Below are 237,721 nucleotides of genomic sequence, written 5' to 3'. Positions count from 1 at the left end.
CATTTCTGATGTCAAATAAGTATTTTATGTTTATTATTAAATACATGCAATAAAATGTTTAATTGTAACAATAACTTAACATTGGATTTATTTTTATTTTTATTACAAAGATTAAGAAGACATTTTTGTGGAAAAATTTGATCTGCAAAAGGTTGAATTTGATTTGCAAAAGGTTGAATTTGATTTGCAAAAGGGTGAATTTGGAGCACAAAACATGTAAAAAAGAATGAACTCTTGCTATTTTTGACAACATGGATGGACCTTGAGGGTATTATGCTAAGTGAAATAAGTTAGAATAAGACAAATACCATATGATCTCACTTATATGTGGAATCTAAAGAATAAATTAAGTTCATAAACACAGAGAACTGACTGGTGATTACCAGAGGTGGAGAGGTGGGGCGATGGATGAAGGGAGTCAAAAGGTACAAACTTCCAGTTATAAAATCAGTAAGTTATGGGGATGTAATGTACAGAATAGCAACTACAGTTAATAATACTATATTGCATATTTGAAAGTTGCTAACTGAGTAGATCTTAAAAGTGCTTATCACAAGAAAAAAATTTGTAACTCTGTTTGATGATGAGTGTTAACTAGACTTCTTGAGGGGATTATTCCAAAATATATACAAGTATCAAATCTTTATGTTGTATACCTGAAACTATATAATGTTGAATGAAAATTAAACGTCAATTTAAAAAGTCTATTAACAGATCATTTTGTTCACTCTGACCTAAGGTCCTCATAGGGGCAAAAAGACCAGTAGAGTGATTCTTCACTTGGGGGAGGTCTTTTAATACACAGTATCACATCTTCCTATATCAAAAAGATTTTAAAATCATCCTCAATATCATTATTAGTACAAAAACTAGTAATAATATGCAAACAAATGCTAGTAATGATATGCAAATACATAAGAAAAATAGAACTGGGGTTTCTGAGAAGTTAATTATGGGCCAGATTAGGGAAAAGAAAACATCCAGACCAGTGGTTCTCTAAATCACCTTCTCTAGGGCACAACACATACTTAAAACAGGAAGTCTTTTTAACACACACACAGACCAAGATCAGACGTCCTCTGTGGCTGGGCTTGCTGGTGTCTGCACCATGAGAAACGGGTATCTAAGGTGGCCGGCAGGTAGGTAGAACATAACAAAAATGACAGACAACTAAAGCTATCTGGGCACTCTCTACCCAGTTTGAAAATATTATCTGTTCTTGCTTGATATCTGGCTTGTTTGTCTAATATCTCTATAAGGTATAAAGGGAAAATTTTTGAGGATATTAGCTCATTTATATTAAATCTCAAAGGAGAAAGTCAGTTAAACTCATTGCCAGGGCAAACTTGGGGATGTAACAAAGTTTTCATTTTATTACTTGTGTTAGTTCAGTTTCACCAGAGAAACAGAACCAATAAAATGGAGACAGACAGACAGAGATGGAGACAGAAAGACAGAGATTTTAAGGAATTGGTTCATTAGAATATGGAGGTTGGAAAGTGCGAAATCCATAGGACTGGCCAGCAGGCTGGAAACCCAGGGAAGACTTGATATTGCATCTCAAGTCCAAAGGCAGCTGGAATTCTCTCTTCCTCTTAAGGTCTTCAACTGATGAGATGAGGCGCACCCAGGTTATGGGAGGTAATCGGCCTTACTCAAAGTCTAGAGATTTAAATGTTAATCTCATCTAAAAAACACCTCATGAAAAAAAATACACCTCACAGCAACATGTACACTAGAGTTTAAACAAATATCTGGGTACCACGGCCTAGTCAAATTGGAACGTAAAATTAACTATCATAACACCTGTATTTTTTTCAAAAGAATAGATAACCAAACTATCTGAAAACTCTAGAGCACTAAGAAAAACATTGTCTGTTAGTCTATAGGTTTTATGTGAGTGATGGAATAACTTGAAGAACAGTAACAGTGAATTAGTAAAAACTAGTACCAGTGAGGTCAGCTTAATTCTGATTAGTCTTTATTCCCTTCAGTGCTTACATGTTACCTAGTAAGTTAGGTGTTCTTTATATATTATCCTCATTAGTTGTAATTAGTATCCTGGTTTTTATGAAAATAGCCACATTTCTTATCATGCGAATTGTGGAATATGATTATTTTAATGCTGGACACATTTTGGGAAAATCCTGTAAAGGCACACAGACGTGAAAAGATTTTCATAGGGTTCAGGGCTCACATAGATGGGATGACAGACTCTACTAGGTGGTCCATTTATTGCCTGCAGGGTAGATTTCATTCCTCCATCCTCATAGTGGTTTGCATGCCACAAAGCCCCTTCTGTGATTCATTTCTCAGGACCGAGCTGGGAGACAAAGGGGAAAGGCTGTGCTTTCAGCACACTGTCCACTGTTGAAGGGCCAGGGCATCATGTGGGAGGAGCCATAAAAGCCATGGGTGCTGTACCTGGAGAGGCCACCTGACCAGGAGATAGTGGCCCTCCCTGCAGCCGCCTTAGTTCTCACTCCTCACCGCTCCTCAAATCCCACTGTATGGATTCCAGGGCTCCGTGCCCTGCTCTTCTCATCATTATAGGACTCAGACTTTGGGCTGTACGACTCTGCGATCTATGCTCTTTTTGTAAGCTCTGAAGCTGTACGTTCAACAGGAGCGATCCTGGAAGAGGAATCCTCAAAGCAGATTTCTGCCATTGACAGAGAACAAGGAACCTGGGCCTGGGCAAAGGCACACCAATCTGAGGATTCTCTCCTTTAAGATTTACCCTCTCCGTTGGGAAGGTTGGGGTTTCTAAGATGGGTCTCTGTCATCAGCTCTGTGTATGTGCTGTCCCCTTACCTGTAGCACCTGAGTCCATCTGAACACTGTGTCTGTCGGTGACTGACTCCTGGGGAGTCCTGGGAGATGGAGGGGAAAGGCTTAGTCCTCGATTCCTGGTAAAGTACAAGAAGCTGCTGGAAGGCCATGGGCTGCAGGGCAAGAACCACCTATTAAGAACCTGCCAACTGGGGTTGAAATCGGAGCTTGACTCTCTTTTCTTTGTCATATCTCTGTTTTATCTGCCCCAGGGCTCTCTGTGCTGCTGCTGTTGCCTTTGGTTGCTGCAGCCCTGAAGGATAGAGGTGAGTGCCCAGCCAGCCCCATTATGGTTGTCGTGTGGGAGACCCTGTTCGCTGCGCCATTTGTCATGCAGGCTATCAGGCGGGGTCTCTGCTCCCACTCCCCACATAAGAACGCAGGATATGGTGAGGCCAAAAAGGAACACCCACGGAGCCATAGATGGGGGAGTCATACCACTGTATTCTCGCTGGCGGCATCCGCCTCTCTGCAATCCGCTCTTGCTAGCTCAGCCACCATCTTGCTAGCCCCCATGTTTTTGCTAGCATAGCCACAGCAATTATATTAGTGGCCAATGGCTCACTGGTTACAGCTGATGGCCAACTAGCCACAGCTGATGGCCATCCAATCACAGTTGATGGCCATTTACTACCTGAGCCAGTACCTTTCTATGTGAGGCCGAGAGCCTGGAAACTGCTCTCTGGGGCTCTATCCCCACAGTGGTATAAGCTAGGGCGTGCATGCTGGGGTCTGGTTCCCTCACCAAGTGGGAGGGAAGCTTGTTCTGCAAGTGAGGCTCAGAGATGGTCTCATGAAGATAAGAGAAGATGCTTTTACCTCCCTAAATGCCCAGAGTTTTTGTGTCTTTTCCTCTTCCAATGGCAGCTATACCCTCCTCTAGTTTTGGACTCATAGTTGGCCGTGGCTTCACCAATTTCTTGCCTTCTGACCATGGTCTCCCACTGCTTCTGCACCCACAGCTTGTATTCGCTGGTGCCCTCCAAACCCTCCATGTGTCAATGCCAATGCCTGTCTCTGCGCTCCAGGATTCAGTGCTGCATCTGAGAAGATCTTCACCGGCCACTTGGAGAGTTGTGATGGTACAGAGGCTTTGGGGTGGTGGAGGGGCACATGGAGATTGTGGGGGGAGAGCCCTCATCCCGAGAACAGCACAGAAGCACTTTGTCAAGAACTCAAGAGAGGAGGTGGGGCAGGGAAGTGGGCAGTCTGGTTTCGTGATCAGTAGGTAGAGTGTTGAAAGCATCCATGGTGCAGCTGGGCTACGTGGGCTCAGAGTCTAGCTCTGCCGCTGACTGACTCTCTGACCTTTAGGAAATTATTTCTCCTTTCTTTGCCTCCGTTTCTTTGTGTATTGTGGATAATCATTGTACTTACCCCATACGGATGGTGCGAGATTTAATATTTACCTGTATGAAAAAAATTTAAAGATAGTACACACTGTCAACAAATGTGAGCTATTATCATTGTTACTGCTGTTATTGTAATTATTATTTTCATAGCACAAAGAAAGGAAAGAAATGGAAGAGACAGGAGGAAAGAAACACCCAGGGCCTGGAAGCTCGGGGTCTCCTACTAGCTTGAGCTCACCACAAACCGTGCCCACTCACGATCATGGTTTCCCACCTCATCTTCACAGCAGAGCCATGAAGCAAACAGAGCTAGGATTTATCTTTCCCACCTTCTCCCATTTGGCCCACTTCCCACCTCCTACCTTTGGCACCCACCAATCTGTTCTCTGTATCTTGTATCTATGTGCTTTTTCTTTTTCAATTTCACATATAGGTGATATCATACAGTATTTGTCTTTTTCTGTCTGACACTTTACTTAGCATAATGCCCTCAAGGTCCATCCACGTTGGCACAAAGGATAAGATTTCCTTCTTTTTTATGGCTGAATAATATTTCACTCTATATATATACCACTTTTTCATTATCCAGTCATCCATTGATGGACTTGTAGATTGTTTCTGTGTCTTGGCTAATGTAAATAATGCTGCAACGAACATAGGAGTGCAGACATCTTTTCAAGATTGTAATTTTATTTCCTTCTGATAAATACGCCGAAGTAGAATTAATGGACCATATGGTAGCTCTATTTTTATTTTATTTAGGAACCTCCATATTGTTTTTCAGAGGGGCTACTCCAATTTGAATTCCCAATCACAGTGCCCAAGGTTCCTTTTCTCCACATCCAGGTCAACACTTGTTATCTCTTGTCTTTTTGAAAATAGCCATTCTAACAGGTGTGAGGTGATATATGTCATTGTGGTTTTGATTTGCATTTTCCTGATGATTAGTGATGTTGAATACCTTTTCATGTAGCTGTTGGCAATTTGGATGCATTCTTTGGAAAATGTCTCTTCAGAGACTCTACCCATTTTAATCTGATTGTTTGAGTTTTTGCTATTAAGACGTATGAGTGCTTTATATGTTTTAGATGCTAACCCCTTATCAGATACATGATTTGCAAATATTTTCTCGCCATTGCAGGTTGGTTTTTTTTTTTTAATTATATTTTATTAAATTTATTGGGGTGACAATTGTTAGTAAAATTACATAGATTTCAGGTGTACAATTCTGTATTACATCATCTATAAATCCCATTGTGTGTTCATCAGCCAGAGTCAGTTCTCCTTCCATCACCATATATTTGATCCCCCTTACCCTCATCTCCCACCCCACACCCCCCACCCCCTTACCCTCTGGCAACCACTAAACTATTGTCTGTGTCTATGAGTTTCTGTTTCTCATTTGTTTGTCTTGTTCTTTTGTTGTTTTTGGTTTATATACCACATATCAGTGAAATCACATGATTCTCTGCTTTTTCTGTCTGACTTGTTTCGCTCAGCATTACTCTCTCAAGATCCATCCATATTGTCACAAATGCTCCTATATCATCTTTTCTTACTGCCGAATAGTATTCCATTGTGTATATATACCACAACTTCTTTATCCATTCATCTATCGAAGGACATTTTGGTTGTTTCCATGTCTTGGCCACCGTAAACAAAGCTGCAATGAACATTGGAGCACACGTGTCTTTATCTCTAAATGTTTTCAGATTTTTTGGGTAGATACCCACGAGAGGGATTGCTGGGTCATATGGCAATTCTATTCGTAATTTTTTGAGGAACCTCCACACTGCCTTCCATAACGGCTGCACCAGTCTGCATTCCCACCAACAGTGTATGAGAGTTCCTTTTTCTCCACAGCCTCTCCAACACTTGTTACTATTTGTCTTGTTGATGATAGCCATTCTGACTGGGGTGAGGTGATATCTCATTGTGGTTTTGATTTGCATTTCTCTGATGATTAGTGATGTTGAGCATTTTTTCATATGTCTATTTGCCATTTGTATGTCCTCTTTGGAGAAATGTCTCTTCAAGTCCTCTGCCCATTTTTCAATTGGGTTGTTTGTTTTTTTGTTGTTGAGTTGCATGAGTTCCTTGTATATTCTGGATACTAGCCCCTTATCGGAGGCACTGTTTGCAAAATCTTCTCCCATTCAGTTGGTGGCCTCTTTATTTTGTCGATGGTTTCTTTTGCTGTGCAGAAGCTTTTAAGTTTCATATAGTCCCATTCGTTTATTTTAGCTTTTACTTCCATTGCCTTTGGAGTCAAGTTCATAAAATGCTCTTTGAACCCAAGGTCCATAAGTTTAGTACCTATGTTTTCTTCTATGCAGTTTATTGTGTCAGGTCTTATGCTTAAGTCTTTGATCCATTTTGAATTAACTTTGGTACATGGTGACAAATAGCAGTTCAGTTTCATTCTTTTGCACGTGGCTATCCAATTCTCCCAGCACCATTTATTGAAGAGGCTGTCTTTGCTCCATTGTATGTTTTTAGCTTCTTTGTCAAAAATTATCTGTCCATATTTATGTGGTTTTATTTCTGGGTTCTCAATTCTATTCCATTGGTCTATGTGTCTGTTTTTCTGCCAATACCATGCTGTTTTGATTATTGTACCCCTGTAGTACAAGCCAAAGTCAGGAAGTGTGATACCTCCATTATTGTTCTTTTTTCTTAAGATTGCTTTTGCTATTTGGGGTCTTTTGTGGTTCCAAACAAATCTGATGATTTTTTGTTCTATTTCTTTAAAATATGCCATTGGGATTTTGATGGGAATTGCATTCAATCTGTATATTGCCTTGGGTAATATGGTCATTTTAACTATGTTGATTCTTCCAATCCATGAGCACGGAATGTCTTTCCATTTCTTTGTGTCTTCTTCAATTTCTTTCAAAAATGTCTTATAGTTTTCAGCATATAGGTCTTTCACATCCTTGGTTAAGTTTATTCCTAGGTATTTTATTCTTTTTGCTGCAATTGCAAAAGGAATTGTTTTTTGTATTTCTTTTTCTGAGATTTCATTGTTAGTATATAGGAAGGCAATTGACTTTTGTGCGTTGATTTTGTAGCCAGCAACTTTACTGTATTCGTTGATTGTTTCTAATAGCTTTTTGGTGGAGTCTTTAGGGTTTTCTATATATAGCATCATGTCATCTGCAAAGAGTGATAATTTAACTTCTTCATTCCCAATTTGCATGCCTTTTATTTCTTTCTCTTGCCTGATTGCTCTGGCAAGGACTTCCAACACTATGTTAAAAAGCAGAGGTGATAGGGGACATCCCTGTCGTGTTCCTGAACGTAGAGCAAAGGGCTTCAGTTTTTCTCCATTAATTATGAGATTAGCCGAGGGCTTGTCATATATGGCCTTTATTATGTTAAGGTATTTTCCTTCTATACCCATTTTATTAAGTCTTTTAATTATAAATGGATGTTGTATCTTGTCAAATGCTTTTTCTGCATCAATTGATATAATCATATGATTTTTGTCCTTTATTTTGTTTATGTGATGTATCACATTGATGGATTTGCGTATGTTGAACCATCCTTGTGCCCCGGGGATGAACCCCACTTGGTCGTGATGAATAATCTTTTTAATGCATTGTTGTATTCGATTTGCTAGAATTTTATTTAGGATTTTTGCATCGGTATTCATCAGAGATATTGGTCTGTAGTTTTCTTTTTTTGTGCTGTCCTTACCAGGTTTTGATATCAGGGTAATGTTGGCCTCATAGAATGAGTTAGGGAATACTGTCTCTTCTTCAATTTTTTGGAAGAGTTTGAGCAGGATTGGTATTAGATCCTCTTTGAAGGTTTGGTAGAATTCACTAGTGAAGCCATCTGGACCCGGACTTTTGCTTTTGGGAAGGTTTTGGATGACTGATTCAATTTCATTACTGGTGATCGGTCTGTTTAGATTTTCCAGTTCTTCATGGTTCAGCCTTGGAAGGCTATATGTTTCTAAGAACTTGTCCATTTCTTCTAGGTTGTTGAATTTGGTGGCATATAGTCCTTCATAGTATTCTTGGATGATCCTTTGTATTTCTGTGTTGTCCGTGATAACTTCCCCTTTTTCATTTCTGACTTTGTTAATTAGTGTCTTCTCTCTTTTTATCTTAGTAAGTCTAGCCAAGGGTTTGTCAATTTTGTTGATCTTTTCAAAGAACCAGCTCTTTGTCACATTAATTTTTTCTATTGTCTTTTTGTTCTCTATTTCATTTAGTTCTGCTCTAATTTTTGTTATTTCCTTTCTTCTGCTGACCTTGGGTTTTACTTGTTCTTCTTTTTCTAGTTCTTTAAGGTGTAACATGAGGTTATTTATTTGGGAGTTTTCTTGTTTCTTGAGATAGGCCTGTAATGAGATAAATTTCCCTCTTAAAACTGCTTTCGCTGCATCCCAAAAATTTTGGTAGGATGTATTTTCATTGTCATTTGTTTCTATGTATCTTTTGATATCTCCTCTAACTTCTTCTTTGACCCAGTCCTTCTTTAAAAGTATGTTGTTTAATCTCCATGTATTTGTGTTTTTTCCCACTTTCTTTTTACAGTTGATATCCAATTTCAAAGCCTTGTGATCAGAGAATGTGCATGGTATGATTTCAATCTTCTTAAATTTGTTGAGACTGATTTTATGTCCCAATATATGGTCTATCCTTGAGAATGTTCCATGTACACTAGAAAAGAATGTGTAGTCTGATGTTTTAGGATGAAGTGCTCTATAAATGTCAATTATGTCCATTTCATCTAATGTGTCATTTAGGGCTACTATTTCGTTATTTATTTTCTGTTTGGATGATCTATCCATAGCTGTCAATGATGTATTTAAGTCCCCTAGTATAATTGTGTTTTGGTCAATTTCTCCCTTTAGTTCTGTTAGTAGTTGCTTGGTGTATTTTGGTGCTCCCTGATTGGGGGCATAAATATTGATGACTGTTATGTCTTCTTGTTGTACAGTCCCCTTCACCATTATGAAATGTCCATCTTTGTCTCTTGTTATCTTTTTCACCTTGAAGTCTGTTTCATCTGATATCATTATGGCTACACCTGATTTTCTCTGGGTACCATTTGCTTGGAGTGTCAATTTCCACCCTTTCACTTTGAGTCTATGCTTGTCCTTGTAGCTGAGATGTGTCTCTTGGAGACAGCATATGGTTGGGTTTAGTTTTTTTATCCTATCTGCTACTCTGTGCCTTTTTATTGGTGAGTTCAGTCCATTTACATTTAGGGAGATTATTGATATGTGAGGATTTCCTGTCATTCTATCTTTAGTTTTCTGGTAAGGCTGTGTCTCCATTGTTTCTTTGCCTTTTTGTTGTTGTCTATTATTTCTGTGTGGTGGAATTCTATGATGTTTACCTCTGTTTCTTCTTTTATTTCAGTATATATTTCAGTTCTGGATTTTTTTTGAGTGGTTACCCTTAAGTTTATGTAAAAGAAAGTTTGATAATTAGAGTATTCCATTTTCTTCAGCACGCTTACTTTCTCCATTCCCATATTCCGGTTCAGGCCTTTACTCTCCCCCTTTTTGAGTTTTGATTGCCACAAATTGTCCCTGTTGATGGTGGTCGAATAGCCTCCTTTAGTATTTCTTGTAGGTCAGGTCGTGTACTGGAAAATTCCCTCAGCTTCTGTATGTCTGGAAAGGTCTTTATTCCTCCTTCATATCTAAAGGATATCTTTGCTGGATATATTATTCTTGGCTCCTGATTTCTCTCTTTCAATAGTTTGAATATTTGGTTCCACTCCCTCCTGGCTTGTAGAGTTTCTGCTGAAAAATCTGATGATAATCTAATGGGCTTTCCTTTGTAAGTTACCGTCTTCTTTTCCCTGGCTGCCTTGAGGATTCTTTCTTTGTCGTTGATTTTAGACAGCTTCAATACAATGTGCCTTGGAGAAGGCCTGTTGGGATTGAGGTAACTAGGTGTTCTATTTGCTTCTTGGATTCGAGGGTCCAGTTCTGTCCACAAATTTGGGAAGTTCTCATCGACAATTTGTTTGACTATATTCTCTGTTCCCTTCTCTCTTTCTTCTCCTTCTGGTATGCCCATTATTCTTATATTGCTCTTTCTGATGGAGTCAGAAAGTTCTTGTAGAGTTCTTTCATTTCTTTTAAGTCTCAAGTCTCTTTCTTCTTCTATCTGTGTCATTTCCAGGTTTCTATCTTCGATGTCACTGATTATTTCCTCCATCTGGTCAACTCTACTACCTAAGCTGGTTATTTCATTCTTAATTTCTTCTATTGAAGTCTTAATCTCCAGAAATTATATTTGGTTCTTTTTTAAAATTTCAATCTCTTTCGTAAAATGCTCATGCTGTTCTTTGATTGAGTTTCTGAGTTCGTTTAACTGCCTATCTGTGTTTTCTTGTATCTCGTTGAGTTTTTTCAGAACTGCAATCTTGAATTCTCTGTCATTTAAGTCACATATTTCTGTATCTTTAAGTGCCTTCTCTGGAGATTTTTCATTTTCTTTCTGAGCTATTTTGTTGCCTTGGTTATTCATGGCGATTACTGGTTTGCTATTTCTCTTCCTAGACATCTACAGGAGTGACTTCTGCAACAGGTTGATAGGAAGAGGTCTTTCTTTTGTTTGCCAGTACTTGTTGGTAGAATGTTTTATTATTTCTCCAACTGCAACTTATTTTTCTTCTCCCACAAGGTAGTGCTATGTTTTCTCTGCACTATTCCAACTTCTCACACAATGGGGGGATTCCCTGGGAGACGGGCTTCTCCTCTGTTAATAGTTCGTCTAGGTCACAGGGCGCCGTGTCCCGGTGGGTATGCGGAGAGCTTTTGATGTTCCAAAGCTCTTCCAGTTCCTGATTCAGAGCCCGTATGTTTCAGCAGTTCTGTTTACTCCTGCAGGGATCTGCCCAGATAGGTGGGGTCAGGGGCGGGGTAAGTTGTGAGAGGTGGCCCAGAGCAATGGCGGCAACCACCACCACAGCTGGTCCTGCTTCCACAGCTCTCTCCCCTTTGCTGGAACTAGTTGGCTGTGAATTTGTTTTTGCGGTCCACAGTTCTCAAAACAGCAGATTTTCTGTTGTTTTGATCTGACACTGCTGCTGTTTCTCTTCTAGCACCGGGCAGGTGGGGGCGGGGTGAGCTCTGAGGGGAGGGAGGGGGCGGCTAGTCTCAGTGCCTAAGGCTCCGTTCTCTGCTCAGCAGTGCGGGCTTAAATACCGTTTTCAGCCTTTTTCCCTCAGTCTTTTCTCCGAGGTCTCTGCCGTGAGCGTTGGGTTCAGCCATGTTATATGCTGCCCAGTCAGCCCTGTGGGCCATAAGCGGAGCCCTAGCAGTCCGAGTTCCTCCCTCTCCCGCACCTGCGGTAGTTCCGGGAAGCGGCGAGTTCAGTGCCCTGAGCTAGGTCTGCGTCCTGTGCCTGCGCGGCTCCGTCTCTGCACTTCTCCCTTTCCTCCTCCCTCCACTCGCGCGAATCTCCCACCTGTAGGTGATTTCAGTTGGTAGTGGGCCTCTTCGTCTTGCCTGTCTGCTGTGCAGGGAGTTCTTTGTGGAGTTTTTGTTGTTCGATTCTTTGTAAATTCCAGGGGAGCTTTACAGAGGCTCACCTCACTCCGCCATTTTTCCGGAAGTCCGCAGGTTGGTTTTTCATTGTGGTGATGGTTTTGTTTTCTGTACAAAAGTTTTTTAGTTTGATGTAGTATCACTTGTCTATTTTTCTTATTGATGTGTCAAATACAAAAACTCATCGCCAAGACAGACATCAAAGAGCTAACTCCCACTACATATTCTACTATAGATTTTATGGTTTCAGTGTAGCATCTTTTTTTTTTTTTAATTACCAAATTTGGGCTCAGAGAGATTGAATGACTTTTATTCTTCACAAAAATAGGATCATATGGTTCTCGACTTTTTCTGTCTGACTTATTTCGCTCAGCATAATAATCTCAAGATCCATCCATGTTGTTGTAAATGGCATTATTTCATCTTTTCTAACAGCAGAATAGTATTCCATTGTGTATAGATACCACATGTTCTATATCCAATCATCTATCAAAGGACACTTTGGTTTTTCCCATGTCTTGGCCACCGTAAATAAAGCTGCAATGAACATTGGAGCATAAATAAATGTTTTCAGATTTCTGGGGTTAGATACCCAGGAGAAGGATTGCTGGGTCACATGGTAATTCTATTCTTAATTTTTTGAGGAACCTCCACACTGCCTTCCATAGCGGCTGCACCAGTCTGCATTCCCACCAACAGTGTATGAGGGTTCCTTTTTTCCCACAACCTCTCCAACACTTGTTACTATTTGTCCTGTTGATGATAGCCATTCTGACTGGGGTGAGGTGATATCTCATTGTGGTTTTTATTTGCATTTCTTTGATGATTAGTGATGTTGAGCATTTTTTCATATGACTATTGGCCATTTGTATGTCCTCTTTGGAAAAATGTCTTTTCAGGTCCTCTGCCCATTTTTTATTGGATTTTGTTGTTGTTGTTGTTGAGTTCCTTATATATTTTGGATATTAGCCCCTTATCGGAGGCACTGCTTGCAAAAATCTTCTCCCATTCCATTGGTTTCCTCTTTATTTTGTCGATGGTTTATTTTGCTGTGCAGAAACTTTTTAGTTTGATATAGGCCCATTCATTTATTTTAGTTTTTACTTCCCTTGCCTTTGAAGTCAAATTCATAAATGCTCTTTGAACCCAAGGTCCATAAGTTTAATACCTATGTTTTCTTTTATGCAGTTTATTGTTTCAGGTCTTGTGTTTAGGTCTTTGGTCCATTTTGAATTAATTTTGGTACATGGTGACAGATAGCAGTCTAGTTTCATTCTTTTGCACATGGCTTTCCAATTCTCCCAGCATCATTTATTGAAGACGCTGTCTTTCCTCCATTGTGTGTTTTTGCTTCTTTGTCAAAAATCAACTGTCCATATTTTTGTGGGTTTATTTCTGGGTTCTCAATTCTATTCCATTGGCCTGTGTGTCTGTTTTTCTTCCAATACCATACTGTTTTAATTATTGTTGTTCTGTAATACAAGCTGAAGTCAAGGAGTGCGATACCTCCAGCATTGATCTTTTTTCTAAGGATTGCTTTGGCTATTCAGGGTATTTTGTGTTTCATACAAATCTGATGATTTTTTGTTCTATTTCTTTAAAAAACATCATTGGGATTTTGATGGGATTGTATTAAATCTGTATATTGCTTTGGGTAATATGGCCATTTTAAATATGTTGATTCTTCCAATCCATGAATATGGATGTGTCATTCCATTTCTTTGTGTCTTCTTCAATTTCTTTTTAAAATGTCTTACAGTTTTCAGTATATAGGTCTTTCACATGCTTGGTTAAGTTTATTCCTAGGTATTTTATTCTTTTTGCTGCAATTGCAAATGGAATTGTTTTGTTTTGTTTTTTGTTTTGTTTTTTTTCATTTCTTTTGCTGAGATTTCATTGTTAGTATTTAGGAATGCAATGGACTTTTGTACGTTGATTTTGTAGCCAGCAACCAGACTGTATTCGTTGATTGTTTCTAATAGCTTTTTGGTGGATTCTTTAGGGTTTTCTATATATAGCATCGTGTCATCTGCAAAGAGTGACACTTTAGCTTCTTCATTCCCAATTTGCATGCCTTTTATTTCTTTCTCTTGCCTGATTGCTCTGCCTAGGACTTCCAACACTATGTTGAAAAGCAGAGGTGATAGGGGACAGCCCTGTCATGTTCCTGAACGTGGAGCAAAGGGCTTCAGTTTTTCACCATTAATTATGAGATTAGCTGAGAGTTTGTCATATATGTCCTTTATTATGTTAAGGTATTTTCCTTCTATACCTATTTGTTAAGTGTTTTAATCATTAATAGATGTTGTATCTCGTCAAATGCTTTTTCTGCATCTATTCATATAATCATATGATTTTTGTCTTTTATTTTGTTTATGTGAATTATAACATTGATGGATTTGCATATGTTGAACCATCCTTGTGCCCCGGGGATGAACCCCACTTGGTCGTGATGAATAATCTTTTTAATGCATTGTTGCTTTTGATTTGCTAGAATTTTGTTTAGGATTTTTGTATCTGTATTCATCAGAGATGTTGGTCTGTAGTTTTCTTTTATTGTGTTATCCTTACCAGGTTTTGGTATCAGGGTAATGCTGGCCTCATAAAATGAGATAGAGAGTAGTGTTTCTTCTTCAATTTTTTGGAAGAGTTTGAGTAGGACAGATATTAGATCCTCTTTGAATATTTGGTAGAATTCACTAGTGAAGCGATCTGGTCCCAGCCTTTTGCTTTTGGGAAGGTTTTGAATGACTGATACAATTTCCTTACTGGTGATTGATCTATTTAGATTTTCCAATTCTTTGTGATTCAGCCTAGGAAGACTATATGTTTTTTAAAACTTGTCCATTTCTTTTAGGTTATTGAATGTGGTGGCATATAGTCCTTCATAGTATTCTTTGATGATCCTTTGTATTTCTGTGGCATCCGTGATAACTTCCCCTCTTTTATTTCTGATTTTGTTTATTTGTGTCTTTTCTCTTTTTATCTTAGTGAGTCTAGCCAAGGGTTTGTCAATTTTATTAATCTTTTCAAAGAACCAGATCTTTGTCACATTAATTTTTGCTATTATTTTTTTGTTTTTCTCTGTTCCATTTAGTTCTGCTCTGATTTTTATTATTTCCTTCCTTCTGCTGATTTTGGGTTTTATTTGTTCTTCTTTTTCTAGTTCTTTAAGGTGTAACGTGAGGTTATTTACCTGGGATATTTCTTATTTCTTGAGATAGGCATGTAATGATACAAATTTCCCTCTTAAAACTGCTTTTTTGCTGCATCCCAAAAATTTTGTTAGGATGTATTTTCATTCTCATTTGTTTCTATGTATCTTTTGATCTCTCCTCTTATTTCCTCTTTGATCCAGTCGTTCTTTAAAACTATGTTGTTTAATTTCCACATATGTGTGATTTTTCTGTTTTCTTTTTGCAGTTGATATCCAATTTCAAAGCCTTGTGATCAGAGAATATCCTTTGTATGATTTCAATCTTCTTAAATTTTCTGAGTTTTATGTCCCAATGTATGGTCTATCCTTGAGAATGTTCCATGTACACTAGAAAAGAATGTATGTAGTCTGATGTTCTAGGATGAAGTGCTCTATAAATGTCAATTATGTCCATTTCATCTAATGTGTCATTTAGGGCTAATACTTATTTATTTTCTGTTTGGATGCTCTATCCATAGCTGTCAATGATGTATTTAGGTCCCCTAGAATAATTGTGTTTTGGTCAATTTCTCTCTTTAGTTCTGTTAGTAGTTGCTTGGTATATTTCAGTGCTCCCTGATTGGGGGCGTAAATATTGATGACTGTATGTCTTCTTATTGTATAGTCCCCTTTATAATTATGAAATGTCCATCTTTGTCTCTTGTTACCTTTTTTATCCTGAAGTCTTTTTCATCTGATATCAGTATAGCTTCACCTGATTTTCTCTGGATACCATTTGCTTGGTGTGTCGGTTTCCACACTTTCACTTTGAGTCTATATTTGTCCTTACAGCTGAGATGTGTCTCTTGGAGGCAACATACGACTGGGTTTAGTTTTTGATCCAGTCTGCTACTCTGTGACTTTTTGTTGGTGAGTTCAGTCCATTCACATTTAGGGTGATTATTGATATATGAGGATTTCCCATCATTCTATCTTTGGTTTTCTGGTATGACTGTGTCTCCATTGTTTCTTTGCCTTTTTGTTGCTGTCTATTATTTCAGTGTGGTGGTATTCTATGATGTTTCACTCTTTTTCTTCTTTTATTATATTATATGTTTCAGTTCTGGATTTTTTTCTTTTTTTTTTAGTCATTACCATTACGTTTATGTAAAAGAAAATTTCATATTTAGAGTGTTCCATTTTCTTCAGCATGCTTACTTTCTCCATTCCCTTATGCCGGTTCAGACATTCACTCTCCCTCCTTTTATATTTTTGTTGTCACACATTATCCCTATTTATGCTGGTTGAATTGCCTCCTTCAATATTTCTTGTAGTGCAGGTCATGTGTTAGAAAATTCCCTCAGCTTCTGTATGTCTGTAAAGGTCTTTATTCCTCCTTCATATCTAGAGGATATCTTTGCTGGATATATTATTCTTGGCTCATAATTTCTCTCTTTCAATAGTTTGAATATTTGGTTCCACTCCCTCCTGGCTTGTAGAGTTTCTGCTGAAAAATCTGATGATAATCTAATGGGCTTTCCTTTGTAAGTTACCGTCTTCTTTTCCCTGGCTGCCTTGAGGATTCTTTCTTTGTCGTTGATTTTAGACAGCTTCAATACAATGTGCCTTGGAGAAGGCCTGTTGGGGTTGAGGTAATTAGGTGTTCCATTTGCTTCTTGGATTCAAGGATCCAGTTCTTTCCACAAGTCTGGGAAGTTTTCATCGACTATTTGTTTGAATATACTCTCTGTTCCCTTCTCTCTTTCTTCTCCTTCTGGTATGCCCATTATTCTTATATTGCTCTTTCTGATGGAATCAGAAAGTTCTTGTAGAGTTCTTTCATTTCTTTGAAGTCTCAAGTCTCTTTCTTCTTCCATCCTTGTCATTCCAGGTTTCTATCTTCGATGTCACTGATTATTTCCTCCATCTGGTCAACTCTACTACCTAAGCTGGCTATTTCATTCTTAATTTCTTCTACTGAGTTCTTAATCTCCAGAAATTCTGTGTGGTTCTTTTTTAAAAATTTCAATGTCTTTAGTAAAATGCTCATGTTGTTCTTTGATTGTGTTTCTGAGTTCATTAAACTGCCTTTCTGTATTTTCTTGCATCTCGTTGAGTTTTTTCAGAACTGCAGTCTTGAATTCTATGTCATTTAAGTCACATATTTCCATATCTTTAAGTTCATTTTCTGGAGACTTTTCATTTTCTTTCTGAGCTGTCTTGTTGCCTTGGTTATTCATGGCAATTAATGATTTATTATTTCTCTTCTTAGACATCTACAGAATTGGGTTCTGCAACAGGTTGATAGGAAGAGGTCTTTCTTTTGTTTTCCAGTACGTGTTGGTAGAATGTTTTATTTTCTCTCTGACTGCAGCCCTTTTTTCTCTCTCACACTGTAGTGTTATGTTTTCTCTGCACTATTCCAGCTTCTCACACAATGGGGGAATTCCCTGGAAGGTGGGCTTCTCCTCTGTTAACAGTTCACCTGGGTCATAGGGCGCTGCATCCCTGTGGGGATGCAGAGAGCTTTTGAAGTTCCAAAGCTCTGCCTGCACCAGATTCAGAGCCCCTGTGTTTCAGCAGTCCTGTTTACTCCTGCAGGGATCTGCCCAGATAGGTGGGGACAGAGGTGGAGTGAGTTGTGAGAGGTGGCCCAGAGCAATGGCGGTGACCACCACCACAGCCGCACTTTTCCCTTCCCTCCTCCCCTTCTCGCTCAATTTGCCCACCTTTAGGTGAATTCAGTAGTGAGCCTCTTCATCTTGCCTGTCTGCTGTGCAGGGAGTCCTTTGTGGAGTTATAGCTGTTCGATTTGTTGTAAATTCCAGGGGAGATTTCCAGAGGCTCACCTCACACCACCATTTTGATGATGTCTCCTCAACTCCTTTCTTGAGGGTGCTTGTCAGGTTGAGGAATTTCCCCATTGTCATTGTACTTTTGTCCTGACACCTCATTCCCAATTCTACCCAGCTAGACTCCATCCCATCCCATCAAACTTGAAAACAAGTCTGTAGCCTTTGTCACCATCTGAAAACAAAACAGGAAAGACCCATTGTCCAGATGAAGGCTGAATATGAATGCCACAGATGTGTGTCCCTCGCGCTTCCTCTCATATCCTGGTGCTGACACTACAGCCTGGGCCTTAGAAGGGAAATCTATAAATTCAGAGAAGAGAACTCTGATCTGGAGGAGACCAGATGACCCTTGACACATCAAGATGCCATGAGTCTTTTCAGGCTTTAAAGTCTTTGATCCTATGATTGGAATGTAGAGTCAAACATTCTGTCCCATCATTTTGATTCATTTTATGTCCTTGTTTCTTATTAGGTTGTTCTTGTTACCCAATGGTGTCCAGCCCCTGCTCAGTGGGTCCCTCAGGTACTCAAAGAGCACATGGCTCATGGGCATCTTTCTCTCATGTTTAGAAACAGGGAGAGATAAGATGCCAGAAATCACCCCCAATGATTCAGCTGTGAGCGGCTTCCTGCTGCTTCTTCACTTCACATCCCCTATTGCCTCTGATGTTGTGAAGGGGACTTACCCAGGGATGGAGATAGGAAGACTCTCCCTGAGACATCCTGGGGCATCTGGGAAAGGCCTGACATTGGGAGCTGAGGGAGTTCCTGATGAGGAGGGAGGGGTGCACTTGGGCCACTGTGACAAAAGGGGGTGGAAGCCATCAATGGACAGAGGCCTGACACCTGGCTCTATCTTTAGGTGTGAATGATGATGTCACCCTGGAAGCCCCCAGCCATGACTCCCTCCATTACCTCAGCATAGGGGACAGCCTTCAATGCCACTATTGTCCTGACTGAGTCTCCCCATCCCCCACCCCCCACCTCTGCAGGTTTTCTTTCTTTCTTTTTCTTTTAAGCATGTTTTTCAAGGACCTATCAGCTCCAAGTCAAGTAGTTTCAATCTAGTTGTGGAGGGCACAGCTCACAGTAGCCTGTGTGGGGATCGAGCCAGCAACCTTGGTGTTAGAAGCACCACGCTCTAACCAACTGAGCTAACCGGCCACTGCCCACACAGGTTTTCAATGGTACAAACAGCACCACAGAGGAGAGTCTGTAGTTGAGTCAGTGCCTCTGTTTACCCTCCAAGGCCTGGAGAAGGGGACACAGACCTGCTTCCATCCCCATCATGACACAGCAGAGTGTCTGAATCTAGGTGCCCTCAGGCAACCTAGCAGTCAACAGGCTCTAGAGCAGCTGGCTGTGCCCAGTGCAGCTCCAGGAGTGACACCCTGCACCTATAACAGTCTGGTCCCTATGGTGGGGTCTGACTGGAGGCCACGGTCTCTGCCCTGTGGGAACTCATGCCTTTGAGAGGTGACCTTTTGTCCTATTGTGTTCCAGACATCAAAGAGTGTGGAGCAGGCTCGACAGTGTCCTGTGGGGTATATTTAGATTGCCAGGACTTCATGGAGAGCTACTGCATGTGCAGCCCTGCCTACAGACCTGTTTCTGAGGCAACGTTCAACATTGATCCTAAGAAACCATGTAGTGGTAAGAAGGACCCCATGTCTTCCATTTCCTCATTCATTAGGTTTGGGATTCCCACCCCTTTCTCTAAGCATCACGGGAGTGACCTGTGCACCTACTTGGTCACCCACCCTCTCTGAACACCAAGGCTCTAAACCCCCCACCAAGTGCCACTTAAGTAATTTTCAAACATTCCCTTACCACCTGGCATCGTATTTTCATAAAACAAAGGGAGTGGTGGCATTCAAGATACTTCAAGGGCTCACAGAGTGTTGAATTCCAGAGCAATATTCATCCTTTTCTTCTTCATCAATGACTACCAGGATGAGACCTTCCCCACTAGAGACCACACAGGCTTGGCCACCCCAGAAGCCCTCTCACACCCCTCAGGCCTTGATGGACCCAGGAACCATGTCCAGAAATGTGGGCATAGGGAGAGTACAAGGTGGGCCCATGTTCCTCAGTTGTCCCTGCCCCTGGCCAACAACCACACCAGGTGAAGACCCCTCCTTGACCCTGAACCCACTTCTTGGCTGCTCAGCCTCATCTATTTCCTCAAGCAAGGTTTCACCCTGATTCAACCCAATAATTTCAATTAATGGAACTGTGGGCAACTCAAATGATTAGGACCTGTTGTGTCAGGAGTGGGCAGGGTGACATGGACCACCCCACACACATTCAGGAAGTTAGATGAATGGAAGAGTCTTCTATCTGGATGAGACTGAAAGAGAGGACGTAATTGGGCACCACTGCCCCAAGCCTGACCCTCTCTCTCGAAGAGGTCAATCCAGGCCCCATGGGGGCTGAGCTCCCCTCAGCAGGGCCCAGAAGTCTGCATCCCTGGTGGGAGATCAAGGAGCCAAATGAGAGAAACACCTGCTACTCCTCGTCCATCGGCACCTGTTTCCCTCTTTAGCCACCCAACCCTCACCCACTGCTGATCTTGCTCAGAAGTGGATTTTCACCACTTCCTGCCAGTCCTGGGGATGCCATCATGGAGATCAGAAGAGGCACCTTCACCAACCCAAAGATTCATGGCTGGACATCAGCCCCCATTGTCCACCGCAGCCTGGCACCCACTGTCCGGGTGGCCCTGCTTGTCTGGCATTGTCTTCATTCTCCTCATCCCTTCATGCGAGCCCCTTGAGGGACCAGGTTCAGGGATGGGTCTTGATCCAGATCTATGAGCTTGAATCTGAGAGTTGGCATTAATGGGACAGCACTGTCCCGCCAGCATCACCAGGATTCCAAGGAGAATTCAGGCAGAGTGCAGCTGCCCTGGAAGAGGCAGGACAAAAGCCATCACTTGGAGACAAGATGGGTACTGCTCAGGGAACTTAGCATTTCCTCTACACTTGGTTCCCAGGAAGGCCCACTCTGGTCTTTACCCAAATCCTCAAGCTGGGACACAGGTTGCCATGATGTCCCTGCCCACCTGGGAGCTGATCATGAAAGCAAGGGCACCAGGGCTGAAAGACAGGGAAAACTCAGGCCACTTCCACCCATATCTGGACAACAGAGCATCTAGGCCATTCCATTCACACTTAGGATGCCTCCATGTGAATAAGAAATGGCATCCACTCACTGGAGAGGAGAGTGAGGCCTTTGCAAAGCAGATTTCCACCATTGCCAGAGAACAAAGAACCTGGGCATAGGGAAAGGCACGCAAATCTGAGGACTCTCTCCTTTAAGATTTACTCTCTCCATTGGGAAAGGTTGGAGTTTCTGAGTAAATCCTCTATGTATATTCTATGTATATTGTCGCACCTGAGTTTCCATGAGGGCTGTGGCTGTCAGTGATTGACTCCATGGGGAGTCCCGGGAAACGGAGGGGAAAGACCTAGTTCTTGATTCCAAGTGAAATACAGGAACCTCAGGGAAGCTGCCAGAAAGCTGTGGGCTGCAGGGCCCAACTCAAGGTGGCAATAGCCATATGGACAGGGGTTGAAATTGGAGCTCCACTTTCCTATTTTTATCATCTCTGTCTTTCTGCTCCAGGACTCATTCTTCAGCTGATGTTGACGTTGGATGCTGCAGCTGAAAACTTTAAAGGTGAGTCCGCCCAGCCAGCCCATTAGTGACTGGGGAATACATGCTAAGGTCTGAGTCCTCTCACCAACAAGGGGGCTTATTTTGCAAGTGAGGCCAACAGATGGTTTTCTGGAGATAAGAGAAGCTGTTTCATCTTCCCTAAATGTCCAGAATTTTCTGAGTTCTTCCAAATCCAGTGGCAGCCATCATTCCTTTTCCTTCCGTCCTCTTCCTTTGGACCACTGCTGGTAGCTGGCTTCCTCTTATCTCTTGGGCCTTCTGACCATGGTCTCTGTCCTGTCCCCACAGCCTCTGTCCCTGAAGACTGTGCTTGGTGGTGCCCTCTGAACGCCGCATGTGTCAATGCCACAGCCTGTCACTGTGCCCAGGGATTCAGTTCTTCATCTGGGAAGATCACCACCAACGGCTTCCAGAGATGTGATGGTACAGAGGCTTGGGGTGGGGGAGGGGCATCCGGAGAGTGTGGGGCATCCAGAGCCCTCAGCTCTGAGAGCAGCACAGATGTATTTTGTCAAGGGCAAAAGAGAAGAGACGTGGGAGGGAAGTAGGCAGTCAGGTTTTCTTGATTAGCCTATGAGATCCACTACCCATTTTTAAGTTGGATTGTGTAGTTTCTGTTCTGTTGAGTTATATAAGTTCTTTGTATATTTTGGATGTTAACCACTTATCAGATATGTGATTTGCAAACATTTTCTCCCAAATTATAGGTTGCCGTTTCACTCTGTTGACGGTTTCCTTTGCTGTATAAATGTTTTTTAGGTTGATGCAGTCCTTTATTTATTTTTGCTTCTGTTGCCTTTGCTTTTGGTGTCAAATTAAAAAAAAATCATTACCAAGACTGATGTCAAGGAGCTCACCATCCATGTTTTATTCTAAGAGTTTTATGGTTTCAGGGTAGCATTGTTTTTTGTTTGTTTGGTTTTTTATTAAAAAAAAAAAAAAAAAAGATCATAATTTGGCACCAAGAGATTAAGTGAATTATCTAAAATCACGCAATTAATAAGATGGTAGACTGAAATCCAGTTCTAAAATTAAACAGTTCTTATTCTTCAACAATACAAGATCATAAAAGGAAATTACACTACTTAAAAATGGTTAAGGTGGTAAATTTATGTTATGTGCATTTTACCACAACAAAGAAGTGGCAAAAAAAAAAAAAAAGACAGAAATTATATGGTTTTTACACCAAGAAATTTTCTTCATGTACTTAAAATAGTCTTAGATGCATATTTATTGATAATTTTAAAATATTCCTAATATGTTTGAAATGATGAGAAGAAAAATCCCTAAAATTTACAAGTAGTCTGTGTAGTAGACTTATAGGTGATTTTCTTTTTTTACATTTTCTTTGTTTTCTTAGTATCCACATGTCGTTTAATATTGGGCAAAAAGTAAATTTTATCAGGGGAAAAGAAACAAGATGTGACTGTGACTACTGCACAGCACATCCATGACCCTCGAAGTGTCCTTAAAGGTTCCTTTGTGTGTTTACATGTGTGTTTCATGGGGATTTGTAGATTGGGTGGATGTGGATGGAGACCCCACTGCTACTGTCATTGGATCCCAGCTCCTTCCTGGAGGGCCCTTGTCAGTTTGAAGAATTTCCCATCACCATGACCTCCCCTCCCACACAACTCATTCCCAGCTATACCCCACTTGACTCCACCCCATCCCCTCAACCTGGAAAACAGGTCTCCAGCCATTGCCACCATCTGAGAGCAGAAGCATTCCTCATGCTTCCTCTCTGTCCTGGGGCTGACACCCACAGCCTGGGCTGGGGGCCTTAGAAGGAAAATCCACAAGTTCAGAGATGAAACTCTGATCTAAGGGAGACCGGTTGCACCCCAACTCATTATAACGCCCAGAGTCCTGTCAGTCTCTAAAGTTTTTGCTCTCCCAATTGGTATGTATAGGGCCAAATATTCTGTCCCTTCATTGTAGTTCATTCTTGTATATGTGGTTCTTATTAAACCATTGTTTTTAGCCAGCAGGGTCCACTTCCTGCTCTTTGGGCCCCTGATCTACTCAAAGGGTATTGGATCACAGGTATCTTTCTCTCATGTTTAGAGGACAAGGAGAGCTAAAATGCCAGAAATCACCCCCAGGGACAGCTGTGAGCAGCTTCCTGCTGGCTTCTTCATTTTATTTCCCATACTGCCTCTGATAAGGGTGGGGGGATTCATCTAGGGGTGGAGATAGCAAGATTTGCCCAGAGATATCCTGAGACATCTGGAAAAGGTCTGTAATTAGGAACTGGGAGAGGACCTTATGAGGAGTGTAGGGTGTACTTGGGCCACTGTGATTAAATGGGGTTGGAAGTTAACAACAGGCAGGGACCTGACACCTGGCTCTGTCCTCAGGTGTGAATGATGATGTCACCCTGGAAAGCCCCAGCCATGACTCCCTCCCTACCTCAGCATAGGGGGCAGCCTTTAATGTCATTGTCACCCTGACTAGAGGCCAACCCCAGGTCCCTATAGAGCAAACACCACAGGGGAAGTTTTGGAGCTGAGTCAGTGCCTCCGTCTACCCCTCAAGGCCTGGAGAAGGGGACGCAGACCTGCTTCCATCCCAATCATGACATAGCAGAGTGTCCGAATCTAGGTGCTTTCAGGCCCAGCCCGAGAGCAGAGATGAGCAGAGTAGTCGACAGGCTCTGGAGCAGCTGGCGGTGCCCAGCGCAGCCCCAGGAGAGCCACCCAGGAGCTGAGTTCTCTCCACTCCCCATGGCAGGAGCAGGCCGGAGTCCACAGTCTCTGCCCTGTGGAAACTCATTCCCACCTTAGGGAGGTGACCCTTTACCCTGTTGTGTTCCAGACATCAATGAATGTGAACCACCCCAGACAGTGTCCTGTGGAAAAAACGCAAACTGTCAGAACACGGAGGGGAGCTACTACTGCACATGCAACCCGGGATACACACTTGTTTCCAGGGCAAAAAGGTTCAGAAATGAGAGTGAGAACACGTGTCAAGGTGAGAACCACCCTGTGTCTTCCATGTCCTTGTCCATGAGATTTGAGGTTATTTGCCCCACTTTCTCCAGGCATAAAATGGCTGGCCTGGGCACCTACCTGCTCACCCCCTCTCTGAACCCCAAGGCTCAGGACCCTCCATAGATGTTTGGAACGTCCCCCTGCCCACCTGGCATCTTATTTTCACAAAAGAAAAGCAAGGGATGACATTCAAGACACATCAGGAGCTCAAAGTGCGCTCATTGTGTTCCAGCACAATCCCCGCCCTCTTCACCCTCATCAGTGACTGCCAGAAGGAGACCTGCCACGACCAGAGCCCCCATGCGCTCCAACACTCCAGGTACAATCTCAGACCTCCCAGACAACGATTGATTCATGGACCTTGTCCAGGAAGGCAGGAGTGGGGAGACTCACGGGCGGGTCCACCTTCCCCCACTGTCCCTGCCCCTGACCAACAACCATGGCACCCTCACCCCACTTCTCAGCTGCTCAGCCTCCATCAATTTCCCACAAAAGTGACCTCCCTGACCCTCCCCAATAATTTCAGTTCACCACCTGAGGACAACTATGATGAGCACCCAGAAGAATGTTGCATCCCGTCTGAACAGGATGACACGGACCCACACACACACACACAAACTTGGTGAGTCTGGTAAACAGAAGAGTCTCCCATCTGGCCCACCTGGCAACAGAGGGCAACACCAAGGATCATTGCCCAACAGGTGGAGCTACCCAGGTCAGTGTCCCTGGTGGGAGACCAAGCGGCCAGATGACAAAACACCTGCCATCCCTCGCCCATCAGACCCTGCCCCCATCTCCAGGCAGCCAGCCCTCACCTCTGCTGGCCTTTCCCAGACATGCATTCTCACTGCTTCCTGCCAGTCCTGGGGATGCCTTCTTAGGGATCAGAAAAAGGCACCCAGGGATGCCTGGCTGGAAGGTCAGCCCCCAATGTCCAGCCTTGACCTGGTGCCACTGTCTGAGTGGCACTGGCCTGTCCAGCACCTTCTTTATTCTCCCTGCCCCTGCCCTATAGCCTAATCTTTGGTGGGCCTGTCTCAGGAGGGGCGGTTCTTGGTCCATCTCTATCAAGATGTCTTAGAGTTAGGGGAGTTTATATTGCCCTAACAGGGTCAATGAGATTCCAAGGAAAACTCAGCCAGTGGTCAGCTGCCCTTGGGGGACTTAGGACAAAGGCCATCACAGGAACCCAAGATAGGTCCTTGTCATTAAATGCAGCATTTCCCCTGCACTCAGTTCCCAAGAAGGCCTACGTTGTCTTCTGTCCAAATGCTCAGGCTGGGACAGAGGTGAAGATGATGTCCCCACCCCAGCTAGGAGCTGCCCAGGAAAGCTGAGGGTGGCACTAGGGGTGCCAGACAGGTAGGGCTCAAACTGAGTCCATACACTTCTGGACAACCGGGTATCTGGGCCATCACATTCACCCACAGGAAACCTCCATGTGTATAAGAAAAGTAGCCCACTAACAAGGCGTGAGACAGTGGGGCCTTCCCAAACCAGGTCCCTGAATTACCAAATGACAATCTGGGAATCTGGTACCTGGCCTGACCTGGCCCCAGACTCCTCCCCCTACACACACACACACACACACACACACACACCAAATGAATGAACTGCTGTTTTGTTTGCAGCAAGAAACTCCTTCTCCAGATGGACTTCACCCCCTAGAATCAACAGCAAGGTGAGTGGCCCCAGAAGGGACCAAGAGGTAGGAAATCCCTCTGCACATTCCACAGTACCCACCTATTCACCCCAAGTTTCCCCATCCACCTGTAAGGCTCTCTGACCACCTCATCTCCCCTCTCCACAGAAGCTCTCCGGCTTCTATGAAAGAGTCCACAATCTGGGCAGAGACTTCATGTCTACCTCGGCCCAGGATACCATCCAGGTAAGGGCAGGACCCAGGGGAGGCAGGTGGAGGCATCTCATAGAGGCCCGGGGACGACTGGGTCTGGGAGCAGAGAGACCCCAATACAATGGCCTCCTGCTCTGAGGCCCCGTTTCTCCAAGTGTTGGTGGGAAGAGCGGACACGCAGGTATTTGTACTCACAGTGAGACCCCCATGCACCTACTAACACCTTTCTTCATGCTGTCCCTGCCTGTTGGGTTTATGTCACCCTAGGCATTCCTATGAGTGGCTGGATTCCAGGGACAAAGACACAGGGAATCCAACCGCACCACCTTTATCCCCAGATAGACCATCTGTGGGTTTTCTTCGCCAGGCTGAGTGGGCAGGGTCTTCATGTAGCCTCTCTGGCTCATGGCCCACTGACTCTGTGTCCCCATCCCCCCAGAAAGTCATACAGGTGGTGGATGATCTACTGGAGAGCCCTGGAGACCTGGAGACCCTGCCCCGCTCAGAGCAGCACTGTGTGGCCACCAACCTGCTGGTTGGCCAGGAGCAGGTCCTGAGATCGCTGAGCAAGGCCATGTCCAATGAGTCACTGACCTTTAACACAGCTGGAGGCACAAGTAAGGACCCCATTTGCCCCCAGGCTCTGCTCTGGCCTTTCTCCACCTCATTCCTCTTCCAGTCTCACTGGACCTGAGTGACCACACTTGTATCTCAGTGTTACTCTCATAAACACAGGAAAATAAGAGCTTAAAAAGAAATGAATAAATTATGCTAAGTGAAATAAGACAGACAGAGAAAGACAAATACCATATGCTCTCACTTATATGTAGAATCTAAAAAACAAATTCATAGATTAAGCAGATTGGTGGTTGGCAGAGGAAGGGAGTGAGGGGTGGTTGAAATGGATAAAGGGAGTCAAATGGACAAAATAACTAAGTCATGGAGATATAATGTGCAGCACGGCAACTATAGTTAATAATACTGAATTGCATATTTTAAAGTATGAGACTAAACCTTAAAAGTTCTTATCACAAATTTTTAAAATGTGGTAACTATTTATGATGATGAGTGTTAAGTAGAATTATTATGGCAATCATTTTGTAATATACACAAATATTGAAACATATTGTACACCTGAAACTAATATAATGTATATCAATTATACCTCAATTAAAATAAATGATAAAACTGTAAATAATATACATACTCATTGTAAAATAAATTACAAGCAGATGAAATAAGTATAATGAAGAATTTAAGATAAATACAAATGGCTTCAAAAGAAAACAATTAAATTTGGAAATATATAAATTTAATATTATATATGATTTGTTTTATTGAGGTAAAATTTATGTAACATAAAATTGACCATTTTAACCAAAGTGTACAATTCAGTGGCATTTAGTACATTCACAGAGTTGTAATAATCGCCTCTATTTCTATTTTCATCACCCCAAAAGTAAACACTGTACCCACTAAGCAGTTGCTCTTCATCCCCCCTCCCCCAGCTTCTGGTCACCACTAATCTGTTTTCTGTCTCTATGGATTTGCCTGTTCTGGACAGTTCATATATATATATATATATATATATATATATATATATATATATATGCCCAAAAAAGTATATACATGACTTGTATTCACCTTTTGTTATCAGTATATATTGAGTATTACAATTTTAATACAGTTTTTTCCTTTCTTAAAATGTATATACATTTTTTGGCACCCTCTGTGTGTGTGTGTGTGTGTGTGTGTGTGTGTGTGTGTGTGTGTGTATAAAATGATCATACAACATGTGACATTATAGTTTTGTTTCTTTTGCCTAACAAAGTTTTCAAGGTTCCTCATGTTGTAGCCTATATCCTATTTATTTCCTTGTTGTGGTCGAATAATATTCCATTGCGTGGAAAGACCACCTTTTGTTCATCCATTCATCCATTGAAGGACATGTGGGTTGTTACCTCCTTTTGACTATTGTGAATACTGCTGCTAGGAATATTAGCGTACAACTTTGTCTGAATAACTGTTTCAGCTCTTTGGGGTACATAACTTAAGAGTGAAATTTCTGAGTGACATGGTAATTTTATGTTCAACTTTTTGAGCAACACCCAGAGTATTTTTCCAAACTGGCTACTTTTCCATTCACACCCCCAACCAGCAATGTACAAGGGTTCCATTCTCCACATCCTCAGCAATACTTCTTACTTCCATCGGCTTTTGGTTTTATTATAGCCTTTCTAGTGTATGTCAGGTGACACCTCATTATGGTTTTGTTTTGCATTTCCCTAATAACTAATGATGTTTAACACTTTTTAATGTCACTGTTAGACATTTGTGTATCTTTTTTGGAGAAATGTCTACTTAATTCCTTTGTCTATTTTTAAATTCGCTTGTTAGGCTTTTGGTTGTTGAGCTGTAAGAGTTCTTGATATATTCTAACAGTATATACTCTATGAGATAGGAGAGTTGCAAATATGTTGTCCCATTCCATAGATTGTCTTTTCACTTTCTTCATAGTATTTTCACCTTAATGAACAGATGCTTGTTATGATAAAGTCTAGTTTTTCTGTTTTTTCTTTCATTGCTTGTGTATGTGGCGTCACACCTAAGAATCCATATCCAAATCCAACTCCAGGAAGATTTGTTCTTATGTTTTCTCCTAATTATTCTAGTTTTAGCCCTTAACCATAGGTCTTTGACTCATTTTGAGTTAATTTTTGTTTATTGTATGAATTAGGGTACCAAATTCCATTTTTTGTGTGTAGATAGCCAGATGTCCCAGCATCATTTGTAGGGGACTATTCTTTCTCCATTGAAGGGTTTTGACACCCCTTGTTGAAAATCAATTGACCATAGATGAATGGGTTTATTTCTAGACTCTCAATTCTATTTTGTTGGTCCACGTGTCTATCCTTATGCCAGTACCATACTGTTTTGATTACTATAGGTTGGTGTTAAGTTTTGAAATCAGGAAGCGTGAGTCCTCCAAATTTGTTTATTAATTTCAAGATTGTTTGGAGTATTTGAGCCCCTTCTTTTGTGTATTTGAGCCCCTAGCAATGCCCTACAAATTTAGGATGAGCTTTTCCATATCTGCAAAAAAGTATTTAAAATTATGTTGCAATATTGATATAGATCACATTGATTCTGTAGATCACTTTGGGGACTACTGCCATATTAACAGTATTAAGTCTTTCAATCATGAACAAAGAATGTCATTTAATTTATTTAAATTTTTTAATTTCTCTCAATAATTTTTATAGTTTTTTTATGTACAAATCTTGAACCTCCTTAGATAAAATTTTTCCTAATATTTTGTTGAATTATTTTGCATCTCTATTTATAGGAAATATTGGTCTACATTCTTGTTTTCTTGTGATGTCTTTATCTAACTTTGTTTTCAGGGTAATGGAGGCCTCATCAAATTATTTATGCAGTGTTCTATCCTATTCTATTTTAAGGAGGAGTTTATAAAGGAATAATATTAATTAATCCATAACTGGGTGTAGAATTCACCAATGAAGCCATCTGTTCAGGGCTTTTCATTTTGGAAAGTTTTTGATTACTGGTTCAATCTGTTATAGGTGTGTTCTAATTTTCTATTTCTTCTTAATTTAGTTTTGGTAGTTTTTGTGTCTCTAGGAATTTCTCTATTTCATCTAGGTTATCCAACTTGTTGTTGAATAATTGCACATGGTATTCTCTTATAATCCTTTGTAAATTCATATAATATGTATACCATTATTATGTATACCAAATATTATGTGTAATACTATTATTATGTGTATCAAATAACACTGATATTTATAAATAATATAGATTATTAATATATAAATATTATGTTATATACAGTATTTATATGTTATATAGAGAATATTTATATATTAAAAATATATAATAAGGTATTATAGCAACCACCGCAGGCACAATTCATAACCTAATTCCTTTATGTAACTCCCACAACTCATAGAGCTGTCCCTGAAGGTGAAGGAGCAAGGACACAGGGATGTCACCTTGAGTGTTAATCAGGCAAAGATGCTGCTAAACTGGGACACAGTAGAGGAATCTGGTGACTCAGGTAATGGATGAGGTGGGGAGAAGATGCCCATGGATTTAACAAATAGAGAATTCAAGTTTAAATGATGGTGTAGGCTATGGTGGGGCCCCAAGAAAAAAAGTCCTCCCGAAGAAGAAGGGGACCTGTTGGGCACCCCAAAATGTCAACCTTGGCCTCGTCCTGCAGGCCCTTCTGTCGTGGGCCTTGTCTCCACCCCAGGGATGGGCAAGTTGCTGGCTGAGGCCCCGCTGGTCCTGGACACTGAGAAGCAGGCAGTTCTGCAGGAGACTCACAAGGACTTGCGGCCGGGAGTCTCCCCCGTCCTGCTCTCAGATGTCGTCTCGGCCTTTCTGAGCAATAATAACACCCAGAACCTCAGCTCCCCAGTCACCTTCATCTTCCAACACGTGAGTCCTGATAGGATGGGAATGTGGGTATGGAAGAGGCCTGAGTCCTGGGCACAGCCTTGGGGTTCGAGGGGCTCCCCCACTGGTACATCATCTTCCCAGGAAAGCCTTTCACAAGCTAGATTTTGGTCAGCATTTCTTAGCACCAGAACCACCAGTTCACATCTATGCTCTGTTCCTACAGTCAGTGACCCCTGGGCCAAGGGAGGAGGTATTCTGTGTCTTCTGGGAACATGGCCAGAACGGAAGTGGTTATTGGTCGACCAAAGGCTGCTGGATCGTGGGCACCAGAGACACCAGCACCACCTGTCAATGCACCCACCTCAGCAGCTTTGCCGTCCTCATGGCCCCGTATGATGTGCAGGTGAGAGCCCTACGAGGGGCTGCATTCAAGGTCTAGTGCTGTATAACAAATTCTCCCACATGTAGCAAATTTAAAAATCACACAAATTTGTTACTTGCAGTTCCCTCAGGTCAGCAATCTGGCCTGGTGGAGCAGAGGTGTCCGCTCAGAGTCTCACCAGCTGAAATGACTGTCAGCCAGGGCTGCCACATCATCTGAGGCTTCGTGTCCTCCTCTAAGCTCCCAGGTTGCTGGCACAATTCAGTTCCTTGTGGTTGTAGGACTGATTTCTCATTTTCTTGCTAGCTGGCAGTTGGGGACCACGCTCAGCTTCTGTGGGCTACCTGCATCGTTTCTGGTGTGTTCCACTCACATTGCATCAGTGTTTCTGTCTGGAGTCCAGAGAGGAAAAAGCTCCCTCACATTAAAACTCTCTCAAACTTTGAATCTTTTCATCCAAGAACATCCTAGATCATTTAAGAGTTCATCTGATTAGGTCAGGCCCAGGATAAACTCCCTCTCTTAAAGTCATTTGATTGTGGACCTGAACCCCACCTGCAAAATACCTTCCCAGCAGCACCTAGATTGGCATTTGACTGAACACACAGAAGCAGTGATGTGTATACAAGCAGGTAGGGATGTGGTTGCCAAATCGGAATTCTGCTTACCACGGGGTTCTTCAGGACAGGGGTGCTCAGGGGCTGCAGGAAGGAAGGTTTGATGTTGGCAATGGTCAGAGGGGCCAGGAGAGCCAGTGAGTACAGGTGAGTCAGGAGCCACATTTGCCTTCTTCCCTGGCCAGGTGAGCTGGTTACTTTCTCTAGTTCACCAACACCAGAAACTAGCTCAGGTGATATCAAGTAATGGGGCCTTTATGAAATAACATGGCACCCACGTGAAAAGAGTCACAGCCAATGGCCAGACCACATAAGAACCACCAGGAGTGTGAACAACACTTCAAAGCCATGTTTCCTCCTGCCACATCACTAGATAACACAATAATCATACTTTTATTTATATACTGTTTTATATTTACTGAAGAGTTAAAATATTTGCATTTCAAATTCAAACCAAATAAGAGAGAAAAACATTGAAGAGTCTGCATCTCACCCCTAACCCCAACCTAGCCTATCTCCTCTTGCCTCAGACAAGCAAATTTGTTAGTTTCTCCCGTACTTTTCTATGGATATTTTATACATAGAAAAATAATGCATGTACTTGTTCTTTGGTCCTCCTCTTTTCACACACATAATGGAGTGTTTTTTTCACTGTTGTGCGTTTTTATGTTTTTATTATTACATCTGAGAGATTATTCTAGTCCAGTCTATAAAGAGACACTCCATTATTTGTATTGCCAAATTGCATTTTGTTGTGTGAATGCGCCATAAATTACACATCAAGTCTTCTCATAGTGGGCATTTCATTTTGATCATTTGCTAATACAAATAATGTTGCAATTGTTTACACACACTTCATTTTTCTCGTGTTTGAATATACTGTACATGTTCCAGGTTAAATTCATAATTGTATGTCGGTATATTTTTCCATCGTCAACAAATAGAAGTCACACCTGTAAACACTCCCACCAGCATTACATGAAGGTGATTTCTTATACCTCATCACAAGGTTATTATCAAATTTTTGGATGTTTACTCATCTGAGTGGAATGGATAATGTTTATTTAAATGCTATTCGTATTTCCTTCTCCAGAAACAATTTGATCACATGCTTGGTCTCTTTTTCTATTGGCTTGTAGATACATTTCTTACAGATTTGTGTGAGCTTTTTATATAGTAGGGAAATTATTTTGTTAGACTAAAGATACTTGATATTTGGTATGCATGAAAATCATTTGGAGGACTTGTTATTTATTTTTTTTACCAGTTTATAAGTTATATAAATGTCTAACCACTATGCAGTACACCCGAAACTAATATAAAATAATATTGAATATCAACTGAAACTGAAAAAAATAATCATTAAAAAAGAATCATTTCAAACTCACAGGCATGTTTCAAATATAAAAATAGTGCAAATATATATATTGCTCTTATTCAGATGGACCAATTTTGAACGCTTTTACTTCCACTCCTGTTCATTAGCACATCCCTCTCTCTCTCTCTCCCTCTCCGTCCCTCTCTATCTCTATCTCTATGTCTATCAATTTCAACCTCTATCTCTCCCCTCTTTCTTCGTTCTCCTTCCCCTCTCCCCTTTCTTCCTTTCCCTCTTCTCTCCTGTCTCCTTTCTCTTATCTCCCCTAGTTATGCTGAAATAGAATTGGTGGCATTTTTTTATGCTCCCCTTATAATTAAGATACTTCACAAAAAAGAGGCAGGAAATACGAATTTTAAGCTGCCGCCATCATCAGAGTATAGCGGCTGTCCTCCTTTAACCCAGGATCCACTTCTAAATCTGTAAGGATTCCTGACCAGCAAGGAACAGGTGTTGCAGGGAGGAGGTGAGTGGAGTCTGGGTGCGGAGTTGAGACCTGGATATCGAGTCTCCAGGTACAGACTTTGTCACTCAGAATGACATAATGAGGTCAAAGGATGGTGCTTAACCCCGAGCTTCGTGCCTCCGTGACCCTCACAGGGTAACCTATAAGCTTAGTCATGCCCAAAAGCCTGAAGGAAAAGAAACCCGATGAGTCCCAGGGCTTGGTCTTTGGTAAGGACTCTCCTATCCCTCAATTCGCCCAGGGTCTGAATTAATCAGTTCAGGACCCCAGAAAATTTAACATTACCAGTAACATCACAAATTTACCTGGCTCCTCCTTTCTTGATTTTGTGACAACTAAAAGTAAAACTAAAGAGGATGGAAGGGTCATTACCCCAGAGCAGGAAAGTGTGACTGTGATGTCTCTTCTCTGGGTCCCAGGAGGAGGATCCCGCCCTGGCTGCGATCACCTACATGGGGCTGAGCCTGTCTCTGCTGTGCCTCCTCCTGGCGGCCCTCACCTTCCTGCTGTGCAAAGCCATCCAGAACACCAGCACCTCGCTCCACCTGCAGCTCTCGCTCTGCCTCTTCCTGGCCCACCTGCTCTTCCTCACGGCCATCGACAGAACTGAGCCCAAGGTACTGACACGGTCCCAAAGGACCCCCTGCCCTCACCAGGGGACGCGGAGTTCATGGGCCCCTGCTGCATCGACACCTTAATCAAACGGCCTTGGGTTGTGGGAAGGTTAGAGCAGTGAGTAGCCACTTTCACACCGAGTGACGCAACGAGCAGACAAACTCTCTTGTAACAACTCCTTCATACACGTCCGAGTTCTCCCCAATGGCAAGGCGCAGGAGAGGTCCTGGGGCCACACTCCCCCTGACTCCCCCCGGTGACTCTCACTCCTCCCCCAGGTGCTGTGCGCCATCATCGCGGGTGCCTTACACTACCTCTACCTGGCGTCCTTCACCTGGATGCTGCTGGAGGGCCTGCACCTCTTCCTCACTGCACGCAACCTGACGGTGGTCAACTACTCCAGCGTGAGCAGGTTCATGAAGAAGTTCGTGTTCCCTGTGGGCTACGGAGTCCCGGCTGTAATCGTGGCCATTTCCGCAGCGTCCAGGCCTCACCTTTATGGGACACCCACCCGGTAAGTGCAAATTCCCACTGTCCTTGTTTTCTCCACGTGACGTGGACCAGCAGGGAACCAACGCAGCACTTTGATTATGCTAGATCACAATATGGGGAGAGAGCTACTGTGTAATAATGCCTAGGGCATCTTTCTGGTGGCAGTTTATAATAATTAAGGAGAATGTCTTTATTTTTTAATTATTTTTTTTCAGTTACAGTTGACATTCAATATTATTTTATATTCAGCTTCAGGTGTACAGCACAGCGCTTAGACATTTATATAATTTATGAAGCGATCCCTACTGATTGGTCTAGTAACCCCCTGGCACCATACATAGTTGTTGCAACATTATTGACTATATTCCCTGTGCTGTACTTTACATCCCTGTGACTATTTTTAAACTACGACTTTGTATTTCTTAATCCCTTCACCTTTTACACCCAGTTCCCTAAACCCCCTCCCCTCTGACAACCATTAGTTTGTTCTCTATATGTATAAAACTGTTTTTGTTTTGTTTGTTTTGTTCTTTATACTCCATATATAAGTGAGATCATATGGTATTTGTCTTTCTCTGTCTGACTTATTTCACTTAGAATAATGCCCTCTGGGTCCATTCATGTTCTCACAAATGGTAACATTTCATTCTTTTTATGGCTGAGTAATATTCTATTTTATATATATATATATATATATATATATATATATATATATATATATATATATCTTATAGATATATAGATATATATATATTTATATATATATATATCTATTTTATATATATATATATATATATATATATATATATATATAACACATCTTCATCCAATTGTCTACTGATGGGCATTTTGGTTGTTTCCATATCTTGGCTATTATAAATAGCACTGCAGTGAACATAAGGGTGTATATATCTTTTCAAATTAGTGTTTGGATTTTTTTGAGTAAATACCCAGAAATGTAATTGTTGGGTGATAATGTCGTTCTATTTTTAATTTTTTGAGGAAACTCCATACTGTTTTCCACAGTGGCTGCACCAATTTGCAGTCCCACCTACAGTGCACAAGGGTTCCATTTTCTCCACGTCCTCGCCAACACTTGTTGTTTGTTGATTTATTGATGATGGCCATTCTGACAATTGTGAGATGATATTTCATTGTGCTTTAAATTTGCATTTCTCTGATTAGTGATGTTGAGCATCTTTTCATATGTCTTTAGGTCATGCGTATGTCCTCTAGAGAAATATCTCTTCATGTCCTCTGCCCACTTGTTAATTGGATTGTTTGCTTTTTTGGTGTTGAATTGTATGAGTTCTTTATAAATTTTGGCTATTAACCCCTTATCACATGGATGATTGGCAAATATCTTCTCCCATTCAGTAGGCTGTTTTTTTTCATTTTGTTGGTGGTTTCCTTTGCTGTACAAAAACACTTTAGTTTGATGTAGTCCCATTTGTTCATTTTTTTCTTTTGTTTTCCTTGCCGAAGGAGACAGATCATTAAAAAATATCACTAAAAAATGTCAGAGAGTTTACTGCCTATGTATTCTTCTAGAAGATTTATGGTTTTGGGTCTTACATTGAAGTCTTTAATCCATTTTGAGTTTATTCTAGTATATAGTGTAAGAAGGTAGTCTAGTTTCATTTTTTTTTTGCATGTTTCCGTTCAGTTGTTTCAATGCCATTTATTGAATAGACTGTCTTTACCCCACTATATATTCTCGACTCCTTTGTCATAGAGTAAATGACCATATAAGCATGGGTTCATTTCTGGGCTCTCTATTCTGTTCCATTAATCTACGTGTCTGTTTTTATACCAGTACCATGCTGTTTTATTAACTCCACCTGAAATCACAGCCTTAGGCAGTTAGTGATGTGATGGTAGTTTGCTATTTCTTTGGTAATGCCCTAGGGGTAAACATTTTTTATCCCCCACCGAGATGAGCTCTCAGTCAAATCAAATAGACACCAACTTTGGAGAATATAAGGTTCCCAGGGAGCTAATGGGTCAGAAAAAGATGATTGACTGTGCTCTGGGAATGGTGGTGATGCTTTTAACAGAGCTCCAAAAATAGTCAGATCTCTCCGTTGTCTGCATGCTACCAATTTTTGGCTGCTTTATTACTAAGCCGGGGAGAGAAGGAATGGAAATAGCTGCCAGTTAAAACATCAAGACTCCTTCCTCACCAGTCTTATCAAGATTCAGTACTTTCCTTGGATAGACTATTTTCAGTTTGTTCTGTGGTGTTGGGTACTTGCCAGAGTTTTGAAATGGTTTTGCTTATATTTTTGTTGTTTTAGAAGAAAAGTTTTCACTCCTACATCCAAGAAGTCAGTCTCCCAGAACGTGCACTCTTAACCACAATATGCTGCTAAAATTTATGCTCACCTGTATCAACTGAACTCTTTCCAGGAGTCCTTTTTGGACACCTCAGTTCTTTCTTGCTTACATTCTTCTCGGTGTACATTTTATTGTACAAAAATGTCTTACCACACTCTCTATTGTCCTGCAATAAATATGCTGCCTCTCTCTCTCTCTACGTTCCTCTGATGTTGGTGTGGGGACAGAGCCAGGAGTGCAGTTTCCAGGCTCTCCACCTGACGTGGAAAGGTGCTCACTCGGGTAGTAAATACCATCAACTGTGATTGGATGGCCATCAGCTGTGACTCGTTGGCCGTCAGCTGTAACCAGTGAGCCATTGGCCACTAATATGACTGCTGTGGCTTCGCTAGCAGAAAATGGGGGCTAGCAAGAAGATGGTGGCTGGCAAGCGCAGACTGCAGTTAGGATGGCGGATTGCGGATCGTGTGGCTCCTGTGTCTCCAACCCAGCCGCCAGCAAGAACATAGTGGTATGACACCCCTATCTATGGCTCCATGGGTGTTCCCTTTTGGCCTCACCATATCCTGTGTTCTTATGTGGGGAGCGGGACCAGAGACCCCGCATGACACCCTGCATGACAGTTGGATCAAGAGTGAATTCTGTCACTATCAGTAAAACCTTGAGCAATAGTCTTAAGCCTTCTATGCTTCAGTTACCAATCTGTACTCTTAAGAGAACTTCTGGTCTGCACTATTGTTAAAATTAAATTGAATAACTCAACAACAAAAGACAAATAGACTGATTTGAAAATGGACAAAAGAATTGAATAGACATTTCTCCCAACATATGTAATGATGAATAAGTACATAAAATGATGCTCAAAATCATTAGTCGTTAAGAAAATGCAAATCAAAAACCACAAAATGAAATGTCACTTCGCATCCATTAGGTTAAATGGTTAAAATTTTAAAAGGACAATACAAAGAGTTTGCAAGGATATGGAAAAATTTGAAGGCTCATACATTGCTGGTTGGAATGTAAAATAAAGTAGCCACTTTGGAAAATGGTTTGACAGTTTCTCAAGTGTTGAACATATATAGCTACCACATGACCCAGCAATTCTACTCCTAGGTATGTACCCAAAACAAACGAAAACATATGTGAACACAAAAACGTGTACATGAATGCTCATAGCAGCATTATTCAAAATAGCCAAGAATTGGAAACAACCTAAATAGCCATCGACTGATGAATGGATAAACAGAATGGTGTATCTATACTAGAAAATATTATTTAGCCATTAAAAAAATAAAAACGATTATTCGGCCATAAAAACATGCTACAACATGGACACATTATACTAGGTGAAAGAATCCAGTTATAAAATACACAATGTATGGTTCCGTTTGTGTCCAGAATAGGCAAATCCATAGAGACAGAAAGTCAATTAATGGTGCCATGGGGATCTGGTGGGAGGTGAGCTTCACAGGAATGAGGAGTGACTGCTGATGTGAATGAGTTGTTTTGTTTTTTGTTTTTTGGGTTTTTTTGTTTTTTTTTGAGGATTAGAAAATGTTCTAAAGTTAGATTATAGTGATGATTGCACAACTCTGTGAATATTTTAAAGGTCACTGAACTGTACACTTTAAATGGGTGAATTTTATGGTATGTGAAATACATCTCAATGAAGGCATACATTTTTTTAATTCAGTAGATGGGTTTTGCAACAGTTGAAAAGAAATTAAATTGAATAGTGCAACAAAGGTGCTTAAAACCTGTCAGGTTCACAGGACTCTCAAAACCTGTCAATACCTGTGCAGACTTCTGCCATGCTTCAACACAGCCTTAGCATCATCCACACAATGTTCAAATCTCAGCTCAGATACAATTTTCTTGGGGAATCTTCCTTAACCATCCTAATTCCTTCGACTCAAAACTCAGTATGACATCCAATGGTACATTCTCATAGCCTCCCATTTTTGTTGTGGTGTTACAGTGTGTCTAATTATGTGTCTCCTACCTGATGTGAGATTTGTGGCATTTAAGACCACATTTACTTTCTTCATCACCATATCTTTACAGCCAACCACAGTGCCTGTCACAGAAGAGACACTCGGTATTTGTTGATGAATGAATTAATGGATTAATCTATGTAATTGTTCTGCATTTCAAAGGACCAATGCACTTTTTATTCTCTCTCTTGCCTAGCTGCTGGCTCCACTCAAAAACGGGATTTATATGGGCTTTCCTTGGACCAGTCTGTGCCATCTTCTCTGTGAGTTATGACATCAGAGCGTCCTTAACACTCAGCTGAAGGTCATTAGAAGAGCAGAATTGCGGCAGGGTGGGGGGATTACAGGATCAGGAATGATCCTGAGTTGTCATGGATTTGGTTTGGTTTTCTAAGACTGCTCCTAGAACTGCAAACTCTAACACTGTTACTAAATATGAAAACTACGTAACTGTGGAGTTGATGTTGGACAGGCTAGGCTGGTGATAACAGATCGAAATTTTATTCAATAAAACTTCTGTGGTTTCCTGAAGGTCAATCTAGCTTTCTGTTTAATGACCCTCTGGATTTTGAAGAGCAAACTGTCTTCCCTCAACAATGATGTGTCCACCTTCCAGAATACAAGGTAATATGGAGAAGAGGTTGACAACCCCAAGAGACGTGTGGTCCCAATATCAAATCCATGTGCCTCAGTAGCCCCTGATGTCCCTTCTCAAGGTCTTCTGAGGGAACCCAGAGTAAAGAGATATGGCTGTCCTTCTATGGCAGCAAGTTTGAATTCAGTGGTGTGCTGCTGCCACTTCCACCAAAATTTCTGTCTGTCTCTAATCCCAGCTTGTAACTCCCTCAGCAACAAGAACTGACATTGGTTGATAAGAATTCTTTGGACTTTTATCAGCAGTCCTATGACAGAAGTACAAACAATCTTTATGTTCCCATGAGGCACTTAGAAAAATCTGTGAGTGCTCCCACATTCCAGGCTATACTGTCACACCCACCCTCAGTTCAGGATACTTTTCACCCCTCTTTATTTCTCTCTCTGGAGAAATATCCTATTCTAGGCTTGAGCTGTCCTTTACTCCAAGAACCCTTGTGAAAATTTAATGCTCTTTCTTCTATGTTCCTATCATTATCCTTTCTAAATTTTGCATGTCTTTATTTGCTTGTATTAGTCATTTGGATAGACTAGGAGATTTATGAAAACAGAAATTTTGTCTTCATTATTTTTTAATGCCCAGGCACCATTGCAGAGCCTGGTGTAGATAGAGTATGGCCCCAATAATGTTGGTTGAATAAAATTAGGGATCTCTATGGAGCATCATAACATTTTTTGAAACTTGCCTTTTTAAGTGTCACTACCCTCCTCAGTCCAATGCCATCCTGGACCCGAGTGGCATTTCTAATGTGGGGAATCACTGACAGTAAAGATCAAAGCTGATCACAACTCAATCTGAGAACTCATCATGAACGGGAAGGCAGGAGCACCCATGGCATAGAGATGAGAATGGCCTTGATTCTGTTCTTGGTGCACCATGGGCCTCCCTTCTCCTCCTCCCCAGGATGCTGACATTTAAAGCGACAGCTCAGCTCTTCATCTTGGGCTGCACCTGGTGTGTGGGCATCCTGCAGGTGGGCCCAGCTGCCCGCGCCATGGCCTACCTCTTCACCATCATCAACAGCCTGCAGGGCGTCTTCATCTTCCTGGTCTACTGCCTCCTCAGCCAGCAGGTACCACTGTCCGACTCCCACTCAGGACTCTTTCCCTCCTCCCTCCTCTCTGTGAGCTGACTCAGAGTGTGTTTTGCCTCTGCAGGTCCGAGAGCAATATAGGAAATGGTTGAACGCGGTCAAGAAAACCAAAGCCGAGTCTGAGAAGTACACCCTTTCCAGCAGGGCCACATCTGAAACCTTCAAAGATAGTGTGGTGAGATCACGCATAGCTCCCAGAGCAGTTCACTAACTGATCCACTCAGTAGCTCATGCCGATCACACTGGACAGCCTGGGTATATCGTAGGTGATACCCTAGGATGGCTCACACTGGCTTCACTCTTTTACTCATTAACCATTAGCACTAGTCTCAGTTAAAAATATACATATTTTGCTCTTACTCCTTGGGAAACTGTGTTCATCTTAACTTTTACCCATCAACACTCTGATGGAAGACCTATCATGTGCCATACATGGTTAACTAAATAAGCAACAATTAACTATATGAATCAGTGATCATATTCTACTCAGTGCCACATTGTCTTACCCTTTTTTTCTTCATCCACCTCGTTCTCATAGTCACTCAGCACCATTCCTCAAAAAAGGCAAAAATGGGGGGAAATGATGTACATATTTAAGAATTTAACAGAAATAAGTGTTAGCTGGCATTTTAGACTTTCTTACCGAGACTGCCTGACATTTTCAGCACCCTTCACCCACTGCAAAACCAGGAAGGAAAAGCAGTAATGGCATGGGATAATTCATGGCAGTGATTACTAAGAACGAATACCGGGTTAGATTTACACAGTTCTTTATTTTATTTTTTTAGAATTAGGAAGTTCTTTTACCTACGTTTTATCACTTCATCTTCTACCTCTTATTAAATACCCCGAGTCTTCCTTCCCATTTAAAGGAGCTCCCAGGAAGTCCTTCTGCCTTTCTCTCATTACCTTATTCACCCAACCTCTACAAGTACTGGTTCCATCACTGAGTCTCTATCTCCTCTCCCTTTCTCAGCAGATATTCTTACCACCTATTTCTTAGACAATATCCAAGTCATCATGATGACCCTGTGAACTGCATGCTCTCAACCATACCAACCAAATATTAGCATGCATCCTCTCCACTTTCCCATATTGTTGACATAATTTCCCTCCTCTTCTTTAAAAACAATGCAGAATTGTACACCTGAAATCTATGTAATTTTACTAACAATTGTCACCCCAATAAATTTAATTTAAAAAAAAAACAATGCTTCTACCCACATTTTGGACCCCATCATCCCTGCCTTATTAATTATCCTTACATTATTGTTCATACATTCTCTCTCTCCCTCCTCCTTCCCTCCCTTTTCCCCTCCATCCTTTCCTCACCTTCTCAAAAGTATTCTTCCCATAGTCATAGAATATTTGGTTCTCTTCTATCTTACAGACATGTACTACTTGGCCTACCATTCCCTTCTAGCTACCAGAAGAGTTGACTTTTCTCTGTCTCCATTTCCTTGCTTTAAACTCACTCCCTCAACCCATGTAAATATGGCTTCTTTCCCCGCCTCATTCCTTCAAAGCAAATATTTCTTAGGTCTACATGATCTCCATGTCCCTAAATGTCCTTCCAGAAACGTATTATACTATTTATCCCTCCTTTTTCATAAAACACTCCATCTATATGCTCTCTAGATTCTGTTTACATGTCCCTCCATGTTTTTCTTCCATTATCTCTACCTTTTGTCCCTTTGTCTTCTTTATAGCTCTATCCAATGGATTGTTTCCAGAACAATTTCAATTGTCTTTAAATTCTTTCTTCCTAGACAATACCATGTTTCCTCAAAAATAAGACCTAGCCAGACCATCAGCTCTAATGCATCTTTTGGAGCAAAAATGATAAGACCTGGTATTACATTACATTACATTACATTACATTACATTACATTACATTACATTACATTACATTACATTACATTACAAGACCCGGTCTTATATTATGTTAAAATTAGACCGGGTCTTATATTAATTTTTGCTCCGAAAGACGCATTAGGGCTGATGGCCTAGTTAGATCTTATTTGCGGGGAAACACAGTAGCATCTATTCCTTAGATTCAGTCACTGTCTAAATGCAAAAGATGGCTACATATGTTTCTTTAGTTCTAACCTCTCCTCTGAGAACTAGAGGAGTATTTCCAGTTACTTAATTGACTTCTTTGATATCTCCAAGACACCTTCAACTCAGCCTTCCAATAGAAGACTTGCAGTCTTTACCCTAATCCAGTCTTTTCCCATGGTGTCTTTCTCTCTCTGAATGGCACTATGTCCATCCTGTGGCACAAGTTTGGAACATGAAAGTTACTCTCAACAATTATCTTATTTCCCACCACAAGCCGTCCAGTATACAGACCTGTCGTTTTTGTTCTCAGCACGCCTTCAGGATGTGTAGCTGGCTCAGTCTCCATCACCCCTCCTTAACCAGGCTGGCATCTTCACTTGTCTGAACAACTGCAGTACCTTTGCTTACTCGTGTCACCTGCTACTGCCTCTTTACACAGAAGTCAGACAGATCTTTTCACAACACAAATAAAATAATGCCATGCCTTTGTTAAACCTTTATTATGTACTTTCTCTTGTGTTCAGTTCCGAATAACTTCTGGAAGCACAACATTTATATATACTTCTTGAGTAGAGAGAAACATGTGCAATTGCCCATCTCAAGTGCCAGAAGTTGCACTGAGCTTTCTATAGATCCAGGAATAAATAACTCATTTTGGGAATGGAAAAAATAAGGTAAAAAAGGAAGAATTAATGTTTCTACCTTTATGTCTTAGTAATAATTAACAATAAATAACATTTCTGACCTTTCATTAATTTCCTACCTGCCCTCTTTTATGACTCCATGCGTAAGTAATAGTTCACAAACCCAGAAACAGAGGGGTCAGGACATACATTTTGAAACAGATAGCTCATTCTTTGTAGCACACTTAATTGCTCTTATCTTCTATAACTTGGGGTTAGGAAATGTAGGGAGATGGGTGGGACTTCTGAGAAACACCAGGGTCTAGAAAAATAAAATTAATATGGCCTTTTCTTACTCTGACAAATCCATCTGGTAAGGAAATTTTATGATTAAAGGCTTCTTAAATTTCTTACTTCTTTTGTCAAAGGAAATGTTTAAGTTATCTTTCTATAGCCGTATGTGTCATTTCTAAAATATTATCTTTCCAGGTTAATTAAGAAGATCTTTTGAACTATATCCTCTTATCCCATGGAAAATCTTTGAGCCACTAAGAAAGGACAAAAAGACTCTGTTGTGTGTGTTTCAAGAAATTCATCATGTCAGCAATATGGAAGAAGTCATGGTGGACATGCTTGACCCTCAATTCCTACAAAATCTGGAAAACTCAACATATAAAAGGCCAGTGGTGGCCCAATTCCTTGGTCACTTCGGGTTAAGTTCTTTTCTGAAGTCTTTTCTTCCTACAAAGACTCTTCCAGATGCTAAAAGTCTATGAGAAAAAAAAGAAAAAAAAAGCAGCCTCAAAGGATTTTCTTATCAACAACAGCCAGAACGTAGATGGATGTTCACACCATAGTCTGGATTTCTTAATTTCCTTGTTCAGTGTATCTATGGGTTTAATTGTTCACTCATTCAAAAATATTAATTACTCACCATGTCTAAGGCAGAAATCAAGAAAGACATAGGTCCTGTCTTCGTGGAGCTTTCAGAGGGAAATATGAGTAAAGTAATTTTTACAGCGAAAGTTGACTCAGAGGCTAAAAGGTCCCTATACAAAGCTGAGCAATTGCCATGCAAACCATTGCACAGACACCATCTTTCATCCTCACACCAACATGCAGATATTTTGTAAACTCAGATTATGATATATATATTTTAGGCTTTGTGGGTCAATATATTGGTGTATTAGGGTTCTCCACATAAATATAATTAATGTATTTCTACTGGTTATGTAATATAATCCTGGGGGGGGGTTGTTTTGTTTTTTTAGCTAAGGAAAAGGGTTCACACTCATTTAAAATTTTTTAAATTTTTCTTCTCATCTCATGTAATGATCCTATTTAGTTCTAATAATTCTGATTTTCAAAGGACAATCCTGGCTTATTCTTGCTATCCTGAAAAAATTAATAGTGGCCGCTCTCACTCTTGAACATGTCCTTTGGAAATCAAATCATGTGGTGACCCATCAAATAACATGTTTTTTACTTAAAATTGTCTTATTTTTTCAGATATTATTGTTGGTATAGCAGCTTTACTTTGCTATAATCTTTTTCCTTTTTTAATTTTTAATATTTCTCCATCCCTTGTTTCAGGAAATTCTCATACAGCTGAATTTTCGTCTGATATTTTCTTCCACCTCTTCTCAAAATGTCTGCCTTTACTAGTGAGTTTAGACCATTTTCACTCGTGGTTACTGATATGTTTGGATGTGTTTTTAGCGTCTTTTTTCTTTTTTTTGCTCCCTGTCCTACATTTGCTCTGTTTATTTTTAATTTTCCTTTGGACATATCAAGAGTGTGTAAGTTCCTTTTTTAAAAAAGAAAGTTACACATTCTATTTCTGCCCTTTTAGTAGTTACCCTTCAATGTTTTAAAACATTGCTATATAATTTACAAAGCCAAAGTTAATCACTGTGACAACCTATCCCCTAAACAATACGAAGATCTTAGAATATCTTAACTCGAATCCCCTCGTTATACAAGTTATTTTTGTTCTGCATTGTGAGTATATGTTTTTATTAAAAGTTTTTAAATTAGCCATTATAAAGAATATTGTCATATGCTGTCGTTTTTTTGTTTTGTTTTGTTTTGTTTTGAGTCTTAAACACATTTTAACACTTTCTTTGTACACCAATTCTTCTTGAATCTCATTGCGTTCCTCTGAATTTGATTACTGTCTTTTGGAGTTTGTCTTTTAAATGTGCCTCAGTGAGAATTTGTTAGCGGTAAAGTCTCAGATTTTCATCATTTGAAAATGCCTGCATTTCACCACTAATTTTTTTCACACTTGGCTTTGCCAGTCATGAGGAAATAAATACCTTCTTCTGCCTCAGAAAATTTGTTAGATTTTTCATCACATAATATTGAAAAAGTTCTCATTAACATAAGTTGTTTGAAGATTTATTTACTTATTTATTTCCTTTGACACCACACCCCTCACAAACACACATTCACCCATTTCTATTCTTTCTATAGGTTCTTTTCATTTATATGTATAAGTGAAAAGATTTGTTAAAAGGTATTGACTCACATGATAATGGAGGCTGAAAGTTCCACAATCTGCTAACTGCAAGCTGGAAAGCCATGAACGCTGGTGGTATAGTTAAAAGGCCAAAGAGCCAGAGAGCTGATGGCATAGATTCCAGTCTGGGTGGGAAGACCTAAGAACCAGGAGCCCTGAGGATAGAAGATACATGTCCCAGCTCCAACAGTCAGGCTGAGTTATTCAACCTCTCTCCACCTTTTTATTCTATTTAAGCCCTCAATGGATTAGATAATGCCCATCCACATCAGAGAGAGACATGTTTTACTCAGTCTACCAAATGCTAACCTCTTCTGGAAACACCCTCCCAGATACTCCCCCAAATCACGTTTAACCAGCTTTCTGGGCATCCTGTGGCCCAGTCAACTTGATACATAAAACTAACCATCACAGCCAGACACAGGCAGACCTCGGAGATTTTGCAGGTTCAGTTCCAGATCACCACAATCAAGTGCATATTGCAATTAAACAAGTCACACGATTTTGATGGGGGGGTCGGTTCTCAGTGCATGTAATAGTTAGATGTACACTATATTGTAATTTAGTAAGTGTGCAATAGCATTACATATAAAAAACGCAATCTACCTACCTAGATTAAAACTAAAAATACTAGATTTATTGCTAAAAATACTAGCCGTTATCTGAGCGTGTTGGAAATAAACGCCTCTGATACACTTGCTCGATGCAGGGTTGCAACAAACTTTCAATTTGTAAAAAAAAAAAAAAAAAAAATAGTATCTGCAAAGCACCAAAATATGAAGCACAATAAAGCAAGGGTATGCTTGCTTCTATAGCAACAGCTTAGCTCTGCCATTGTAGCATGAAAACAGCTATATACACTCATCAATCAATAATTATGACTGTGTTTTAATAAAACTTTATTTATGGACACTGAATTTGAATTTCATGTAATGTTCACATGACACAAAATACCATTCTTCTGTTGATTATTTTCACCCACTGAAAATGTAAAAACTAAGCACATGGGTTGTAGAAAAACAGGTAGTAAGCCAGATTTGGCCCACGTGGCCACAGTGTGCCCATCTCTGCCCAACTTATCTATTTATTAACTACTTTAATATTTGATGAGCACTCACTCTTTTGAAAGGTGTGATGCTAAACTGAGAGAAACTAAAATGAACGGGGCAGATATGACCCCCATGTCCACGAATCTTGAGGACCTGTGTATTATTCGGCTCAGGCTGTCATGACACAATATCCTAGACTGGGTATCTTAAACAGCGAAAGTTGTTTTCTCACAGTTCTGGATGCTGAGAAGTTCAAGATCAAGATTTGAAGAGTTCCGGTTTTGATTTTGGCTCTCTTCCTGGTGTGCAGAAGTCCACTTGCCACTGTGTGCTCACATGGCCTTTTCTCCGTGCTCAAACATGGAGAGAGAGAGAAAACACTTGTGTTTCTTCCTACAGGGGTGCTAATCCCATCATGAGAGCCTTACCCTATCGAACTCTAATTATCTCCCAAAGGCCCAGTCACAAATACCATTACACTGGGGGCAGAGCTTCAACATGAATTTGGGGAGAGGGCACACAAACTCTCAGTCCACAGCAATCTATAAGATGCAAAACTAGGAAAAAGGGACAATATAGCAGATGTCGTGCAGGGTGTCAGGCGGGGTCTCTGGTCCCGCTCCCCGCATAAGAACGCAGGATGTGGCGAGGCCAAAAATGAACACCCACAGAGCCATATGTAGGGGAGTCATACCACTATAGTCTCACTGGAGGCTGGATTCACACAACGTGAGACCTGCTGTTTGCTTTTCCGCCAACCGACCAACAACTCTCCTCAACTCGACTCCCCAACGCAGCCGCGGCAGTTATATTAGTGGCCAATGGCTCAAGGGTTACAGCTGACGGTCAACTAGCCACAGCTGACGGCCATCTACTACCCGAGCCAGCACCTTTCCACATGAGGCCGAGAGCCTGGAAACTGCACTCCTGGCTCTGTCCCCATAGCAGAGTAGGTATTGAGATCTAGGGGACACACAGCACCTATGGGGACATGACAGAAGTAGAACATAGCCCTGGTTGGAGAGGGCAGATGGGAGTGAGCTGTAGGGTCGGCTGATGAAGGCAACCTTACCTGATTACGATTTGGGAGACAGATCTTGGCATTTACCATTATGTCTTCTTTTTAAATCTATTAAGTCTGTTCTCTTTATTTATAATGGTAATATAACAGTATTAATGGGCTTGGAAATTATACTAATATTGATTTGAGAAGGGTCCAGATCAGTTGGCTTATTGAGTGCCCTACATTATTAATTTCCCTGATTGTTTCCACCTGAGGTCATTTAACTTGTTATTCTGTTCCCTGTATTTTATGTATACGTACTGAAAATCAAGTCTGAAAGAACAGGTCCCAGCAAGCTTTTTCTACCATGGGCCCGGTAGTAAATATTTTTGGCTTTGGAGACTTGCAGTGTGTCACGCGGGGTGGCCTGCGTGGTCTCAGCTCCCGCTCCCCACATAAGAACGCAGGACATGGTGAGGCCAAAAAGGAACAACCACGGAGCCATAGATAGGGAAGTCATACTGCCATATTCTTGCTGGTGGCTGGGTTGGAGACACAGGAAGCAGGAGCCACACTATCCACAACCTGCCATCTACTTCTCTCTGCCAACCCACCTCACCTGCTAGCTGCAATCCGCCGTGCTAACTGCAATCCGCGCTTGCTAGCTCAGCCACCATCTTCTTGCTAGCTCCCATTTTCTGCTAGCGTAGCCATAGCACTTATATTAGTGGCCAATGGCTCACTGGTTACAGCTGACGGCCAACTAGTCACAGCTGATGGCCATCCAATCACAGTTGATGGCCATTTACTACCTGAGCCAGCACCTTTCCACATGAGGCCGAGAGCCTGGAAACTGCACTCCTGGTTCTGTCCCCATACTCCACCCCTACAAGGTCTCGCCTCACAATCTACGTGACAAGCGTCTTCCACGAGGGGCCCCGTGCGAGGAGCCTGGAGGTGAATGCAATATCCTGGACACAGCCAGGCTCTCTGGACACAGCCAGGGCCTCTCAGGGCACTGCCACTCTCTCTGGGCACAGCCAGTCTTCCTGGGCAGAGCCAGTCTTTCTCACATATTCTCCATGGCAGCTGGTCGAGACACAAAAGCAAACATCCGCCAGTTCCACTACATGGTGGTATGTTCCCAAGCAAACAGTCATGCGGTCCATTAAATTAGGGATAGAAGGCCATTCCCCATAGTCCACAGTCATTCGCCAGGACTGTGCGTTAGCCTCATAATGTGTGCCCCTTCAGCAGGGCGAGGGCTCCAAGTCCTCCCCAATCTGGGGGTGAGAGCCTCAGCAAGCACTTCCCAGACCACAGGGCCACAACAACCTTCGCTTTCTCTGGCCTATGCTGGTTGGGGAACCGTCCACGCCTTCCTACCCCTCCACAGGGGTCCAGCAGCTGCTCCTCCTGGTCTTCCTGAGACTGAGTGTTCATACGCACAAACTGCCTCATTGCCCTTCGGAGAGCTTTGGCCGGCACCATACCCTGCTCGCTGCGCCATTTGTCACGCGAGGTGGCTTACGGGGTTTCAGCTCCCACTCCCCACATAAGAACGCAGGACATGGTGAGGCCAAAAAGGAACACCCACAGAGCCATAGATAGGGAAGTCATACTACCATATTCTCACTGGTGGCTGGGTTGGAGACACAGGAAGCAGGAGCCACACGATTCACAACCCATATTCCACTTCTCTCTGCCAACCCACCTCACTTGCTAGCTTCAATCCGCCATGCTAACTGCAATCCGTGCTTGCTAGCTCAGCCACCACCTTCTTGCTAGCCCGCATTTCTGCTAGCGTAGCCACAGCAGTTATATTAGTGGCCAATGGCTCACTGGCTACAGCTAATGGCCAACTAGACACAGCTGATGGCCATCTAATCACAATTGATGGCCATTTACTACCCGAGCCAGCACCTTTCCACGTGAGGCTGAGAGCCTGGAAACTGCACTCCTGGCTCTGTCCCCATACAGTGTTTTTCACAACTACTCAACTCTAACATTTAGCATAAAAGCAGTCATAGACAATGCATCAATGAATGGATGTGGATGTGTTCCAATATAATTTTATTTACAAAAGCAGGCAGCTGCCTGTATTTCGCCTGTATCTTACAGTTTTCCAACCCTTGGTCTAAAGGCTAGATTAGATTTAGGTTAGACTGATTTGTCAATAATTCTTTTTTTTTTGACACATAAATATTTTATTACTGTTGCATACATGGTATTTATTAGCCAATCAAAAGGCAGGGTCTCTCTTTGGACCACTGACTGGAGATGCAAATGTCTTTATTGCAAAATACATGCTCACAATTCAACATCTACAATTTCTGATTTCCACTTAATTACAGTTTACTCTTGAACAACACAGGGGTTAGAGGAGGCCTCCACACCCCATGCAGTTGAAAATCCACATATAACTTTTGACTCCCCCAAAACTTACTTGTCCCTGGTATCCATGGGGGATTGGTGCCAGGACCTCCCATGGATACCAAACTCCTTGGAAGCTCAAGCGCCCTATATAAAATGGCACAGATCAATGCATAGTCAAGTATTTATTGAAAAAAAGTCCACATATAAGTGGACCCGCTCAGTTCAAATTCATGTTGTTCAACGGTCAACTGTAGCATGAAAGTTAGTCATCTGCAAAGAACATGGAACACAGATTCCTTATAATTTTACAAATTTTCCCCATTTTTCACGCTGTTTTGCCCTTAAGTGATTTGGTGGCAACTTTTTAGCAAATCAATGTTATTTGTTCTTTCCAAAGAATTAAACTTAGTTTTCATGGAGCTCTTTTTATACTCAATTTTCATCAGTTTATGTAATATGTAACTAGCAATACAACTAACATTTGGCCAGCATACAAAAAGCCTTCCAGGCACACTAATATCAATAGCTAACATTTAATGGGTGTTTACCACGTGCCAGGAAACACTGTTCTAAGCCTTTTACATGAATTAACTCATTTAATGCTCATAATAACCCTGGAAGGTATTATATCAATAATTCTTTGTTTATCACAAACATTGTGCTGTAACTTTGTGTCTTATCAGAAGATATATAATGTCAGGTTGCCCACTATTCACAATAAGCCTGATCACTAAGTTCAGATGGTGACTGCCAGATCCCCACATTGTAAGTGTACACTTTGGCTCTTGTAATTAACAGTAATCTGTGAGGTGATTTTTTGACACTCTGGGACCAGCCCATTTTCCAACAGCCTTTCACCTTATGTTTTAGTAGCCATTTACTGGATATTGAAAAAACATGATTTTTCTTATTTTATCATGTCTTTTACAACTATTGGCTGATATTTTTAGGTATCGTGATAGACTCAGGGATCTTTTTTTATTTAATATGTTATAATCCTTTACAGTCATTTCCAATGATGTTCAAATTATACAAATGTGGTCAATGGGAGCCCACAGAAATTTCTTGCAGGTGTAACTGCTCCAGATTTAGACCTTGCCTAGATCACATGGTGAGGACGAAATAATACATAATGTACAGTAGCAAGATACATCTTTTCACAGCTCAGCTTATAAAACGTAAGGATGTAGAGACTCTATTCACAGGGTTCTGATTTTACTCTAACTGAGGAAACCCTTTTTTACATATAAGCTCCGTGAAATCAAGAATTGGATCGGTCTTGATCTGTGTGTAACACATGATAAGTAATAAAAAATAGTTAAGACTTTAAAAACGGAGAGTGACGAAGTCAAGGCATGTAGGTAGCGAGACCAAATACAGGTATTTGACTAAACGTTACTTTCCTCTCTTATGCTGTTTTAAGAAAGTCCTTTGAGGATGGTTTTCGTTGTTACATATTAGTATTTAACTTGAGGAACATCTTTGTAGAAAAAGGCAGCTGGGGAATTGGGTCATAGCTCCTTGACTGTGCTTGGAGTGAGATGAGCCTGCTGTACAGACCAGAAAACCCCAAGTCTCCAGCAACTGAATGTCAAACATTTACTGCATACTGGTGCCATGGTGCCATGAAGAGTTACTTGTAACAAACACGAATCAGTGTTTTCTCTACTCTTTGACCACAAGATGTAGTTCACAATCATCCTCATTTTCCAGGAGACAAGATCATCTGGTTTTGTTGTTAATTTAATTATCCTGAGAAGGAAGGCGTGAAAATGATATTGTGTTAAACACTGAAAGATTTGTACACTGAAAACAATAAGACATTGTCAAAAGAAGCCAAAGAACCTAAATAGAGAAAAAAATCACATGCTCATGAATCAGAAGACTTAATACAATTAAGATGGCACTGTTCTACAGATTCAACACAATCCTTATCAATATCTCAGTTAAATTTTTCTCAGAAATTGACAAACACAGCTTAAAATTTGTATGGGAGTTCAAAGGGTCCAGTACAGCTGAAACTATCTTGAAATAAAAGAACATATTTGTAGAGTCAATTCCCCAATTTTAAACTTGTGCAAAGCTACAGTAATCAACATAGATGATGGAAGAGAGTCAAAGATACAGAAATAAACCTTTATATTTATGGTGAATTAATTTTCACAAGGATGTCAAGACAATTCATTGGGGCAAAGAATAATCTTTTCAATAAATGATGACAGGACAACTGGGTATCTAGATGTAAAAGAATGTGCACCCTATTAAAAACTTTAAACCATTTTAAAAAATGAATTCCAAATAAAACATATACCTAAATGTAACAATAAAACTACAAAAGAAAACATATGTGTAAATCTCTGTGACCTTGGGTTAACCAATTTTTTTAAATATGATACCCAAAGCACAAGTGAACCAAAAAATAAATAAATTAGACTTCATCAAAATTAAAAACTTTTGTGCATCAATGGACACTATCAAGAGAGTGAAAAGTCAATCAACAGAATGAGAGAAAAAAAATTTAAAATATTATATCTGACAAGAGACTTGTGCCCAGAACATAAACACAATGCTTACAAATTATCAATAAAAGATAAATGACTCAATTAAAAACAGGCAAAGGATTTGAACAGACATTCCACAAAGAAGGTATGCAAAAGGCTAATAACCACCTGAAGAGATACTCAACATCATTAGATATTAGGAAAATGCAAACCAAAATCATAACGAAAAACCACACACACTAAGGTATAAGAAAGAAAAACAATAACAAGTTTTGGTGAAGATGTGGGCGAAGCCAGAACGCTTATATATTTTGATCTTGTTTCTAGTGGAATGGGGGAACAATTTTGGGGGTTTTACGCAAGGTGGTATATAATAAAATATTTGTTTTGAGAAAATAACTGAATTTTATGTGAAAAACTACTGGAGGAGGGAAAAGAGAGATGGGAGAGACCAGTTAGGAGGATATTGCAATCCAGCCAAGGGAAGATGAAGCTTAAATTAGGGAGAAGGTGATGGAGATGGTATCAGTAAGACCTATTTGTGAACTACTGGGGAAGAAATACTAGCATGATTTAGCAATGGACGTTGAAGTGGAACAACGTAGGGAGGAGGACAATGTCAATGATAGTCCAGGTCCTGACTGGAGCAACAAAATGGATCGAGATGCCACTCAAAGGGATGAGAAACCCCGAATAGGATTAGTTTGGTTAAGAAATGGTAGGTTCTTTTATGGCCACGTTGGGCTGCTTCTGCGATATCTAAGTAGAGGTATCAAGTAGGCAGTTGGTAATAGTGGTCTGGGGCTCATCGGTAATTCAGGGCTAGAAAAATGTATTTTTCCATCATTTCCTTTGTCAGGACACATTGAGTCCATGTAGACAAGATTGTGTATGAGAATCGTATAATGTGAGAATAGAAGTGTTTCTAGAACAACGCCAGGTAGATGAAAGCTAAAGAAGGTGAAGAAAGGTCATCAAGAAGGATAGGAAGAATTCCAGCGGGTGTTGACATAGAAGCCAGGTACACGAGCAGAGTATTTCAAAATCCAATCCTGTGAAGAGCACGAAAAGATATTTATTTCATCCAGCGATATGAAGGTCATTGGAGGCTTAAGAAAAAGATGTTTTGGTAGAATGATGGAAGCAAAAGTCAGTTTTGAGTGTGAAGAAGAAGAAGAGGGAAGGGTCAGATATATAACATTAATAAGTTCTATAAGACAGAAATTTAGCCTGTTTCAATGAAGGTGGAAAGGATGCTGTTGAAAAAGTGAGACTGCAAGGCCCAGAGAAAGACGGTATGAGCAATAATTTAAAGTTATTGAGAAGTCAAGAGTGTTAGGAACCAAAATGCAATGGAGGGATGATTAGCCTTAAAAAGTCAGAAGCACATTTTGTCTACCTGTGGTAGATGGAATGAGAAGAGAATGAAACAAATGCCAAATGCCTGGTGTTTTGAGAGAACAAAGCTGACCTTATTTTATCCCGCTGACTTGCTTTCTTATGGGAGAAGCTAGTAGGAACATCTGCTGGAAAAAGGAAAGTTAGAAAAATGAGACTTTTGAGGAGAGGAGAATTTTGGAAGGAGCTGTTGCAGAGGGTGGACAAGCAAAGGGATGAGAAAAATGCAGAAGGCTTGGCAGGCAGGGTGGTGGCTCATGAAAGTTGGGAGGAGGAATGAAGCATCTGAAGACTTTGCATAATTCATACAGACCCCATGAGCCTCACTTTCTTCACCTACCAAACGGAAACATAATACTTACCTCCATGTGCTGATGTGAACGAAAAGTATGAGGAAAAGTTTTGTAAAGCAGAACATACATGTTTGGTAGGAGCCGCACTGCCAGGATCTCTCCTCAGCCTTCTGTGATTCTCCCCCCGGTTGTGCATTATTTGTATGTGTTGAAAATGTAAGGACCAATTACAGATGCTTGCATAAGTCTCAAATCTAACTTAATACATCTTTCACTAACTTTTAGAACTGTATATACCATGTATTTATGTTCTTTCTATTGAGGGGTAGCATGGGGTGACTTGGGGTAAAGGATGGTGCTGTGACTCTGAGAAGACTGAGCATCACTGCTTCAGATCATTAGTTCCTGCTTGTTAAGCTGACCATAGCCTCTCTCCTCTCCTCTCCTCTCCTCTCCTCTCCTCTCCTCTCCTCTCCTCTCCTCTCCTCTCCTCTCCTCTCCTCTCCTCTCCTCTCCTCCCCTCCCCTCCCCTCCCCTCCCCTCCCCTCCCCTCCCCTCCCCTCCCCTCCCCTCCCCTCTCTCTCTCTCTCTCTCTCTCTCTCTCTCTCTCTCTCTCCTTATTAGGAAATGTTTTGTATCCTCTCACCAAGTAAAGTTAAAAACCACATGCACCGTGGCACAAAAATGGTGTGGGGATTGAGAAGATAGTCACGCGCAAGGGTCAAGGCGAGCATAGAAACACAGTGAATGAAAGTAGGCAACACCTCCTTTCATGACAGGGAAATGCCCAGATTTAGTCCAGAAGTCAATCCAGTGGGCATCACCTACGATATACCCAGGCTATCCAGCGTGATCAGCATGAGCTACTGAGTGGATCAGTTGGTGCGATGCTCTGGGAGCTATGCGTGATCTTACCGTGCTTGGCTTGGAGTCATCAGACGTGGCCCTGCTGGAAAGGGTGTACTTCTCAGACTCGGCTTTAGTTTTTGTGACCCCTTTCAACCATTTCCTGTATTGCTCCCGGACCTGCAGAGGCAAAGCACGCTCTGAGTCAGCTCGCAGAGAGGAGGGAGGAGGGAAAGAGTCCTGAGTGGGAGTCGGACAGTGGTACCTGCTGGCTGAGGAGGCAGTAGACCAGGAAGATGAAGACGCCCTGCAGGCTGTTGATGATGGTGAAGAGGTAGGCCATGGCGCGGGCAGCTGGGCCCACCTGCAGGATGCCCAGACTCCAGGTGCAGCCCAAGATGAAGAGCTGAGCTGTCGCTTTAAATGTCAGCATCCTGGGGAGGAGGAGAAGGGAGGCCCATGGCAGACAGAGACCAACAGAATCAAAGCCATTTTCATCTCCATTCTATGGATTCCTCTGACTGAGTAGCGATCAACTTTGGTCTTTCCTCTCAATGATTCCCTCAACAGAAAGGCTGTTTGGGTCCACGATGGCATTTTGACTTGGGCTGAGGATGGTAGTGACACTCCATGATGTGGCTTTCAAAACTATCATGATGTTTTGTGAATGTCCCTAATTTCATTCAACTGACATTTCTGAGGACAATCTGTGTACCTGACTCTGTGCTGGGTCCTGGGCATTAAAAATACCGTGTTTCCTCCATAATAAGACCTAGCCGGACAATCAGCTCTAATGCATCTTTTGGAGCAAAAATTAATATAAGACCCAGTCTTATTTTACTATAACATAACACCAGGTCTTTACAATACAATATAATAATAATAATAATAAGGATAATATAATATAATACCAGGTCTTATATTAGTTTTTGCTCCAAAGGACTCATTAGAGCTGATTGCCTGGCTAGGACTTATTTTCAGGGAAACACAGTAACAAAGACAAGATTTCTGTTTTCATAGACCTCACATCCCAGTGGAAAGACTAAAACAAATGATCACTTATAACATTTGTGAGGTACCTCTGCCTGGGTCCCATCCAGTATTGTCCCCAACTTCTCACTCTCTATGAACTGACCCAGGGCATGCTTTGCCCAAAACAGAGGCCATTCATTCTGTGGAAAGTTGAGGGAAGCAAAGGATGTCCCTAGTGTATTAGAAGATGTGATACCTAGATAAGGTATCTGATTCCACCAGGTGGAGGAGTGGAGAGGGCAGAGGGAAGAGCGTCCATGAGGGTGTGAGCGTGAATGTGCACGCTGGGTTCTGGGAACACTGATGTGATTTCCTAAGAATGTTATACAGATGAAAATGTTTTTAAGATCTTCTTCATAGGGCCATGGAAGTAATTTCTCTTTATCAGGACAAAGTCAATGCTTGCTGAAGCTGAGATAGTTTCATGCTGGGGTTATGCAGGACCAAAATGGGTGTCAGCAGCCAACCACAGTATCTGAGCTGGTTTCCAGGGAGGGTGTCTGCACCTCTCTCCTCCAGCCCCCTCAGAATCCCTGTGAAAGGACATTGGGAGCTTGGAACCATGTGGCCTTGCTCCTGGACCTTGCTTTGTAGGGGGTGCTGTGCCCCTCGGATCCATCTCACCTCGTATTCTGGAGGGTGGACACATCGCTGTTGAGTGAGGAGAGCTTGTTTTTCAGAATCCAGAAGGTCATCAGAAACAAAGCCAAATTAATCTGCAGAAACCCCACAAGGCTTACTGAATATATTCCCCATCTTAAACCTTCGTCCTAGCTCATCCAGCACCTAACCCAGCAGGTAAGAAATTTTGTATTTCATAGCAGGCATAGGAAAACAGACCAAACATCCAGTAACCCAGGCACATTCCTATCCTGTAACTGGGGTGACCAACTCATCCCAGTTTGCATGGGAATTTCCAAGTTTAACACTGAAAGTGCAACATCTCAGGAAACCTCTTCAATCCTCATTTAAAACTGAATTGTCCCTCCTGGGAGCCTCCTCAGTCCTTGGCAGACTGGAATGATTGCTCTCCCTGCCTGTAACCCTCCTGATACACCTGCTCTTTGACTGACCCTCAGCTGAGCAGGAAGAATGCTCTGATGTCACCCATTACTCACAGAGAAGATGGTGCAGACAGGGCCAAGGAAGGTCCATATAAACCCTTTGTGTGTATGGAGCCAGCATCTAAGAGAGAGATGGAAAGAAATTGAAGAATGTTTTTACCTTTGTGGATAAAGAATCGATAAATAAACTTATACATCATCTCCGGTAGTTTCCTCCTCCCTCCTTTATTATTAATGTTATTATTATTGCTTTTTTTTTTTTGTAAGAACATTTAACCTAAGATCTACTCTCTTAGCAAATTACAACTATACAATACAATATTGTTAGTTATAGGTACTATACTCTATAGATTGCCCTACTTATTTATCTTTCATAACTGACTCTTTTTTTTCCATAATTGAATCTTTGCATATGCCCTTGATGGTGGTGATGGTTTCACAGGTGTTTATTTATCACCAAACTCATCAGATTGTATACATTAAATATGTACAGCTTTTTACATGTCAGTCTCACCTGAAAAAGTGGTGTTTAAAAAGATAAATTCATTTTTAAAAACTCTTTTAAGCCTTGGCCCCCAGATATATTGGCTGAAAAGATATATTTTTTTAAAAGAAAAAAAAAACAAGAATCTATATTAATTTATGGTTTATTGGCCAAATATTGAGCGTCTCCTCTCTATCAGGATCTGTGTTTGGACTGAAAACCTAATTTCGATTAAGATAGGCTGGTTTCAGTCCCAGGGAAGTCTCAGATTCACCAACTAGACAATAGAAACAATCAAGGTGATGGGTTTTATGATCAAGTCTGGGGTATAAGAAGTTCAGATAGTTGGGAAGAGTTCCCTGAGGGAACTGATTGTGTTTATGCTGACATATGAAGGATGAGCAGGTGTAGAGAAGGTGAAAAATATTGGGAGACACAAAAGGATAGTAAAAAAAGACCACAAGAAACAGTAACCTGAAACAATACTAAGGCAGGGTTCGTGTGCATTATATAATCCCTTTCTCTTGACAACATAGGGACTCAAATGACCACAAGTCAGGCACCTGAGGCTTAAGGAGATAGAGTCTACCTCAAGGCCACACTGATAGAAATGACAGAATCCCAAGTGAGGGGAATTGTGAGTGAGGTGGTCAGTGTGAGGACCATGGAGAGAGTTAGATAAATCCACCAGAAAATTCAGAGAAAGCACCTAAAGAAATGTGGTAAACAGCAGCGTGGAGGCCAGGTGGGGCCACCACCTGATTCTGTAAATGAGTGTTACTGGAACACGGTCACACTCATTCCCTTCCACATTGTCTGTGGCTGATTTTGTGCTACAAGGACAGAGATGAACAGTTGTAACAAGACCATAGGGTCCACAAACTGCAATATTTACTATGTGGCCTCTTACAGATAAAGTTGCTGCTATTATGCCAAGCAACCTAGGAAAGCCAGCTGGCCAGGGCTCAATTGATGCAGGTGAGAATTAATTTTATCAGCATAGAAGAATGTTGTGTACACCAGACTGTGGATTTAATCCTAGCTCTGCCACCAACCAGCTGTGTGATCTGTGCCTTAGTTTCCTCATCTGTAAAACTCCCATTTTACTAGTTTCTACTGGATAAAGTTGTTGGGAAGATGATTTGAACTGATACATGAAAATCTTTAGAACAGATAGACGTCATCAAAATGGCGGCGTGAGGTGAGCCTCTGGAAATCTCCCCTGGAATTTACAACAAATCGAACAACTATAACTCCACAAAGGACTCCCTGCACAGCAGGTAGGCAAGACAAAGAGGCTCACTGCAGAATTCATCTAAAGGTGGGCAAATTGCATGAGCAGGGGAGAAGGGAAGAGAAAAGTGCAGAGACGGGGCCCGCGCAGGTGCAGGACGCAAACCTAACTCAGTGCTCCGAGCTCGCTGCATCCCGGAACTGCCGCAGCTGCGGGAAAGGGAAGACTGGGACTGTGAGGGCTTCGTTTATGGCCCACAGGGCTGAGGGGACAGCATATAACATGCTGAACCCAACGCTCATGGCAGAGACCTCGGAGCAAAGACTGAGGGAAGAAGGCTGAAAACGGTGGTTTAAGCCCTGACTTTCGCAGAGAACGGAAGCCTTAGGCACTGAGACTAACCGCCCCCTCCCTAACCTCCCAGAGCTCGCCCTGCCCTGACCTGCCTGGTGCTAGAAGCGGAACCGTAGCAGTGTCAGATCAAAAGAACAGAATATTTGCAGTTCTGAGAACTGTGGTCCGCAGACACAGATTTGCAGCCCAACTAATTCAGGCAAAGGGGAGGAAGATGTGGAAGCAGGACTGGCTGTGGTGGTAGTTGCCGTCATTGCTCTGGGCCACATCTCACAACCCACCCCACCCCTGTCCCCACCTATCTGGGCAGGTCCCTGCAGGAGTAAACAGAGTTGCTGAAACACATGGGCTCTCAATCTGGTGCAGGAAGAGCTTTGAAACTTCAAAAGTTCTCCACATCCCCACACGGACGTGGTGCCCTATGACCCAGGCAAACTGTTAACAGAGGAGAAGCCCGCCTTCCAGAGAGTCTCCCCATTGTGTGAGAAGCTGGAATAGTGCATAAAAAACATAGCACTGCCATGTGAGAGAGAAGAAAAGGCTGCAGTTGGAGAGAAAATAAAACATTCTACCGACACATAGTGGAAAACAAAAGAAAGACCTCTTCCTATCAACCCTTTGCAGAACCCACTCTTGTAGATGTCTAGGAAGACAAATAATAGATTGTTAATTGCCATGAATAACCAAGGCAACAAGACAGCTCAGAAAGAAAGTGAAAAGTCTCTAGAAAATGAACTTAAAGATATGGAAATATATGACTTAAATGACATAGAATTCAAGATAGCAGTTCTGAAAAAACTCAACGAGGTGAAAGAAAACACAGAAAGGCAGTTTAATGAACTCAGAAACACAATCAAAGAACAACATGAACATTATACCAAAGAGATTGGAATTTTTAAAAAGAACCAAATAGAATTTCTGGAGATTAAGAACTCAATAGAAGAAATTAAGAATAAAATAGTCAGCTTAGGTAGTGGAGTTGACCAGATGGAGGAAAGAATCAGTGACATCGAAGATAGAAACCTGGAAATTACACAGATGGAAGAAGAAAGAGACTTGAGACTTCAAAGAAATGAAAGAACTCTATAAGAACTTTCTGACTCCATCAGAAAGAGCAATATAAGAATAATGGGCATACCAGAAGGAGAAGAAAGAGAGAAGGGAACAGAGAGTATATTCAAACAAATAGTCGATGAGAACTTCCCAAACTTGTGGAAAAAACTGGATCCTCAAATCCAAGAAGCAAATAGAACACCTAATTACCTCAACCCCAACAGGCCTTCTCCAAGGCACATTGTATTGAAGATGTCAAAAATCAATGACAAAGAAAGAATCCTCAAGTCAGCCAGTGAAAAGAAGATGGTAACCTACAAAGGAAAGCCCATTAGATCATCATCAGATCTCAGCAGAAACTCTACAAGTCTGAGGGAGTGGAACCAAATATTCAAACTATTGAAAGAGAGAAATTATGAGCCAAGAATAATATACCCAGCAAAGATATCCTTTAGATATGAAGGAAGAATAAGACCTTTCCAGACACACAGAAGCTGAGGGAATTTTCTAATACACAACCTGCACTACAAGAAATACTAAAGGAGGCTATTTGACCACCAACAGGGACAATTTGTGGCAACCAAAATATAAAAAGGGGGAGAGTAAATGTCTGAACCGGAATGCGGGAGTGGAGAAAGTAGGCATGCTGAAGAAAATGGAATACTCAAAACATCAAACTTTTTTTACATAAACTTAAGGGTAACCACTCAAAAAAAATCCATAATTGAAATACATACTGTAATAAAAGAAGAAACAGAGGGAAAAATCATACAATATCACCACACAGAAATAAAAGAAAACAATAAGGCAAAGAACAAGAGAGAGACAGTCTTCCCAGAAAACTAAAGATAGAATGATATGAAATCCTCACATATCAATACTCACCCTAAATGTAAATGGACTGAACTCACCAATAAAAAGGCACAGAGTAGCAGATTAGATCAAAAAACTAAACCCAACTATATGCTGTCTCCAAGAGACACATCTCAGCTACAAGGACAAGCATAGACGCAAAGTGAAAGGGTGGAAATTGACACACCAAGCAAATGGTAGCAGAGAAAATCAGGTGTAGCTATACTGATATCAGGTAAAACAGACTTCATGGTGAAAAAGGCAACAAGAGACAAAGATGGACATTTCATAATGGTAAAGGGGACTATACAAGAAGAAGTCATAACAGTCATCAATATTTATGCCCCCAATCAGGGAGCACCAAAATATACCAAGCAACTACTAACAGAACTAAAGGGAGAAATTGACCAAAACACAATTATACTAGGGGACCTAACTACATCATTAAAAGCTATGGCTAGATCATCCAAACAGAAAATAAATAACGATAGCAGCCCTAAATGAGAGTATAATGCTAAGCGAAATAAGTCAGACAGAAAAAGCAGAGAACCATATGATTTCACTGATATGTGGTTTATAAACCAAAAACAACAAAAGAACAAGACAAATAAATGAGAGACAAAAACTCGTAGACACAGACAATAGTTTAGTGGTTACCAGAGGGTAAGGGGGGTGGGGGGTGGGGGGTGGGAGATGAGAGTAAGGGGGATCAAATATATGGTGATGGAAGGAGAACTGACTCTGGGTAGTGAACACACAATGGGATTTATAGATGATGTAATACAGAACTGTACACCTGAAATCTATGTAATTTTACTAACAATTTTCACTCCAATAAATTTTTTAAAAAAAGAAAGAAATCATACCAAGCATAGTCTCTGATCAAAGACTTTGAAATTGGACATCAACTGCAAAAAGAAAGCAGGAAAAAACACAAATACTTGGAGATTAAACAACATACTTTTAAAGAACAACCAGGTCAAAGAAGAAATTAGAGGAGAGATCAAAAGATACATAGAAACAAATGACAATGAAAATACGTCCTACCAAAATTTTTGGGATGCAGCAAAAGCAGTTTCAAGAGGGAAATTTATATCATTACAGGCCTATCTCAAAAAACAAGAAAAATCCCAAATAAATAACCTCACGTTACACCTTAAAGAACTAGAAAAAGAAGAACAAATGAGACCCAAAGTCAGCAGAAGAACAGAAATAATAAAAATCAGAGCAGAACTAAATGAAATAGAGACCAAAAAGACAAAAGAAAAATTTAATGTAACAAAGAGCTGGTTCTTTGAAAAGAATAATAAAATTGACAAACCCTTGGCTAAGATCACTAAGATAAAAAGAGAGAAGACACTAATAAACAAAATCAGAAATGAAAAAGGGGAAGTTATCAGGGATGCCACAGAAATACAAGGATCATCCAAGAATACTATGAAAGACTATATGCCACAAAGTCAATAACCTAGAAGAAATGGACAAGTTCTTAGAAACATATAGCCTTCCTAGGCTGAACCATGAAGAACTGGAAAATCTAAACATACAGATCACCAGTAACGAAATTGAATCAGTCATCCAAACCCTTCCCAAAAGCAAAAGTCCGGGACCAGATGGCTTCACTAGTGAATTCTACCAAACCTTCAAAGAGGATCTAATACCAATCCTGCTCAAACTCTTCCAAAAAACTGAAAAAGAGACAGTACTTCCTAACTGATTTTATGAGGCCAACATTACCCTGATACCAAAACCTGGTAAGAACAACACAAAAAAAATAGACTACAGACCAATATCTCTGATGAATACAGATGCAAAAATCCTAAACAAAATTCTAGCAAATCGAATGGAACAATACATTCAAAACATTATTCATCACGACCAAGTGGGGATCATTTCAGGGGCACAAGGATGGTTCAACATACGCAAATCTCTCAATGTGATATATCACATAAACAAAATAAAGGACAAAAATCATATGATTATATCAATTGATGCGGAAAAAGCATTTGACAAGATACAACATCCATTAATGATTAAAACACTTAATAAAATAGGTGTAGAAGGAAAATACCTTTACATGATAAAGGCCATATATGACAAACCCTCAGCTAATCTCATAATTAATGGGGAAAAACTCAAGCCCTTTGCTCTACATTCAGGAACACTACAGGGCTATTCCCTATCACCTCTGCTTTTCAACATAGTGTTGGAAGTCCTCGCCAGAGCAATCAGGCAAGAGAACGAAATAAAAGGCATGCAAATTGGGAATGAAGAAGTTAAATTGTCACTCTTTGCAGATGACATGATGCTATATATAGAAAACCCTGAAGACCACCAAAAAGCTAAGAGAAACAATCAACGAATACAGTAAAGTTGCCGGATACAAAATCAACATACAAAAGTCCATTGTATTCCTATAGACAATGAAATCTCAGAAAAAGAAATAGAAAGAACAATTCCTTTTGCAATTGCAGCAAAAAGAATAAAATACCTAGGAATAAACTTAACCAAGGATGTGAAAGACCTATATGCTGAAAACTATAAGACATTTTTAAAGAAATTGAAGAAGACGCAAAGAAACGGAAAGACAAAACGGAAGACGCAAAGAAACGGAAAGACATTCCATGCTCATGGATTGGAAAAATCAACATAGTTTAGTGGTTACCAGAGGGTAAGGGGGGTGGGGGATGGTAGATGAGAGTAAGGGGGATCAAATATATGGTGATGGAAGGAGAACTGACTCTGGGTGGTGAACACACAATAGAACTTATAGATGATGTAATACAGAATTGTACACCTGAAATCTATGTAATTTTACTAACAATTGTCACCCCAATAAATTAAAAATAATAAAAAAAGAAAAAATAAATAAAATGGCCATATTACCCAAAGCAATATACAGATTTAATGCAATCCCCATCAAAATCCCAATGGCATTTTTTAAAGAAATAGAACAAAAAATCATCAGATTTGTTTGGAACCACAAAAGACCCCGAATAGCCAAAGCAACATTAAGAAAAAAGAACAATACTGGAGGTATCACACTCCTTGACTTTAGCTTGTACTACAGGGCAACAATATTCAAAACAGCATGGTACTGGCAGAAAAACAGACACGTAGACAAATGGAATAGAATTGAGAACTCAGAAATATGGACAGATAATTTTTGAAAAAGAAGCAAAAACCATACAATGGAGATAAGACAGCCTCTTCAATAAATGGTGCTGGGAGAATTGGAAAGCCACACGCAAAAGAATGAAACTGGACTGCTATCTGTAACCAAGTACCAAAATTAATTCAAAATGGATCAAAGACTTAAGCATAAGACCTGACACAATAAACTGCATAGAAGAAAACATAGGTACTAAACTTATGGATCTTGGGTTCAAACAGCATTTTATGAATTTGATACCAAAGGCAATGGAAGTAAAAGCTAAAATAAATGAATGGGACTATATCAAACTTAAAAGCTTCTGCACAGCAAAAGAAACCATCGACAAAATGAAGAGGCAACCAACTGAATGGGAGAAGATTTTTGCAAGCAGTGCCTCCGATAAGGGGCTAATATCCAAAATATACAAGGAACTCATGCAATTCAACAACAACAAAACAAACAACCCAATTGAAAAACGACCAGGCGACCTGAAGAGACATTTCTCCAAAGAGGACATATAAATGGCAAACAGACATATGAAAAAATGCTCAACATCACTAATCATCAGAGAAATGCAAATCAAAACCACAATGAGATATCACCTCACCCCAGTCAGAATGGCTATCATCAACAAGACAAATAGTAACAAGTGTTGGAGAGGCTGTGGAGAGAAAGGAACCCTCATACACTGTTGGTGGGAATGCAGACTGGTGCAGCCGTTATGGAAGGCAGTGTGGAGGTTCCTCAAAAAATTATGAATAGAATTACCATATGACCCAGCAATCCCTCTCGTGGGTATCTACCCAAAAAATTTGAAAACATTTATCCATAAAGACACGTGTGCTCCAGTGTTCATTGCAGCTTGATTTACAGTGGCCAAGACATGGAAACAACGAAAATGTCATTCGATAGATGAATGGATAAAGAAGTTGTGGTATATATACACAACAGAACACTATTTGGCAGTTAGAAAAGATGAAATAGGACCATTTGTGACAACATGGATGGATCTTGAGATTATAATGCTAAGCGAAATAAGTCAGACAGAAAAAGCAGAGAACCATATGATCTCACTGATATGTGGTATATAAGCCAAAAACAACAAATACACAAGAAAAACAAATGAGAAACAAAAACTCATAGACACAGACAATAGTTTAGTGGTTACCAGAGGGTAAGGGGGGAGTTGGGTGGTAGATGAGGGTAAAGGGGATTAAATATATGGCGATGGAAGGAGAACTGACTCTGGGTGGTGAACACACAATGGGATTTATAGATGATGTAATACAGAATTGTACACCTGAAATCTATGTAAATTTACTAACAATTGTCACCCCAATAAACTTTCATTTTAAAAAAAATATTTAGAACAGTGATTGCACATCAAAAATAATTTCTAAATCTTAGCTCTGTTCGTAAGAATTTCATCATCTATATAATCATCGATGTTTTTTTTAATTAGGAAGGATGTAGGTTATACCAATCAATGTCATCCCTTTATTTCCACTTTCCTTTCTAGAAGATTTAAAACAGTCCCCTCAACGCAATGAATATCATATTAATATACATTTACTAATATATAAAATGCAATTAATATTATGTATCACAGTTGTTAATATAATAGTCATTAATATAATATACAATTAATATTTAAAATAATTAAATCTAAAAGACCAAAAGTCAACTAATTTATTTTAACTATATATTAATTTATGATTATTAATGTTTCATTAATATTATGTTAGTGTAGAATTTTTAATATAATACACAATTAATATTATATAAATATATAATTATTGTGCTATATAATAAACATTTAAAAATTACATCTTAAAGACTTAAAACCAGTCAGTTCAAGGAATGCAATCATGAAACCCGGAAGACGTCTTTGGAGTGATTACTGAATGTTTCTCTGCTCATCATCTTCCCATGAAATTAAGGTGCTGCGTTGGTTCCCTGCTGGCCACGTCACGTGGAGAAAACAAGGACAGTGGGAATTTGCACTTACTGGGTGGGTGTCCCATAAAGGTGAGGCCTGGACGCTGCGGAAATGGCCACGATCACAGCCGGGACTCCGTAGCCCACAGGGAACATGAACTTCTTCATGAACCTGCTCACGCTGGAGTAGTTGACCACCGTCAGGTTGCGTGCAGTGAGGAAGAGGTGCAGGCCCTCCAGCAGCATCCAGGTGAAGGACGCCAGGTAGAGGTAGTGTAAGGCACCCGCGATGATGGCGCACAGCACCTGGGGGAGGAGTGAGAGTCACCGAGGGGAGTGGGGGAGCATGGCCCCAGGACCTCTCCTGCGCCTTGCCATTGGGGAGAACTCGGACGTGTATGAAGGAGTTGTTACAAGAGGGTTTGTCTGCTCGTTGCGTCACTGGGTGTGAAAGTGACTACTCACTGCTCTAACCTTCCCACCACCCAAGGCCATTTTATTAAGGTGTCGATGCAGCAGGGGCCCATGAACTCCGCGTCCCCTGGTGAGGGCAGGGGGTCCTTTTGTCAGTACCTTGGGCTCAGTTCTGTCGATGGCCGTGAGGAAGAGCAGGTGGGCCAGGAAGAGGCAGAGCGAGAGCTGCAGGTGGAGCGAGGTGCTGGTGTTCTGGATGGCTTTGCACAGCAGGAAGGTGAGGGCCGCCAGGAGGAGGCACAGCAGAGACAGGCTCAGCCCCACGTAGGTGATCACAGCCAGGGCGGGATCCTCCTCCTGGGACCCAGAGAAGAGAGATCACAGTCACACTTTCCTGCTCTGGGGTAATGACCCTTCCATCCTCTTTAGTTTTACTTTTAGTTGTCACAAAATCAAGAAAGGAGGAGCCAGGTAAATTTGTGATGTTACTGGTAATGTTAAATTTTCTGGGGTCCTGAACTGATTAATTCAGACCCTGGGCAAATTAAGGGATAGGAGAGTCCTTAGCGAAGACCAAGCCCTGGGACTCATCGGGTTTCTTTTCCTTTAGGCTTTTGGGCATGACTAAGCTTATAGGTTACCCTGTGAGGGTCACGGAGGCATGAAGCTCAGGGTTAAGCACCATCCTTTGACCTCATTATGTCATTCTGAGTGACAAAGTCTGTACCTGGAGACTCGATATCCAGGTCTCAACTCCGCACCCAGACTCCACTCACCTCCTCCCTGCAACACCTATTCCTTGCTGGTCAGGAATCCTTACAGATTTAGAAGTGGATCCTGAGTTAAAGGAGGACAGCCGCTATACTCTGATGATGGGGGCAGCTTAAAATTCTTATTTCCTGCTTCTTTTTTAAATATCAAAATTCATTTTTCCTGCCTATGTTTACAAATCATCTGAAATCCATGAGGGAAATTTTTTTTTTAAATTTATTTTAGTGTATGCAGGCAAGAGAGAGAGGAAGGGAGGGAGAGGGAGAAAAAGAGAAATCTGTAAATGATAAAGAAAAGGAAGATTAAAATAATCAAAGTTTGTGCATCTGTTTAAAGAGCAATATGGTATTATTCAAACTATTTTTATTTTTCCAAAAAAATTGTAAGATTGAACTTGTTTCCTAAATAAATGTTTACAAATAAATAGCAAGCCCTCTGGGTGATTTTGATGCATACTACTTTTTGAGAATCTTTGGTATAAACAAAAAAAAAACAATTTCTCTACCACATACAGAGCTCGCAGATCAATAATATATCAACAAGACAATAGAAAAATGGGCAAGATGTGAACAACTTGTTTCCAAGACAGAAACATAAATTGCTCTTAAATGAAGATGTTCCATTTCACCCATGATGAAAAAAAAACCATAAAACGTATCCTAGATTATTTATCCTATATATTTACTTCTCAGATGGGTAAAAATCCAAAAACATTATAATAATCTTGAGGATGTGAGGAATCATACACTTTCATGTAATATTGGTGGGAGTGTTCACAGATGTGACTTCTATATGTTGAAACGTAAATATCTACCAAATTACAATTATGTATTTGACCCAGTATATGTCCTAACTAAATACTCAAACACAAGAACAATGAAGTATGTGTAAATACTTACAACTTTATTTGTATTAGGAAAATATCATGAAACAAAATGCCTACTATGAGAAGACTCGATATGTAATTTACAGTGCATTCACACAATGAAATGCAGTATAGCAATAAAAATAATAGAGGGTGTCTTTGTCGACTGGGCTAGAATAATTTTTCAGATATAATAAATAAAAACACAAAATGCACAACAGTGAGGGAAATGCCACTGTGTGAGTGAAAAAAATTTGGACCAAGAACAAAAGCATGCATTATTTTTGTATGTATAAAATATTCATAGAGGGTGGCCGGATGGCTCAGTTGGTTAGAGCGTGAGCTCTGAACAACAGGGTTGCCAGTTCGATTCCCACATGGGCCAGTGAGCTGCGTCCTCCACAACTAGATTGAAGACAACAAGCTGCCGCTGAGCTTCCACAGGGGCTGCTGGATGGCCCAGTTGGTTAGACGTGAGCTCTTAACAACAACATTGCCAGTTCAAATCCCACATGGAATAGTGAGCTGTGCCCCCTTGCAACTAAAGATTGGCAACTAGACTTGGAGCTGAGCTGTGCCCTCTACAACGAGATTGAAGGGCAACAACTTGGAGCTGATGGGCACTGGAGAAACACACTGTCCCCCAATATTCCCCAATAAATTTTATTTTAAAACAATTTTTTTTTTTAAATAAATAAGATATCCATAGAAAAGGGTTGGAGAAACGAGCAATTTTGGTTGTTTGAAGCAAGAGGAACCAGGTGTCTGGGGTTAGGGGTAAAATGAAAATCTTCAATGTTTCTTTCTTATTCGGTGTGAATTTGAAACACAAATATTTTAACTCTTCAATAAATATAAAACAGTATATAAATAAAAGTATGAATATTGTGTTATCTAGCAACATAGCAGGAAGAAACACAGCCTTGAAGTGTTGTTCACACTCCTGAGGGCTCCTATGTGATCTGACCATTGGCTGTGATGCCTTTCATGCTTATTTTCATATGGGTGTTCATAGTAAATACTTGTTAGTTGAGGTCAACAGAGTGAGTCTCTGGTTTGATGATCCAGAGGAAGTAACCGGCTCACCTAACCCAGGGAGGAAGCAAAGATGGTCCATGACAACTCTCAACTCTGCCATCACTAAATCTTCCTTTCTGCACCCCTGTCCTGAAGATCCCTGGGGTAAACAGAATTCCAATTTGGCAACAGTATTCCCACCCGCTGGTGTATACACATCTTCTTCCAGGCTTTTAATCAAATGCCAATCTACATGCTGCTGTGAAGGAATTTTGCAGATGGAATTCAAATCTTACATCAATTGACTTAAAAGAGGGATTTTTATTCTGAGGCTCCTGACCTAATCAGGTGACTCCTTAAAAGAACTGGGCTTTTCCTGGAAAACAAAATTTGATATGTGGGAGTTCTGCAGGCTTCCAGATGAGAGCACGAATACGTTGTGAGAGGGCCTCATGAGACAGAATACAGGTAGCCCTACTTGCTGCACATGGTCCCCTAAAGCCAGCCAGCAAGAAAGGAAGTCCTCAGTCCTACAGTCACCAGGAACTGAATTCCACCAGCAACTGGAGAGCTTAGAGGAGGACCCCAAGCCTCAGATGAGAGACGTGTAAGCCTTACAAGACCCTGACCAGAAAACCCAGCTATACCATGTAAGTTTGTTGACCCAAAGAAACTGTGAGATAATAAATTTTTTTTTAAGGTGCTATATGTGTGGGAATGTGTTACCCAAAATAGACCTTGAATGCAGCCCCTCGTAGGGCTCTCACCTGCACATCATACGGGGCCATGAGGACGGCAAAGCTGCTGAGGTGGGTGCATTGACAGGTGGTGCTGGTGTCTCTGGTGCCCACGATCCAGCAGCCTTTGGTCGACCAATAACCACTTCCGTTCTGGCCATGTTCCCAGAAGACACAGAATACCTCCTCCCTTGGCCCAGGGGTCACTGACTGTAGGAACGGAGCATAGATGTGAACTGGTGGTTCTGGTGCTAAGAAATGCTGACCCAAATCTAGCTTGTGAAGGGCTTTCCTGGGAAGATGATGTACCAGTGGGGGAGCCCCTCGAACCCCAAGGCTGTGCCCAGGACTCAGGCCTCTTCCATACCCACATTCCCGTCCTATCAGGACTCACGTGTTGGAAGATGAAGGTGACTGGGGAGCTGAGGTTCTGGGTGTTATTATTGCTCAGAAAGGCCGAGACGACATCTGAGAGCAGGACGGGGGAGACTCCCGGCCGCAAGTCCTTGTGTGTCTCCTGCAGAACTGCCTGCTTCTCAGTGTCCAGGACCAGCGGGGCCTCAGCCAGCAACTTGCCCATCCCCGGGGTGGAGAGAAGGCCCACGACAGAAGGGCCTGCAGGACGAGGCCAAGGGTGACATCTTGTGGTGCACAACAGGCCCTTTTCCTCCTCAGATGGTCTCTGCCCTTTGACCCACCAAAACCCATCCTGCCCTTTAAACTTTAATTCTCTATTTGTCACATCCTTGGGCATCTTGTCCCACTGTGAAGCTGGGACTTTCATTGACTTTCTCCCCTTCCCAGTCATTACCTGCGTCACCAGATCCCTGCACCACGTCCCAGTTCACCAGCATCTTTGTCTGATTCTGACTCAACATGACATTCCTGTGTCCTTGCTCCTGCACCTCCAGGGACAGCTCTATGAGTTGTGGGAGTTACATAAGCGAGTTAGATTGGTAACTGTGCCTGCAGTGGTTGCTATAATGCCATTTTTATGTCTTCATATATTTTATATTTATTATGTTATATTACATACCAAATGTTATCTGTAATATCATTACGTGTACTAAATGATACCATTATTTTATATGTATATATGGGGTGCCAAAAAAATGTATACAAGTGAACACTTTGGTCAACGTTGCTCAAGCAGTAGTTCACCATAATCAGAAGTGTCTGGACGCTGATGGTAACCACTTTGAGCACCTCTTGTAATTGCAGAAGTCAAATGTGACTTGTATTCATCTTTTGTTATCGGTATGCATTGAGTACTACAATTTTAATATTTTTCCTTTCTTAAAATGTATACACATTTTTTGCAACCCTTTGTATTATAATAATACACTTATTTGATATACATAATAATGGTAAATATGTGTGTCATCGGAATATACAAGGGCTTATAAGAGAAACTATGAGAAAATTTTCAACAACAAATTCGATAACCTGAATAAAATGGACAAATTCCTACAAACACACAAACTATAGAAGTAACAGAAGAAGAAATAGAAAATCTGAACAGACCTATAACAAGTAAGGAGATTGAATCAGTAATCAAAACTTTCTAAAATGAAAACACCAGACATGAATTTTACCAAACATTTAAGGAAGAATTAACACAAATCCTTTGTAAACTCCTCCAAAAAAAAATGGAATAGAAAGGAACACACCAAAATAAGTCTATGAGGCCGCCATTACTCTAAAAGCTAAACCAGAGAAAGATATCACAAGAAAAGAAAATTATAGACCAATATCTTTTATGAACTTAGGTGCAAAAATGTTCAATAAAATATTAGGAATAAATTTATCCAAGGAGGCTTAAGACTTGTACACCAAAAACTACAAAAGATTGCTGAAAAAATTTTAAAACCCTACATACTCATAAATCAAAAAGACATCTATGTTTATGGAATGGAAGACAATATTTTTAAGATGGCAATATTCCCCAAAGTGATCTATAGGTTCAATGCAATACTAACAATATCCCAACAGCATTTTTTACAAAATGGAGACGCTCATCCTAAAATTCATATGGTTTTGCAAGAGGCCCCAATACCCAATCTTAAAAATGAAAAACAAAGAGAACTCACACTTCCTGATTTCAAAACTTATTACTAACCTATAGTAATCAAATAGTATGGTAATGGCAAGGATAGACATACAAATCCAACAAACTGGAGAGTCTAGAAATAAACCCACTCATTTATGGTCAACTGATTTTCAACAAGACCCTTCAAGAAACTATTTCAACAAGAATAGTCTCTACAATAAAGGGTCCTGAGACATCTGGCTATCCACAAGCAAAAGAAGGAAGTTGGACCATACTTCACCCAATTCACAAAATGGGTCAAAGACCTACATTTAAGAGGTAAAACTAGAACAGTTAGTAGAAAACCTGGGAGTAAATCTTCATAGCCTTGAATTTGGCAATCAATTCTTAGATATGACACAAAATGCACAAACAACAAAAGAAAACAATAAAATGGACTTGATCAAAATTTAAAGCATCTGTTCATTAAAGTGAAGAGGCAATCTATAGAATGGGACAACATATTTGCGAATCACATGTTTCATAGGTTTCAAATACATAAAGGACACTTACAACTCAACAACAAAAAGCCACAACCCAATTAAAAAATAGGCAAGGGACTTAAATAGATGTATCTCCATAAAAGATAACATAAATGTTCCACAATCACATGAAAAGATATTCAATATCATTAGTCATTAGGGAAGTGCAAATCAAAACCATAATGAAATGTCACCTGACATACACTAGAAAGGCTATAATAAAAACAAAACAAAATGGAAGTGACAAGTATCCCTGATGATGTGGAGTTTGGAGCCCTTGTATATTCCTGGTGGGGATGTAAAATGGTGCAGCCATTTTGGAAAAATAGTTTGGTGGTTCCTAAGTGCTGAACATACAACTGCCTTATCACTCAGCAATTCGACTCCTACGTATGTACACAAAGAACTGAAAACAGTTATTCAAATAAAACTTATACACCAATATTCATAGTAACTCCATTCACAATAGTCAAAAGGTGCCAACAACTCAAATGTTCATCAATGGATGAATAGTTAAACAAAAGGTGGTCTATCCACACAATGCAATATTATTCACCCACAACAAGGAAAGAAATATGATACATGCTACAACATGATGAACCTTGAAAACATTAAGTTAGGTGAAAGAAGCAAAACTATGTCACATATTGTACATTCTATATATATGAACTGTCCAGAACAGGCAAATCCATGGAGACAGAAAACAGATTAGTGGTTACCAGAAGCTGGGGGAGAGGGGAATGAGAAGTAACTTCTTAGTGGGTACAGTGTTTACTTTTGGGGTAATGAACATATTCTAGAAATAGAGGTGATGGTTGTACAACTCCATGAATGTACTAAATGCCACTGAATTGTACACTTTGGTTAAAATGGTCAATTTTATGTTATGTGAATTTTGCCTCAATGAAACAAACCACTTGAATATCAAATAATATTAAATTATATTCTTCCAAATTTCATAATTTGTTTTTTGAAGCCATTTCTATTTTACATGAAAATTTTCATTATAATTATTTCATTTGCTGATAATTTATATTACAATGAAAATGTATATTATTTATAGCTTTTTTTCCATTTCTTTTTAACAGTTTGTTTGACTATGTTTATGAGAGTGACATGTAGACACAAGCCTGGCCACTCAGCTCGAGTGAGACTGGAAGAGGAATGAGGTGGGGAGCGGGCATAGCACAGCCTGGGGGCAGATGGGGTCCTTACCTGTGCCTCGAGCTGTATTAAAGGTCAATTGCCCACCCGGCAGGGCCTTGCTCAGCGATCTCAGGACCTGCTCCTGGCCAACCAGCAGGTTGGTGGCCGCACAGTGCTGCTCTGAGCGGGGCAGGGTCGCCAGGTCTCCGGGACTCTCCAGTAGATCATCCACCACCTGTATGACGTCCTGAGGGGATGGGGACACAGATCCAGTGGGCCATGAGCCAGAGCAGCTACATGAAGACCTTGCCCTCTCAGCCCCGGTGAAGAAAACCCACAGATGGTCTATCTGGGGATAAAGGTGGTGCCGGTTGGATTCCCTATGTCTTTGCCCCTGGAATCCAGCTACTCATAGGAATGCCTAGGGTGATATAAACCCAACAGGCAGGGACAGCATGAAGAAAGGTATTAGTAGGTGCATGGGGGTCTCACCGTGAGTACAAATACCTGCATGTCCGCTCTTCCCACCAACCCTCGAGAGGCGGGGCCTCAGAGCAGGAGGCCATTGTGTTGGGGTCTCTCTGCTCCCAGGCCTCTATGGGATGCTTCCACCTGCCTCCTCTGGGTCCTGCCCTTACCTGGATGGTGTCCTGGGCCGAGGTAGACATGAAGTTTCTGCCCAGGTCCTGGATTCTTTCAAAGAAGTGGGAGAGCGTCTGGGGAGAGGGGAGATGAGGTGGTCAGAAAGCCTCATACACGGGTAGTGCAGCATGGGGGAAATGGATGGACAGGGAGGCTGCTACCTGGTCCCTGCTTGGGCCACTCACCTGGCTCTTGACTCCATGGGGCGGGGTCCATGTGGGGAAGGAGATCACTGCTGAAAACAGAATGGCGGTTCATTAGGCGTGTGTGTTGGGGGCGGGTTCTGGGGTCAGGTCAGGCCAAGTATCTTCACATTTGGTGGTCTTTTGTTTACTCAGGAATCCGGGTGTGGGTACCTAGCCTCGGAGACAGTGACATGTGTATGAGCCCAGAGTGTTGACATAGCAGCTGGAGTTGTCACACTGATGCCCCCAGAATAGCACTCATCCACATCTGGGGACACGAAGAACAGGCCCGGTCCCACCCAATCAGGCCCCTCTCCTCTCCATGCCCTGCCCCCTTCCCCATATTAGTGCCCACCACCCCCCTTGGCTGGAGGTGATGCCATCTGATGACTGCACGTCCCTGAGTGGTGGATGCAGGGGTTACGGGAGGTGTGCAGAGGCCTGACACATAGCAAGTGAGCCCCGTGCAGGTGTAAGGTTGAGAAAGACCTTCCTCCCGGGTAGTAATTGGCTGCTTCCTGGGGTCTCCCAGGAACCTTCCTCTTGGTACCTCAGCTTCTTCCCTGGGACCCCCAGATCTGTGCCCATTTAGCCTCAAAAGAACTAACACCTGGCACAGCAGGGCACCCCCAGCATTCATTCTGCTTGATTTGTGTGAGTACCACTGAATACGTGATCAGATGGTTTGAGTGTGGGAGTGTGGGATCTGAGCTCCAGACCTTCACAGACAGTGGTGTTTGGGCCATTGGGGGACCCAGGCATTGGCTTCCAGCCAGGGCGGCAGCAGCACTTATAACCGCCCACAGTGTTGAGGCAGTGGGTGGATTTGTGGCATGGTTTTGGCTCCGAAGCACATTCATTCACATCGGAGGACAAAGCCAGAGTGTCAGGCCCTCTCTCCACTCACTGTACCCATCGTTCTTGCCCCTTCCCTCAAATTCCTTAGCACTTCACACTGAGGACGCTCCACATTACACCCCACTTACCAGCCACCTAGCCTGTCAGGACACCGCTTTCTGATGGCATTTTCCACTGTAAAAACACCATAAACTCAGAGCATCCCTGCAAGGTGGGCAGGGCATGACTGTGTGTATGCAAGTGTGATCCCAGAGCTGGGTGCTCTCAAGAATGGTGCAGGATGGACTGTGGGGCGACCTGTGATGGGCTTCGAAGCAGGGAGGCTGGGACACTGATAGCTCTCCACATGCTGGCACGATTCTGGGTGGGGTTGTAGCACCACTGCCATCCGGAGCTGCACTCCTGCCCTTATTAGAACAGAATCAGAAGCTCAGCCCTGCCCAGCCCAGGGCCCCATCTCCTCACTGCCTGCACTGAGGACACACGTCCCTGAAAATGCTGCCACTTCTTCTCCTTTAAGATGGGCTCAGCAGAATAAAGAAGAGGTGGTACATTGGTACAATGGAATATTACTCAGCCATAAAAAGGAATGAAATCTTGCCATTTGCAATAACAGGGATGGACCTAGAGGGTATTATACTGAGTGAAATAAGTCAGACAGAGAAAGACAAATACCATATCGTGTCACTTATATGTGGAATCTAATAAAAACAAAACAAATGAACAAATAAAACAAAACAAAACAGACTCATAGAAAGAGAGATCAACTGGATGATTGCCAGAGGGCAGGGGGTGGGGGATGCAAACAGAAAGGGGAATATAGTCAGAAGTAGTGTGATAACTTTGCACGGTGATAGATGCCGTGTTATCCCGAATAAGACCGAGCTGGACAATCAGCTCTAATGCATCTTTTGGAGCAAAAATATAAGACCTGGTATTATATTATATTATATTATATTATATTATATTATATTATATTATATTATATTAAAGACCCGGTCTTATATTATAGTCAAATAAGTAAAATAAGACCCAGTATTATATTATATTATATTATATTATATTATATTATATTATATTATATTATATTATATTATATAAGACCCGGTCTTATATTATAGTAAAATAAGTAACATAAGACCCGGTATTATATTATATTATATTATATTATATTATATTATATTATATTACATCACATCACATCACATCACATCACATCACATCACATCACATTATATTATATTATATTATATTATATTAAAGACCAGATCTTATATTATAGTAAAATAAGACCAGGTCTTATATTAATTTTTCTCCAAAAGACACATGAGAGCTGATTGTCCGGCTAGGTCTTATTTTGGGGGAAACACAGTGGTTACTAGACTCAATGTACTGAGCACTTTGCAAAGTATATAAGTGTCAGATCACTATATTGTACACCTGAAACTAATATAATGTCGTGTATACCAACTATGCTTAAATTTAAAAATTAAATGTATTTAATAAAAAGGATGAGCTCATCAGGGACAGTGTCCCCATTTTTCAGGAGAAAACTGAGGCAAAGAGGGAAATTGAGTCATGGCAGCTGGACTTCCGGTTAAGGCTCTTACCTACTTCCTCCTTAGCCCTTCTCAGAGCCAGAGTGACACCTCCCTCTGCTCACATGTAACAGATGAGGAAGGGGCGGAGCCTGGGCGAGCTCACAGGGGCTCCACAAGGGAACCCCAGGCCCCAAAGGCCCTGCCACCTCCCTGCTCTGTGGCAGGACCTTTCGAGGAGACAACTACCTGGGCAGGGCCTTGGTAGGCCCTTGGCATTTTGGGAACCTGAGACGCTTTTCCCTCCTCCTCGGGCTGCAGGACCTGCCTCGGCTCCTTCCCCAGCCCCAGTCCAGCCTCACAGCGTTTTCCCGGGGCCCGTACCTTTGCACAGGTTTGGGTCCTGCTGGTCGAACTCGAAGCCAGGCGGGCACACGCAGGTGTAGCTGCCTGCAGTGTTGACACAGTTGCTGCGGCCCTTACAGACTCTGGGTTTCAGCTGACATTCGTCTATGTCTGCAAGGGGAGATAGGGTGATGGACGCCAGCAGCTCTGGGCAGCCTTCGCGGCTGGGTGTCAGCCACATTTCCTGGCATGGAAGCATCTGGAAGGCCCCACTGTCTCCTCCCAGGAGAGTGGCCTATGGGTGAATGTGGTGGCAAAGGTGCTCTGTTGTCCAGATGTGGCCAGAAGCAGCCCAAGTCCTCCCAATCTGCCAGCTCTGGCTCCCTTAGCATCGTTGGGCATCTTCCAGGGGGGCAGGGACATCACAGCCACCTGTGTCCCAGCCTGAACATTGGGACAAAGGCCAGGTGGGCCTTCCTGGGAACCGAGTGCAGGGGAAATGGTGCATTCCCTGAGCAGGGCTGTCCTGACTCCCCCGGAGTGGGTGCTGCTGGCTGAGCTCTCCTTGGAATCCTGGTGACAGAGCCCTCTTGTCCTTGCTAATTCTGAGATTCCAGCTCCATGGAGATGGGCCAAGACCCACCCCTGAGCCTGGCCCCTCAAGGGACTTGCAGGAAGGGGTGAGGAGAATGAAAACAATCCAGACAGGCCAGGGCCGCTCTGACAGTCAAGGGGATTCTAGTCAATAGTAGTGTAATAACTTTGCACAGTGACAGATGGTCCCTAGACTTAATATGATGAGCACATTGTTAGGTATATAAACGTGCTGGACAGTGGGGCTGACATCCAGCCATGCAGCCTTGGGGTGGCGCAGGTGCCTCTTTCTGATCTCCATGACAGCATCCCCAGGACTGGCAGGAAGTGGTGAGAAGTCACTGCTGAGCAAGGTCAAGAGTGGGCGAGGGTTGGGTGGCTGCAGAGGGAAGCAGGTGCTGAATGGTGAGGGGTGACGTGTGTTTCTGTCATCTGGCCCCTTGGCTTTCCACAAGGATGTAGACCTGGGGCTCCCACTGAGGGGGGCTCAGCCTCCATCTTCTGTCCCCCAGTGGCCTGGGCCCCCAGGGGGCCTGGGTTGACCTCCTTGTGAAAAGGTTGGACCTGGGGCAGTGGTCCCCAATGATGCCCTCCCTTGTCATCTGGTCCAGACAGAAGCCTCTTCATTCACCCAGTTTCCTGAGTTTGGGACAGAGTTGATGTCACCCAGACCACCCCTGACACAATATCCCGCTGGTTCCCGTGAACTGAAATTGTTGGAATGTTAAGGTAAAGCCTTGCTCGAGGAAAAGACAGAGGCTGAGTGGCCAAGAAGCGGGGTCAGGATGCCAGGAAGCAATGTTGCCAGGTGGGGTTGTGGGCCAGGAGTAGGGCTGACCAGGGCCTGTTCCTGTGCTCAGTGGGCCTGCCTTTGAACAACTCCCTCTTCTGTTTCTGGATGGATTTCCAGGGCCTACCCAGGGCTGAGAGGGCTCCTGTCATGGCCAAGCCCATGTGGGCTCCAGTGGGGCGGGATTCACGCTGGCAGTCACTGATGATGGTGAAGAGGAGGGTATTGTGCTAGACCGCAAGGTGCTATGAGCGAGTGAAGCATCTTAACGCCATCCCACTCCCTTTTTTTACAAAAATAAGATGCAAGGTGGTCAGGGGGGGATGTTCCAAACATCTAGGAGTGACCCTCTCTGGAGGGTTCTGAGCCTTGGGGTTCAGAGAGGGGGTAACCAGGTAGGTGCCCAGGACAGCCTTTTTATGCCTGGAGAAAGTGGGGCGAATGACCTCAAATCTCATGGACAAGGACATGGAAGACACAGCGTGGTACTCACCTTGACACGTGTTCTCACTCTCATTTCTGAACGTTTTTGCCCCAGAAACAAGCTCATATCCCGGGTAGCATGCGCAGTAGTAGCTCCCCTCCGTGTTCTGACAGTCTGCTTTTTTTCCACAGGACACTATCGGGGGTGGTCCACACTCAATGATGTCTGGAACACAACAGGGTAAAGGGTCACCTCCCTAAGGTGGGAGTGAGTTTCCACAGGGCAGAGACTGTGGACTCCAGCCTGACCCCGCCATGGGAGTGGAGAGAACTCAGCTCCTGGGTGGCCCTCCTGGGGATGCACTGGGCACAGCCAGCTGCTCCAGAGCCTGTCGACTGCTCTGCTCATCTCTGCTCTCTGGCTGGGCCTGAAGGCACCTAGATTTGGACACTCTGCTGTGTCATGATGGGGATGGAAGCAGGTCTGTGTCCCCTTCTCCAGGCCTTGAGGGGTAGACGGAGGCACTGACTCAGCTCCAAAACTTCCCCTGTGGTGTTTGCTCTATAGGGACCTGGGGTTGGCCTCTAGTCAGGGTGACAATGACATTAAAGGCTGCCCCCTATGCTGAGGTAGGGAGGGAGTCATGGCTGGGGGCTTTCCAAGGGTGACATCATCATTCACACCTGATGACAGAGCCCGGTGTCAGGCCCCTGCCCATTGGTGGCTTCCACCCCACCATTATTCACAATGGGCCAAGTGCACCTCTCACTCATCAGGCAGTCCCCCAGCTCCCAATGGTAGGCCTTTCCCAGATGCTCTAGGATGTCTCTGGGAAAGTCTGGCTATCTCCACCCCTGGGGGAAGTCCCCCTTTATCAGAGCCTATCACGGATATGAAATGAAGAAGCAACAGGAAACCGCTCACAGTTGTGTCACTGGTAGTAATTTGCTATCTTATCTCTCCCTGTTCTCTAAACATGAGAGTAAGATGCCCATGAGTCAGGTCCTTTTTGAGTAGCTCAGGTACCCACCAAGCAGGGTCTGGATACTGTTGGCTAGAAACAACAGTTTAATAAGAACCAGCAACTCAAGAATGAATCAAATTGCAGGGACAGAATGTTGAGTCACATACATTCCAATCAGGGGACCAAAGACATTAGAATCTGAAAGGACTCCGGTGTCATGATGGCCAGGCAACTAGTCTCTCCCAGTTCAGAGTCTCTTTTCCACTCCTGCGAATTTCCCTTCTAAGTTCCTAGGCCCAGGCAGTGGTGTCAGCATCAGGACAGCACAGGATGTAGAAGAGAAACACAACTGAGACAGTTCATGTTCAGCCCCCACCTGGGCATTGGGGCTTCCCTCCTCTGTTCTCAGATGGTGACCATGGCTGGAGATTGTCTTCAAGTTTGATGGGAGGGGTAGAGTCGAGTGAGAGAGATTTGGAAATGAGGTATGCGGGACGGGAGGACACAGCAATGGGAAATTCCTCAACCTGACAAGTGTGCTCCCAACAAGGACCTGGGATCCAGGTACATTAGTACCAGGCTCGCTTCTCCATGCCCATCCAGTCTACAAATCACCATTAGATACACACATGTAAATGCACAAAGGAACCGTTAGGAATACTTCCCGGGTCATGGATGGGCTGGACAATAGTCATAGCAACATCTTTTATTTTCTCTGATAAAATTTACTTGCCCGCAAATATCAGATGACACAGGATACATAGAAAATAAAGAAAAAATTTTTTTAAATGAAACAAAATATCACCCATAAGTCCACTACATAGACCACCAAAAATTTTAGGAGTATTTTTCTTTCTTTTCAAACCTATTAGTAATATTTCCTTTATTATCAATAAATGTGCATTTAAGACTATTTTGAGTTGATGAAGAATATTTCTTGGTGTAAAAGCTATATACTTTCCTTTTTTCCTATTTTTTAATTGTGGTAAAATGCACATAACATAAAATTTACTATCTTAACCTTTTTTAAGTAGCATAATTTCCTTTTGTGATGCTGTGTTGTTAAAGAATAAAAACTTCTTGGGCCCGCCCGGTGGCTCAGGTGGTTGGAGCTCGGTGTTCCTAACTCCAAAGGCTGCTAGTTCGATTCCCACATGGGCCAGTGGGCTCTCAACCACAAGGTTGCCAGCTCGATTCCTTGAGTCCTGCAAGGGATGGTGGGCAGTGCCCCCTGCAATTAACTAAGATTGAACACAGCACCTTGAGCTGAGCTGCTGCTGAGCTCCTGGATGGCTCAGTTGGTTGGAGCGCGTCCTGTCAACCACAAGGTTGCCGGTTCAACTCCGGCAAGGAATGGTGGGCTGTGCCCCCTGCAACTAGCAACGGCAACTGGACCTGGAGCTGAACTGCGCCCTTCACAACTAAGACTGAAGGGACAACAACTTGAAATGGAAAAAAGTCCTGGAAGTACACACTGTTCCACAACAAAGTCCTGTTCCCCTTCCCCAGTTAATAAGAAAAGAAAAGAAAAGAATAAAAACTTCTTAAATTCTACCACCTTGTTAGTTGTGGGACTTTGGGAAAGTCACTCAATCTTTTTGAGCACGAATTCGATCATTGAGGCAGCAATCTTAGCCCTGCTTGCTTCATGGCTCTGCTGTGAGGCTGAGGTGGGAAACCATGATGGCGAGTGGGCAGGATTCCTGGTGAGCTCAAGCTAGTAGGAGAGCCCGAGCTTCCAGGCCCTGGGTGTTTCTTTCCTCCTGTTGCTTCCTTTATTTCTCCCCTTTATTTGTGCTATCAAAATAGTAATAATAATAATAATGGCAGTAACAATGATAATAGCTAGCATTTGTTGACAATGTTTTCCTTACTAGTCTTTACCTTTTTTTCATACAGGTAAATATTAAATCTCACCCCAGTCATGTGGGTAGATAATTAATTATCCCCATTTTACAGACAAGCAAACTGAAGCGAAGAGGGGAGAAATAATTTCATGACTATCAGAGACCTGTCGGTGGCAGAGCTACACTCTGAGCCCACGTAGCCCAGCTGCACCATGGACACTCTCAACACTCTACGTACTGATAATGAAAACCTGACTGCCCACTTCCCTGCCCCGCCTCCTTTCTCTAATCCTTGACAAAGTGCTTCTGTGTTGCTCTCGGGACGAGGGCTCTGGATGCCCCACAGTCTCCCCCCACAATCTCCATGTGCCCCTCCACCACCCCAAAGCCTCTGTACCATCACATGTCTCTGAGGAGCTGGTGAAGATCTCCCCAGATGAAGAATTGAATCCTGGAGAACAGCGACAGGCGGTGGCATTGACACATTTGGAGTTCGGAGGGCACCAGCGAGCACAGTCTGTGGAGGCAGAGGCTGTGGGGACAGAGACCATGGTCAGAAGGCCCAAGAATAAGGGAAGCCTGCTGAGAGTCCAAGAGCAGAGGAGAGGAGGGAAAGGAGAGATGGCTGCTACCAGAAGTGGAAGAGCTCAGGAAACTGAACATTTAGGGGAAACAAATAGCTTTTCTCGTTTCTAGAGGACCATCTCTGAGCCTCACTTGCAGAACAAGCCTCTTTCCTTCACTTATTGATGAGAAGTCCCAGACCTCAGCATGCACTCCCTGTATTTTGTCACTAATGGGCCTGGCTGGGCAGACTCACCCATCCCGACTGCAACTCCCAGTGTCAACGGCAGCAGCACCAAGAGTCCTGGGACAAAAAGACAGAGAGGTGACAGAGAGGACAGTCATGCTCCTATTTCAACCCCAGTCAGCAGGGCCATTGCCTCTTAGTAGGTGGTTCTTGCCCTGCAGCCCATGGCCTTTCAGCAGCTTCTTGTACTTTACCAGGAATCGAGGACTACGCCTTTCCCCTCCATCTCCCAGGACTCCCCAGGAGTCAGTCACCGACAGACACAGTGCGCAGGTGGACTCAGGTGCTACAGGTAAGGGGACAGGACATACACACAGCTGATGACAGGGACCCATCTTAGAAACCCCAACCTTCCCAATGGAGAGGGTAAATCTTAAAGGAGAGAATCCTCAGATTGGTGTGCCTTTGCCCAGGCCCACATTCCTTGTTCTCTGTCAATGGCAGAAATCTGCTTTGAGGATTCCTCTTCCAGGATCGCTCCTGTTGAACGTACAGCTTCAGAGCTTACAAAAAGAGCATCGATCGCGGAGTCGTACAGCCCAAAGTCTGAGTCCTATAATGACGAGAAGAGCAGGGCATGGAGCCCTGGAATCCATACAGAGGGAGTTGAGGAGCGGTGAGGAGTGAGAACTAAGGCGGCTGCAGGGAGGGCCACTATCTCCTGGTCAGGTGGCCTCTCCAGGTACAGCACCCATGGCTTCTACGGCTCCTCCCACATGATGCCCTGGCACTTCGACAGTGGACAGTGTGCTGAGGGCACAGCCTTTCCCCTTTGTCTCCCAGCTCGGTCCTGAGAAATGAATCACAGAAGGGGCTTTGTGGCATGCAAACCACTATGAGTACGGAGGAATGAAATCTACCCCACAGGCAATAAATGGACCACCTAGTAGAGTCTGTCATCCCATCTATGTGAGCCCTGAATCTTATGAAAATATTTTCAGGCCTGTGCACCACCTTTACAGGATCTTCTTCTCAGGCAGAAGCAAAGACAGATTCCTCTTCCAGGCTGTACTGGCAGTTCAACCCTGTGTAAGGTGACAGAGGACACTGGTGGCGAATGGATTTGGAGCCAGACATGCCCAAGACTGCATCCCAGACTTCCACCTGGCGGCTGCGTGTCTTTAGACATGCCACCCATTCTCTGAACCACAATTTCCCCAATGCTAAATGGGTACAGTGGTCCTCATAGTAGGATGGGCTTTATTACGATTGTAGATTAGTGAAGACTAATAAAGGGTTAGCACAGGGTTTGGTACAGAGTAAACAGTCAACATATGCCAGCTAAAGGAAAGAAAAAGAAGCAGATGAAGAGCAGAGTGCACCCCCTTGCCTCTATTACCTTCCTATTACCTGAGACACACCTGTGTCCAGGTCAGATCCAGGGTCCAGGCAGAAGTACATGCTCACCTTACTTCTCCCAGGGGTCAGAGTTCCAGACTTCTGTTGCTCCCTCTGCCCAGAAATGCTCCTTTTCTCGATGGCTCTGTGCACAGGTGACTGGAGCCAGGCTCCAGATCCAGACTGCCTGAGTCCGAAACCCAGCATGGAGCTGCCCCTTGGGAAAGTGGCCTAGGTATTCCTTAATTCAAATACCCCATCAACTATGCGTCTTCTGTTTTCTAATACATGGTGGCCAAAGCAGGAGAAAATGAGTCCTAATGTCCCATGTGTATGAATGAAGTCATTTAGTCTTCTGAATATATTATACATGTACACCTAAAAAGGTAAATATCTTAAAGAAATTAAGTTTGTTTTCCATTTATTTTAAATGCCCACAGCATTTGGTAAAATAGACCCTCCAAAATGTGCCCAGCTTTAAAAAAAAAAAAAAAGAAGAAGAAGAAGAGGGGGGCCAGCTCGGTGGCTCAGGCGGTTAGAGCTCCATGCTCCTAACTCCGAAGGCTGCCTGTTCGATTCCCACATGGGCCAGTGGGCTCTCAACCACAAGATTGCTGGTTCAACTCCTTGAGTCTAGCAAGGGATGGTGGGCAGCGCCCCCTGCAACTAAAATTGAACATGGCACTTTGAGCTGAGCTGCCACTGAGCTCCCAGATGGCTCAGTTGGTTGGAGTGCGTCCTCTCAAACACAAGGTTGCCGGTTTGACTCCCACAAGGGATGGTGGGCTGTGCCCACTGCAACTAGCAACTGGCAACTCAACCTGGAGCTGAGCTGCACCCTCCACAACTAAGACTGAAAGGACAACAACTTGAAGCTGAACGGCACCCTCCACAACTAAGATTGAAAGGACAACTTGACTTGGAAAAAAGGCCTGGAAGTACACACTGGTCCCCAATAAAGTCCTGTTCCCCTTCCCCAATAAAATCTTTAAAAAAAAAAAAAAAAAGCACGTTCCACAAATCAGATGATAAAAATGTGGCTGTTTTCATTTAAAATGCTAATCAGAATTAAGCTGACCTCACTGATATCAGTTTGTTACTACATCACTCATTGCCCTTCAAATCATTCCATGACCCACACAAAACCTATAGACTAAAGGATGGTGTTTTCTTTAGCACATTAGAATTTTCAGAAAGTTTGGCTCTGTGCTCTTCTGAAAAATAATATGTTAGGTGGTGTGATAGTTATTTTTATGTATCAACTTGGCTAGGCCACAGTACCCAGATATTTGGTCGAACAATAGTCTAGATGTTCCTGTGGAGATGTTTTTTAGGTGAGATTAACACTTAAATAGTAGAGTTGGACTAACGCACATTACCCTCCATTATCTGGGTGGGCCTCATTCAATCAGTTGAAGACGTTGAGAGAAAAGAGTGACCTCCTTTGAGGAAGAGGGAATTCTGCTTCCAGACTGACTGCCTTCAGACTTGAGATGCAACATCAAGTCTTCCCTGGGTTTCCAGCCTGCTGCCCTATCCTGTGGATTTTGTACTTTCCAACTTCCACATACCCGTGAGCCCATTCCTTAAAATAATATGTACAGTCAGTCCTCACTTAACACTGTTGATAATTTCTTGGAACTGCAGAAAAATGACATATCATGAAATGAATTTTACAGTAGCTAATTGCTCTAAACAACAGTTAAGTGCCTACAGCATCTGATCACTGTTACAACGAAATGACATTATTCAAGGACCTGCTGTGTACACACACGCACATCCTGTTGGTTCTGTTTCTATAGAGAACCTGGACGAATACAGGCAGTAAAATGAGAAATCTCTGTTAAGTCCCCAAGTTTGCCCTAGGAGTAAGTTTCACCGACTCTCTCCTTTCAGAATTGAATACAATTGAGTTACTACCCTTCTTAAAATTTCTTCCCTGCTTTCCTTTACAGAAATAGTGGGAAAAGCAAAAGTTAAGCAAAACCCATAAATAAAGCAAAGAACAGAGAAGATTCTCAAACTGGGTAGAGAGTGCCCAGATAGCTTTAGTTGTCTGTCATCTTTGTTATATTCTACCTACCTGCCTGCAACCTTAGATATCCGTTTCTCATGGTGCAGACACCAGCAAGCCCAGTCACGGAGGATGTATGATCTTGGTCTGTGCGTGTGTTAAAAAGACTTCAAAAAAAAAAAAAGACTTCCTCTTTAAGTATGACTTTTGCCTTAGATTAGGTGACTTGGAAAACCACCAGCCTGGATACTTTCTTCCCCCTGTTCTGTCCACTGTTTAACGTCTCAAAAGATCATGGTCCTATTTTTTAAGTATTTGTATAGCATTACTAGTATTCATACTGAAAGCCTCCTTCAGGGTGGTTTTTACATCTTTTTGACATAGGAAGTCCTCCCAAACTCTCTATTGGTCTTTTTGCCCCTACAAGAACCTTGCTTCAGAGTGAACAGACTTATCTATTATCTATTCATAAGCATCTTTATGTTTAAGTTCTTATTTTGAAATATAGATTCACAAGAATTTGAGAAAACAATACCAAGAGGTCATGTGTACCGTTCACTCAGTTTCCTGCAAGGGTTACATTTTTATGTAATGATAGACCAATATCTAAACCAAGAAATTGTCACTGGTACCATGTGTATACATTTCCATGTCATATTATCATATGCACATTTCTGTAACTGCACTACAATCAAGATATACAAATATTGGGGTGGGCCCGGTGGTTCAGGCGGTTGGACCTCCATGCTCCTAACTCCAAAGGCTGCCGGTTCGATTCCCACATGGGCCAGTGGGCTCTCAACCACAAGGTTGCCAGTTCGATTCCTTGAGGCCTGCAAGGGATGGTGGGCAGCACGTCCTGCAACTAAGATTGAACACGGCACCTTGAGCTGAGCTGCCGCTGAGCTCCCGGATGGCTCAGTTGGTTGGAGTGCGGGCTCTCAACCACAAGGTTGCCAGTTTGACTCCCGCAAGGGATGGTTGGCTGTGCCCCCTGCAACTAGCAATAGCAACTGGACCTGGAGCTGAGCTGCGCCCTCCACAACTAAGATTGAAAGGACAACAACTTGACTTGGAAAAAAAAAGGCCTGGAAGTACACACTGTTCCCCAATAAAGTCTTGTTCCCCTTCCCCAATAAAATCTTTTAAAAAAAAAGATATATAAATATTTTATCAGCACAAAGATTCCGCTCCTGCTACCCCAATATCCGTAAACCCTGTCAGGTCTAAAACTAAGGTGTTCGTATTCTTCAACAACACTCAAAACAGTTTAGATTCATATTTATTGATAAAGGAAAATATTTCTGATATATGTTAAAAGATGAGAAAAACATACTCCCCAAAAAAAAAAAAAAAAAAAAAATTTTCCAGTAGTCTGTGTGGTGGAATTATGGTGATTTTCTTTGTCAACACTTTTTACATTTTCCTTGTTTTCTCCATGGCCATCTGCTAGGGCTACCATAACAAAACCAGGGCAGCTTAAACAACAGAAATTTATTTCCTCACGGTTTTAGAGGCTGGAAGTCCAAGATCAAGGTTCTGGCAGGGTTGGTTTCTGATGAGAGCTCTCTCCTTGGTTTGTAGATGGCTGTCCTCACATGACCTTTTCTTTCTGTGTGTGTGACTAAGGGGAGAGGGAGAGAGAAGGGCAGGGAGATGGGCAAGGGGAAGAGAGAGATTGGTGGTGTTCTCTAGTTCTAAAGCCCAAGCTCACCACTCTGTATCTCCCGGCCATGCCACCACCACTGCCCTGCTCCCGTCACTCTTCATCTGACCTGTGTGTCATTGACAAACTGCTCCTGTGTTGCTCCCAGGGCTGAGGACTCCAGATGTCCCACCATTTCTGATGTGCCCCTCTACCACACTCAAGTCTCTGTTTCTTTACGACACATCATGAGATTGCTGGAGATCTCCCCAGATGGAGATGAATCAGGATAACAGACAGGCAGAGGCACCAAAACATGTGGAGGAAGAAGGAACACTGTGGGAGTGGAGAAATGTCAGAGACTGGTCCCGAGGAATAGAGGATGCCTGCTGCCAGCTGCGGACCAAAGGATGGGAGAGGAGATGGGGTAGCTGCTTTCAGAAGAGGAACAGCTCAGAAAACTCTGGGCATTTGGGGAGAAAGAAATAGATCTTTTATCTCCAGAGGAAGACCATTTCTGAACACTTGCAGAATAAGCTTCCTGTCCTCACTTCCCCCTTGTTGGTGTAAGAACCCACACCCTAGCATACGCTCCCCAGCTTCCATCACTAATGGGGCTGGCTGGGCAGACTCACGTCCAGAGTTCAGGGCTTCAGCTCCCAATGGCAACAGCAGCAGCAGAGAGAGCCCTGGGGCAGAAAGACAGAGAAGTGACAGAAAGGAGTCAAGCTCCAATTTCAACTCCTGTCCACATGGCCATTGCCTCCCCACTAGGTCTCTGGTCCTACAGCCTACAGCTTCCAGCAGCATCCCCCAGGCTCCTTACACCAGGCCCCTGCACTTTGCATGGAGTCTGAGGCTCTCGGCCCTGTGCCCCCCATCTCCTGGGCCTCCTCTAGGAATTAGTCACCAACAGCCACAAGCCTTGGTGGAACCTGAGGTGCTGCAGGTAAGGAAACAATATACGCAGACAGCTGATGACAGGGACACGTCTTAGAAACCCCAACCTCTCCCAATGGAGGGGGTAAGTCTTAACTGGTATCTCTTTCTTTTCTTGCAAGGACATCCATCCCACTGGATTAAGACCCCCACCCTTATGACCTCACTTAACCCTAATTCCTTCCTTAAAGGCTCTATCTCCAAGTATACTTTTATTGGGGGCTAGTGCTTTTTAGCAGGATACAATTCAGTCCATAAAAAATGGTATCCTCAAAAAATTCATGTCTACCGAGGACCTCAGAATGTGACCTTATTTGAAAATACTACCTGTGTATGTAAAATGAGTTAAGGATCTTGAAAAGATATCATCCTAGGTTAACCAGGTGGGCCCTAAATACAATGACTGGTATCCATATAAGACAAAAGGACCAATGACACACACACACACACACACACACACACACACACACAGACACACACACACACACACACACACACACACACACACACACACACACACACAATAGAAGGCCATGTAAAGAGAGTCAGAAATTAGAATGATGCAGTATACAAACAGAGATGACCCCATCTGGAAAAACTGACTCCACCTTGAAACTAATCTGCCATCTTAACTTCTGAGTGAATGAACCCCGAACTTTGATGCCCTCCCCTTCCCCAGGTGGATTCTAGAATCCACAGAGGCTTCAGTCATGGAAATTCCATCAACCCTTCCTCTGGGGCAAGGCGCCCTCAATGCTATCTATCTCTCATCTCACCTTGGCACCAGAGCGTCTCAATATCTGGTCCCTTTGTTCTCTTTATCACACACGCATCCCTTTCCTAGCAGGTAGATTCATTTCTTACCGGGATAGAAGAGGGTGGTCTAAGGAGTGAGTTGTGGAGCTCTGAACATCCTGCTGCCACCGGGACCACATTTCTGTACAAAGTTCCCTGTTAAACTTATTAACTGACAAGCTAGACTTGTCTGTCTCATTCTTTGGTCTCTCGGCTTCTTCCATGTTTGGGGGCTGCTTTGTACGTATGACCTATTCACAGAACATGCGGCCACAAGCCAAAGAACGTCTGGGGCCACCAGAAGCTGGAAGAGGCAATGAAGGATTCCGCCCTAGAGCTTTCAGAGGAAGTCTGGCCCGGTCAGCCTACATCTGGATTTCAGACTTCTGATCTCCGTTACTGGGAGATAATACATTTCCATTGTTGCTGTTGTTTTGAGCCACCAAGTTTGTGACAATTTGTTACACCAGCCACAGAAAACTAATATAACCTATAACTTGGATCTGAATTGAGGATACAAGCTCTGGAGCCGGCCTGCTTGGGTTTGAGTCCTGTTTCATTGCTTACTATCTATGTATCCTTGGGCAAGTTACTGAGCTTTTCTGTGTCTCAATTTCCTCATCCATCAAATTGGGATAATAACGGTACTTCCCACAGAGGTCTGCTGCATGAGCTAAATGAGTAATACTTATAAACTACCTAGTAGAGTAACTACCACATTGTATGTACTCAATACGTGTTAACCACTATTAGGAGCAGTAGTATGAATACACTAATATAGTATTATGGTTTGAAATCACCTTCTTTTCAACTAGGAATGAAATCAGTTATGACTGAATTTGTATCCAATAATCCATTCCAAATCTTTCCTTTTGAGATTGGAATTCTAAGCTCCTCAAGCAATTTATTTTCCCTGTTCCCATTATGCCCTTTCCTAAAATATGATAGCCAGAGTAAAAAATATATGAGTTCTGGCATCATATCTAACATGAGATTTTACATGTTGGTCAACATCATACACTCTTAAGTGTATGGTATGTAAGTATCTACCTCTACACTCTGGGTAGGCACCGGCTTTGCTTTCTGCTTCTTGTACAATCTCCAGAGCATTTAAGCCAATGCAGAAGTTGCCCAACATGGCCTCTCGTCAGAAATTGCATTTCCCATAGCAGGCTAAAAAGAACTGAGGCTACATAAGTGATGAATGTCTCCTCAAAATCAGGAAACAAAATAGAAAGCATGTGTTGAGCACCTACTGTGTGTTAGCTATTCTACCAGGCACCAGAGAGGAAAAAAAAAGAATAAAGAAACTAACGTTGGTATCTCAAGGAAGTCCTCCTCAATTGTACACTATTGCCCTTCAAATGACCCAATGGTCCACGAAGAGCCAACAGATTAACCCCATCGGATCTTTCTTAACACATTTGGGGAGGGAGAGGTCATAAATTTCTGGGACTTAATGCTATGGCAATAATCAAATGGGTAGAAAAATGAAAGGTCCCCATGTAATCTCCAAGTCTTTTCCTTGACCCAAGTATCAGCCTCTTCTGAGAAGCTAAAATAATAATAATAATAAAATCCTATTTCCCCCCATTATTCTTTCATTTTCCAAATAGTGCAAAAGCAAGTTAGGAAAAAAGAAACAAAGATTCTCAAACTGGATAAATAGTTCTCACATTATATTTGGTGTGTATAGAATGCACTCAATGAGTTACATGAAGTACACAGATCACAAGTTCCCAGTTTGATGAATTTTTATGTGTGCAAACCCCGGTAACCAAACAATCAAGACATAAAACATTTCCAGTCTCCCCAAAAGTTCCTTCCACATCTTTCCAAAGTAGCCACTATTCTGACTTCTCTCATCATTGATTAGTTTTTCCTGTTTGTAAACATTCCCAGATAGTTTGAAATGGACTGTACATGTGGTTGTAATTCTACCTGCCGGGGAAAAATGGTAAATAGCTGTGTCTCATGGTACAGAGGCAAACAAGCTCAGCTGTAGAGAACTATCTTTGACTTTAAGATATATATATATATATATATATATATATATATGAAACATGAGGGAACTATATATGTATATATAATAAAACATATATGTATGTGTGTGTGTGTGTATATATATATATATATATATGTGTGTGTATATATATACATATATATATATATATATATATATATATATATATATATATGTATATATATATTCCTGTCCAAATAAACCACATGAGAATTCATATGTGTGGGATCCCTAGACAAAATGACATCTAGCATGGATGCATTTTCCTCATGTTTTATTATCAGATCCTGTGGTGTTTTTTTATTATCAGTTCTGCTTTTTATTCTTGGCATTACTGGTGACTGTATAGTCAGCACACTTGGTGGTACTGACAGTTTGAGACTGTTAAGGGAGCAAAGGATGTAATTTGCCCCCAAAAGGAAGCTTCATGATTAGCTCACTAAAAGGTTCCTGCTCTGTAAAATAAGTATCAATCTACCTGTCATTCAATGAGGAACCTTGTCTGATATCACAAACCTAGTAACTGACAGGGACAAGAATCATATTCTGGGCTCTTTACTGGCAAAGCCGATGCTCTTTCTACCAAATCGCTCTCTTAATTAGTAGAACCAGAGTGGATGCAAAGAAAAACAGAAAATGAAAAACACCTTGGGTAGAGAGCCCAGCTCGGTGCCTGCCAACACACAGAAAATGGTCATCAACTATAAACTTTATAGCATTAATTGTTAAATGAAACCTGAGAGATGAATAGGAAATAGGCACTGTGGGCTAAACGATAAAAGGAGGGAGCATCTCAGAGGTGGATTTTCTTCCAGATAAGTACCTGGGATCATATGACTGATTCTTCATGGCCAGGCTAGGGAACTTGAACTTTATACCGAGAGCAGTAGAGATCCACAAAAAAATCTTAGGGAGGGATATTTGGCGGTCCAGGATTCTGGGAATTGTGCATCTGGGAGAGGGTAAAGTTAAAGGTCAGCACAAACCCAAGACTGCTCTATACTGGGGACCAAGTCGCTAATTGGTATCCACCTCCGCAATTCAGGAACTGCCCGGGAGAATCCATTTCTACACAAAAACAAAAGAGGCGTCTATATGCCAAAGAAGTAAGGGCTTCTCTGTCAAGCTGCCAATATTTGAGGTGTTCTTGAGAGCATCACCCACACCCCACATTCACCAGGTATGGCTGCGATGGGGCCGATGTGGGAGAAACACAGCCTCAACTTGCCCCCTTCTGAGGAGTCACGCAATTGCTGGAATCCCAAAACCGGAATCAGATTATCTCTGGGGTCCCCAAGCCAGAAGTCCTGGAGTCTGAACCCCAAACCGGAAGTCCACACAGCGAGGTTCCTGAGACCTAAAGACAGCTAGAACATTGGCAAGGCCTGGGATTCTCCCTACATTGGAATCTGTCAACCTGGAGATTCAGGAATCCAGAGAGCAGGACTGGTACACCTGGGTTGGGATTCCTGGATTCTGAGCACCCAATAGCCAGCCTGCAGTCCTACATCTAGTTGATTTGGGGAGTCGGGAAATAGGAGTAAAAAAAAATGTAAATTTGAAGTGGTCAGGTGACCAAAGGACTCTGAGAGACCAAGAGGCAAAGCTATAAGCAGACTGACGTTCAACCCACCATTCTTCCATGGTCTCTTCCTGAGGTATCCAACTGTGGGAAACACAGGACTCCAAATCCAGGGCTGCTCCCCCAGCCTGGCACTGCAGAGAGGGGCATGAAATCCCTGTGAAGAACACACTTTCTGCCTGCAGTCCTCTCACCTCGACTCCCCTCTACCATCCACTCCAGGGAACCAGCAACAGCACGCTTCATCTACTCTCATCTTTTAGATGACTTCATCTAATCTAATAACATGGATCAACTAATGGCTTTTTCTGACCTGCAAAGTTTTGTACTTTCATGGCCAAAATAAAAATAAAAAGAAATAAGCATTACCTAAAATCCTGCTTACCTTGGCTACCACCTTGTGCCTGCCTGCCTTTCCAGTATGTTCACCTTACCCTCTCGTTCATATTTCAGAAATACCCCTCTTGGGACGAGGTGTCCTTCGAAGGTCTAACAGAGGGATCAGTGTTCTAAGGTAATCTTTGATCCTCACACACACTCCTTTTGTGCTGTCCCAGAGTCTGAGCACAGCCTCAGGCCGACCCAGAAGCCTCAGAACTGCCTATTATTAAATGGTCCATGAATGCCAGGCACTGTGCTCTCTTCACCCTGAGTAGATTGCTGTGGGGTGGTGAATTTCTGAGGTAGCAGAAATTCTCACTGAGGGTGAGAGGAAGCAGCCCACAGGAACCTACAGCCTAAGGGGCTGAGACCATACATACTCCACCTGGGAGCACTTGCCCCAATATGAATTCATACAGACTTAACAAGCATATTGAAAGCTTATTGTCTTCCCAGCAGTGCTAGGCTTAAAGGAAGTCACACTGAACAGGCGCCACGTGGTCTCTTTCCTCATGGGACTTTACAGAAAACAGGAAGATAAAGTTCAACAAGCAATTCTAAAAATTATTTATTTTTAGGAAGAATCCCGCCTCTGACTTCCGCTTTCGATGTAGAAACTTAGTATGCATTGCTGCCACCATAGCAACAAGAACAGGCTGAGTAGTATTCCACTGTGTATGTGCAGCACATCTTCTTTATCTCTGCCATTAGATGAAATAGTGCCATTTGCGACAACATAGGTGGATCTTGAGATTATGCTAAGTGCAATAAGTCAGACAGAAAAAGTCGAGAACCATATGATTTCACTGATATGTGAGATATAAAACTAAAAGCAACAAAGGAACAAGATAAAGAAACAAAAACTCAGACACAGACAACAGTAGTGGTTACCAGAGGGTAAGGGGAGAGGGGGGATATAAGAGGGTAAAATATATGGTGACGAAAGAACTGACTCCGTGACAATGTGATATACACATGATGTATGACAGAATTGTACACTTGAAACCTATATAATTTTACTAACCATTGTCACCCCAATAAATTTTTTAAAACTAAAGAAAAACAAGGCTGAGTAATTGACAAAAGCGTGGCTTTCTTAAAAGCTCAAGTCACAGGGAACTGACTACAGCCTGAAATCTAGGGGAAGAGAGGTGGACAGAAGCACTGGCTCCCCTGTAGCACAGGATGAGGACAGCACCACCAGACAAGGGGGTAAGAGTTCTGCTAAAATTCCTGACTAGCTGCTAAAGGCCAAGTGTGGGCTGGGGTGTGGGTAGAGAACCGGAGCGTCAGACACAAGGAGAGTGCCCACCTGCTGGCAAGCTCTTCTTGGAACACCAGCAGGCGCTCCTGAGGAAGACTGGGGTGGGACGAGAGGGGGGAGAACGCCTCCCTCCTCGGCCAGATCCACAAGTTCATCAAGTACACGTTCTACCTTCCAAGTTACCACACACATTTTGTCAATGGTTTCCCTACTACGTAGTCTTTTCCCAACCTCTAGTAAGTTTCTTCACCGTTTTCAGGAGGTTTTCAGCTCCTTCACCCCCTTTCAGCTGTTGTCCAGCTGCCAAGTTCCAAAGTCAATGCCACATTTTAAGTTTTTGTTACAGCAGCTTCCTCTTTCTGATACCACACGACTTGTGTCACTTGTCTATTCCTGCATAGCCACCTCACGTGCTCATAATTAAGTGAGTCAGCAATTTGAGCTGAACTCAGCTGGGCAGTTCTGCCGGCCTCACCTACGGTCACTTGTACAACTTCAGTCACCTGGTCACTTGCTTGGGGCCAGATGGTCTAAGGTGACCTACCTCACATGTCTGGTGTTTGGTGCTTTGCTCTCAAGAGTCTAACCACAGCTAAAAGAGGGCAAACCCCAACATGAGTTTTTCAAATCTCTGCTTCGTCATGTTTGATAATGCTGCATTGGCCAAAAAAAAGTCATGTGATCAAGCTCATCTTCAAAGGGTAGAGAAATAAACCCCACCTCCTGATGGCAGCAGAAAAGTCACACTGAAAAGAGATGTCCACAGAGGGATGAAATTGTGGCAACCACCTACCACATCATTATTCACCAAAAAATGCAAATGAGAACACAAGAACCCACTTACGCGCTAATGTAGCTAAAATTCAATTGACAGTAGCAAATGTTGTCAAGAATGTACAGCAAATGAAACCTTCATTCGTTGATGACAGAAGTATAAATTGTTTTAACCACTTTGGAAAACTGTGTGGCAATATCTACTGAAGCTAAAGATACGCCTCCCCAGGGACCCAGCAGTTCCACGTCTAGGTTTATTCCCAGGAGAAATGAGAACATGTCCACAGTAAGACTTGCACCAGAACAGTCACAGCAACTTCATTCATAACAGCCAAACCTGGAAAGAACCCAAATGCCTGTAAGCAGAATAGACTTTTTAAATTCTGGTATATTCAGATGATGGACTATTACACAGCAATTTTTAAAATGGTAATACGACAAAGATACATTTTATGGACATTATATTAAGTGAAAAAAACAGACACAAGAGGGCATACTGTGTGGTTTCATTTCTAGGAGCAGGTAAAACAAATCTATGGTGATGGAAGTCAGAATACTGGTTACCTCTAGGGATGGGGCTCATTGAGTGAGGTAGGGCCCACGGGAACCTTCCGGGAGATAAAATATTTTATATCTTGATGTGGGTGGTACAGACATACATAAAATTCATCAAGGTATGCACTAAGATTTATGAACTTTTACATATGTTTGTTATGCTCAGCAAAAAGAATTTTCAAAACACAAAAACAGAATCCTGTGAGAACAGCTAAAAACCAGTAAGAAATGCATCTTTTCATGTAACAAGATCTCCAGAAACAAACAGTCCAGGGCTAGCGCAGACACACAAAGACACAAACTAGGGAACTAGAACGACTGTGACTTCCGGCCACTCTCATGGTCATAGGATGGCTCCTCGTGTCTGCCAGTACAAACGGCAAGTAGAGGGACTGGCTAAATGAAACCACTTCTTTCCAACATCCTCACCAGGAGTCACATCCAACAACTTCTCACACTAACCAGAACTGGGGGACATGGCCTCCCCTAACTGCCAGGACTGGGAGATGGAGGTTTTTCACAGTGTACATTACCAATCGGAACAAACCCCTAGGTTCTACTGTAAGAAAGAAGGTGCAGTTTGGGTAGGTAGCTAGCAGGATGCACCACACTAGACCTAAAAGCAAATCTCAAAAGAAAATACCTAAGATTCAACGACACAAAAACCACATACTCTGCTTGAAATTTAATTAAATTAGAAACTAGCAACAAAAAGGCACTAAAAAACACCCAGATACATGCAGGAACTTTCCAGAATGACAGAAATGTTCTGTATCTTGAGTAGGGTGTTGGTTGCATATATGTACACATCTGTCAAACTCATCCAACTCGTAAGATTTATGTATTCCATTGTAAGTAATTATGCCTCTACAAAAACATAACCATATACAGTTATTTAAAAATCTAATTCCAAACAAGTCATGTGTCAAAGATTTAGTGATAATGGAAACGAAGACAATATTTAGAATCAAACAAACATGAAATTACATTAAAACATGTGATGTAGCTAAACGAATACTATGAGAGATGATAATAGGCCCGAATGTTTCTCTTTCCAAATTGGAAGTTAATTAGCGAGCAGCCCACCATATGAATGGGACACTGATAACGGCAGGACGCCATTCCTAACGTTCTCTGCCCTGGCATGACTTCTTTTGTGCACGGTGAGTGAAGAGCTGTGTCTGAAGGCTTTCTCACACTGATTACATTCATAGGGTTTCCCTGCACTGTGGGTTCTCACGTGTACGATGAGGTGTGAAGACTGACCAAAGGCTCGCCCGCATTCCTGACACGCATAGGGCTTCTTGCCGGTGTGGGTCCTCGTGTGTTTTCTGAGGGATGAGGGCTCACTAAAGGCTCGCCCGCACTCCTGGCACGCAAAGGGCTTCTCTCCCGTGTGGGTTCGCATGTGACTCTTGAGGGTTGAGAGACGGCTCAACACCTGACCACAAGTCGTGCACTCATAAAGTTTCTCCCCTGTGTGGATCCTCCTGTGCACGTTCAGGTGGGTGCTCGTCCGGAAGGGCTTCCCACACTGGTTACATTCATACGGTTTCTCTCTGGTGTGAGTTCGCAGATGCGTCTTCAGTGACGAGTGCTCCCTGAAGGCTTTCCCGCACTGACTGCACTCAAAGGGCTTCTCGCCAGTGTGAGTTCTCACATGGCTCCTCAGAGAGGACGGCTGATTAAAAGCTTTCCCACAGTCCTTACATTCGTAGGGCTTCTCACCCGTGTGGTTTCTCTGGTGCAAAATCAGGTTAAAGTTCCTCGTGAAGGTTTTCCCACACTGACGACATTCAAAGGGTTTCTCTCCCGTGTGAGTTCTCATGTGGCGCCGCAGGTTCGAGGAATATTTGAAGGCATGCCTACATTCCTGACATTCAAAGCACTTCTCTGAGGTATGGGTCTTCTCGTGCCTGAGAAGGTCGGAGCTGTATCTGAAGGATTTTTCACATTTGTCACATGCATAGGTTTTATCCCCACTATGAATCTTCTCACGCACCAGTAGGTGAGTGGTCTGGAACAAGGATTTCCCACTCTCTTGGCATGCATAGGGGGTGCCTCCAGCATGAATTTTCTCATACTGAAAAAGTTGTTTGATGCTGTTAAAAGGCTTCCCAAGTTCATCATATCTGTGGAGCTTTTCTCCAGTCAGAGGTTGCTCCTGTCAATTGAGGAAAATGTGAAGACCAAAGACTTTATTACATCCACAGACATTCACCCCCAGGGGAGTTGTGTAGAGGATCAAGACATTTCTACAGCTGAAGCCTTTCCCCTTTCCCCGTGTCTGGACCATTTCTACCCTAAGTGGATGCACTGCCACAAAGAGGTATCATTTTCATTACTTTCATGGGTTTCTTAGATAAAGACTTTTTGTGACTAGTTTGAGTCTAAAATAAGTTCCAAATGCACCATCTATGTCACATTTATGAACACGGTTAGTGGCAGGAACTCTGTGAAGACACGTCTTGATCTACGTTTCAAGTTCTCCCTCCCTTCACAGACTCTCTCCCAGAAACTGCTTTCTCCTAGGTGAGCACCCACTGCCTTAATCTCTCTCTGGCCTCTTGTACTGCTTTTCTAACCAACAGCAATCCCATACTTTTCCTACTAGAGAGGACCAAGAATAATCCTTGTGTACCATACCCTTTTCACGCCAATGGATGGAATCTCCACAAAAATATCTTGGTTAAGAATTAACTCTTGAGTTTGAAGTTGAGGTTCTGCAATTAAGAGGGGGGAAAATTAAGCATGCAGAGAAGGAAACTGCAGGATCAAGGTGACCAAGAAAGTAAGCTCGGCATATGTGGATTTTTTGTTTTAAATACTGATCTTAAATATGGGAAGAAATTGTGAAAAGGAGGAATGTATCAGCGTAAAGGACAATTTTAGGTATTTGGCTACATAAGGAGTGATGTAGTCACAGGAAAAAGGATGGAAACAGCAGATAATTTACTAAGAAAAGATTCTATGAAGATTGGGACTGATGTTGAGAGAAAGTATTAACAAGAACAGGTAAAAGAGATCAACTATATGGTGATAGAAGGAGAACTGACTCTGGGTGGTGAACACACAATGTGATAGATAGATGATATATTACAGAATTGTACACCTGAAACTTATGTAACTTTATTAACCACTGTCACCCCAATAAACTTTAATAAAAAATAAAATTTAAATAAATAGATAAAGAAGAACCTATAGTGAGGAGAAACTGGAAGAAATATACACATGGAAATGCTAAATGTGAAGAGGAGGTAGGATAAATCATTCTACAAAACCAGAGTAAAGTATTAGAGATAAACAGGAAAGGGAAAAATGAAAGAAGGTGGAACTCACTAAGGGATCTCAACCAAACAACTTTCTCCATTAAAGGCACTGAAAGTGTTGCCCTTTCTGACACTTTCCAAATCTAACATTCATCTTACCAGAGCTGGCGCTCTCCCGATCTGTGTGGTGCTCACCTAGACAGGCTCCTGGGAAGATCCCTCTCCCGGTGGCCCACAGCTCTTCTCTTTGCTCCAAATGGGAAAACGTGCTGGATTTGCATAGTTGATCTCCTGCTTGTGGGGAAAGACTCGATGGTGTGAACAGATTGCACTTGCCATGAAACCAGGGTTCATATTCTTTAGACTTTAGGGGCACTAGGGATGGGAGTAGTGAAATAAGTATGCCTAAATTTTGATGGGCACAGCAGCGCTCTTTCACTAAGGAACCAAAGTACAAGCTCCCTCACAGGGTCCCAGAGGACACCACAACATTCCAGTCCCCAAAACCTAGGGCCTAGCTCAGGGACACATCTGAGAAGCCCAGAAGCAGCAGATACATCTTCATTTCTAGAAGTCACTAGCCTAAAAGCACCATGAAGGCAGGATTCATCTGTCTTTTCACCTGTTTCCAAACCAGCACAGTTCCAGGAACCCATACTTGCTGCGTAAGTGTATGGATGAAGCGATGAGGCCAGCCTTACCCACAGAGGCCAGGTTCCTGTAGTTCTCCAGCATCACGTCTCTGTACAGGCTTCTCTGGGCAGAGTCTAGAAACATCCATTCTTCTGGGGTGAATAGCACAGCCACATCGGCGAAGGTGACTGGTTCCTACAATGCACACCCATTACCACTCAGCCAGGGGCCACCCCTGCCAATACACAAGATGAAGGTGGGGGGCTGGCAGGCCTGGGGAATGGACACCCTGTGCAGAGGACTTTCAGACGGGGCTCTGAGGCACCGCAGAATCTACCCCTTGGCTCAGGCCTCAGACTAGAACTCCTCTCTACCCTTCCCTCCCTGAGGGACAGCATCCAGAGGCGTGGCATCAAAGGACCTTAACTTCATGACAGGACTTAGCTATTGACAGCTAGCCAGGAAGCCCTTGCAGTTTTATTCCCCTCCAGCCCCAGGCCACAGCGGACCTGAGCAGGCAAGAGAGAAATATTTGGTAAATGACCAGTGTTTGCTCCAGTGAGATGTGAAGGATATGAGACGAGGACAGTTCACATCCTTGCTTTGTTTTCCCTCCTGACGCTCAGCACAACACAGCACTCAACAGGCCGGGGAAGGTCTGACTGCGAGGTTCGGGCCATTGCCTGCCCTGTCCCCCACCCTGCTAGAGACCCAGAGTCTGGATGCCTGGAGACCCGCCCTGTGGAGTCGAGAAGCTCCAGGCCATGGGAAGGGGACAAGGCGGCAAAGCAAGAAAGAACAGCAAGGATTTCTTACTTACCTGTACACAGGTGGTCAGCACCCCAGGATCTTCCTCTACGCTCTCCTCCTGGAGCCACACAGGGTCCTGGGCAGGCAGAGCTAGAGGAGGGGGGGGGGGGGCGGAGCTGTGAGGCCCAGTAAGCACATTCGCAGACCAAAGACTGCCCACTCTGATTGTGAGTGACCACACGTGCTCACACACATATGCACACACTCACAGGGACACACAAGGTGCCCGCACCCCCAGCCTCCTTCTTGGTCTCGTAGAAGCTCCTCTTCCATCATGCCTCTGGCTGGCAACCCCATGTCCCAGACCTTCCTCTTCTCTTCTCCCTCAGTACTCTCTGCCGCAGCTGGCAACCTGCCCCTCTGGGCGTCAATTCCCACCTCTACCAAAACCCTAGGCTGACTCACATCTGAACTCCAGACCCACACACCCAACCATCGGCTCCACTATTTCCACCTACCTATCTGACGGAACGCGAATGGAATATCCAGCACGAGCTAGAGAGCAGGGCTGCCGCCAGGCAGGCAGAGAACAGAGCCTCGAGACAGAGGATTATTCTCAGGCCTTGAACTTGCACAGGTGGGTTTCTAATTTGCTTGGGACCCAGGACCCCTTTTTTCCTTCCCTTTGGGAACAGAAAGGTCTGCCCTATTCCCCTCCTACCATTGTATTCTGGAAGCAGAATCCTTGTTTCTGGTTTCACAGCTTCACAGATGGAGAAGAATTTTGTCCCCAAGATGGACCTTCCCCGAGTATCACCCACACGTGATTTAGATGACTTACATGATGAAATTTGGGACTTTCTGAGTTGATGAGATTTTGGACTTATTAATGGGCTGAAATGGGTGAAAACTTTGGGGATGCTGGAATCACCTGAATGTATTTTGCATGGGGGTAGGACATAAAGTGGTGGACGGGCAGGGAGCAGAGAGCAGACTGTCAGGGTTTGAATTGTGTTCCCCCCTCAAAAAAGAGGAAGTGCTAACTCCCAGTACTTCAGAATGTGACCTTATTTGGAAATAGGGTTTTTGCAGATGTAATTAGTTAAGATGAAGTGAGGCAGAGAAGGATTCTGGTTCCCTCCAGACCTCACCCATGCGCCTTTTCCCTTGGTTGATTTTGCTTTGTATCCTTTCCGTTACAAACCATGGCCACGCGCACAGCTGTATGCTGCCTTCTATGAGCCACCAAACGTGGGAGTGGTCTTAGGGACCCATGCCACACTGACTCCACACTCACCCCAATTCTAGGCCGCCACCATTCCATTCCTAACCACCTTCACCCACCACTCATGTCCTGCCTGAAGTCCATCTTCGCCCCAGGTGCTGCAGGGTTAGAACCACAGGTGCACGGCACCACTCACCTACATGCGCCCCTGGCTCCTGGTAGCCTAGGAGATGGGCCTGGTTCTTTTCCCACACTTCCAGGCCCTGCATGGTCTGGAGTCCACTTGCTCTCCAGTCAGCTTACACCCCTCCCCACTTCCCTCTGCTCCCTGCCCACAGCCCTCTGTCCCCTTGAGGGATTTTACAGATGCTGTTCCTAGGGCTGAGTTCCGCTCTCCAAACCCTCTCCAAACAGCCCTACATCTGGCCAAGCTAAATGATACCGTTAATTATGATCGAATCCAGTGCTTGTTCCCCAGGAGATATGTGGCAACGTCTGCTGTCTTAATTGATCAGCTCAGGCTGCCATCACAAAATACCACAGACTAGCGGGCAATAAAACGACAGAAACCTATTTTCTCACAGTTCTGGAGGCCGTAAGTCTAAGATCAGGATGCCAGCATGTGCCACGTCTGGTGAGAACCCTCTTTTTGGCCTGTAGATGGCAACCTTCTCACTTTGGCCTCACATGACACCAGTTCTACCAGGTCAAGGCTCCACCCTTATGACCTCATTTAACCCTAATCACCTCCTTAAAGGACCAATGTCCAATACAGTTGCATGGGAGGTTAGGGCTTCAACATATGAAGGGGGAGGCACAGTCCATAGCACCTGGAGACTTTTTGGTTATCAAGATTGGGGGGAAGGAGGCAGTTATAGGCCGAACTGCGTCCCTCCAAAAATTTGTATATTAAAGTCCTAACCCCAGTATCTCAGAATATAACTGCAATTGGACACAGGGTCTTTAAAGAGGTAATTAAATTAAAATGAGGTCATTATGGTGGGCCCTAATCCAATATGACTGGTGTCCTTATAAGAAAAGGAAATTTGGACAGACACGTACAGAGGGAAAACAAAGACCACAGCTGTCCACAAGCCAAGGAGAGAGGCCTGGAACAGATCACGGCCCTCAGAGGAAACCAGCCACGCCCACACCCTGAGCTCAGACTTCAGGCCCGCAAAACTGTGAGAAAACAAATGTCTGTTGTTTAAGTTGCCCGGTCTGTGGTACTTTGTTATGGCAGCCCTAGCACACTAATACAGGGGAGGTGCTACCGTGTTTCCCCGAGAATAAGACCTAGCCAGATAATCAGCTCTATGCGTCTTTTGGAGCAAAAATTAACATAAGACCCGGCATTATATTATATCCAGTCTTATAGTAAAACAAGACCAGGTCTTATATTAATTTTTGCTCCAAAAGACACATTAGAGCTGACTGTCCGGCTAGGTCTCATTTTCAGGAAAACGGGGTCCTGGCATCCAGTGGATGGAGGCCTGAGATGCTGCTAACGAGGCCGAGGGGGACCCCACAGCAGAGAATGATGTAGCCCAAATGTCAGTAGCACTGCAGTTGAGAAACCTTGGTCTAAGCTTTGATTTCCCAGAACTCCTCTCTACCCCCAAGATAAGTCCCCATGTTACGCGTTCCCACGCTGTCTCCATTTAAACACCTGACTGCCCAGCCAGACTGGGAGCTCCACGGGGGAGGGGGGCGGTGTTTTGCCTCTGATGGTTTCCCAGTGCCCCCCACACCACAGGAGGACAGTCACAGAGCACGTCAAGAGCAGAGCGTACTCCAAGTACTTCAAGAGTACTGCAAGGCAGTGCTTGGCCCAGAGGCCTACCAACAAAACATACAAAAGAGCAACGCAAAAGGATTACTTCCTGTCAATGATATAATACAGATTCCAGATGCAAGACTGCATGATATTGTTAAGAATCAAAGTTCATTATTCTCACTAGAAGACAAGCTAAAAGGAAACAACTGCCTTGCAATTAAAGTTGTTATTTGTCCTCCAGAATTAATTATTTTCCCCTGCTTCTCAGGAAATGTGCCTTTTAACCTTCATTTTTTAAAAGCTCAGTTAAAACATGCGCCATTTATAGTCAATTCAACTGTAATCTTCAGCATTGCCATAATTGTGTAGTGAAAAATTTAATCTCTCCCAAAGAGAGGTCCGGCCTTTGCCACAGGTGAGTGGGGCCTGCTCTTTCTTCACTGAAAGACCTGAAACCAAAAAAAAAAGAAAAAAGAAAAAGAAAAATCTGAGGACTGTGAAAGTGCCTTTCCCCATGAAAACATAATGAGAGAGGCCGCTGTCTTCCCTCCTGATGGTACCAGGCAATGTCTGCAGTCAGAGGAAACCAAGGCAGGAGATGCCAGTCCCCACAGGACAGCAGTGCCCTCTGGCGGCCATTCCATCCGGCACTCACTCACCAGAATCCCCGGCCACCCACGGGTCCGGGAAGCCCAGTGCAGGCTCTGGCGTGGCCACCCTCTGAATCCTCACAGCCACCTTCAGGCCCTGGACAGAGCGACAGGGTCAGATTAGAGTCACACAGTGGTCAATGGGACCCACTCACACCTGTTCACTCAGACTGAATTTGCATAATTGGCCCTGCTTTGGGGGACCTACTGATAAAAGGCGGGGACACGCCCTGTTTACCGGCCCAGACTTACCCAATTCCTCAAGACAAGGCTAATCACTGCGACAGAACTACACCTCCAAGGTGGGATGGGGACAGGGGTCCAGGGTGGGGTAGGCCTTCCCTGAGCAGCCTCCAGCTGTGGGGGAAAACTGGGGCAAAGCGCGCAGGGGGTGCTAGCAGGCTGAGGGGCAGGGGGGTGGGGGGGGCTGCGGAGATGGCCCTGTGCAAATGAGGGGAGGTAGGCAGTTGTTTCTGGAAGGAAGCCCTGTCGTGGAGGAAGGATCGGAACACTCCTCTACTGGAAAGGTGTCCGACCTGACTTGTACTTCTAAGGGGCGCCTCTGGCCCCTGTGTCCAGGGTGGGCCCAGAGGAAGTAGTAGCATTCCCAGGGGTTCAGAACAAACGGTGGCTCTGGGCAGGGCAGGGGCAGTGGGGACAGGAGGAGCAGTCAGACGTAGGTTATAGTTTGAAGGCAGAGCGCATAGGACTTGATGGTGGATGGGGAAGTAAATGTGGCAGGTCCCTCGGGGAAGGGACAGGCCGCTAGAGCAGGTGGGAGGAGGCCCCTTCTCCTCCAGGCGGGGCTCAAAACACACCTTACAGTGTCCGTCTCAGATACTCAGCCCGGACCCTCCTCACCCAGCCCTCGGGTCACAGGACCCACTCATTCCTGTAGGTTTCCTGGCCATGGACGAGGGGATTGGGGGGTGTGAGGGTGGCTGGATCAGAGGACGAAAGGCTGAACCATACGAGGTAGGGCCAGGGCCAGCGCCTGAGTGTCAGCCCCTGCCACCTGTCACCTTCAATGCAGAAACACTAGGGCCTGTTCAGTAGTTTCTACCAGGAGCTAAGCCTGGGCCTCCAGCATGTTCCCAGTTCCCAAAAGTGGGCCCTAGATTCCTGCCTCCCCTCCAGCCTCCTCACTTACAGAAATCCCGAACCCCAGGCCTTACTGGCTGGGGTCCCCGCGGCAAACCTCCTCCCAGGCTTACTGTGTATCCAGAAGGCCAAGGCGACTCCCGGAGAGCTGACTGGTCCTCTGGAGTTGAGGGTATCCTCCTCTCTCCCGTCATGGGCCTGCCCTGCATCCTGAGGTCCAGCCCCGGCCCCTGGGAAAAGGCACGGAAGATACTGAGCAGGACACAGGTGGCACTGAGGCTGTTCTCAGCTCAGAGACCCTCAGTTTTGGGGTAGTGCCATTAGAAGACGGGGCACACAGGTCTGGCAGTTTCAGACCTGGTGACTCTTTGCTCCACTGCTAGCCACCACCAAGGGGCTCCAAGGACAGATCACAATGGACCTGGCCCCTTTCTGGTTCTGGGGGGCCCTGGCTGGAAGTTAGGCCACAGCACTTAGAGGCACTGCAGGATGTTTGAGCACAGAAAGTTTGGGAGCCCTTGGTTCTGAATGTGAACACTGGTCTGTTTTCTTCAATTCTGTACTTGTCCGTTTGACATCCGTCAATCACAGGGCCAAGCTATTGGCTCCAGTTGTTTACATCTCCCCTGCCATCCAGAGCGCATCCTCTGAACCACCTCCTTAGCCACCTCACACAACGCAATACACGCCCGTCCTAAGTCACCCAGGCCAGGTACCACACAACCAGGGACAGCTCCTGTGCCCAAGGTCCCCCAGAATTATTCACACTCGCCAATCCTGTTTATCCTGCCCTGTAAAAATCCCAGTAAAGGCTCTGACCTAGACTCTTCCCTCATCCCTTTCTGCCCCCTGACTGACCCTAACACTTGCCCTGTGTGCACCCATGTGTCATGACAAGCCTTCTCCTCTCAAGAAACTTAGGTCAAAAAAATCTTTCTGTGGTACTGCCTGTGTCGTCACTCAGTCACCTCCATAAATTAAAACCCCATGAGTATATTTTGAGACAAATGTTTTCTTCCAAGTAATTTTGACACAGATCACTCTTCTTGAAAAAAAGGTTCTGAGGAGTTGAGCCTGTTTGTCCAGCACACACTTCCCGAACACTGCTAGTGCGGACACTGTGGGTCCGGCAGAGAATAGGGCAGTGAAACCGCAGCCGCTAAGAACCAGGTGTTGTGGAGAAGAGGCGGCGTAGGAAGGCGGAGCCTGGAGACACCCATTCTCAGTCTCCTTTGGGGCTCTTCTAAGAGCAATTCCCAGCTCCCTATGTGCCTGGCCCTCCCCTGGCCTAACTGACCATGAGGGGGAGGACATAGGGCCTCGGTCTGTCCCTGGCCCCCAGCACATACTCCCACATGACAGGGAGGCCTCAGAACTGCCATTGGAGGCCTCAGTGATTGGAACAAGGCTCAGTGACACCTGTAATGGCCCAGAAGGGCTAGAGAAAGGGTCAACACCATCAAACAAGTGGTAGGTCATGTGACCTCAGGCAGATCTTGGTGGCTAAGACACTAGTCTCAGGAGCTAGGCCTGGATTCAACTGCCAGCGCCAAATCCAGCTCTACCACTTTGCAGATGTGCGTCTTCAGGGATGAAATGCTCAGTTTCTCTTTCACACGTGTCTGGAAGCAGATTTCCTGTGGCCACTCAGAACATTCTGTGACCACTTGTTTCCTGGGGCTCGGATACAGGAGAGGCCCCTTCTCTCCCACACTTGGTATTCACTACTGAGCTGGAGCGGAGTTCTGTGGAAAGTGCTGGAGCCCCATACTGAGGGAAGAGCCACAGAAACTGGAGAGGGGGTCCTCTCGAGGCTCATCCTCCCTCCCTCCCTCTCACAGTCCATCTGCTGATCTAGACATGGACACAGGTGGGGCCTGGAGATGCCTTCCCCAGCACCCACCTGCTCATTCCTTCGTTCAACGAGCGTTAACTGAGGGCTGTACACTGACACACAGCGTGCTCTGTAACAGGGTTACCGCTCTGATCACATCAGATGAGGCCCCAGCAATTCAGCAGCTTCAATAACACATTTGCAGATCTCAAGCTCTTGAAAACCACATGCCCTTCCCCAAGCAGCTACTGGAAGACACCCTCTGCCTAAGCAAGTGTAAACCAAGGACCATGAGGACCTGGGGAGGAGGAGGGACTCAGCTGCCCTGGGGTCTGTTGCAGACCGTGCAGGGGCGAGGGTTTTGGCTGCCCCGAAGCCCACACCAGGTAAGGCAGGGCTGAAGCTCCCCTGCTCAGGACGAAGGAATGGAACAGAGGTCTCTACAACGTGGGCCACACCACGCCGTCCACTGGCCCAGCATCTCTGCCGCTCTGAGGCCAACACCATCCATGACAGACGTGGAGGGGTGCAGACTGAGGGAGCCCAGAGATCTCAGTGGCTCCAGGATAAGGAGCCCCAGACCAGAGGGTGAGCCTGGGCTCTGTATGTCCCCCTATCCAAACCCTAACCCTCAAAATCCCCAAGAATGGGAAGTCAAACCTTGGAAGCTCCTGTAGTTTGGGGAGGCGGGAACTCAGGGCCAAAGCGGGGACAGAAGGGCTCTGTGTGTATCTCCTCGTGCACTGCAATGTGCGGGCTGGTGCTAAAGGCTTTCCCCCACTTTGAAAGGGGCTTCTTTCCAGTCTGGGGGTCTCAACTTGTCTCCTAAGAGGGGAGGGATCCCTGACAACTTTCCCATGTTCTTTATAATCAGAGTGGCCCTCTCTCCTATGGGTTCTCTTGATCCAGTTATGGTTACAGTTCCTCCAGAAGCCCTTCCCACCGCAGTTAAAATATTGGGGCCTTCTCTCCAGGCAGAGTTTGCTCTCCTGAGAAGGGACGAGTGAGAACGAAAAGCTCGCCAACATCCGTGACATCCATGCCGCGCCCAGGGAATGTGCCCATCAGAGGCACATCTTCAGGCTTTTCAGAGGCGCGCCTTTTTTACACAGGTCAAGTTCTTCGAGGATGTCGTAGGCTCCACCACCAGGTTTTCCCACATTCTTAACTTTCCTGGGGCGTCCCTAACAGACAGCATGTCTCTCATGATTGTTGCAGAATAAATCACATTTCACACAATCAATGTCTGAGTTGCACTGATAGAAATGCTTACTTGGGGGAACCTTCTAGAAAGTCTTGAACGACAAGCAGAGTTTACCCAAACTTATGAGTCACAGACTACGTAAACAGTCATACACACAGTTACAGTCACAGTGTCCTCTCAGACACTGGGGGGTGCCCTAGTAGAATGCCCTGGCTCAAATGGCTCCCAGGCCTTGGGTTACATTTCCAAGTCACATAATATTCCTCAAATTCTCCAATGAGGATCACCCGCCGTGAATCTTACCATTTGCAAATCATGGGACGAATTTTCCTCCAAAATATCCTGCACAGGAATAGACTGTTTGGGTTTTGGTTGAGATTCGCAATCTAAAATGAATTGGGGTGGGGGAGAAACTTCTTTCAGAAAGAAATAGTGGTATGAAATCGACACACATGAAAAATAGGCTTTTTCAAAAAATATATTGACCCTAAACTTGGAAAGGCACTGAAAGGGAAGAAGGCATCGGTGAATAAAGTGAGACTCTAAAGAGTAGAGCTGTGTGTGGATTTTGGAAGTGACAGGAACAAGTGGAAATGAGAGGCTATTTTTCCAAGCAAAAGATTCTATGGGGAGTGAGACTGCTGTTGCCAGAAAGAGAGTTATCAGAGAAATAAGTAAGAAGCAATTAGACAAAGCACACACAGAAATGGTCAACTTAAAGAGGAACTGGATAAACGTGTGGGTAAGGATGTGGAGAAATCGGAACCCACGTCCACCGCTGGTGGGAACATAAAATGGTGCACCTGTTTTTAGAAAGCAGTTTGGTGGTTCCTCGAAAGTTAAACATTGGGTTACCATATGCTCCAGAACTCGACTTCTAAGTGTATACCCAAGAGAACCGAAAAAGTGTCCATATGCAATCTTGTACACGAATGTTCACAACAGCACTATTCACAATCACCCAAAAGCAGAAACAACCAGACTGTCCGTCAACAGACATAAACAAAACGTGGTCCTTCCACACAGCGGAATAGTACTCAGCCTTGAAAAGAATGAAGCACTGACACACACTACCACATGAATGCACCTCAAAAACATTATGCTGAAAGATGACAGATACCAAAGGTCACATGTTATATGATCCCATTGATCTGAAATGTCCAGAACAGGCAAATCCAGAGAGACAGAAAGCAGACTGGTGGTTGCCAGGGCCTGGGGGGAGGGGAGAATGAGGAGTGACTGCTCATGAGAATGGGGTTTCATTCTGAGGTGACAGAAATGTTCTGGAGTTATGGTGGTGACGGTTGCACAATTTTGTGAATATACTAAAAGCCAATGAATTGCATACTTTAAAAGGTAGAATTTTATGGTATGTGAATAATTCAAATTTTTTCAAAACAGAGAAATTGGAACATATCTTGTTTTGAGACCAACGGTAAGTATAAGAGGACGCTAGAATGTGAAAACAGAAGAAAAGCTAAAGCAACTCACCTGAGAAACCGCACCCCAAATAGCCTTCTTTCCCCTCAGAAGAGAGCCTTTAAAATGCTGTCAGACTGACCCTTCCCAGCTAGCAGCCCCTCTGATGGGGGGGTCACAAGATCCCTGCGCCTGGCGCCCCCGGTACTCACCCACACCCATGGCACGGAGAATGCCTCGTTCTGCTGCCCTCTGCTCTTCTCTTGGCCCCACCTGGGAAACAAGCCTGGGTTTGCATGGTGGAGTCCCTGCTCATGGAGAAAGACACACGTGCTGAGGGAGGGAGGACTTGCCGAGGAAAACAAACGATTCCCCACCAGCCACCCAGCTTCCACGTGGACTTCAGCTCATGACGCTGGGCCAGTACAATGGGGGCCAAGTGAGCACACCCAGTTTCTAATGAACTCAGTGAAGCTCATTCACAAGGGCCCACACCACAAACGCCCTCCTCTCTGCCCCATGGGGCTCAGGTTATCTAGGCCCTAAAGTCCAAGGCCAAAGTCAGTGAGACCCACACAGGTCCTGACTATGGAGAGAATGCAGTCAGTGCAACAGATGGAGCTCCATTACGAAACCAGTGAACCGTAAACCCCACCAGGCCCACATCAGACCTTTGTGGTCATGTGACAGGCCCTGAAGCGTTTGGCATCTACGTACAAGAAGGGCTGGAGTAGTGCCAGCCTTACCCCCGGGAGCCAGCGTCCTGCAGTTGTCCAGCATCCCGTGTCTGCTCAGGTTCCTCCGAGCACCGTCCAGCAACGCCCAGTCCTGGATGAGCCTCACCGCCACATCCTCGAAGGTGACTGATTCCTAAGAGGCAGACACATATACTGGCTCAGCGAGGACCACCCCATCGCTCAGCAGGACAACTGCGGAAGGGAAACCCAGCGCAAGAACATTCAGACAGGGAGCTCTCTCCAGTCCCGGGCTCAGCAAAGCCCAGGGCCACTGGTTTTTGTAAACAAAGTTTTATTGGCACACAGCCATGCCCATTTGTGTACCTGTCTCCATGACTGTTTTTGTGCTGCAAAGGCAGAATCTAGTAGTTGCCTGCCAAACCCAAAACATTTACGGTTCTTTTAACATTTGGACAAATCCGGAAGTGTAAGTTGTGGCTTTCTTTGTCACTTCACTGACCAGTGACAGCAGAGCTTGGACTTCTCAGCCTAGAGAGTTTTTCCTTATTTAAGGCATGAGAAGTTTGGGTTTGATCGCTTAATTTTCATGCCGTCCCTAGACTTCTATAAGCATGTAGTAATCTTTTATACCTGTTAAAATAGGACTTCTGTTGCCCCTGAGAAATGGCATTGTAATTTCAGGGCTCTCTAGAGCAGCACTGCCCAGTAGAGCTCTCTGGGAGGATGGGAATGTCCTACGCCTGCACTTGCCAAAAGGGCGGCCACCGCATGTGTGGCTACTGGGCACTTGAGAAATGTGGCTCAGGTGACTGAGAAACTGAATTTTTAGTTTTACTGGATTTTAATGAGTTTAAATTTAAATTCCTACAGCCACATGTGTTTAGGGTAAGTCTTACAAGAGAGAGCAGGGATGGCCCTGGAGGAGCTCTGCTGCCAGCTCTAAATGAGCCCCACTCTTCGGTCAGACTCCGGAATTAGGCACAGGACCCCAGGGTCTCTGTGGGGACCCTCCTCCCAAGCCAGTTCCCTCCAGAGGACATGCTCCAGGTCCCCTGGGGCACGGGAGAAGATGCTCCATACTTCCCTGCCCCTTTCTTCCTCAGCTGATGGCAAGGAGACAGGGCATAGGGCTCAAAGTACATAATTATCCCCCCTCCACCATCCAGACTCCCCAGCCCCTCACCATGACCCCAGTGCCAGGGTTTAAGGTCTCAGCAGGCATCCTCTCTGCAATAAAAGAGAAACGAAGTATAAGAAGGAGTGATAGTACAAGCAGAGCACCAAACAAGGGTTTGACCCAGATAATTCCATTTTTGTGGGCCGCCATTGTGGTGACCAAGCGAAAAACCCTCACAGGGAATGTATCTTAGTAAGCAACGTCCAGGGCCCCCGTACCACTTTTCAGGCCACGGGACCGGATCATGTCTACGACCTCCTCTCACCTAAGAAAAGGATCATTATTCTTCTTATATTCCCTCAAGATACCTCCAACACCCTCTACTTTTCCTCCACTGCCCTTATCAAGTTGTGATTTTTATATTTATTTGTTTAGGTGATTTTGCCTCTGTCTCTCCAACCATGATGTAAAAACTAAGTATAGGCCTGCGTCCACTTTTTTCAGGACCCCAAATCCTGCCATCAGCACAGCACCTGATACATTCTAAGTACTTTATATATTAGGGGTTGGCAAACGTTTTCTTTTAAAGGCCAGATAGTAACTATCTTAGGATTTATGGGGCAGATGAAGTCTATAGCAACTATTTAACTGCAGTTATAGCACAAAAACAGCCATAGAGAACTTTTTTTTAAAAAAAGTGTTCCAATAAAACTATTTATAGAAACGAGCATTGGCTCAGAAATCCATGGGCCATCATTTGCCTACACCTGCTCTATATCAGGTAGTAGAGAATAAGTCAATCACCAAATTCTAAATTCTGCCTCCTACATGTGTCTCAAACATTGCATCTTTTCCAATTTCACAATTACCATCAAGACTCAACTACTATCACCAGAGTCCTGAACTTATCCAAGCTCCTATATAGATATGGACTCTGCATTCATTCTTGTCCATCCCAAACTCCATGCTCAATCCAGGAGCCGGTTCTGTCTAAATCACAGAGAAAATCACGTCACCACCCTACTTAAAAGTCTTGACTCAGTGGTTTCCCAGTGGCCTTAGAACAAGGTCCAAAGTTTACCATGACCTTCAGGGCCATGCCTTCCTCTCCAACCAGGCTCATCCATTCTGCACTGTTTCCTCTAGCTTTCCCTGTCTTTTTTCTGCTCCTGGAACCACCAGGCTCTGTCCTACCTGAGGGATTGTACATCTGGAACGGTCTCTCACATCTCTACTCCACAGCCCAAACCCCTGTCTAGCTACATACAACTCATCTTTTAGGTTCAAACATGGGACCCTTTTAAGATGTCTTTCCTGACTTCCTCCCCAAGTTCTCCTGTTCCATGTTTCCGTACTACCCTTGTCATGATTAATTTAAAATGTCTTCCCAGATAGAATAAAAACTACACAAACACAAGCACTGCATCTATTTTGGTGGCATTGTTTCACCCTGTGTGGGGCCCAGTCCATCCAAGGCAACCTACAGTGAAATGTGCCAAATATCAACACTCCCAAAGAACAATTCAGTATAGCTAGCCTAAGAAGGCATGTGCCTGCATGCACAGGCACACAAAACGATATAACAACACAAAAATAAATATAAAAATGACTTAAAGTGCCTGTTCATATAACATAATCCACAACAGATTTCAGATGTCTTTAAGAAACATTAATCCTTTCTAGAAAGGCAAGGTGTTACATGTATTTCTTTTGAAAACAAACATCTCACTCATAAAACTGAAATCTGCTGTTTAATTTTCCTCCAGAATTTTGTCCTCATTTTTCAGTACAGTGAACTTTGACCTTACTTAATAAATAAATAAATACAGACAGACAGACATCCCATTTATGGCAAACTCAACTCAATTTCAATTCCCAGTACTAACAAAGCTATATATGTCATCTTTTTCCTGGAGGCCACTATGTTTTGAAGCTTTGCGGCGATTTACATGCTTGTGGTAACACAGCCAACGTGCAAAGCACTGAAGAGTCTTACTTTTCTTTGATAGACTTGTGAGGTAACTGAGAAATAGCTTTTCTTAAGACACCCTCACCTGACAGTGAAAAAACTGATATTCACAAAATAAAAGTAGCAAATTGAAAGCTGTTTTAAAAGAAAGAAAAAGAGAAATGAAAGGAAAAGGAAAACGTAACGAAAGCTAAGTAAACAGGTCCTAAGCTTAGAAACTGCAAATTGTCAGTCACAAAAAAAAAAAAGTCTTGTCATCTAATTCATCCCTTGATAGACGGTGCATTCCACTTTTTAAATTTACTTGACAAGTCATTCAAACCAATTAGCACACGTAGACTCAGACCTAACTTTTCCATGACAAAGCCCGATCGTATGAAATGCCATAGTAAACAAAACGTGAGTTGCTTATAAACAGTTATGTTGCATAAGGGCGCGAGGGTCCGGCCCTACAAATCGAGGAGGATGGGTGAGGGCTGGGGCTGGCCGGTGTCACCATTCCTGAGGTGCAGGACCTGGAGTGCACTTCGTGATTCCGATGGATGAATGGCAGTCCCGCCGGCCCGGAGCGGGGCTACCTGAGGACGAGGTAGGGCCGCAGGGGTGGGGGGCACGGCGGCGAGGCCGAGCTGTGCGCGCCCAACCCCGGAACCAGGGCGACCGCCGGGAGAAAGCAGGTCGGCGGGGGAGGCTACTCTAGGTCGTAAGGCCCCTCTCTGCCCTCCCCGCCGTCCCCAGGGGCTGAGCCGCACCTGCAAACCGCGGGGAGACACTCCCACCGCAGCAGGCCGTGAGCACCCTGCAGGGACACCGCCCGCCGCCTCCGCCGTGCACTTCCGCTTCTGGTCTGGGGCGCCGGAAGCGGAAGTGGCCTGGGCTCTGATCGTCCAATCGCAGAGGAGCAGTCCTAGTTTCTTCCCTAGAGTCAGGCTTTGGAGTTGGTTCGAAAGGACATGGAGAGTGGGGTTGGGAGACGGGGTCTTTGCCGGATGCTTAAGGCTGGGGGCGAAGCTTAGGTCCAAAGGGCGGGAATTAGAGCGCGTCCTGGGCTTGGGGGGTGAGGGAGGGGCGGGGCCTCGCTGGCACGTTGGGACTGCCATGTTTAACCTTCCTGCCCCCTCTCCGCCCTCCACCTTTCTCCTTTGGCTTAATCCAGTTCCCTAAAAAAAACATATCCTGGGTAACATTTATTTTTCAATCTTAATAATTTTCTTTAAAAATAGGGTTGTATACAGTCACGTGCTGCATGAGGATCTGTCAGTCAACTAAGGACCTCATTTACCATAGTCCCATAAGATTATAATGGAGCAGAGGATAAAGGAGGTCAAATATGTGGTGACAGAATGAGAACTGACTCTGGGTAGTGAGCACACTATGTGGTATATAGATGATGTATTATAGAATTGTACCCTTAAAACCTATGTAATTTTACTAACCGTTGTCACCCCAATTAATCTAATTTAAAATAAAGATTGTAATGGAACTGAAAAATTCATATCACTTGTGACATAGTAGCTGTCCTGATGTTGTAATGCAAGCCATTACTCAAATACTATTGTATTACAATTGCTTATAGTATTCAGTACAGTAACATGCTGTACAGGTTTGTAGCCTAGGAGTAATCTGCGATGCCCTGTAGCCTAGGTGTGTAGTAGGCTAGACCATCTAAGTTTGTGTAAGTGCACTCTGTGATGTCCCCTAATGACGCATTTCTCAGAATATATCGCCATCGTTAAGCAGTACTGTATCTTATTTCTTCTACAGCTTGCCTTTCTCACTAAAAATAAGATGCAAAAATCTGTTCAAAACAATAGATAGGAAATCTGACTCTTCTTTCTTAAAATTATGTATATGTCGTGTAGTATAGATAATACATACACATAGGAAAAGTTCAAATGAAGGTCTCAGTCCAACCCTAAATTTATCTCCTCAGCAACAACCACTGTAACCAGTTCCCTAATGTTTACATATCGATCACATGTATATTATTTCTTCAGATAAATATCTATAGAGTATCAGTTGATTGCTATACGCTAGGTGCTAAGGTTACAAATCTCCTTCCTGCAAAGGTGCTCCAAGTGGAGGTTGGAGGAGAGAGATGAGGTTGAGCCATTCTGATAAAACTAACCCAGCAGATTGTTGCATATGACATATTATCAGAATATTTTTTAAAAACTGATATGATAGGTGGAGAAATCAAGAAATTTGGCATTTGGTTGGAAGTGGGTCTTGAAGGATGAATATCAAGTCATAGGGAATGGTAGTGCAGTGGGTAGAAAATGTTGTAAGTTGCGGGTATAGTGTCAGCAAAAACACAAAAGCATGGAGGAAGTACAAGTTGTAGGAATAGATAAATAGATCAAAGAAACAGAACTACTCAAATGTTGACTCAGGCATATAAGGACTGACAATAAAGTTTGAGAACTTGCCACAGTGTGCTTACGTTGGCAGCACTGTAAAAACAGCTTGGTGAGGTTTCATAACCTTGATAGTGTATCTGTCTCAGCTGTGCTCGTGTCGACATGTGACAGTGTCTTGCTGAGTGGCATTCATTATCGTTATGTGTTTTTGTGTGCCATCACAAGAATGTCTAAGCTTAAATTAGAGCAATGAACATTAAATTTCTTGTTACAGCCTCTTCAATAAATGGTGCTGGGAGAATTGGATAGCCACGTGCAAAAGAATGAAACTGGACTGCTATCTGTCACCATGTACCAAAGTTAATTCAAAATGGATCAAAGACTTAAGCATAAGACCTGCACAATAAACTGCATAGAAGAAAACATAGGTACTAAACTTATGGACCTTGGGTTGAAAGAGCATTTTATGAATTTGACTCCAAAGGCAATGGAAGTAAAAGCTAAAATAAACGAATGGGACTATATGAAACTTAAAAGCTTCTGCACAGCAAAAGAAACCATCGACAAAATAAAGAGGCCACCAACTGAATGGGAGAAGATTTTTGCAAACAGTGCCTCCAATAAGGGGCTAATATCCAGAATATACAAGGAACTCATGCAACTCAACAACAAGAAAACAAACAACCCAATTGGAAAATGGGCAGACGACCTGAAGAGACATTTCTCCAAAGAGGACATACAAATGGCAAATAGACATATGAAAAAATGCTCACCATCACTAATCATCAGAGAAATGCAAATGAAAACCACAATGAGATATCACCTCACCCCAGTCAGAATGGCTATCATCAACAAGACAAATAATAACAAATGTTGGAGAGGCTGTGGAGAAAAAGGAACCCTCATACACTGTTGGTGGGAATACAGACTGGTGCAGCCGTTATGGAAGGCAGTGTGGAGGTTCCTCAAAGAATTACGAATAGAATTGCCATATGACCCAGCAATTTCTCTCCTGGGTATCTACCCAAAAAATCTGAAAACATTTAGAGATAAAGACACGTGTGCTCCAGTGTTCATTGCAGCTTTGTTTACGGTGGCCAAGACATGGAAACAACCAAAATGTCCTTCGATAGATGAATGGATAAAGAAGTTGTGGCATATATGCACAATGGAATACTATTCGGCGGTAAAAAAAGATGATATAGGAACATTTGTGACAACATGGATGGATCTTGAGAGTGTAATGCTGAGCGAAATAAGTCAGACAGAAAAAGCAGAGAACCATGTGATTTCACTGATATGTGGTATATAAACCAAAAACAACAAAAGAACAAGACAAACAAATGAGAAACAGAAACTCATAGACACAGAGAATAGTTTAGTGGTTACCAGAGGGTAAGGGGGGTGGGGGGTGGGGGAGATGAGGGTAAGGGGGATCAAATATATGGTGATGGAAGGAGAACTGACTCTGGGTGATGAACACACAATGGGATGTATAGATGATGTAATACAGAATTATACACCTGAAATCCATGTAATTTTACTAACAATTGTCACCCTAATAAATTTAATAAAATAAAATCTAAAAAAAATTATCCATACTAAAAAAAAAAAAATTTCTTGTTAAACTTGGCAAGGGTGGAGTGAAATCAGGGACATGTTTATGGGGATAATGCCATGAAATAAACAGCAGTGTACAAATGGATTAAACGTTTTCCTGAGGGGAGAAAAACGCATCCTGATGAAGAGAGGTTGGGGCAGTCAGTAATGAGCAGAACTGATGAAAACATTGCAAAAATTCATCGAATTGTGCGTCAAAATCATCAGCTAACTGTGAGAAGCATAGTAGACCAAGTAAACATTGATAGAGAAACAGTTAGGAAAATCTTAACTGAAAATCTTGGCATGAGAGGTGTGTGCAAAAATGGTCCCGGAGCAGCTTTTGCATCACGACAATGCACCAACTCACACAGCACTGTCTGTGAGGGAGTTTTTAGCCAGTAAACAAATAACTGTATTGGAACACACTCCCTACTCACCTGATCTGGCTCCCAATGACTTATTTATTTACCCCAAGATAAAGGAAATATTGAAAGGAAGTCATTTTGATGACATTCAGGACATCAAGGGTAATGCGATGACAGCTCTGATGGCCATTCCAGAAAGAGTTATGAAATTGCTTTGAAGGGTGGACTAGGTGCTGGCATCGGTGCATAGCTTCCCAAGGGGAGCACTTCGAAGGTGACCGTAGTGATATTCAGCAATGAGGTATGCCGCACTTTTTCTAGGAAGAGTTCGCGAACTTAATTTTCACACCTCGATGGGCATCCAGTATGTGTTAGAGGGAGTATTTCAGATCAATGGAGAAAGGAAACTGTTGGGACAATTGGCTAAAGGATTAAGTTGTTGCATCCCTATTTCACATCATTCATGAAAATAAATTCCAGATAGATTGCCTCAAACATAAAAAAGAACTTTAAACTGTTAGAAGAAAAACAAGTATTCCTAACAGATTTTGCTTTATATTTTTCAAAGGTGTGGTATTAGTTGCATAGCGCAATGATTAAGAGTCCTTGGTTTTTGGTACTTACCACCCTGTAACTGTCACCTACCTAACTTCTCTGTGACTCAGTTGCCTAAACTGTTGAATGGGGTAATAGTGGGATTGTACTAAGGACTGGATGACATAATGCCTATATGCAAAGCACTTATCACGGTGCCTGATATGTAATAAGTGCTCAATAAATACTGGCTATTACCATAACAGTTTTTGGTGAAGTCACCTGATACCAGTATGAAATCTGCCCTCTCCCTTTTTAAATTGGGCTTTGAATTTTATTTGTCTGTTTCTAATATTGCCGTACTAGCTTCTTGTTTTTCTTGTTGTTGTCTGATAAGTCTCTTGTTTTCAGCCTCTTTGCCATTTTATCTTACATGATGTTTTTTATAAACAGTACATAGCTGGATTTTGTTTTTTAACAAAGTCTGAAAGAAACTTTTTTTTTTTTTAAGATTTTATTGGGGAAGGGGAACAGGACTTTATTGGGGAACACTGTGTACTTCCAGGCCTTTTTTCCAAGTCAAGTTGTTGTCCTTTCAATCTTAGTTGTGGAGGGTGCCGTTCAGCTTCAAGTTGTTGTCCTTTCAGTCTTAGTTGTGGAGGGTGCAGCTCAGCTCCAGGTCCAGTTGCCATTTTCTAGTTGCAGGGGGCGCAGCCCACCATCCCTTGCGGGAGTCGAACCGGCAACCTTGTGGTTGAGAGGACGCATTCCAACCAATTGAGCCATCTGGGAGGCAGCTCAGCTCAAGGTGCCATGTTCAATCTTAGTTGCAGGGGGCAGAGCCCACCATCCCTTGCAGGACTTGAGGAGTTGAACTGGCAACCTTGTGGTTGAGAGCCCACTGGCCCATCTGGGAATCGAACCGGCAGCCTTCGGTTAGGAGCATGGAGCTCTAACCGCCTGAGCCACCAGGCCAGCCCCTGAAAGTAACTTTTAATAGGACAATTTAATCCACTTACATTTAATGTAATTATTGATGTTTAATATATTTCTGCCCCTTATTTTACATTTATTTTCTGTTTTCTGTTTATTGTGTTTATTCGTTTTACATGGACTGAGCCAGGTCTCTTCATTCTTCTTCTCAATTTGCTCCATCTTTTCTTCAGTATGTTAATTTAAAGAAGTATAAAGTATGATCAAAATTAATTTAAGATTATTATTAGGTATTGTTTATCAATTATTTGGTACTGGGTATCAATTTATCTTTTTGCCTTTATTTTGTCATTTTATTACTAAAGTTTATCCACTTATAAAAATATTGTAAAGTATGAAAAATATTGAGAATAGGAAAATAATTTTTTATATTCTACATGTTCCAAAATTTCACTATGGTATACTCAGTAGGCTTGTTTAATATAGAAACTCGCGTCTTTCAGCTCTGGGAAATTGTTTTATGTTATTTTCTTGAATAATAGCCTCCTTTCTGTTTTTTTGTTTTTGTTTTTGCTTTTTTGTTTGTTTCTTTCTTTCTTTCTGAACCTCCTCAAACTCTTTATATTTTTGGTCTCCTTTCACACAGATTGTCAGCACTTTATATCTAATCCTTCTATTTAATTTTCATATTGGTTACCATTATTTTCATTTCTTAAAACTCTTTCTTATTCTCTGAAGGTTCCTTTTTATTGCAACTATTGTTGTTTAATCTTTTTGAAGATACAAATAAAAAGTATTTCTAAGATTTCTACTTGTTCCCAGAGATTCTTTTAGGACAGTATGGAATCACCCTAACACTAACACTGTCACAACTGTGAATCTACTGAGGCTGTGAATTTAATTGAAGTTGTAATTCTGCTACCTGCAAGATAAAACTTTGAGGTTAGTTTTAGGTTGTTTTATCCCTGAGGCTATAAGAAATAAGGCATCATTTTAGTAAAGTGATACAAAATCCCTGATTCCCTGACAAGAGACTTGAACAAATATTTTAGGACTTTGAGCTAGTCAGTCTTTTTTTTTTAAAGCCCCACCCCATCACATATAGAAGCAACCAACTGGCCCTGTTGCCCTGAAATCCAGTTAGTGTTAAGGGGTGAAGCACTAATAGTGGAAAAACAGTTAGTTAATAATAACCTCTGGTGATCTGGAATGAGTGTCCATTGAAAGCTTTGGGACAAGTGACATTGAAGAGCAAGGAGCATGTGCATTTCCAACCTGAGTCCAGTGCATGAGTGTCCAGCACAGACCATAAACAGATTGTTCATGGAAGTCAACAGCGGCAGACAGCTGTCTGGCAGTAAGAGAAAAGTCTGTAGTGGAAGGAAGGAAGTGAGAAAGGAAGGAAATATGAGTGGGAGGGTGAGTGAGTGGGTGGGTGGATGGATGGATGGATGGACGTGGACGGACGAAAGTGTGGGTGGGTGGATGGATGAAAGGAAGGGCATCTGTGAGGTGGACCTGCAGGAGACTCAGAAATAACTGAGAAGATACTTTCAGAGGGTCATTTTCAGCATGAAAGTCCCTGCAGTTTTATGCTGTAATAACTTGGTTATAAACAAGGAATTATAATCTCATTTCGTCATCACAGGTAAAAGGCTAAGGACATTTGGTTTATACTTGTATGCTACTAAGCAGAGTGAGGGCGTCAGAGAGCCAGCAAAGGCTTCTGGTTCATTTTTTGAATACTTTTAATAAATGCCACATCACCATACTCTTAATGAACCAAAAGACAATACCATGCAGAACTGGGTTCTGAAGACTCAAGCGTGTGTCAGAATCACTAGAGGACCTGTGTAAACACGACTTGCTGGGCCCACCCCAGGACTCGAGAATCTGAATTTCTAACGAGTTCCCAAGTAATGCTGATGCTGGTGGTCTGGTGACCACATCTTGCGAACTACTGATCTGGAAAGACATGGACGTGAATAGCTCTGTGTTTATAGTAACTTTGAAGATTCAGAATGTAAACAAGTTTCAAGAATATCTTAACCAGTTTGTTTTCCACTTCTGTTTTCCTTTTCATCCAATCAAAAGAGTGATATGTGACAAAAATTCATTTCTAATTAAGTTTACAATACCTCATTCAATAAGAATAAAATAAAAATTCTAAAGAACAAGAAAACATTGTGTCATAATTTGTTAGATTTGGTGGTACGTAAAATAATGATATACTTTAAAATTGATGATATCTTAGATTTGATTAAATATGTTATGAATAGAGGAGGGAGATTCTAACTCTATGGGGTGTACAAAGGAGGCAGAGTGGGGCTCTAGGGACCTACCTTGGGGGTTATGGAAGGATATACAAAAGAATGCACACTTAAAGGACTTGGCCAGGGGCAGAGCAGTGGGGAAAAAAGGCAATTCCAGGCAGAGGGGACCACATGCAAAGGCCTGGAGGCTGGAAAAAGCAAGTAGCTCAGGGCAGGTGGGCAGCCTGAGGGAGAAAGGTGGGCGATGAGACTGGAGAGGTGGATTGGGGCAGATCAGGTGGACTTTATGTGCCTACTGAGCACATTTACCCCGCAAAGTGTCCGTGGGGCTGTGAGGCAGGTGTGTGATGAGCTCAGATTCATGTTTCAGAAAGTTCTCCTGGCTGTAGGCAGAAGGATGAGACAGAGGACACCAGTTAGGAGACTGTCAAAGTTATCCCAAATCAGAGAAGTTGAGTAACTTTCCCCAAGTCATACAGTATTAAGTGGCAGAGCCAATATTTGTACCTAGGCAGTCTGGCTCTAGAGCTAACGCCCTGTAATAGCATCGGTCTGACCATTAGGTGGCACTACCTGTCCTTCTTGATCAATTCTTGCCTCCAATTATCACCCCAACCCCAGAGGACTACAGGGAAAGAACAGCAGTGCTACTTTGCTATAGAGAAAGAGAACATTGGAGGAAAAGCTGGTTTGGGGGAGAGAAACAATTCAGTTTTGGACAAGTGGATTTTGAGGTGCTGTGACTTCATGTACATTGTATATATAGCCTGGATCACAAAAGAGAGGACTCCCCCACTCAGCCAACAAACATGGTAATTAAAGCCCTGGTAATGGATTAGGTCATATAGGGAGAGATTGTAGAGAGAGAACAGAACCCTGAGTAGTATTTAAAAGTCAAGTAGTGAGGAAGTGGCTAATAGACAAGACAGGGCAAGAGTGGAGAGAGAAATTGGTGGAGATGAGTAAAGTGTGGCGTCATGGAGGGCAAGGAGAGAGAGCAGACTGAATTAAGACTGAAAAACGTTCACAGGACAGAGCATGAAGGAAGTTGTTGGTATTCTTAGCAAAAGCAGTTCCAGTGGTGATGGTGGTGGTGACCCACCCAGTTGCCTAAGCAAAAGAAAAACAACCAGGAGTTAACTCCTCTCTCTCACTTCCCAGCCCCCGCCCCCGACTTACTTCCAAGTTCTGTAGATTCTTTTTCTTTTGCCCCAGAAACTTTGTTTTTTCAGTTTTTTTTTTTTCTTTTTCAATTACAGTTCACATACAATATTATCTTAGTCTCAGGTGCATAACATAGTGATTAGACTTTTATATAGTTTATATAGTGATCACCCCAATAAATCTAGTATCTATCTGACACCACACATAGTTATTACAATATTATTGACTATATTCCCTATGCTGTACTTTACATCTCCATGACTGTTTTGTAACTACCAATTTGTACTTCTTAATTCCTTCACCTTTTTCACCCACCCTCTAAACCCCCTTCCATCTGGCAACCATCAAAATGTTCTCTGTATCTATGAGTTTGTTTCTGTTTTGTTTATTTTTTTAAGGGGAACAGGACTTTATTGGAAAACAGTGTGTACTTCCAGGACTTTTTCCAAGTCAAGTTGTCCTTTTGATCTTAGTTGTGGAGGGCGCAGCTCAGCTCCAGGTCCAGTTGCCGTTGTTAGTTGCAGGGGGTGCAGCCCACTTCCCCTTGCGGGAGTCGAGGAGTTGAACGGGCAACCTTGTGGTTGAGAGCCCACACTCCAACCAACTGAGCCATCTGCCACTGGCCCATGTGGGAATCAAACTGGCAGCCTTTGGCATTAGGAGCACGGAGCTCCAACTGCCTGAGCCACCAGGCTGGCCCTGCTTTGTTTATTAATTTATTTTATTCTATAGATTCCACAACATATGGCATTTGACTTACTCCACTCAGCACAATACCATCTAGGTCCATCCATGTTATTGCAGATGGCAAGATTTCATTCTTTTTATGGCTGAGCAATATTTCGTTATATATACATATATGCCACCTCCTCTTTATCCATTCATCCATTGATGGACACCCAGGCTGCCTGCACATGTTGGCTATTGTAAACAATGCTGTAATGAACATATGGTTGCACACATCCCTTCGAAGTAGCGTTTTGGTTGTCTTCAGATAAATACCCAGAAATGGGAATACTGGGTTGTTCTTTGTCTCTTTTTTTTTTTTTAACTTTTTTAAAAAATTTTTTAAGTTAGTTTTCCAGGACCCATCAGTTCCAAGTCAAGTAGTTGTTTCAATCTAGGTGTGAAGGGTGCAGCTCACACTGACCCATGCGGGGATCAAACGGGCAACCCTGGTGTTACAAGCATCAAGTATTGTGCTCTAACAAACTGAGCTAACTGGCTGCCTCCTTTGTATCTTGTTATAGCCTTTGTTTTAAAGTCTGTTTTGTCTGGTATAAGTATTGCTACTCTGCTACTTAGGTTTTTTGTTTGTTTGTTGCCATTTGCATGAAATATCTTTCTCCGTCCCTTTACTTTCAGTCTATGTGTGTCTTTCGATATGAAGTGAGTCTCTTGTAGGCAGCATTTGTAAGGGTCTTGTTTTCTTATCTGTTCAGCCACCCTATATCTTTTGATTGGAATATTTAATCTATTTACATTGAAAGTAATTGTTCATGAATATGTAGTTATTGGCATTTTATTCTTCATATTTTTATCTTTTTCTTCTTCTCCTTCTTCTTCTTCTTCTTCTTCTTCTTCTTCTTCTTCTTCTTCTTCTTCTTCTTTTTCTTCTTCTTCTTCTTCTTCTTCTTCTTCTTCTCCTTCAAGAAGTTCCTATAAACATTTCTAGAAATACTGGTTTGGTGGTGATGAACTCCTATAGCTTTTTCTTTTCTGGGAAGCTCTTTATCTGTCCTTCAATTCCAAGTGATAACTTTGCTGGGTAGAGTAATCTTGGTTGTATATCCTTGTTTTCCATCACTTTGAATATTTCGTGCCACTTCCTTCTTGCCTGCAAAGTGTCTGTTGAGAAATCAGCTGACAGTCTATAGAAGCTCCCTTGTAGGTAACTAACTGCTTTTCTCTTGCTGCTTTTAAGATTCTCTTTGTCTTTAACCTTTGGCATTTTAATTATGATATGTCTTGGTGTTAGAGTCTTCTTTTTCATTCTTTTCCAATTGATCCATCAATTCATTCATTCAGCAATGATATCATGGGAAGCAAGGTAGATAAGAAAACTATGAGTTTACATTCTAGAAGGGAGAGACAGACAAATAAACAAGATAATGACAGATTTGGGTAATACATTTGCGGAAATAAATAGGGTGACTGAGTATAATTTGGCAGAACTTCCTTTAGTGGGCGATCAGGGAACACCGTCTGAAAAAGTGCATTTGAAGTTGAGACATGAAAGACAAAAAGGAGGCGAATATGTGACTGTTAAGGTAGAAAGCATTCCAGGCCATGTGGACGCATGTACCAAGGCCCTGAGGCAGAAAGGAGTGTGATGCACTCAAGGAACAGAAGAGACCACTGTGGCTGAGGAATAGGGAGCAAAGGGGGACTCATAGCAAATGAAGTGTGTCGTGCGGGAGACCCTGCTCGCTGCGCCATTTGTCGTGCGGGAGACCCTGCTCGCTGCGCCATTTGTCGTGCGGGAGACCCTGCTCGCTGCGCCATTTGTCGTGCGCAGAGGCCTTCTCGCCACGCCATCTTTCAGGCAGTGCGGCCTGCGGGGTCTCTGCTCCCACTCCCCACACAAGAACGCAGGATATGGTGAGGCCGAAAAGGAACACCCACGGAGCCATAGGTAGGGGAGCCATACCACCACGGTCTCACTGGAGGCTGGGCCCACCGGCCGCCAACCGACCGACCGACGACTCTTCTCCACTCTCTCGACTCTGTTCCTCTCTCTCGGCTCTCCTCTTCCGCTCTCCTCGGCCCTCGGTAGCCGCAGCAGTTATACCAGCGGCCAATTGGCTAACCGGCCACAGCCAACGGCCAATCAGCCACAGCCGACGGCCATTCACCACCCGAGCCAGTACCCCTTCACGTGAGGCCGAGAGCCTGTAAACTACTCTCTGGGGCTCTGTCCCCACAAAGTGTAAGATGTAGATGAGGAAAAAACATGGAGGCCACATGTTTTTGGCCACAGAAAGAAGTCTGGTTTTTATCCTAAGTGAGACGAAGAGCCTTAGAATGGTTTAAGCAGGGGAGTGATAGAGTCTAATCTGTTTTGAAAGATAACTATGGTTGCTTGGTTGAGAATGTTTTCGAGCAGAGTAGGAAAATAAGCAGGGAGACCACATAAAATATGTTGCAAAAGTGCATTAGCTCTTCCTGGATTATTGTCCACCCTGGACCCCCATATCCACACTAGCATCCAATCCATAAAGCATTCAGAGTAACTCTCCCCAAAACAGAGCCAATCATATCTTCACACTGCTTTAAAACATTCAGTAATTCAAATTTCCTCTAAACTCCTCCCCAACGCAATTTAAAGACAGAAAAGAAAAAGAGTGGTGTCTTCCCTACTTGAGAGATAAGAAAGCAGTGACTTTAAGACATTTTTGTGCATGTCATGAATGGAATCTCTGTTTGCGTTTTTACGATACTTTAGTAATTACTTTTTTGTTTATCGCTTGGATCCTGAATTTCTTGGATTGCCGGATGTCCAAAGAAGCAACACCTTGCCACTACTGAACCTTGAGGTAGGTCAGTTCCATAAGGACTATACTTATTTAACTGTCTGGCTTCCCCCACTAGCCTCTAATTCTATATAGGAAAGATTGTGTTAATTTTGTTCACTGTTGTAGCCTAATGAGATAGTGCAGATCCTGTCACTTAATAAATTTGTCTTAGTTAATATTTGTTGGAGGAGAGAATGACTTACAGGTCTTTTCTCCCAAACCCTACTGGATCGTGCTTCTTTAACTGTCTGGATTGCCCCTAAATGACCAAATAATATATCACCTTCTACCAGATTTGAGACTCCAGTCATATCTGGTGAGTGCCATCTTCTGGGGGGCATAATAGCCCAAGATTTGTGAAAATGATTTCCCCAGAAACTTTACATACCAACAAAGACACCCTAAATTCTGGCTTACCCAGCTCAAAAACCATAGGGCTATTTAAGGTTTATTTTGACTCCAAAGTCACTTCCTCAGACAATGCTATGTAACTGAAGGGCATTCCTTACCTAGGGTCAATTGATTCTGTCATCCCAAAAGCAATCAACAATAGCTAGAAAAACTTACTACCAAGGAAGCATACGAAAACAGTGCAGACAAGGTATAGAAAATAAATAAAAAGCAGAACCATGGGTCTGATGGTGAAAGATGAGAAGTTCACTTTTCTGAGAAAAATTTCCTGTCAGCTGACCTAAGATACTTACGTCAATTCTCATGAGATTTCCTTGAGATAGGAAAAGTGGTTGGCTTAAAGCGCAGTAGGGAGCTTCAAGAGCTGGCTGGCAAGGGTTCCCTGCATGCAGGAATGCAAGAGCCATCACTCCTTCCAGGTATGTGTAACCTTGACAATGACTGCATCTTAACCTACCCCCTATCATGAACTGCTTGGTTCAACAATTAACTGTCTTTTTCTTCTCCTCTTTCCTCTGAACTGCTTTGAACACTCCTTTTTTCTTGGATATGGTTTCCTTCCTCACCACCCTATTCAAGCTACGCTTTCAAATATCCCTAAAATTTTCATTATGGTCCAATCCAATGAGTTGTTCATCTTCTTCACAGGTTTTGTTTCATAATTGATATCCTCCCCTCCTTGATGAATTCTGTGACCTAGCGCTGCCCTGACTCTTCTCTGCCTCTCTTGCTATTGTTTCCTCCCTACTCTTTCCTTTTCCTGTACCAAAGTTATTATTAATAATAACCAATGTTTTTGAGCACTCACTATGCACCTTACGAGGTCTGCCAATTAAGTTCTCGAACTCATCCTAGGAAAAGTGCTACATACCTCATTGCTGAATATCACTATGGTCACCTTTGAAGTACACCCCTTGGGAAACTATGCACCCATGCCAGTGCCTAGTCCACCCTTCAAAGCAGTTTTGGAACTCTTTTTCTGGAATGGCCATCAGAGTTGTTATCGTATTACCCTTGATGTCCTGAATGTCATCAAAATGTCTTCCTTTCCCAATATTTCCTTTATCTTCGGGTAAAGAAAAAAGTCATTGGGGACCAGATCAGGTGAGTAGGGAGGGAGTTCCAATATAGTTATTTGTTTACTGGCTAAAAACTCCCTCACAGACAGTGCCCTGTGAGCTGGTGCATTGTCCTGATGTAAGAGCCATGAATTGTTGGTGAAAAGTTCAGGTCATCTAATTTTTTCACGCAGCCTTTTCAGCACTTCCAAATAGTAAACTTGATTAACTATTTGTCCAGTTGGTACAAATTCACAATGAAAATCCCTCTGATATCAAAAAAAGTTAGCAACATTGTTGCAACAAGTCCGCAAATTTAATTGTCACACCTCATATGTGTATTAACCCATTGAATCCTCACAATAGGCCCATGAGGTAGGTACTATTATTATTCTCATCTTATAGCTGAGAAAACTAGGGCACAGAGAGTTATGTTACTTGTCCAGAATCACACAGCATATAAAGACAGTCAGGATTCAACCCAAGCCATCTGACTCCAGATCTTTGCTATAATGTTCTTTCCACAGGATTCTGCCAGGCGTCTTGTCTTTGTCTACTCCCTTTCCCTAGAGGAATCTCATGATGCTGTGGCTTCAACCACCACTTCAGTGCAGATGGTTCCCCAACTCAGAAATCCAGTCCGTCCTTCTGGCTCCAGGTCAAATAACTATCAATAGCCACAATATCAACCAAGCTTACATTTATCGAACACCTACTTTAGCCTGGCATCAAGCTGAAATTGGTTTGCCCTTTGTCACACAGCATCTCCACATTACAGATGTGAAACAGCATCACAGAGAGGGTGTATGACTTGCTCAAAGTCTCACAACTATTTAGTTACAGAGGGAGGGATACACCATAAATTCTATCAAAATATAAGCAACTTGAAGGCAAATGACGTGTCCCCTCACCTTTGCAGCCCCTTCCTCAACATCTTACCTACAAGAGGTGTTCAGTATACTGGGGGTGCCAAAAAATGCATACAAGTGGACATTTTGGTCAATGTTGCTCAAGCAGTAGTTCGCCATAATCAGAAGTGTCTGGGCACAGATGGTAACTTTGAGCACCTCTTGTAATTGCAGGAGTCAAACATGACTTGTGTTCGTTCTTTGTTATCAGTATATATTGAGTATTACAATTTTAATAGCTTTTTCCTTTCTTAAAATGTGCATACATTTTTCTGGCACCCTCTGTATATCTGTGGAATCCAATTTAAGTGAGAGTGTGCAATTTAAATGAAAGAAGCCCAAACAAGATGTTTCCTGCTTTAGGGCAACTGGAGGTAGAGTCCTAGACACTTCTGAGATGGATTATTTGTGAATTTCGGTTATGTGTGAACTCTCTGCCTTCATCACTGGATGGAACAGACAGTGTAATAGAATGAGTATCAGGTCAAGAATTAGAATGGGATTCTCATGCAAATAAAATTATCATAGAGACAGCTAACATTTATGCAATGATTTCTGTACTTTTTTTTCAAATTTTTTTTTATTATAGTTTCAGGTGTACAAAACAACGTAATAGTTAGACTTTACACGCCTCAAAAAGTGATAACTCCCCTCCCCCAATCTACTGCCCCTCTGACATCGCATACAGCCATTACATTTCCACTGTCTCTATTCCTTATGCTGTATTCCACTTCTTGTGAATATATATATTAAATTATAGTTGACATTCAGTATCATTCAGCTTCAGCTTCAGGTGTACAGTGCAGTGATCAGGCATTTACATCATCCCTGAAGTGGTCTCCCTAATGAGACAAGTGCCCATCTGACACCCTACAAAATCTTCACAACATTATTGATTATATTCCCCAAACTGTCTTTCGTATCCCAGCAGCAATCTTGTGGGTACTGATTGTGCTGTCTAATCCCCTCACCCTCTCCCTCATCCCCACCCCACTCCCATCTAGCAACCCCTCAGTTTTTCTCTATATCTCTGAGACTGCAGACACTGTACTTCATGCCTTTCCTCATTCAGGTCAACACCCCAACCCCAGAAAGTAGGTAATGCTGTCACCATGTTTCAAGGAAACCTAAAGTAACTTGCCCAAACTTGCACAACTGGTGTCTGAGCAAATTGAAACTGAGGATCGGTTTCCTCATCAACAAAAAGAGTCAGTGGATGGTTTCTGAAGTCTCTCAGAACTCGGATTCCAGCAGGCTGATGACACGTGCACATACCATTGAGCGCGGGGTTGCTGGCTGGGCTAGAAGGAGACCCTGAAGATTAGCCTTGAGAAAATGTGACAGCACTCAGACTGCCTGAGGAAGCAGGAAGCACTTCCGCCGTGTTTAACTAGTTGGAAGCTGATTCTGGGCCATGATTATTAACAAATGGGGTGAAAGCATGGCAATATGAACAACCAACAGGGTTCTCTTAGTGTGCACTGGTTGAAATTTAGCTCTGGCGACTAATAACCTTATTGGCAACTTTGGCTACCCCCTAAGAAAGTGGGCCCTGCTGATGAATGGATAAAGAAACTGTGGTATATACATACAATGGAATATTATTCAGCCTTTACAAAGAAGCCAGTCCTGCCATTCACAACACCGTGGATGAACCTAGAGGACATTATGCTAAGTGAAATAAGCCAGACACAGAAGGATAAACTGCATGATTCCACTTAGATAAAGTATCTAAAGTCGTCAAACTCATGGAAGCAGAAAATAAAATGGTTGTTGCCAGGGGTCGGGGGAGGGAGAATGAGGAGTTGTTTTCCATGGGAACAAAGTTTTTCTTACACAGATGAATAAGTTCCAGAGATCTGCTATAAAACATAGTACCTGTAGGTAACAATAATATCAAGTATAACTCAATAAAGCTTTTTAAAAAGTGGGACCTGGTAATGGAAGGGTCTCTGTTTGCCAAGTGGGGTGATAGGTATATAGTTTGTTGGAGCTGGGATAGACTTTGGTTCCTGTGCAGCCTGACCGAGGCTGCCATGTCAGGAGGAAGCCCAAACAAGCCCAGGCTCCGACACCACATGAAGGGAAGTAATGCCCAGCCAGTTCCAGCCCCAGCCCCTGTCTAACCGCAACAATATAAGAAACCACCCAGCCAAGTCCTTCCCAGATTTCTGACCCACAGAAATAATAATAAAATGAGAGATAATAAAAATGAACGTTGTTATTTTAAGCCACTATGTTTTTCTGATGGTTTGTTATGCAGTAGTAGATAACTGATACACAGTCCACAGAGAATTTCCTGTAATGGTTCCTCCATAATTTTATGTCTCTTCCTTCTGCTTTCCTGTTCCAGGGCTCTGCATTCTGCTGAGTTTGTCAGGCGTCATGGTTCAGAAGGCCAAAGGTGAGTGCTCAAAGCCTGGCTCTTCCATAGCCAGAGACCAGGGAGAGAGTGGATCAAGAATGAACATGGGGTCACCCACACCCTCCAACACGCTGGAGGAAAGGGGCTTGTGTTGGGAACAGAACTTGGGCAGGGTTGCTCCTATCTTGTTTTGTTCTTTAATTGATCATTTCATCAAATTTGGAAATCTTTTAATTTATCTTCTTATTGTACTTTTATTTGGAGATTTGTTTGTTTTTAGTAAGCATAATGTGCCCAGTGTGGAAACAGAACAGTGAATAAAACCCACACAGTCTCATGAAGTAAACATTCTCGTGGGAGAGACAGCATGCTGGTAACCGTTTCATTCTGATCATAAGTCAACAGAATATGAACCAGACCATTACAGGTTAGCTTTAATCCCTTGGAAATCTCACCAGATTGTGATTCAGCGGGTCTGGGGTGGGGCCTGAGATTCTGCATGTCCAGCCAGGGGATTCATTCTGAGAAGCCAAGTTCTGCGCTGTGTTCTCCGTCATGCTCCCAGCACCCACTCCCCATGAGTCTCTCCATGAGCCCCAAAGCTTGAGATATTTCCTCATCCCCATTCTTTCCTCAAATTAAAATTCTTAGTGTATCTCTGTCTAAATGAAGTTATCCATAGTATTACATAGGTAACATATACCATTAAAAGAATATACCTTCCATAGTACCCTCCAAATACAAATGTTTATGATCATAGCTGACACTTATTACGTGCCAGACACTGCCGAAAGCACTTTGTATGTATTAATTCACTTACTCCTCACAATAATCCATTTTACAGATGAAGAAATTGAGACACAGGAAGTTTAAGACTTGGGGAAAGACACACAGCTAGTAAGTGGTGAAACAAGAATTGAACCCAGAGTCCCAAGTCTTAACCAATGCATTCCTCTTTTATAAATTCTGCAATGAACTTGAGAATAGCACAATTATATTGCATTGAAATTTTTGTGTTAAAATTAATTTGTTTCATGCCAGCCCCAATCTTTTATTGTGCGTAGGAATCCCACTTTTTCTGGGTTTGAAACCTCTTAATTTTTTTTAGATTTTTTTAAAATGTATTTTTCAATTATAGTTGACATACAATATTATATTAGTTTCAGGTGTACAACATAGTGATTAGATATTTATGAAATCTTGCCATTTGCGACAACATGGATGGATCTAGAGGATACTATGCCAAGTGAAATAAGTCTCTGTTCTTCTCAGACAGAGAAAGACAAATACTATATGATCTCACTTATATGTGGAATCTAAAGAACAAAATAAATGAACAAACAAAACAGAAACTGACTCATAGATATAAAGAACAAACTGATGGTTGCCAGATGGGGAGGTTAGGGGGTTGGGTGAAAAAGTGAAGGGATTAAAATGTACCAATTGCCCATTATAAAAATAGTCATGAGGATGTAAAGTACAGCATAGGGAATATAATCAGTAATGTTATAATAACTCTGTATGGTGTCAGTTGGGTCCTAGACTTACGAGGGGAATCACTTCATAAGGTATATATATGGTATCTCTAATTTTTTTAATGCACTGAGATCTCACAAAAGGAAAATGGTGCAGCCTTCCTCAGCCTCTAGAGGCCCTGCTTAGAGGCAAAGCCAAATGATAACAGGACAGTTTTTGACCCCGGTGACATCTGACCTGTTGGGTCTTCTCCCCTCAGGTACCTGTTCCCAGTGTCCCCAGAATGCTTTCTGTGTCAATGGCACTTACTGTACCTGCAGCCCTGGATACACTTCGCAATCTGGGAATAAATTCTTCACGGACCCCTTGGAGCAATGCCAAGGTAAAGGGATAAATTTCAAATCACCCAGAGGTGGAAGGGGAGGGAAGGCAGCGTAAGGGCTGTGGGGAAGTATCAGTCATGTGCAATGCCGAAAACTACCACTCAGCCTCCACCAAGTAAGAAACCCTTTCGTGAAGTCAGAGAACAAAGGGCTCTCCCAGAACCTAACTAGGTCTCAGTATTCCCCTCTGTAACATGGGGATGATAATGCTGCCTTCATGAGGGTAGTAGGGGTGTTGAGTGAGGTAATGAATGTGGCAGTACTTCATGGAGAATAAAGGATCCTACAAAATTTTTTTTTAAGTTGAGAATATGCACTGAAGCCATGGCAAAGAGAGAATAAAAGCTTGGGTAGAAACTTTCTGAATATAGATTCCTATGGTCCCCTAAAATGCAAAATGCAGCCTCAACTCAATAATGAAAAGGTCCAATCCTGTGGAAGAATAAACACTCCAGACTTAAGTTAATATTGCATTGTTCCCCACCCCTAGTTCCAGCTCCCTCCTGATTGGAAGCCTGTAATCAGAAGTAGGAGGTATAAGTGGCTTCCCTCCTCGTCCCCACCCAACACGTCTCCTCTTCTTTGCCTGATCTTGCTGCAGTCCGATCCCAGACGAGGAAGGGCGAGCAGGACAGTCTCTACTTGGCTGATGCTATTGTTGCTATTTAGCCTCTGTGTTCCTGAGATTCAACTCTTTTGTCTCATGAGGGCCTTTGTAGGTTCTTTGAAAATAATTTCCCTCTCCCCGAATCACTCCCCTGAATTTCCCTTGATTACAGCAAATTCCTCCCTATATCCTCCTCATCCGCGAGGAATTTTGTGATTCGTCCAGCTGCTTCCTGCTGAAGTGTATTGCAGTCCCTCTTGGACAGAACCGAAGCAACCCCACACCAGAAATCTCTCACACCTGACCCATGTCTAGTTCTTGGAAAATAGTCACTCAGCCTTTGCCCAAGTGATGGGGTGTACGGGTGTGGTAGATATCTCTCCTTTGCCCGATACAAGCCAGTGGCTCACCCTTTAGATTTTTTAGGAGGAAATGGGCACCAGTCAACTGAGTCACCACAAGATACAGACAATGCATAGTTAGCTGAGTGAACTCCTTTCAATCCTCTCTCTCCGGGACTGAGATGAAGAGGAAAGAACCCACACATATTTCTCCTCTTGGGTGGGAGTGGAGGGGTTCACAGCACAGCATCAGCTCCCTCCAGATAAATCCTTCCCCTCTTATTTGCCAACTCCTGATCCTCAATATGAGTGAAGGATATAAGAATCATATGACCAGATTCCAGACACCTCCTCCCTTGCAAATATTGTATCTTGGCCAGTTCCTCACTTGGGAATGTGGTGTCTATTCCAGTTGATGCCAATGCTGAAACTTCCCGTTTAGTAACTGTTTTTATGACAGGTTAATGTCACCGTATTAACTAACTATGTGCATTTTAAGAGATCATTCTGTCAAAAATGGAGGTGATATTCGAGCATATTTGTACTTGTGGCAAAGGCACCCACAAGTACAAATAGCTTTGGGTTGGAATATGTCTAATGGGTTCAATAAAAAGGAAATGAGGTCACTGTATCCATAGTCTGGGACATAATAGGGACATGGGTTGGAGACAGAACTGGGGGCCAATCTTGTAAAGCCACCATCATCTTTTTTATTGAGATATAATTCATACACCATAAAATTCACTTTTACAGGGTACAATTAATGGATTTTAGCATATTCCACAGTTGTGTACCACTAACATTATCTAATTCCAGAACATTCCACCATCTCAAAAGGAAACTCAAAGTCATTAGCAGTCACTCCCCATTTACCCCTCCCCCCAGCCCTTGGAGACCACTAATCAATCTGGTTTTTGTTTCTATGAATTTGCCTTTTCTGGGCATTGCATATAAATGGAATCACACACGGTAACATATGGCCTTTTGTGTCTGCCTTCTTTCACTCAGCAGAATGTTTTCAAAGTTCATCTTTGTTGCAGTATGTATGAGTACTTTGTTCCTTTTTATGGCTGAATAATATTCTATTATATGGATATACCACATTTTGTTTATCTATTCATCATTTAATGGACATTTGGGTTGTTTTCGCTTTGGAGCTATTATGATTAATGCAGCTGTGAATATTGTATACAAGTTTTTGTTTGACTACCTTTTTTCAATTCTTTGGGTTATATACCTAGGAGTGGAATTGGTGAGTCATATGATAACACTGTGCTTAACATTTTGAGAATTTCTGAACTGTTTTCCAAAATGACTGTGCCATTTTACATTCACACCAGCAATGTATGAGAGTTGCAGTTTTCCCACATCTTTTTCAACAATTCTTATGATCTGTCTCCTTTATTATAGCCAGGCTAGTGGGTATGAAGTGGTATCACATTATAGTTTTGATTTACATTTCCCTAGTGAGAATCTTTTCATGTGCTTGTTGACCATTTCTATATCTTCTTTGAAGAAATGTCTATCAAACTATTTACACATTTTTTAATTTGGTTATTTGTACTTTTATTATTGAGTTGAAATTCCTTATATACTCTGGACATTCGTCCCTTAACAGATATCAGATTGGCAAAGATTTTCTCCCATCTGTGGGTTGCCTTTTCACTCAGACCGACTCATAGCCCTTAATTTCTTCCATAGTATCTACTCCAGGCTACTAATTCAAGCATATATTTTCCAAGTATCTAATATGTGCTAGACACTGGGAATAGAAAAACAATAAACCATGTTGCCTACCCTCAACAAGCTCACAGTCTGTGGGAAAGACAAACATATAAGCAGCTTGATTACAATACACCTTGCTAACAACTGCTGAGATAAAAAAAAAAAAATTACTTATGGAAAAAGTTGCCATTTACTGTGTGCCAGGCATTATGCTAGTACAATCTAGCGAGGAAAAGAGAAATCAACCCTGAGAAACGTAGCCACCGGTGCTGACACTCTACTGTGTCTGCCATATCTTTGTAATCTTAGGCAAAAGTAGGAGGAGTAAGTACCATGAGAAACAGCTTGTTTACATTACTTAGTATCAAAGTATCTCCTGACCAGATACTATTTCAAAGGGTGAAATAGAAGCTTTACAGTGGGAAAACTTTACAAAACACTGTTTCATCTGGGGATGAAAATAAGCATCCCCAGAAATTAGACAAATGGGCATCATGTGCCTCCTGATAAGGTGCTCAGAAAAACACGAACCAATTTTGTAGTATTGGTCATGCCAAAAATTCGCATAACCTGATTTTAATCATGAGGGAACATCAGACAAACCCATATTGAGGGACAGTCTACAAAATTACTGGCCTGCACTGTTCAAAATCGTCAAGGTCACTAAAGACGAAGACAGAGTTAGGAACTCTTCCAGATTCGCCTTTCCACTTTATTAATAGTGTCCTTTGAAGCACAAAAGTTCTTTTAATGAAGTCCGATGTATTTATTTTCTCTTTTGTTGCTTGTGCTTTTGATATCATATCTAAGAAACAATTGTTTCTGACAAATGCTCAGTTTGTATAATATATTCCTCCTTGTATTAAATAATGAAAGAATCATTTCTAATTTTTAAAAATTTATTAAGGATTTCAAACTAAGAGCTGAAATGTTCTACTTTTAAATTTTTTATTAGAAGCTTCTTTGTAGAAGCATATGATTGATTTTATGGAAAAAATGTATAGTTTCTGTTCAAGGAATGTGCGATTCTCTGCGTAGGTCTCTATCTTTTTCAATCTCTATTATCATCTCTTTCTACCTCTGTCTGTCTATGTGTGTGTGTGTCTTTGTCTCTCTGACTCTCTCTATATATATGTGTGTGTGCTTATTGATTTTATTTATTAAATCAGTTTCTCCAAATCCTTACTTAACTTATCTACTAGATTTTTCCTTTGTTTGTGTGTGCTTATTGATTGTCATATTCATTTCCTTTCTATTCTTATTTATTTTTTATCTACTATCCTGTTTACGCAAAAATAAGACCTAGCTGGACAATCAACTCTACTGCGTCTTTTGGAGCACAAATTAATATAAGACCCAGTATTGTATTATGTTATATTATATTATATTATATTATATTATATTATATTATATTATATTATACCCAGTCTTATATTATAGTAAAATAAGACTGGGTCGTATGTTCATTTTTGCTCCAAAAGACGCATTAGAGCTGGTTGTCCAGCTAGGTCTCATTTTTGGGGAAACACGATAGTTGTGAGAGAAATATGTAAATTAAATATCCCAGTACAATTGTATTTTCATTTGTTCTTGCTTCTTGCCTTTCTACTTGTTTTTGCTTTCTGTATTTATCTGCTATGTTGTTGGTGGATGCATATTTATGACTGGGATATAATTTTCTGTTAAGTAGCAATACCTATGAGTAGTACCCCACTTTACCTTGTTTAGAGCTTTGAACCTTAAATTCCACTGAATCTGATATTAATATTACCCATTCTGTTTTATTTCTGTTTTAATTCTCCTAGTATCTCTTTGTATGCCTTTTATTTCTAACATTCTTTATCAGTCTTCTGAAAAAAAGCATATAGCTGAATATCGTTTTTTTGGCCCAGTGGTCCAGTTATCTATTGCTATGTGATAAACCCCACACTTGTTGGCACAAAACAACCACTTTATTAGGCTCATGGAATCTATGGGCCAGGAATTCAGACAAGGTACCTCAGAGATGGGTCTTCTCTGCCCCATGATATCTTAGGCCTCAGCCAAAATGCTCAAATGGCTGGTGGTGACTCAAATGGCTGAGGGTTGAAATTATCCAGAGGTACCTTCGCTCCCATGTCTAGTGCCTGGGTTGGGATGCCTCAAAGACTGGAACCGCCTGCAGTTGTCATCTGGAGCTCCTGTACTGGATCCCTCCTTGTAGCTTCAGTTAATGGCTGAATTCTGAGAGAGAATGCCCCAGCCTGGAACCTGCAGAGAACAAGGCTTCCAAGAGACCCTGGCAGAGGTGCGTGTTCTTTATGACCTTATCTCTAAGTACCATTGTGTCACTTCTGCAATTGTCTGTTTACTGAAGCAGTCACAGGCCAGCTCAGACATAAAGAGATAAGAAAACAAGCCCATATCTCAATGGAAAAAGTGTCAAATAATTTGGAGGCCATGTTTTAAAACTGCCACACCCAATCTGCTTGTCGCTGTTTTAATAGAGGATTTCCATTTATATTAATATTTGGTGTAATGGCTGACATAGTTACTCCCTCCATCTTACTTTGCATTTTTTATTAATTTTATATTGGTATTGTTTTTTCATTTGCCTTGTTTCTTATTTGTGTTTGCTTGATCAAGCTGCTGTTAGCTTCATTTTTTTCCTTTATTTATTTGGAAGTTCTATACTTTTCTATCCTATTAATGGGTACCTTCTCTTTTCTGAATTTCAGTCAAACACTTGTTCTCTGCTATTATTTGAAAAACTCACCAATTATTTCCCCCATGAAGATGCATTCTTTTCCCTATCAAGGTGCTTCATTTCACCCTTACTTGCCCTCCCCCATTAAAGAGATGCGATCTTTAAAATGCTCTTATTTTACTTCTCTCAATTCCTCCTCTTCCCTCCCACTTCCTCCATGAATATTAATTTTACTTCAAGGTTCATCGTTCATCCTTGCTTCCTCTTTCCTTCATCTTCCCCCAAGTTCAGGTTTCTGCACTTGCTACTTTCATACTTGTTAATCTGTTGTTCGCTTGGAGCACTTTCTTGCATGTTTTCTTTAGATTGGGTACCTGAGTAATGTCGCTCTCAATTATTTCATAATCTCACATGTCTTTCACTCTAACAAGTAGATTCTCTCTTGCCTTTTTTAGTTCAATCCTCTTATCCCAATAATCCATCTATGCATATCCCAGGAATCACATAAGCTGTCTTCAAGCTTATAGGGTTGCAGATAGGAATTCCAATATCAATTTGAGTTTCATTCCTTTTTTGTGAATTGTAACTTCTGTCTCACACTTTGTAAGGTTTTTCCCAGATCATTCTTACTTTTCAGTGGCTATCGGTGTCTCACATGACTACCCTAGCTGAAAGGGACTACTTGAGAGACTACTTGACAAATAGGAATAAGATTGCCATGTCTGGCCTGAGAAACGGTGTCTTATGCCATTTCTCAATCTATTGCTAGTAATGCTATAGGCTCGAAATTCTTGAGGAGCATTCACCTGGGCCTATGTGAGACATTGCCCCTTTCTAAATCGATGTCACAACAGGACCAACCCTTGTGGTTTATATTATGATTGCAAGATGCTCTTCAGCACTAACCATTAGGAAATTTTGAAAAGATACAGGTTTATTACATACAAGGCCTGGAAATTACACAACATACCAGAGGCCACACAGCAAGGTCAGGGAGAGAGTGCACATGGGTTTCACAGGTTCACCCTTTACTGGTGAATTTAAAACATAAGAGTGGAAATTTAAAGCACAGGAAGAGAAAAAAAACAATTAGCCTAAATGGTCAGTTATCAACATCAACCAAGATCTCTAAAACAAAGGAGCCTCAGTGTGGGGAGGTGGCCTGGTGCTTCATTTAGTCCAGTGGCTGGCAGTGTGTTTATTGAGATAGCTGTCTTTGAAGTGGATGCCTCTTTGAAATAGATGCCTCAGCAATCAAAGCTTAAATCAGGCACTTGCATTACGAAAAAAAAAAAAAAATGTCAGGTTTACACCACAAATAGAAACAAGAGTGACATGTCTGGGCTCCCAAGCGGAGAGTGGCTATGGAGTGGGCACCACGTCACACTCTGACAACCCCAAATTTCATGTTTTCTGTTCTATGCAGGGAAATTACACATTTTCACGAGCCACTTGACATCATTTTAAAGGGGCTACAGTGACTGGAGACATATTGACTTAACAAAGCCATTCTAACTCGTTTAGTTATTTTAGCAGATGCATTAGTCAGCTTGGACTGCAATAACAAAATATCACAGACTGGGTGGCTTAAACAATAGCAATTTATTTAAATTCTGGAGTCCAGGAAGCCCATAATCAAGGTTCTCGTAGATTCAATTTCGGCTGAGGCCTCTCTTCCTGGCTTATAAATGTTGCCTTCTTGCTATCTTCACATGGCATTCCCTCCTTGCGTGCACGTGGTAATGGGGAAGGGGGAAGCGCTCATGTCTCTCCTTATAAGGCCTCTAATCCTATCAGATTAGGACCCCATTCCATTTTTCTTTTTCCTTTTTTTTTTTAACTTTTTTAATTTATTTAAGTGTGTTTTTCCATCAGCTCCAAGTCAAGTGATTGTTTCAACCTAGTTGTGGAGGGCGCAGCTCACAGTGGCCCATGTGGGGATCAAACCGGCAACCTTGTTGTTAAGAGCACCGCGCTCTGACCAGCTGAGACTACCGTCCGCCCCCAGGATCCCATTCTTATGACTACATTTGATCTCAGTTACCTCCTTGGAGGCCCCATCTCCTACTACAGCCGCACTGGGTGTTAGAGCTTCAACATATGAATTGAGATGGGATACAAACATTCAGTGCATAACAGCAGACATGGTTAATGTCCCACTTACATGCCCTCAGCATTCGCTATTCGTTTGCACACAGAGCCTGAAACTTTCTCTGGCTACTGGGCACCCCTCAGGCCATTCTCAGGACAGGTGGAAGTACTGAGGAGTTAACACTCCCTGGGAGCATTCCTCCACCAATAGATGATGAGATTTGGTGGGTAAATACCCCAGACCCCTTGCCCTTTGCATGCAGTCACTCTGAAGTGTTTGTTCTGTACGGCTCCCGAGAGGTTTCCAGAGGAATTGAGCCCCAGTTGCCCACTGTGGAAACTGGCTTGATAATATCCGCTTTATTTTCTGCCATTCCTGCTCTCATTTCACCAGTTCTCTTCCAGTGTTTTCTGGTATCACCTCCCAAATAAAATACTCGCTCTTGAATCCTTGTCTCAATGTCTGCTTCTTGGAGAACCCAACCAAAGTCAATGATGAAAGGAAAGAACAAAGCTAACCATTACCTAACTGATTTTCTTTGAAAACCAGGACAGACCCTGGCAGAAAGGGTATAGCCTCTGGCAAATATTAGATGCTCAATAAATCTTTGTCAAATGAATGACCAAATTTTTCCTTTGTGTTCCAGATACGGATGAATGTAAACCACCCATTAGTATATATTGTGGAGCAAATGCTGAATGTCAGAATGTTGAAGGAAGTTTCTACTGTCGCTGTGACCCTGGATATAAACTCCTCTCTGGGGATGCACAATTCAAGAATTCTAATGAGAACACTTGTCAGAGTAAGAAAGTTCTTGTCTTCCAGTCTCCCTTCCTCATTTTTCATTGAGTCTAACACCAGAAAAGATTTGTGTGTGTGTGTGTGTGTGTGTGTGTGTGTGTTTGTGTGGTGAGGACAGGATGTGTCCCTATTTCCTAGAAGGAAATGGATGATGGAAAGAGGAGAAAAAAGAAAAGAAGGAAGTTCAGAGAAATAATGGGGTTAAGAAGGCAAGTGGACTTAGGAGCCGGAGGTGACAAAGTGGTGAATGAGACAGAATTGTTTGAATTGCAAAGAAGAGAAACCCACCCAGGTTAACATAAGCAGAAAAGATGAGTTTATAGTAAGGATGTAAGGATATGTCTTGGAACTCAAGGACAAAAATACAGCTGGGCTTCTGGAACGAACTGAAACTGGGGACTCAACACTATCAGGGTGCCCCAGTCTTTGATACTCTTCGGGTCTACGCCTGTCTTCTCTTTCATTACAAACTGACTTTCTCTGCTTCCTAGTCCACAGGACAGAAAATATGGCCAACAGCTCCAAATCTCACCATTGTTGTTGATCCAACCACCCAAAGAGAGATCGATTGACTCTCTTTGGACCTAATTGCAAAGTCTTTGGAAATACACAAATTGGCCCAGTTGGAGTCGTATGTCCACCCTTGGATCTGTGTCCAGGGGGAGGTGCCATGTTGTATGAGCATGACCAGTCTCACAGAAACTACATAGATGGGGAAAGTCTATTCCCAGGAAACATGGGACTTAGTAGACTATCTATGAGGTACTGGCTACAGGTGGAATGTTAAGAGAGAGTCTTTAATGCTAAATTCCAGGAAGCGTATTAGTAGAGAAACAATAACACTAATAGCTAAATAGTTATTTCTTTTACACTATGTGCCAGGTACTACACTAAGTGCTTTACATGCATTATTTCATTTACAATAATCAGATGAGGTAAGCACTGTAGTTACAGATAAAGAAACTGAGGCCTCCAGAAGTTAAGTAATGTGCCCAAGGTCAGCCAACTAATAAGCAGGGTTTTAACTTGAGTCGACCTGGATTGAGAGTCCACACCTTTAGCCACATTTGCTGCACTGCACTGTGGGTCTCAGGGAAGCCATAAAAGGGACAAAACACTCCCTTTTTGGTATAGTAGTAGTAATAATAACAATAATAACAATAATAAAAAGTTATCTCTATATATCAGTTAAGATCCAGCCTGTAAAACAGAAACCATACAAGGTTCTTTCAAACATAAGGAATTTTATAGAGAGAATTGGTACTGGTGAAGGAAGAGCTGAGAATTCAAAAGGAGGATAGGGAGGCAACCCAGAGATTGGCAATAGCAGAAATCTGCAGTCATCCTAGAAGAACGGGAGGAAGTGGTATCACCAGGTTGGGTCCATCTAATGAGAGGTTGAAACTTGGAAGCCTATGCTGGAGACACACATGAAGCAGACGGAATGAGGAAGAAATACCCTGGCTCCTTCCTTCCTCTGCTCTCCAGTATTCTGCCCGTATTTCCCATTGGCTGAACCCATCAGGAAGCCACAGGGCAAGAGGTCCTGGCAAATGGAACTCTTTGTGAAACAAAACAGAGCATGGAAAAGGTAGAATCTGAGGACAAATTGACAGTTGACCAGCAACCACTGTTTTCCAAGAATATGAAGGATTTTGCTTCCAAATGTAAGTTAAGGTGAGAGCCTGGTGAGACTGTAGAGGTAGTCTATTTCAACCTGTGTTGTTTAAATATGGCCGATGGTTCTTATGAGAGTGGAGGGATCACTCCCTTCTTTCCAAACTTTCTTCAAAAAGCGAATCTATGAATCTCGTTTTGTACCTCTATATTCTTAAATATATTCTATTCTATTTTTAGCCTTCCTTATATAGATTCTCAATTTTTCTTTTCACTGCTGAGATTTTTGTTCCCTGGGTCCATAGCTGAGCCAAGGTTTAGAGTTGATGGTTCCAGTTGGAGGGTGGAGAAAAGATAATTGATAATGTTATGAGAGAAGCTGGCTGAAGAATGTCCCAAAGTGTTCTCATCCTTCTCACCATCACCAACCTTGTATCTGTTAGGATGCTTTTGGCTTTAAGTAATATTATACCTGACTAAAAGTGACTTATCAAGAGGGATAATCAATAAATCCCAATATGACAAAAAACCCAGAGATAGACAGTTTCTCATTTTGTTAATGTAACATCTCAATAACAACAGAGCTCTGGTTTGGCCTGTGTTTGCTTTCCCTTGTGACTCCAAAATAGCTGCCACAGCTCCAAACATCACATCCTCATTCACAAAGAGAAGAAGATTGGTACTCCTGAGGTTCTCTCTCTCGTCTTACCAGGAAGAAATATTGTCCTCAGAAGCCTCCCTGTAGACTTCCCCTTATGTCTGTTTGGCTACAGCTGGGTCAAATTCCTAACCCTAAACAAGTTCCTGTAATAACAGAATGCAATCTCAGGGCTCAGTCCTGGGATTGGGGGCAGTGTCAACTTCACACACCTCAACAAAATAATTTTTTTGATAGCAAGGAAGAAAAGGAGCATAGCTGCTGGGTGGGCATTCTCCAGAGTGGGCCATGACCCTCTTTTCAGACCTGCGAATGGTGCATCTACCCCAACATTAGGTCCTGGAATTGATGGTGGGAATGAGAAAACTTCTCTTGTAAAGTCTCATAGATGATCCCAGGACGAGAAAAGAGTACATGTCTCTGGAATAGAGCCTTTCTCCTTAGCTGGTAGGACAATGGAAGTGAAGCTCCAGAAAGATGGCTCCCTTGTGCTCCTCTTCATTAAGGCCATGAGGTTGGAGATCCCACAGCAGATGGGGGAAGGTTGACACAGGTCACCGCATACCACCAGCACCCCCAGATCCTCTGAGGAGCTCACGGCTGTGAGCAGCACAAGCCTGTAGCTGGAGATCAGGAAACCTCACATCACAATTATCAGGCCAACTTTGCACCAATAACATTTGCACTAGGTCAGTTCTGCTGTTCCTTTTAACTTTAACAGGGGCATCCAAGACTCCAGAATCCTTCCACAAAGCCAAGAGTCTCGGAACAAAGAGGGACAATTATGCCAAAAGGGAAACAGGACTATCTGGGGAGCCTAAGACCCAAACTCCCAAAAAAGATTAAACCAAACTGGAGAAGGATGGTGGGAAGGGGCTTTCTAGGTGCAAAGACCCCATGGGAAGTGGGATGCCTCCTCCAGAGGCTGCACTAGATTACAGAGCCCCAGCTATTCCATAGCAGCATCCTTAGGTGACTCAGTGGCCACAGGCGGGCATCACCGAGGATGCCTGTGGATAACTGACATTGCTTGTGCCCCATCCTGAGTCCTGTGTGTGCGTTTCCACAGTTGTGGAGGGATATGAGCTTTGCACTTAGACAAATATGGATTTGAATCTGGGCTCTACCACTTACCCCCGCATGGCTGCAGACAATTCCTTAACCACACTGTGCCTCTGTTTACTCATCTGCTTAACTGATGTAACAAGAGAACCTGACTCACGGTGTTGTTGCAAAGATTAAATGAGATAATGCATGTGAAGTGGCATTTAGCAAATGGTAACTGATGATTTGGGGGCATGGTGCCTTCTTCTGTTGGATATGTCCACATCTTCAAGAGACAGCAGAGCAGACTGGTTAAGAACACTTTGCAGGGACATGGGAGCCAAATCCCAGCAGAATGCCCTTGGGCACATACTAACTTTTCTCCATCCTGTCATAAAATTGGGCTGACAGCCATCATCCTCTCAGGGCGTACACCTCACAGGGCTGTTGCAAGGACTTAATGAGGTACTATCATTTAGAGCACTTAGGACAGTGCTTGCTAATTTTGCTAGTATTGCATCTGATTCTAAAAACAAAAACAAAAAAAGGATAAAACCCCTGCTCCAGCTAGAAAGGTCATGGGAAAGTTCAGGTAGCTCTTACCATCAAGGGTATGTTTTCTGCCAATGGGAGGCGCTCCTGCAAGATTGAAGCCCAGGTTCTCGTATTTCCCCAGATCCCAAGCTGGAGCCCACACCACGGCCTTGGAGCTGCATGAGCTCTGAATGTGAGGCTGGGGTCCAGGTGGGGAAGGTGAGAGGAAAGAGAACAGGGTGGATAGGAAGGGACTGCTGTGCCCTAAGTCCACCGCTATCTCAGACAATCAATAAATAGTTGTTGAATGAATGAATGAATTGAATTGAATTGAATAGATTGAACCCAAAGTAAATTAGTCTTTTACTAGGGATTAGGCACCTCTGTTGACAACATACAAACAGATCGAGATTCTACCTGAGTTCTGATGTTAACTTGTTAAATTCACCTTATTTTACAAGGAAGGGCAATGTCTTTGGTTGTTTTCCTAATTTTAAGAGCTCTTCACAGTCCTTTAACATGAAGTGAGCCCATCTGGGGTTAGTTATCGCCAAGGGTGGTAGGTCCTACAAAAAAATGTATGCAGCTTTCAGCCAAAAGCACAGCTTTCTACAAATAATGTGGTTTCCAGTAGCAGACACATTCTGAACTCAAGGTTATGAGTTAGAGTGCTTGCATTGTGTTTTTAAATTTATTTTTCAATTACAGTTACCATACAATATTATATTAGTTTCAGGTGTACAATATAGTGATTAGACATTTATCTAACTTACGAAGTGATCACCCCATAGTCTAGTAGCCATCTGACACCACACATAGTTATTACAATGCTATTGACTATATTCCCTACACTGTACTTTACATCCCCATAACTATTTTATAACTGCCAATTTGTATTTCTTAATCCTTTCACCTTTTTCACCCAGCCCCTTATTCCCCCTCCCATCCAGCAAACATCAGTTTGTTCTCTGTGTCTGTGAGTTTGTTTCTGGTTTGTTTGTTCATTTATTTTGTTTTATAGATTCCACATATAAGTGAAATCATATGGTGTTTATCTTTCTCTGTCTGACTTATTCACCTAGCATAATGCCCTCAGGTCCATCCATATTGTCGCAGATGGCAAGATTTCATTCTTTTTTATGGCCAAGAAATATTCCAAGTTCTTGCACTCTTAAGACAAAATCCTCAATATTACAAGAGAGCTCTTCATCCTTTTTGGCAAACAGACTCAGCCGAAAACCAAGATACAGGCTAGGTATAGATTTAATCTCAGTCTGATGCTAACAGATGCGTAAACATTTGCTAGCGTTTCCTCGTCTTTCTAAAACAGAGATGGTTGTCCTCACAGAGCACAATAAACACACATAAGGTCCCATTAACAGTTGATAACCAGCAAATGGACACTCCCAGTCCAGTTCTAATTCCCAGCCAGACTGTATTTAAAAACCTGAGGTAATTTTCTGTTTCCTCAGGCATTTCTGTTATAATGTCTAGCCGAGAGCGAAATAAAGAATTTGGAGCTGACACTTTCCTGCCTCCTCTATGCCAGGCAGGATGTCTCTCTCACAGCAATATTGACATTTGGGGTCCAATAATTCTTTGTGGTTGTGCATTTGCAGGGGGTTGAGCAGCGTCCCAGGCCTCCACCCACCAGATGCCAATAGCATCCTCGCCCCAAATTCTGACCACCAAAAATGACTCCAGCCACTGCCAACGTCCCCTGGGGGTAAAATAACCCCCAGTTGAAAAACACTGCTTTACAACATGACAAAGAACTTGGATGCTGATCCCCTCAAACAGCAAACAAGCTTGTCAATGACCATAAAGAGTACGACTTCAGACTTTCTAAATGCAGTTACTCACCTTACCCGCCCACCTCTCCACCCTTTCACTCTGGGTTCCAACAGTAACTTCCCATGATATCTTTTACAGAGATCACCTCCACAAACACAACCAGAGGCAACAAAGAGGTGAGTGGAAGCTGAGTCCTGGAACCTTGCCAGGTAACAAATATTTGCAAAGCTCCAGATTAGAAAATGATGGTGGATAATATGTATTCTATGTGTACTACATATTATATATCATACATTGATATATTATATATCGTATACATAATATAAATTATATTTTAATATATAATGTGTGTTAATTAGAATATATGTTTATAATATAACATTATAATGCTGTGTGACTTATATTATGTTCTATATTACTATGATATATACACATATCATGGTTGCCCATAGAACAGCATAGGGACACCAACCCCCCCCCCACGCAGTTGAAAATCCAGGTACAACTTTAAACTCACCAAAACCTTCACTACTAGTAGCCTACTATTGACCAGAAGCCTTACTGATAACATAAACAGTCGATTAATGCATATTTTGTATGTTATATGTATTCAATGCTGTATTCTTAGAATAAAGTAAGCTAGAAAAAAGCAAAACGTTATTAAGAAAATCATAAGGAAGAGAAAATACATTTATAGCATTGGAAAAAAATCCACTATAAGTGGACCCATGAAGTTCAAACTGTGTTGTTCAAGGGTCAACTGTATATCACTATGTTTATGCCTATACTCATATACTCATATGTCACTATATGTCTCACTAGAGAGAGGGAGAGACAGACAGATACAAAGAAAGAACATGTATATATGGGTGTGGGTGTGTGTGTGTGTGTGTGTGTGTGTGGGTGTGTGTGTTTACTGCCCCCTAAAGATGGGATCCTATCCCTAAAGATAGGATCTATTCCAGACCAAGAAACACAGACTAAGCAAGACTGTATTAGGCTATGCTGAGCAGCTGCAACAAAGAGGCCCAAATAATCAATGGCTTTTAAAAGATAGATCTTTATTATTTCATGAGTTAACAATCCAGAGGTGAGCAATTTAGGCTAGTGAAGGGATTCTGCTCCATGGGACTGTTAGGGGCATGCACATTCTTCCCACATTGGATATTGCTCCACCATCACCTGGCATCTTGTCCTCAACTACATGGTCAAAGCTGAGTTGCTGCCGTGTTGCATTCCTACCAGTAGGGAGAGGGGAGAGGGAGTCTAGGGCAAGTTGGGTTGCAGGATGAAAACCGGGGAGTGGAGAGAGGGGATGCATCTACTCACTATACAAGTATGATATGCTGATAAGGTTGTGATCATTTCCTTAGAGACGTGTCTGTTTTTCTAATTTCTCAATTACTGTTGACATTCAATATTATGTTAGTTTCAGGTGTACGACATAATGATTAGACATTTCTATAACTTAAGAAATGATCATTCCAATAAGTCTAGTAGTACCCATCTGGCACCACACATAGTTATTATAATATTATTGACTATATCCCCTATGCTGTGCTTTGCATCTCCGTGACTATTTTGTAACTGCAAATTGGTATTTCTTAATCCCTTCCTCTTTTTCATCCAGCTTCCTGACCCCCCTCCCTCTGGCAACCATCAGTTTCTTCTCTGTATCTATGAGTCTGTTTCTGTTTTGTTCGTTCATTTATTTTGTTCATTAGATTCCATATATAAGTAAGATCATATGATATTTGTCTTTCTCTGTCTGACTTATTTCACTTAGCATAATACTCTCTAGGTCCATCCACGTTGCTGTAGATGGCAAGATTTCATTCTTTTTTATGGCTGATCAATATTCCATTGTGTGTATGTACCACATCTTTTTTATTCAATCATCTATTGATGGGCACTTGGGTTGCTCCCATATCTTGGCTGTTGTAAACAGTGCTGCAATGAACATAGCGGTGGGTACATATATCTTTTCAAATTAGTGTTTTTGTTTACTTTGGATAAATATCCAGAAGTGGGATTGCTGGGTCATATGGTAGTTCTATTTTTAGTTTTTTGAGGAACCTCCATACTGTTTTCCGTAGTGGCTGCACCAATTTACAATCCCATCAACAGTGCACGAGGTTTCCCTTTTCTTAGAGCTATGTCTTAAAATGACAATCCAGAAGTTGTACATATGGCCACCTACCTGCCAGGGAGATTGGAACAATATGGTGTGTACTTGGGCAGCATGGCCCAGATAAAAGTTGAGGAATCATTCAATTACTAAGAGGGGGAAATGGGTATTGCAGGACAGTTAAAAGGAGAGATACCAAGGAAGTGTCTGTTGGGCAGTAATCATTTAGTGTCTGTACACCAACTCTGAATTTTAACAAAAATAATGATCCATGTCGCTGAGGACGTCTAGTCAAGCAGCATGGGCTCATCCCTTCCTCTGTCCACTCCCCACCTCACCGTGCCCTACTTCAGAGGGATTGCTCACACCTTGCCGTCCCAATTCCCAGGCCTCCAGGTACGTGCTGTTCTCTCTACCTGAAATTCCTTTTCCCAGTTTCTCATCCAGCTTGCTTCCTTCCACTCTTCTTTCCTCAAGATTCAATTCAATTGTCATGTCCTCCTGGATGGCCTCCCTAAACAACCTCCATCTGTGTTAACATCCCTTCCCCCCATGTTCCAATGATGGGAGGATGCGGAGATTAGAAGTGTAGACAGGGGTTCAAATCCTAGCACCACAGTGGCAAGTGACATGGGCAAAGGACACACCTTCTCTGTGTTAGAGTTCTCCAGAGAAACAGAACCAAAAGGAGATCTGGGTATATAGAGATTTATTATAAGGAATTGGCTCATGTGATTATGAAGGCTGACAGATCCCAAGATATGCAGTTGACAAACTGGAGACTCAGGAGAGCTGGTGGCGTGGTTCCAGGGGCCCGAGAACCAGGAGAGCAGAAGTCCTGCAGGCTTGAGACACAGGAAGAGCTGATGTTTCAGTTTGAGTGTGAAGATAAAAAGCCATTGTCCCAGCTCAAGACATTTGGGCAGTCAGGCAGGAGGAAAATCTCTCTTACTTAGATGTTTTGTTCTATTCGGTCCCCCAACTGACTGGATGAGACCCACCCCTGTGAGGGAGGGCAATCTGCTTTACTCAGTCTACCCATTCAAACGTTAATTTAATCTAGAAACACCCAGAGTGATGCTTGACCAAACATCGGTGCACTTCATGGCCCAGTCAAGTTGACACATAAAACTAACCATCACACTCTCCAAGAATTGATGTACACACCTGTAAAATGTAAAATGAAGGTAATAATGGCACCCAGCTCCTTGGATGGACAGGAAGAGTAGGTGAGATAATACATGTGACATACTTGGCACAGTGATTAACTCTGGACCAATCCCATCCATGTTATCCACGTTATGACCAGAAGACTGACAACATTTACGAGACGTGTTGTCACTCCCCTAGACTGTGAGCTTCTTGAGGGCAGGAATAAGACCAAGCCCACATTGGGAGTTCAGCAAATATTCATTGAAGTAATAAATAAATAATCATGTAATCAACTGGAACATTTCGTTATAAAATGTCATTGCCAGGTTCCTCAAAAAGTTAAACATAGAGTTACCATATGACCCAGCAACTCCACTTCCAGAAATATACCCAGGAGAACTGAAAGGACGGACTCAAATAAATACTTGTACTCGCATGTTCACAGCAGCATTATTCACAATCACCAAAAGGTGGGAACAACCCAAATGCCCATCAACAGATGATGGGTAAACAGAATGCAGTCCAGCCATACAGTTGAATATTATTCAGCCATAAAAAGGAATGAAGTTCTAATACGTGTCACAATGTAGATGAAGCTTGAAGACATTGTTAAGTGAAAGAAGCCAAGCACAGAAGTCACATAGTGTATGGTTTCATTGATATGAAATATCCAGAACAGGCAAATCCATAGAGACAGAAAGCAGACTGGTGGTTGTCAGGGACTGGGAAGGGAGGATGGGGAGTGACTGCTTAATGAGCTTTTTATTGAGGTGATGAAAGTGTTTTAGAACTAGATAAAGGTGGTGGTTGCACATCATCTTGAATGTACTAAATTGCTGCTGAATTGCATACTTTAAAAGGGTGATTTTTATGCTGTGTGAATTTCACCTCAGTAAAAAAAAAAAAAATGCATTGCTGGAAAAAGATAGGTATAAAGGCATCGCACTGGGTCAGACCCCACAATAGCAATTCTGAAGGCCAGTACTTCAGCGCCTACTCTGTACAAATGGGTTTAAATCAAGAAGACTTCAGCTGTCACTTAGAGGACAGAGAGAGAGATTTTCTATATCGGGCGGGCAATGTAGGCTGTTCCTAAACTAGCACACTCAGCTCAGAGTTTCCATGAAGACTCAGACTGAAAGAGCAGAACATTAAGGAGGTGTATGCGAGCCCCTAGTTCTGAACGTTCCTCCAGCCCTTTGTAAGTATCACTCTGCTTGTAACTCTTTGGCCTGCTAGCATGTTCCTCTTAAGAGCATTCGTTCAGTCCCTGGATTCTTACTGAGCGCCTACTATTCACCAAGGACTGTTCTAGGTGATGGGAAACAGCTGTGAACAAGACGAAGTCCGCATCCTGATGGGACTTGCTGTCTAATAGCCCCCTGGGTCCCCTGGGGAGCTTGTTAAAGGGCAGGTGTGGATTTAGTACAGCAAGAGTCTGCATCCCTACCAGGCTCCCAGGTGATACTGATGCTGCTGGCCCGAGGACCACACTTGGAGTACAAGAAAGTGGGCATCGGCATAAAAGCAGTCTTTCAACTCATTGAAGTTTCCATTTTTAAAGCTTCACCTTGGCTCTCATTCTTCTCCAGCCACTGGTCCATCTCTTTGCTATCCTTCGTAGAAAATTTCTTGATTTAAAAAAGCCAATCAGAGTGTCTTCTGCGCTAGAGTCTACCTCAGAGTTTCTCTTTGTGTAATGTTGTAATAGTCGAGACGTTAGTCATTCTTTGCTGTGTGGGCTGTCCCGTGCACTACAGGGTGTGGAGTAGCATCTCTGGCCTCCCCCCACTGGACACCAGGAGCACCCTTCAGTGGTGATAATCATAAATGTCTCCAGACATTACGAAATGTCCCCTGGGGGGTCAAAATCACCCCTGGTTAAGAGTCACTGGTCTATTTCTAGCAAACTTACCACTTCCCTGTGGTAAAAGAGGTTCATAATAACTAACCTCTATCTGGTATTTACCAGGCACAGACACATAGCATCTCTTAACTCATTTAATCTTGCCAAAAACTCCATGGGGTACTCTTACTGTCCCCATCCTAAGGTGGGGAAACTGAGGCACAGAGTGATTGAGTGACTTTCCGAAGGTCGCAGAGCCGGTGAGTGGTGATGTCAGGATTTTCACTGGGTCCTCTGGCTCCAGAATCTGCTTTCTCGTGCTTTCTACTATCCCTCCGGGTTGTGGGACCTATCAGGCTAGATTTTTTTTAATTCTTATTATTTATATCTTCAAAGCTACAACAGGTTGTTGAGGATTTTGAGTCACTTCTCACTAACACGACTCTGTGGGGAACAGGAGAGAAAAATAAAGTCGCATCTAGGGCCACATCTATTCTCCAGACTACGGAATCGAATGTTCTAGAAATTGCCTTGAAAACTCCAGATCAAGAAATCCAGAAAATTCAACACAGTATTATGGGTAAGAAGATGATAAGGCCTGATGCATATGGGGGGCTGGTTACTAGCTGGGATCTGGATTAAGCAATCAGAAAAATAAATAAGTATACTCCCTGTATGAGTCCATTTATAGAAAATGCAAACTAATGTATAGGGAGAGGAGGGTGGAAGGGATAAAATAGGGGCATAAGAAAATCTGGGGAACTTGGGGGTGATAGAAATGTTGCCTACCTTGATTGTGGTGGTGGTATTACAGGTGTATCTGCCAATAAAACTCATCAAATTGTATACTTTAATGTGTGCAGTTTCTTGCACATCAATTACACCTTCCTGAAGCTATAATATATATATATATATATATATATATATATATATATATATATATATATATATATATATTGTCAATGATTTCCAATTCTGGGTCTCAGATTTTGGCTCAAAAGTATTTTATTAATCTGGTGGCTATATAACCTAATAGCACATGTCGAAGAAACTTCTCACTACATGTTTTAAAGATAAAAATCCTTTTATTACACTTGTCATACATATCTGTTATATAACCAAGTGACATGTGTTAATTCACTTTAACTGTGGTCATCATTTCACCATGTAGATGTGTGTCAAATCATATTGTACATCTTAAATATACACGGTTTTTATTTTTAAAAATAAAATACCAAAGCAAAACCCAAGTATTGTTTTTTAATTGGAAAAAACATATGAACAAAACTAAATTAGACCAGCCAAATCTGCCCACAACCCAGTCTTCCAACCTTATACCCACATAGATACCTGTTTGATAAAAACACACGTATTTGTTGTGTGTGTCGTGGATACGGTTGCACAACCTGCTTTTCCACTCATTACCTCACTAACATCTTTCCATGTAAGCATGTAAAGCATCATTACCTACACTGTCTTCAGTCTTTTAAAGTTGCATTGTATGGGTGTGCCATAATTTATTTACTTCCCTATTCTGGGAAATGTGGCATTTTGCCAAACAACCCTGTGATAAAGACTGCTAAAAATTTATCTGTGCATATTTGTTTGGTATTTTCCTAGGATAAATTCATAAAAGAGGAGTCGATAGGTCAAAGGGAAGAAACATTTTAGACCTATGACACATATCACGGTATTGGCCTCCAGAAATGTTTATTGCACTTTTATTTGGCTCAGGGATTTCAAAGAATTGGTGTGTGCCTAACTAGCCATTTCTGTTTTACCAACTTGTCTGAGAAAATGCTTCATGCTCTGTAGAAATAATAAGAATGAAAATAAATTTGAAAGATAAAATCTAGTGCCTAACCATCTTGGGAAAGTAGATCTGGACACTTTCTTGCTAAAATAAACTATTTCCATGTCACAAGTAACTCATCTTTCCTGATTTGGCCAGTTTCTAATTGATCGGTAACCAGGGCCCTTACATCAGTGGGCTTCAGCCTCCCGGTCTATAAAACAGGATAATAATATTATAGTACAAATAATGCACTTAGAAGTAGGGCTAGTAATTGCTATAATTTTTATTGTTGTAGTTTCCATTCTCTCTTATTACAAAATTTTATTTAAATAGTATTATTTTTTTATATTCCTATCTATTTATAATAGTATCATTCTTTGTTATTTTGTTACTTGCCTTCTGTACGTTTTTAAACATATACAAAAGGAGATGTAATAAAAACCCTGCTATAGCCATCCCTTAGCTTCAACAATTTCCAACTCACAGCCAATCTTCTCTTTAAGCTAAATATTTCTATGAGTTTGGCTCTTCATTGCAATTCTTCCATGACTTCATCTCTATTCCCCATTATAGCGATAAGCCACCAATTATTTAATCATTTCCTTCTTGTTGAACATTTAGGTCATTTCCTATTTGTTCGCCATCCTGGATCTGTGCTGCTATGAACTGTCTTACAGGTTTATGTCCTCTTGACCACAACTGTTCTGAGAATAAATTTCTAGAAATGGATGTGCTAGAGAATGGTAGTTGAGAACTTGGTTTCAGGAGTTAGAGTCTCACCTAATTTCTGACTTCAGTTTCCTCATCTGAGTACCGGTCCCTCATGGGTTATATGAGGCTGTCATAAGATGACAACGTATAAAGCTCTTAATCCAGTGCCTGGCACCTCCTAGATATCTGTGGCCTGTTTCTGTTGCTGTGCATATTTTTAAAGCTTATAATAACGGTAAGCTCGCCCGGTGCTTTTCTTACCAGCTGTAGAAACTCGAGTTGTTACAGACAATTGCTCCAAGGAAGGAGAGAGGAGTTTCACCTTGAACGTCCAAATGAACGCAATGGACATTCACTGCAATGACGTCATCCAGGGAAATATACAAGGTACATAGGGTGGCTGAATTTAGAATCACTAAGACACACATAGCAGTGTCACTGTGTGAGTCATGAGGAAATGTCCCAGTAGGTTCCTCCCTGATGGTTTTGTTAACCTAAGACTGTGTCGTTTGACTCTTTTCTGTAAAAAACAAACAAACAAACAAAAAGAGACATCTTCCCAAAATGAAGGCTGTCTATTCTTCAGCATGGTAGAGACTTCTTTGCAATTTGAGGGCTGTTCTGTCTCTGTCTCCGTTTCAGTTCACCCAGAAGCATTCCTGGTAAGGAGTTCAAGTGTAAGGATTGATTTTATTTGGGAGGTGACCTCCAGGAAGCAGCCTCTTCTTTGCCCCTCCTCCCACCTTTCATATCATTTTCTTCTAAGGGTAAATCCTTTCTTATGTAAATCAGCTTAAGCTTTCTTGGGTTTTCCCGTTCTTCTCATCCCCCAAGATTTCCCCTGTTCGATACAGAAAAAGTTCCTGGCCACAAACACCAAGTCTGACCCAGACTGTGGGAAGGGGAAAGTCACTGAAAATGTCAACGTATTTCAACGCTCCTCTATGTGAATGTGTGTGTGTGAATATATGTGGGTAAGCACATATGTGTGCATGTGTGTGTATCTATATCTGCACATATATATCATTTCAAAAAGGTAAATAATGACTCTTAGGCAAATGTAAATGAATCATGTCAAAAGACCATATTCAACTCGTTAATTAATGAAGGAACCAATAAAATAAGACAAGTTCAAAGGCAATTTGAAGAGATATACACACGAACATATTCAAATATGGGACAGTCACAAATGCGAAATCAAATGCTAACAAATGCAAAAACCCTATAGGGAATACAATGTAATGTTTGGGCTTATATTTTCCATAGGGCAGATATCAACTGCATATCTACCAGACAAAATGTATTTGTGTCTATGAAAAACACTATTTGTGCTACTATCAGTTTTCTACATGTTATCTTCTATGCTTACAGAGCTGTGAAACAAAGTTTTTGCTTGGCAATAGAAAATCAATATAAAGATGCAGCACTTCTATAGAATCAGATAATTCCCAATGCTCAGCTCTCCACCGGCTATCTTGAACATGCACGTATATATATATAGAGAGAGAAAAACTCCAGAACTCCAACAGTGATTATCTCTAAGTGATGGAATATTATATGGATTTTATTCCATTTTTTCCTTTTTCTCATCAAAATGTTATCATTTGTTTTTACAACAAATAAACTGTGGCATATCAAATAATGTGACACTCCACAGTAACTGAGATAAATAAACCAATTATACATGTATTGGTATGACTAAAGCTTTAAAATATTAACTGGAGTGACAAAAGAAAGTTGCAAAAGGATACCCAAGGTGTGACATCATTTATGTGAATTTTTAAACACAGAAAACAAGACTATATGTTGCTATGGAAACCTACATATATGGTAAAATTACTAACGTATTCATGGAAAAGCTACACTTCCACTTCAAGTCCATGGTTATTTCTGGAGAAGGAAAAAAGAAAATGAAATAGTGGGAGCTTAGACGTATCTAAAACATTTTATGTCTTTAAAAAATAATTCTGAAGCCAATATGGCAAAATGATAACATATGTTAAATCTGGGTGTAGATGTCAGTTATACTTTTCTGAGTGCTTGAAATGTAAGTTAAACATTATTAGGAGATTTTAAAAAAATGTTTGGCACTGTGCTGGGGGCCCTGTGGTTTGAAAATGAAGTCTCCTGCATAATCACACAAGAAATTTAGTGCTTGTTGGGAAAACAGAATTCAATCCATATGAAATAATGAGTGGACAGTTGAATTCACATCAGCATGGCAGGCGCTGCATTTGTTCAGAGAAAGAAGCATCCTAAGCTGGCTGAGGAGCTGGGGGAGACTTCCTGAGCAAGAGGCTGGCCCTGAGCTGGGTCCTGAGGATGAGTTGGATTCCGGGAGGAAGAGCGTGGGAGGAAGAGTGAACTTCCTAGGCACACTTAGGTGTGGCGATTATGGACGTGTGACAGGTGTGGGGCAGGAAAGGTGGCAGAAGGAATGGTGCTGGCACTTTATTTTTCTGTTGTCTCAGGTCCCAGTGCAGTTGCCTTTATTTCATACTCTTCTCTTGGAAACATCATAAATGCAACTTTTTTTGATGAGATGAATAAGAAAGATCAACTTTACCTGAACTCCCAGGTAGTGAGCGCAGCTATTGGACACAGAAGGAACACATCTCTCTCCAACTCTGTGATTCTGAGTTTTCAGCAAGTGAAGGTGGGTCAAAACTGCAATTTGAACTTGCTTAGGTTTCATGATGGTAGACCAAACAATTTGCAGAGCCTACCCAGTCAGTGGTTCTGGACCTGTGCTCCCCATATGGTACCCAGGAGCTACCTGTAACTATTAAGCATTTAAAGTATGGTGGGTACCTCATTATATTCATGATGGTCCATGAAGACAGAAATTTTGTTTTGGGCCCTCATCATCCAGACTATCCTAAACCTTGGTTCTCTGTTCTCTCCCCACACCCCGCTAATGAATAGTTAGCTCGTAACAGAAACTGTTTCTATTTATCAGAGTCTAGATGGGGGGAGAGCAGGGAGAGGCATAGCAGATGAAAGGGGGAAAGGTGTTGAGTAATCAATCCCCTTTTCACTTTTCCTTCATTTGCCGTTATGGCTTGCAATATTTATCTTAATAATGCCTCTAGTCCCAAGTGGCACAGATTCTCCTATGAAAGGAAGATCAAAGAAATGGATCGTGATGGCTGGGTGCAGAAATAAAAAATAAGGAGCGAGGACAGGCTAAGGAAGAAAGAGATAAAAAAGAAGTGAACACAGTGAGGGATGGTGAGTCCCGCTGGGTGATGGGGTAGCCTAGCTTGCTAACTCCTGATCGCTGAGCATGGTGTCATCCTGGAGACTAAAGGTTGCTAAGATGAGCTCTATGTTGAATCCACTTATTACTGTTTTCGGGTATTGAGACACTAGCTCTCCAAGGCATGGTTGATAGGGTATGCACATCAGAGATGCCAAGAGAAAGAAAAATTGCTCTAGAGAAAAAAGGAAGTGGTGGACCGGTGATGGAGAAGTAGAGCTGAGAGAGAGAAGAGATCAGGACAGTGTGAAAAAGGGGAACTTAGAAACAATAGAGACCTTAGAAGAAATTTTTTTAAATCACAGGAAGATAACAGTTTGCAGTTTGTTTTGCAATGTTAACCCTTTTTCCCAACATTCCACAATAATCTTGAACAAAATTCCCATTTTTTGTTCCTGAAAATAATTGATTATTTTAAATAAAATGTGGTGGATCTGGATTGAGATTCCAAAGATTAAGTATTTTGAAGACTTAGTATTTCCATATTTCAAAAACTTAGTAAGAAAAAAGCATGTAAAGTATCTCCTTAATAATTGTTATATTGATTACATATATTGGTTTATATTGTCATGTTAAAAGTATTATTTTGAATATAATGAATTAAATGAAATATATCATTAAAATTAATTTGACCTGTTTCTTTACCTTTTTTAATACGGCTAGTAGAAAATCTCAAATTACGAAAGTGGCTCACATGCTGTTTCTCGTGGGCAGCATAATTCTAGTGCACAGAATTATTTTGGTTGCTTATTTAGTTCATATTTACATCTATGAAATTTAACCTGAGACATAATACTCATTTCTTCACAGAAGCCTGGTATTAATTATTAAGACTACATAACTCAATCAGAACAAAACTTTCACTTAATCCATTGCCTTTTCCCATTCTCTGCCCAAGCTCTTAAAGGCAGGAAGGGGAATTGCAAGACATGGATGTGATAAAATTCATTTGCGCTCTTCCCTTTCAGCTCTGTTAAGAAAATAAGAGTTGAGTTGGAGGAAGTCCTACCTTTTGTGACAACAGGGACTTTCAGGGTATGATGCTAAGTGACTTAAGTCAGACAGAGAGAGACAAATACGGATGATTCCACTCATATGTGCACTCTAAAAAAGCCAAACTCATAGAAACAGAGAACAGATTGGTGGTTGCCAGGGGTCAAGGGTGAGAGAATTAGGTGAAGGTGATCAAAGGGTACAAACTTCTCATTATAAGAAGAATAAGTTCTGGGGGATCTAACATACAGCATGGGGACTCTAGTTCACAGTTACTGTACTGTATATTTGAAAGTTGCTAAGAGAGTAGATTTTAAAAGTTCTCACCACAAAATAAAAATTGTAACTGTGAAGTGATGGATGTTAACTAAACTTACGGTAATCACTTCACAATACACGAGTATACATGTATCAAATCATTGCACTGTACACTTTAAACTTATACAATGTTCTGTGTCAATTGTGGCCCAATAAAGCTGGAAAAATTAATTTAATTTAATTTAATGTAAAATTTAAGAAGTAAGAGTTAAAGGGAAAAGGTGGGGAAATGTAGGTCTTCTCTACCTGATGCATAAAATCTAGGTTTAGAATTTGTTATGTATAACATAGAGCAGCAGGAGTGGAGCTAGAACTCTGGGAATGGACCAGTGGCTTATCAAAGGGATGCAGACCCCAAACAGGAAAGCATCTGACTCGTCTCCTTGGCCCTATGAAGTGTGCCTCTAGAAGCCCTGGCACAAACAGGGGTTGAAGGCTAATTTGATTCTCTCTCTCCTGGTGATGTTTTTTTCCTATACTACCTCTCTCATCACATGAGCAATTATTGTGTTGGCAGGGACAGAACTGGTGTGAAGGGACCAGGGGAATTTGTCTTAGAGAGTATTTGGGAGAAAACTTGGTGTGAGTCTCACACTTTGTTTTTTGTCTGACTCCCACAGTAAGGGACAAAGTCATAAAACCAATGACATGTTGTATGAGTCTGGCTCCCACAGAGAGAGAGGACCGTATTTTCTGTTTTGTGAAATCCCTATAGAGCCGGGTCTGTGGGGCAGGTGTCCTGGCGGTTGGTCATCCTGTTCACTTCAAATAGAATCACCGGTCACTTCTAAGCATGGTTCTCCTCGTTCGCCACCTCGGTGTAGTAACACTCTGACAGTTTTCCCGTCTGAGCAGAACGCAACGAGCCCATTCTATTTTCAGGTGAAGCCCCTGAGCAAAAACATCTTTTGTGTCTTCTGGAAAAGCACAGAGGAGGGTGGCCACTGGTCCAGGGATGGCTGTTTCTTGATACAAGTGAACAAGAGTCACACTATGTGCAAATGTACCCACCTGTCCACTTTCGCTGTCCTGGTGGCCTTCACCAGCCAGGTATGCTGAAAACACTAATTCCTCCAACTAGTACTTTTTGAGGCCCTAGTAGGTGGTGATATGTGCTATAAAGAAAAGGAAAATGAGCGAGGGGTTGGAGTAACGGCAGAGGCGTGCCTCTTCAGATAAAGCGGTCAGAGGAGGATTAAATATTCAAGCTGAAGCCTGAATATTAAGAGTCAGTAGTGCTACAAAGTGGATGAACCTTGAAAACATGATGCTGAGTGAGAGAAGCCAGACACAAAAGGCCACATAGTGTCTGATTCCACTTATGTGAAATGTCCAGAACAGGCAAATCCATAGAAACAGAAAGCAAATTGGTGGTTTCAGGGGCTGGGGGAAGGAGGAAATGGCGGTAACTGTTTAATGGGAATGGAGTCTCCTTTTGGACTGATGGAAATATTCTGGAACTAAATAGAGGTGATGGTTTCACAACATAGTGAATGTACTAAATGACACTGAACTGTACACAGTAAAATGGTGAATTTCACATTATTTGGATGAAAAAGTCAGAAGGAAAGGGTCTCAGAAACAGCATCCAAAGAAGAGATACATGTTTGTATAAAGACTCTGAAGAGAGAAAAATTTGGTGTATTCAAAAAGGAAGTGTGGCTGGGGCAGAGTGAATGAGAGGGAGTTGGAAGGAGACAAGGTTGGAGAGATGAAACCGGGAGAAATGTGCTAGACCTCAAATGCCATGGTCAGGAATTTAGATTTCATTCAAATTGCAATGGAAAGGCAATAGAGGATTTCCATTGGGAATGCTGCATATTTGTCATTAGAAGATCCCTCTGGCTCCCAGGTCAAAAGTGGATAGTGATCAAGAGAGGACTCCCACAGAGAGATGATGATGGCCAGATTCAGGTGGCAGCAGTAGAGGAGGTGGGAGAAGGTCAGATTGGACACATGTCCTAGATGTGGGGTCAGAGGACTTACTACTGACATAGGCTGGGTGATAGCACACGGGAAGTCCTGCATCCCTCTCCTCTTCTCAGGGATGAAGGTGGTACCCCCAGAACATTTGGTGCAAGTCTCTAACCTCTCCTGTTACACAGAGCAGTGGGGAAGCTAAAATTGGTTTAAAAGCATCAAATACTTCTTTCATTCATCATTACATTTATGAAATTCATCTATGAGTTGGGCATAGCCTTAGTTCATTCATTTTCATTGATGTATAATATTTTCTTGCATGACTATACTACAACTTACTTATCCATTCTACAGTTAATAGGTATCTAGGTTGTTTCCTATTGGGAGCTGTTAAAAGCAATGCTACCTTTCTGGGATGAAGCATAGACAATTCCATGTGGGACCTTCCACAATGATGAGGAAGCAACATACTCCAGATGGTGCAGCTACAGGATGGTGAAGCCTGTGATATAATGGGTTTCAGAGTGACTTTGTAGAGCAGAGTATATGCCTATCTCCAAACTCATCAAAATGTATGCACTCAATATGTGTATTATTCTGTATGTTAGGTATAGCTCAATAAAGCTGAAAAGAAAGACTTAGTCTAACACATACTTCTCACACTCTATCATCCGGCTTCATGCCTGTTTGGGATACCTTGTTCCAAGGGGGGAAAAACCATAATCCCAGAGCAGCAAAGTGTGACTGTGATCTCTCTTCACTGGGTCCCAGGTGGAGGATCCCACCCTGGCTGTGATCACCTACGTGGGGCTGAGCCTGTCTCTGCTGTGCCTCCTCCTGGCGGCCCTCACCTTCCTGCTGTGCAAAGCCATCCAGAACACCAGCACCTCGCTCCACCTGCAGCTCTCGCTCTGCCTCTTCCTGGCCCACCTGCTCTTCCTCACGGCCATCGACAGAACTGAGCCCAAGGTACTGACACGGTCCCAAAGGACCCCCTGCCCTCACCAGGGGACGTGGAGTTCATGGGCCCCTGCTGCATCGACACCTTAATCAAATGGCCTTGGGTTGTGGGAAGGTTAGCGCGGTGAGTAGCCACTTTCACACCGAGTGACGCAACGAGCAGACAAACCCTCTTGTGACAACTCCTTCATACACATCCGAGTTCTCCCCAATGGCAAGGCGCAGGAGAGGTCCTGGGGCCACGCTCCCCCTGACTCCCCCCCCCCCCCCCCCCCGTGACTCTCACTCCTCCCCCAGGTGCTGTGCGCCGTCATCGCGGGTGCCTTACACTACCTCTACCTGGCGTCCTTCACCTGGATGCTGCTGGAGGGCCTGCACCTCTTCCTCACTGCACGCAACCTGACGGTGGTCAACTACTCCAGCGTGAGCAGGTTCATGAGGAAGTTCGTGTTCCCTGTGGGCTACGGAGTCCCGGCTGTGATCGTGGCCATTTCCGCAGCGTCCAGGCCTCACCTTTATGGGACACCTGATCGGTGAGCTTGACTCTCACCCTGTGACATGGACAGTTGCGGGGAGGCAGTGTTAATGATGGTGATTGAGATATCCACAGCAAATGCACTCTAATTTTCCCTTGAGTGTAACAGCTCTAACTTTTCCCTGTGAAGCGGGGAAAGATGGTGGTATGAGCAGGGAAGGTTCTGGAAGAAGGGAGTTTTGTGGTTAGGTACCAGCTTTATTCCTCCCATAATTTAGAGTTTTCAAGTCTCAGTCCCCTCATTAGTAAAATGGGGATAACGATTGTCCCCATTGCCTCACACTCACAATACTAGTGTGAAAATTCAACAGGACTGTGCTTTAAAAATACGCAATGTAGTGAATAATCAAAGCCTTCATTGCCATCAGCTGACATCTTCAGGAGATGTTGGAAAAGCTCTTTACTAGGAAAAGGTGTCATTTCATGTTCATTTTTTGTGCTTTCTCTGACCTCTCTTTGTGTCCTTTTTCCCCTTGTTCCCAGCTGCTGGCTCCACCTGAAACAAGGATTCATCTGGGGTTTCCTTGGCCCAGTCTGTGCCATTATCTGTGTGAGTGAGTATGTAGCTCTAGTGTTCCTGATGGAAGAAGCCCCAGAAGTACTGGGAGCAAGACAGTACAAGGGGCATGCATTTTCTCTATTGTGTGGTTTGATCTTTCCACCTTCCACCAAGTCAATCCCATGCACAGGAAAGTAGGAGTTGTATGCAATTTATAATGGACATGGTACATTATTTTAACCTGCATTTTGCCTGGTCTGTGTCATTCCTGCAGGTGAATTTAATATTTTTTCTCTTGGTCCTTTGGATTTTGAAAAGAAAACTCTCCTCGCTCAATAGTGATGTGTCAACCATCCAGAATACGAAGTAAGATGGAGCAAATGGTATTTCTGCTCACCCCCTTCTTGTCCCTCATACAGAACCACACACATCAGGGTCCAGGGAGTAGCAAGGCCACTGTTATCTCCCAATGTCACAATTAATAGAAGCTGTATTAGCTAGAGTACAGGCTAAGCTGATGAGACAAAAAAAAAAAAAAAAAAAGACCCAAAAAAAATCCAAAAAAAAAGAGTGAAATAGAAGTTTATGTTACTTTCATGTCACAGTCCAGAGGTGAAAAGTCCAGGGATAGTAGGGAAGCTCTGCTCCACAAAGTGATCCAGGGAGTCAGGTTCTTTCTATTGTGTTTCTCCACCATCCCTTAGGATGTTGTCTTTGTCAGTTTCGCATCCATGGTAAGGAGGTGAAATGAAAGTTGCACATTCACCATTAGCTCATATCCCATTGTCTAGATCTTAGTCATATGGTGACGTCTAACTAACTGTAAAGGAGGCTGGGAAATATCACCTCTAACTTTGGTGGCCATGTGTCCTTGAAAAAATTCAAAGAAGGAAGGGCTCTAACCCTAAAAGGAAAAGGAGGATAATGGAAAAAAACAACAGTTTCTGCCACACAACACAAGACACACACAAGAGTACTCTTTTTATCAAAAACAACCGAGAATTCCTAATCCATCAGTTACTGAAAGCTTAAATTCTATAGAAACTCTAAGAGTTGTACTTCTGAAGGATGCCCCAACAAAACTGGGTTTATCGCAATTAGTAGAGACCAATTTGTCTAATTATAACAAACTTAAATGTATAACTAAGAGTTATGTGTAATGAGTTTGGGAAGGATTTAGATTAAGATCTATTTTGTACACTATTTCAAAAAATTGGGGACTATGAGCATTTTTTTACTTTGCAGCATCTATTTTATTGGAACACATAATTTTTTTTTCATTTTAATCACAAAGATAACACATTAACTTTTTTCATTTTTTTTTCAAAATACATAAAGTAAAAAGTGAAAATGGATAACTGCCCCTTTTCCTGCTACTTCCACTTCCCAAGAACACCAGAGTTAACAAACCTTATAAGTATGATATGAAATGTATGATTTTTTTCCCAAGATTTTTCTGTGTATTTCTGTAGAACAGACAGGCACATATACAATAGCATTACACCACATAAATTGTTCCTCAACCAGCTTTTTTCACATAAAATATTATAGTTTAAAATTAGGGAGATGACAGATAGATAGATAGATAGATAGATAATGACCTTACATCTCAGTTTGCCTGGAACAGTCCTAGTTTATGCCTGTTGACCTGTTGTAGTTATTAATAACACCCCTTTTGATTTCAAAAGCCTCTCTATTTGAATAACAAATTATATGACCTCCTCATCTATAAATAATCTAGAGAGAGAGAGAGAGAGAGAGATAAAAAGTGCCTAGGTTTGGAATGCTTTAGGTATATATGGTACTGATTTTATTCTACATACTGTCCTAAATACTTTAGGTATGTTAAAGTCTCACTTAATCTTTGCAGCAGCCCTGGGAAATACAATTATTATAAAGATGAAGGACCCAAGTTACAGAAAGGCAAAGTAACTTGCCCCGTGTCACAGTTGGTCAGGGCTGCCTTGGGTTTAAATTGAGGCAGGCTCGCTCCAGCGTCTTGACCAGAAACAGCTACACTATAGGGGTGTCCATGTCCATTATTACCTTTTACACATTTTCCTATTTTACTCCCCTCAGGATGCTGACACTCAAAGCAACAGCTCAGCTCTTCATCTTGGGCTGCACCTGGAGTCTGGGCATCCTGCAGGTGGGCCCAGCTGCCCGCGCCATGGCCTACCTCTTCACCATCATCAACAGCCTGCAGGGCGTCTTCATCTTCCTGGTCTACTGCGTCCTCAGCCAGCAGGTAAACTTTGATCCCTGTCTTTATTGTTTTAAAGTGAAGAAAAATTTGCAGGAATATAGTTTAATGAACATTTAAATCCATGTTCTCTAAATTTTTATATGAGCTTGTGAGCAGTGTGTAAATACTACCTGTATCTTCTCTACTTTGAGATGCTATTGATTGTAAGAAATGTAAATTTATTAAAGGCCTTCAGAAGGTAAATAATTACTACGTCAAGGAAATATCATGTTTTTCTTCAGAATTCTCATTTGTAATAGTCAGCTATTGCTGTGTATCAAACAACCTCAAAAAAATCTCAGTAGCTTAAACACAAATATTTACTTTTCTCCTTCTCAAGTCTGCAGGTTGGTTAGAGTTCATCTGATGTTGGCTGGGCTCAGCTTGGCTTGGCTCCAGAATGCAGATCATATTCATGTCTGTTCTTTGTGATTCATGCTGAGGCTTGGAAGAAAGGGGAGCAGTTTCCCAACATAAATTCTTCTTGTGACAATGGCAAAATCACAGGAAGCCTATTTCAAGCCTTGTGATTCTGCTTGTACCTCCACTGATATCCCATTGGCCAAAGACAGTCACATGTCCAAGCCCAAAGTCTAGGGAGAAGACGCCTTTACCCACCATGAGGCTAACACAGGGTGTAATACCCGTGTTTCCCTGAAAATGAGACCTAGCCAGACCATCAGCTCTAATGTGTCTTTTGGAGCAAATTTAATATAATTTTAAAATATTTGGAGCAAAATTAATATAAGACCCGGTCTTATTTTAATATAATATAAGACCAGGTCTAATATAATATAATATAATACCAAGTCTTATATTAATTTTTGCTCCAAAACATGCATTAGAGGTGATGGTCTGGATAGGTCTTATTTTCGGGGAAACACGGTACTACAAGTATGACAGAGGAATGAATAATTGAGATGAATACTGCAATCTACCACACTACTTAAACACATAAATTCTTAAACACATTTCCATGTGGTTGTATAGTCTCCACACTAACATGTTTTAATAGCTCTACAATGACATTAAATAATCTATTTTTTCCAACATTTTATTATGAACATTTTCAAACATATAAAATGTTGAAAGAATTATGCAGGAAACACATATACAGTAAGCCCTGGATGAAACCAATTTTACCACAGGCTAATGAATATAAACAAGAAGTGAGCATCTCATTAACATTATAACAAAATGACATTGAATGACGTGATAGTATTCAAGGACATTCTGTATATCAACCACCTAGATTAACATTGAACATAGTTGTTTTATCACATAGTCTATCCACATATCAATCCTTCTATCCATCCATTCATCTATCTCTATGTAGCTTCCGTGAATAGTCAAAGAAAACTGTAGGCAACTCTTCTCACTGGCTGTACTCACCTGAAAGAGCACAATGCAAAAGACTTGTGTGTACTGTTCCCTCAATTCATGTCCCTTCCTGAAGCACCCTATAGTGCAAGTTTTCAGTTCTTCAATATATATATTTTACATTCAGTATGGCTACTAAATACAAGTCAATTAATGTGTCTGCATCTTCACAAAAGAAACAGTGGTGTATGTCCAACGGGAAATACTGGCTGCTTTGGGCTCATTGAGATAAGCCTCTAAGATGGTGCCTTAGTGAGGGACACTCAGGAATCATTTGGACTGCATGCTGGCTCTAGAATTGAACCCCAGGCATGATGAAACCCTACTGTATACTATTAAACTATGTTGACATACTTGTACCAAGATTTAGTTAAATTATACTACATCTATAGAACAGGATACTATGCAACCATGATATAGAATGTTGTAAAAGACTGAAACCCCAATGAAGCTGGGATCCACATAGTCCAGGAGGTACAATGGCCCAATAAACATAGCCCATCAACCAGAAGAAATACAAAATCACTCAAGGTCTTCATTTGTGCTTCTCATGAAGAAGACACATAGTTCATGGTAACCCTTTATTGAGTTCAGCCACTAAGATTTTGAGATTGTTTGTTACTGCAGCAAAACATGTCCTGACTAACTCATATACTTTCTTTCCTGGTACTAGTACTATTCTCCTCCTCCTCCTTTCTCTCTCTCCCTCTCTCTCTTCCCCCTCCTCCCTTTTCTCCATCCCTCTTTCTCTCTTTCCCTCTCTTTCTCCCTTCCTCCCTTCCTTTTTACCTCACTCCTGCGTGCAGGTGCCCAAAGAACCAAACTAAGGAAAGAAAAACATCTCCTCAGTGGATGAGGGAGAGGAAGAAACTGAGTGACAGAGCAGACACTTTCTGGAGAGCAGAGGACAAGCATAGGCGTGGAACATTAAATTGTTAATTTTTGTCCAGCCACAAGAATATTGTAGGACTGGAAGGATATTCCAAATATATTAGTGAAAAAGCAAGTTTCAAAATGTTGCTCCAGAAGGTTCCATTTTTTACATAATGTATATACACATTTATTGTTTATGTTGTCGTTATATACTTGCTTATGTATGGGTATGGGTGCACATGGTGAAGCACAACAGTTCTCAAGCATCCCCACAGGGGGCATATTTAGCAATGTCTCAGGACATTTTTGATTGTCACCCCTGGGGGGAGGGGTGCTACTGGCATCCAGTGGGTAGAGGCCAGGGATGTTGTTAAACATCCTACACTGCACAGGGCAGCCCCCACCACAAAGGATGATCAGCCCCACGTGTCAATAGTGCCAAGGCTGAAAACCTCGGTGTAGCAGATACTGTTGATTGCCCCCCTCATATTCCTTTGGCATTCATCTTATAGCTTATTGCAAACACCTGTGACTCTGTGCCTGTGGGCTTCTTACCGCCCACAGGATGTGCCTGGCCCATGCACAAAACAAGCTGGTAGTTCTAGAGAGTAATGGCCCTTGACAGCAGCCATCAGCCAATGACTGATGGGAGCTGGTGGATAAATGTCCCAGATCCCTTGCCCCTGAGGTGGATGACTCTGAGATGTATCCTGTGCTATCTCCCAGAGTTCCCCAATGACGCTGAGCCCAGTTGTCCACAGGGGAAAGAATTATGCACTTGTTACTTGCTGCCTTCCCTTCCCTATATCACTTTCCCATTGATCTACTGGTGTTTCCTGGGATCACCCCTCAAAGGAACTCTTTATACTTGAACCCTTGTCTCAGGGTCTGCTTATGGGGGACCTCAAGCCAAGACACATGGAAAGATACCACCAAAACATCAGTTATTTTTCACTAGATTGAGGAATTGTGTGTGATTTCTATTTTCTTCCTCTGACTATGCATATTTTGTAAATTTTCTACAACAAAGATGTATTCTATTATATGGGAAAAAAACTATTATGGTAAAATATATATAACATAAAATTTACCATTTTAACCTTGTTTAAGTGTAGAGGTCACTGGTAGTACATACATTCACATTGTCATGCAACCATCACCACCATCCATCTCTAGAACTTTTTCATCATCCCAAACTAAAACCCTCTCCCCATTAAAGAATAACAGCTCATTCTCCCCTGCCAAGCCCCTGGTAACCACTGTTCTACTTTCTGTCTCAATTTATTTAATTATTATAAGGATCTCATACATATGAAATAATACTGTATTTGTCCTTTTGTGACTGGCTTATCTCACTCAGTGTAATGTCTTCAAGATTCATCCACGTTTTAGCATGTGTCAGAATTTCATTTCTTTTTAAGTCTGAATAACATTCCATTGTGTGTATAGACCACCTTTTATAGGAAAAGTTTTTCCATAATGTCATTTACCTTTTTTCTGACTCAAGCTTTTCTCTTCTCCAATGTTAACAAAACCATCCTGGTATTTTCTTTGATGTTCCAGGTCCGAAAGTGGTGGAGAGACATCATAAAATGTAAATCTGAGTCTGAGACTTACACACTTTCCAGCAGGTTTGGCCTTTACTCAAAATCCAGTGCGGTAAGAGAATTTGTGATTTATTCTCATGTTTCACCCTTGACCCCCCGAACTTCCTCTCCTTATCTTAATACGAGCTCCCCTTCCTGGAGGCATGGAAAAGAGTTCTCTTCCTGATGACCTGGTTGGCATTCCTTATTCTCACTGTACTGTTCCTAGTGACCCTGCTCACTAACAGTGCTTAAGCTGCCTTTGGTATCTATTCTTGTCATTCAAAGAAGTGTGGGTAAAACACATCACCAGCACCACTACCATCTAAAGTAGACTCCTTTGGGAGGAGACTTACAATCATAGACACAGCCAAGTGGTCGTCATCTGAACTCCTACTATCCCAAAGAAAGGTGGACATGAGCCCAGTGGAGCTGGTGGATAACATGAAAAGGACTCCAGGAGAGGGACTGCATGCCAGCTGCTCTACATAATTATAGGGGAGAAGTGCATGGAGTAATGGGACCTCCTGGGAGAGGAAATGGTCCTATTAGAAAGGGAACCTCTCTGGAACTTGGTTGTTGGTAATTTGTTCTTCCATTGAGCTAAGTTAGGCTCATTGCACCAAAGAATGAGCTTCTAGCACCATCTGAGACTCCTCTCCATATTATCCCTTATTTGCTCTTGTAGAGAAATGAGAGGACATACTTATAAGAAGCTATGTCACTAGATGAGCAGATGGGCTCAAAGTTCATAATCCATAAAAATGCTCCTAATCTCATTTAGTTTTTGACTCTCGTGTGCACATCCACCATCTCTGCCAGCCTAAAAGCCTTAAAATATGTTATTTTTAAGCTAAACAAAATTGAGGCATTTCTGATACATTATTATCTACATTTATTGAGATAACATGTGATTTTCTCTAACAGTGGAAATATTGAGATCACTGAAAAAACATCTGTCTTTTGTTGGAGGGAGTTAAGGGGAATTCACTCAAAAATTTTCAAAAAGACCAAAAGGAAAAAAAGTCTTGGGCACTTTAGGTGATCAGAAAGAAATTTTGTGAATATTAGGCTTAAACATTCTCAATAAGAGTAAAATTGTAGTAGGTGCTAACCATTGGCTGTGACCTTTGAAAGTTTTCCCAGATAATCCAAAATAATTCCGAAAGCTGCCAGCACCCTAGCTACTATTTCCCAAAAGAAATAAGGGAAATTACTATTATTATTATTATTACTATTATTATTATTGCTTAACATTGTGGAAATTGAATAAGTGCATCTTTTTAAAGGGAATATATAATAGATTCTTTATATATTATGTATTTATTTTTTATATTTTTAATATATACAAAACACATTAGCTCTCTTGAAGAAATATGTTTGCTTTAATTAAAAGAATATCTTGAGCTTTTATTTTTCTAGGCACAGGGTATGAATAAAAAGCGATCAAAACCCTTTCTGTGGACAAATTTGGCCCTGGGTTAACTTTCTAGCTCTGTTCCCTAGAAACTTGATAACATTGGAAGGTCAGTTATGGAACTAAGCAATACTGTCTATGGGAAAAGTCATACTTTACTGGACGCAGAGCTCTGTGAATGAGCCATGTCATGCAGGGTGTCGTGCGGGGTCTCTAGTCCCACTCCCTGCATAAGAACGCAGGATATGGTGAGGCCAAAAAGGAACATCCACAGAGCCATAGATAGGGGAGTCATACCGCTATATTCTTGCTGGCAGCTGGGTTGGAGACACAGGAAGCAGGAGCCACACTATCCGTAACCTGCTGTCCACTTCTCTGCAATTCGCAACCCACACTCTGCCGTGCTAACTGCAGTCCACGCTTGCCAGCCACCATCTTCTTGCTAGCCCCCATTTGCTGCTAGTGCAGCCACAGCAGTTATATTAGTGGCCAATGGCTCACTGGTTACAGCTGACGGCCAACTAGCCACAGCTGATGGCCGTTCAATCACAGTTGATGGTCATTTACTACCTGAGCCAGCACCTTTCCACGTGAGGCCAAGAGCCTGGAAACTGCACTCCCGGCTCTGTCCCCACAAGCCACATAAGGAGGAAAGGCATAGCTTTGGACTTCCTGAATACAATGACTCTCATAACTAGGCCAGGAACTCCTAGCCTCATGGGCTGCTACAGGAGATATTGGTTCCCCTGTGGAATCTGGGGCATCTGAACAAAGCTGTAACTTGTAGGGAGCAAACAACATATTTACTGAGTTCTATAATGTGCCAGACACTTTGGTAGGCAATGGACATATGAAAAGTAATAAGATCAACACAGTCCCTACCTTCATAAAGCTTAGAGTCTAGCCCTCTTCCCAGACAAAAACCAAGATCCAGGAGACTGAAATTCTCAAGCCGGGATACTATGTCCAGAAATTTTTCCCCAAAAAAATTCTTCATCTTGGATTTTTTAGAAGTCCTCCCAATGTAAGCTAAAGAAGGCAACACCTGTCCTCGGATTCCAAATGCTAGGAGATCATGCCATCCTTGCCTTCTGGATGGAATTCTCTGGTTTTAACCCACTCCTGCTCTTTCTCTGTTTTGCTGTTGTTGTTTGTTTGTTTATTTGTTTATTTTATCCTTACGTATACCTTTAACCTAAACATCTTTGATGGGGGGATGTCTTTCCAGGACAAGTGAAAAGAAAATATTAAAACTAGAACATGCAACTCCATATGGAAAGTCATATCCATGGATCTGGTTGGCATCATGAAGAATGAAGCTGAAGACAAGGGGAATCATTATACATATCACCCTTGGAGGAGAAATGTTTAACCTATGCTTCCTGAAGTGTTTGTGCTGCATAATGGGCTCTCAATAAATGTGTGTTGAATTGGATTTCTCTTTGCTATGGTGTGTTCAATCAATGCGTGTCCCTGGATACCCAAATCATGACTGTTGCAAACATTACCTTGACTTTTTGTAAATGGAGAGGCCCCATTCAAGGTCTTTCCTCCAGTTCTTTCTCTCACTGATCCGAAACGTGCTCTTTAAACTTATCCATTCCCTCAAACCATCAGCTTTACCTCCTTTCTTATCCAAGCTACATCTCATGATCAACTAGGTCAAATGATTCTCTCTCATACCTTCAACACCTTTGCTTTCTCATTCTGATTCCACACCAACCAGGAAAAACCCCAATCCAGGACTGACCCAAAGATGGCAGGCACTGTGCATTGTCCACTCAGCAGCCATCACCACTATCACACGTTCCTTATGAACATAACTTTGGTTGTTCTCAGATTTAGGACAGCAATGTGTCTAAACCCAGAGGTCAGGTGAGATTGGTCTAAGCTCAGTGATACTAAGAAGGGGGTGATCCCCCCACCCAGGGACATTTATCAATGTCTGGAGAACACTTTTAGTTGTCATGACTGGAACAAGGAGGAAAGCTACTGCCATGTAAGTGGTAGAGGCCAGGAGTGCTGCTAAACACCCTACAATGCGCAAGGCAGACCACATACACAGAGCAAAGAATTATTCATTCCCAAAATGTCAGTAGTGCTGAGGTTGAGAAACCCTGATCTGAACTAAACACAGTGATCTTATTCTTATTTGATAGACATTGGTTTAGAAAATTGGTTTACCAATTCCAGCCAATGAGATATAAAAAAACCCACTGGAAAATACGTTTTTCCCTTGATAAAAATAGACAAATTTAAAAACAGCCTGCCTGTGACTTTCTATTGTTGTCTATTATCATTTAATACTATAATGCTTGGAGAAAAATGTCATTGAAATACTAAGAATGTAAGAGTGGAATGATGGAAATAATCTGGGCTTTGATGATATGGTTGAGTTGCTGAACCATCCCTTGGGCTTTTGCCTATGTAAGACAAACTCCTTTTGTTAAGCCACTTTGGGTCAGATAATCTGTTACAGCCAAAGAAGCCTTCTTTATGAACCAACCATATTTTTTCTCCTCTCCTCCATCAAAGCTGTGAGATCCCAGAATCACTCAACTTGGAGCCATTACAAATGTGTGCTTTCTGATCTAATCAAGGTCCTCAATGTTACCTAAAACTCACTCTCCCTATCTTTAGTCAATTTTCCCACATGGGGAGTTCCTGTTTTCAATTCTTTCCTCAATTCTCATCATCTTACCCTTTACATAAGGTAGCAGACCTGTCTCCTACTTCACAAAGATAAACACCAGCTGATGGAAAGTCCCTCAACTTTCTGGCGTTCCTTAAAAATATACTCACATCCACACCCATTCTTGCTTCCTTCCCTCATCAATGCCCATTGTCTCCCCCTCCATTCTTCTACAACAACGGAGGGGTCCCTCCTCTTGTTTAAACCTAGCCCCTCCCTCTGTGCTTTGGATTTCATCCCCTCCTGTCTCTTTAGCAAATATTTCTCCATTGATTATCTCTTCTCTCTCAAGTCTTCCACATCCTTTCTCCTGGTTCTTTGTCAGTGGCATTTAAGTATACTAAAGCTAGGTCAGCAAATGTTTTCTGTAAAGGGCCAAATAATAAATATTTTAGACTTTCCAGGCCATATATAGTTATAGAAATGATATAGACAGGTGGATAGATGATTGATGATACATGGTAGATAGATGATAGATAGATAGATAGATAGATAGATAGATAGATAGATAGATAGATAGATAGATAGATGATAGATAGACACACAAAATATATGGTCTGACAATTCAGTTTGAGAACTTGTTGCAATGATATTACTAACATTTTTTGATGTCAGAGGGATTATTCATTATGAATTTGTACCCACTGGACAAACAGTTAACCAAGTTTACTATTTGGAAGTGCTGAAAAGGCTGCATGAAAGTTAGACGACCTGAACTTTTCACCAACAATTCATGGCTCTTGCATCACAACAATGCACCAGCTCACACGGCACTGTCTGTGAGGGAGTTTTTAGCCAGTAGACAAATAACTGTGTTGGAATACCCTCCCTACTCACCTGATCTGTCCCCCAGTGACTTCTTTCTTTACCCGAAGATAAAGGAAATATTGAAAGGAAGACATTTTGATGACATTCAGGACATCAAGGGTAATACGATGACAGCTCTGATGGCCATTCCAGAAAAAGAGTTCCAAAATTGCTTTGAAGGGTGGACTAGGCGCTAACGTCGGTGCATAACTTCCCAAGGGGAGTACTTAGAAGGTGACCGTAGTGATATTCAATAATAAGGTACGCAGAACTTTTCCTAAAATGAGTTCGCAAACTTAATTGTCAGACCTTGTCCTGCCAGGAGCACTGTGCTCCCAAAGCCAAGGCTGCAGGTTTGATTCCCACATAGTCCAGTGAGCTGCGCCCTCTACAGCTAAGATTGTGAACAACAGCTCTCCCTGGAGATGGGCTGCCTTGAGCAGCCAGAGGTTGGCGAGAGCTGCTGTGTGCTGCAGAGGGCTGCTGTGTGCTGTAGAGGGCTACTGTGTGCCACCGCGCTACTGTTTTAAGTTCTCAACCACCAGATCTGAGCCTCAAAGAAAAATTACAACCGTAAGTGGCCCAGAGGCCCCTGAAAAAAGAATGGATGGCCCAACATAATGGACACCCAGCAAACTAGAGCTTCTGAAGGAGAAAGACAACTTCAAACAAGAATAATGAAAATAAGAATGTAAGGAGATTCAAGTACAGCACCAAAAAGATCTATGGAACTAAGTGAAATGGGAATAATTAAAAAGAGGAATTTTGCTGAATGAATGAATTAAAGAAAATGTTGATCACTGTTCAAGAGCCAAATTAGTAGCTTAGAAGACCACGTGGAGAAATATATCAGAGCACAAAGCAAAATGCCCAAAGATGAAAATCATGAAGGGAAAAGATCAGTCTGGGAAACCCAGGATATCTAATATGGGAATAATGGTGGGTGGTTATAAAAGTAGGGAGGGGAGCATGTTCAGATCCCTTTTACCCAAAAAAATTTTCCCTGCTGCGGTAAGCACTATCTCTTTCTTTCTCTTCACAGCCAAAGTTCTAGAAAAGCTGTTTACACTGTGATGTGCCAACTTCCTCTCATGCCCTCACGGCTCAGTCCCCTGCAGTCTGACTTCTGCCTCCAATGTGCCCAAAAATTGTTCAATGTCCCAAAGCCTTCCTCAGTGCTAAGTCTAAGGGCTGCTTCTCAGTCTCTTCTAACTTGACCTTTGGGTGATGTTTGACTCCATTGGTCCCCTTTTCTTTTCTTTTTATAATCAAGTATTTTTTGTTTTATCCAGATGTATTGAGGTATAACTAACAAATAAAAATTGTGTATATTTAAGTACCACGCAATAATCTGATCTACGTCTGCTTTATCCCCTTTTCTCCCTGAGGCTTTCTTTTCTCCTAACTTCCCTGATACCGCACTATTTTCCTGTAAGGGTGGTCAGCTGATCCCGGTTTTGACCAGATTTTCCAAGCTTTGGCACTGAAAGTCCCACATCCCCGGAATTCCTCCATCCCAAGCAAACCAGAACCGTGTCACAAGCTTGTCTTCTCCTGTCCTATAGTGTCTTAGTTTGAGTTCACCCAAGAGTAAACACCGAGACAAGGATTCAAGTACAAGTAGTTTATTTTGGAGGTGATCCCAGGAAACACTAGCAGGGGGGGCAACGTAGTGAGGGAGGGAAGGAAAGGCAGACGTATAAGATGCCTTCAAAGATGTGTTATCCAACAGGTGACTTATGTAGGCAAAGGGAGCTCAATGCCAGCAGAGGCTTCTGGGAAAACACAGAGACACGCATCTCAGAGTCATTTCACCTGAGGGGTGAGGGAGCTGGGGTATGTGTCCACCAAGTCCAGGCTTTCATAAGTGCTGTTCCAGGAAGCACTTTCCCACCGGCACTTCTCACTTGCCACGTGCCAGACCAGGTGGACGCTGGTGGCAGCTGCTGGCCATTAGAAGTGACTGAAAATGTGAGGATCAAGCAGAGAAGCAGGGCGTGACCACACACAAGATCCATTCTTCACCCCAAAGAAGTTCTAAGAATTTCGGCAAGAGGTCATGAACCACGTAAATTTCAATGTATTGTGTTCATAAGCATTTTTTTCCTTCCCCATCTCTAAGTAATGATAACTCTGTTGCTTAAGCTGAAAACCTGGGAGTCTTTCCTTACTCTTCTCTTTCTCTCTCATCCCACATCAAACAAATCCCTTGAACTATATCTTCAAAATAGTTCCAGAATTCTTCCTACCCTCACTGTTAGCTCCTGGTCCCCCTCATCTCTCACCTGCATTATGGCGATCGCCTCAGGAGACCTACACATATTACTACCCACAGACCCAGAACTCAACTCCTGGTTTCCTATCTTAGCCCAGGATGTCTCTTCCACCAAACCACGCTGTTTCTTACCCATAATTGCCAGCTGAAATGAGAGCTACAAGGTCAGGGTCCTCAGAAATAATTCAGGTTTACAGACAGTGCCTCAAAGGCAGCTAATGCTACAGAAAGAGGTCAGCCATTGGAGTAATAGACTGAGTCCAAATACCAGCTCTGCCACTTATCCAGTAAGTGACAATAGACAAGCTATGACACCCCTCTGGGCCTTGGCTTCCCCAGCTATAAAATAGGGTTGGTCACTATTGCAATCTAACAGAGTCATTGTGAAGATTAAATGAGAGCTCCTGTGTCTCTCTGGTGCTCAATACATGCTTGATAAACCATGGCTTTTGTTATTTTTACCCACCAAGAATGGCCAACCTCTGCTCCCCTGGACCCAAAGTGGTAAAGGGGACCTCTCTCGGGTTTATCTCTCTACCTGAAAGTAGACAATTGTGAGAGATGCAAAAGAGAGATAGGTTTGGGCCAGCTCCACCATAGACCACTCAGTGTGACTCAGAGACATGACCACAGACCCCTGCTTCCCCATTTCTCAACCCACATCTAGGGGGAAACTGAAGTTTGCTCTCGTTAGGTGTGGAAACTTCCCCTGACCCCAGATAAACAGTCACTTGGACCAATGATCCCCTAGATGGAGGGCTTGTAACAGCACCCCCATCCACTCTGCAGTCTATGGGCTGTAGGCGAGGGATGGTTTCAGTACTGCTAAGTTAGGAACAGGTATGGAGGTGGGGGGAGATGAGTCTAGGAGGAAGAGGAAGTAGACACCACACCACACCTCCCTCATGTCCCCTCCTCAGAATTTTCTTTCCATTAACACTTGCTCTCAGACAAAACAGGAACAATTCTGCTATTAGTCATGGGCGTTTGTTGATCAATAAATTGATTGATTTGGAGAATGTCTTATCACCCCTGGATACAATTCAGGGATTGTCCAAAGGAATCACCATGTTGCGTTGTGCTCAGCTGGGGGTAGTACCAGCTACCTGGAGGATGTTTTTCATTGTCACAATGACTGCAAGGGGGATCTCTGACATTTTGTGGGTGTTACAAGCTTATTTGTTTATGTGTTGAAGTCCTAACCCCCAGTACCTCAGAATGTGACTGTATTTGGAGCTAGGGTCTTTAAAGAGATGAGTAAGTGTGACAACATGGATGGACCTAGAGAGCATTATGTTGAGTGAAATAAGTCAGACAGAGAGAAACAAATACCATATTGATCTCACTTAATATGTGGAATCTAAAGAGAAAAAAAAAATAGAAACAGACTCATAGATACAGAGAACAAACTGATAGTTACCAGATACTAGGGGGGTTGGGCAGCAAGGTGAAAAGAGTGAAGGGATTAAGAAGTACAAATTGATAGCTACAAAATAGTCATGGGGATGTAAAGTGCAGCATAGGGAGTATAGTCAATAATATTGTAATAACTATGTACGGTGTCAGATGGGTACTAAATGTATTGGGGGGATCACTTCATAAATTATATAAATGTCTAACCACTATGCTGTACACCTGAAGCTAATATAAAATAATATTAAAAGTCAACAATAATTGAAAGTTTAAAAACATTTTTTAAGACAAGAAAAAAAAAGAGGTGATTAAGGTAGAAATGAAATCATTAGGGTGGGCCCTAATCCATTATGACTGGTGTCCTTATAAGAAGAGATTAGGGCACAAACACACAGAGGGAAAACCACTTGAGGACCCAGAGAGAAGAGAGCCATCTATAAGCCAAGGAGAGAGGTCTCACCAGAAACCAATCACACCGACACCTTGATTTTGAACTTCCAGCCTCCAGAACAATGAGACAATATATTTCTGTTGTGGAAGCCAGTCTATGGTACTTTATTATGGTAGCCCCAGCAAACTAACACAGTGGGCAAGGACCCCACAATGAACTGACATTTTGAGAAGCTCTAACATGGCAAGAGCTAATGACCCAAGAAGATCCACTTTACATGGCAGTAAAGTGAAATACTTCACCGAAGATCTTTATACACCACAGACATCTCAGTTGGGTAGATATCTCCATGACTGTCCTGAAGATCTGACCAAGTCGCATTCTGGCCTGGCCACACTGGACGGGGAGTCTTGCCTTTCAGCTGGTCTGCCATTCTAGAAGTTCCATGGGCCAAATTTGGCAGAGGTCCGATTCTGCTACCTAGCTTGGTCAAACCTCACCCGGACACTGAGAAAATTACTTGTCAAGAATAATCTTGCCTCACCTGCTTCATAGTAGCTGTTGCACATCAGGAACGCAGTAAGGGAGCCCACCCCCAGCGCATTGTGGTTCAGAGGACCCAGAGTATTTTCAGCTCTGGCTCAATCAATGTCCGACTCAGAGCCCCCAGAGCCAGCATCACTTCCTAAGAGCCATGATCAAAGACTTGGTGATCATGACCCCAGAACGGGGAGACCATTACTAAAACCTGGTGTCCCTCCAGCTCACCATTGGCTATGGACTGAATGTGTGTGTCCCCAATAATTTTTATGTTGAAACCCATCCCCCAGTGTGATGGGATTCAGAGGTGGGGCCTTTGGGAGGTGATTAGGTCATGATGGTGGAGCCCCCATGGATGGGATTAGTGCCCTTATAAAAGGGACCCAGAGAGCTCCCCTGTGCCTTCTACCATGTGAGGACACAGCAAAAAGGCAGTGACTATGAACCAGGAAGCAGGCCTTCACCAAACACTGAATTTCCCTGCACCTTGATCTTGGACTTTCCAGCTTCCAGAACTTTAAGAAATAAATTTCTGTCGTTTATAAATCACCCACTCTATGGTACTCTGTTATAGCAGCTCGAACAGACTAAGACACCATCCAAGTGAACCCTAGAAATGGTCTGACTCCAGGGAACTTGCCACATCTAGGCTGCTGGTTCTGCCAGAGGAGTGTCCAAGACAGATCGTTGAGGGGCAGGACCTTCCATGGAGAGGCAGTTCTCATCTCCAAGAGCCAAGGGGCACTCAGGTACAGACCCCAACCGGCCTCATCCCTGGGATTCAACAGGAACATTTCCGCTCACAAATCCAATACAACACTTTGTTGCAAGGGAGGTCATTCCAGGTGCCACCTTTGTTCATGCTGGCGCAATCCTCGTCATAGATGTTGTTGGGTTCGTCTGGGCCCCAGAAGCTGGATAAAAGAAAAAGTGGGTATGGGGAGGGGTGAACAGGTGGAGCACAGAGGATTTGGGGGGGCAGTGAAACTACTTTTTTTTTTCTTTTTTTTTTAAAAATATTAAAAAAATATTTTTCTAATTTCCCACCCCCCACCCCCCGCCCCCGTTACCCTCTATTTTACATGATACTGTGATGGTACTATTTTTACATGATACTGTGAAACTACTATTTTACATGATACTGTGATGGTAGATACATGACATCACGCCCATCACGCCAATTCTATGGGTTTATCAAACCCATAGAATGTACAAAGCTTGGCGTGAACCCTACTGTATAGACTTTAGTTAATAATAAAGTGTCCATGCTGGTTCATCAGTTATAACAAATGTACCACACTAACACAGGATGTTAATAACAGATGAAACTGTGCAGGAGAGTATACTTTGAAGCCAGGTTTGTTGGCACTGCCACTTGCTAGCTGTCTACACTTAGGTAGGTTGCTTACCCTTTCTGTGTCTCAGCTTCCTCATCTTTAAAATGGAGATGATAATAATACTTTCCTTACAGGATCATTAAGATTAAATAAATGGGTTAATATATGTAGAGTGCAAAAAAAAAAAGTGAGATCCTGCTTATTCTTTTGGCAAATCTAAGTCTTCCTCTTCCTCTTGTCCTGTAGCCACTCCACCTTTTCTTTTTCCCCAAAACCATCAGCCTAGGGACTTAATGTATTTGAGCAGTTGTATTAAAAGGTGGCAATTGTTGCAAAGGAGGAAAATTTAAAAGGTACAAGGACCAGAAGCCCTATCAGAAAAAAGCACCTGTGCTTCCCCAGTCCAGCCCAGCCTGGGATTCCAGAGAATCTGCTGGCTTGGACTGCACAAGGACCCACAGTGAGGAAAGAGCCCAAAAACCCCGGATACTTGCCTCAAAGTGAGGGGCGACTCATCCAGCCACCTCCAGTCCCCTTCCTGGCCCCTGTCGGTCAGCCCCAGCCAGTGCACCCGGGGAGAGCGGTGAGCCTTGGACACGAAGTTCTGCAAGTACAAACTCCATTTAGCCATCAATTCTTCTACATGACCCTCAGGGTGAGGGTCATCCCTCTGCTCTGCCTCACATACATTTAGGGCTTGTGAATGCCATCCCCAATGTCCCTCTCAGTCCCCATGGCATCCAGAGCAAGAGTAACACCTTCCTCCCACTTGAGCATGTGCGGTGTTATTTTCATGTTATTTTCTCGCATGACCTATGAACCACTTTGTGCCTCAGTTTCCTCATCTGTAAAATGGGACGATAATAGTAGCCACCTCCTCATAGGGTTGTGAGGATTCAATGAGTTAATAGTATAACATGCTCAAAACAGTGTCTGGCACACAGTAAATGCTATAGCATCTTCCTATTCAACATTGTAACATTTAAGGAATGTTTTAATAATAATAACTGATGTCTTCATACTTTTGCCCTACCCTGCAGCCCTTATCTGCATCCAGGCAGAAAAGGAAGTCATTGCTTCAGAAAAAAAAAAAAAATGTGAAGTGGGGGAAAGGAGAGGAATGGGTCTTCCTAGATTTTGTGTTTCAAAAGCCCAGGACTTTGGGAGAAAAAAATAGGACTTGGGCCAAAGACAAAAGATTAGGAGGAAAACATCATGATTAAAAGCAACTCCCCTCGTGACAAACTGATCTATGGTGAGATAAACCAGATCAGTAGTTGCCTGTGATGGAAGTGGAGAGATGACGGGAAAAGGACCCTGAGGGAACTCCCTGAGGTGGTGGAAACATTCTAAATCTTGATTGGGTTGACAGTCACATGGGTGTATACATCTGTCAAAACTCACCAAAGGTACATTTATGATTTGTGTATTTTACTGTATGTAAATCATACCTCACTCACCCAATCTTGTTACAAGACTAAGATACTCTAAAAGGTGGAAAGGAGAGATTACAAAGGGAAAGTAGATGTAGATGTGATGGGTGCCAGACAGAGAAGCTCTGAGTTCATCCACAATGAGCCCCAAGTGGTGACCAAAACCCCAGATGGGTTTGGAGACTCTGACAACTAGAGGGGACCTAGTCCCTACTTCCTGAGTAAAGACCCAGAGAGGTGTCAGGAAATCAGAAAGACAAAAAGGCTGCTTGGCCTATCACATTAGACTAGTGCTTAGCACATAGTAGGTGTTCGGGAAATGTTGGCTGAGTTAATAAATTAATAAGTGAGCTATGCATTTTGCACAGATTATCTCATTTGGTCCTCATTATGACCCATTGAAGCAAGTATTATTATTATCCCCATCTTATAGATGGGAAAACAGAAAGGTTAAATAACTTGTCCAGGATCATTCAGCCAGTGTATGTCCTAGTGGATACCAGTTTAGAGTAAAGACATCAAGGACCAGACATATGGCCCCTCAACCTTGACCCCACATAAGCTGTCCATTCAGACAAAAGATGGAGGATCCCAACTGACTGAGATTTAATGTCCACCACCCTGGTATAATGGGAGCTCAAAAGAACTAACTGAGTTGTTTAAAGCAAACAAAGGTGTATTTCTTATGCACCTGAATTTAGGGAGTATGATTTCTACCTGCCCCACTTACATTATCTAATTTACTCCCCCCTAAACCTCTCTATATTAGCTACTCATACAAACGATGCTATGAAACAGAAGAATAAAAAAAACAGAGAGGACCTACAGAAAAAAATAAGATAATAAATAATCTTAATAAAATAAATTTATTTATTTTTAATAAAAATATAATAAAATAATTAATAATAATAAGCTTAATAAAATCTAAACAAACCAATAATTATATTCAATGTAACTGGCCTAAAAACACCAATTACAAGCTGGATATTGTCAGACCGAATTTTTTAAAAATACAACCAAACTATATGCTGTCTATAAGAAATCCACTTTAAAAATAATGACATAGATACCTTAAAAGTAAAACGATGAGGAAAGATAAACCATGCAAACACCTGGGCTCAAATCCTGGCTCTGACACTTACTAGTTGCAAGGGACCACAGGCAAGTTGCTTAAGTGTTCAGTTTCCACATCTGCGAAGTACAAATATGTGCTACGTACAAATGGTATTACTACCTAACTGTTTTGGTATTAAGTCATAAAATTATTTTAAAATATTCCTGTTCTTCTAGATATTCTCCTTCTAGATATGCACTATTTTCCTACCACCTTAAAGCATATGAGTGCCCATGTGATTCGCTTTGTGAGCCCACATCAGTGGAAGCTTTAAGAGTCAGCATATGATCTGCCCCATACAGTTTTACCATTGAGCTATGGGGACTGCTACTTCAGCATAACATAAACTTTCCTGACTCACACAAAAATGTATATGGTTGTTATGAGGAATATGCTAATGCATGTAAGACGTAAGATGCTTGGAATACAGCCTGGAGAATAGGAAGTATTAACTAAGAGTCATTATTATCTCCATGTTAGAGAAAAAAACTGAGACTGGCAGAGAATAAGTAAAGACAATCAGGATTTGAACTCAAGCAGAGCATGTCATCCCTCTTAACTTCTGTGTGATATTATGTCAGTACGAGCTTGCTATTAAAAGTTTTAGCAGCTCAAAAGCAATTCCAATTTCTCTCCATCCAGGCCAGGGAAGGGTGTGTAAATCTGGGAGAGAAACAGGCTGGTCCCAGTGGTTCTCAGGGGCTTGAAGAAGACAGCTCACCTGCTCGGCTAAGCTACTGATGATGACCAAGTGAGAGTAATTCTCTTGGCAGAACTTCCGAGCTTCATCCCATGACTTGGTGCTTGTGGAGAAGTAGTAACATGTGCCCTCAAACAGGATCCAGCCCTTGGGGCAGGTGACCCTGTTATAGTCTGGGAACAGGATAGACTGCAATGAGAGTCGATCCCATGGATTTGTGTGATGTGCTGTCTCTGCCATACCCCCGTCTCAGGACAGTTCCCCAAGTCCCACTCACTTAATAAGGCCTGGAGTTCCACTAGGGACTTGTTGGTGTCAGCTCTTACGCGGTCAATGTCCTTCTTCAGGCCAGCTAGCCCTGCCATGCCAGTCACTGTCAGCAGGAAAGGACTGAAAGGTTAGAGACCCAAACCCCCATTTACCCATTCACCCACCACTGACTGCAGACACAGTGGAAAGAAGAAAGAGCTGTACTCCCCACTGCACCCACAATCTAATGGGTGGTACTAGAACTCAAAAACAACATGCTGGGACCGGCCTGGTGGCTCAGGCAGCTGGAGCTCCATGCTCCTAATGCCGAAGGCTGCCTGTTCAATTCCCACAGGGGCCAGTGGGCTCTCAACCACAGGTTGCTGGTTGGACTCCTTGACTCCCGCAAGGGATGGTGGGATGCGTCCCCTGCAACTAACAACGGCAACTGGACCTGGAGCTGAACAGCACCCTCCACAACTAAGATTGAAAGGACAAGAACTTGACTTGGAAAACGTCCTGGAAGTACACACTGTTCCCCAATAAAATCCTGTTCCCCTTCCCCAATAAAAAAATCTTTTTTAAAAAAAGTAAATAAATAAATAACATGCTCAGTGCCCGGGGGAGTCCTAGAGTGGATCAGAGGAGGGATTAATCCCTGGGGCTTAGGGAAGAGTGGGGATGGTGGGCTTCCTGGAAGAGGTGGGTGTTGAAGGAAAACGGTGATTCAGTAACTGTGAGGGGTATGGGGAGGCAGAGCAGGCACGTTGGAAGCAAAAGTACAGAGACAAGTATTTGGGGAAGGCTGGTGCAGTAGAGCTTGAGGGAACTTCACAAGAGTTTGAGCTCAAAGTAGGATGAGGGCCAATGTCCCGTTCAAGTCAAGGGCTTCTGGGTAGTGAGAAGCCATTGATTGATGGTTTTGAGGAAAACGGTATGGCTTGATAGGAAGTGTGGGGTGAGGGAGCATGGAATGCAGCAATTTTCAGACTTCAGCAATCATGGTGAAGACCATGCCCGCCCAGAAGATTCTTCTACGACTAATGTGTGTATTTCCACTGCTCCCACACAAACTTGCCCTCCTCCAACATGCCCTAAGGTCATCAGTAGATGGCCCTTGAGTTAGAGAACACAGAAATACAAGATATATAAATATATAGATATAGATAAAGAGAGACAGAGATAGAAATGGAGAGAGACAGAGATAGAGATGGAGAGAGACAGAGATAGAGATGGAAAGAAACAGAGACAGAGAGATGCAGAGTGGCAGAGAAAGAGAGAGAGAACACATATATGTTATCCTTGACACCCTTCCCTCTCACCCATCACCATTTCCCAGGTCAGGTCAATTTTACCTCCTAAACCTTTCTACTTCACCTACTTCTTTCCATCCCCACAGCTACAACCCTCATTCAAGCTGTTATCACCTCTCACCTGTTCAATTACACCAATCTCCTCTCTTTTACTTCAATGCTGTTGCCTCCTACCACACAGCCTCTGCACACGCCTGACACCCTCAACACTTCACCTAGTTAATTATTTCTCCTCCTTCACTCAACTGCAGCACCATTTCCCTAGGGAAGCCCTGTATGACACTCCCAAAGATGAGGTCAAGACTCCTCATTAGTCTTTTTCAAAGAATCACCTTCCTCCTTTGGACTATTTATCAAAATTTGAAATGTTATACTCATGTGGGTGATAGTTTGGTAAATGGGTATTTATGCCTGTGCTGTCCAACAGAAACAAAATGTGAACCACATAGGTAATTTAAAATTATCTGGCAGCTACATTTTTTGAAGTCAAAAGAAACAGGTAAAATTACTTTGAATGTTATTTTTGTTTATCCCAAAATATCCAAAATATTATAATTTAAATGTGTAATCAATATTAAAGATTATCATGAATATTATTAAGATATTCTACATTCTTTTTTGTAGCAAGGCTTTGCAATTGGTGTGTATTTTAAACTTATAGCACATCTCGGTTCAGAATGACCACATTTCAAGTGCTCGGCAGCCATAGTGGCTCATGTCCACCATATTGGGCAATGGAGGTCTAGACTCACACACACACACACACACACACACACACACACACGCATGCATGCACGGACAATGTCTGATGTGTGCACCAACCTACCCATTCACCGCTCAAGCCTGGTACCTAGCGCAGTGCCTGGCAAAGAAGGGCTTGATTGGTCTTGGAGCTGGGTTTGAGGATCACATTGATATTCAACATGCACGGCATGAAGGGATGATTGAAAACACTCACCATTTGCTTGCCACACCATCTGCTGAAAGGTTAACATCCTCAGTTCTTCCATCACCTCCTGGTCTATGAGAAGGAGTCCAGCTTGAACCCAAGTCCTCCTGTGCCTCATCCCCAGCCCGTCCCCATGCCCCGCCCTCACCCTACTCACACTTGGCCAGGGTCACAGCCAGACCAGTGCAGCTCAGGAGCACTGACAGTGCCAGCAGCAGACACAGGGAAGCCATCAGTCGTTTCTCCTGGTAGCACCCAGGAGCCCAAGACTTCTTACTGAGCCAGGGCACTGGAGTTGCTAGAGGTGGGGATCAGGACAGAGAGACCAACACTGGTGCTTCAGAAAGTGAGGAAGGGACCCTTGAGCCTTTCTCCAAAAGCAGGGGATGGAAGTCTATGGTCATGATTATATCACCAGATGGGATCAATAAGAAAATGCTGTAGAGAGCAAATCCTGCAGAAGCCCAGAGCATTCTGGAGCACTCACTATGTACCAAGCATCCTGTTACAGCCTTGTTATCTTATTGGATCTTCACCCTTATGACATAGATGTACGTATTACTCTTATTTCGTACATAGGTAAACTGAGAGGTCATGCATGACTTGGACCCAGCTCTGCCCTTAACATCTATGATGCATTGTCTCCTGCCCTCCAGCAGCTTCCAGCCGAGCTGCTTTCCATTCAAGGACCCTTGCATCTGGGGCAGAGAACGTTTCCTGTACCTTATATGCAAGTAGGAAGTGAGGCCCAAAGGATACCCGGTAGACACCCTGGGTCCCTGGGGGTCTGTCTAGACTGAGGGAGGAATAGCTTCTAAAAGGAAATGTTTCTCTGCCATAGGGTCTCACTGAAGAGCTATGGTCTGACTCAAATATACTGGCCACTGTGAGAAGAGAGGTGGGAGAACAACTGGAAGACAGACTTACTGGTTTGAGATGGCTGGAATGGAGGATGCTCCAGAGCAATGCCTGGGAGAAAGAGGGAGAGAGGTTTATTCAGAAGTCGCTGAATGACTCTGTCATCCTAGACCAACAACTCACATTCCCCTATGATTTGTTCTCTTGTCAAAATTGGGGGACTGGAAGAAGGTGTCCCCTCTCTGCCTTCTTGAAAGGTCTTCCCACAGCTTACCCTGTGGAGATGTGCGGGTGACAGGAGCAAGCTCCAGATCTATAGAGGGTCAGAAAAATAACGGTCATGCAGAGTAGGGCTTCAACCAGGTGAACAGGGAGGTCCTAGCCCTAGATTCTCACCTGTGATCGTCAGGGGCTTGCAGGGACGTGGGGTTGGTGCTGTTATCTTTCCTGAGGAGGAAGGAAAGGTCGCTCAGGTCCAGAACAGGGCAAAGCCAGGACTAGGTCTCCCCTGCCCCCAGCCCCAGCTCACCTGCCCTTGGAGGCCTTCGTGGAGCCACTGAATCTGGAGAAGAGAAGCTCAGAGTTAGAGCTGGTCTGAGGATGAAAATGAGATTGAAGGAAGGGACAGAAACAGGATTGAGATTGCAGTGGAGGGTTAAGGATGAGGTTGGGCATGAGGTGAAATTGGGGTTAGGGATGGGTACTGGATTAAGATACAGTGACCAACCATTCTGGATTACGCAGGACTTTCCCAGTTTTAAAACTGAAAGCCTCACATCCCAGGAAATCTTTCATCCCTGGGCAAACTAGGATAGTCGGTCACCCTAAGTTAAAGACAAAGTTAAGTTTAGGGAGGGGTATGGAGTCAAGTTTAGGGTTGGGATGAGGGTTTGGATTGGGATGAGGATGGGGTTGAAGGTGGCTTGGGGATAATTCTGGACATGGGAGTAGCATTGTGATTCACGATGTCATTGGGATGAAGAATGGTATTGTAGCTGTGTTGGGGGTGGGGAAAAAGTTGAGCTGGGTTCGACTTGAGTTTGGAAAAAGGGAAGAAGTTGAGGTTGAGTTGTAGTTGTACTGGGGCATGGTGATGGCACTGGATTTGGAAATGAAGATAGGGATGGAGACATGGCTGCATTTAGAGGTGGGGAAGGGTCTAAGTTTGGGGAACAGGTGGCCCTAAAGATGGGGATGGGGTTAGTCTTGGAGCTGGCTTTAAGTATCATGTTGGGACCAGGTTCGAGTTGGAGACGGGCAGTCAAATGGCAGAGCCCAGTTCACCTACCTCATCCTGAGCCCCACGGAGCTCTGGGACCTCCCAGGTTGGCCCTAGTCTGGACTCAGAAGTGGGGGCTGTAGAGCCCCATCACATGGAATGGCCCATGTCCGAGGACACCAGAGCAGCACAGTCGGCCCTCAGGGGCCCTGGTGGGAATTGACTCAGGGAAACTTCCAAAACCTCCACTTTTATACCCATTTATCAGACTCTTGTTGAATCCCAGGCCAGATGTGGGCCACCCAAGTCTAAAGGCAAATCTGGGCCCTGGGTGTGAACACTAAGAGGTTGGGGAGCCAACGGTCTATTCTCAGTTTCTCAAACACCAACTTTCAGATCTAGCAGCCTTTGCACCCATCTGTTCTCTTCTGGGCTTCTCTTCCTGACAAACTCCTACTCAACCTTCAAGTCCTACTCCAAGGTCCCCTCCTCTAACCCCCAATCCTCCCACCACTGCAGGCAGAGCCCTCAGTTTCCCTCAGGATTTCCCCCATCTCTTGGTTTATCCCATCTTAGATCTGCTCACCTGAGGTTGTGTCCACAACTGACTTCCCCCATCAGATTGAGAGACCCTTAAGTGCAGAGCAGAGGTGTGGGTACTCCCACCATCACAGTGCCTGGCGTGGGTTAGGTACACAGGAAGGTCTACAAAGTCCAGCTAATGTCCCCTGGTGACCTATCTCCCCCTCCAGCCCTCAAACCACACCCCTCTTCCTCTGGCCTCTGAGAAGTCCTCTTACCTGGCTTGGGAGGCAGGTCCTTGTAGGGTGGTGCCATGTTCTCATAATCATCATCATCATCTTCCTCTCTGGTCCCTTCCAAAGGAAAAGCAAGTGAGCTCCCAGCCCATTTGCTCCTCTGTCCCTCAGTCCCATTCCTAGCCCCAGGGTAGGGATGCTGTAACCTGGGTCCCGACCACTCCCAGCCCCCATACCTGGCAAGTCTTGGCACCCAGAGTTAGTATACAGAGTATGCATGGCTGTAGCTAACACAAAAGCAAGCCTGAGAACATGCAGCCCGAGTCTGACAGCTTCTGCCCCTTGTCCCTTCTGCTCAAATTTCTGGGGCTCCTCTCAGTTCCCTTTTATCTTTAGAAGTCAAGTAAATGTAAATCAATCTTGAGGGGAACCTCCCCTCCACCACCTCCCCTCCCCGCCACCAGACCACACACACACATTTCTCTCGAGTTTTGATTTATGCATAGAAGTAACAGTAACAATAGCCCCCGCATTTGAGTTCCTACAGACTGCCAAGCCCTGGGTGGAAAAGATGGATAAGCTCCTTCCTGCGTGGTACTTTCCATCAAGACAGGAGAGGCAATAAACCAGTAAAGAAATATAGAAATAAACATTACAGATTTTTTGTTTTGTTTCCAATTGTGTCTAAATGTTATTTTTAAAAAACAAAACAGGGTAATGGGGTATGATGGGGGCTAATGTAGAGAGGTGATCAGAGAAGGCCTCCTGGAGGTGGTCACATTTGTATCAAGACGTTAAAATGATAGATACTAAGTACTCCCACGTTCCACAGTGAAGTGCTAGGATACTGGGTCAGTTAGCTATGGCTGCATAACAAATTACCCCAAAACTTAGTGACTTAAAACAACAATAAGCACTCATTATCTCATAGTTTTGGTGGTTCAGGAACGCAAGAGCAGCTTAATTGGGTGATTCTGGCAAAGGGTCTCTCATATGTTTGCAATCCAGCTTTTGACCAGGGCTGCAGTCATCTGAAAGCTGGACTGGAGCTGGAGGAGCCTCTTCCAAGATGGCTCCCTCACATGGCTCTTGACAAAAGGCCACAGTTCTTCACCATGGGAGCCTCTCCAAAGGACTGACTGAGTTTCCTCACCACACACTGGAGACCACAGTGGAAGCCACAGTGCCTTTTATGGTCTAACCTCACAAGTCTGATCAACTATGATCTCCTCTATACTCTGTTTGTCACATGGACCAGCTCTGAGTCACTGTGGAAGGAGACTACACAAGGGCGTGAGTACCAAGACCTCGGGATCACCGGGGCCATCTTGAAGGCTGGCTACCATGTTCATATATACAGAACTTGCAAAGGGAGTTTTTTCACATTTAACTTGACATTGACTAAAAGGTATTTTAAAAGTGAAAGCTAAAGAGAAAGGAAGAGGTCTGCCCACCCCCTGGGGAAGACAACAGTGAGGTTTTGACTCGCACCCAAAACAGCATGAAGTGAGAAGGATGAACATGGGGGAAAGGGCTGCAGGAGGAGGGGTTTACATCTTTCGGTACAGCAAGGATGTGGGGGTTTCCTGCCAGCCAAGTGAAGGTGGTGGGATAACCAAACTGAAGCCATTTGGAGAACCCTGCCCAAGAGGACAGCCTCCCTGTGTTTCTCAAAAGGACCACCATCAGCCTTTGGGGACAACAGCCTTAGAATCATCCATGACTCCTCCCTTCCCTCTCATTCCATGGCTATGGCAAACTGAATTTTCAGAAGTTGGTTGCAAACATATCTCATGTTCTACATGGTCTCATGGATTGTGACCTTGCTACTCTATTAAGGAGTAGAATCTAATTCTCCTCCCACTGGATCTGGGCTGGCCAGATCTTATAACCTGTAGGATATGGTAGAAGTGACGTCTGCCATGCAGCTTCCACCTGGTGCTGTCAGAACACGTGCTCCCAGCTGCCATGTTGTGACAAAGCGCAAGCCACATGGAGGTCACAGGGAGGTGCTCCACTCAACAGTCCCAGCTCAGCCCAGGGGCCAGACACGTGAGGGAAGACACCTCCCAATGATGCCAACCCCCAGGACATTAGAGTCGCCTCCAGCCTTATGAGTCTTCCTATCTCATGGCCAATCTGTTAGGCATTCTGGTGGGCTCCACCTTCACAACATCTCCAGCGTCTGAGCCCTTCTCACCTCCTGGTCTGAATCATCATCATCACTGTAATAACCTCCCCCTCGGCCAACCTGCTTCCACCTTTGCCCTCTGTATAGTCAAACTCATAAAAACAGAGAGTAGAAGCAGAGAGGTGGTTGCCAGGGACCAAAGGGAGGGGGAAATGGGAGATGTTGGTCAAGGGGTCCCAAGCTTCAGTTATGAAGATGAGTAAGTTCTGGAGAACTGGTGTAATCAAGGTGACTAGTTGTCAGTACTATACTGTGTACTTGAAATTTGCTAAGAGGGTAGATCTTGGGTGTTTCCACTGCCAAAAAACAAAAAACAAAAAAGGAAAATTGTAACTGTGTGAGGTGATGGCTATGTTAGTCGGCTTGGCTATGGTGAATATTTCACAGTGCACATGTATATCAAGTTGAACACCTTAAAAATATACAATTTTTGATTGTCAATTTTACCTGAAGCTGGAAGAAAAGCAAACAACAGCCTGTCTTGATTTAAACTTTTAATTTTTTGTTCATCGTGGATTTTTTAATCCCTTTTTATTTAAAAAAAAATATTGCATTAAAATATCATTTATCTTGAGGGGAAAAAAAGAAGTCTGAAATTAAGGTAGTGGCAGAGCCAAGCTCCCTCTGTAGGCCTCAGGGGGGTTCCTTCCTTCCTCTCCCAGCTTCTGGGGGCTCCTGGCACTCCTTGGCTGGTGGCTGCATCACCCCAGTCTCTGCAATCTCTGCCTTCACATGACCTTCTCTGTGTCTCTGTGTCTCAAATCTCCCTCTCCTTTCTCTGAAGCTAGATGCTGTGCTGGCGACCTTGAAGACACAGGAAGAAGCCATGAGCCCAGGAGGACAGTTCTGGAAAAGGCAAGAAAACAGATTCTCCCACTAGATCCTCTGAGGGAAAGTGGCCTTGCTGACACCTTGGTTCAAGCCACATGAAACAATTTGAACTTCTAACCTCCAGAACTATAAAAGAATTAATTTCTGCTGTTTTAAACCACTAAATTTGTGTCGATTTGGTATAGTAACCCTAGGAAACTATTACATATCCCAAGGGACAAGACCCCAGTTCCCCTTTATGGGGGCTTTCCACTACAAATAAAAGGAAATGCAACTCAAGTTAGCTTAAGCAACAAGAAAATCCCATCCGGCCCGTGTACAAATTAGAGTATCCGGTTAGGTTGATGTAACAGAGGTTCAAAACAAGAGTGACTTCAACAAAATAGAATTTATTTCTCACCTCACCTTGTCAATATTAGCAATCTGCAGTCTCCATGAGGGAAAAAAACGTCACCAGCACAGAGGGAGGGGGCGGCAGACCAACCTCCCTTTCCGGAGAAAGCTCACCCAGGCGCCAGGATGTCTCCTGTTACACTGAATGGTGGGTCTGGTCCCATTCTATAGATGGGCAAGTGGAGACTTGTCTGAAAAGGAAGGAAGGAAGGAAGAGCTGTCTGCCAGCAAATACTCATTGAGCACACAGGGGGAGCATGAGGCTCCAGGTGGATATGGGGGTCAGGGGAGAGGGAGAGGGAGGGGCAGGGGTAAGGTTACACCAGCCAAGAGATCCAATAGTATCTCTGCCTACCAAGGGCACCTTTTGAGAAGGGTGGCCTGGAGCAAGGTAGGTGCAGTGAAGATTGGATAGTCTCACTGTGTGGGAGTGATGGCCAATGCCATCCCTCGGGGCCTGGCACACAGCAGGTGCTCAGGAACTGCCGTGGGATCCAGTCCCATCACCTGGTTATAACACAAAGCCTTGGGCCCAGGCTGACCCCAGCTCTGCCCTATTCTTGCTGTGTGACCTCAGGGAAGTAGAACATCTCTGAGCAACAGTCTCCTAATATGTCCAATGGGGATAAGGATTCAGTGGTTCATTCATCCATTCAACAGATATGTTTTGGCCACCTACTATGTGTTAGGCTCTGGGCTGGGTAGTAGGGATCCATTGGTGAATCAAAAAAAAAAAAAAATCGCTTGCAATAAAAAGGAAAATCACAAAATGGAAATCATACAAAGCATGTTCTCAGAACAGAACCAAATTAAAAATCACAGAACGATATCTGGAAAACCTGCAAATATTTGAAAATTAAGTCACACTCACAGGTCAAAGAGGAAGTTGAAAATATTTTTAACCTCTCTTTCTTTTAATGAAAGAGAAAGCATACCATATCTAACTGTGTAGAGTGCAGGTAAAACAATGCTAAGAGGGAAATGCTTATATTTAAGAAGGTGATCGGGTCTATTTGAAAGTTGCTAAGAGAGTAAAATCTTTTTTTTTTCAAGTAATACTCTTAGAAATTTTTTTACATGTGTTGCTAGACACTTCTCTACATGCATTACAGAATTGTCTACACATCCACTCACTAAAATAACACTGTTCAGAACTAGACGAGCAAGGAACACTCAAAAACTTGGATTTTCACACGCGTCCTTAAACACACCTCTACATGCATTGGGTATTCTAGATACCCAATCCATACCCAGAAATAATAAATACTGTTTTCAGCGAGTAGATCTTAAAAGTTCTCATCACAAGAAAAAGAATTGTAACTAGGTATGGTGACGAATGTTACCTAGACTTATTGTGGTGTATCTTTCACAAGATACACAAATATTGAATCATTATGCTGTACACCTGAAGCTAATATAATGTTATATGTCAATCATATCTCAGTTAAAAAGAAGAAGAATGTGATCAGGGAAGGCCTGACAATTGAAATAGACCGAAGGAGGTGGGGAGAAGGCCTTGGATATCTGGAGAAAGAGCATTCCATGTTGTGCAAAGGCCCTGAGGACAGCAAGTTCCTGGTGTGTTCGAGAAACAGGAAGTCTTAGATACAAGGTCCCCTTCTCTGTGAGACTTTCTACAATAACCCTATTTAAAGTCCAAAGCCAGCCCTTCTCATACATTCCATTCATTACGTCTCTCCTTAAAAGTTATCACCATCTATCACCATCTGACATTCCATATATCTCACTTTTCATCTTGCCCACTGCCTGTCTTCCCCACCAATATAACCTCAGCTCCATGGCCCAGAGCAAAGTAGGTGTCCAATGGATGTTTGTTGAATGAATGAGTGACCATCCTGCACACCAAGCCCTGACTAAGGCCTTCTCCCAGGCCAGGGCTCTCCAGGCTCACTCGTCTCTCCAGAACCAGCCAACTAGCCCAGTGATGCAGGCAGCAGCTCCTGGACTACTTTAGAGGCAGGCATCTTGTCTGCCCCACAGGCCAGGCAGCAGGGTAGCCTTTCCCCCCAACGGTTTTCTGGCCAGGTCTCACTGACCTTGTTTTCCCCTCCCCCGGAACTGAATTACCCAGAGCTTCTGATCTCCCATCCAGCAGACCGTGGTGAAGCACAGATGCTACCCAGAATTTCCTTCTCCGCCCCCGGTCCCACTTGGGTCCTCTGAGGCTGTTCTGCTCACAGAATACTAACGCAGCCCTGCCTGAGGCAAGCCAGGATGGCGAGAGAAGGAGGGAGGAGAGGCAGGGAAGCTGTGGGAATGAACCAGGGCACCTGGCAGGCGCAGGCAGGGAACACAGGAAGGTCTTGTCACATGGGAAAAAAACAGAAACGTTGTGGGGCACGGGTGACTGAAGCTCGGCCCCCTCCCTCTTCACGCCCGCACAGGCTGCCTAATACCACCCTCACCCTAATATCATCTCCTCCAGATCCCCAACTCTGATTATGGCCAGGCTGAAGCATCTTAGGCCAAGGACATCAGCACAGAAAGGGCCACATCTCCTCCTCCACCCAGAGTCATCCCTGGCTTGGATCCCTTCAGCCTCTAGTGACATGATGTACCCAGGAGGGAGCCCCTCTGGTTGGCCTTCTAGTTAGAGTTTGACTGAATGAGAGAGCATGTGCTGGAGTGCCTGCTAGGTGCTAGGTGGTGAGTGCTTTTCATGCAAGCAACCATCTAACCGACTCCTCCAAACCACCATTTTCATTTATTCACTTGTTGATTTAACAAGTAGTTATTAAGCACCTACCGTGTGCCAGCTCCATTCTAGGTGCAGGAATACAGCAGTGAATAAGACAAAATTCCCTGCTCCACCGAGCTCACTTTTGAAAGCAGAGAAGACAGTAAACAAGATAAATGAGTCAAAAGACTTTCAGGTTAGATGGCACTAGGTACTACTGACTAGATGTCACTTCCGAAGGTCATAGAGGGGTAGTGAACTGGAACCTTAATTTGCCTCCTTAGGTCTCCTCCCAGCTCTGATCTCTGAGAAAGCAGCTGAAGCACAGAGAAAGGGGTAGGGAGGAGGGGAGACACCCAGGACAGGTCTGGGCTGTCTAGTACAGCTGTGCAGGTTGTGCACTGCACAACTCCAGGAGTGCCATTCACAAAGACCACAATGGGAATGCTGCTCCCTGGAGTCAGGAAGGGCACAAGAATCGCAAATGGATGCTATGGCTTGCGGACAAGTCACAGGTAGCCCTGGAAAAGAAGTCTCAATTACCATTGGTCTATTCTCAATAGCTTCCTTTTTTCCACTTAATATATTGTGGCCGCTTCTCCTTTTCAGCACATGAAAGTCTAGCTCAAACTTCGCCCAGGGGTGCTCCCCAGACCAGCAACATTACCATCACCTGGGAATGTGTTCAAAATGCAGAGTCCAGAGCCCCATACCCTAGACCTCCTGAGTTAGGCTCTTCTAGGCCACGTCCAGCTTTCACTCCACATGAAACTGGAGGGTTTTAGCAGAGGACTGACATGATTTGATTTCCCTTTTGAGGTTGAAAGAGGAGGGTAGGTGAGGACAGGAGACAGCTCTGCAGTCGTTCTGGGGCGAGGCGACGCTGCCGTGGACAGGGCTGGTGGCCAGGGACGTGGTGAGAAGGGGTCGTGTTCTTGATAGATTTCAACAGTGAAGCCAATGATTGGCTGCCTGAATTGAGAGAAGCGCAAGAATTGAGTATGATCCCAAGGTTTGGGGCCTGAGTACCTGGAAAAATGGAGCAGCCATTGCTCAAGACTGGAAGACAGAGGGGGAGCAGGTTTAGGAGAGAGAGTGCAGGGAATTCAGGAGTGTGGCTTGAGGGTGTGTTATAGACCCACTGTGTGTCCCCACCAAAAAAATTCCTGTGTTGAAATCCTAACCCTCAATGTGACGGTATTAGGAGGTGAGGCCTTTGGGACGTGATTAAGTCATGAGGGTGGGGCCCCAGTGAATGGGATTAGTGCTTTTATAAAAGGGACCCCAGAGAGCTCCCTTGTCCTTTCTGCCATGTGAGGACACAATGAGAACTCAGCCATCTGCAATGTGAAAGAGAGTTCTCACCAGAACCCGACCATACTGGCACCTTGATCTTGGGCTTTCATCCTCCAGAACCATGTAAAATAAATCTCTGTTGTTTATAAGCCGCACAGTCTGAGACAGGGTGTGAAGTGTGAGGTGCCCACCTGGAGGTGCCCAGTTGGGTACAGACATGTACCTGCAATTCAGGATACAAGACACATCTGGAGACAAATTTGAGGGTTACCTATCTAAAGATGGTGTATTTGTTTCCTAGGGATGCCAAAACAAATGACCGCAAACTGGGTGGCTTTACACAACGGGAATTGATTCTCTCACAGTTCTGAAGGCCAGAAGTCCGAAATCAAAGTGTCGGCAGAGGCACGCTCCTTCCAAAGGCTCTCGGGGAGATTCTGTTCCCTGCCTCCTTCAGCCTCTGGTGACTCCAGGTGTTCCTTGGTTTGTTGCTAAGTCACTCCAATCTCTGACCCCCATCTTCACAGGCCCTGCTCTTCCCTCTGTGTCTCCTCTTCTGTCAGTGCCAAATCTCCCACTGTCTTTCTCTTAGAAAGACACTTATTCAAATGGTAGCCCACCTGGTTAATCCAACACAATTTCATCTCAAGATCCTTAACTTACTTACATTTGCAAAGGCACTTTTTCCAAATAAGGTCACATTCACAGGTTCTGATTGTTAGAAAATGTATATACCTTTGAGGGGTGGCACCATTCAACATACAGGTTGTATTAAAGCCTCACATGGAACTGTGAGTAGAGAGATGCCCTCCACCCCCCACTCTTATCTTCTTGTTCACCTGTGACCTCAAGTTCTAAAACAGCCATTCATAAAAGAAGTATGTACCGTGTTTCCCCGAAAATAAGACCTAGCCGGACCATCAGCTCGAAAGCATCTTTTGGAGCAAAAATTAATATAAGACCCGGTATTATATTATATTATATTATATTATATTATATTATATTATATTATATTATAAGCTGATATTATATTATATCATATCATATCATATCATATACTGGTCTTATATTAAAATAAGACCAGGTCTGATACTAATTTTTGCTCCAAAAGACGCATTAGAGCTGATGGTCCCGCTAGGTCTTATTTCCAGAGAAACACGGTAGTAGTAATTACAATAATAACACTTATCTAACACTATGTACCAAGCATTTCTATACGTACTTCATATAATTAACACATTTAATCCTTACAGCATTAAAATCAATATCTCCAGTTCACAAAGCGCTCAGGGCCCTTACCCAGTCCACACTACTGGGATTCTAATCCAGGCCATCCATGTCTCAAATGGCAAGAACCACAATTTGGCCCAAGCAGGGGAATCCTGCTTGCTTTAGAGAACTCACCTATTAAAAACAAAAAATAAATTTACTGAAGAAGCCAGGAAGCCACTGTCATGGGAGATCCTGTGATTAGAGCTGGCACAGAACAACCATCACTCTAAACATCTCATCACTCTTGATATTAATGCCATTCAGGCCCCAGGGGAGCACTTCCCATCTCTCTGACTGATGTTCTCGTGTGTCTGAATTCTGTGATTCTGGTTGTGCTCTTGATGGAAATGAATGCTGCTTTGCAGTGTGAGAAAGCCTTGAGCACCAGACAAACATAGGAAGGAGAAAAGACAAGTTAGCTTGTGAATTAGTTTCCTAGGGCTGCCATAACAAAGCATCACACACGAGGTGGGTTAAAAAAGCAAAAATTTAGTCTCAGTTCTGGAGGCTGGAAGTGCAAAATAAGTTGTGAACAGGGCAGTGCTTGCTCTGAAGGCTCTGGGAGAGGAGCCTTCCTGCCTGGGATCTTGACATCCCTAGGCTTATAGAAGCATCACTCCAATTTCTGCCTTCATTTCCCATGGTGTTCTCCCTGTCTGTGTGTCTGTATCCAGACTTTCCTCTTCTTATAAGGACACCAGTCCTTGGATTAGGACCCACCTGAATCCAGTATGATTTTATCTTAACTTGATTAATCTGCAAAGACTCTATTTTCAAATTAAGTCACACTTACGGGTTCCAGAGGTTAAAAGTTCAACATAGATTTCAGAGGGGAGACAACTCAATCCACAACACGTGGAAAGAAATCGATTCTTGCATAATCATTTCCCAACACTGCCAAGCCCCTATTGAATAGGCTTCTCTTTGTGTTCCAATGCAGGATTCCAGAGAGAGTAACAAATTAGCACATTTTTTACTGTTGCATATTGAGGCCAAGAAGTATTCTGCAGTATTAAACAATGTATTATACCCTTAAATTTGCATATATGTAAGCTCTAATGTAACAGGTGTGAAATGTAATACCAGTTCTTTACAGTGGCAATTAGAGAAATATTAGAATTGCAACTTTGTTTTATTTTGCAAAAGTATTCAATAGGATTTATTTAAATTTCAGCTTTAAACAGTTTTATTTATAAATAACTTTATTTGCTTATTTAAATTAAATTTAATTAAAATATCTATTTTGAGTAATTTTATTTAAACTTTTGATAATAACTAAAAACATTATTTGTACCGTGTAGGGTTTTTTAAGACAAATTCGAATGTGTGTTTTTTTTAATATGATATGAAAAAAATTTTTCATTTGTATTCTAGCCTTGGGAGATGAGGGGCGCCCACAGAGGGTGAGGGAAGGCCGCGGACCCATGTTGCTCCCGCTCCACATCCCCACTCAGGTGGATTTCCAGAAGCAAGAAGACCTTCCCCACTGGCGTTCACCCGACCCCTAGTGGGACCGGGTCACACCTGTGATGTCTCCGCCAGGACACCAGGTGGCGCCAGAAACACCGGAAGTCCGCCAGAGTGGTTCATCTCTATGGTCACCGCAGCAGCCAGAGCAACCCGGAAGCCGAGGTTGGCGAAGGAGAAGTGCTTCCGAGTGGGAGTGAGGTGACCCCGACTGCCGCAGGAATCTGCGGCAACAGCAGCTATGGGGGCGCACTTGGCCCGGCGCTACGTGGGCGATTCCTCAGGGGAGCCCGACCCCCTGCGGATGCCCACCTTCCCGCCCGACTACGGCTTCTCGGGGCGCAAGGAGCGCGGTGAGGCCCAATGTGCAGGCGCGGCCGGCGGGAGCGGGGCGCGGGCGCCGTAACCCCGGGGTCCCCGGGGCTGGGCTCAGCCCTGACCTCGGCCCGGAGGACTCCTGAGGACACGCGTGACCCAGCCTGCGTGTGGAAGCATTCTGGGCAGAGGACACGGTTTGAGAGAAAACCCGGGGACAAAAGAGTGACCATACTGGGCGAATGTAGTATGAAGGTGCTCGGAGGTGCTCGGAGCTGGGCTTTGTCCTCGAGTCAGTGGGTAGCCATGGGAGGGTTTATCACGGAAGGGACGTGTTCATTGTCCCGATGTCACTGCTGTGTTTCGGTATGCACAAGACAAGCTCACGCCGCACATACTGTTCTGTACGTTGCTTTTTTTATGTAGTCACATCACAAGCATATCGAGCGCCAGTCCTGGGCTAAGTCCCAGGTTGGGCCCCACGGATACAGCAGGCACTGACTAAAGGGAACTCGCAGCCCCGGGGGAAGAGAGGTAGAAGACGGCGGCGCCAGGCAGATGGTGGGGCAGTTGGAGTATCGAGGCAGGCTTCCAGGAGGCGATGGCTGGAAGCGAGACCTGAGGGGAAGGAGTAGGAGCTGCCCATACGGAGACCTAGGAGAGGGGAGAACCAGTGTTTGTAAGTCGAGGAGGGACACGATCAGATTTGCTTTGTCCGAAGTTCGTGCTGGCTGCTGGGGGGGGGGGGGCGACGACTGGCGGTAGGAAGATTTCTCTAAGTGGGGGTCTAAGTACAGAGAGGTCTGAATTTAAGAGAACGTTGGAAGGTAGGCAACTCCAGTGGCCCAACTCCTAGGAGTTGTTCAGCCCCACCGGAACCTGCAGTCCATGGTCTACCTATCCCTACCTCCTTACACATTAATCCCTCCCATTGCCTCTCTCGCCCTGCTTTGCCATCACCATCGGTTTTGCAAACACCCACAGCCCCCTGCCCCTCTCTGGTTTGGCTAAGCCAAAACCCTGGTTAAGCCCAGCTCACCTCCCTGGTTCCCGTCCCTACACAGCTGATCATCACCGGAGAAAAACACTCAACCTCTGTGACTGTTCTCCCCACCACTCCCGGTTGACCCTTCCTGCTGCTGGCTTTCCATTACATTCCCAGCCATTGGCCCTCCCAGAAGACCGTCTCACACCTGGTCTCCAACTCCAGCATCTCCTTCCCACCAGCGAGTTACTTTGCATCCTCTTACTAAGAAAATAGGAGCTGTCAAAAGACCTCTCATGGCTGCCAGCATCCCTCGGCCTCCGCCTTCACTCTTGTTAGTTCAGAGGGTCAGACGCTGCTCCGCACAAACCCCTTTGTGGAGACAAACCTCAATCTCATCCTCACCTGCCCAAGGGCCGCCCCAACTATTTTCCCTCTCTCCCGCAACATTGGTTTTCCCATCAACACAGCTTTTTTCACTGTTTTAAAATCCCCTCCCAGCCCAGCTATCTCCTCACCTCACTGCAAGGGCTCTTGTCAAGCTTCTCACCCCATTGTCGAGTCTCAGTTCTAACTAACCCCACTGCAGCACCATCTGGCACAGGTGATCACTGCCGCTTCCTGGAAGCCCCTCCTCGCCTGGCTCCCAGAACCCCACACTCATGCCCACCTCACTGTAGGCTCCTTCACTGATTCTTCCTCACCTCCGTCTCATAAATGTTGGGGAACCCCAGGGCCTTCTGTCTCCACTCTCCACTCACTCCCCTAATTCCCTGGGGGTCTCTGCTAGTCTCTTGGTTTTAAATGCCTTTTGTGTGCCAACGCTCCCAAGATTTTATCTCCAGCTGGGGCTTGACCCTGAAGCCGACTCTTGGACCCCACTGCCCGCTTGGCATCTCTTCACGGTCATGTTGCACTCAGCTCCTAACCTCCCCACCAAGCCTGTGCCTCCCTCCAGCTCACACCACGTGCTCACACCAAAATCCCTGGGGCATCCCAAGGCCTGTCCTCTTACCCCAAGGCTTGTGCACCTGTTGTTCCCCTATGTGTGTGCAGGACTCACTTCCTCATCTTTAGTTGCCACCTTCTAAGGAACCCCTACATCTAAAGTTGTGACCCAGCTGCCAATACTGCCTCTCCCTCCCTTGCTTTTTCTGATACTTAGCTTTGTGGATATTCTGTGACACTAGCTCTACCTGTTTGTTCTATGTCTCCCTGCAAGGGCAAGACCCTTGTCTGCCATGTTCCTTCCTGTATCCCTAACACCTAGCACACAGTAGGTGCTTCATAAATCCCGGCTACTGAACGATTATACCATAGCACCAGGTGCAGGTGGTACCATGTTGCCAAGGAAACCAGCAGAGGGTTGTCTGTGGATCAGGGGCCTGGGGCTCAGACAAGGTGCGGGGGTGGGGACCCAGTTAGGGATCATCAGCCTGTGGAGTAGCCATCAAAGCCATGGAGATGAACGAACAAAGGCGCTCAGGAAGCCAAAGCCATAGAGATGGGTAGAAATCCAGGGGGAGGGTTAGGGGGTGGGGGGTAGCTGGAGCCGGGAAGAAAAGCGAGAAGCTGAGAAAGGGTGGTGTCCTGGGGTCTCAGTTACCCTGGTGAGAGCCATGTGGGCAGTGCTGGGTGGAGTGGAAGCTGGAGGAAGAAGGATGCAGGGGCAGGATGTGAAGACTTGGGCCCCAGGGAGACACAGGGCTGAGAAGCCAGCGGGGAGTGGGGGGGGGGGTGCAGGTGAGCTGGAAGGGCCGACGATTTCTAAGGGCCCGTCAGCCTCCTGAAGGTTGATTTGGCCCAGGGTCGGGTTTGCCAGTTGTGTGGGGCCCAGGCCCCTGGGCCAGTTCAGCTCTCCTGGAGGCAAGCACTAAGCAGGATACACGGGTAGCGCCTTATGGCCGACTCAGTTCACTTTGGAGCTGGACACTCTTAGTCCAATCCTTAGGGGCGGAGGCTAAGGCTCCAAGAGGCCACACCTGGGAGGGCAGAGCTGGGATCCAGGTCACTCCAGCAGCCCAGTCACCACACAGGGTTGTGCCCCAGAGGGGAGCACTGCACAAAGTGGGCTCTGGCTCTGCGTGAGCCCAGGGGGAGGAGAGGGAGACGAAGACCCAGTGTGGATGCTGAGGTAGTGAGGAGAGAGGGACCCTTTCCATCTGGGCCTCAGTCCAGGGCTGCCTTGTGCATTTTAGAAAAGGATCCCATCTGTCAGAGGATGGCCATCATCCACTGCCACCTGCTGCCATGTCGTCCACGGGGGACACCCTAAGCTGTAGCTCCTGGCTGCACACGGGCCACCTGGAGTCAGGCTGTGCTGGGGGCCTCCGGCAGTTATGCCCCAACAGGCCTGCCGAGCTGAGCCCCGCCTGCTCCCCTCCCCACAGAGATGGTGGCCACGCAGCAGGAGATGAACGACGCGCAGCTGGTGCTCCAGCAGCGGGACTACTGTGCCCACTACCTCATCCGGCTGCTCAAGTGCAAGCGGGACAGCTTCCCCAACTTCCTGGCCTGCAAGCACGAGCAGCACGACTGGGACTACTGCGAGCACCTCGAGTGAGCCCCCGGCCCCCAGCCCCCCGGCCCCCAGCGCCTGAGGCAAAGGACAATGAACCCACCCAAGTTTCTGGCCAGGCCCCACCTTAGTGAAACAGGACTCTGAAGGAGCCTGTGGGGTAGGGGCAGGGGAAGAGTCTGGGTGGAGCAAGGAGCTTTGCGGCCACCTGGAGCAGCAGCCAGGCCAGGGTTCCAGGTGGGAGGCCCAGGGCTCACTGGTGTCCACCAGTGAGGTAGTAGAAGACCCTAAACTTAAACCATAGGCACACAGGTATCCCCATCTCTGAGGCCTCCCCAGGGTGCTCTGGGACAGACGTTCCAGTCCCATTGGCTTCCCTGGGCTATGGGAGGGCCGTTTCCAGACAGGGAGCCTGACGCCCCTTCTCATGCTCTGCCCACAGCTACGTGAAGCGCATGAAGGAGTTTGAACGGGAGCGGAGGCTGCTCCAGCGGAAGCAGCGGCGAGAGCAGAGGGAAGCAGACCTGGCCAGAGGCCAGGGACCTGGCGAGGTGGCCCTGTAGTGGGCCCGCCCACCACCCTGTGGACCAGTAGAGAAATAAAAGCCTGCAGGCCCTCAGCCCGAGCCCTGCCCCTTCCTGTGGTGTGCTGGTCCCCCACCCCCTCAAAGAAACACAGAGTCTGAGTCCAGCTGGGCAGACAGGCTTTATTCCAGGCGCTGGAGAGCAGTGGCCCCCACTCCTCCCATAGAAGGACACGGGGTGGCGGAACGAGAGCCTGGCTGGACCCAGCCAGTGGGGGTGGGTGGCTCAGAGCAGGAAGGGGATGATTGGCATGCGCAGGGGCGGGTAGTCTCGGAACTCCTTCAGGTAGCTGCGGTGCTTGCCCTTGGCCCAGATGGTCATCTGGGTGAAGCCCACCAGGGAGAAGAGGGCCACTGTGGGGCAAAGCAGGGTGTCAGGGAGGGAGGCACGGCCTGGGGAGGCACGGCCTGGCTGAAGGAGGGGGAGTGGGCTCACCTGGGAGACACTGCGTCATGATAGCAAAGCCGATCCAGGACCCCATCTGTGGGCAGAACAGGCAGGGATGAGGGCAGACAGGCTGGGCTGGCCTGTTCTGTTGAGGCCTGGGCCACCTTCCCCCCCAACCCTTAACTTTCCAAATGGGGGGTGGGAACCAAATTCTCAGGCTAGGGGGACCCCAAGTAAAGGAGGGGCACATGACTACGCTTTCCCTCAGCCCACAAAAGCCTCAAGCCCAGCCTTACACCTCCCAACCCCTAGAGGCCACAGTCTCCATCTCCAGATGCTCTAAGTTCAGGCTGCAAAAGCAGCTGCTGAGCCAGGCAACCAGCCCTCTATTAGGGACTGGCCCCTCCACAAGGAACCGCAAGCCCCAGGAGGAAGAGGAGAGGGGAGTAGGGTAGTCCCTCACCTCATAGGTGTAGTTAGGGCAGGACACCAGCAGAAAGAGCCATGTGAAGGGGTTCTTCGTGGGGTAGGGGATCTTCCTGGCCTTGGACCCTAGTGGGTAAGATGGGAAGGACAAGTAAGACCCCCCCTGGCCCAGCCTGCCTGCCCACCTGCCCACAGGAGGCCACTCACCTGCTGGCCTCAGGTCCCGCAGGGCCATGTGGATGGAGAAGTTGCCCACCTGGCAGATCTATCAGAGGAGAAGGGTCAGCCCAGAACACCCCAGACTCCCTCCACCCCATCCCCCATGCCAGCCTGCTTACCACAAAGATGGCGAGTGCCAGTTTAACCTGCTGTGCTCCATAGGCTGAAAAGGAAGCAGAGGGGAGGCCCATGAGGGGAGCCAGCGGGGAATGCAGGCTCGCAGGGGGAGCAGAGTCACCAAAGCCACTTACTAGGGGGCGTGTAGAGAGGGTGGTTGATGTAATAGGCCATCCACGCAGCGAAGCCCCAGTAGTAGGTGCAGTTCTGAAAGGGAGCAGAGCTGAGATGAGGCCTGGCCGGGCAGGGGACAGGTCCGGGGTGCGGGCAGGAGGGGTGGGCCTGGGACACGAGACCTGGGACTCACCTTGAAGATGTTGCGCAAGGGCATGGTGCCATGGGAGAAGCGGTGCACGAAGAGTGTCTCCAGTAGGCGCTTGATGTAGTGGAATGAATGGCAGATGCAGGCGAGGCTGGGGGGCGGGGGGTGCAGCTCAGCAGGGGCCCGATCCACAGGCCTTTACCCCCACCCCCTCACCCCACCTCCAGCGTGGCCCACTCACTGCACCACCGTGTGCCGGCTGGACGTGAAGTCGTATTTGTGGCCATAGATAAAGGGCACGCGGAAGTAGAAGAGCAGATAGATGAAAAGAGGCCCCGTGTACTCTGTCAAGAAGACCTGGAAGGATGGGGGCAGGTGAGTCACCCCAATGTGGCCGATGTGAGAAGAGGCTGTGGGCAGGGTCAGGACTCACCGTCACCCAACTGATCTGGGCCCCCAGGTCCCGGAAGTAAAGTGTGGCCGTGGTGCCCACAGGCAGCTTCTGCAGAACGTCCTCATCCTTCAGGGACTTGCCCTCTGCAGAGAGGCAAGCCAGGGCTCAGGGGCTGCCAGGGCCTTCACCCACTGCCACCGGGGTGCCCAGAGGTGGCGGAGCAGATGGCTGTACTCACTGGGGTCCAGGCGGAGGGACTGGCGGGCGGGGTACCACTGCGGATCTGTGGGGAGAGCAGAACGTCACAGCGCACAGACTGGCAGGGCCCAGCCACCCCACAACTCCCCCGTCTCCGACAAGGCCTCGGTGGCCCATGGGGGCCCGTGGGGCTCCAGGATTGGACAGGAAAGAGTGCAGGCGGAAGTGGGATGTCCTGGAATCTCAGCAAAGGTGTTCCTGCTGATAGCCACACGGGGGCGCCGCCACAGGCAAGCCCACAGAGGCCTGGGCCATCCGGGGGCAGCTCCGCAGGCCCTGTGGTCGGGGAGGCTCACAGAAGGGGTCCCACCCGGAGGCCCCTGATCAGAGGGGCCACAGAAGGCAGTATGGCTGGGCCCTGGACTTACGGCTCTTAGTGAAAAGATTCTTGATCTCTGCGATGGTGGCATGGGGCTCCACCTGCAGGAAGCACAACGCAGGAAGGTTGGCCCTGGGAGACAGCCCAGACCCCTGATCCAGGATTCCTCCTGGTAAAGGGGGATGGGCAGGGGCCTGCGCAGCTGCTATGGGAGCAGGCAGGGTGGAGGGCCAGGCCCCCTGCCCACACAGTGGAGAGGAACAGCAGGGCCTGCCATAGTGGCGACAGCAGTGGGCCTGAGGGCCGCTGTACCAGGCAGCCAGGATGCCCCTGGCTGGGCTAGGAGACAGTCTGAGCACAGGAAGCTGGGCCTGCTTCTCTGCCTCTCCTCTCCACTCCCACCCACGACTACCCCCGAGTGAAGGCCCGCAGTCCAAGCCAGACCCCCCCTGGGTAGGGAGCAGGTTCAACGCCAACCTCCTTCCCAGGTCCCGAGGCCCTGCAGGGTCCAATGTGGCTGCCCCGCCTCCTCCTGCACTGGGAGGTCACATCCAGGGGCCAGAACTGCCCACTCACCCCGAGCTGTCAAGGGCAGGCTGGGCCCCCCACCCCACAGGCAGGGGTGGGGCTGGAGGGGCTCGCTCTTCTCCCTTGGCACCAGGAGACGCCAGAAGGAATGGCGTCATGGGCCCAGCACCCTGGCCCAGTGCAGCCAGTGCTGCAGTCCTACCTTGTCCAGGAAGCACAGCTTCTCCCGAGTCTTCGCGTCCAGAATCTCCACCTCGAAGAAGAGAACAGCCTTTTTAGGTTTCTTGGTCACCTTGGGGGGCACAGGCCGGGGTAGGCCATTGAGGCCGAAGCCAGGGCCGGGACCAAGGCCCTGGCTGGCCTCCCGAGCCACCAAGCTCACACTCAGGTCCATGCCGCCCCGCTGTGCCCGCACAGCCAGCGGCCCAAACTGCCGGCCGTCAGTCCCCACCACTAACCTCCCCACGCGCAGCACTCTGGGCCAGGCCACGCGATCAAATTCTGCCGCGGTGCTGGAAAGGAGCCCACGCCTGCCCTGGCACTGCTGCTTTCTGTGCAGATGTAACCCGAGTGGCCCCACAGCCATGCCCAGCTAAATATAAAACTGCCCAATCTGAGCCCCCCAGGAGCCATGGCACAGGCCTGGGAGCAGCCCCCTGGGGACTGGGTGACCCTGAAAGTGAGACTTTCTAGTGGACACAGCCCCCACGAGAGCACCAGGAAGCAGAGAGATTCCCAGGGGCAGGCAGAGAAGTACCCCCGGGCCCCTGTGCCCAGTGCTGGGTGGGGGCCAGTCACCCACACCCCGGCACCCAACTCAGGCCAGCAGAGCTCACTGGGCTTGGAGAAACCCCAGCCAGTTTGAGAATCCGTGAAGTAGATCATCCATTTCCCCTTCTGAGCTGTGAGAGACACTTGGATTATTTCCCTTGTGCATTTATGTTTCCAGGGAGGTGACAGATTCCAGGGTTATTGGTGCAGAGAGCTTCTCTATGTGTGGAAAGGGTCAGGAAACCAGGGAGTTTCCAGAAAGCACCAGGGCTGAGGCAGATGAGGCCTTGGCCCCGCCTCCCTGACCTCCCTCTCCACATATTTCTAACTAGATCCACCCAGGCCATGTTTAAGGCTACCTTCAGGGCAATCTTCCTGCCATGTCAGCCAAACCCAGCCCCCTTGTCCAGGCCCTGAGCCCCCCAAAGCCCAGAGCACACAGCCTGTGTACGCACACATGCTCCCTCCCTGAGTCCCAGGGCAGTGGCCAGGCAGTGACAGAGGAGCAGGGGGGGGAGTGCGGGAGGGAGTCCCCAGGGATCTGCCCCACTCACCCCGCACAGGTCAGAGCAGTGAAGGTGAGAACTGCTGGAGGAGCTGCAGGGAGGCCTACCGGGCTGGATCCCGAAAGGCCTGAAAGCCATGCGTGTGGCCTCCACACCTGGGGCAGGGCTGGGTCTGACCCCAAGTCAGTCACTGGGCAGCAGGAGCTGAGGACCCTTCCCCGCCCTAGTGGGCCCTCAGTCAGCGGCAGCATGGGGAAGAGGAGAAGGGCACAAAACCCCAGGCAGGACCCCAGCCAAACTGAGGGCCTGCCACCCACCCACCTGCTAATGGGTCCTCTGCAACTGTAGGCCCCCCGAAGGAAGAGACTCCCCTCACACGCACCCCAACAGCGGGAGAGGTAGGGGACATGGTGGGCGGCACGTGGTCAGCCCTGCCACAGTCATTTCCCTCTGGGCCTCAGCCCGCAGGCACATAGGAAGGTGTGCACCTCTTGGGACTATGAGTGTCCCCTGAGACAACGCCAGCAAGGTGCCTGACAGAAGCACAGTGCCCCAAAACGTTCGGCCCGTGGAGCTGCCACGCATGGGCCTGGGTTCAGATCCCGGTTCCCCTACTGGCCAGCTGGTGGCTGCGGCACTCACCCCATTGTGGACGTGAGTGTAGGAGAGGGCCAGCACCTGAGATGTCCGGGCCAAGCTGCCCGTTGTTACTGCACTAGACAGAGCTCTGCCAAGCCATGTGGCCTCGGGGCACAGTTTACTGAACCCCTCACTGAACCGCTCTAAGCCACAGGGGTAACAAGGCCAAGCAATGGGACTTGTGGGAGAGGAAAGGGGCACACACGGAATGTGCCAGAAAAGGCTGGAACAGAGGGCCCCGGGCAGGCACAGGGCCTGCCCCATGGTTGCAGGTATATTAATAGTTGCTGGGTCCCAGGCGGGCAGTGCCCACATGCCTTCTGAGCCCGTGTGGTCTACAAGAAGGCAGCACCACACCTATCAGGAGAAGAGGCCTCTGAGTTCCTGCTGAAACACTCAACAGCTTAAAATACAACCGGCAGCCTTCACTGCAGGCCAGCTGCTGGGGGAGGGCTGAAATCCTACCCTCCCCCAAACTGGGCACCACACCAGGGCCCAGGAGGAGAGGACAGCCTGTCAGGGCCCCAACTGGCTGCTGGGAGAAGAAGCTGGGTGGCAGGAGGGGGTGGCCAGGAGAGGGGCCATGCTCCCAGCAGCTGCTTCACTGTGCCCAGGCCAGCCAGAGGCCGGAGGAGACGGGCAGGCGAGCCCTCACAAAGGTAAGCTCAGCCCTCAGGGCAGCACCCAGGGGCCCGACCCCCAGGGCGGGGGCTGCCCCAGCTCAGGGCCATCATAGCAGGATCGGTCTTCACTTCCCATTTCCTACCCCCAAATCCTGGGACCCAGCAGCCATCTTCACCCCAAGAGAAGCCTGAAAGGCCGGGGATGGGGGTGTAGGACCTCTGTCTACTCTTGTTGCAGCTCCCTGTGCCTCTATAATTATTTCAAAAGAAAAAGTTCAAGTTATGCTAGGTGGGAAAACACAAAGTTTTGCTAGGTGAAAGAAGCTAGACACAAAGGGTCACATATATATAGGAAATGCCCAGAACAGGTAAATCCATAGAGACAGAAAGCAGACTGGTAGTTGCAGGGGGCTGGAGGAGGGAGAACGGGAAGTGTCAGCTAATGGTGACCTGGTCTCCTTTCGTGGTGATGGAAAGTTGTGGAACTAGACAGAAGGGGTGGGTGTACAACACTGTGAATGTACTAAATGCCACTATTCACTTTTAAATGGTTCATCTTTTATGTGAATATCATCTCAATAAAAACTTTTAAAGGGGGGGGAATCTAACAAACGGGCCCCAATTACCCATAAAAAAAAGTCTCCCAGCGCCACCCCACCCCCAGACTGAGGGCCTAAATGTAGGGAACCCCGTCATATGCTTCCCAGTCTTCAGGCCCTGAGCTCACCATCCCGCCCTGCAACCCCACCATCCCACTGCTCTGTGCCGAGCATACCTCCCATGCCCCAGGCTTGACACACACACATACACACCCACACACCCATATGCATGCCCAAGCCTGAGGCCAACCTGGGGTGGGAGCCCAGAGAAGGCCCAGGACTGGGGTCCGACAGCATAGGCTGCTGCTGAGCACAGAAGGGGAGGCAGCAGGCCCAGGCCCCAGCCCTAGGGAAAAGGCGGGCTGAGGGACAGAAAGGAGCGGTTGGCACCCCTGAGGGACCTGGGGACAGCCACTCCTGCCCCTACAGAGGGAAGGGGTTGGGAGGGGGCAGCACATTCTACTCTAGGGATGAATAAAGCGAGGCCTGTGAGGGGGGTCACTGGCCTAAGGTCCCTCAATAGCTGCAGGCAGGGAGTGTGGCCACATGGCCTGCAATGGACAGAGGACAAGGACAGAGCAGGCACCCTGGCCTGGGGCACATGCGATGACAGTTCCATGAGCCTGGGAGGAATTCTCACCCAGAGGCCTGAGATTCCGGGGCCCAGCCGACAGCTACGCGGGCAGCGGGGGTGGGGGGTACCAGGACAGGGGCGAGGCCGCAGCCCACCCAGGAGGAGCAGCAGGGACCATGCGGTGGTCTTCCCCAGCCCAAAGTACACCTGCAGCCACTGCCCAGCAGCAAGCCCCCGGCCCTTCACTGTCTTCATGTTACTGATCAAGGTAGCAGTGTAGAAAGAGGGGCGCCTTTTTCTGAGCACCTGCTCCAAGCTAGCACCAGTGCCCAGAGCCTTCAGAGAGGCCACACTCCAGGGACAGACCCTGTCTGGAGATGAGAAAACCAGAGCACAGTTACGCAACTGTAGGAGAGGCTCAGGGCCCTTGCACACACTGTTCCCGCTGCCTAGGACACTAGGGACTCGGCCCTCACCCCCACCCCCACCGGCCTTCAGTCCACTTCTCAGGGAGGCCCTTCTTGACCATCAACTTAAAATATGGACCCCAGGCCTTTCCCGCCTGCCTCCCACTGGGCTGTCAGTCATTCCCCAGCACCCGGAAAACAACCTGGCATGAAGCTGTGCCCTGTAAACACTTGTGTGAGGCCCCTGGCCAAAGACTCACCTATTTCCTGGTTGTGTGGCCCAGTCAAGCCACCCAACCCTCCGAACCTGTTTCCTCATCTACAAAGTGGGCTGCCCCACCTGCCATCTCACAGAGTTACTGTAAGATTTGCAGAGATAATAACAAACAACAAAAGTACATAAACATACCTCGCCTAGAACAAATCTTATAAGTATAATAAATATAGACCAATATTAGCAAAACAGTACTGCTAGATGACCAGGGAGCCAGGCCCCTTCTCCCCAAATCCTGACCAGGGCCATGAAGGGGCCCATCCACAGGATACCAAGGTCAAACAGGTGGTGAGATGATGCTTCATCCAGCTGCTGACAGTGAGCGCAACCCTAACAATAGCAAGACACACGTGTGGGCATGAGACGTGGGGGGGGCCTGCTGCCACCCTCCCTACCACAGTTCCCCACTGAGCGGGAGGTTACCATATCTCTGCTGCCCCCTTGTGGCCGCGGCCTCCACTCCCAGCCCCTAAAAGGGCGCAGCAGCAGCCTCCCTTCCAGTCCCACGTCCCAAGTCCAGTACAGGATGGGACCAGGATGGGACCAAGAGAGAGTGAATGCTAACCCCAGCTCTGCCACTAACCAGTCAAGAGGCTTCAGGGAGCCCTGCCTCACATTCACTCATTCCTGCCCCCCTTCTTCCCACGCCTGGGCACTGCAGTAAACAAAACCAAGTCCCTGCCTCCAGGGGACCTGCATTCATCTGTGTGCTGAGGGATAACGAGCAGGGGGCAGGGGCGTGTTCGGCCACCAAGGACATAGAAGTGAAACAGAGAAGGCGGGGACATCAGGAGTGGGGGGGTGGCCATCTTGGACAGAGCGGTCAGGGAAGACTTTCCTTAAAAATGGGCATCTGAGCAAAGGCCAGTGGAAGTGAGGGGACCAACCACGCACACATCTGGGGGAAAAGCGTTCCACGTAAAGGGGGTGACAAGTGCAAAGACCCTGAGGCTGGACTGTGCCTAGCATGTCATGGAGCAGGAAGGAGGTCATGTGGCCTAAACAGAGTAAGTGAGGACAGAAGACAGGGAGGTGATGGGAACAGGTCACGCAGGGCCTTATGGGCCACAGGAAGTGAGGTGGGAGCCATGGAGGGTTTGTGAGCAGAAGAGCACATGACCTCATGGGTGTTCACCGGCACCCCCTCAGAATTGGTGAGGATGGGAGTGAGAAATGGAAATTCTGGACAGTCTATGAAGGTGGCGGCAACAGGATCTGCTGATGGTTTGCATGTGGCGGCGAGAGGAAGAAAAAATCTGAGGTTTCTATCTGAGCCCCACAAGGGAGGAACAGCAAGTAGGACGGGCAGCGGGAGGGGCAGGCACCACCTGAGCCCAGATGGGAAGAGCCGAGTTTGCAAATGGTGTTCCACCCTGTGTGAGCCACCAGGGAAACACATACACAGGGCCCAGGCACCAATGTCCAGGTCACCGGAGCCAGGAGCCTGGGCCCCTCTTAAGCCTGTTTCCCCATCTTTACAAACACAATGAGCCGGTGCTTCCCAGCCTCCTCCCATCTGTAAGCGCAGTGGCCTCGTGCTGAAGTCCACATCCAGGGCCTGGGACGAGGGGCTGGCACAGGCCTGAGAGTCAGCTTGAATTCAGGGTCACCATCATCACCTCCCACTTTTGCATCTGGAACTTCTGTGCATCCTAAGATGGGAGCTAACCAATGGTTTAGGTAAGGACAACAGGCCCAGAACTGCAGCAGCTTCTCAGCCACCTCTCCTCATCCTCTCCATTCATCCTATGGTGGCCAAGGGAGCAGGAGCCATGAGCTCCATTTCAGATAAGGGGTGCAGGGTACACCGAGGTCATGCAAACGCCTAAGCCCAGACCCCCCACCACACAGCCTCTGGGGCCGCACCCCCAGCCAGTGCATGCTCCGCTGCCCCCATGCAGAAATGGCACAGGGCAGCACACCCTGCTGCTAGCAGGCTCTCTGGGGCCCACAAGGGACTGTCTGCCAGGAAAGGGCCCTTCAACTGGGCTGCGTGGTGCTGGGAGCCTGGCGCCACCCAGCAAGGGCCTGCACGGGGCCTGCAGGGGAGTGTATGCCTTGGTGGACGACATCTTCTCCCGAGGCTGGAACACAAGAGGCCCACTATGTGTGCAAACCCTGCTCAGAGCAACCTAGGACTCAAGGCAAAGACGCAAAGGGCCCTACAGGTCCTTCAGCCGACCGGCCCAGGCACTCACAGCTCCCATAACCCCCACTCGGGGCACAGGAGCTGCCACACCCAAAGGCTGGAGGCCTGGCCCATCGCAGTGCCTGGCCAGTTCCCCCACTTCAAACACAGACTCTTGAGTGCATTCACCTGGACTCAGCAACAAGACTCTCGGCTCCCTTTCCCTTCCACTATCCAGAAATATCGAAGTCACACCATGCCTGCCAGGGCAGCTGAGAAGACCTTGGGCTCAGCTGCCAGGAAGCCAACACAGGCTACACCTGCTCCGCCAGAAATACCTCCTTCCCCAGTGGCCTCGCCTCGTGACCCCATTTCTCCGAGGTCCCTGGGGCCACTGTGGTAAGGGCTGAATGTCGTCACCCAGGCTGGGAAGGGCAGAGAGGCTGACCACGCACTCCCAGGTCCCGAGCCAGCTCCCACCTCCTGCGCCCACTGGCCAGACAAGGGTCTGAATGCCAATGTCCCCGGTCTGTGGGACCCAGGGCCAGGAGAAGCAGGGAGAACCCTATGCAGGCTGGTAGCATCTAGACTCAAAGTAGGTTCTTCGGGTACTCAGGTCCCCCTGAGTTGGTCACTGCAATCACAGAAGGCCCAAGATGAAGGGGACGCTGGACCAACACGGTGGGGACTTGGTGAGAGGGCCTGGGCCAGCTGCTCACTGGCACCCACAGCCCACGCAGCTCCCTGGAAGTTCCTGTTCCATTTGGAAGTGCCACCACGAGGAACGTGTATCAGATGCTGACCTCATGCCAAGCACTGTGCTAAGACCTTCACCTGCATAACTCTCCTATCCTCACCTGGGCCTGTGACCCCAGTTAGGTGGATCAGATAACTGAGGCTTGAAAACAGGGGAGCCCTCACCCACGACGCATAGCCAGGAAGTGCCGGCGCTGACGCTGGCCCAGCCTGCTTGGGCCCACAGCTGCCACTCACCACCATGATGCAACACAGCTGCCACTGAAGAGCAGGACTAAACATTAACAGAAAAAGCAGGGGAAACCCTGGACCCGATTGTCTGGAAGGCACCCCCCTCCCTGCTGACACTCCAACTCCAGCACACTAGTCTTGGAAGGTCCAGACTCTGCAGAACGTGCCACCTCCAGGGGAGTGCCCTGCAGGGGTGCCTGAGGGCTGAGCCTGCTCCTCCCTTGGCCATGTTATACAGAGGGCAAAAGGCGTGTCACCTCCTGACACTACAGAGGCCCAGAGAGGCCCAGCAGCTGTCACAATGCTTCTTGCACGTTTTCCTATCACAAACTAAGGCCACTAATGGATCCAGAAAAGCAGTGCCACAGAGGGGACAACACTGAGCAAGAGGCAGTGCTGCAGAGGCTGGAGTCAGACCAACCTTTCCTGCCTGAGCCCTGGCTTCTCCATCTGGCTGATGGGAATGTTCATAGAGGATCAAACACAGATGACTCCTGTGGCACACATGACAGAAGCCCTGCCCAGTGGTCCTGAACCCGGCCTGCTTGTGAGACAAGTTAGACAAGGAAATTGCGGTCTCTGATGGGGGCCCAGCATCCATAGCTTCAAAAATTCCCAGGTGACACAGGAAGGCGGCCCCCTGAACCTGGGCTGCCTTCCTTAAACAGACCCCTGCCTTTTGGCAAACGCCCAAAACCCTTACAACTGATGCAGGCTTCCCAGAGCCTCCCAGATCCTCCCAGTGGGGCCTCGGCCAACCCCTTCCCAGGGCCCTCCCCCTGGGAGATGCCAGGACCCAGCCTCCACCTCCACCATCTTCCACTGACCCTTTTAGATTGGCAGTTACCCCATTTTACAGACAAGGAGGCTGAGGCTCAGGAGAACTTGTGAGCCCAAGGGGATGTGGGCTACAAGTTCTAGGGGCAGGACCCCATCTGTTTTTGCTCCTTAGGAACTAAACGCTCTTCATCCAGGGCTGTCCCAGGCCCTGGAGCCCCGGGGGATGGCCCAGAGCTACACCCCCTACACCCCTACACCCCCTGGCCAGGTCAAGGTTGGTGACATGTGGTGTCTCTCTGCATCTCTGGGCAGGAAGGTGCTGTCAGATCGGCAAGCTGGAAAAGGCTGGAGACACTGACCCCTGAGGACACACGCTGACTGGAGCAACGGGAAGGAGGGCTCATCCAGGCCAAACCCCTACCTGCACCCAGCACTCCGGCCCGAGTGCAGCACGCAGGTTAGTCCACCCCCGGGAGCTCAGCTTGTGTAATAGTGAGTCTGGGATCCACGCAGCGTGCCTCATACATGCCTCCTGCACACTCACAATGTGCCAAACACTGGGGCACGTCCTCCACACAAATTACCTCCTTTACTATTAATACCCTTTGAGGAAAGTCTCGTTTATTCACCACATAAACACAGACTGAACACCTACTACATGCCAGGCACTGTTAAGGGCTCTGGGGATTCAGCTGTGGAAGGACAGATAGAAATCCTTGCCCACGCAGAGCGGACAGTTTAGCCAAGGAATAGAGACAATTAAATAGTTACACGTATTAGAAGATGACATGTCATAGGAAAAGGGGACAGGGAGTGGCAGGTGAAGGGAGGGTGTGCAGTTTTACATAAAGTGGTCAAGAAAGGCCTCCCTAAGGGGACGTTGAGCCAAGCCCTGAAGGCAGTGAAGGCAGAGCCGTTCAGAGATCTGGGGAGAATATCCAGGCAGAGGAATAGCCTGTGCAAAGGCCCTGGGGTGCATCATGCTTGGTGTGCTCAAGCAACAGAGCAGAGGCCTGTGTGGCTGGAGAGATGGGACGAGGAGGGGAGTGGAAGGAGGTGAGGGCAGAGTAGTGACAGGTCATACAGAGTCTCACGGGCAGGGTGAGGACTTTGGCTTCTACTCAAGTGAGGTGGGAGCCATGAAGAGTTCTGGGCAGAGCAGGAACATGACCTGACTTGGGTTCTTAAAGGCTCTCTCCGGATGGTAGGGAATCAAGGGTGGAAGTAGGAATCCTAATAAGAGTCTATGGGAACAATTCTATTACTATAAAGGGAGGCTTAGACCAGGGGTCAGCAAACTAAAGCCCACAGGCCAATTTGATTCACTGTCTGCCTGTTTGTATACAAGCTAAGAAACAGTTTTTACATTTTTAAATGGTTGAAAAAAATCAAAAGAAGCCTATTTCGTAACACATGGAATTATATGAATTATATGAATTCAAATGTCAGTATCCACAAACAAAATGGTATTGGAACAGGGGCATGCACATTGGTTGACCTTTGTCTAGGGCTGCTTCTGTTACAACAGCTAATCCATTAGGCACCCTCCACTGTTTATCTGAAAGAAAAGACTGGTGACCCGGTCCCGGGGACTGACAACAGGACCTGGTCCCCAGGGACTGGTGTCACTCACTTTCTCATCTCCACGCAGGTCCCCATGAGCCAAGTGGCATGACAGGCATTACCCAGTCAGGGTGGGAGACCAGGCCCCATTTCCCGGTCCAGCCTCGGCCCCTGGGCTTCTGCCCAGAGGAGCTCCAACCAAGCCCATCAGACCTCCTATTGTAGTACGTAGGAGTGAGCCAGTGGGCTCTGCCTGAGGGTGGCTGTGGCCACCTCCTGCATAGCAATTCCGTCCCCTGTGCCCCACAGGGGCAGTAGGCTGGGGAAGAGCCCAGTCCCGGAGGCCATGGGCTGCACCCATGCAGAGCAAGGATGTGCTTGCTGCACAGAGACCTGCAAAGGGCTCAACCACATACAGAGGGAACCTCCAAAAGCCTTTTCTGCTAACGGAGAAGTTCCCGTTCTTCATTCACTCAGCAAACACTTGCTGAACCTGTCCCTTGCTGGGTACCAGGCTCGGTGATGAAGAGAAAGACCTATATGTGACAGCAAGGTGCTGGGCAGTGTTCCAGGGGCTGGGACACGATGCTGAGCACAGCCGAGAGAGGCCATGCCCCCTACCAGGCCTGCTTTTGTTCAAGCGGAACACCAGCAAAGCATCTGTCACAGAACACAAGGTCAGGATGTACCAGATGCCATGAAGAAAAGAAAGCAGGGCAGGCGGCCAGAGTGGTCAGGGAAGGCCTTTCTAAGGAAGTGCCATTTGAGCAGAAACATGAGGCTCCCTGGAGGAGGCGCAAAGGCCTTGATGCAGCACACAGCTTGGCAGGGCTTTGGAGAGTGAACTTGAGGGCAAGCAGCTGCGGAGGAGGCTGACAAGCATTTTGGGAAGTGGCTGGAGTGCCACAACCTGGTCTGGTTTGGAAAAGGATCCCTCTCCCTGTTGGAGGGGCATGCATGGAAGCAGACACCATAGTGAGTCTCAAAAACAACCCAGTCCAGAGACTCTGGTGGCTTGGAATGGGGCAAAGAGGTGGCAAGTGGTGAAAAAGACACACCAGGTCCCAGATCCTGAGTTGTCACTGACTCAAAACAAGCCACCGATTTTTAAGGTGGAAAAAAAAACTGTCTATGTCAGTATAAGATATATGATATGTATCGATCAATTGTAAGATACATCCCAACTTAAGGAATACGAAAATGGGGGGGAAATGTGTATTTTGGGATAAAGATAAGAGAGCAGTAACAAGTGCAAGAGGACTCAGCATGATCCTCTCGCTGAGGGGTGCAGGGTTTCTGAAACGTCTAACAGGCCTAGCTGCGTCTACAAAGGGAAAAGTAAATTGAGACGATGCCGGCCCCAGCTTTTCAGAGAAGGGTCGAGGAAGATGGCCGCGAATGTCTTCCCACTTGCAGTGTCTCTGCTGGCTCTGCTCTGCCCTCCGGTTGAGAATGAAAGGGAGCAAGAGGAAAGGACTCCAGGAGTCTTGACATGGACATCCTTCCCCGCGCTTTCTCCCTGGATGGTCCATGTTCCCAGACCCAGCTGGAGAGACTGTACATGGTTTCCAGTCACTGGAAATGGTGCCGCCCACTGAGGCCCCAGGTGAGCCGGAATGTGGCAGGAAGTACAATTCCTGGGCCCGCCTGGAGAAGCCTGGCAGGAAATATTCTTGGGGCCTGATGATCATGATTTAGTGCTTCCCATGGGATCCCCACTTATCCTTACAGGACAACTCAAAGTTCAGGTAACTAACTTTGGGCAAAAAAGAGGGGAAAAAAAAGAATGGCCAAAGTCCAAAAGATCTAAAGATGAGCAGTGACCAACTTCACGACAGAAGGGGGCGCACGCTAACGCAGTGAAGCTACATGTGCTCCCACCCAGAAACACCAGTCCCTGAAGCAGCCAAGAACCGTGCAAGCTGAGAGGGTCCCTCCCCCTGGAGTTGCAGTGCCTTCTGGGGGGCACTGAGGACATGGCGAATTGCCTGAGCCCTCCCCGCACCTTGCTCTGTAGTACAGCGTCTCTAACAGACATACATAATCACTCACCCCCACCAGGGGCCGGGCTGAAGAGAGCAACGGGCTCACACAAACAAACACACACTCCCCTCTCTGCTATCTGAAGGTGCTAAGTCTGTGTGGAGAACTAAACCAGGAGAGGTGACAGAGTGACGAGTGTGGCCTGGCTGGGTCAGGGGGAGCCTCTCAGAGGAGGTGACATTTGAGCTGAGGCCTGAATGACAGCATTCCCAGACTGGATGAGCAGAGCTGCTGCTCCTGAAACCGTCCCAGCACTGGGGTTCCCCAGCCCTGTCCTCTGTGGGTCCCCACCCGCAGAGATTTTGTTAGACCTGAGTCTCTGGAGCAAATAGTATTCAACAATATACTGTTTCAGACTATACATCCCCAAGAATTCTGATATTACCCTCACCCCCAAAAAAGGGAAATAATCCCCCAACACCACCTCCTGGGAAGCATCCATGTGGCACTCCCCCACCCCTACTGAGTTAAGACTCCTGAGGTTCCTGGGAGGCAGCTTCCCCCCACAAGAATACTGGAGGCTCCAGCTGTAACCCCTCAAGCTTCAACCTGTTTCTTGATGCTCCGTGAAGCCCCAGTGCAAGCGCTAAACCGCGCTCCCCCAACCTTAGCCGACCCACACCCACCCCGAGGTCAGGTGGGTGCTGTGCCCATGGGCCCCACCACACAAAGGGCATGCCCAGCCCAGCGCTCCCTGGTCCCTTTAAACAGGGGGAGAGGGAAAAAAAAATATTTCAGAAGGGTCAGGGGACAGCCCAAACTCTGCAGTCCCCGGCGCTGACTGACTGGTCCAGCGACTGCTTACATAAGAGCCGGGCTCGAGCAGGGACAGGGCTGTGCCAGCCTGCCAGTGACCCCGAGCTACTGAGAGGCGCTTTGTCCCTCAGACGGCTAGGAAAGGCTTGTGGCCCATCTGTAAGTAACCATGGGACTAGGGGGCGGTAAGCCCCACACCCCATCCACAGTGCATTTATCCATAATAAGGAACTACCCTGTATTTACATAACAAACACCAGAACACAGGGCCCCCAAGGACTTAAAAATAAACTGCCCCCTGGAAGTGAACCTTTTAGGTAAAACCAATAGGAAAAGGGGATTGTCATCATCCTTGGGATAAAGTCCCCCTGCGTCGGTGTCGGGGTGGCTACAAAGCCCTGCATGGCCAGCCTCATTTCTTGATGCGGGACACCCACAAAGTCTGGCCTCCAGGCCTCTGCCTCCTGCTGTTCCCTTCCCCCTCCCCCTACCCAAAGATCCCACTCTTTCAGGCCTCACTTAGATGGAAGACCTGGAGGGCAGAGGCTGTGGTTCATTTATCCCAGTATTCCTGGCCTGTGATAGGTAAAGAGAATAAAAAACTATCGGCACTAATGAAGAAGGGGATGGGCTGGAAAACATAAGCAAAGGACGACAGGGAATGCCTTGGCCGGCCTGTGCGTGGAGGGCCGGGCCCCGGGGCGGTCCTGGCAGCTCCCACGGCCTGAAGTCCCGGGGGGTGACTTTGAAGTGTGTGACATTATATCAAAATTGATCACAGGCGTCTGAGCTTCTTCCTCCATCTTCTGGGCATATTATTAGCATGAAGCCACCTCCAGGAGCCCAATCAGCCATCTTCATTGGCAATTTCTGACGCGTTCCAAAGCCACATGCAGAAAGCACTTCAGGTGGCCTCACTGACGCACCTCTGTCCTTACTTGCCCAGTGATTTGTCCTTACCCACCTAATGCATTGTACCTTGACTGTGGGCCAGGAAGTACGCTGGCCACTTCACACTCCCCAGTGGCCCTGAGACAGGTGTCCTCATCCTGGCTCCGTGGGTGAGAGAACTGAAGCTTAAGCAGGTGAAGGAACTGTCCTGAGGGCAGACTGGCAACCTCCACAGGACATGTCCTTCACGACCACACGCTTCATTCCCTCCTCAGTGCATGACCACCTGGGCCCACCCTGGGTTTGGCAGAATTGGGCTCTGCCACTCACTGTGACCATGGGCACGTCACTTTGCTCTTCTGAGCCCATTTCCCTATTTGTCAAACAGGGATACGAACAGTACCTACTTCATCGGTTTATTGTGAGGGTTAAATAAGTCACTAGATGAAAAACACTCAGTGAGAATTACACTGGTAGTGGCTTTAGTATTAGTATTACTACGATGCTTTGGCTGTCCCCGGGTATTCAAACATTCTCAGCTGCCACTGTCAGTATCAGCAACAGGGTGTTAAGACCCAGCCTGAACTTGACCAACTAGCCCAAGATATCTGGCCCTTCTCACCCACCCAAGCCTGTCAGTGAAAGTACAGAGATTCCCCACCAAACAATTTTGTAACCAGGGACGCAAGTCCCTTCCACGCACATTCCCTCCACCTCCTCTCCTCAGGAACCAGTTATTCAAGAGGCTCTGCTGAGCTCAGCATTCCCAGTCCCAGACAGTGTGGCTCAGTTGCCCCACCCAGAGCCCTCCCTCACCCACTGTGCAGCTCTTCTCACTGGACTTATCGCCTCAGGCCCACCCCACCCCCACTCCTCCACCTCAGCGTTGGAGGGGTGGGGGGAACCAAGTAGGTCAGCAGAACTTGCTAAATGTTACCTGTAGCTGCTGTGTTGTGCCTGGCACAGACCTGAGTGCCTTTCACCTATCTGCTCATCAGAGCAATAACTCCGTGAAGCCATAACCCCATGAAGTAGAGACCACTATGCCCAGCGGAGTGGTGGTCGGTGTGCAACAGGGAGCTCAGAAGGGGTCAGAGACTGATGACAGCATTTGCCACTTTCCAGAGTTTAAATAGCCAGCAGCCCCCCAGCCTCACACCACCCTCTACTGATTTCAAGCTGTCAACCTGATGTCCCTGAATTGATACGCAAGATCAGAAGAGCCAATGTGGGCCAGCTAGGGCACACCCCTGACCCCCATTCTGTGGATGAGAACACTGGCTCTGAGGTTGCAGAACCTGCCCATGGCCTCCAGCTTTGTATGGGGCAGTTAAGCATCTGAACCCAGCTCGGATCCAAAGCCTGCAGGCTTTGCTGTCTTCCCAGGAAGGACAGCGCCCAACCCAATGGGGGACTGACCACGTGGCCCTGGGAAAGGCCCTCCTCTCCGGGCCTCAGGTCCCTCATCTGTAGAGTGCAGAAGACACAAACCAGAGAGCTCCTTCAGGCCCAGGGTTCTGAGATTCTAGGGACCCACAGCAATGGCGTGGCTCAGGTGCAGAGCTGCACCACTAAGGGACAGAGGAGGGGACTCACCAGGAGAACCTGACAGTTTGAATCACGACCTTTTCAGAGCAAGAAGCCTGTGGGGTGTCAAAAGCCTAAGACCACCCCCCACTGCCACAGGCTCTTGGCATGCCAACACAAGAAAGGCCTTTAAAGCTCCCCAAGATTTCCTGGCTCACCAGTGCCCATCTGGCTCTTACCTCCAGAACTCCAAGGAGCAGCCCATCCAATTTCAGGGCAGAGGAAGACTATCTGCCAACAGTCCACAGTGGCCCACAGGGCCCCTCCCACCCTCCCCCCAAGGATGCTGTGTCCGCAGAAACATACAGACCATCAGCTGCCTGGGGCAGCATCAGCAGGGGATCCACGGCAGGGACAGAAAGTGGGACAGGCAACTGCTGCCTGGCTGGCTCTGTGACCTAGAGCAACTTAATTTACTTCTCTGAGCCTCGGTTTCCTCATCTGTAAAGTAGAATAGTCGTGCCCACCTGATCAGGTGCTCATAGGACTCAATAACCACCGGCGGTTGCCAGCATCACCATCTTCACACTATTTTGACTCCCAAGGAATCAGAGATCCCGTCTCTACCATGACATAACTGACCTTGGGCACGTTCCTAGTCCACAAAATAGGGGACAAAGAGTACCCACCTCTCAGAGTTTTTGAAAGGACTCCATAAATGCAAACTGTCCCTGCTTTTATCATTATCCAGCCACAAAATATAGCCCAGGAAGGGGGTGTTTCACAACCAGGGTCCATCCCGCCTGCAAATGCAAAATCAGCCTCAGCTCCAAAAGCATTTTCCAAAGGCCTGTCCGATGCAGCATGCAGAAGGGTAGGAGAGTGAGGGCATCAGGCAGTCTCCATCGCAGAACACACCATCTTCCTGCTAACAGGCACCAAATTTAACGTGCAAGGGTCAAAGAGACCCACATGTTAAACCAAGGCTCAATGGCCAGAAACTCCTACTTACCCCTCACCTTCTATTTCAAAAGGACACAAACATTCAGAAGTAAAATTTACAGGAAAACAACAGACACCTAGAATCCCACCTCCCAGGTTTAACAGATACTCGTATTTCATTTTACGCTAGTTATATCAGATTCCTGTTTTAAAAAAATAAAACAGATATAGCTAAAACCTTCCCCACCCCATTTCTTCCCCCTCTTACCCTCCCCAAGCAATGGTTCCTCTAATTACTGTGTAATGCCCATACATTTCTCACCTCTTATTACAATTTACCCTTTTATTAGGTATATATCCATCCATAAACAGTACATGTAAGTTTCATCTGGAACATTTTTTTAAATTTACAGACTCTTTTGCAACTTGTTTTTTTCCACTCAACAGAATGTTTGGAGATTCATTAATGGACTGAGTAAATCAAACTAGATTTTTTTTCTTCATATAATGGAATTGGGCACAACAGTTACAATGAATGAAACACAGCTGCATGTAGCACCTCCCCTTTTATGCGTACTCCTTGGTGATACATTTCCAGCAATTTCACAATGTTAAGATTGGCCCTTGCTGTCACAATTACATGGGTTTCACTCCATGAAGCAGTTGCATACAGGCTCGGAGAGGTGAAGTAAGCTGCCCTGGGTCACACAATTATTTAGTGAGTGGCAGAGCCAGGACTCGGCCCAGGCCTATCCCAAGTCCATACACCTATGACACAATTAAACATGAGTCTACTGTTCTCCTTAATTTTCACCTTCCCACTCAGTTTTCTGGCTCTAAACAATTGTCCCATGACCAGAACTCTAGTTCCAGAACTTTCACTTATTTATTCCTGTGGAGGCAGCTGAAGCAAGAACTTGCCCGAGGCCAGGCACTATATTGACCTAGGATTATTGGCAAACTGGGCACCAATAGAGTTACCCTTTGGCAGGGTGGGGCCATGGAAGATACTAAATAAGGGCAGTGGGGACCCTGAGAGGATGAGGCTTCCTTGCTCCCCAGGAAATGGGTAGTGACGTGGTCTCAGGGAGGCTGAGAGGGACTCATTCCCCTGGGAATTAATAGGCTCATTTACAAGACTCAACAGCCATTTTTCCAGTTGCTACTGGGATCATTACTTTGATCTCTTCTATGCAATGGCAAAACCTGCAATTAAACAAACAAAAAAAAAACACCCTATAGCCTGAGATAAGCAGTTCTCTCTGACCTCAAGACAATCCCAAGGCCTGGTCTGAACCAGGGCCCGATGGTGAGCCGTCTCAATTAGGCCACTGAAGGGACACTTTTTTCATCTCTGATCAGAGGGGAGATAGGCAGTGACAGCAAACTGTCATGAAAACACTAACAAATCTCCCCTTCAGCTGGAATCCTAACTGCCATAACATCAGTTATCAGTCCTGCTTAACTTGCTGTGTGGCACTGCTGGGAGTCCTGGACCTTTCTGTGCAATACTTATATCACTTGTAAACTGTACTTCAGTCACTTACAAATTGCATTTCAATCACTTGTTCACTGCATTTCTTCATCTGGAGAAAGCTCTGCCCACACCCTCCCACACCCCCGTCAAAGGTTTTCCGAGGGAGGCTAAGCTCTCAGTGAACAAGGGATCACTTGGGGGTGAAAGGATGGACTTAGTCCCAAACAGACAAATTCTTTGATGTAGATAGTAAGTAAAACCTTTTCTCAACCTTTGTTAAATGTGAGTGAGAGCATCCTTGCTATTTTTATTGATCTGCAACAAACACTTGAAGTAACACTAATCTGCTTGCTGTGCAAACTGGCCTAGGTGACAACAGGTCCTCCCATACAGAAACTCTGTAGCCATCACCTCAGTGGATACTTGGCAAATGTTAGAAGAGAACGATAAGAGAGAACACAGCAAAATAACTAATTTTTTTTCTCCAAGGTCACTTTGAACATGGGGTTTGAAGCTCCCCCTTCCTTCTGGGAGGGAAAGGTTTGAGTAAGGTAAAGCATGTGCTCCAGGCCAACCAGGTCTTAGGCTGTGCCCAGTTTCCCAGAACACAAGTGCCTACCTCAAGGGTCCTCAGAGCCCTCCTTTATCTGACCGCTAACTAGCAAAAATTGAAATTAACCCCACTTTCAAAATGCCACATGGATCTTCCATCCTGCATCTTTCAAACTGAATGTGACCTTTTCTCCATGGTTACGCTGAGGGTTTCAAGAGAAAACTATATTAGAAGAACTTTAGTCTATAATCATAAAGTTGAATGGGGCATGAGCGATTACTGAATCCCTAACTCCTCATTCTTGGTACCATGTCAAAAATGATTGAGGACTGACACAACCGAAATGCCTATCAATAGACGACTGGATAACGAACCTGTGGTACATTTAGACAATGGAGTATTACTCGACCATAAAAAAGAATGAAAATTTACCATTTGAAACAACATGGATGGACCTAGAGAATATTATGCTAAGTGAAATAGTCAGACTGAGAAAGATAAATACCATATGATCTCACTTATATGTGGAATCTAAAGAACAGAATGAGCAAACAAAACAGAAATAGACTGAGAGATACAGAGAAAAGAAATGATGGTTGCTAGGTGGACGGGGGTTGAGAGACGGGGGTTGAGAGACGGGGGAGAAGGTGAAGGGATTAGAAAGCACAAATTGGTAACTACAATATTGCCATGGGGATACGAAATACAGTATGGGGAACATAATAATGTTGTAAAGGTCATGTAAGGTGCCAGATGGGTAGTGGACTTATCAGGGGGATCACTTCATAGACTGTGTAGATGCTTCAACACTGCGTTAAACACCTGAAGGTGAAGTAGAATAATATTGAATGTCAACTATAATTAAACATATATATCTACATATATACATATAGTCACAGGATGTAAAGTACAGCATAGGGAATATAGTCAATAGTATTGTAACAATTATATATGATGTCAAAGGGGTAGTAGATTGGGGGAGTTATCACTTTGTGAGGAGTGTAAATGTCTAACTATTACGTAGCTTTGTACACATGAAGCTTATTTTAAAAAATGATTGAAGACTTATGGGTCAAGGTTTCAAAAGATTCTGGGTAAATTACCAAAACTAATAATAATAAAGGGGATGGACAAAGATAGTGGTATTCAACTTGTGAATAAAAACAATGAATCCCTCCTTCCATTTATATGAGGTACCTAACAGTCAAATTAATTCATAGAGACAGAAAGTAGACTTATGGTTGCCAGGAGCTGGGCAGAGGGGGGAATAGGAAGTTAGTGTTTTATGGGTACAAGAGATTCCGTTTTGCAAGATCAAAATAGAGTTCTAGAGATGGAAGGTGGTGATGGTTGCAAACAATGTGAATGTACTTAATGCCACTGAGCAGTACCCTTGAAAATGGTTAAGATAGCATATTTTATGTTATATGTATTTTACCACAATTTTTTAAGTTAGGGGGAGAAAACAAGCAATCTCTCCACCTGCTGATTTTCATTTGGGGACTAGCATGGCATACTGGCTAGCAACTAAGACTCTGGAGTCCTGAGTTTTTCTCTCTCTGTTCTGCATTTACTAGCTGGGAACCTTTGGGCAAGTCACTTAACATCTCTGAGACTGTTTCTTCATCTACAAATGGGGATAATAAGAGTAATAGTCTCCTACCTCATAAGCTATGAGGATAAGAGAAAAAGGTAATAGAATCTCAATTAGCACAAGAGTGAGCACTTGCTAAATTATTCTTAAGATGTTAATAATAAATTAGTTTATCATTTAATGATAGTTATTTAAAAGTCAGCAACAATAAGTAACAAAATTATTAATATTATCATTTAAGTCGACAAATGTATCAGAAGACTTCATTTTATGGGAAAAAGACTCCGGGTTAGGAGTCAGAAGACGGGCTTCACGAGTGGCTGTGGGCGTGAGACTTCTCCTCAGTAACACAGCGATTGACAGAGATGATCTCTTAGATTATCAGAAAGCCAGATCAGCTTTGCTGTTTGGCGGGAGCCAGCGCTGGCAGTACCTCCCTCACCTCCTAAGCTTCTCGGGGACGTCCCGGTAAGGGAAGGGGTCCAAAGGTCGTGCCAGAGAGGGCTGATTGCAAAGCCCCTGCCTAAGCCCGAGGCGGCGGCATGGTGCAAGGTTTGTGCAAGACACCCTCGCATCGGGAGCAAGGGTCCTGCACCTGCCAAACTCTGCAACTCTGCTCGCTGGAGGAGCTCCCCAGGCCCTGCAGAGACCCCAAGAAAAGGCACCCCCAAAACAGCCTTGGTTGCAAAATTATAAATACTTCTCCCGCACATGCGCATTGCAATTTACGAGTGGCCCCGGGGCACCACCGCGCCCACTGCGCCTGCGCCGTCCGGCTCTCCCTTCGGGCACAGGACAGGAAAGAGGGATCCCGTGGTCCCACCAAAAAAAAAAAAGAATGGGTCTGCGGCGGCCGCTTACTCCCCGTTTCCTTGTTTCTTACCTCGTAGTGCTTCATGGCTCCCTCACACTGCAGCTGCTGCTCCTGCTGCCGCTGCTGCCTAGCTGCGCAACACGCAGAACAGGACCCTTAACGCGCTCACTACTGCCGCGCGAGACTAACAGCGGCTCCGCGTCCGTCCCGCCTCTCCCTGCCGCGCATGCCCTTCCAGCCAATCAGCGTTCAAGGCGCCCACCTTAGCCACCGCCCCGCGGGACCCGTCTGAGCCAGGACTAGCCGCTCTCGCCAAGGGGTTGACCAATCAGCTTGCGGGACCCATTCAGGGGGCGGAGCGCGGGCACAATCGAGGCGAGGAAGAAGGGGCCAGTCTACCCACCAATCAAAAGGGGCCTCCGCGCCGCTTGCTCATTTCTCCGCCCTTGGGTGGTGTCGCTGTGGAAACCAAGGGAAGCGACGGTTATATTAAGGTGGGAGGCGGGAGCAAGAAGTTGAGTGACAAGAAGGTCAGCATCCACTTGGCGGGCGGCGTGTCTGGGTGAATTCCGAGGTGGGCGGCCCTGGGGGTACTGGGAAGCAACCGGAGATGTCTAGGGGCTGGGAGTGTGGGCTGGGCGCCTGGAGGGAGAGGCCTCTCCGACGAGGGGATCCCTATCTGTCACGAATGGGAGAGAAGGAAAGGGGAAATGGGTGGCAAATAGCACCCTGTTACCCTCCAACCTGCAACCTGGGGGTGTTTTCACTATCCTTTTCAATGCAAGTCTCCGCCCCGCCTTGCTCCGCCCTATAAGCAGGGGGCCCACATTTGTCTCCACCAACGCTGTCCAGTATGGTCACCACTGGCCATGTGGTTAGTGAGCCCTTGAAATGTGGCTGGTCCAATTTGAGATGTGCTGTATAAAAAATATAAAACACACCGATTTCAAAGACGGTATGAAAATGTTTTTTAAAATCTCATTAGTGACCTTTTTGTTGATTCCACGTTAAAATATTATTTTGGATATATTGGATTAAAATATATGACTAAAATTAAGTTCCCCTGTTTCTTTGTACTTTTTTTTTTCTTTGTGCTTCTTTAATGTGCCTATGGAACATTGAAAATCACAGACACAGCTCCCATTTGTGGCTGGAAGTTGGGTCTCTCACACTAGCTCTAATGGACATTGCTGGTCTAGGATGATGCCATTGTTTGTCATGAACAGGCTGGGGAGGTTGGATGCCAACACACACACATACACACAGGGACTTATGCACACACTCAAGATTTCAGGACAGGGTAAGGACTGGGCAGCACGTGGACACACTCCCTCACCTTCTCATCTTTCTCCTGTTACAGACCTGCCCCTGAGGCATCATCAACTGTTGCACCCTCGGGAACCCAGAGATCTGACATCTGGGACATGGTGAGAAGTCCTCAAAGGTAGATCTCTGAGTCATAAAGCAGTAGGGTGGGGTGAGGGTGAGTCAGTACCAAGCCCTTAATCATCCAGGTTCGGTTCTAGAAACTTCTGAAGCTACAGCTTCTGGGGACCTCCGGGTAACAGCCAAAGCTGTGGTCTTCGGAAACTCCCTATCCTTTTCACCAAGCCTGTCTGGACAAAACAGGTGAAAACACAAAGGTGTTTCATAACCACGCTTTCTAAAATACTGATCTTTTTCTATTGGCATTTGTGGGGCTCATAGTATCTTGAAACCCTTTGTGTCCTCACTCCCTGCCCTATTGAAGGGGACAAAGGGAGTACTCACTCCGAGGCCACGAGTTAAAATCCTACCAAACTGAATTACTTGAGGTGCCTAATTGTGAGGTGCTGATGGGGCAGAGTTGAACCCCTAAAATCTAGCCATGTTCTGCTACTTTGCCAGTTCTGGTGAGTTCCAGCATCTCTGAAGTGGTTTGAGTAGGCATGTGTTCCATATCTCTGGGTTCCAGCTAGGTAAGGTGTTTGGTGTCATGGCCAAATAGATGACATTTTTGGAGAGATTCCACACACATTTCCACAAACTCGGAACATTCTGGAATTCACCTTTTGAGGCTGCTTTCCTGAGCCCCCCACTCACTCAACAGGCATTATATCATTTTGTGAACCTACTATGCTGTGTGCCAACTGTGGCATACAAATAATTTTCACTCCCTGCTCACCCACAAGAAGCTCATTGAAAGGCAGGTCCCAGCCTCCAGAGGAGAATTCCTGTTTTTTGGCGAGTGTTGCAGGAGTAAGGACAGCTTGTTGGCCTCATCTGGCTTCCAGTAGCCAGGCTGTCAGCAGAAATCAAATCCACCCTCAGAATGAAGACTGGCCACTTTGTTCAGCCATTCATGACACTGTACTGTAGCTCAGTCTGTGCCTATCATTGGGGACAGCTAAATCGTGCTTGTGTCCTCAGCATCGCCAACACAATTGGCTAATTCATAACAGTGACAAGTAACAACATTTGGTGTTTGCTGAGCCAACTGTACCAGGCCCCTGAGAACAGTTTCCAAAGGAAAAATTCCAGAAAGGGGTTGCATTTGGCAGTACTGAAAGATAAGTGGGGCCTCCTGGGTCTTGGATTTGGAGGACCCCACAGTCATTTGTATGTCGAAGCTCTGGTGTGTTCGGTTGTATTCAGCTCACAGTTGTATTCAGCTCACAGGCTCCTTTTGTACTTCCCACACGTGGTAAGGTAGAATCTTGATTTTACTAGAACCCGGTTTGGCTGGTTTTAGGGTACATGATTGAGCTGATTCAGAGTGTGTGAGGGAAGGTGAAGCTGAGAACAGACAAGCTGAGGCTGGTTAGCAACTTTCTGGTTGGCTGTATCAGGAGCCCCAGAGAGAAGTTTCCCAAGCCCTGCCCTGCTTTGCCTTTTTTATTTTTAGTGTGAAGCCCATAGGATGTTTTTGTTTTCCTTTGTTTTTTATTGAAGTATAATTTACATACAGTAAAATTCACTTTTCAGTATCTAGTTCTGAATACAGACAGTGGTATGACCACCACCAGTGGGGATAGAGAACATTTCTATCATTTCAAAAATTTCCCCCGTATCCCTCTGTAGCAGATCCCAGCCCCTGGCAAGCACTGATCTGCTTTCTGTCCAATACTTTTGCGTTTTCCAGAAGGTCCTATAAAACAGCATCACACAGTATATAGTCTTTTGAGTCTGGCTTCCTTCACTAACAATGTTGAGGTTTGTCTTCATTGTTTCCTGTATCAGTAACTTATTCCTTTTTATGGCTGAATAGTATTCCATTGTGTGGCTAGATCACATTAGTTTATCCATTCACCTACTGAAAGACATTTAGGTTTTAATGGCTGTCAGTAATTACGAATAAAACCTTGATAAACCTTGGCTCATGGGTTTTATGTGAACATGGATTTTCATTTCACATGGGTATTCTACTAGGATTGGGATTCCTGGCTCATATGGCTGTCATGATTTTGAAGGCCTTTTTAATAATAAGAGTTGAAAAGAGTGGTGATGCTTTTTTTTTTTTAATTAAGGCTTTATCATCATCTGAATCATGTCTTGCACTTACCAGAAGTACTCAGTGTGCCAGACACTGCACACTTCAGCATTTTACTCCCTGGGTGGCCTCAGGCAAGTCACATGACCTCTCAGAGTTTCAGTTTCCCCACTTGTAAAATGGAGGTAACACTAGGCCAATTTCCTAGGATTATTGTGTGTTAATACACACTGAGAGCTTGGAGACGGCTTGATACATAGTAGGGTCATGTCCATGTTAAGTGTTATTATAATGTGCGTTTCCTGGTCCCTCAATTTCATCCACATAGCAACCCTGGGAGATAAGACCTACTCTTATCCTCATTTTATGGAGGACACACCTAATGTTCCAAGAGATCGAGCAAGTTGTGCAAGATCTCACAGATAGTAAATAAGTAAACAGTGGGTCCAGGATTTCAACTGAGGCTGACTGATGCCAGACTCACCCGCTTAGTTCCTGTATCAGCAAGGGGTCTACCAAAGAAATAGAACCAGTAGGCTGTATGTGTTTGTGAGTGTGTGTGTGTGTGTGTGTGTGTGTGTGTATTAAGCGATTTATTTCAAGGCATTGGCTTACACAGTTATAGGGACTGGCGAGGCAAGTCTGAAATCTGTAGGGCAGACCAGCAAGCTGCATACTCTTGGCCAGGAGCTGATGCTGCTTATTCAGGGAAACCTCAGTATTTGCTTTTAAGGCCTTTCAACATTTGCTTTTAAAGCCTTGCAACTGATTGGATGAGGCCCACCCTCATTATCTAGAGTCATCCCCTGTACTTCAAGTCAACTGATTGGAGATGTTAACCTAACCACAGCTACAAAATACCTTTACAGCAACACTTTGTTTAATTGAACAACTAGATACTATAGCCCAGCCACGTTGATGCATAAAACTAACCATCACATCTTCTCTGGTTGAGTGCTGAAGCTCTGCTGAGGTTTCTGGAAGTGGAAGCCACTTTTCCAGTAACATTCTGAAGTGCCCAGTGAGTGTCCAGGTCAAAGAATCCTAAAGAAGTGTTGGAGAATTTTTTGTGGGGATTTTTTTGGGGGAAGGGTGGTTAAACAATGAAAACTTTCTGAACATGAGCCAGGTATATTAAAGGAAAGGGGAGGCCCTAAAGTTGCCCCCAAATACAACACCCAGAGCCATGTAAAGATCTTTGGAGGCCATCACATTTGTTAACTCTAAATTAAGTTTATCCTGTAAAGTAAATACTACTGTGTTTCCCTGAAAATAAGACCAGACAATCAGCTCTAATGTGTCTTTTGGAGCAAAAATTAATATAAGACCCGGTCTTGTTTTACTATAAGATTGGGTAGAATATAATATAATATGTTATAATATAATACCGGGTCTTATATTAATTTTTGCTCCAAAAGACACACTAGAGCTGATTGCCCAGCTAGGTCTTATTTGTGGGGAAACACAGTAGCATGTAAGTGTGACAAAGTCCACAAACTGAGTTTTTCTCCATAATGATTCTCCTGCTGTCTATGTATGTCACTTTTTAAAAGTCAAACTCTCTCCCTTCTCCATGACTGGTTCAGGACCCCTGCCATGCTGTGCCTGTGGACACCCAGCCCAGACCCATCCTCCCAGGTTGGCCAGTGTATATCCTAATCTAGAGTCCTTACTGACATGGTTACCCCAGGGTCAGTGAGTGACCACGGAAGGCCGGAATCCTTCTGCTGGACTGCAGGGAAGGCCTTGGTTGTCTTCCTCAGGAGTCCCAGCCTACACAAGGGCAGCAGTCCCTGGACTTTTTGCTGTGATTCTGCCAGAAAGTGGGTAGTTCAGCAGCCCCCCATTCACCAAGAGGGTTTAGTTACCCCTCTGAAAGTGCTTCCCAGACCTATCCCAGGCACTTTACAAATGTTGATTTATATCAACTTCGAAGGCCTACCAAGTGGGTACAACCACTACCCACATTGTACAGATGAGGAAGCTGAGGCCCAGAATGGCTCAGTAATCAGCCCAAAGTCACACTGCCAGGAAGTGATGGAACCAGAACAAAACCAGGCTGTCTGACTCCAGAGCTAGTGTCACACCACCCTGACCTCCCAAGAAGTACCTCCAAGAACCACCCCCCTCAGCAGCCACCACTGCCTACCCCTTTTCCTTACCCCCTTCCCAGGTGGTACCCCTTTCTGAGCCTCCTTTCCCTATCAGCCCTGTCCTTGACCACAGGCACCTCAGACTCAGAGCCAAAAGGAATCATGTTGCCCATAGAAGAGGAAACAGAGGCCCTAGAGGTGTAGGAACCACCCATGTCCCCCCAAATCATAAAGGTAATGGAGAAAATGAAGCAGGTGCATTCAAAACAGCCAGAAATATTTATGAAGTGTCCACTGCAACTGGGTGCCAGACACTGGAGGTGGGAATCACAGGCTGGGGGGAAGGTGACATTTAGCATGAAAACCACGGAACAAGATAATTTCAGATTTTAGTGGCAGGTGTTCTTGAGAAAACGGTGAAGTGAAAGGCCTGAGGAGCGCGACTGGGAAGACCTCTCAGGGAGGTGAGCTTTGGTCCCTAGGCCTCAGCTCGCTTTATAGAGGGACCTGTCTGATGAAAATAGGCACAGTCCTAGGACTCCCAATTGCACTCTCCCCATTGCAGGGAGAAGAAGGCGGGTGGGTATTCCTAGAAGGGGGATCTGGGACAGAAAGACATTCACCAACGTGCCGAAAGTCCTCGGCCGGCGCCCGACCCTGGGAGATGCGAGCCGGTAGGTACACCTCCTCCGGGGAACGGGCGGGGCCTCCCTTCCCGAGCAGCGCGTCGAAACCTTTTGACCCATGTAGGGGGCGAGGCGCGCGGCAGGGGTCACCCCGGGCATCCCGGACAGTGAAATCAGGTCGCGATTGGCTCCTCGCGCAGGGTGGGCAGGGCCTTCGAGGTGCGCGCGCCGTGGGGAGGCGTTGCCGAGGACCGAGCGTGAAGGGGCGTGGCCACGCGCGGACAGCCGTTGGCGGCGGGGCCCCCTCCACGAACGTCAAGCGTCGCGGGCTGGGCGGCGACGATTGGTCGGTGCGGTGCAGGGGGCGGGGCGGAAGGTTCTGGAGGGGGCTGGCGGGCTCTGGAAGCTTCCGCCGGACGGGTATATAGAGTCCGGGACAGGGCGGCGGCGGCGGCGGAGCTCAGGAACGGCTACAGCTGGGTGGGGGGCTGCAGGTGTGGGCCATGGGCAAAGACTATTACCAGACGTTGGGCCTGTCCCGCGGCGCGTCAGACGAGGAGATCAAGCGGGCCTACCGCCGCCAGGCGCTGCGCTACCACCCAGACAAGAACAAGGAGCCCGGCGCCGAGGAGAAGTTCAAGGAGATCGCCGAGGCCTACGATGTGCTCAGCGACCCGCGCAAGCGCGAGATCTTTGACCGCTACGGGGAAGAAGGTACGTGCGCGCGCGGCCGGGGGCGCGCCCCCGCCGTTTGACAGGTGGGGAAACAGAGGCACGGCGGCGGGGCTGCAGCATCCCGGGGGGTGGCTGCCCCAGGCGGCGAGCATCCCCCGCCCTCTGGCCATGCGCGCCTCCGCCCTCGGATTGGCAGCCGCCGGACGAGAGGAGGAGCTCTGGCCGTGCCGCTGGCGCAGAAGCTTCTAGCATGTCAGAGGCTGCCCCTCCCTGGATGCTTCCGCCCACGTCCCCGATCGCCCCCGGGTGCGGATGGAGAAGGGGACGGAGGCTTCTTCAGTTGATGGCGCTGCGTACCCCTGGCCCCAGCTCACCTGGGAGAGGTGCGGGGCCCCGCCACGCAAGGGTGCAGGACGAGGCCTTTGGCTGAGCGCCGGCCACCACCTGCGTGCAGTGAGCCTGCAAAGGGGACCGCCAGTTGTCCCCTACTTCCCTCCTGGGCCCCTGGGGGGGCGGAGTGAGCTAATTCCTGTAAACTGCTTACCCAGCCCAGGAAGTAAATGGCAGCCAGCGCCCACAGCGGCCGTCCAGGTGCAGGGAGAGGAGGGGACCGCCTCTGCCAAGCCTCGTAGGGTAGCTCTCCTCAGGGAAGAAAAAAGCAGCTTTCCTTTTTATCCAGTTGCCCGTGGATGACTCACGCTGGCTTTTGGGCTTGGTGTTAACAAATGAAGTGATTTTTCACATAAGGATAATGGCAACGGTGCCAGGGTGTGAGAATTAGAAAGCTGAAAGCTGGCCCTGGATGTGCATTTTTCATCTGATCTCAGTGAATTCTTTGTTAAGTCTTTGTATTATTGTCGGGAGGGTAGGTCAGTGAAGAAGTGGCAGGATGTGGGTGGGCCCTAGAAAAAGCCATGTCAGAGCTTGAGCTCCCTCACCTCTGCTTTGCCATACTGAAGTACTTGGATGGGGAATCTGTGTCTGCTGCTACAGTGGGAGGTAAAAGCTCAGGTTCTTCCTTGTTCTTTACTGACAGGCTAAAAAAATTGCTCTTCCAGTGACCCCCAAGCACTTTTCCCTTAAGGAAAGCTTTTGGCCAGTCATCTGACTTTTTGGGATTTTGTCTTTCAGGCCTAAAGGGCGGTGGTCCCAGTGGTGGGAGCAGCGGTGGTGCTAATGGTACCTCCTTCAGCTACACATTCCATGGAGACCCTCATGCCATGTTTGCTGAGTTCTTCGGCCGAAATCCATTTGACAACTTTTTTGGGCAGAGGAACGGGGAGGAAGGCATGGACATTGACGACTCATTCTCTGGCTTCCCCATGGGCATGGGGGGCTTCCCCAACCTGAACTTTGGACGGTCTCGCCCTGCCCAAGAGCACACCCGAAAAAAGCAAGACCCCCCTGTCACCCATGACCTTAGGGTTTCCCTTGAAGAGATCTATAATGGCTGTACCAAGAAGATGAAGATCTCCCATAAACGTCTGAACCCCGATGGGAAGAGCATTCGCAATGAAGACAAAATTCTGACCATCGAAGTGAAACGGGGGTGGAAAGAAGGGACCAAAATCACCTTCCCCAAGGAGGGAGACCAGACTTCCAACAACATTCCAGCCGACATCGTCTTTGTTTTAAAGGACAAGCCACACAATATCTTTAAGAGAGATGGCTCTGATGTCATTTACCCAGCCAGGGTCACCCTGCGGGAGGTAAGGCACTAGGTGGGGCAGTGTCTGTGGAGGGAGATAGCAGATAGCGCTTTTTGCAGCAGTTTGGGGTTCTTTTTTTCATTTCTCTGTTAATTTTTTTTTTTTAATTGAGGAACAGTGTTTTCTGCAGGACCCATCAGCTCCAAGCCAAGTTGTTGTCCTGCAGTCTAGTTGTGGAGGGCGCAGCTCAGCTCCAAGTCCAGTCGCAGTTTTTGTTCTAGTTGTGGGGGGCACAGCACACCATCCCATGTGGGAATTGAACTGGCAACCTTGTTAAGAGCTTGCGCTCTAACCAACTGAGCCATCCAATTGCCCAGTGGCAGTTCATTGTCTTTAATCTGGTTGTGGAGGGCATAGCTCACTGGCCCATGTGGGAATTGAACCGGCAACCCTGTTGCTAAGAGCTCACGCTCTAACTGAGCCATCCAACCGCCCCGGTGTTTGTTTAACAGCTATTTCTGAGTGGTGCCCCCGGACTTGGGGGTGCGGCAGGAGCAAGGCTGGCCAGGACTCTGTTTTTCAGGAGCTTTCGTGCTGATGATCTGGGTAGATCTGGAGGGCAGGGTCTAGCTACGCTCTTACTCTACCCAGATAGTTTCTGGGCAGGAGTGGAGCTTCCTAAGGTAATTGCCATCTAACGCTGTCACTTTGCTTTCCAAGGCTCTGTGTGGCTGTACTGTGAACGTCCCCACTCTGGGAGGCAAAAACATACCCGTCGTGTTCAAAGATGTCATCAGGCCAGGCATGCGGCGAAAAGTTCCTGGAGAAGGCCTCCCCCTCCCCAAAACGCCCGAGAAACGTGGGGACCTCATTATTGAATTTGAAGTGATCTTTCCCGAAAGGATTCCCCCGTCATCAAGAACCGTACTTGAGCAGGTTCTTCCGATGTAGCCATCTCCGTCCCCCAAGGACTGACCAGGGACCTTTCCAGAGCTCAAAGATTTCCGGACCATTCCACCAGTAGTGGACCCATGAGACAGCGGGAGGGCCCAGGGAGGGCTTTCGTCCTGCTGAATGTTTTCCAGAGAATATATTACAATCTTTCAAAGGCGCGAACTAGACTTCAGTGGTTTTTCAAGCGATAGGGCAGCAGGTGGTGGGGACAGCAGAAGGCATTCCAGTCTGCCCCATAGGTCCTGCAGCCCTGCTGGGATGGGCCCAGCCCTCCCCGTTGTAGGCCCTACTCAGGACCAGGCGGCAGCCGCACTACTGGATTTGAGCCCTCTGTCGTCCCTTTGCTTGTGGCCGTTAGGTGATGTCAATCTGCTATCCTGGTTACCAGACCCTGTACGCTCTTCAGTTTCTGTTGTATGACCAGTTTATGTTTTATTCTGTATTTGTCTCCCACATTTTGCTCTTCCTCTGAAGAATCCCGTCTTTTGCCATCTCAAATTGAGAACCTAGACTATTTTTGCAGAACTGCCTGGCCGGCGCCCACAAGCAATACCTCGTTTCCAGCAGGACCAAGGAAGCCAGTCTCAGTGAGTGAGAGTGACTTATGCAGCCATCTCTCCCTTGGGGGTCAGGGGCCCTCTCAACCTCTGGGTCCTGGGGCTGAGTATGCTCGCTTATGGATCACTCTTTCCTTTCCTATAAGGTCATTTTTGGCACACTGGGGCCTCCCAGTGGCCTAGATCATTTTTTGTTTAATGGACTCTGGACTCTTTCAAAGGGATCTGATCCTTTTGAATTTTGCACAGCCCTAGATATAATCCCTTTTGATAAAAGGGTCTTTACTCCTGATTACAGGAGCACTGTGGAACGTCTGTAAATGTTTTTATAATTCTGTGTAAATTCGTGTACACTCAAAGCAGTCCATGGCAGCTGCTGCTCTCTGTACAGGCCCATGATGGAATTCAGAAGGAACTTGGGAGTGGGGGGGTTGGAACCAGTGTCTGTTCCCTGCAGGCCAATCTGGTGCTCAGACTTTTAGACTCATTGTAAGTTGCCACTGCCAACACAAGACCAAAGCGTGTGACTTGTCCTTGTGCAGCCTGACAGCATTAAAAACTGATGCTAAACCTCAGCGGAGAGGTCCTGCGACTCTGTTTGAGGGTTCTGCTGAATGGGGCTGGAGCGGGGCTTGGGCATTCCACCAAACGCAGCCAGGGCAGAGTTCTCTGTGAGAGAGAACTCTTCTCTCGTTTGCTCAATGTGGGGTGGGGGACATCAGCCCACCTGGACTTTTGGATCCAGGCATCCAGAGACCCCAGTGCATTCAGAGCCTGTTTTTTTGTGAAGGTTGGGGCCAAAGTTAAGCATGTACCCTTCTGGTCTTCCAGGACCTGGTGGCAGGAGCCCAGGGGTGGGCACGGTCTGCCCTCTTCATCCCCCTCCAC

At 44.6% G+C, this 237,721-nt stretch overlaps 8 protein-coding genes across 24 annotated transcripts; 4 read left to right on the top strand and 4 right to left on the bottom strand.

The window, feature by feature from the left end:
* The first annotated feature begins 985 nt into the window (after positions 1–985).
* On the top strand, positions 986–45,423 carry LOC109439421 (adhesion G protein-coupled receptor E2-like). The gene is made up of 22 exons (XM_074338119.2): positions 986–1,139; positions 3,045–3,098; positions 3,795–3,914; positions 19,201–19,350; positions 21,325–21,378; positions 21,667–21,801; positions 24,196–24,351; positions 24,604–24,690; positions 24,898–24,993; positions 26,003–26,052; positions 26,182–26,259; positions 26,666–26,843; positions 30,197–30,304; positions 30,470–30,690; positions 30,875–31,054; positions 33,914–34,111; positions 34,388–34,623; positions 39,129–39,195; positions 39,465–39,556; positions 40,491–40,659; positions 40,745–40,855; positions 43,854–45,423. The coding sequence occupies exons 1-22, from the start codon at positions 1,109–1,111 to the stop codon at positions 43,860–43,862; spliced, it is 2,580 nt and encodes an 859-aa protein (XP_074194220.2). The 5' UTR covers positions 986–1,108; the 3' UTR covers positions 43,863–45,423.
* A 4,570-nt stretch (positions 45,424–49,993) lies between these two features.
* LOC109439537 (adhesion G protein-coupled receptor E2-like) lies at positions 49,994–91,793 on the bottom strand. Of its 5 annotated transcripts, none has more exons than XM_088792441.1 (19): positions 86,457–91,793; positions 83,230–83,321; positions 83,045–83,092; positions 82,622–82,756; positions 79,483–79,638; positions 77,645–77,776; positions 74,865–74,914; positions 74,676–74,753; positions 74,107–74,284; positions 71,132–71,239; positions 70,715–70,935; positions 70,351–70,530; positions 67,090–67,287; positions 66,587–66,822; positions 57,502–57,568; positions 57,008–57,099; positions 55,617–55,785; positions 55,421–55,531; positions 49,994–52,065 (listed from the first exon to the last, which is right to left on the bottom strand). In XM_088792441.1, the coding sequence occupies exons 3-19, from the start codon at positions 83,046–83,048 to the stop codon at positions 52,057–52,059; spliced, it is 2,124 nt and encodes a 707-aa protein (XP_088648567.1). In that variant the 5' UTR covers positions 83,049–83,092; positions 83,230–83,321; positions 86,457–91,793; the 3' UTR covers positions 49,994–52,056. The 5 variants fall into 5 exon arrangements, with proteins under 5 accessions (XP_088648567.1, XP_074194198.2, XP_088648566.1 ...); XM_074338097.2 differs by lacking the exon at positions 83,230–83,321 and having other exon boundaries at positions 86,457–88,011; positions 88,163–91,793; XM_088792440.1 differs by having other exon boundaries at positions 83,230–91,793.
* A 291-nt stretch (positions 91,794–92,084) lies between these two features.
* On the bottom strand, positions 92,085–114,843 carry ZNF333 (zinc finger protein 333). Of its 8 annotated transcripts, none has more exons than XM_074338102.2 (12): positions 114,744–114,843; positions 112,089–112,132; positions 110,954–111,077; positions 110,420–110,515; positions 109,092–109,174; positions 105,864–105,980; positions 104,659–104,746; positions 101,068–101,147; positions 100,316–100,442; positions 99,810–99,908; positions 98,992–99,068; positions 92,085–98,509 (listed from the first exon to the last, which is right to left on the bottom strand). In XM_074338102.2, the coding sequence occupies exons 2-12, from the start codon at positions 112,125–112,127 to the stop codon at positions 97,412–97,414; spliced, it is 2,028 nt and encodes a 675-aa protein (XP_074194203.2). In that variant the 5' UTR covers positions 112,128–112,132; positions 114,744–114,843; the 3' UTR covers positions 92,085–97,411. The 8 variants fall into 8 exon arrangements, with proteins under 8 accessions (XP_074194203.2, XP_074194205.2, XP_074194208.2 ...); XM_074338104.2 differs by having other exon boundaries at positions 99,810–99,905; XM_074338107.2 differs by having other exon boundaries at positions 99,810–99,905; positions 110,420–110,480; positions 114,744–114,820.
* A 12,629-nt stretch (positions 114,844–127,472) lies between these two features.
* On the top strand, positions 127,473–172,289 carry ADGRE3 (adhesion G protein-coupled receptor E3). 3 transcript variants are annotated; one of them, XM_088792443.1, is made up of 16 exons: positions 127,473–127,567; positions 131,468–131,518; positions 133,215–133,337; positions 141,436–141,591; positions 147,376–147,413; positions 152,760–152,943; positions 155,134–155,256; positions 157,341–157,525; positions 160,322–160,489; positions 162,131–162,328; positions 162,617–162,852; positions 163,338–163,404; positions 163,628–163,719; positions 165,433–165,601; positions 169,415–169,510; positions 172,083–172,289. In XM_088792443.1, exons 1-16 carry the CDS (start codon positions 127,543–127,545, stop codon positions 172,089–172,091), a joined length of 1,920 nt encoding a protein of 639 aa, XP_088648569.1. In that variant the 5' UTR covers positions 127,473–127,542; the 3' UTR covers positions 172,092–172,289. The 3 variants fall into 3 exon arrangements, with proteins under 3 accessions (XP_088648569.1, XP_088648570.1, XP_088648571.1); XM_088792444.1 differs by lacking the exons at positions 169,415–169,510; positions 172,083–172,289 and having other exon boundaries at positions 127,477–127,567; positions 163,338–163,408; positions 165,433–165,573; XM_088792445.1 differs by lacking the exons at positions 127,473–127,567; positions 131,468–131,518; positions 133,215–133,337; positions 141,436–141,591; positions 147,376–147,413 and adding an exon at positions 151,529–152,623.
* A 6,277-nt stretch (positions 172,290–178,566) lies between these two features.
* CLEC17A (C-type lectin domain containing 17A) lies at positions 178,567–195,223 on the bottom strand. Of its 2 annotated transcripts, XM_074338116.2 has the most exons (13): positions 195,085–195,223; positions 192,330–192,508; positions 188,945–189,019; positions 187,455–187,487; positions 187,322–187,372; positions 187,200–187,238; positions 186,995–187,036; positions 186,225–186,365; positions 186,077–186,139; positions 183,834–183,929; positions 183,578–183,729; positions 180,804–180,913; positions 178,567–179,886 (listed from the first exon to the last, which is right to left on the bottom strand). In XM_074338116.2, exons 3-13 carry the CDS (start codon positions 188,979–188,981, stop codon positions 179,754–179,756), a joined length of 897 nt encoding a protein of 298 aa, XP_074194217.2. In that variant the 5' UTR covers positions 188,982–189,019; positions 192,330–192,508; positions 195,085–195,223; the 3' UTR covers positions 178,567–179,753. The 2 variants fall into 2 exon arrangements, with proteins under 2 accessions (XP_074194217.2, XP_019601721.3); XM_019746162.3 differs by lacking the exons at positions 192,330–192,508; positions 195,085–195,223 and adding an exon at positions 189,139–189,270.
* Positions 195,224–199,210: 3,987 nt separating this feature from the next.
* Positions 199,211–203,493, top strand: NDUFB7 (NADH:ubiquinone oxidoreductase subunit B7). The gene is made up of 3 exons (XM_074338117.2): positions 199,211–199,403; positions 202,741–202,909; positions 203,311–203,493. Exons 1-3 carry the CDS (start codon positions 199,292–199,294, stop codon positions 203,429–203,431), a joined length of 402 nt encoding a protein of 133 aa, XP_074194218.1. The 5' UTR covers positions 199,211–199,291; the 3' UTR covers positions 203,432–203,493.
* Positions 203,494–203,554: 61 nt separating this feature from the next.
* TECR (trans-2,3-enoyl-CoA reductase) lies at positions 203,555–227,037 on the bottom strand. The gene is made up of 13 exons (XM_019746164.3): positions 226,880–227,037; positions 206,565–206,615; positions 205,884–205,935; positions 205,496–205,540; positions 205,297–205,400; positions 205,105–205,220; positions 204,909–205,014; positions 204,736–204,808; positions 204,604–204,647; positions 204,473–204,530; positions 204,303–204,391; positions 203,888–203,933; positions 203,555–203,805 (listed from the first exon to the last, which is right to left on the bottom strand). The coding sequence occupies exons 1-13, from the start codon at positions 226,892–226,894 to the stop codon at positions 203,678–203,680; spliced, it is 927 nt and encodes a 308-aa protein (XP_019601723.1). The 5' UTR covers positions 226,895–227,037; the 3' UTR covers positions 203,555–203,677.
* DNAJB1 (DnaJ heat shock protein family (Hsp40) member B1) lies at positions 208,798–237,408 on the top strand. 3 transcript variants are annotated; one of them, XM_019746153.3, is made up of 6 exons: positions 208,798–208,937; positions 214,963–215,107; positions 228,171–228,237; positions 232,938–233,712; positions 234,805–235,382; positions 236,043–237,408. In XM_019746153.3, the coding sequence occupies exons 4-6, from the start codon at positions 233,502–233,504 to the stop codon at positions 236,271–236,273; spliced, it is 1,020 nt and encodes a 339-aa protein (XP_019601712.1). In that variant the 5' UTR covers positions 208,798–208,937; positions 214,963–215,107; positions 228,171–228,237; positions 232,938–233,501; the 3' UTR covers positions 236,274–237,408. The 3 variants fall into 3 exon arrangements, with proteins under 3 accessions (XP_019601712.1, XP_088648572.1, XP_074194209.2); XM_088792446.1 differs by lacking the exons at positions 208,798–208,937; positions 214,963–215,107; positions 228,171–228,237; positions 232,938–233,712 and adding an exon at positions 233,723–234,672; XM_074338108.2 differs by lacking the exons at positions 208,798–208,937; positions 214,963–215,107; positions 228,171–228,237; positions 232,938–233,712 and adding an exon at positions 233,908–234,056.
* Positions 237,409–237,721: the final 313 nt, after the last annotated feature.

Source organism: Rhinolophus sinicus, chromosome 15, assembly GCF_057876585.1.
Source record: "Rhinolophus sinicus isolate RSI-liver-muscle chromosome 15, RSI-T2T, whole genome shotgun sequence".
NCBI lineage: Eukaryota > Metazoa > Chordata > Mammalia > Chiroptera > Rhinolophidae > Rhinolophus > Rhinolophus sinicus.
The sequence above is the reverse complement of the archived record's forward strand: the minus strand, read 5'-3'. Positions and strand labels throughout refer to the sequence as shown.

Excerpts from the sequence above, each read along its gene's own strand:
- LOC109439421 (XM_074338119.2), top strand. The coding sequence starts at position 1,109 with ATGAGAAACGGGTATCTAAGGTGGCCGGCAG. Across the intron at positions 24,691-24,897 it reads CATGCGCTCCAACACTCCAG|TTCACCACCTGAGGACAACT; the intron begins GTACAATCTCAG and ends CAATAATTTCAG. Across the intron at positions 26,053-26,181 it reads CCCCTAGAATCAACAGCAAG|AAGCTCTCCGGCTTCTATGA; the intron begins GTGAGTGGCCCC and ends CCCTCTCCACAG.
- LOC109439537 (XM_074338097.2), bottom strand. The coding sequence starts at position 86,487 with ATGAGAAACGGATATCTAAGGTTGCAGGCAG. Across the intron at positions 70,936-71,131 it reads GCAGGGATCTGGTGACGCAG|GCCCTTCTGTCGTGGGCCTT; the intron begins GTAATGACTGGG and ends CTCGTCCTGCAG. Across the intron at positions 70,531-70,714 it reads TCACCTTCATCTTCCAACAC|TCAGTGACCCCTGGGCCAAG; the intron begins GTGAGTCCTGAT and ends CCGTTCCTACAG.
- ZNF333 (XM_088792436.1), bottom strand. The coding sequence starts at position 109,646 with ATGGTAACCCAATGTTTAACTTTCGAGGAACCACCAAACTGCTTTCTA. Across the intron at positions 104,747-105,863 it reads CTTGGCCTTCTGGATACACA|GGCCTGAAGGTGGCTGTGAG; the intron begins GTAAGCCTGGGA and ends CGCTCTGTCCAG. Across the intron at positions 99,069-99,809 it reads CTTCCCAGGAGCCTGTCTAG|AACCTCAACTTCAAACTCAA; the intron begins GTGAGCACCACA and ends TCTTAATTGCAG.
- ADGRE3 (XM_088792443.1), top strand. The coding sequence starts at position 127,543 with ATGCAAGAGCCATCACTCCTTCCAG. Across the intron at positions 127,568-131,467 it reads AGAGCCATCACTCCTTCCAG|GGCTCTGCATTCTGCTGAGT; the intron begins GTATGTGTAACC and ends TTCCTGTTCCAG. Across the intron at positions 165,602-169,414 it reads ACTGCGTCCTCAGCCAGCAG|GTCCGAAAGTGGTGGAGAGA; the intron begins GTAAACTTTGAT and ends TTGATGTTCCAG.
- CLEC17A (XM_019746162.3), bottom strand. The coding sequence starts at position 189,181 with ATGCATACTCTGTATACTAACTCTGGGTGCCAAGACTTGCCAG. Across the intron at positions 187,037-187,199 it reads CACCCGCACATCTCCACAGG|GCATTGCTCTGGAGCATCCT; the intron begins GTAAGCTGTGGG and ends TCTTTCTCCCAG. Across the intron at positions 180,914-183,577 it reads TCAGTAGCTTAGCCGAGCAG|AACTTCGTGTCCAAGGCTCA; the intron begins GTGAGCTGTCTT and ends TTGTACTTGCAG.
- NDUFB7 (XM_074338117.2), top strand. The coding sequence starts at position 199,292 with ATGGGGGCGCACTTGGCCCGGCGCTACGTGGGCGATTCCTCAGGGGAG. Across the intron at positions 199,404-202,740 it reads CTCGGGGCGCAAGGAGCGCG|AGATGGTGGCCACGCAGCAG; the intron begins GTGAGGCCCAAT and ends CCCTCCCCACAG. Across the intron at positions 202,910-203,310 it reads GACTACTGCGAGCACCTCGA|CTACGTGAAGCGCATGAAGG; the intron begins GTGAGCCCCCGG and ends CTCTGCCCACAG.
- TECR (XM_019746164.3), bottom strand. Across the intron at positions 205,541-205,883 it reads GAATCTTTTCACTAAGAGCC|ATCCGCAGTGGTACCCCGCC; the intron begins GTAAGTCCAGGG and ends CTCTCCCCACAG. Across the intron at positions 204,392-204,472 it reads GCGGGACCTGAGGCCAGCAG|GGTCCAAGGCCAGGAAGATC; the intron begins GTGAGTGGCCTC and ends CTTACCCACTAG.
- DNAJB1 (XM_019746153.3), top strand. The coding sequence starts at position 233,502 with ATGGGCAAAGACTATTACCAGACGTTGGGCCTGTCCCGCGGCGCGTCA. Across the intron at positions 233,713-234,804 it reads TGACCGCTACGGGGAAGAAG|GCCTAAAGGGCGGTGGTCCC; the intron begins GTACGTGCGCGC and ends TTTGTCTTTCAG. Across the intron at positions 235,383-236,042 it reads CCAGGGTCACCCTGCGGGAG|GCTCTGTGTGGCTGTACTGT; the intron begins GTAAGGCACTAG and ends TTGCTTTCCAAG.